This window comes from Cydia amplana, chromosome 4 (genome assembly GCF_948474715.1).
Source record: "Cydia amplana chromosome 4, ilCydAmpl1.1, whole genome shotgun sequence".
Lineage (NCBI taxonomy): Eukaryota > Metazoa > Arthropoda > Insecta > Lepidoptera > Tortricidae > Cydia > Cydia amplana.
Window position 1 is genome coordinate 15336904 of NC_086072.1, and position 230079 is coordinate 15566982.

Here is a 230079-nt window from a genome sequence, read left to right on the forward strand (position 1 = left end):
TGGCGCGTGGTCATCGACTATAGAAAGTTAAATAATCAGATAAAAGACGATAAATTCCCACTCCCTAATATAACTGAAGTTTTAGACTCCTTATCAGGATCTATCTATTTTTCGCATCTAGACTTGTATCAGGGATTTTATCAAATAAATTTAGATAAATCAAAAATGACTGCGGCCTACGTGCAGATCTATCATGTCGCGGCGTTTGGGATGCGCAGAGGGAGGCGTTGTTTGATATCCGTGTCGTTGACACTGACGCTCCTTCTTACCTCTCACGACCCGTCACATCTGTACTAAAATCAGCTGAAGACGAAAAGCAGAGAAAATATTCCACGGCCTGTGAAATGCGACATGCAACGTTCACCCCACTTGTAACATCTGTTGACAGCGTCTATGCACCCCAAATGTCCTCCAGCCTCCTTTATAAAACATATGGCAGAAACTATATCTCAACGGTGGAACCGTTCTTTCAGCACCATACTGGGCTGGCTGAGATGCAGGATCAGTATCGCTGTTATACGCGCCACCAGCATGTGCATCCGAGGCACACGCCACCGGTTTAAATCCACAGCCAGGTGGCTTGGATTCAACGAACGGTGCCGCCCTTCCACACATCGATTGAAACCCCTTTTCTACCCTACCTATGTATTATCTACCCCTTGGCTTTGCCTTTGCTTTGTATTATGATTGTTATATATAATAAATGCTTGTTATAAGTTGCTTATATCAGGTGAACTTTTTTTACTTCACCTGCCTGAGTCGAAAAGTTCACCAATAATACCTCCATGTTAGAAATGTATAAAGTCGAAGTCAATACGCATAGTAGAAATGTTTTTTTACTATAAAATTGATCGTCAATTTCAAAGGTCACCCCTTTGAATTGAAGATGAAAAGTTACGAATAAGTTAAGTACAGTTGAAAGATCTACACCGATGAGCCGTGGGGAAAGGTTAGTCCGTGATAAACTAAAATAGTTCATTAGTTACCTACGTTGAAGTGGTCAGTGCAACCGGGCCAGCTCCTTGGTCATCGTGCGGCAACCGTCTTTAGAGGCATTACCGGGAAATGCACTAATGCCTCTATACCGTGGAAAACTGTTAAGGGGCTGGTTAGGGGCTTTCAGATGCTGATATAATTAGTACATTGTACCGTATGTACCACTTTACAGCCGGGCGATAAATACGTTTCGGTTATGGTTATGTTGGTGTTGGTTTGTGGCTCACTAAAAATAAGTTATACGATACTACTCGTAGGTATAGTAACTTTTTGTGAAAATTCGAAAAAGGCAATATTTTAAGACTTCTATTCTTATTAGAACGAATTAAATTATTTTTGAAAATATTTTAATTTGAGTTATTTTAAGTAGAAACACTACCTACTATATAAATTATAAACCGAAATAAATATTTTATGCTAGAAAAAAGAAAAAATAATTGCTTATTTGTACTTGGAAAAATTTGACCTAAGATTGTACCTCTTTAGTGCCAAATTAAAAATAAGCCAAGGACAGACAGCCACATGGACAAAAAGACGAACGTTAAACTATATGGGCTTTAATTGATAGTGAAAATGTAAAGATACAGTTAAACTATAGTAGTTTATGCAACAGTGATATAATAAGGGTTCTTAAAATTCAAGGGTCGAAGTTACAAAACGAGACGTAGTCGAGTTTTGTAAAAAAAGACCCGAGAATTTTAAGAACCAATTATGAGCTGTTGCATACATTACTTTTTCTATGACAGCTGCAGCAAAAAAAAAAAAAAAAAAAGTCGAGTTTTGTAAAAAAGACCCGAGAATTTTAAGAACCAATTATGAGCTGTTGTATACATTACTTTTTCTATGACAGCTGCAGCAAAAAAAAAAAAAAAAAAAAAAAAAAAAAAAAAAAAAAAAAAAAAAAAAAAAAAAAAAGAGAGAGAGTTATTATTAAAAAAAGAGTTATTATTAAAAAAAGAGTTATTATTAAAAAAAAAGAGTTATTATTAAAAAAAAAGAGTTATTATTTAAAAAAAATTGAGTTATTATTTCAAAAAAAAAAAGAGTTATTATTGTAAATGAAAACATACCTCTTTCAATCAAGATGATCGGAACTTGTATCTTTAAAAAAAATAAAGCAGTTGTATTATACTCATAAGATGACTGCTAGCAGTCATCTTATGAGCCTATAGACAAAGCATTCAAATGACATTGCTTTAGATATCACTGTCAGTCATTTAATTGACACATTTAAGTGCTGGAGTAGAAAAAAATATTAGAATTGTGTTTTTGTAAGTCAGTTGAAACTAAAAATACCATAATACATACGAATAACATACATTCTTTACGTTGGCTATAAAACGTCTCAAGACTCCTAAGCCATGTGGGCGGGCTAGGCGTGCCGGATCGGCCGAATCCGCGACAATCCCGCCTCATCCAGTTATATCCGGATCAGCAACAGGTGGGGGATGAGCCGCGCCCCGATCCGCCCACCGAACACGTGCTGAAAAACTTCTAATCGACTAACTTTGGATATTCGTTTGTATTTTGACCAAATAAAAACGTATTTAGTTTTAAGTATATTATTGTCATAAATCTTTAAAAAAAACTTACCGGCAACGCTGCTGAAAAGCTTTTCCTAATCAGTTAACTTGTTATATTCATTCGTATTTAAGCGCACTGTTTTAATTTCATCCGTTTTAGTTTTTCGACTAAATATAAGAGGTAAAAGAGATCTATATAACCGTTCGATCGCTCCTTTGGTTCTATTGATGTTCTAAAAATAGGAGTTATAGCCGGCTATAACCCCGTAATATCCCCGGATTGGGCACAAATTTTAACACCTGAGGTTGCAAAACGGCGCTACAATAGAGAAATAAGAGGTAGAAGAGCGCTAAAGTAGTGCTGTAATAGCGTTGATTAAGTACTTAGGATTTAAAAGGGTGCCAAATAAGCGACTACTAACTATTTGAGTAGTAGTGTAGGGCCATATAGATGATATTTTCAGCTTTAGATGGTATATTAGCATTCAAAGTCAATATTTGTAACACCCAAGAAGGTAATTGCGCATTTTTTCCTTAGCCCATATCTGCTTTGGTTGCAATGTTTCCATTTTGTATTATTATTCGTAAGCTTGCACTGTGACAGCTTGAAGTGAAATGTAATGGCGGATAAATAAAAGCAAATAATTATTTTAGTTCACTGATTCGTTAGCCGGCTTTATTTGCGGATTAATGATGGCGAATTTAATTATACTGTCAATAACTATATGTATTGCTAACAAAATTTTAAAGGGCCTCTGATCCTTTGCATATTTATCTGAATATAATATTTTTTTATTTGTGGTTCACCGTATTTACTTTTCGAAAAATTACACAATATACGTGAAGTCCGGTTTTAAATATAACAATACTAACATTCGGTCAATATTGAGTAAAAGTATCGATTTTTATTAAGTATTTACGTTCTAATTAATAGTTTTTGTTTTGCTTATTGATTCATCGGTCATCTTAACATGGCGCTATAGCCTTAGGTTGTAAGTAAGACTCTAATAACAGTATAAGATGTACTAAGGTATTGAATAACGCTCGTCTGCGACTACATGACCTATAATAGTGACTCATAACTTCTCTTTTCGACTGTAAGTGATAAAAGAGGGTTAAGTAGCGATTGCGATACACGGAGCTATAAAAGACTTTATCGCCTGTTTAGAACCTTAAGTGAAATTTGCAGCTGCTTATTACTCATATAGATGTTAAGATGGTAGAATTCACTTTGAGCTAACACTAGCTGCTTAAGATGCATTATAGCGGCCAAAACGGCTACTGTGGATCTTAAAGCTATACATGGACCTCTTAAAGACCTTAATGTCACCAGAGCCTGTAAGCTTAGAATATGTAGCTATTCTACAGCCGTTTTATGTCTTTAGGTGATAAAATAAGTGCTAAGTGTCGCCTAATTGTTTGTTGGGTTGTGTTGTCGTTGCACTTTTGCTTAAAAATATGCTCTCAAATATACTAAGTAGTTTGAAGGGCTTATGCTCAAAAACTTTTCCTAATCTTTGGATATTCATTTGTTTTTTAACACAATGTTTTATTTTCTTATAATGTTTTGTTTGTAAGTCTTGAAACTTTGAAATATTATATTAAATTCTATTTTAAAGTCCTGTCCGTTTACCAAGAAACGTGCTGAAAAACATTTCCTAATCAACTAACTTTGTATCTTTTTTCTTTTTTTTTGATCACACTCTGTTTGTTTTCCTTTATTTTGTTTTTCTACATTTTTCACGTAAAAGCCCCAGACCACGTGCGGACAAACTTTTCGTAATCGCGCAATTGTTCGATTTTTGTTTCATTCCGTTAAAAAAGTCAGTAAGTACTTACTCTACTGATGTACAATACAGTACAGCATTGGATGATAGTCTGGTACGTGTATGGTTTATGTAACTGAGCTAAATAATATCTTTACACTGCAATAATGATTGATCGTAGTTAAATTATTTTTTTCTGTAATTATGGTTTTTACTTACACCTAGTAAACTTTGTTTTACTTATATCTAATTGGTTGCTAAAAAGGGTTGGTATTTCTCATAGCTTTTTTATTGCAAACTTCGTAATTGTTCAATATTTTAACCCTTTCAATTTAATTCATTGTTTTTTGTTCTGTCGATTTCCTATAAGAAGGTGACTAATTGCCTGGATTTTATGTTCTTCTTGAACTCCTGATGCACTTTGTGATATTTTATCCTGAATTACGCTGGTTCGAGCTTCTTAGATTTTTATAATACCATTTATCTAGGTACAATGTCATAGGTGGACAAATTAAAACACTGAATAGAAAAGTACGTCCCAATACACTATTGAGACAAACTTAAAACATATCAATTATAGGATTTACTTCGCACAAAACAAACTTGTTAAATATATGAGCCAAAATAATCGTATCTGAATTTATTGGTTCCCAGTATTATAATTTAACGCGTAAAATTTCGTAAAGTAGTCGTTTAGGCGCGAAAACTTTGTATAGATGTCATTATTGTCGAATCAATCAGATGTAAATGGCGTAGTTTGGGCCCGAGGGGGTTGCTCGATATTTAGATGTCATGTTAGTTTATTTATGGTAATCACCTAAGGGGCTCGTCTGCAAAATGCCAAAGGGTTAATTTTTATAAGTAATATATTCAAAAATTTTACCTATTTGTAATGAGCTGCTGAAATGGACACCCACATATCTATGTATATGTGCGGATGTATATATATGTGCCCTTACCTGCCTCAGTCATGAGAATATTATGCGTAATATATGTACCTACGCCACAGCATGTTTGAATAATCATCGAATAACTTCAATAATAATAATATATTGAGGTATAAACCTTATACCACATTTATTTTTACTCCAATCATTTTATTTAATTTCCTAAACGAAAGAAATGCACCCAGCTAAGCTCGCCTAATATTTCCCGAGGCCTTAAATTACTTGTATACCAATAACACACACATTCTTAGCGTAAACACTCGTCTGTGTATGCTAAGACCCAAATTAATAGTCGAAACTTGGCGGATCCCGCACGCACGCTCACAGAACTTGGCGTCAATTAATTTATTACTTTATTACGCCAACTTTACTTTCCATTCTTTACCTTCCCACTTATGCGGCGCCGAGGGATGCTTTATCACGGGCGAGATAGGTTATTAATCTAAGCTTTATAAACGGTAAAAGAGATGTTTTAAATTTGTGAAGAGTTTTATTTTTCTGTGGGACAATTGGTGATTCCAGCAGCGATATCATGGTCGCGTTTTTATCACCTGTCATGCCATGCGTCACTTTCGCACTTATATACTTGTTAGAACGTGACAGGCATGGTGACAAATGATTAAGAGCCGGCCATCTTAGCCCTTCTGGTCAAATAAAAGGAAAGTGGTTACATAGGCAACAATTGGTGAAAATTCGCTACATCATAACCCGAATATTCGAATGATATCAGTGATAAAGTTTAACATTTGAAAACTATCTTTTTTACTAAAATTTGGTAAACTGGTTCTTAGCGAGCTTAGATGTAGATGTATTTAGGGTAAATATTATCCAGATTAACTACCTATACATATATTATCTTACAAATAAAATAAGTTGAAAAATTTAAATATATTTTCTAACAAAATGCGCCACGTTAGTAAAATAACATTCGAGCGTCAGTGTTGGCAGCCCTAGCTAACGCCTGCAAACCGCGAGTGCGTAGCATTAAAGATTTATTTCTCAACTTGTTATAACTTTATAATTTGCCGAATTATCGGCGTGCGTGCCGCGCGATATGAGTTAACTTAGGTTAAATAAATAATTAAACAATTGTACCGCTCTCAACCAAAAGTTACCACTTTGCCGGTTGTCAGGAAGGCGATACTGGAATAGCCACGCAATAAAAAATTGGCCCTTAGTGACAATCGACAAAATGGCAGCTTTTGCCTTGAGATGTCATAGCTGCATGTCATGTGACAAGTGCCTTGTAAAAGTACGCCGAAGTTTCACAAGGACAAATAAATCTTTCTTCAATAAAATACACGTGCTCAAATCCGTAGCAGGAGTTTCGCGGAATATTTACACTTATATATATTTAATATTTTAGCTACTAGACTTTTTTTTTGTCATTTAACTCATTTAGCATCTTTCGGTACAGGGAAAATCGCGTGAAGAAGGTACACGTGCCTGAATTTTAAGCTTGCAGCTCGCACCTTACCTCTCACACAAGTAGTTAGGTTCTACGTAGTGATGGGCAGGACATCAATTTAAAATGAGTTTGTATGAGTACCTCATTTTCTAAAATGAGGTGTTTCAATGTCTTACTTCAAATGAGGTGAGGTACTAGCATATTTTCAGCGTCGACTATTCCATTAATTCCAACGGCAACAAAAATATTTAATGTATATACATATTTATGTATTCATCACTTCCTTTATAAATAAATAAATAGTAACATTTAATTGGAGTGCAATTCTGGAGGTTTAGGAGAACAGAACTTTTAGGAGAAGGATAGTTTTAGAATCAAGTAAAATGAATAGAGGAGTGAAGTAGGACATTTTTGCGGTACGAAGTACTGCGACAAATTAACAAAATGAGTGGTACAAATGAGGTGCCTCACGAGTGAGCGACTCAACACTAGTTCTACGTACTTAATTAAGATAGAGTCTGTGCGGAAAGAGAAAAAGTGGAATGTATGGGGCCCAATACATTCCACGACTGTTCTCTATCCGAACAGTCTGTTGGGGCCCGATTCGGATTTTGTAATAGACATCTATTAGATATCTTTTAGACATCGCCAAGATACGATAACGATATGTTTAAAATCTAACCTGTCATATTTGACATTTCCGCGATTCTGGAACTCGAACGATTTCCACAAGATATTACTTAGAGACCTAATTCACATCTAATAGATATCTAACACGATCTATCGTAAAAGTGACATTGGTTGCCGGAATTGCGCTGCAAAAGAGAACTAGTTGAAATCTAAACTATAACGTATCTAGAATGGATCTAGTACGTGTCGTCTCTTGTGAATATCTTGAAGTTCGAATACGGCAGTAGATCATAAAAACAGCGTTAATACTTACATTACAAAAATGTTTACCTAATCTGACTACTTACTTGTTTTAGGCCCACTTAACCCCGGGTTTGTGGGATGGTGCCCACAAACCCGGGGTTAAGCGGTTAAATCGTTAACCAAGTGTCAAATTGTACTGGTAACCATGGTAACTCCAGGTTTAACCGGTTAACCTCGGGTTAGTGAAATGGTGCAAGTGGGCCTTAGACTCTTTGGTTTAAAGTCTGCTTGCCGAGTTTTCAAATTTGAAATAATTATTTAATGTGTCATAATCTAAGGTCTAATTTAACCCAAATTCTGTTTCATTTATTACGATTAAAGTCCAAGTTTGACACCAGATCGTTTGCAATATATGTGTCTTCGGTTTTAAAAAGTTAGAGACGCTGAATTCATTTAAAGAAAGTATTATACTGAAACAAGCGTGTATTTTGTAAAATTACCAAATTAAAGTACTTATAAGTCTTAAAGTATTTATGAATTAAAGTTATGATTATATATGTGATTTCGTGCCGTGTGATTTCAATCTGCCTAAATAAAAAAATATTCATGTAAGTAACTAAAATGTTACTCTTCCTAACTCTTGACGCAGTAGTTGCTATTTATCGTTTGCCTCAAGTGCCTCAACAAAGAACTGTAGGGCTAAGATGGCCGGCTCTTTATCATTTGTCACCATGGCTGTCTTGTTCTAACAAATATGTAAGTGCGAAAGTGATGCATGGCATGACATGTGATAAAAACCGGCCAAGTGCGAGTCGGACTCGCGCACGGAGGGTTCCGCACCATCAACAAAAAATGGAGCAAAACAAGCAAAAAAACGGTCACCCATCCAAGTACTGACCCCGCCCGACGTTGCTTAACTTCGGTCAAAAATCACGTTTGTTGTATGGGAGCCCCACTTAGATCTTTATTTTATTCTGTTTTTAGTATTTGTTGTTATAGCGGCAACAGAAATACATCATCTGTGAAAATTTCAACTGTCTAGCTATCACGGTTCGTGAGATACAGCCTGGTGACAGACGGACGGACGTACGGACGGACAGCGGAGTCTTAGTAATAGGGTCCCGTTTTTACCCTTTGGGTACGGAACCCTAAAATATGCGACCATGATATCATAGCTGGTCTGGACTAGAAAACACCAATGATAAGCCATTCCCATTCTCCCGGCGTATTCACAAGACAATTCTAATTAGTCCTTATTTATGTTTCGTAAGCCGAAGTACAATAAATTCTCCGAATCTTTCGTCCCACATGTGCTAGTAAGCCGTGGCATTAGCGAATGGTGAATGTAGGTTCTCATAATAAGGCCGGGATGTAAGGAATCGCACTGATTACTATATTATTTATTACTCTACGTGCGGCCCGTGTAAACGCTTCCTAATACTCCTATCTACTCTGGCGTCTTGGAACCTTGTCTGCCTCAGACGCGTAACGTTTTCGTATGGAAGCGGAATGGAAATATGAATGGGTTGAATGTGTAAAGGTTCTAACGCGGGATGAGGTAGGCTATAAGGCAATGTATCAAATGGGGTAACGATTAAGTGTGTTGCAGAGGCGAGGCACCTATGAGATTTTTAATTATTGCCTGCATTAAGATCTGATTTATGCGCCCATTAGGCAATGGATTTGAACGTCTTTGTATCTTCAGGGAGGTTTCAGGTTATTTAAGGAGAATGGATAGAACAGACAATATTATATAATTATGATATAGGTACATATACTAGCGACCCGCCTCGGCTTCACACGGGTTACACAAAACCGTAACAAATTATTACCTTCCTTAAGAATCACTATTGATAGGTGAAAACCGCATGAAAATCAGTTCAGTAGTTTTTGAGTTTATCGCAAACATACATACACACAAACGGACACGTGGCGAGGAACTTTGTCTTATAAGGTGTAGTGAATAGTGATAAGTTAGTAGTTTTTATAATGCCTTAAAAAATCTAACTGCTTTTGTATCAATCCACTCCCGTCAAACTATTTAACATTGCCATCGGTGTCCAACAAGAGCACGGCCGGCCTAATAGTATGCGGAGACAGAGAACACCATAACCTCTTCTAGCTCCAGAGACGAGATTCACTGCATTGACAGGTTGGGTGTCATTCTGAATCCCTAACAACGTTTGTCCTAAAGACACTTGCCCTAACTGGTTTGTCCTAATGGGCACATGCCCTAGCGATCACTTGTCATAACGATTATTTTCCATAATGTAAGGTTCTGAAAAATGGTTAGGTTTTAGAACTTGCTGCCACAAAGGTGGGTTAGGTTAGGGTTAGAACTGCGACCCTCGCAAAAAAGAAAATATGCTTAATAACATTAGGATAAGCAATCAATAATTAGGGAAACCAAAATTAGGGTCTTTAGTGTTAGGACAACTGATCATTATGACAAACAATATTAGGGAATGCAAAGATAGGAGAAAAGACTTTAGGGATTCAGATATAGATCCGACAGGTTAATGGGTTAAGGGATACACTGTGTTTCCTTGGGAGCTTTTGGGTAACCTCAATATTGTCATGAACTCGTCACCAGTTCCTTGCACCACAATCCTTTGGGGTTCAGTAGAGAGGAAAGACATAGCAAAATGGTGTCTTACTAACACTACTACTACCTAATATCGCAAAAAAACGAAAATCGAAATTTCTTTAACTACCTCTCTGTCGCTCGAATTTGTAAGAGCGATAGAGGCACAAAACAAAATTTCGATTTTCGTTTTTGGCGCTAAGCTTTCTGATCTCTTGTTTCGTGACCTATCTATCTATTGAGTATATTTCTCTTAAGACAATTTCAAATATTACACTTCTCTTTTTGGCATTTGAATCATAGGTACATCAAAATGTATTCGTAAATAAAAACATATCATCATCATCAGGATCATCATTAGGCTGAACTTCATTACGAGGGTGACAACACTTTTTAAAATAAATCTTTAAAAAGCATGTCAAAAGCCCGACATGAATAATGTTTGCAATATTTCCCCGTATCTCTTTGATTATGCTCATTGCCGGGGATAAGAAATAGAAATTTCCCTTCATATGCCACCTTTGAGCTTACGTTACGCTAAAGAATACCTAATATTCAGAAATGACGTAAGCCATCCAACGCACACAAGCGAATCTCACACTTATATCACTTGGAAAAAGAGGGTTTATTCTAAGAAAGTCATATTCATGTGCTTCTTACGTTGCCTTCAGAGGAGCGGTTTATGCAAGCGCGCTGTAATTTTAATGAATATTTATATTGTTTGCACATTTACTTTGTGGATAGGAAGTGTATTAAGGAACCATGCGTGAAAACTTTAAAATTGAGTTTGATAAGCGTTGGGATTGAATTGGAAATTATATTGTATGTGCTAAAAATAAGTATTAAAATGACTAAAAAGTACGAGTAGAGTAACTTTTAATTAAAGTTGAATACAAATAGGTGGTTATATAGGTGGTATTTTGAATATAAGTATTTTAGTTTAGTTTTAAGTATAGGTACACTCTTATTTTTGTTTGACATTATAATTAGTACATGCTCCATCTCTTCTTCATTTTATATTTGTATGCCAAATGGCAAAACATAGTGAAACATAAGTCATTGTATAAGATCTGTATATATTCAACCTATGTTTACAAATATATATATATATATATATATATATATATATGTTTGAAGTAGGTATTTTAAACACCTAAATAATTTTGTCTTTTTATATTGTTTATTTATCTGATTGATTCCTTGATATTAGTTTTAAAAACAACGTTTCAGACATTTCGCAATGATCAATAATAGGTAAACATCATGCGTCATCATAATAACATACATTTGCTCTGCCACTAGACAGTAACTCCTTTCATCACATGTATGATATGACACCATTACGAAGCTAATCAAGTAAAAAAAATCATAAAGCCTCCCCTCAATCAAACCGTAACCGTGAATCATCCGTAACCGTAATCTACGAGCGTGAATTATTATTTATACGTAATTACAAACACGCTATCTCCCTCAGCTAATGTTATTTATGCGGGGATAAACGAGACGGGTAATTTTTGCATATCGCCCCTTGGAATCGAGGAATTGAATGATAAGAGCGTCTTTATGTGAGACTTTTTTGCATGTGAAGCGGTATTTTAATTTTTCAATGACAGTTTAGTTTTGGGACTTTTTATGTGAGAAATTGCTGTCACAGAAGTATTGAAATGTCAAGTTTTAATGTCAGAATAAAAATGTGAAGTTATTTGCTATTAAAAACGTATACTTACGAGTGATTTCAAATTAATAATACAATTTCACACACATCTTTCCTAAACTTGACTAGGGGTCCGATTCGGATTTTTTGGAAGATATCTTTTAGACATCATCAAGAGACGATATCGATATGTTTAAGATCTAACCTGTCAAATTTGACATTTGCGCGATTCTGGAGAAACTCTTGAACGATTTCCACAAGATATGGATCCAATTCACATCTACTAGATATCTAATTTTATCTAAAGTAAAAGTGACATTGGTTACCCGAATTGCGCTGCAAAAGAGAACTAGTTGAAATCTAAACTATAACGTATCTAGAATAGATCTAGTACGTGTCGTCTCTTGTGAATATCTTGAAGTTCGAATACGGCAGTATGTCTCGTGCTGTTTACTAATTTAATCAAATTACTTTTGATTTAATCAATATTCTTTTTATCTTTTTCTTATGGTTACTTTAACATTGCGTTTTAAATAAAAGAGGTCTAGGGATTTCGAGTTTCTTGTTTGGTTGCATATCTGACACACCATTTATGTCTTAATACGTCATCCAGAAACGTCACTTTTGACAGTGACAGATCATACCCATTAACAAATCCAGATCAAATTAATAACCTGTTATTACAATCAGAATACGCCTCCTGATATTGATACTTTACTTATAAACTAAGATAATAACATTGAGTGGTAGGTATTTCTGATAGACATACTTAGGGACTTTGATTATTTGTTTTATTAAAAATATAACCATAATAAATAAGGCAACGTAAAGTCTATTTTTTTATTCGGTAGACTAAAATGAGATTTCATAATATGAACATAAAATAACATTTCATGATATGAAATGTCATTTTAGTCTACCGAATAACAAAATAGACTTTAGGTAGCATTACATTTTTATTACATACATACTTTGTCCTATACTCGTACTTGTCACTAATATCAAGTCTGCAATTCTAGCTAAATTTATATTATTTTAAAATGTATAAGTAAATCCTACTTATTACGTACACATTATAAATATTGAACACATGTGTAAGTAAACTAGTTATATGTTATATGATTTAGACTGAATTCTGTTAATGCACAAACACATTAGTTGCACACTAATGGTGAAACATTAATTGAGAGTATATAATCCCATTGGCAGTACATAAATCTAATGTATGAACCAGGTAATAATGCTAATTATTTTAGTTTAAATATGCATTGTATATGATGTGATTGCCGACAACAAGTAGAAATTCAACACAATATTGAGGTACAATAACTTTTGCCAAACTATTTTTTTTAAAGAACCCTGGCCTTTTTATTTAACTAGGGCAAAGTACGATGGCCCAGTGGAAGATTTTAAAACCACAACGAGAGCAGCCATCACCTACTTGGAAAAATGTAGATTTAGATTATAAACTATGTACTTAGTTAATTGAACACTGTTAATATAAATGTAAATGCCATACGAAAAATAAATAAATTTAATTAGGGAACAAATCAAATTATTTTATGAAATATTTTGATTTGTGTTTTTTTAAGTAGTCACACTATATATAAATTATAAATCTTTTTTAATAAATAATCATTTATTTACAAACAAGATAATTATATACAGTGTATTACTAAAAGAAATACAAAACTAGCTTAAATCTAAAATAGGCCCTTGAGGCATTGTACCAAGGATGCTGGCGCCATTTCCTCGCTGTATCGCAATGCTGATACGCTGTGCGAGGTAGCCGCCAGCTCTTTAACCTGAAATAAAAGAAATCCAACAATTAATTAATTAAGTTACCATAACTTATTGTGATTCTTGTCAAAATTATATTTTTAGATTTGGACCAAAATTAGCATAGTTATGTCAATAATTTTACATGGACAAATAATCTAAATCAGTTGAAGGTAGTACGTAGGTAGAAAGTACCGTTAAATAATCGGACTGGCATATCGTTCATATCATTATGAGCGCCAATCGATAAGTCAAAAGTCATTTTATTTTCAGATCCTTGAATTTAATTCTTGATAATTAATCTACCACCCAAAAGTTCGAAATGTGCCTTAAAAGCAGCTATTATATCTCCTCGTAACTGCGCTTGAACCAAACAGTTAAAGTTTGATTACACCCGCCGTTGTCACTGACTGATTTCAATACTAATTTGTTGCGAGACATCAGATTTAGGGAACGGCCACACCGGTGCTTATTTTATAAAACGTTGACTCATTGTTAAGGCGTCTGATAACCTCAACGACCTTGTATTCTAAATTTATCATGGTGCGTACACATGTGGTTCGTGAGAATTTAAATACATTCCATCGATATACTTTTTGTAATACGTTTGTATGAAATGTAGTTTTAGTTTGCCATGAATAAACGAATTTATTATTATTCAAGCACTGAACGTTTAAAAAAAAATTAAACTTCAGAAACCTTGAGGAATTGAATGTAAAAACAACCTTTTAAGAATTTTTGACAAAAAACCAACAAGTGGATTATTAGAGATTTATCAGAGATGAAACATAATACAGTATGTTTCTTTCAACATATAGTTAATTTAAAAGTCTTAGTCATTAAAATTAATAAAAATCGCAATAAACCGATTTGCAAGACCAAAGTGATCCGATAAATGCTCCGTGAAAAAAGTTTTGTACGCAACATTAAAAAGTATAGCAAAAACATAAAGTCTAGGTGTCATTGCATATATTCTGCTTTAAATTCCGGTGTGGTCAGCCCTTAAATATTCTATAAGTTTAAGAAATTTAAATTCCGTTTTATAAGCAAAACGCCTGGAGCGCTGTGCAAGTTTATTATCGGTTTTCGGTAACCGATGTATCCGAAGTTGTTTTGCATGTGAGATAGCGCTGTGCTGCACTTCTGAAAGAAACTTGCGTGAATTATGAGTGTTGGGTATATTACGTACAGGCTGATTATTATAAGATGCCTTTAGCTACGTCTAAGCGGTGACGTCAATAATATAAGAACATACACAAACCTGCTTTTACCGTTTCATACTTTTGTTTTTAACTTATTAAAATATCAATGTAGGTACCTATTCATAATAGGTAATAAAGTTTAGCCAACATACAAAAAGTAAAGAAACAATAAGGCTCAAAAATAAAATAAGTTATACTACCTACATATGTATGTATAATCGATATTAATTAATGACTCACGAACAATTTTATATACAACGTAACAGAAATATGGATCTCAAATAGTATGTTGCAACAATATTTCATAGTAGAATAGTACCTCGCCGTAACATCACACGGGCCATTTGACACTAATACCTCTTATGGGAACTATATCCACTTCTTAAAGAAAATCATATTCATAGCGACGATAAATATCCTCGTGACTCGCACCTCTTTAACCGCGGTCTGTATTATTTTAACATGTAAACCGAGCAATAAACGTTTGTCCTTTTCCAACCTCCTAGTATCCCTTGTGCTGGCATCCTTTTCTATTTTCGGAGGATATCTTAATAAGATTCATGAAAGGACCCCATATTTTATATCCGACTCTGTCCTCTATCTTCTTATATTATCCGGGCAAGAGGAGCGCTTTTGAAATATGTGCTTGCTTGGGAATTTCCGATCTTTCAATTACACCTTTGTTGGAAAGTTCAGCGAGATATTTTGAAACTTACGGTGGAGATAAAGCGTATGGTGTGCCTTTCGATCCTTGGGTACAAGTTTAGCGACAATTCATTTCTTATTTAATACTAAAATTACTACATATTTTTTACATTATCAATTAATCATCAACACAGCGCTTATTATTAACGCTTTAATTTAAACACTTGAGCTTAAAAAAATGTAGATAAAGTGAGATGTGTTTATTTTGCTTGGGGCAAAGCGAACACTATTACGATACCTACCATAAAGTGTTCTTCTTGCCCCGGTGTTCGCCTAACCCCTTCTCACTTGTATATTCTGCTTATTTTAATAGACAATAGGTATACTTATTTCGGGCATTTATGGTGATTACTAACTAATAAAATATTAGGGCTAACTTTTTTGATGACTAATTCAAAGCAACAATACGAGTTGTTTTAGCACTTAGAAGCAATATCAGCGTTCAGCTTAAAAGTTGGGCTGCAGAATACGGCTCCACTGATATTAAATAAAGTTGCAGCTATAAATATTCCTTCAGCTAACTCGCAAACTGTACATATTTGCGTATTTTTCCAACTTGGATATTAAAGATTAATAAATTTATGGAGTTATCTCACGGCGAGATTGTGATTTATTCGGGAATAACGCTACGTATGTAAATGGCTAACTTTACAGTGCTTTGGTCCTTCAATTATGAAGTTTCGTTTAATTGAAATACTTAATTGAACCTCATTTTGAACTAAATCTTGCGAGTAGTTTTCCGCCAGTAGGTTTTTGAGAAAATTAAGTAGGTATGCATAATATATTTAGAATTTTTCTCTGCACAATAACCGAGTAATCGTCGGAAGAAAAGTAGGTACACGATTTGGAAAAAAAACATAACAAATAATCGAATAGACAGATAATTAAAGTACGATTTCGTTATTTTAATTATGTCTATTTGTTTAATTTGGGCTCTATGCTACATGCAAATTGAACTGACCGTATTGCCCACACCATAAATCATGGTCTGTGTTTATGCAACGTCAAATGTTAGCAGTACTTACTTGACCCTGCACCCGTAGCACATGATTGGTGCGACAGTATTTCGCGGCAAGATAGACTACCCGTCTTTTTCTAACTATGTTAATAAAAGAGGGACGGGTAGTCTATCTCGCCACGAGATACCGTCGCGCCAATCATGTGCTAGCCCGGCTGAAGTGTGAAACCAATTTTCCGTTCCCTAATCTTAAAACACATAATAAATCAAAAGAAAATCATTGAAAGAGAACCTGCCCCTAATCCAAACCCCACATGCAAACTTTTTTCATTGACTATGTCTCCGCCATAATTCCCCGGCTCGTAAATCTAACTGAAGGCGGGAGGGGGATTAAAGATCAGTAATCTTACAGTACAGATGAGTTATGGCCCCGCCGCGAAGATCCTCTTTATTGTGACTTTAAGAAACTAAGAGGAGATTTTGTAAAACGTTCGAAATTAATTTAGATAATGATTAATGGTATCTTCCGCGCGCACCCCGGCCAAGTATTTGCATAAGGCAGCGTAGTGGTTATCGAGTGCGGTGCTGGTTGGTTGTTGTTATGGATATGATATTTTGTTTAACCGATTTAGATAATACAGTAACTGGCGTTGCATATGTAAAAGGGTTTGAAAGACACAAGAATTATGATGCAAATACATTTGATCAAAAGAAGGCAGGCTTTTATTGTTACAAATGGTACAATAATTTTAGTCTTGACCAAAAGTACCTATACATCTGCCCTAGTAGCACGGTCGCAGTTTTATCATTTATCACCATGCCTGTCACGTTCTAACAAGTATGTAAGTGCGAAAGTGACGGGCTTAGTGATAGTGGATAAAAATGGAACCGTGCTGAGCCCGCAGCTTCTTATAAAGCTTTTCAACACTATTTACCTACATAGTTAAATAAATGAGCACATTTATTTATTCAGAAACTATTTTAGACTAGTTTTAACATACTAGCTAACTCGGGTATAACTAAAGACAAATATGTAAAAAAGCGGCCAAGTGCGAGTCGGACTGGCCCATGAAGGGTTCCGTATTTAGGCGATTTATGACGTATTAAAAAAAAACTACTTACTAGATCTCGTTCAAACCAATTTTCGGTGGAAGTTTACACGGTAATGTACATCATATATTTTTTTTAGTTTTATCATTCTGTTATTTTAGAAGTTACAGGGGGGGGGGGACACACATTTTACCACTTTGGAAGTGTCTCTCGCGCAAACTATTCAGTTTAGAAAAAAATGATTCTAATCTCTAATAACCTCAATATCATTTTTGAAGACCTATCCATAGATACCCCACACGTATAGGTTTGATGAAAAAAAAATTTTTGAGTTTCAGTTCTAAGTATAGGGAACCCCAAAAATTTATTGTTATTTTTCTATTTTTGTGTGAAAATCTTAATGCGGTTCACAGAATACATCTACTTACCAAGTTTCAACAGTATAGTTCTTATAGTTTCGGAGAAAAGTGACTCTGACATACACGGACAGACGGACAGACAGACAGACAGACATGACGAATCTATAAGGGTTCCGTTTTTTGCCATTTGGCTACGGAACCCTAAAAACGCAATGGCAAGCAAATGTAAGGTTTGCCGAATTTATATTATTTGGCACATTACATTCAAAGCTACGAGAATTAGGGTAACATTCCATTTCTGACCACTGGTACTGAACGCGTCGCTGTTACTGTCAATTTCCATAGTAAAATGAACAGGAGTGCAGCTGCAGTTGGAAATGGACTGTCACCTTTAGTAACAGCAATAAGAGTGAATATTTCTCCAGGTATTAAATTATTATTTTTGCACGACCAATATTTCGAATTTCCCGGGATTCATCCAAAACCAGTATCCCGAGCATGCCTTAATCAAGATACATACAAAGCAATTACAACCGGAGGTAAGATTAAGAAATCCTACCGACCGCGCCAATTTGTCACCTCTTGTTTTATCACCACCAATCACGCGCCTAAATAGCGGGGCTTATTCATAAATCTCGGGACCGCATTATTCGCGAGGTGAAACAACAAACATTACCGACATAAATCTGCAACGTATCTCGGTTGCGAGTTACGAGGCTGGTACACGGACAGCAAGGATGTAGTGCATATTTGCACTTACCCCCTTATTCAAAAAACTTTAAGAGCCTGAATTTGTTGAATTATGTTTTATCACTTTCTTTTAAATACATAAGTCAAAATGACAAATAAATACAGTGGTAAACAGCGCGTCAAACGCAACTGTTAGGCAAGCCCGAGCTAGTTTGCCTACTTTTTCTTCTATATATACCGAGATATTTGTTGAACGCCCGCAAATTGGTTATGCCGGTAGGAATCGAGTTATACTTATGATCGCCACCCAAATGCTGTCTGGACTTAATCTTTATGACAGAAAATCTGGTAAATGTCAACTGTTTGGGTTGACATCTTATTGCAAAATGAATGTGGGTTGACACATCATTGCTTATCGGCATCCCTAAAAAATGCTGCAAGTAAGTGAACATTGTAACAATATCTGTCTAAAGAAAAATGTATTATTATGTAATGTTTAAAAAAAATATAAATTCTGTGTTCATTTTAGTGTCACTTTTTGCAAATTTCCAATTGAACACCAGAGAAAATAAGATTTTTTTTTGCTTAGTCTCTTTGCTCCGAGCTCAATGGCCGTGTCAGCCGTGTGCCCCCGCGTTATCTGCCACCGTCGCGCCATAAGACAATAGTAGCGCAATAATAAAAATGTTGAATAGCCCCAGTAATGATATTGTTACGGTAACGCATTGTGGCCCAGATAACGGATAAACTGTACCCAGAAGAGGAATACAGGTGAGTTATGGTCCGCTTTATCTATTGAAATTGGCTAAGGCTGGATAGCTTTGGAAGAGAAAATTGTTCTCAAAAATATTAAAATATGAGAGTATCTAGTCTATATTAATTTGTATAGTTAGTATTCAAATATGTTTCCATTTTGAGAGAACTAATAACCTAAAATAGGTATCGCATTTTCACATAGATAGTAGGTATATACGGAACGGTGTACCGATATACTGTGTCGTAACACACAACCATGATGCTTGTTTGCCACCAATGTGGTATAAAAAAATATAATCTATGGATGTGTGCGTGATAATGCCGCCCGCCTGACGGCAATTGGACAAAAGTTATTTGGCAGTTGACAGATGTCAAATTATAAACACATTCCTGCCACGTTCATCGCTATCAGTTTACCTGCAGTATACCTGCTACCGCAAATAGAATTTTTAATATATATTTACAGTGAAAGTTATATTACAGTAAATATGAATGGAAATTATATACTTGTCATACACATTTTAGTGTAGTTAAATAACGCCTAGTATAAGGAAACTCCTTTCATCACAACCCAGGTAAAATATACCGCATAACAAAGTTACCACATTTACTCGTCATCAAGATACTTCCAAATTCCCCAAAGTAAACACACATTTTCCCCGTTTATTATCCTCGACCTTACTTATCATCGGTTATTGTAAAAATGATGACTTAGGAACTGAAAGTCCCATTAGACGGCGTCTATTCATGTGGTAAGGCTCCCCCTGGCGGGGTGTAAACACAAATAAAGACGAGTTGTTTAAAAATGGAACAAGTGGGTATTTCGCGAGATAAGGCTGCGTTTCCGCCTCCCGGTGACGCTGGAATTATTTCAGCGGTTGTACGTCGAAGCCCGGCGTGTCTCATTCAACACTCTATCTTTTAAAAATGTTTAGGGATGTCGATGTAGCGTACGATGCTTTGGTAAACCCAGGGTGGCGTACAATAATTGTTAATGTAAAACAGATACAACTTCCTTTACGAAATGTCTAACTAAATATTATGTATACATAATATAAAAATAACTGAGCACATACAACTTAGCAACAATATGCGTATATTATAACTGTGGTGTGAACTACGCCTTACCCTCACACGTGTGTGTGTGTGTGTGTGTATTTGTGTATACCGCTCCACTATATAATCTGCTGCTTATGTTATTTTAAACAATATAGATCTATACTCCGAGCAAGTAGTATCATTTCAAGGTCCCACCTCACATGGCGACCCTGCCAGTGCGGCCTTACGCTGCACTGGCGGCGCGTTGCGCCTGGCTCAAGAAAAAGTTGTTCGGGACCTTAATCAGTACAAGCTAAAAAATAATAATGAGGCGTTTCTCTTACCCCCTGTGAAAAAACACTAACCACCATTTTTTTCTTATTTAAAATATATACCAAACAATCTAATCTTGGACACTGTGTTATTCGGTCACTCTAATTTTGTCATGACCGTAAAACCACATATACGACAAGCATTTGAAAAAAATATATATCGATAATCGGCCATCACTACAGACAGATCTGCGGAGCGCCCGTGTCAGATGCCCGCCGCTGTTTCTTAATTTCCTCTCGCTGAGATAAGATTGGCTTTTAGCTTTTTATTGAGTTTTCTCGTAGATATAGTATTTTACAACGTCGTACCTACTTGACAAAGGCACGACAACTTTGTTAAAATTTAACGAGAAATCGCATCATCGCAAATAAACTTATGTATTTTGAAGTTTGATGCTTCGGTATCCTTTACTGTTTGTGAGTAGGAAAACGTTCTGTAAGAGCGATTTATTTTGTAGGAATATTTAATGTACTGTAATTTGTAGCACATCTGCATATGTACCTCTTATGCTCCTGTGTGTATGTATCTCTTTAGCGATAAGACCGCCTGTTGTTTACCTCTGTCTTCATGTATTATTTGTGTTTCCATGTACATTTATTCTGAGGTTGTGCAATAAAGAGGATTTGTATTGTATTGTATTGTACTGTATTGTATTGTATTGTATTGTATTGTATTGTATTGTACATCTTATTGGATTCCAAGATATAGGCGTGGCGTAGTTTGGCTCTACGAGGTACTGTAATAATTATTTCTACGTTTGAAAATCGTTCTATGTCATTAAATTCCTATAAATCAGTGCAATATTTATTTGACAATCGTACGAATACGTAGGCAATAGGCATATCGTCTCTTTATAACTGTATGTATAAAGTGAAATCTATCACGTACGTGACATTGTGTAGATTTTTTGCATTAAATGCAACGGCCAGCATGCAATCGCGACGAGAAACGTAACAAAATGGCAGTTTAGTTACTTTGGGGGTAATAAAACTTCTGAGGTTAAAATATACATACATATATACGTACCTACGTACGTTAAACCGTCTTATTAACTAGGTACTAAGGTAATCACTTTAGTGAAGACAGAAACGCTTTATAATCGTCAAATAGATTATAAAAAGCCACAACGCTATCACTTTATTGTTTACGACCCGATCCAGTTTACGAATTCGTATAAAGATTGAATCTGAATACATTTAAAGATTGAATCTGAATAACATTTGCGCGTTATCTCTCGCATAAACCGAGCGTTAGATCTCTAATGGCTGAATATGTTTTATTTTCTTTCATCTCCGCTTTACTTCTGTTATTGCTTGCTGGGGTAGACAAGTATTTTTGTAATCGTCATAAAGCCTCCAGACATCATGGTTTTGCTTAAAATGTATATAATATCTTTTTTATATTTTAAACTTTATTCGTAGCAGTTGGGCGCCAGAAATATTATTTAGGTACCCAATTTACCTACTGATTTTTTTTTTAATTCTAAATTTTAGAATGATAACCGTTTGTTTTTATATGTTTAAGGAATGATCATAATAATGTATAATTATGTTTTCATTATGTTACAATTTTATTTTTCCGGCCAATTTCATCAACGTTAAAATAGTAATCTAAAGCGACACCGTAAAAAAACAAATACCCCACGAAACAGAACAATTCTGAATTCAATTTTAAAAGATTAAATCGGCTTCCTCTTGCACACCGGGCTAAGTACTTACTGCTCGGAAACAAAAACAACTGCCGAGTGCAACGGAAACGTCTCTCGGATCCTTTAAACAAAAGAAGAGAGTCAAGAAAGTTGTAAAAATTAAAAGAATAAAAATATAATTTAATGGAATAACAAATTAAATCGAGGGTTGGCACAACAGATTCTCGAATGAGTTGCGATAATCGTGTCACGGCTGACACTTCGGTGGCGCTTGGGGCTTGGGGTGATGTTTTTCTGTGGTTCAGAGGTTTGAGAACCCTATTGTTCTCAGAGTATATTCTCTTCTATCTAAACGCTTTGTAAGTGATCGAAATGGATTTATATTTATGTGTGGAATAATATAAAAAAATTTGACCTGAACTGAAGATATTTTTTTTACATAAAGTGACTGAGTTTACGTTTGATTCCCCTGAAGGTTGATTAGCCTGCCCTTAGGACATTAAACGCTGCTCAGAGCCGTAATTGTTTTTATAGACCGTCACTAATTAATTCGCTTGATACTTTGTCTTTACTTGAGCATTAAGATCTTGTTATAAATAAAATATTGCGGTCCATAAAATAAGATTTAATAATTTATCCTCTCTCAGCTTAAGATAACAATGAGTGTACATGAATGAAAAAAAAAGGATGCAATTAATATTAAAAAAGAGCAAATCATTTCTTAACAGATTTTTGGATCTACATTATAGTCCATTGGCAGGATACCTCTCAGCAACAGTAGGTAACTAGATAAATAAACAAATACCTAGTTAGTACCTATGTGATTAGACATATTTTCGTGTCCAAGTCATGAGTGCCAAAATATTCGCCAGTATTAGTGGTAGGAAGAGTAAACAGATAGAGCTAGCATCGCAGACAGCGGGTAAGCGTGGGATCTTTTCACCTGAGGCCGCGCGAGCACACGATGGCGGAATCACTGGTATACACTCGTACAGAGAAGATATTACCGCCATTTTAGTTATTTTATGACTTAAATTTTATAAAAATAGTATATAAATGTTATTTACTATAAACTATAAACCATTTAGATTGGCGGTGGAAGAATGTACTTGCCTCTAAAAATTTTGATAATGATGTAAGTACTACATCGTGGCGATATTGGCGAATATGTACAATTGTACATACACCTTGATAATGACAAAATCTGTCTCTTTAAATCCTCAGCGGTGTCGTTGAAATTGGTCAGTTACGCTTTGTGTCTCTCTATCACTCTCCCATATTAGTGCGACAGTGACATTTGCGTTTCGTTCGCTACGTAGCGTTAGCGATTGGCATGTTGTCTACAGGGTCAGTGTGTTACCCACACTTGATATTGAAACTATAAATCTTGCCGAGGGACGCTCGACAAAGTATTTGAGTCATTTTTATCGTCATTAAATAAAGTTAGTGTGACTACAAAATGCTAATATTTAACACTAGAATAATAGTTCCGTAGTGTCACCACTGCCATCATCCAAAGAGTAGTGAGTTTGTAGCCATCAGCTCTATATAAGTTCTCGGTAGATGCACTAGCGATTCAGCGAGATGTCAGGGCGGGCGGGGCAGCCATGCGTTAATTTTGCCGCGACAAATTAATTCTCGCAAAGATTAGATACAAAAACCTCGTTGCATTATGACCGGGCCGGGGTCTGTCCCGCTTAACTTGAAACATGTTGAAAAGCTTAATGTTTTCAATTAAATTAAAATCTGGTTAGTAAAATAACTTTTGGATAAATGGATATTCCGGATTTTTTTGGTAATTTCAGTTTTCGATACAATACATATTTATGTGGTTTATTTATCATGTCTCTTTCTTATGATATTGTTTCTTATGCTTATACTACTACTAACTATTCATTTATATTGCAACACATGCCTTTCTTATATTTAAACAAACTTTATAGGGTTTGATAGCCGGCTGAGTATTTATTATTTGTAGCTACTATGCGAATTTAATATATATGTTTTATTTTCACAACACTTTTACCAGAAAAAAGGTAAACAGTAAAGTTTCTGATTTTCTCTCATTGCAACTAGTGTGTTTTAATGCCCTTTACAAAAGTCTAAACAACGATCGTTAATTAACTCTTGTATTATCCGAAAATCAAATAGAAGTGGATATTCTAAAAATTGCTCAGTTTAAAAAGTCACAGTTAATTTTGGACCCCTTGACAATTGACGGCTGATGCGATGGATAAAAAATAAAAAAGCGCTTCAACATCGAGAGGGAGTAAAAAAATAATATTATCCTGTGGAAATGAATTAAGATACTATGGCTCAGGATAGAAGCGAGAGCGGCTGGGGCATAAGGAGACCGACTTTCTATAATACATATTTAGGATTGTATAATACAATACTGACTTCGTATTCGTGAGCGCAGAAGTCGCAAAAGTTTATGCACCCTGTTCTCCATTCTATTTGATCCAGTGGCACCAGATTACTTGAGATCTAAATTTAAATTTGTAACTGCCCGACCAGGATGCGAACTTCGCACTGCTCGCAAACTTGTTTTAGCTGTCCCGCATCATCGTTCTAGTGCTATGTCCAATTCATTCACCGTGCAAGCCATCCGTCTCTGGAATGATTTGCCTCTCAGCTTACGACAAGAGACTAAGTTGACGTTCAAGCGCAAGCTGCGCAAGTATCTTTTTGAAAAGTCTAAAGATTAAGTATCTTCATAGTAAATTTAGTAGCAGGTTTATATATATATGTTGTATATATATTTAATATATCTTCACATTACATTTATATTTGTGCCTATTAATCTTAAGCATCAAGTTTTAGTGTTCTTTACATACCCCGCACCAACTATGTTTCTCTGTTTGGCCTAAAGGTTGACTGGTAGAGAATCCCGTGTAGCATTAAGTCCGCCTTTTGTCACTGTATATTTTTACTGTGCAATAAAGTTTAAATAATTGAAAATAAATAATAATAATAATCTATTATTGTATATCTCAAATGACTGATATTACCTATTTATTTAAGCACAATATAAAAGTGTTCTCAACCATAATACCTACTTAGAAATAAACGGAAATCAACCCACTCACAAAAAAATGTCGCCTCTTTGGGTTTTCGAAAATTGATATTTTCACAGATTAATTATTCTTATTATCTAACGATAACGAAGAGAAAGCATTTTTTCATTTGTGTAGTACGTAAATTTCTATATAACTAAAGAACAAATGAAAAAATGCTTTCTCTTACTTATTTAAGTACCTACCACTTTGCGTCTTAATTTTTAGCACGCTATGGATTATTACATAACAGACGTCGTATAAATAAAATATAAAGAAGCGGATTCCTTATAAATGTCCCGAAGTCTCCCGATCTTCCCGGGGTAAGTAGGGAATAAAATTAACCGAGGATGATCGCTAATGAAAATAAATTGGCGGCGGGAGATTTGAGATTACACCGACCGCCAGCCGAAAAAACGACACACCGCGGCCGCGTACACAATACGAGCACCGATTCAGATTCAGGGCTAATTCATGGGCAATATTTGGACTCTAAATATTTGATTACTCCATGGATATTACATGGATCGTTAGACTAAAATATTTTTTATAGTTAATAGTTTTTTTAAGTGTTTTTGTTTTATATGAATATAACCATGCATTACGTGTTTTTAAATGAATTATGTTTATGTATACAGGGTGGCCAAAAAGTCGTGGATCAAATGAAACAGGGAGATAAAGGAGGTAATTTCCAACAAAAAATCTTTCTACAGCATGGCCATAACTTCATTGCACGAAAAGTTATGAATTATTTTTTTTATGAAACTACCGAGTTTTTTTTACAATTTACACCAATAAAACATAAATTGATTAAAAGCAATAAAACAAAAGATGTTGAATTGTGACTAGATAGTGTATCAATACTACAAAAATTGTATTCATTGAAGAAAAAACAAAAAATCATAACTTTTCGTCCACGACTTTTTGGCCACCCTGTATATAGTAAGTCAATTATATAATTATCAGGTATGAAGGAAATATGTAGTATTTATGAAATAAACCCTTTACAGCGTTCGAAACGTCGAGATCTAGTATAAATTCAATATACGCGATATAATCCATTTTAATAGTTTTATTTCATGAGTAACTATCGCGGTAACCGAAGACAATATTATGTATTAGTATGTAAATTATATATATTTTAGATATATAAAGATTACATCAATAAATGTTATTCCAGGGTGAATGCCCAAAGTGTTTTCCTGTGAAATTATCGCCATTTCTCGTCGCTGTAAAATGTCAATGTTCACTTTAAAATACTACGCAATGTTATTAGGTATAAATTCAATCATGGCTAGCATACGAGAAATAATTACCTATGTGGAAGAACTTGCGATGTCGAATTTTTCAAATGTGCACGTACAGTTATTACCGTAGCGAAAATGAAACCAACATATCCGGGAGGTTCATCTTCTTAAGTCAATGAAGGATCAACCCTGAGTTATGGCCTTAAATTAGGGTAGTTATTAAGAAAGTGGCCGAAATTTTCTTTCGTGCTGACAATTTTTTTGTTTTACATTTTACACGTTTCTAAATCAATGTTTGTTTCAATATCTTAGAAAGCTTGATTGTATGTAGATTCTTCTAATATTATTCGTTTATTCAATTAATACAGGTGTCCCAAAAAAGCTAAGGAGTGAAGCAGTTTAAAGAAACGGACATTCTGAATGTATTTAATGTAAGTATATGGTCCTATTTACTACGTAGGTACTAAACACAACGCAAGAGTAATGAAACAGCATGACATTTCCGAAAATTTCAATTATTTTATTTTGCACATACCTACTCGTAGGTATATTCTTAGGACTCTACCATCACAATTCCTGTGTATTGAGTTACAATCTACAATCTTAACATTTTCAAAGATACTCCGTATCCCACATTCTAGATTCATAGTTACTGTCAAGTTTTATGTTTACAATAGATTCAATTTTTTTTTTCAATTTATTTTCATTAATTAATAAAATGCTATTTTGTAAACCGCTCATAATATTGTAGCAGCAATGCTTGTTTACAGCGGGGGTAAAAACATCATGTCAATTAATAAAATCTGCCGTAAGTCTTGGCTTAGCCGGCTCCTTGTTATATCATAACTAAGGCCGGTGGATGGCAGATAGGCTCAGAGGGCCTACCGCGAACCACGTTTGACGTGTTGCCTCTTTGTCGCACTAGTAAATACGAACGTAAGTGTGACAGGGAGGTAACACGTCGAACGTGGTTCGCGGTAGGCCCTCTGGAGAGGGGTCCGCGCAGGACCGAGCGCCGAACGTACGATTCTTCAGGTTAAGCGTGTTTTTTTAGATTGAGTATTCGGATCACGTTAATAATTACCGTTCTATATGTGTTAAGGACAATTTTGTAACCAACAGAGCATGAAATAAAATAAACACTTATGTCAGGTACCACAATTACAAGCACAAGTCAAGTCAAGCACTAACACAAGAGAGAAAATTATACATAATAGAAAAAAAATCAAAAGAGAATGCAGGGCAGAAGAATACTTAATTTTAGTAATAGAAATAATAATAATAATATATACATCGCGAGCAGTTGATTTTCGGACGGGTTCTAATAAAAATAATATCATTCATAATAATATTATTTTGGATATGGTTAAATGCGAATAGAATTTAATTTTGTGCGATTACCATCATCAGGGGGACAGTCGGATACTTTACTAGAGTCATGGAATACGAGCACGGAAATTCGAACTTTCTATTTATCATAAATGTTATTGTTTTGTACCAAGTGTGGTAAATAATTGATTTTGTCGTTCAACGCTTATTCCTATAAATAGTTTATATAGATAAGTTAGGTAAACAACTTAATGGCGTAAATACAAAATAAAATGAAGTCTCACACGTTCTTAATCCAGTCTGTAGGCGAACAACATTGTAGCGAACATTCGCCGCTCTCGGCAGCGGCAAGCGCTTGGCTCTAGACAACGATATTACGGTGAATTAAGTTGCACGAGTAAATCTTTCCCGCTAGGCAATGGGGCTTAAGAGTTTTATTGTAGGACGGCAAGTCTTACGGCTGGACGTGGAACTTGCTGAACCCGGTACAAACACAAACAGCTACATCAGATACAGACGCAAGCATAGTACCTACTGGTTCAGAATGGTGGTGTGGTCTTTCACTTTCAAAATTACACAGACCAATAAATGCGGTTTTCTGTGCAAAATTATGAGTAAACTAGACGAGTCTAGCAACATTAAGTACCTATAGTAAAACTTGCCATGTTGTCAATATTGTTTTACTACTAGCGTAAGCTAAATGACCTACATTAATTAATAAATAGGTGCATCCTACTGTGATATCTACTGCCACAGTTTAACAAGGACTAGAAATGTTACTATTGGGTCAAAAACGTTCGGGAATACGGGCGTCTTTTCTGTGGATATAAGAGTCCAGAACGGTAATTAGACTTCAAAGACCATTTATGTTATGATGCTACATGAATACCGCATAACCTTAAAGTTTTTGACCCTATTGCCTTTTACTCACTCCACAACCCAATTCCAGTTCCTTCAATAAAAGAGACGTTAATAAGAAAATTTACAAGAAACGTGCGTAAACGTAAAACCCAAAAACTGCCAAGCAATTCCATATAAACAGGACTGCAAATTTTTACCTCAGATCTAAACGCAGCCGTCGGGCTCGGTTAGTATTCGGAGGCTTTTTCTAAATCACCATTGGCAGCGCTCTACACTTTATCGTGGCCAATTAGAAATACCTAATTTTAAAACCGTTAGCACATACTCGTACATGTTAAATTCTTGCAAATCACTTTTTCTTCAAGCTCCATACCATCAACCACATTAACCAGTAAACCAGTACTAACCTTTAGATGATTAAGTAATTATTTTTGTTCACTACGAATAGAAGTTTTATTTAAGTCGTCAATATCTTGACCTGCACGGGAACCACAAACTTTGAAAACATTACACGTTAGACGCTAATAACTTTATCAACCCGCGGAGATTCATCTCATTCCATAATAAATTGCTTTATTACGTACGCCATAATCCACGGTTAACTAACATAAATGCGCGGCTTTCCCCGCCGGCACTTTGTTTAGATTAAAACTTAATGCCCTAACTGATATTAACATGACAACATTATTTTTACACTACGCTGTTAATTGAGCTGAGAAAATGTGGTTAAAGTATGAAAAGTTGCCAAATGTGATTTCACAAGGAAATTTAAAAAAAAAGTTCGGTGGAATATCGTTATGGATTGGGCACGAAAAATGAGCGGGCATTTTTAATTTGGTTTGTATATCGGAGGGGTTAATTAATTTTTATTCGTAATGTTCGTATCTTATGTATGCTACCCATACCATACCCTTAACATAAACATAATTAAAAAATAATATTTTCTTAAACGCCTGCGTATCTTGTTATAGCAAATACTTATAGCCACCTATTAAGTTTCAGTGGTCAAGTTAATATAAGGCATATACATACTACACTACTCGTATTTTCATTATAAATAATTTGTATTTTCATTTATATGTAGGTAATGTAATTATTTGCATTTAAGCATCTTTTAATTCGAATATTGAAATGTATAATATCTCGATAAATATTATGATAAAAAGTGGCAGATTATTATTATGATAAGAATATGAGTAAGTATTATGAACTTGTACTTACCGTGGCAGTGTCGTCGTCTGTCGTCGGTTTCTAGATTTCACATCACTTAATATACTTATCTTTCTTGTTTAGGTAATTATGATACTACACTACCGACCGCTAGAATATGATATGAACCACGACCACAAACCAGAAACCACCATTATCACTGTTAATTTTATTTGGTCACACCGTTTTATTTTGTCGCCTAAATAGTGTTCAGTTTTAACACTCATTATAATTTTACTATCAGTAAGTTAGATTATTGGTATAATTTATTAGTATTGTAGACTTGCCTGAATCAAAATCTAACTAAATAAATAATTAAGGCTTTAGCTATTAATATTAGTGACACTGACACTGACATAATTATCATTCTTCTGTCGGGACGGCCTGCTTTTCTCTCACGTAATCAAAAAAGGTTTTAAAATAAAACTAAACACCCTCCGTCTCACAAAAAGTACAGTTAAAGTCATAAATAGAGCTTCTCAATTTATTGCTATGGATACTTACAGCTGAAGAAATGTATTCATAGTTATGACGTTGCTAAACACTTTTTTTAAATAATTATTAGACATTGTTTGAATATTACCTCATATTCACAAGAACAGAGTTGCCGCCATCATACAATCTTTAGTTCACAATAATAATGAGAGGCGTAGCTTCGATTAGTTCGATTGTACGGTGGCATCTATGTTCTTATGACTCTTAAGAGCCCATCAACCTGCACACTAGCGCCAATGCTAAATAATCGTGATTATTCAAATTTAACGAAATAGGTATATTTAAAAAAGGGAGCCGCTACGTACTGTATCTTGTATTAAAGTACCTTTTGAATACATCAAACTATAGTTTCTATGTTGCTGGATTATCAAAAACTATGCGTCCAAAGTTAAAACGGCCGTTTTGGTTTTGAGTTTATAGAGTGGCGCTAGTGTGCACGTTGATGGGCTCTTAAACAGTATAAACTAAGTACCTTTGCCTTAAGATGCTGTGAGACCCTGTATGCCAAGAAGAATGTAGGTACAAAAGTAAATTGGCACAGCTCTTAAAATCGAAAGCGCTCAAGGGTATAAGAATCTCTGACGAGTGTAAGCGATCAAAGAATTGTTACTAGAAGGAACTGGAATCTCTCTAATTGGTTTAATCCTTCTCTGAAGGCATCGGTACGTTGTACGATGCACTTTTTTTTTTATCTCAACTATAAGTAAGGAATAAGTATCAGTGTTTCGTAGTTCCTTCATTCAAGTGCCATTTGACTTAGTGCAACATTTTTGTAAGACCTTTAAATGCGACCTTGGTAAAGTGTAAGAATTTAAGTTAGTAGTGTATTAGTGCGCAAACAGAGTAGGTACCTATAGGGAGTTAGATTAATGTATATTAATAAAAAATATTGGAACTACTTTAGACTGATTTTTTTCCCTCAATTATACTTACTTATTCCTTTTACCTCAGCCCCTTATCCAACTTGTAACTTATGTTGGACGGTACTTGTTCAACTAGTAACATACCAAATAACCATAGACAGGCGTAACTCAGACCGCCAAAATAGCCAGCCGGTCGTCGAACTAGACTGAAGATCGAAAACTCGACAAAGATGTCTGCAGATCTCCCGATTACAAGACTTACACCTGACAGGTGATTTGGGTCCACTCGTCCGGTTCCGTAGTCCGTTTTGGAGATACTATTGAGTATTGACACGCGGTCGAAGCCTATGAAGTTAGTTAATATATTTTATCAATTAGGAAATGGGTTTGGGTTGCGACTTGTGCGTAACGTTTTCGATAATTATTCTTGATGAGGTACTGTTAATGTGGTTATATGGAGAGTGACTAAAATGTAAAATAAGGTGTTTCTAATTTTTAATGACTTCGTAAACGGCCGAAATGTTTGACACAATAATTATAAGACATTATTAGATAAAGAGAAATACGATGAAGCTTTCAAACCACGAAACATAATATTGTTGCCACGTTGAGCAAGAAATTGCGTCCACGCCGTTCTTATAAAGAGTATTAGGTACTATCGAACAACTTGATTCCTGACCTACTGTGAACCTTTTCACATTTACTACGTCTTTGGCATTACAATGATTTGAAAAGTAAAATTATTATGACACATCACTGTGAAAACAGTTCTATGGAGGGTCACTCGCGATTATTGGACTGATTTTAATTGGGTTGTGAAAATAAAAGAATGTCCTGTATATTGTAATAATTATAATCAATTGATTTTCCGTATATTTAAATTGAGTGGAATAAACATTTAGTCAATATCTTCGTTAACTAAACAATAAATGCTACTTAGTCCGCGAGAGCCTAGTGACATAGTTTACAATATCAACCTTTAATAAAAATTAATAAAATATTTACAATATTTGGGAGTTCATCACAGCTTCACTAAACAAGCATATAACATGGAAATAACAAAACAGTTCGTCTGTAGCGTTGTATTTACTGCATATTGCATTTATTGTAACACTATGGCCGAGTTTACTCCGCAGTTACTTTTGCCGACAGTCGACAGCGATGTGTATTTAGAATTACGCTTTTGACTGCCGAATTTGACCGTTGGCTAAGTGTAAATGCACCCCAGAATTCAAGTTTCTATTCATTATTTCGAATAGATATCGAGAAAAATCGTAGGTCATTAACTAACATCCCTCGGAAAAAGAACGACGGATTTACAAGGTTATAGAATTACCTAAAATAATCATTATGTCCCGTAGGTATTAGGTAGTAGGTAATTTCCTGATTTTTACAGGTATCGAATTTACTTTATAACCATAGTAAAATATTACAATTAATGCAGTATACATAATATCTAAAAACTATAAAACAATAATTGTGTAGGTCAAAAACATTTCCTAATACAGCCTCCATCAATAAATGCGTAAATACTGTAATATTGTTTATTGTAGTCTATTTGGCGATTCAATACTTATTATTAAACGTACTATGTATGTATTTGCATCAAGTCTTATTGCTGGTTGTAAAATACTGTATTATGCATAGTCTGTGGACAGAGTAAGAATTTATTGATGACAGAATTGGTAGAACATTTGTAACAGGTGGTTATAACAATACATGATCTTGAATAAGGGCTACTAACTATATTATTTGTGAGCTGACTATACTTATTGATAATACAAACATACGTAATCAATCTTTGGATTGAGAAAGCATGAAAATGAATGAACAATTTAATATGAGCGATATCTGACGGTTCAATTACGAGTAGATGACTTGAAAATCTGTTCAAGATTTTTCTAGAATCATTTTTAGCCCTCTTTGCAATGTGAAAGATATAGTAATGATTAATACAAATTGGCTTCTTAGTACGAAGAGAGAAAAGTAAAGAAGTTGTTACGACCATACTAAGTCTAGGAACATCAAATCTGCTCGACCAACCAAGGTCGATATTAGCGAAACTTTAGTTTCGTTAAAACTACTATGTGCAATAAGTTTATAATAAACCTACGTAATCTAATCTAAATGACACATCCATTTATGTTACAATAAATTTACATGATAAGAATAACATTGAATACCATTCTTACAATTTCGTCTACAATACATCTAAAGTTTGGTTTAATCGGAGTTATGATGAGAGTATTCATTGTTGATTAACTATATTCGATATTTTACTTAGTTTAATTATAAATTAAATAGAATTGAGATACAAACTAATTAAAAAAGCTGTACATACCTTTAGGTTGACAGTTGATGTAGGTACAATAATTTAAGTACCATACTATATTTGAGATTCGTTTACTAATTGCCGCTTTTGTTTTGTACAACTATTAGCTATATACAAGCACTACGAAACTTATTAGAATTGCAAGTTGTTTATCAATAGGTAATTTAACTCTATACGTGCCTATGCCTACTCTTGTAGCGTTTTAGCAGAGTACATTAACCATCAGCACTGATTACCTGGGGGCCTGATTATTAGCGTCAAGTAACCTATAAAACTCAATGGTACTCTCGTTGAATTCCATTTGTTAAAATGAAACTCTACCTTGTTTTACATGTTACATGATAGGTATTATAAACGGCCACCTGATGTAACTACCATTTAATACTAACATGGCACTCGACACCATAGACAATTCAATTGAACTCAGTCTTTCTGATTCATTATACACTGTCATTAAATCTTTAATGGAATCACTTCACTCCGCGTAATTATAACTTGTTAGCTGAAATCACAACACTAAGGAATTTTGCTGCTTTAAGTATGCGCAATGTTCAGACCATTTTACGTTCAGCAAGGGCGTGTGGATGCCCTGGATGAGTATAGTGCGAAGGTGAAGAAGGCTCGTATAGAGACATCTTCAATCTCTTGCACTTTGCCCGGCGATTCTTAAACCAAAATTGCACGTTCTTCGATTCCAGCCTCGGAAACTTCTGCCTGTAAGGCATTCTGTTCAACTCTTCCGTGTACTTCAATATGAGATTGTGCGAAGGATGGGTGTTCATTGAGAACCACTGCTCAAGGACTGGTACCTCGGAGACTGGGTCTATGAATGTGCGGTTGCGTTTTCGCCGCTCATCTGAAGCGCCGGCAAGGGCGAGATTCAGACCGCTAGCGCCTTCACCGGGCACCCCACCAACACCTGGAAACCCCGTCATGTATTGACTCATGTACATGATTCCATGTCCAAACATAGGATGGTTCGGCACCATGGGAAATGGTAAGCGGTCAAGGTGAGGGGAGGAAGGCCGGTAATGACGCTCCTGGACGACGTCGTCATCGGAGGCGTTGTCGTGGTCGTCAACCACTCCGTTTTCTTCATCATTGTTGTTGTTATTATGTGAACTATCGCTGTTCTTCGCCGGTGAACGGTGCGGTGAATGTTCTTGGTCAGGTTTACTTAGGTCTCTTGGTTCTTGTTTAATATCGTGCACCTATAACAATGAAAACGCCAGTTAGATATAACATTCGTAAAAAATATTATAATACTTGGGTTCTATAGGTAAACCAGAACTTTGGGAGTATTGTCAAGAGGGCGCTCGTTTTGAATTTTATATAGCAACAATTTGTATAGTGGGGACAATGGAAATTGGCAGATGATTTTTGTTTTATTCCGACAACTTTAATAAGTGCGAAGTTTGATGATTGGATATTTCTTCGGTTTTTACGCTTTAATGGCTGACTCGATTTAGATAAAATGAATAGCGTAAAGTCAATAAGTAACGCAAGAGTTATAAGTAAGAATTTATATAGATAATTTTACAAATAAAATTATTTAACGTACCAAATATGTTCTATTCAGCATAGTTGAAATCGGGATCTAAATATTCTTCAGTCATGAAGGAATTTGACTCGTTCTCAACATTATACTCAAAATCTTCAGTCATTAAGACATCAACCAAATCGTGACGACCTGAGTATAGTGACATTTGTCTATAAGTTTGAAACTTACCCGTCAATTCACATGCTAATTTCGTTATGTTTTTAATGGAAGTAATTTCTCTCCCGCACGTTTTTTTCCAATAAATAACTATACTTATACACAATTTACAACTTTTTTCTCTGTAAAATCTAAAACTTTCGGCATGATTATTGCAGTCTAATAATAATTCACACGAAACTAGACAAAGCAATGTTTACATTGTCAATATTGACAACTATCATAGAGGGTAGATGTTGTCTATTATTAAAATTGTTGCCATTGCTAGAAATTAGTACCAACAAATTTCCGTAATATGGCGCACCCTCAATAGATCCTGGTTCACCTATAGATTAATATGTACTTATTTACCTTAATTATATCCGGAGGTTTTGGTGATTCTTTATCACGCTCTTCGGTTCCATTATTCTTTTTTGTAGTAATCAAGGAAAGTGGTGCTTCTGGGCTTTCTGGTCGGTCATCTGGATTCACGTCACCACCTTCATCGTCCAAATCAGATCCAGCATTGGATAAGTTGTCCTCAGACATGACTGACATGGGGTATCGGCCAGGACTCCCTGATAGTTGCAATGGACTCTTCATAGAGTTATGATCATGTGGGTACCCATCACCACCAGCCATCAAAGAACCGTTACTCGGACTGTGGCTTCTACTACTAAAGCCGTTGAGATGGCAACCAATGCCACCGATGTTACGTAATTCAGCACGTTTTTGTGCTGCTCTCGCGTTCTTGAACCAGTACACGACGTTGTTAACATCAAGAGGTTTTCTGCCACGTCTCGACTCCAAGTTATTAAGTTCCCGGACATACTGTTGTATTTGCTGTCTTGTAGGGTGTTGGTTCTCCGAAAACCAGCGTTGCAGCTTGGGCAACTCTAATTCTGGGTCGAAACTTGTTCGCATTCGAGTTTTCTGTGTTGGATATTGGCTTTGAACGGTTTGTAGTGCTGGATGTAGGTGATCAGGCATCGCAAGTGTGGGCGAGCGATTTTTAGGCCCCGGAGAAGGATATCGCCGAGGGCTGAATGGTGGCGGTCGTGGAGACACCTGGGCACTCCACCAGGATTCAAACTTTCTACGCATCTCTTCCGATGGCTCATGGAAGTTGTGAGGCCCGGCCGGCTTGTCCTGGCCCCGACATATTTGAGCTAAAGTCACCTGCAACAAAATATACCGAAATTAAACTCTCATTCAATCAGCTTGTCTCGAGAACGGCAAACAGAAACGGCGTTCGGCAAACAAAATTTAAGAGGATTCTAAAGAGGTCAGTCTAAACAGCAGCAGATACAGATAAATGTTCGTGTAAACACGAAGTATTGTTTCACAGAACATCGCCATTAGATTATGAAAATATTAGGTCGGCTGTTAATGTGTATGTCATGCACAAGTAGCCGGCGCAGCGCTGTTTGCGCTGTGGTTAGCGGCATCACTCCGCGGCCGCCACCGAAACTTCAATCATGGCCTGCTCTAAAACAATGAGCAAAGGGCGTCTTGGCAATTAGTATCCACCCACTGAGCCTTCAACGAGGTGCCGACACGCCGCGGACTAAGTGCTTCTACTAAAACATTTCGACTGTAACTCGATCCGACAACACGTCGAGAATGCCGCTAAATGCTTACAAAATATTGCTCCATATATAACTTAACAAGACAAGTAGTTTAGTCTATGTCAAGGCGACTGAAAAAGGAATAACAAATTGAAAAAATATAATAATAATATATAATAATTCAGCCTTTATACGTCCCACTGCTGGGCACAGGACTCCTCTCATGCGCGAGAGGGCTCGGGCTATAGTCCCCACGCTAGCCCAATGCGGATTGGGGACTTCACATACACCTTTGAATTTCTTCGCAGATGTATGCAGGTTTCCTCACGATGTTTTCCTTCACCGAAAAGCTAGTGGTAAATATCAAATGATATTTCGTACATAAGTTCCGAAAAACTCATTGGTACGAGCCAGGATTTGAACCCACGCCCTCTGGATTGAAAGTCGGGCATCATATCCACTCGGCCACCACCGCTGCGAAAAAATATTACCTACTAAGAATATTTTATTATAACGCTTCAGACTTCATATTAAATTTCTGTTTCAAAATGATGTAATATTTAGCAAGTGTTACGAATATGACATGACGAGTTTCAATGCCCCCTGTATAATTCCATTCTACTCTACATTTATATTTCACAACTATTTATTTAAAGATAACGCGAGCATCTATTTAGACAGGTTTTAATCGCAAGTAGTCAATCATGAAGAACTTGCCAGATTATACCGTCGCGGAGTTTACACAGCTCGACAGTTATGCAAGTGAGATCTGCCGGTATCGCGAGATTACATAGAACAATGCTGGTGATTACGTCGTCATGCCACTTGTCAGCCGCGGGCGACTCGCGCGCTGCTAGCGCCAAATCATAAACCCATTAGACACCGTATCATGAAATTCTTATGATCTGAATATGACGGTCATCACATCACACACAGGCTCTAATACTTGCAAAGTACTACGCAGCAGCCCTCATAAACTAAATAATATATTTAAAATGTTGTAGTGTAAGCCTCTAGAACTCAATTTTGTAACTCTATATTAACCTGTGGGCCTACCGCGAACCAAGTTCGACGTGTTGCCTCTCTGTCACACTTGTAAATTCGTACGTAAGTGTGAAAGGAGTCAACACGTCGAACGCGGTTCGCGGTAGGTCCTCTACTAGAACGTAACTGAAATGAGAAAAATTATGGGAGCACCAATGCCAATTTATGCCTCGCCGGTCCTCTAATATACTTGGTCAACCAAATCTTGACAGTAGAAAAAGGCGGCAAATTTGAAAAATGTAAGCGCGAAGGGATATCGTCCCATAGAAAACTTGAATTTCGCGCCTTTTTTTACTGACAAGATTTGGTTGACCAGCTTTAGTAGTCTTATACCTATGTCTTGTCTAGTACATAAATGATCTGTATGCCAAATCAAATGTTAAATTAACGCAGGTATGACATTATGATTATAAATCATGTCAGGCGGGGCATTAGCGCAGCCCGAGTGACGTTAACCCGCCTCTTTGTTTTATATTTTTAAATAGTACAACGATATTTGCTTTCAGATATTGTCTTCAACTCATAAGATTTACGAGAACTGGCGTCTCTGCGATAACTCTGTCACAACTAATCCGACTAATACGTAATTCGGTTGATAGTCAACATTTCTTGATATACTATTACAAGTTAGAACACAATAGGCTTACTCTTATCGCATATCACTTTAGTTTATCTACGCTACTCACGTGTAACATGCGATTTTATTGGTTGAATCTGTATTAGTTTAAAATTTTACCCACAACGAAATTCGTTATTATAAATTAGTTCGAAAATAAAGCCTTAAAAGATTTATAGGTTAAAATTGATCCCCTATAGACCCGTCTGTTTTAAAACCCTTTGGGTAAAATATTCCTTAAGCGTCCAAAACTTTGCTGGAAGTTGAAATCGAAGTGGCACAAATTGCCATGCTATAAATTACCATAATATCGTAGAGCCGAGTTCATCTCGCGTTTAGCTACTGACTAACTTCGGAGTGTTTGATTATCTAGCCCAGTTAGGGATGCCTTTGACTCATTTGTACCGACTTCGAGAGTGTTTAGCAAAATTGCTGGCTGATTTTTGTTAACTTCCGCAGGCCTTCTATCTTCTATCTCAAGGTAAATCGAGCCAGTTTAGGTACAGGTAAACATTCGGATGTAACTGAGTTGGCAGGACTTCGAATAGTTTAGAACAGCTCAGTATAAAAGAAACAACAAAATTCATGATGAGAATTAAATTTTTAGCAAAGAGAATCATTCAAACGTCTATCCTCTTGAGCAACGTTTTCGTCGAAAGTCAAATAATCTAAATGGGCCACTTGACTGTGTCACTATGGAATCGCTATATTGAAATCGCGAGCGGTTAAGCCCGGAGGAGGGCGCGTCGAGCGCTAACCTCGTGTTTAATAAGATTATAAAGCATTATTTTATGGTATTAATAAGATCAAAAGCGTTCGTACATCTAAAACTCCTTTTAACCCTCTTTCGCCGGCTCAAGTTGGTAAGACGAGGGCCCCTCCACCCCCTAACCCGTTCGCAACATGGATATTTAGAAAATATAATAAAGCTGCACGAGGCGCGGATGAGTCTGAGATTCAATTAAATTTATTATGTATGAAGATCCCGTGTGAGGCAGGTGCTCATAGCGACGACAAATTACTGTACGTATATCTTTTGAGGTTATTTAGGCTGTAAATTCACTTACACAGACACGTGGGTACTAATACCTACCTTAAACCTTTTGTAAGTAATATAGGGTCGGTTAATAAAATGGAAGCTATTATTGATATGTTTTTCATTTTAGTGTCTGTGTACATAGATGTAACGTAACGTGAAGTGTTTAACATAGAACATAATTATTATATGATACGTGATATCGCTTAATTCTGTTTTTAAGTGGGACTATTTGAAGTAAGGGGAAATGGAAATTAAATTCGATTATTGTCTGATTTTTGTTAACTTCCACAGGCCTTCTACAAAACATAATAATACAACAACATAATAAAAAACATAATAATTGGAAAATATTTATTGTTTCGTATAATTATTAAACGTATTGTCGATAACGTATACAGTGTACACACACTCTATTGTAAAAAAAGCTAGATAAAATAATGTCTACATCAAATAAAGTATAACAATAAATACTCCGAGTAAAGTAAGTTAAGATAAATCTCCTAATAAGGCGTAGGTACCTCATTATCATGATATCAAAATTCGCATAAACCGTGTTCTCCTTTTGTACACCCGCGGAATGCCCGCGAACATCAAAACAAATGCTTCCTTAATTCCTCCCTCGAGTGATCATCCTTATTAGAGGACTTAAGCGTAACCTCGCAAATTATAACGACCTACCAAATTGTACGCTCGGCTACTTAACAGAGAGTTTGATAATCTGTCTCCATCGCCCTCGTGAGTCTGCTTTTTAAATTGACAGAAGAAACTTGAAACAAAGAAGTGCTTATCGGTCTGGTGTCAAGAATCTTGGGCTGGGACGCTTTCGATATTTGTTGGACTGAGTTAAGGACAAGATTAGTTAGGTAGGTACAAAAGAAATTGACTATTACTTCATGCTAAAATAAGAATCGGCAAAGAAATGTAACGTTGCAACAATGCACAGAAGTTATATATTTATGTTCTTCTGGATCTGACCTTGTACCATTATATGGAAATAAAAGCTTGTACATGTTATAGACGGACTCTTTGTCATTAACTTTAATGGCGCAAATGATAAATATGTTTAAAAACTTTAATCTGAACTGATAATATTTAGAGCACAGAATATAATAACTCACACGGCTTAATTCTGATAACAAACAGGTGTTATTGTTTTGCAGGTACGGCTTTAAAACATGATAAACAATAGTACTACCGCTAATAAGGGGGTAAGGTCCCAGGTCGGGGTAACAATCAGGCTTTAAGGAACATTGCCAACGAGCATTGTGAGTGTTGGTTTAGCCCAGTCGGGCGCGATCGCTTTGTCAACGAAGATCGGGATGATTTTAATGCGGATCGGTTGACGTAATTTGGTTTGACAGGTGTTTTTGGCGAATACAAAGCGGGATTTGTATGGAAATACGAAGTTTCAATTCGGAGGGATTGGTTAATAACGATGAGGAGTATATTTGTTGTTGAAATCGTTTGTTCTTATTAACCGTGTATTGTTAGATACTCACAATATCCCTAATATAATATATAATATTATAATATTCTTAATTAATGAGATTGACCTGCTTCAAAAATGTTTTTATTAATTTCCCTCTACGAGACTATTTTAGCGACAGATTATATCAAAGGGTCAGTTCTTGAAAAACTTGAACCGTATACAACTGTATACGTCTACTACCTACCTACCTACTACTATATATATACCTACCTACTATTAATACTCCCACTACTTAATATTTATGCCCATAAAGGCATGAGAATTGGTACCAGGGATGTTACAGAGCTCCGTTTCCGTTTCCGTTAAGTCGGAACTTCCGTTTGGTATTACACATCCGTTTCTGTTCCGGTTCCGTTACTTTTGAAACGGAAGTTATATCGGATGTCAATGCTTAGCGCGGCAGTGGGACATGAGCGGTGTACATCAAAACAAACAGGTTTATACCAGTCATTCGCTCATAGCCCCGCTTGCCACGTGCTGCAGTAATTAGATGTTCTGGTTTATCCGTGTTTTCGAATGTAAAGTACCTATTCGTATGTGTTGTGTTGTGTAATGTATACCTACTGATAGTACAGACTCAGGCTCCGGTTCTGGTTCCGGTTCCGTTTTCGGTTCCGATTCCGTTTCTGGTTCCGATAAACTAAATTTAAAACATCTGGTTCCGCTTTCGGTTCCGATAAAACCACATCCGTTACATCCCTGATTGGTACACACAGTTAAATTAAGTTACTTATACATATGAAATTATTTTTGTATGCGCAGAAGGTCTAACTAACATCCTATCTTTGCAATCAAGCTTGCCTGTTTATATATTTTTTAAAGTAGTAACCTACCTCATCTAAAGGGCATCCAGAGGACATCAAGAGCGGCCTGCTCTGCACCAGCAGCAGTCTAAGCAGCTTGTCCTTGATGTCCTGCAGCGGGGTCTGGCGCGCCCGCAGCAGCTGTATGCGGAGCGTCGCCACCGTGGTCAGCTCCCCCAGGACCTCGCCCACCGTGGCCAGGGGTCCGTCGGAGATGCGCTCGAATGGTAATGGCTTCCAATTGTTGATTACCACTGAACCTGGGTGGAAGGTAATTGGTTAAACAGGTTTAATAAGGACTGCTGCAGACGTCAGGGTTGAGTTTTACTTAACATATTTTGAATAATTAGGTTAGGTTAGGTTAGAATACAAAATTAAATACTCTTTATTACACACCTCAATATAAGAAAATAATGCAGAAAAACAGCAACACAAGTAGAGAGAACAAGAGGCGGTTTTATCGCTAAAAAGCGTTATTTTTTAGAGAACCTTTAGGCAGTGAAAATTAATAAATTTACACATTTCGGCAAGTGTTGCAAATGAAATGGAAACCCTAGCACAACCTACACACATAAAAAAAACCAGCAACAAGTATGTAATGAACTAAATAATATAATATATTAAATCCTTCATTACAATTTTTTTTTAATCATACAAGAATAATGTTGCGCTTGTTTAATACACGAGGAGCATCATAACATCATCAACCTTGATGGAAAGTGATTGATGAATCTGCAATCCACCGCTATTTTCTCGTCGGTAGTAACAAGTCTTGATGTTATGCTACGAGACCAAAGCAGAGCGAACCTGTAGGTTGAGTTTCTGATAAATAAGTTTGTTGCTCTTTGATAATTACCTTTAGCCGAGGCGGCGAGCTCATGCGGGTACCCCAGCCTCATCATGGCCGCTGGCACTAGCTCGTGGAACGCCGTGGCGGCGGGGATGATGACGTAGCTGTCGGTCTCCACCACTGACCGCCGCCGCCACGCGCCCTCCTCCAGCGACGAGACCGCCTCCACCACGCAATGGACTGGCAGCGTTTTACCTGAAAACAAAGTGATTGGTTAATTTCGTCATTGCAGTTTCAGCAAAGCGGCAAACGTGAATTATAATAATTTAAGACACACTTTATAAGAAAAACGCTGCTTATATCAAAATAACACTATGTCAGCTAATTCTGTGAGTACACGTGTATATATTTATAAATAAAAAATACGTAGAAGTAACTATCGATTTATTCTAGTCTGAACAAAATCCGATCACCGTCGCGTACGACTTAATGTCGCTCGGCATAAAACAGTCTGCTGGGCACAAAATATTAAGGAAAAACTTCCTCCCCATGAAAAATCGGCTACTTAGGTAGACGTCGAAATACTGTCGTTAAGAAGGAGACTTAATTATTTAGCAACTTTCTTGCCTTTAAGTTGCGCGGACGCAAAAAAGGACGGACGAAACGCAAGAGAAACGTTAAAATAATAATTAATCCTTTGCATGTTTCGAGCCTCGGCGCCGAGTGATCGCTTTGTGAAGACCGATGCTTTTACCGTCTTTCTTTGTACCGTGGATTCCTCTTTAGCGCGTTATTAAATAGTTTTTACCGCCTCGATGCGCTTTTTTACTACGCCGTCTAAGTGCTGCAAGAAGCCTTATTGAAGGCTTTCAGCGTTCTATTCCTCCTGGACGTCTCCAATATTCTTATTTTAATAGCAGAGGATAAACAATCACAGAATTTTTAATCAAAGCCTTTACTTCTTTTGCCTTTTTTATGGTACTCAAATTATTGCGTAACATAAGCTATTACCGACCCGGCACATGTACATAGTTCAAATTGAAAACAAAGGCTCTCGCTTAAGCCCGCACAGTTATTGAATTTACATAATACCATCCTGAAATCGGGTTCAACAAAACGCGTCTCCTAAAGGGAAATTATAAATTTCATAACACAATAATCTCTTAATAACACCTATAGTGCGACGGCCTAAAGTTGCGTCGGCTTACCTGTAAAATAAGCGAAATTTCGGTGCGGTTAATCGCGCAAAGTTACTTTCAATAGTTTTCGCTATCAAGTTCTTTAGGGGGGCGCAACAAGGGGGTGGTGTGGCGACTGGCGAGGGCGCACAGGTTAGCACCTATGGTTTAATATGGAGCTTGGATTAGTTGAGGTTTAGTCGCGGACCGCCCGCCGCTCGGGACTGTCCTTTGGTCAGTTAAATCCCTCGGATATGAAACTGGTGGTCTGAGCTCACCAGTATTAACTAACTTTATAATATAGGTGATTAAGTTGGCCGTTTTCGCAGGTAACCAGTGAAATATCATTGTTGTTTTGATTTTATTAACATTTAGGATTAATTTATTTGTCGATCAGTTATAATAGTTAATAATTAAAATTGTTATTGTAGTTCGTGCGTGTCACTAGAACCTTGCAAATCAATTATAGGTGTCCGTTTCAATAGAGCTAGTCATGATACTTCATCATTTGTTCAATCCGACCGTATATATTTAAAGCCAATAACCATTAAATTTGGGTCACGATAAAATGCTATCACATTAATATATAGCTATATGCTGACTATGACATTAATATATAGCTCCATAAAATTGCGAGAGTTAATGGAGCTTAGGAGGTAGAAAAAGTATCGGAAGTAGAAAAATACTCGTATGTGGGCTTAAAAATCTTCGCACCAATCGTTTCAATAACGAACATAAAGACTATTTTAGATGAAATTTACCTACGTGAAAGAGAAAATTTAACGTTAAATAACACATTTTAATACATCCGTATTTTTATTAGTTTCCTATCTAACCCAAAAAGCCATTCAGTCACCGTCAACTAAACTTACGTAAGTGTAAAGCGTACGTCTAAGTCCATCAGCGTTAAAGTAACGTATGAACTCACGAGCGGGCTAGATGGAGCTTAAACAGATATGTACGGAATCAAATCACCGCTTTTCGCTGGGGCTTTCGCGAGCTTCCGCCCTAAAACGTTTTCGTCAATAAAAGCTCTGGAAGTGACATGGCTCTTTTTTCCGCCTAAGTGCGAGATCATACATTTTGGTTGAAAGAAAATATCGCAATTGGCTAATTCTAACAATGCTTACTTTCACATCTTGATGAGATAGTCAGATCCTGTGGCTTTTGCTTTAACAATAATTATACTACCCTCATAGACTAAGAATCCTCTAGACCATCAGCCATACTCAAAGTGTGGGGTTCCGCGACACCCCTGCATGGGTTCCGCATGAATTTAGAATTATGCTTAAGTATTTAATTAAAAATACACTTCTAAAAACTATTGTTTTATTGTAGGGTTCCATCAAGTATTTCGCTAGTTCGCGAGTTCACTACCTACGTCAGCAACTGAGCATTTAATGATTTAAAAAAAGGCTGCTGTGGTGAATAAAACAAATCATTTTAAAATAGATACTTGTATTTTTATTTTAGAAACATATACCTCCAAAGTGTTACATAAATTTACATAAGCCGGAAGCTAGTCCCTTCCAGCGACTTGAACCAATCTTAGGGAATTAACAATGAACTGTGAGACGTGTGGTACTTAACGCGGAGTTAGCATAAGTATTCTGCTAAAAGTCTCATCCGAAGCTAACTTCTCCAGAATAGAATGAGCTTAATTTGGGAGCTTTCGATGAAAAGCTCTTTACATAAAGGAAATGTTAAATCAGTTTCAGTTACTTCCGTAGGTATAGTAAATAAGTGATATGTGTATTAAATCTTAAATAAGGTTTCATGTGAAATATATATATATAAATAATTAATATAGGTTGTTCATGAGATCGTTATAAATTATAAATAAGTATAACTATAGTATAATCAGAATAGGGTACATTTTTCATGTGTCTAGGACGCTGAATGTTATAAAATAGTTATTTACGATACAAGTGCGGAAAAGAGGAAATTCAAAACGAGTGGCGATAAATTAAAACACGACCGAAGGGAGTGTTTTAAATCGACACGAGTTGCGAATTACCTATTCGCACGTGTATCGTACTACGTTTTACAGTACATTGGCCCTTTAAACTTTTGACATACACACGAAAAGTGCTATTTTACATACTAGTGCGGGAAAATAGGGCCATATGTACTGTAAAATTAACTTTCATAATTGGCGCCTGGAGAAAAAACTCCCCAAGTTTGGTACCTCCTACTCATATTCCGTCATAACGCAATGTAAATAACGAGATTTTCAAATAATATTATAAAATTAAATTAGTGAAAAAAGTTTAATTAATATATAAATTTTATACACAGGCAAAGAAGTAGATTACGTATGTATGTATATGTAAAGTTGAGTAGATATTCTGTCTTCAGGCCAAAGCCAACGTGCGTGGTTACGTTGGGCTACGATCTTGAAGTTATTTTTTTTTAATCTACATATTTAAAAAAAGCCTGAGACAATGAGACATGTCGGCTCCGTTGGGCCTCTACATTACAGAGTTTCAATAAGTGTTAGGTACTAAATATCAATAAAACTGTACACGAATTTCGTAGTTTTAGACAGGGGTTTCGCCAGTTTCGATATACTGATTAAAATACATGATTTTTGCAATACAAAACAGAAGTATTACTTTGCATATTCCCGAAATAATAACGTTCTAACCCGTTACTCTTAATTCTTGTTCGTTAATCTTTAATAAAGAATTGACTTTTGGCATTTAAATCATTGTTCTGATACATATATTAAGTACTTTAAATTTTAGTCATAAAGTCATTGCAATCATGAAATCAGCCTCTTTCGTGTAAAGCAAATAGATATATAGTGCTACATATTTATACGATAACTTTAAAAAAGGTTACACTTCTGATACGTAGGAGCCTTGCAGCCCTGTTAGCTCGTATTTATTGCCCTTTTGACTTCACTTCCAAACGCTACTGTACCTTACTACCTGCATTTTACAGCGCATCATAAAACCTTGCATAGACGTAAACGTTAACTCAATATATCTCAATTAAGCAGGTAAGACTGTCTTGTCGGTGTTTCCATTGTTTGGACGGCATTAGCCCGGCAGCCAGGTGAAAGTTGGAGGTAAGGGGATTAGCGAGGAGCTGTAGGTTAGCCACGGCCACTGTCCACTGGCTAACTTGATTTCAATTCTGAATTAGGTTTAGTTTACGTGCAATAAAAAATAAGTGTGTACCGTACCTATTGTACAATTGTTTTAGACAGTTTATGAGCATTTTCATTTAACTGTACACCTTAAAGCGCGACTTAAGTCGTGTTTCAGCAACGTCAAACCGTTAAATTCCTGACAAAATGTATGGGATCTGACATTGACCGTCAGTTTTGTAACCATTGCTAACCGGCCGTTAAAGGTGCACAGTTAAGTGAAAATGCCCTTATACTTACAGGCATATCCTAATTTTACTAACAGGTTATGAATAGGGATGTAACAATAAATGATTTTGCCGATACGATACCGATACCGATATTCAAAGTAAATAATCGGCGATACCGATACCGATATCGATAGCCTGGTAGTTAGTTAATAAATTAAATAAATAAAGAATTATCCTTATCCCTTATATGCATAAAACATACTTATGTTTAATCTATAGACACTCGATTTTAGAAAGTGTAAAAACTGAAAAATTAAAAAAATGAAAAATATATTCCTATTAGCAAAATAGCACGATTATAGCAGCTTCACTGTTACATTGAGTAAGTAATATATCGTAGTAAAACTTACGTAAGTTAAAATTAGTCAAGTTAAAATTGAGGTGAAGAATATTCTTGCTCAATAAAATACCTTGCTGTGGGTTGTTTACATTTTGTTATGATATCGGGAGTATTTAAATCGGCGACGCCGATATATCGTATCTGTATCGGTATCGTTACATCCCTAGTTATGAATATGATGATGGTTTAGTTATTGTGGATCCAATCTGTCAGTTTCTAAAGTCAGATTAGATCCATAACTAATCTAGATCTATTTGATGCCCTTACCGAAATTCAAACCTATGACCATCGGCATCGTAGGAAGAAACTATCAAAGGTCAGTTGGTAAAAACTGACTTCAATAAAGCAGTCATCAAAAAAGTAAAATATATATACTATAAAATAGAAACAAACACAGAAAACTAATCTGTACGCCGCGTAACCTAACAACTGAGCTCTATACAAATAGGTTAAGCCATGTAGGTATCAACTGACCGCCTCGGAAGGTAACCTGACTCTAGGTCTTAGCTGCCAGGGCTTAGGCATAAAACCTAGCGTCTTTCCTTATTCTTCGTTTTAAACCTGTGCTTAAACGGGAGTTTTCGTTTAATTTAAAATTAAATTTTACTTTAGATACTTCGAAAGATTAAGGATATTTTTTAGAGATGAATTAATATAGGTACCTATACATAATGTTAGTTTATTCATGATTTGATAAATCGTATTTTAAGAAAAATACAATAATCTTTATTTTTTTATCTGGTAGAAAACAAGCATTAAACAACACAAAAAGTTGTAAAAACATGTGCATGTGCAACTTAATCAACCTTTGATATGTTACATTTAAATGTACCTAAACCACATCACAAATATATGTATCTGGTATTGTATCAATCTAATTCAAATAACTGATGAGGGTGTTACTACACCTTATAACCGATCTAGGACAATTTTAGCACAACATTAGAATACATTTTGAATGAATAAACAATCCGATAAACCATTTGAATCGCAACAATCGCGCAAGTCGCGCAATCGTCAAGTTATAGCCATCCCCGTTTAACAAGCCACAATGGGGCGAGATAACGATAACAATAATTGTTAAGACGTTACATCTGTCAAAGGGCGTGCCGTCGGTTTTAATTAATAAACCCCACCCGTCAAATGATCTACATAACGTCAACAACATAATGAAGAGGAATGAATGAAACGAGAGTGTTGACGTCTTGGCATATTTCAATTTGCACAGCTTTTAGGTTTTACAGTAACGTTTACTTTACGATCTGAGGTTTTTTTTGAGTTATAAAGCTTATACAATAATACTTATTAATAATATAAATTATAACCTACTCGGAGAATAACATAATAAAGCATAAAACACTCATAGTAAAAGACATTTTACTAGTAGGTAAGTAAGTAATACCTAGTGTGTCGTTCATTTAATGTTTTCTTTCAAAACAAGTTCAGCACATCAAACCAAATAATTCCCCTTCCCTAATATAAGTATAGCGATCTATAACAAATGTCAACCCAGTTATTATATCCTAACTCCGTGTAACAGCTAATTAAAATCAACACCGACCCGTGTAATTAAAAGCGCCAAGGAAACGTCACCATTATCTCAGTCCGCATTCACACCGATGTCGCATCGATCTAACACATTCACCCACTTACGAGTTACAAAACTTGCTAAACAGCCATTGTAAACAACCCCCCACAAGTCTTTCTGTGTTAAAAAGCTATATCACCTTTATTAGTATGAGCATTCGATTCAAAGTCGTGTGAAGGATCGAGCGTTAGAGAGCGCTTATCGACTCGTCAAAGAATTTCAAAAGCGCGGGTTAGGTGCGGGGCACACGAAGGCCGCTGGCGCCTCTCCGTGTTGCACGGTTGAGATGATTCAAATTTTAGAGTCATAGATAAACTATTATGTGATAAGTTTGAGTACATATAGGTAGTCCACAAATAAGAAACACGCTTTCGAGCAAGATACAGATTTTGACCACCGGTTTAACCTAGTCAAATTCTATCAAAATCATTTGCGTGACGAGAACAAATGTTTTGCTCATTTGTTTTATACAGAAGTACATATTATATAAGTAATTAATTAAGTTGTCAATATCAAATTGAGTTTTATATGAATGTTTCGATTAATTATTATTTGTAATTTAATATGTAAATTTAATGTTAGTGTGTAAGATATTTGCTATGCCATACCAGGCTATCAGTGCCTCTTTCTTTGCAAATAACATCTGTGTAATGTAATACACAGATGTTATTTGCACAAATAAATAAATACAAATACAAAAAGTTAGGCAATGACAGTAAACGATAATTGAATCAGAAAACCTGTTCATAGGTATCACGTCGAACTGTCATACTCACTCGCTTTTCTAAAACAAGGCGCTCTCCGTGTACTCCCCACCTTATCGACTCGTCAAAGAAGTTCAAAAGCGCGGTTTAGACGTCGCTATCGCCCCGTCGTTTGTCAGTTTCGCCCGCGGCTGCAATTGTCTCGGCGTTACAAATGGCCTTTTTGAACAGACGTTTGTTTACGTTTTAATTGACACGCCCCGCGAGTTCGAACAGGTTACACGTCGCCGGATACGTCGCTCATGTGTTTGTGGCGTGTTTTGTGTAGCGATAACCTAATTTTATTTGTCACGGGTTATGAATTAATTTTGCACGTGCTTTATCACATACTGAAATAATAATGAATTAACCTTTACTTGTTATTACTTATAGTCATACTAGCGACCCGCCCCGGCTCGCACGGGTTAACAAATTATACATAAACCTTCCTCTTGAATCACTCTATCTATAAAAAAACGGCCTCAAAATCCGTTGCATAGTTTTAAAGATCTAAGCATACATAAGGACAGACATACAGCGGGAAGCGACTTTGTTTTATACTATGTAGTGATAAATCCACTAATTATTTGTTTTTATAAGGCGCCTGGTTTCACCATTTTTTTTTGTGTTCAGTGAATAATTGGCAAAACTAGACACAATGGATCGCTCCTCCCTGTGTGTTCGTCTATCGCAGACGTTTTTAACACGCAACCCAAATAGATTCCTCCTTGATGTCATGTATTCATTAAAACAAATCCATTGCCTAAGTGGTATTAGCATAGAAACGTGTAGGTGTATTTGCGAAGCCTACTCAACATAACAAGCAGTGCGTTTAAACATTAATCTCATTTGTGTAATAAAATCTGTGCCTTAGCCGCGCCAGTAATGTGTGATCCGGCCCTGAAACTGCCTCCGCCGATAATCCTGTTAGGTTAAGAAGGTTCCTCACATTATGTGCTTTGCTACGCCTTAAGGATTATAACGACATGTACGCATAACTTGATATGGGGGAAGACTAACGTCGTTCACATTCACTTGGTAATACTAAGTAAGAAAATGCGCGGCTCAGGAAGCAAATTCGACTTGTCACCTAAAATATTACGATATTACCTAAAATACATATAGAAAGTTAAAAATTAAGATATATTTTAGTAACGTTAAGATTATTTCATTAGTTAAGATGGATGGATAAGAATCATATGATGGAATATATCGTACGATGGAAAATTGATCAGAACCTTTAAATTGATATAGAACATGATAGCTACGTCATAATCTGGCGAGTCAAAAATGCTTTTATATTTATGATGTCATTATTTATATACATGTTGCAAGATCATTAAATTAAAATCAACATCATGACTTGAGCCTTCTAAAAGCAAAACATGAGCCGCAGTTACATAGTTAAGTAGGTATCTATTTGTGGTCTACGCTTACGAATAGTAATTGTCAAATAAATCCATAATATATGTAATGACGGGGCAAAATAACTATTATTTTGAAGTATGAATTAAATCAATCCTTTAAAGTTCGCTTTTCAACTTCATAAGCATAATACTAATTATATCGTATTGCGTGCCCAGATTATAAACACACATACCAGAAATAATTAGGTTTCTAACCAGTTTCGATAGGCAAGGTCCAAAGTAAACATGCAACTAACAATTTATATATATTCATTATTGGGTCCGGCAGTCTAGGCGGGTGAGCTTAAGCGATTAAGCGCCAAAGATGCAACGTAGATTTGGAGTAAAGCTCGCCCATGACAAGGTGGTCATCGCAAACCCCTATATTTACCGGACAACCAAGACAAAGGACCTTTAAATAATTCAAGCAAGCCAAAGACTACCTTAACGCTTCGGTTGTAGGAAGCATTTGTAAATATTTTAGTTTGAAGGCTAATTTAGCGTTAAGACGAGTAGTTTGCATGAGAGAAATCGGAGAGCGTCTGGCCGAATCTGCCGGTGGGTCGTCCATTCATAATTAATCTGCATCTATGCGAATGGTTAAGTAAATCCTGCGGCGGTTTACGCCGGCTGGACTGTCTTAAGAGGATACCGACCATTGGAACACTGGTAAGCCGGTAGCGTCTTACAATGTTTACCTAATCTGAATAGAGCAAGTAAAATATGTAGAATATCCACAGGTGAACTATAGGAAGAAGATATATACAATACGATATGATACGAGATACATATTTTCAAAATATGAAAATTTATGGAATATCTTTTCTTTATTCATTGAATATACCTACCTTATTCATTCATATTTTCTTACTAAACTCAGTTTCCCCGCGTTTCTACATGCTGAGATATAGGACGGAGAGTATTTAAATTCTCACATCGCCGCTACGTTCGGTTACGTAGACCCGCTACGCCGTAGCGTAAACCGCGGCATACTTATCCGTTTCCAATTAATTATAATTCAAAATCTTATGGGTTTCATAAACTGCCTTCGATTAAATAAGGGTTGTTTGCTATAAATATTACTCATCATACGTTTATAATACGCAGGTGACAGCATTTTAAAATGATACGTTTAGTTATTTAGCGCCATAGATTTCTTGAAATAATTAGAATTAATTAAACCTAGTAAAACGTAATCAGTTTTCTCCCATTATTGTCAGTGCTATACTAGCTAAAGCTGGCCTAATCCCGGATCCTCCGCCGCAAGACGCTTGTTGCTCGCCGGTGGGGCTTCCCTAACCCGCTGTGTACATACAACTATAGAAATATGCCAGTTATGTCACGTATAATATGTTAACTACAGACCCTTGATCATCAGCGTCATTAGAATAGTGGAAATAAATAAATTGATCTCATGAGCTTTCAAATCGACTGCTACAAGAGAAAAATCTTAAACTTTGGGTGTACCGTACCTACTTCAAAGAAGCGCGAAATATCAGGCCGTGAGCACAAGGGTTGATCCTACCGATACCGTAACCTACTTAAATAAATATTTAGGTTAGGTTAGACATTTTTTTTTGTTTTATTATCCATTTAGCCTCAAGCGCAAACCTTAAAATCACATTACTATTTGAAACGTACTAGTTAATGAATTTGCAATTAGTTTGGAATAACATTAACAAAGCCGGGCTTGAAATTACAGCTTTAGCTAAATAATTAATCCGATATTAGTAGGTAGCGGGAAATGATGAAATTTCTCAATCAATGCACTTAGTGCAGTTAATGAATGCATTGGAAAAGTTAAAAGCCCGCGTTAGGCCGCAGCCACACGACTAATTAACAGTGGCAGTAATTCCCGCTAGTGTGAACGCGGGCTTAGTGGCATTATCGCCTAAATTGTCCTAATGTTTAGTTGTGGCTGTGTGTGCGGTCATTAGTGATTTCGGATACTCATTTGAATTGACGATAGAACCCTCATTTGCTTATTTGGGGCTAAAATATAATGTATGTATTTACTGTCACACTTACTTATAATTTGTAAAGCTAACTTATTCTTTGTTTTCAAAATAAAAGAAAAGTAATTTCAATCGACACCACCAATTTATTAACTATTTATGAACATTTAAAACTATACGTATTCACAGTAAATGACATAGGCCAAGCCTTCTACTGCATCACCCACCCCACTTCTAATTCTCTATGCACGTTAGGCTTTGAAATGAATCGCAGACAGACCCGATTTAGTAATTAATTTTAACCGCGCGAAGTGCTTTAAATGCGCCAGAACTGTAATCCTCATTAAATTGGGAAACAAGCGACTATTCACTTTGCCATCAGTTATAATTTCAGCTTCTAAACGCGAAATATAATTATGTATTTCGCCAAATCCGATCAGCGGTACTCACATTATTTTAGCATTTATTATAAGTTTATAAGCATTGTCACTTTCTAAATTATTTAAAATTATCTCACAAAGAGAATGCCATTCATTTCAATTTGATGATAACACTAGTAAGTTGGAGCTTGTTATAGTAATCAATTGAATTTTTGCGGTGCATTTTATAAATGACAATCCACGAAAATATTAATACGAGGCAATCATTTTCATTTGCTTCCCGGCCGCTCAATTTTTCGCATAACGCATCCAATGAAAATACAAATTAATCTGCTCATTTTTTCCATACAATTTTATATCATTGAGCTCAAATATCCGAAAGCGATGCATTTCACGTCGCGTAGGCCTGTGTCACGGTGATAGTTATGGATTACTTTTGTCACGATTGAATTATTCAATCAGAATAAAGTGTACCTATTATTTTACGTTGGCAGCGGGTCTCTGAAGTGCAGAGATAATCCCCCCGTAACGGGAGAGTTACCTGCGTCATTTTTTGCGAGTCCATTCAAGATGTGTTGCACGATAAAATCCGAAATCAATATAAGAGTAGACACGAGTGCGGTACGGGAGCGCCTGTGTCGACGCGATATCCTACACGAGTTGGGATTAAGCGACGTCAAATCCGGGATTAAGCGGGCCCGGGATAAAGCGGCCGGGATCGGCTCGAGCTCGGGTCAGCGGGATTTCGCCGGGGCAATAAAAGTGTCTGCAGCCGATTTAGGCTGAGCCCGCAGGCAATTCGGCTCGGCTACCAATTGCTAGGTAATTTCGGCGTGCGATCTGTCCACACAAAGCCGGTCTAATGCCCGCCAATGGGATTAGCCTAGTGTGGCGCTCCTAACAATTTATTGGATGGAATCAGACGTCCGCATTAAGACTTAATTGTGTACGAAATGGATGTTCCTGAACCTTACTTTGATTACATTGACGTTTAACGTGAAATATAACTAACCTGAAGTAAAAAAGCATTTCCCGAACTAGCTTCTTCTTTATTTGGCAATCGCTTCCAAACCACAACGACCGACGAATCGGACCACAAAATCTGTAGACTAATCAAAGTTTTTCTAAACTAAGCCCCGCTCGTTTGCAGTGGACGTCATTCAACCATTATAGGGGCCCTTGGTAATCCGGATTGGAGATTCATTAGGACGAGATTATACTCTATTGAAATCTGGCTTAAGCGAGCGCACGAGCGGAACGAGTGGCGGGCCGGCTTTACGGGCAGCCTTTCATACGACATACAATCATACACTAATGTTCGACTACTTTCGTGTTTGCATTGCTGGGTTTCGTGACGTCATAAACGCCGGATGATCGCTATTGGGATGTCTATAATAAGAAAGATAAGGCGTTTGGGATAGTTACTATTATATTCTCGTGTTTCTAATGAAATTGAGGTAGATTTAATGATTTTCGTTAATTGGTTTTGATTCTAATATATCGAGTTACACTCAAAATTTGATTTTAAGACAGCTATTCAGCTATATTGTACAGGCCCTATATATAGGCAAGTAGATACAGTGAAACCTAGTTAATTGGCACCTGGATAAATGCAAAACCTCAAAAATTGCAACCAAAGGTCCGGTCCCTATGGATCGTATCGCGCATTGTATTAGCGTGTGTCTTTACTATTACAGATTTTTAAGTTTGAAGAGGTATTTATATCGTGATTTACGATAACTGCTAGGTATTTAGTCGCGCATAAACTTAGGTTGTTTTTATTTAACATTTATAAATGTGAAGCATTTCTTTTTCCTTTGAATAACTACTCTTACTCTTGTTATTGAAGCAGACACACTCAATGCAGCGTATATTAATATCATTGGTACAGATAATTTATCTAATGTATCACACACGTTTAGGGGGAGCATTAACCTTATTGGATAAGTCGTGTCGTGATGGGGGCATACATCAAACAGGCGGTAAACAAAACAAAATATTTGGTGAGGAAAAGGTGTTATTGCTGTCGTTTGATCTGAATAACTTTCAACGTTTCTTCGAGTGTCTCCTTGGCAAATTGCGAACTTTTTGCTTAAGTACAGGAAAACTTATATAGTCAGCAGCATCTTGTTGCTAACCGGGCAAGGTTTTCAAAATAAACTGAACAGAAGTTTATTTTAAGACAGCTCACCTCAACTGCTTAGCTTTCCTACTTCTGCTGCAGACTGTAAAAATATAATAATAACTTTTTTGTTTATCCGAATAGTTAAGTAAGTATATATAAAAGTTTACTACATTTTGGAATATAAGTAAATAATCCGTTCAGAAATACTCAGTTTGGCGGAATGAGGTCAGGCGGTAATACTTAAAGTTTTTAACATAAGAATCGGAAATCGTTTGTCAATTTTTTTATTTGCACCCTGACAGGGCAACGTAATATCTGAGTACTCCTTTTAAGCACGACGCCACACATTCGTACAATTTTGCACTTTATTCCATTGTGATAAAGCTATAAATGCATACATATATACAAAAAACGACAGTTAATCGGGTCGGGCTTATCTTTCATAGTCCGCTCGGGATGACGTGGGCCTTTATCCGGAATATAATATTTATATCCAACATAACGAGCTGCCGGACAAAAATCCAGGACTCGATACTCGCGTAATCGGATAATTCTATTAGTTAAATTCGCTGATGATGACAGTGTAACTTAATATTGACATTTATTTCATTTGAGTTCGAATCTGACCTAGATTAATATTAAAGTAAAAAGTACATTGCTTATATTAATACAAATTCTAGAAATTTCTTTTTAATTCAATCCAAATGTTTATATCTTCCTATCATGTGTATTTTTTTTTTCAAATAAATAAACTTAGTACCGAGAGGTACCCGGCGTGAATGTGTTAAATATGGTGGCGTAATTTTTAATTGCCTCTTAAATAAGAAATCTGAGATAAACAAACAATTACGAAAAATTCCCATACATTTTACCGACATGCTGGAATCGCAACTTATTTAGAATAATTTATACGAAAAATCAAAACCCGTGATTTGGAAAAAGTATACATATATCGGCTTTTGTCACAACGGATTAGGGTATCACGAGTGGGGTTCAACAAAAGAAATGTGCTTTACGAGATTAAAATAATCGCTTAAACGCAGGGACCCGTGAGCACGCAAACTTGTTTGTGGATTAACTGGAAAATTAATACGATACAAATAATATGCGGATAATGAGTCAAAGTTCACTGGAATTTCCTTGTGCGAAGAGGAGACTTATATAAAATGTGGAAAAACCAGCAGCTTTCATCGTTTTATGTTACGAGTTAGATACCTACGCAGAACCTCTTACCTTCAGGTCCCGGGTATATATTTAACTAAGTACGATTCAGCGGTAATTCCGTTAATACGTATGTTTTTTTTTTACTTAAACGTAGCTTAATTAGTATTTAGAATACATAAAAACGGTGGTGGCCGAGTGGATATGACGTCCGACTTTCAATCCGGAGGTCGCGGGTTCAAATCCTGGCTCGTACCAATGAGTTTTTCGGAACTTATGTACGAAATATCATTTGATATTTACCACTAGCTTTTCGGTGAAGGAAAACATCGTGAGGAAACCTGCATACATCTGCGAAGAAATTCAAAGGTGTATGTGAAGTCCCCAATCCGCATTGGGCTAGCGTGGGGACTATAGTCCAAGCCCTCTCGCGCATGAGAGGTGGCCTGTGCCCGGACGTATATAGGCTCAAATTATTATTATAATTATAAATTATATTTGTAACTCGTAAACGAATCTACACAAATGATTACCTAACTGTAAATGTTAGAAGTAAAAATAAAGTACATTTAGCTTTAAACCAAACTAAGCTGTTTTACCTATGCATATTATACTTACCTTTGTACCTTTATTTCTGTAAACATTATGTAAACCTGTGTTGTGTACAATAAAGTGATTATTATACTTTATATGTCAACGTTATCAATACATTAACCCGAATAAATATACATTTATGAACAAAGTTCAAAATCAAAACAAATGCATAAAAGAAATAAATCGTGCACCTTGCCGTCAACGTTGCTACCCCTACCGTAGGTCGCGGTTTCACCCTGAAGTTCATTGACTGCCACCATTCAACCCATGCTTAATCTAAACCCATACCTCAATAATAATCCCTAATACCAGAACGTAAAGACTATTTCGCTATGCACAGTTGTACACGACGATTTGGTTGCATATTCCCATTGCTAGCGCGAGCGTGAGCGAGTCGGGGTCGGGGGAAATACAGTTGGGAAGTGACCTCTAGATCCGTATTGGACTGTACGTAAACTAATAATGCACTTATACTGGTTTTATTGAGCCCTTGATTAGTACGTGCGCGGCAAGCGATAGGAATGTCATCCTTGGTAGCTTCTACTGCAAGCTGAGGTTAAGCCGGCGGATTACTTAGGAACAAAAAAGAAAAAGGTTGTGATTGAGCTCGATACTTTTTAATGCATATACTAGAGACTAGCACGGCTTGTTCGACTTGTTTAAATCACGCGAAAAGTGGCATGGACACTGGCGAACTGAGCGCCTACCGCGAACCACGTCACACCACGTTCGACGTGTTGCCTCTCTGTCGCACTTGTAAATTCGTACGTAAGTGTGACAGGGAGGTGGTTCGCGGTAGACCCTCTGGAAACTTATATACGAAATAGAAGTATTAAATACGGACAGAAATGTACTGCTCGTTGTCAGTGTCAGATGACAGTTAAGATGGTGAAATAGGCACCTGATGAAAAACGATGAGGAATTGTGCCCTAATGCAAGAATTCGGTGATTAATCAATATGAAGAAAGAAAGGTATATTAAAGCTACATGTAACAATCCTACGATGACAAAAAAATAGGTAAGTATGTGATACATATTAACTCACATTTATAGACGGGTCTAACGCGAAATTTATTCACATACCTTTATTTACCGACGTTTCGACACAGGTTTCACTGGTCATGGTGGTTTGAAAATGTGATGTCTACCCCAAACTTTTTCATACACTTTTCGTCGGGTAGTTGCACAAATCTCTGTTTTGACATTTTGCTGGGACATCAGTTAGCCGCAACCATGACCAGTGAAACCAGGATATCCTACGATGACAAAAAAATAGGTAAGTATGTGATACATATTAACTCACATTTATAGACGGGTCTAACGCGAAATTTATTCACATACCTTTATTTACCGACGTTTCGACACAGGTTTCACTGGTCATGGTGGTTTGAAAATGTGATGTCTACCCCAAACTTTTTCATACACTTTTCGTCGGGTAGTTGCACAAATCTCTGTTTTGACATTTTGCTGGGACATCAGTTAGCCGCGACCATGACCAGTGAAACCAGTGTCGAAACGTCGGTAAATAAAGGTATGTGAATAAATTTCGCGTTAGACCCGTCTATAAATGTGAGTTAATATGTGTTCAAAACGCGAAAGTTTTAAATATTAAGTATGTGATAGCATATATATAATTCTATTAACAAAAAAGTAATTATTCATGGATATATTCAGAACAGAAGGTGGGTGAATTTATTTCAGGCGTAAATACATGAATGATCGTAAAACGAACAGGGATGAGCGCGGGAAAATCCTGAAAAAGGCCACCATGTGGCAATCCGGGATACCGGGATTTAGCCTATCCCGCCTTACCGTAATCCCGGGCCCTAAAAATACATATATCCTACTTAACTCCGCGTGTAACCTTTTTGTAGATGTAATGGAAAAATACAGTTAAAAATGTTTCATTTTATCTATGGGTCGGTCGAGGTGTTTACGTAAGATTTTGCTGGATTTTTACGAGTTAGAATTTTATATGAGTATAATATTGCAAATCTTATTATGATTAAACTAAAATGACAAGCGTATTATTTTACTAAGTATAGTAGATAACTTTTTTGGCATTAGGTCCGCTGAGTTAGGCAATTAAATTAACAATGACTAAAAATAATTAGGCAAAATTTACCACATCTTCGGAAAAACATCGTCTTTAATCTTTATACTGACAACTAGCTGTTGCCCGCGACTTCGTACGCGTGGATTTGTATATTGGTGGTTACATATTCTACATTAGCTTAGAACATTGCAGCAAAAGATAGCAGTAGGGACTTTTAATCATTTGTTAATTATTATACACAACCTGGCTACGAAGTTTCAAGCCCCTAACTGAATAAAATTGTTCTCGATATAATCCCTCTCAACCTCCAGCATATTTTCAAGACCACTATTTAGTAAAACCTACTATGTACCTAACTACCTATTTACGAAGTTTGAAGTTCCTAGCTTTCAATAAAATTTGACCTCTCTACCAACTTTCAACCCCTTCTTAAACCTGTTAGGGGATGAATTTTTAAAAAAGCTGAAATTACTTTTCGTGTATTCTAATAATATGCCTTTATACAATGATTTGAATCGTGCCGCACTCAAATAAATGTTTGACCTCCATACATATTTTCAACCCCTTTTTTACCAGCTTCAGGGATGAATTTTTAAAAATGCCGAAATTACTTTTCTTGTATTCTAATAATATGCCTTTATACAAAGTTTCAAGTCCCGCACACTAAAAAATGTTTGATCTCCATACAAACTTTCAACTCCTATTTAACCCTTTTAAGGGGTGAATTTTTAAAACGCTGAAATCACTTTTTTTGTATTCTTATAATATGCCCTTATACAAAGATTCAAGTCCCACACTCAAAAAAATATTTGATGTGCATACAAACTTTCAACCCCTTTTTCACCACCTTGAGAGATGAATTTTCAAAAATGCTGAAATAACTTTTCTTGTATTCTTATAATATGCCTTTATACAAAGATTCAAGTCCCGCACTCAAAAAAATGTTTGATCTCAATACAAATTTTCCACCCCTATTTAACCCTTTTAAGGGATATATTTTTAAAAACGCTGAAATTACTTTTCTTGTATTCTTATAATATACTCTTATACAAAGATTCAAGTCCCGCACTCAAAAAAATATTTGATGTGCATACAAACTTTCAACCCCTTTTTCACTACCTTGGGGGATGAATTTTCAAGAACGCTGAAATAACTTTCCCTATATTCTAATAATATGCCCTTATACAAAGATTCAAGTCCCGCACTCAAAAAAATATTTGATGTGCATACAAACTTTCAACCGCTTTTTCACCACCTTGGGGGATGAATTTTCAAAAACGCTGAAATCAGTTATCTTCTCTTTTATTATAATACCTTTTTACGAAGTTTCAAGTTCCTAGCTTACAATAAAATTTGAACCCCAAGACAAACTTTCATCCCCTTTTTAACCCCCTTAGGGGTTGCATTTTTAATAATGTTCAATTAATGTTATTTTTTTATTTTATGTTACGCGTTTATAAGAAGTTTCAAAGAATTCGTAATGGATTCCATCTTTCAACCCCGTTTTAGTTTTAACCCTGTTAGGGACTGAATTTTAAAAAACGCTGAAATTACTTTTCTTGTATTTTAATAATATGCCCATATACAACGTTTCAAGTTCCGCACTCGAAAAAAAAATCGATCTCCATACAAACTTTCTACCCCTTTTTCACCACCTTAGGGGATGAATTTTCAAAACGCTGAAATTAGTTTTCTTGTGTTTTAATAATATATCTTTTAACGAAGTTTCAATTTCCTAGCTCAAAATAAAACTTGAACCCCATGCAAACTTTGGACCCCCATTTCACCCCTTTAGGGGATGAATTTTGAAAAATCCTTTCTTAGTGGACCCCTAGACCTTATAAGGAATCTACTTGCCAAATTTGGACTTTCTAGTCCCAGCGGTTTGGGCTGTGCGTTGATTTAAGTCAGTCAGTCAGTCAGGTCTTTCACGTTTATACTGACAAAACAATTATTACTAACATTTGATTCAGGGTGTCACAAGCATTAGAAGCATAGCATAACATTACGTCTCAATTCATTACAATATATTATCAAATAAACAATTTTATTAACAGTTTAAATGAGGTTACTGTAGTAGCATTCATTACTCGAGCCCGGAATAAAACAGCCAACCGATCAACAACGCGATGACTCACTGAATAAATGATATCGATTATACTTGGATTTCAAACTAATCTCCGCTTTTTGGACAAAACAAACGTACACATCTATACGTTTACACGGCCACTTGGCGCGGTCCGTCGAGATAATCCCTCGCGTGTCTCTTTCGCACTCGCAGGTGTTACGCGCAAATCCTCGCCGCGTCCCGCTCTAATCCCTTATTTGAATCTTATCAGATCTCAGGAGATACAACGGACGATGTGTGGATGTGGTAGTGCTAGGGTTGCGAGCGACGCGGAATACAGTACCGGTCAAAAATACTGCTATTTAGGTAAGTATATCTGGCAGATTCTGAAAAACATTTAGACGTAAGATCTTCTTGTAAAATGTAAAATAAGCTAAGAGTCTACAACGTGCTTATATCGTATCTGCCTCTCTACCGCTCTTGCATATTCGAGCGACAAAGAAGCAGTTTTTTTTTTATATTTCGTTGTTGGCGGTATACCGTCAGAGCTTCCAGAGAGCTAATCGTGTAGTTCAAGACAACCCCCTCCCAGCGTAACGGAAAAACGCAGACAGTTTGTTACGGTCCCCTTTAGGACTGAGGTTGTATTTGGAACTAATTATAATATTTGTTTGGGATTCGTCGCGACGGGTGGATGTTATTGCTATATTTTTTGCTGACACGTTGCACTTGCAATGCACCGTTATGTTTGGGTTCATCGGACTTCTAACAAATCGATATGAATAGGTATGTATGTACCTATGTTTTTTATATGCATTTTATGAAAAGTGACAGAATAGGTTAGGTTTTTTGTCAGCACCAGATTTCCTGTTTATATAAATAACCAGCTTACGTCGGTGGCAAATAAGCGTTCGTCCGGTAAGAGGTTACTATCTCTATAAACAGTTGCAACTGCAGCTGCATTACCGTTGCGACATTACTGATGCGGCGTTGAAGCCGCCGCCACATCCTTGATAAAATGAGTGACAGATTGAACGTCACAATCGCGGCAGAAATGCGTCTGCGAACGTCACTCATTGCGCGTTGCAGTTCCATCATATCTACTCTGTCTTGGGTTTCATCATTAAAGCAGGATTAAGTTTAAATCTTGGTTGATCATATCTCATCAATTCAATAATTACACTTCGCGTCGTGGCATTAAACATACTCGGAGGTAAGCCGAAGTTATGTGCAATGGAAATAAAGTTGTACGACGTTATTAAGTTATTATAAATCGTGAAAACCCTAAAGTGCAAGCATACATTAAGGAGCGTCCACACTTGAGCCTCGATTAGTGCAGAGCCCGCGATCGAAGCTAAATTTATGTTTCTGCAACACGTCGACGGATTAAGATGACATCAGAATAGGGATGTGGACAGCTGCAGACTGTGTGTTCACCACGCGACATTCACCACGCGAGCGACGGCGAGAAGACTTATAAGTCCAGTGTAAGGTGACCTCCAAATTCGTAAAACTATACGTATTCGAAGACCGCGAAGATTTGGTCTTCGATTCGTCTCTGCTTGCTATGCTATTGGAAGGGTACTTTGTCTGGTGTGCGTTTGATTTTCCGAAATAGAAAATTTAATCGCGCTGATTAGTATTACTCGTACACCTTTTGCCACAAGCTTTTATGCAATTTCTACCTAGATCCTACCAGTATATATCTGTCTCTGGTTTACACAAAGTTGTTATATATTGGATAGGATTCGAACAGGCAGGCCTACACTTGACGAGTGACTAGCTCTGTAGTAAATATAATTAGTTTCTGCTGAGCTGTTTTGACATGTGCGAAAGCAATCATAGAAAGGTTTTTTTAATCCAATGTATATGGCAAGATTAAGGCAGAATATTATGACTTTAACAAGGCGGAAAAATAAATAAAATAAAGTTATGACTTGAACTTTTAAAAGTCATTTGGACATCAATTGGGATAAGAGTAAGAGCACAGAATAAATAATAGTACTACAGTGTTACGTTACGATCAGAACAGATATGGCCGCTAGGTGGCGACAGCGCCACGCGCGGCTTATGGCTAGCCACCAAAATTGGTGTGGAACGGATGTACTTTTAGCTACCTACTTGTAGCAAAGCGACGAAATCGCGGAGTGAGCCACGCCTGGTAAGGGTGGAATATAATATGGCGGTACATATTTTCCTTTTTAATAAATAAAGCCAGACAAAGTAGCAGCACATTAAAAGGTTAACCGACACTTTTCACGTCACTCGCCTTTATAATCTACTAAATTACTTTACGATCCAAAACAACGATATTTACAAAATATCGAGCCCACGCGGCCATAATTCATAAAGGAAGCCAGGGGGTTTCTTGCGAGCGTAGTAAGATAATATTCCTAACCCTTTGTGAGGATTAAGATTTTGTTAAGGGCGGCCCCTTAAGCCCGCCAGACGGGGTCCCCGACGATTAGACCCTTTGCTTCACTTCTATGGTTTTTACCGCTTGAAACAAAGGTTTTATTGAACGATTTTATTAGCTGTGCTTATACTGGTAGCTTTGTAGTTGATTTATTGGATGTTTGGAAAGGGTTTATTATTATACTTATGTAGTAAAGTTTTGAAAATATGGCTACATATAACATTTTTTGTCTACAAGAAAGTGGTTTAATCTAGTCTGCCGAGATATTATGTCCTTTATACAGAGTGTAAAATATTGGTGAACTAAATTTTAAAAATATGTTTGTAGCTCTACCTATTAACTTATAATTTATCAATTTCATGTCATAACTTGTGAGTGTAAGGCAAAACGGCATAAATTTTCTCGATATTATTTTCGACCTCAAAATACTTTCGTCAAATTTAGTGCTTATTAAATTCGCTAATTTAATTAAGCTTAAATAAGCCATTAGGATTAATATCTTAGATTACTTTTACAATAGAGCTAATTAGACGTGATTTTAATATCAGTTCAGGATTAATCGAATACCGATATCATTTCTCTCACTTCTCACTCAACTTTTAAAATTACGGTCCTTGCGCTGCAGTTCCTTAAGTAAACACCAACCGTTTGGTTTATAATTCTGTCTCAGTTATTATACTAAGCGCACGACACACCAACATATAGTAGCAGCGTACCCTCCAGTCTTAGGATTGGGCGGGATGAGCCGGATTACCGCCATAGATGTCCGCAGGCTGGATTAGACCCGACTACGTACCTATAGTTCCGTCTGAGTTGGAATAACATTGGTTTCGGTACGTTGTAAAATACACTCTGTAGATTTCTTGATCTACTTATACGGTAAAAACGAGGTTGAAACTGTTATTAACGTTCCCTTTCTTTTAGTTTTAACCGAAATTTTTATTAATAAAACTAGTGAATATTTATAGACCCCGTTAAAAGCAGTATTTTGTTAGATTTAAATATAAATAGAGTACATATTCTCTTAGTTGTTTACTTAGGTACAGTCGGCCAAAAATGTGGTCTACCACCCTACGGTTGAGGTTCGTTTGAACGTCATGAGACAACAAGATCGATTTCCCCTTGCAATAATATTATGTCAGTGACAATTGTCAACCTTAGCGATTGTTAGATCTCGCAGAAACTTTTGTCAAAACTGGTAGACCACTATCTTGGCCCACTGTACCAAGATTTTTTTTGATCTTGTGGAAAGGAAGTCACAAAAACTGCTATCACTTTAATTTTTTTAATATAATTATGATTAGTAATTAAATCGAGAGTTTTAACATACTAATAATTTATTTCTTACTTTTAAATTATTACAAATGAAATATTTAAACGTACTTATCTTTTTCAGTCGTAGAGCATATTTTTTTCAGTAGGTAAAGAATAAGAGGGAATTAAATTAATTTCACCACGATATACCTCCTTACACGAATGTGAAACACGAGAACTGCATTCCCATTTTATGCTGACTGTACATTTGAGTTCATAAACATCTTTACAAGCCTACGCTCCAAAAATATATTTGCACGCCTCTAAGACACTGATAATAAGGTCGTTTAAATATATTTTTGGCACGATGGCTTGTAAAGGAGTTTGTGGACTCGACAGTACCTTGTCGTACACCAATCTAACATGATCTTAAATCTGTTGCAGGGATGTTGCGGATGCCGATTTTTTGACATCCGCGGAGGCGGATGCGGATGCGGATTTTTAAAGGCTCACATCCGCGGATGCGGATGCGGATGTCAAATTAGTACCATAAAAAACGTCAAATATTACATTTTAGTAATTTTTATTTCAAATAACCGGCCAAGTGCGAGTCGGACTCGCGTTCCACGGGTTCCGTACATTAAGTCCCACTCACGCCTGACTGCTCATTTCTAATAGGTTTTTTTGGTTAATGACTAAATTACCTAACAGTCTACCACTTATGCCGATGCTAAGACGTTCCTAAACCGACCTAGCTGTTCCACATCCGCATCCGCATTAAATCCACATCGATTTTATGGGGATGCGGATGCGGATGCGGATGTTGAAAATAATGCGGAAGTTCTGCGGTTGCGGATACGGATGCGGATATTCGCAACATCCCTGATGTGTTGGCGGTTGGCGATGCAAGTTCCGACGGCGCGGCGAGAGTGCGTGCGGCGAGGGGTGGGGCACCTCATCAATCACCGTGAGATTATCTCCTCAAGTTCAGCCCAATTTGAGGCATGCACTCGGCTTAACGCACACAAGCAAACTACACATACAAACAAATCTCAACTTTATCAACTCACATGAGAGTTGGCTTTTCTTTGGCTACTATATACTTCGCGATATGCTTTTAATAAGGATTCTGTTAAAAAAGCTACTTTATTTTTGTATTTATGAGCATTTGTGCAGAAAGGGAAGTTGGATTAATTTATTTTTTAATTCTGGCACTAAAGAATTTATCGTTCGACTTATTTTTAAAGGTTTAATCATAATTTGATTTAAATTTGGCAAACGTCAGGAGAAAAGTAATCTTCTCACTGCAGTGGTACCTATTTCACTTTACAAAATTATCCAGATTTGATATTGAGTTGACATATTAGCTGCATACATCTTGCTCATAATTATCAATATATGTAAGTAGTAGGTGCAACAAAATAAGTGCGGGCGGCCTGGCATAATGCACAGAGAGTAATTATAACATATTAAACAAACTGTACCTCTATGAGTATTTAAAATTGGTCTTGGCCTTTAGTGTCTCAAATAAAATAAGTGTATTTAGATAGATTAGTATTTCGATTACGATTTTTTTTAAGTGAAAAGTTACATATAAAGGCAATTTTTTTATTCGGTAGACTAAAATGACATTTCATAGTATGAAATGACATTTTATGTTCATACTATGAACTGTCATTTCAGTCTACCGAATAAAAAAATAAACTTTAGGTAAATACGTCACATGTAAAAAAATGTGAAACATAATAAATAGCCTTATAGCCTATTTCTCGCAAAGATTAATTTTAAACATTTCCATCATTGCCGTCATTAACAATATCACATTCATAATCATAATAGAATAAACATACATTTTAACATTAATATCTCCTTCCAAATACAAACATTTAGTCGAACGCACACTCACGTACACGATTACTGCATATGTGTGTGTACCATAATGCAAATCCTTATGATCATTCTTTTGTGCTTGACATTAATTTTGTTACGTATCAAACCTACCACTACATGCGCGTGAGTTGTGTGTGTACGGTGCGCTTGTGTGAGTTAATCCGCCGGCACCAACAGAGAGATGCAATCAGCTGATCCTCTGATCAATCGATAAAAAAGATGCCAAGCGCGAGTTGGACGTAGTTTCGGAAATGGGCCAGTAATAATATTCAATGTAGTCAAATTTACTTCATTATAATGATCTCTTAACATGGACTATTATAAGTATTATTGATTTCCTTATATAAACGATGAAAAATAAGCTTACCTAGTAAGATTATGGATTGATACTTATATTAAATCTTCTGAAAACTAACGTTTGACAATAAGCGAATATTTTTTATCCCTTTCCATGCTCTACTTAACCGTGCATGCTAATAAATACCTAATAGCAGATTCAAAACTGTTTTCTGATGTTAAAACGATAGTGCAAACAACTAGCAACACTTTAAAAATAGTTATTAGATTAAAAGACTGTCAAGTTTTTTGTGGAAGATAAAACATTTTTCCAGTCGAAAGTTGTTAGAATTATGGTCAGAGCCGATCATAGTCGAGCTTTGTAACAGCATATTATCCAAGCGTCAAAATCCCGTAGTAGAATCACTGCCTAAAGTTATCCAATATCCATGCATTGTGCCTGGTTCACAGCGAACACCAGCGTAACTCCAAAAATCAATCCGGCCGGGTCACACACCGGTGCGGTGGATGATCTGTACCATTTGTCAAGATTAGGCTTACGGTGTCGGTATACTCGTACCTGTGCCTCTGGGAGTTTGAGGTAACAGATGAAAAAGCGTGTGTGTTTAATGATACTGTTAGTATTGTGTTTTTAAGTTGTAGAGGACTGCCGCCATGTTCGTATTGCTTGCATGACAGTCGACTTCATGTTTGCGGGTGAACTTAATATAACGTCACTTCCAAGCTACACGTAAACTGAGCTCTAATATTGCTTGTTTCGAGCGATAAATTCGCTTTAACTAGGTAACAGTTGGGATAGCAGGCATGGTAACACTAGCACGCATTTAATAGCGTTGTAAGAACTGTGTTCTGATTATTGGTTAATTTTTTGATAAATTTAAACTGTACCTAATCCATCTAGGGAATCATCAAAACCATATTTATGATAATTTAAACCAGGGATCGGATACCGTAAAATGGGGTGAGTAGGGTCAAAACTGAAATTCAAACCTCGATAACATTTTATTTTTACATATGAAAACTGAATGGTGTATATAATAAGTGTTCCGGACGTTTGTATTTTAGTTTTTATTTTATTTTGGGTAATTCCATTTCATAATTTTGACGATAAAGAGGAAAACCCACCTCACCCCGTAGTGCCTCGTATTTGGGGTGAGAGACGTTTTCATACAAAGGTGATTTTGGAAGATTGTTGGATCGATTTTTTTTTATTATGCGTATTACTATAGCTCCATTTTAAATTGGAATACATTATTTTTGTAGCAGTAGCCTTAAAATCCCTTCTCACCCCCCTCTCAAACCTTCTCTCCCCATTCATAACCCACCTCTCCCCGCGAAACCTACTCACCCTGTTTTACGGTACCGGTATTTTTTGTATGGGAACGGAAACGGTATTTTTTCGTTCTTTGCTAATTACTTCATTTCTAATTGGGCAATCTAATAATACGAAGTCGTAACCTAAAAACACAACTGAGTCCTACATTTCGAGTATAAAATAATTCGAAAAATATGGTTACTTGTAAGTTTTTGCAAAAAACCGGTTCCGATCCCTGATTTAAACCAAATTAAATTTAAACTTTAACCGATACACGAATCAAATTAATGATGAATTCTAAAATCGATTGATGTAACACAGACTTCAAAATTGTATTGCTAAGACATTGGCACTAAATGCAATATCTACTAGTACTTAAATATATGTATGTCCAATCTATTATTACAGGACATTTCCTCAGTAAGTTATTCCCTCAAATCCTTGCGGGTAATCTCCACGGAGATCGGCCGGTGGGCACCCTAATCTTCTCTCATCCGGATCAAGCGTTCTACTCAGTTCTATGTGTGCTCGGTACAGCGCTCTTTGTAGCCAAACTACGTTTTCGTATGAGAAATTGTTCTTAATATACTTAAAGTGGACGAATTTAAACTGTACTGTACGTGCTTTTGATGATAGTTTTTTTTGAATCCTAAATTACCTAACAATTAAAAAAAAACATACAGGAAAAGTTACATATATACACAAAAATAATGTGCATGCAGTGACAGTTTTTCACGTAATTTGCGAACACATTAAACCTATTTATAATCAAACAAAATCACAATAATGCGTATTATAGTCGGACTTATCGAACAAGCCATGAACATGATACATTGCTTATCTCATACATGCAGGTATGCTGTAAATTACACTTCTTGCATTTATTTGACATGCATACTTTCTATAAATACTCGTATTTTGTTATCAAGAGTCAAAATATTCATCAAAATATTCGTTCAGTTTTTTTCTTATTTTTACTTTTATGGTGTCAACCATGAGAATTGAAGCGTTACTCACAGCACAAGTTTAGTGTGGACATTACATTGTGGACATACATATTGTGTGTACATTTATATTGTGGACATCTGTTACTGGCTTTGTTTTCTGTTCATTGTGCTATGTATCATGCACTTTTTGTATTACTGTTGTGCCCCAAATAAAAAAATAAATAAATAAATAAGAGTCATCTGACATTTTTTCTTTGGTATACTTACTTATAACATATATTTATACTTTACTTACAAGTACTTATTTCTTGCCAGTTGCCAGACCCTGGTCGCACAGGTATTCCTGATTATAATAATCGCTGTACATAATTTCGCTATACGTTTCCCTGGTAAACTGTCCATGCTACACGGCTATATCGGGATGATTCTCGAGCCGGATTATGCCGAGCGGATTAGGACCTCGTCCTGCGGCCGGCCCGCAAGACGCACACATACTATTATAAATATATGTACTTTATAATCGTGCGATTTTGTTTATAGTTGAGTACAAATAAACTACATGTGAATGTACATGTGATGTACGTTTATGTGTGAACATAAGTGGCTAAGTCTAATTTCATATAGCTTCTGAACTCACTGTAATGTGTTTTTAACCCCCGCCCCGACGCAAAAAGTGGGGTGTTATATGATAAAATTTGATATTCGATCTTCACGCTTTACTTTTACAATAAAGCTGTTCACACACGGACCGCAACAGCACGCACTCTTCCGGAAGTTAAGAACGGTTATTCCGGATGGAAATATAGACGCATGATTTTAAAAGTAGTTAACTGTAGTACAGTACTAACAAATGGCAAAAAATTAGAATGTCATTTTTGTTAATTTTTGACGATTATACCGCGTAAAGCCCCTCGAGTCGTTCCCATAGACATGATATACATATAATTAATGGTATGTACCTATATAATATTTATTCGTTGCAGACCTTTACAAATATTTCCAGGATATATAAAGCATCAATTCCAATCTCTTATTACCCCAGTTACTATTTAATGAACATTAAACTAAATTTTTTTTTTTTTCGCTTTCGCTTCAACCCTCCTGTTAGTATTTTTTACACTATTTGAAGCACAAAATCAACTAGAAATGATAACAATTAATCATTTCCAAAAACACCAAGTCCGACTCCCAACACTAGTGAGATAAAGCCTCGCACACACGACCTGCGGGATCGCGCTCATCCGGATGATCCGGACGGATCAGCCTCGTGTCGCCCGGAGATAAAGCTACTGCACCCGCTGCTACACGATGTGACGAAATTTACTGCGTTTTTGGAGCGTGCATACATACATTTTTAGTTTATCTGGTAGTTCCTTTAGCGTAAGTCTTGGTTTTCTGAGAAAGATTTATGTCTGGGAACAAGAAAGATCTCTGAAATATGCATAGATGACGATCACATAGGAAAGTTCATAACACCTTATGTGACATAAAACATTAAGCTGGTGTAAATAGATACAAAAATGGTTCAAAGTGAAAAATAGCTTTTACAGGCGGCTCTTTAAAGCAAGAGTGAATAGGCTACTAGCCTATTACTGAACTGGTGAGCTACATCCTTAGGCTCTGTCTTCACTTTCCATCAGGGTCAATCGCCGGTAAGTTTATAATAAACCGGCCAAGTGCGAGTCGGACTCGCGCACGGAGGGTTCCGCACCATCAACAAAAAATAGAGCAAAACAAGCAAAAAAACGGTCACCCATCCAAGTACTGACCCCGCCCGACGTTGCTTAACTTCGGTCAAAAATCACGTTTGTTGTATGGGAGCCCCACTTAAATCTTTATTTTATTCTGTTTTTAGTATTTGTTGTTATAGCGGCAACAGAAATCATCTGTGAAAATTTCAACTGTCTAGCTATCACGGTTCGCGAGATACAGCCTGGTGACAGACGGACGAACGGACGGACAGCGGAGTCTTAGTAATAGGGTCCCGGTTTTACCCTTTGGGTACGGAACCCTAAAAAAACAGGCTCAAAGAATCGTCGATGGAATCATCAAATTAAACCTGCCTGCAAGTATTCTTGCATGAATGTCAAATTTTCAATGGCCATTAGATAAAATAAAATGTATTCGGTTTTATTTTTACATTCGGCTATAATGTTGTAATTATAGCATTTTTTTTAAGAACATTTTTCTATTAATTTTGACCAGCATGTACTTCTAATTTTTGCTCTCACTGACCTTACCTATAATTGAATGATTTAACTGAGTAAATATTGCCAGGAAATAAAATACGAATTATAATCAATTGATTTAACGCCAAATCTAATTTAAATAAATATTTAACATTGTTAGATCAAAGAGCACCACTATAATTTGTTTTGTTATTTAAAAACTCGGCTTAAATCAATAATGTACAGTATATAAATTGAAGACAAGCCGGATATTGTTTTTTAATTAGCCATCGTCTGGCATAAACACATAGATCTATAATATAATATGTAATTTACATTCAAACATTAGAAACTACCGTTGATTTTAGCAATAAAGGCATTGGATCTTACATACAGAATAAATAATAACTATAATACGACACAATAAAAAACATAAATCGGCTTATCTATATAAAACCGGCTTATTCGTATCCAGTAGCATCGGCAGATAAATTAACGTTACGATATCGCAAATATATTCATCGAAATTTTGATTCAAGATAATGGCTATATTGGCTATAGATTATTGTACCAGATTAATGAATATTATATTAAAATGAGATTATAAAGAGATAATTTTTTGCTATTGGCATTTTATTTGATTGATTTTGCTGTTTTATAAATCAGTGATAAGCACCGTGGTGTTGGTTTGGAATGCTCTGCATTTATAGTTTTTTATTTAGGTACATGATAACTACTTGTGATACGAAGGTACTTGTGAATCACTTAAATTATATTATGTTAAACGAATTAAAGTTTCTTTCCTTGTTTATTTTCCCGTGATCTATGTCAGTGTGTGAGTATGATTCTTAAGCTTAAGGGGTGTAATTCGACATGTTTTACCTAATTTCAGTTCAATACATCGTTACAATGTTTGTTTTGTGTCAATGACTTATTGAAACTCGCTACATATGATAAATTTTGCAAATTTTATCGCTGTGTATAAGACATCCGTCACATTATAAAAAAGTGATATATCACTGATAAAATCTTAACCATAATAGGCCACCTGGACTGCGCTTCTGACGCTACCCAGGTACGAATTGACAAAAAGATTTATATCGCGGACGTCAGCGTAATCCGGCGGGCATTGTGCAATCGCTAATCGCTCGTCGATGCTCGGCTTCGGAGCCCCGCGTTTTCATTGGCTGCTCATGTTATTGATAATCCAGTGTAACTTGATCTTAAGAACCTTAATAACTATTTGAATCCGAGATCGTTCTTACACTGGTTCGCCGGAGTCTAGACTCGCTTGCAGTAAGGTCGAAATGACATCCTCGCTCGGAATTAATAATGATTAATAACGCCCGATTAGAGGCATTAGGCATTAACTCGCCACCGCCTTTGAGACGGTCGACGCCAAAGATATGTATACATTTTTCGCCTTATTACAATGGATTAGGGTTCAAAAATGTATCTTTATCTTTGACGTCAATTACAAGTCGGATTTAGCTTTTGTTATAGGTTTTATTTATATTAAGATTATTAAGTTATCCTGACGTTTGATTTTTATTGCTTACAAGACATATTTTTTACATTTATAGATACTTTCTTTGTGATTAGATCTTTGAATATTACAGATTGCCGATGTTTAATTTAAGGACACAACTCAATCACCATTTGAGTTTTTATGGAAAAATAAAAAATAAAATTGGTTCCCTGATTTTCTGCACAAGGTGTTTAGGGTATAATGTGTTATCATACTATATATTATGGTATAGACATTAAACTACCAAATTTTTTATTTATATTCAATACCTAGTTTCAATCGCGACTTGAATAAACTAAGGGCACTAAAACCCTGAACTACCTTCGGCCGATTCAGCAAAACACCCCCTTTACACAACTCTTGTACGATTTCGGCTTTTGCGATTAACCGAGCCCTCGTAATGCACTTTCTGATTAGCTCCATACATCAATTATTGTCTTTGGTAGTTAGTGATGGGACGCGGAATAATCCCTTAGGAGGTTATTATAGCATAGCAATACGCAGGTGGTAGCTATGCAGCGTCCATAGGCTTCGACAATCGTGCTTTTTGGCTACCAACATGTTATAAAAATTATCCCCCGCGTCTTATGGTTAAGTGGCGATGCTGGTAGGTACGATTAATATTTTGATAGATTTTCTTTCCAGGGGAATATTTGTAATATATTATATGCCATATTACTATTGTTTTAAATTTTAAAGTCGAAATAAATTCAAAATACCGAATGGGATCTCTAATGACATCACCAATGTTGTAATTAAGTAGTATGATAAAATCACCTTGTTATAGTTTGCTCTGCAAATCTTCGAGTATTTTTAATAGATTTTAAATAAGTATGTTAATTAGCAGGCAAAATTTATGTTTTATTTATTAATTTCCGCTTTGTTGCTTTGAATCAAAACAGAAATATTGCTGAATATATGACATGTAATATTTTCGAAAAGGCACATCTCTAATCATAGTTTGTGTCTGTGTGCGTGTGTACGCGGCTTAATGCATTGAGCTCGCCTTACGGGCAGACGGGATGTCCCGGATTAGATTTAAGGGGTAAAAGAACAGGAAAGAGAGGGAAGGGGATTTGTACACGGCCAAGACAAGGACGTACGATGGCAGAGATTTAAAGATTATGCTTCATAAAGAGAGGAGTATGAATAGAAAATTATTGCGTAGGGAATAAAGAACTAAAGAACAATAGTGGGGGAATGGCGCGTTACTATGAGATTGAACTTATTTCGATTAAATTTGTACCATTATGCAGAACGTACTTAACCGGATAAAAAAACTTACCACCATTTTCTAATAAATTAAACGTTTACTTAATTAAAGAATCGTTTGAATGTTTGATGCAATTTTGACCCGATAAATACGAATTCATCCTTTGATAGAATAGTGTCATTAAGTAAGTATGTATATAATTATCATGTTACCACCTTCCTCCTGATCTAAATGTTTAACGGGTACATTCTGAAGGCGGCCGGGGTCCGCTATGGCAACCCAAACGCAAGCGACTGCTATCTAATCTGACCTTTTTTTTCTATTTTCCATCTGACTTTCCATTTTTTCAAACAATTCTATGCCTTATAAGATTAGCCTGGTTTCCCTAATGTTGTTTTACTTCACCGAATAGTGACTATTCACTCTAACTATCTACGAAAAACAATTCCATGAACAGCAAAACATATTGACCCCTTTAGGGTTCAATAAAACATGTTGTGGTAATTAAAATCAAGATAAGCCATTTGTCATTTTGAAACTAAATATATATTTGATTAATATTGAAAAGCCGTTAAACTTTACGACTCAACAGTACATCCAGAACAGCGTAGCTGTAGAATATCTACAAATACCCGGTCCGTAGAACATAGGACGTGAATACCACGGAAAAATATACGTCTTACGTCATTTTGAAACCACGGCGGTTAAGTTAAAAGATATCGGTGAATCAATTATGGCATCAGATTAGGCGAAGATGAGCTGGAGAATTCTTCCAAGCATACATCCGAATATAACCAGCTTAACTTAAACCCTTTGATCTTTGATAGATATGCGTGATCGGAGTTCAGACTTATCCTGGTTTATACTAATCGGTGGGAATCATAGTCAGGACGCAGACAAAGGGTCCGGCCGGCGCGTGACGGCGAATAAGCGGTGTTATAACGGATATTATACGCTTGCAGTTGGGTATAAATATTTATAGAATAGTCGACCTTATTTCATTCGTTGAAGTTAAAGTATAAATAATTATATTTGTATCTTTCTTCGATTCAAAGAACAGGGAGTCAGGTCTTCATTATGGTAAAAATGTCGGGTTCGGATTTCATGACTTTATCGTTGATGTATTATTTGTACTTAGTAAAAAAAACTTTACCCAAGTTTAAATAAATCGTAATATTGAATATTTTTATCAGTAGACTGGTCCCAGTGCACCTATGAAAGAAATCATTTTCATTTTTCCAGGCAATGAGACCGATCGGAAATGAAATGTTGGAAAACTTAATAATGTCGATGTGTTGTTAAAGGATCATGCCGAATTTGGCCTACGATTCGATAAGCATGCTATATATACGATAAATGTAGTCATATTTTTTACAATCTCATACATATATTAGATTGCAACGGACACTTCTTAGTAGCGAAAATAAGTAAAATAGTAATTAAACCAAATCAACACATCAAACTACGCCATTGTCGCTATTACATTAAAAAAATTAATCCATTGCATTCTTTCGCTTCCAGTCCTTTTCGTTATTCATAAAATATTGTCTTTGGTCGCAAATACTTTCAATTAAACGCGATATTTTTTCTGTGAGAAAATAAATCATACCATGCATCCTTCTACCGCTTCTGTCACAATTGTCATTATGATTTGAAACCATGTTAATCCTTGTTCCGCGTTTACTTTCCTTCCCTTTTACAATTTACTTGACGTAGGCTACGGGCAACACCTACCCTCAAACCATAAAAAAAAACTAATGACATTCTTGAACAAATTGAACAATGCACCTTATTTCCTTGTAATAAAGCATAATAATATTTAACATGGCCCGTACGATCATACCCATTAGTTAATACAAGTCAGAATTCCTAACCTCAAAATCGTGGATAAATTCCTCTTCTATAATGTTCTGTCAAGTGTCCGTGAATTTCTAATAACTGTCGGGACTTTCATTTCATGTTTAGAGCCTAATAATATACCACCCATGTTTAGCGAGTGTTGGGCTAAACTTGTATGGGAGCGGAACATCATCCTTTCAAGGCTTTCTTCTTCGGCGAGAGCGGCGCGTGGCGTTTGTGATGCGCCGGAGCTAATGATTGGCGAGCGCCGCGGCGGCGTGTTAGTGTGACTTCTGCCAGCCTAGCCAAGCCAAGTTGACAATCGCTATCGCTTCGATAACGAAACGTTTGGTGTCTCTCTATCACTCTTCCATATTAGTGCGACAGTGACAGTTGCGTTTCAATCGCTACGGAGCGTAAGCGATTGGCATGTTGGCTACGCGGCCAGATTAGAAAACTTACCGGAGACGCCCTTGTTGAGCAGGTTGTTGAAGGCCTCTTTCTTGGGCGAGAGGGTCGCATGGCGCTCGTGGTGAGCTGGCGCCGACGGCGGGCGCGCGCGTTCTTCAGGAGAGCGTCGCGGCGGCGTCTTGCTGCGCCGGAGCTCTGATGTCAGATTCTGTAATGAAAAAATTAAAGTTAGCGCTTCATAGATGAGATTGGAGTATCACAGTATTTAAACGCCGATCTATTTTTGTGATGTAGGTATGTTAAAAGAACCACAACGTGTAGTGTACTATACACCTAGCATTTCCTAAAAGCAATTCTAGTAACAGTAGAGACATACCTACCGTAAGGGCTTTTACATATTTGCCTAGAAACGCCACAATTATCCGAATACCGCACTCCCAATTATTAGTTAATCCACGTATTTCCTGAGAAAAAGTCCAGACCGAAGCTAGAACTTGCAAGTTCAGAAATAGGTAAGCGATTGTACGGTACACTTGCATGCATTTGTGCAATGTTTGTGTATGCATGCTGGGTGCAAGGCAGAAGGACGTGCACTAAATGTACAAGCATACGTTTAGGTACCTATACGACATACATGGTCATATTTCCGAAACATAACGGTGTCGGATTTCGATGCACAGTAGGTATAATAGTGCCTAGGTATAATACACAACATAGCAAATACTTAGCTAAGTACAAAGGTAAGTAGGTACCTAATGTTACAAAAATGTATATGTTGTGACTTATATTTTAAGAAAAAGCACACAACAAAGAACCGTGTTGGTAAAATCCTTTATAGCCTCGCTATGGATTAGATTATGTCACGCAATTAATCTCGGCAAATATCGACAAGATTTGGTGTTTCCAATTTGATTATCACTCAATTGATAACTGCGCTTAAAATAGCTCGTTTTGACAGTTCACAAAATAGAACACGTTAAGTACCTATACAAGGCCTTATAAGTATAGACCAGGGGTCTCCAAACTTTTTTACCTGAGGGCCATATTGCGCCTCAGAATTGTCGCGCGGGCCACCGCCGGCGCCGAGGGGGGGTGGGGGTGTATCTGGTTGCTGCTGTTAGGGCTGAAGTCTGGAGCCTGGCTTCCGCGGGCCGGATTGGAACGCTGTCGGCGGGCCGGATTGGAACGCTTCGCGAGTCGGATTTGGCCCGCGGGCCGGGGTTTGGAGAGCCCTGGTATAGACCACCACCATTATGGCTATGGCGTGTCAATGTACAATGTGAAAATTTTAGAACAAGTTTCAGCAACGACGAGAGTTACTAAGTTATAAAAATAACTTAACATTGGTATACCTACTTTAACATTGTTTGAAAAGATAACTTTGATGCAAGTAGAAAACGTAGACGTAGAGATTCTTCAAACATATGTAGAGTCGGACCAAGATAACTCAGCATGGCATTTGCACTAACAAAGTGCGGCAATGTCATCAATTCATCATTTATGTTAAATTTCCATGAAAATATGACGTTTATAATGACACAAAGTTAGCTTAACCGGGCTCAAATTTTGCCGGACAAAAAATGTACAATATGACTTGTCGTAATAAGGCCAAGAACGGGAACTTGCAATATCATTTTCTGCATAAAATTTTTGGATATTACATTTTATTACAACAAAAAAACTACGGTAAAATAATATGTCAAATGTGATGGTCTAATCTAAGAAAAGTCGAACCACTTGAAGCAAGTCCAGATTCAAATTGGACACTTGGTGTATTGCGTCAGTCGATACGATCGGACTGATTATGTTCATTGTGCCTTGTGCCTGAACGACGAATGTAATGGCGAATCTGTGAAAGTCCTTTAATAAGGTTAATGCGATGCTGGCTTGTTTATGGCGTGTGTGGGGTTTAAATTGGCGAACTACGACTGAAAAAAGGCAAATGGACATGTTGAATTAAGTTTAAGTTATGTACGTTGTGCACATGGTAATGTTCAAACGCTTCTTACAAAAGATTCTTGCTGATTCTTGATTTCATGATTAGAGTGTGTATTTTTATTGAATTTGTATGCCAATAAGCACGACATAGTGATACTGAAACATTTATTTAACATCTTGTAACTTACCTATGTTGAACAAATAAATCTTTGAATCTTTGAAAGTTTTGTCCAGGTCCGGGCTGTGGTTATCTTTAGGACAAAATATTAGAAAAAAATACTAATACTTACATATTGATGAACATAGTAATGAAGACTCAGATATAAAATAAAATATGTTGACGATTTACACCTATAAACTGAAATCTACGTGAAAAAATGTTAATTAATAAGTACCTATTATTTATATAAGTTTAGGTAATAGAAAGATTGATATAATATAGGAATCATGATGAACTAATTTCATATAGAGGCTGTGCGGAAAAAGGAGAGTCGTGGAATGTATGGGGCCCAATACATTTCACGACTCTTCTCTTTCCGAACAGACTCTACCTAAAAAAAAAAACAAAGTCATAAGTTAACAACTAACAACTAACTACAAAAAAGGTTGTGTTGTGAATAACCTAGGTACTTTTTTATGTTACAATATTAAAGACGAATAAAGTCATACCTGTACGATGTAACATGGTAAAATCTAAGTATGATCATGCATAGGTAGATTTTGAATGTACTAACACAAGTTTACCTACAAATGCGTGTGAAAGGTTAGATTCACTGGTAGATAATGTTTCATGTTTGATAGCTTTTTTTTCTTGGCATTTAAACATTACATGATTAATACATATTTTTCATATTTTACGTATGGAATATCATAGCGGAGGAATATCAATAAAGCGCACACGCCGTCGATTCGCGCCACAGATACGTCTAATATCGTATTGGAATTTGTGATGCCGTTTAACCCCAGTTAACCCAGATTACGCAGCTCGGCGCCTGATTCGTCCTCGCAGCCTGATTGTGTTGTGACACAAACTGTAATGTATTATGTGTTAACTCTTGCTGCAATCACGGCGAGATGGTACAATTACAATGGATCTGTTCGCCGAACTTGTAATTTGTTTGAATGAAACGTTTTGTTTTTGTTTATATTTAAGGATATTGGTATAGTTCAGTAAAGTATAATTTACTCGTAAGGGTTCAGTTGTCTAAGAAAGGTTGTAACAGTTTAAACAGTGGTGAAATGGAAAACCAAAAACACTTAAGTAAAAGATATGTTTCTGTATAATTTAACTGAATCGAGGACACGACTTCTTAATATTTGAAGGAAATAAAATGCTGTGACATATATTCATGCGGATAAATCAATAATTAAATAAATAGTACATATCTGTAATATGTTCTGTGGTAATGCAGAAAAAGTTTTTAATGCCACTAATCTTGGCATCTGGCAGTAAAACTGTATTCTTGAAAAAAGCTCTTCCCTGCTTTTGCAAGGGCCTCTCTCTGGTTTCCTCAACATTGTACCTACGTCATACATTAAGCCATCATTAAAAATAAGAACGTAAGCAAATCATTAATTCCTGGCGTCTCATTAATAAATGCAAGTCATTAGCATATAGTTCACTTAAAGCGGGAACTTGTTTATCGATTAAGTATTGTTTGCTACTGAACCAGAATGACCGGTCTGGGCAAATAGTCAGTTCCTAATCTTATATTTGTTTAAAATTCGTGTGAATTGGGTCATTAGTTACTGATATTTTTGTTTGTCGTCTGTTACCTTTACTAGAGAAAAATATGTAGGTACCTGCTTGGTTAGAAAAATTTGAAACATACATATTTGAAAAAGAATGAGATAACAATTCATCAACATCGCATTGAAAATTCATAAATTAATATAGGTTGTTGACCACACAAACATATGTGAATTTTGAAATTAGTACCGTCCCCAAGAATCCGATTAATAATAATGATATAGGCGAAAATTAAAATATTCCTATATCGTAATCTGTTTTGAAAACAGCAGCCACTTGTAACGGTGACATACAAACAAAGCTCGAAACCTCACGATAGTAACATTTGCTGTGGCATTAGCCATGTTGTCTATCGCTGAGCTCTGATTAATTTACGCCCGCTTATTTGAACGAGATAGCGTTAGAAACGTCTTGTATTTGCGCGTCATGTGAGCTTATCTTTTAATTCTTGAGCTGTCAACGAAATGCGCGCAGGTTTTTCCGAGGATCTTGGAAATGTCGCAATAGGACGAATTAAATGGGGTTTTCGCAAGCTACATTTGCGAATAGTACACATAAATATTGAGTTGAGAATTTCCTTTGTTTTACACACAAAGTGGCCATTTCACCAGTCTCAAGAACATTTTACTAATCGCGACAACATTCTTAACCCCCGATGCGAAAAGAGGAGAGTTATATTTTTGACGTCAATGTCTGTCAGAAGCATCGTAGCTCTCAAACGAATGGACCGATTTCGATGCGGTTTTTTTACATGAAAGCGAGTTTCTGTGTGGTGGTCCTTAGCTATGATTGAAAAAATCGATACAGCAGTTTGAAGAGTATCAGCTCCTTTCCAAAATGATGCGAGGCATGTTTAATTAAAAAGTACCTGTATTTAGATAAGCGTGCAGGTTCGGCGTGACATGATGATCATGTCATGAGAATTTCGATGTAGGGTTGCATGTTAGTGCAAATGAACTCTTTATGCTTATAGTTATACCTAACTCCTAATATTCGAAGAACTTCTAGTAAATAAAATTCAAACTAAAATAACCTGCTAAGTTACGAATAGATAGTGTTAATCTCACACGTCTCGTCCTGATTTCCCGTGAAACTCGGTAAATTAAGCGCTTATGAGATTAGCGGACACTGCTTACACAAATTTGTGAGTTTGCTTTGCTCAATCTGACAGCTATCTGATAAGGCTGACGTGCAGACTAGATACGTTTGGTATAAGCAAGATAATTAAACCGCATAACAGACAAAAAAACATCTGTCTTTTATGAGTAGGTATTATTTGATAGGCGTGTCTTTTTCCGTGGCAAATAACCATGCGGCCCGATTTTTGACAAACAAACGCAAACTATTGTTGCTTACATGTCAAGAGCTGTGACATATATATCATCGGTCAATTTATGTCATCATCTACAGGCGTTTTTACGCGCAAATAGAGCAGTGAATGTGTATCGAGTATTTAGTTTTTGTACATATACATATAAAACTAAGTAGTACCTACCATAAACTTGGTTACCATTGCCTACCATGCCAAATATGCCAGGCTTAAAAAGGCAGTGAACAGGTGATTTTTGATAGAAATCACTGTTTTTTCAAGCCCATATTAGCCATGTTTGACATGGTGGGAAATGTTGAACAAGTTTACAACACCAAATGATGTAAAACAAGTTTAAATGTTCCTGGAAATAACATTTTTACAGAAAGTTTCTGAAAGAGCATATCTGTTCTCACCAATCTTTGCAGGATAAGTTATTTAACGAAATTCGTTGAAATAATAAATCATGCTCGTTTGCTGCACTTAATCTTAACGTTATCAAGATAACATGTTTAAGATTCAACGATTATTTCGAAATGATGCAATGATTAACCACCGAAGATATATACAGGGTGACATTTGAGTCGTGATCAGTAATATGTTTTTCTAACTCCATAAACAACGAGCAATTTAATGCCCCTACTCTTACTAAATCAGACAAGACAAGACAAGACAAGATTTTTTTATTTTTTGTTTATTTTTTGTCATTTATTTTACTTTTATAACCATTAAGTACCTACAACCATTATGTACAATATCGCAATTTTCCTTCTTCTCATTATGGCAATAACTTACAGCCATAAAACTCTGGCGATACGAGATAGTTATATTAATATCTATTCTAGTACATACGAGTATGTGACCTGCGAAAAAATAAAGATAATTCTTACACGCGCAAGAATTGAGATAAGGCGGCCAGTACCCAGTTGAATTAACGTAGCTACATACAGCTGCGAAAAATGACAAACGTTAACCTAGACGACATACATAATAATGTCCAAATCGTGGTTTCTCCTTATCCTTCTACTAATTTAATTTTTTTTTTCCTCAACCGTATACCTACTCTTAAATCAGTGTTTTAATCATTAAAGATTGCACATTCAATCAAACGTTTTTGTTTATTTATACCAATTTATACAATGACTTCTTTTAAACTTGATATATTTACTATATTAAATTGTTAAATATCTTTTTAGTGTGAATTAAGGTTGTGTGTCGTATTTGTTTTTCCATCGATTAAACTACACAGTTCATATTTATGAATAATTTATAATTTATAACTGATAATGCATTACAGCTTACCCCAGCGATTAGGTAAATTCGTATCAATAATTTCCAAGATAAGCAATCGTCAGAATCTTATCAGTTGCATATGGCAACACTTAAGCCAATTCAAGCGGTATATTAAACGTTTAAGGACTTCACTCATATAATATACGATATGGTGAAGTCACTGTCACAGTAATATTTAAATAACAATTTTATTACACCTATTCGATTTTTTAAGTGCCTCATTTTAAGAGTCACATAATTATAAATCCATATTAGTCTATACAAGGCATCGATTACAGAATGCGCATATCACGTCGTATATTTAAAATTGTATGTGATCACCATGGACCTAGAATATTACGGACGGACTGTCACCTTAAGACAAACTGTGACACTGCAATGGCGGACGGTTTGAATGTGTGCGTGTAGACGAGTGTTACCATGTAACACAAATTCTCCCCTAATGGTGAAACAATTATTTTTAATATCGTCCTTGTTTTCAAATAAAAAAGGACAGTTTTACGTTAGACAATAAAAAAGGTGTGTACGTATCTGATTTTATAGGTCTTGAAAATGCGCAATATTGCACAATTACTTTGTGCAATCATTATTTTCAATACCTAATGATATTTAGCATCGTAATGAAATCAGTTCGTCATGTTTTTTTTAATTTATACATTTAACTTGAAACATATCTGGTTTTCAACAAAAAAATTATAATACATAACAAACAAACGTTATGTATCGCTCCTTAGTATCGGTAAATTACCATACCGACCTAGTTTGAAATGCACAATCAATAATTTAACCATTTACCTAAATGATCTCTTAATACATAATGTTTTAATAAGAAGGGTATCAATTACCCTACTTTCGGGAAATTACCCTATTCATGTTACTGGTCACACTCCTGTTTTGCAGTTTGATAATTTATAAACAACAAATTATCGTGATTTTACGTACTAATTCATAAACTTAAGTATGAAAAGTTATTCCGTGACTTTTTTTCTTTCGATCGGTACAATTCTAGCAGGATTTAGCTACACATGCCGGCATATTTTATATTTTTCTTCGACATGTTTACTTCAATGACGTTTCGATTCGTCTGACGGCAAACTGGTGGATGTGGGCTGTCAATGTGTGTGTGTCACGCGTAAATACTTAGAAACTGGTGGATGTTGGAATCACAGTTGTGTTGTAAGCGAAACTCTGTCCGTAATATTATAGGTTCATGGTGATCACGTCGATTGTAGGTATACATGCCAAAGGTGTGAAAGGATTTCTGTTCCATTTCGCACCTTGTCACAGTGACAATAACATGAGATCCCTATATAGCGGCTGCCGTCATCGTCACTGTGGCAAGGAACGCAAGATACGGCAATACGAGTAACAAAGCAAATAACAGTATTTTGCTTGGCTGCCCACGTAGCCGTGTGTATCCAAACTTTTACGGGATTTATTATTCGTTTCGTCGTAGTTTTTGTACAGTATCGCTTTATCTCCAGCACTGGGCCGCGGTCGTCACTGGCCCAGTGCCACGGACGTGACCTTTCTGTTGTAAACGAACGTAAATCACTACTCTTTATCTTCTTGATTAGCGGATATTATTGGTAGCAATTGGATTTTGGATACGGTAATTGACAACTGATTTTAACCTGGTGTTAGAATGGAGACCGAGGGTAATGTTTTGAATGTATTACTGTGTATACCGTATAATAATGCCTGCCTTCAAGACATTTTTTTAAGCATTTCGGTTTTTAAACAGATGGGATGGGATGATGTAGCCGCCGTGCAGGTCAGGAGCTCGACGACTCAAATAAAAAGCTTCGAATAAAAATAAAAAAATAAATAAAAATTAAAATTCATTAAAGTAAACTGATGTAATCTTCCAGATACTGGTTACAAAGGGTTCTTGACTAAACGGTTAAATGCAGAAGTGGTGTGGTTATTGTATGGAGGCTGATGAGAGGGTGATGTGCAATATTTGATCAGTACAAAAGGTGGTTTAAATTTAGGTGCCTCTAATTGGCCGCGATACAAAGTATGTGGAGCGCTCCTATTGGTGCTTAAGAAAAAGCTTCCGAATACTAGCCGAGCCCGACGGCCGCGTTTAGCTACTGCATTAGGAATAGGTATAAATATTGAGAATCTATACAAATATAAAGGTTGCGTTCGCAACAGATGAGTTCGCGCCAGTGTGCCCTTATCCTTATCCAAACTTTGGTTAGCAGGGATCTGAAATACCTTGAGATTAAAAGGTTTTACTGTAAGTACATACTCGTACAGACATGTTTTTAAAAGAGTTTGATAGCGTTACTGACGTTTTTTTTATATGATGTCGGTCAATTTAGAATTAGGTACATATGCCTTTTTGGGGGCTATCTATAATGTTTATCATTATTATATTCTTATTTTTGCCAAAGGTCGCAAGAACAAAGTAGGTACCTCATACTTAGGTACCTACTTTGTATAAATTCATTACTTTACCACTCTAAGGTGCTCTAGGTATATATTGAAGACTACGTTGTTGAAATTACTTACGTTTCAATTCGGCGCGCTATAATAGAATGGTAGGCATATAAAAACTGATAGCACTCTTTGTTTGTAATAACCAATCATTCACCTAATTCTCACAGTATTGTATCAAAACCAATATTTGCGCAGGAAGTGGTTTGGTGGTTTATTTACGATATCTACAATCTACATATCACTCATTTTATATTTGCAATGTTACAAAATGTTGAATTAATTTATCTATTACACTAAGACCAGTATAAACATGTTTAAGTATGAGGTTTTATAATCATTTAGATAGGTACCTAATTTAATAAAACAGACAGAAGGACTAATTTAAACATTCCAAAACATTATATTAAAATACTAATCCCTTTCCAATCTTATGATTCGGGCATAGGTGCCCGGGCATAGATGTAGTACTTATGTACTACTACACCTATGCCCGGGCAACGAACTAGCAAATGCTAGGCAATTAGATTTTCTCGCATCCAAGTTCACTAAATGAAGATACGGAAAATGCCCGGATAAGACACGTAACCAATTGCCCATGACAAGTGAATTCGGTTTAGTCGAATTTAGAACGGTATGAGCAACATATTAACACGGACCCGCCACAGAACCGTAATTAGTGTACATTTGCACTATTTTGGACGGGATAAACACAGACTTGCTTGTCGAGCGTTCAACAAATTTGAAACAAATGGTTTTTAGGTTCAAGTGCTAACTTAATTTACTCGGCTTTCGCTAACGTGTGAGCAATCAGAGATCGCTCGCACACGGTTTTTTCTAGAGCAATTAAGAGGTCTTATTACTATCGGTGTAAGGTTCAATTTGTTTGGGAAATGTGTCTGTATCGGTTTATGCTGGGAACCGTTACTGCGTAACTTACCACAGCTAGGCAAATATTGCTCTGTTTTGTTTTAGTCTGAACAATTCGATCTGATTCGTTCGTTCAATTATAGCTACTCGTATAGAAAGCGTGTTAAAGAAAACAATGAATATCTGAGCGAGCGCACTATCTGACTGGGACACATGTATATAATACTTGTAACTATAGAATAATTTCTGGGTCGTGATCCAAAACCGCTGTTTTGACTCTGTAAACAACTAACATTATCATAATTGGTAGTATTTGACTAAAAGATAATTAGTATTTTTATTTTATTTTTCAAGTATAATTAATCTATTAATTCAAGTAAAATATACTAAGTAATCATGGTTACCCTGACGACTTTTGACATACGCTGTATGAAAAGCGACAAGACGTCACATTGAGTAGGGTGACCAAATAGTATGAAAACATGTTTTTTTCTACTTGTCATCTGAAAAATAATCAGCATTATTGGTGATAAACAATAATTAACAACAACTTTGGGCTCATCTTTGAATTCTGTATTGATGTCTTGTTCTCTTGCTCCACGACCCCGAAAACACCCTGTGTATATGAATATATATGCGAATGCGAATGCAATTTAAAAATATTGGTCGTTCTATCATTCACCAAGGTCATTTATACGCCTATACTAAACAAATAATAAAGATAATAACACCAACGTATTAATTAAAAGTGGACAGATTATCATAACATAATACCGAATAATCGATAACCACTGAAAATCCCTGCTATCTCATCAATCGGTGCCACAAAAGAGTCCGACGGCGATAATGTCGAACTAAATCTGCGTAATCGGTTTAATCCTGATAACACGAGAATTACCTCGCTATCGTATCCGTATCTGATTTGTGGATAATCTGAACGTGTGTTATCGTTTGACGCATGTCAAACTGTGCATTTTTGGTCCGATGTTGTTAAAGTGATAGCGAACTGTATTAAACTCCACGTACAGGTTAAATCAGAAGTATGTACACATTTTTGAGCTCTATTCCGTGGTAATAAGGTTCTAAGGTGTAAAAATATTTATTATTTAAGAAGAGTTTTTGGTAGAGTTATTTCTAAATAAAACTACGAAACAGTTCAGGATCGAGAAGTGTAAAATACTAGAAGACAGTAGCAGATTTACCCTAAGGGCTCATTTAGACGGCGCGCGAACTCGCATGCGATTTTAGTTACATTGCGGACTGTTGGTTACGTCCAATTCAATCGACCGATCAAAACCAGCAATGTAATGAAACTCGCATGCGAGTTCTCGCATCGTCTAAATGCCAGTTACCTATTTGGACCATTTTTTTTTGCGAATTTAATTTTTTGTCAGATTTTGATATAATTTGGTACGCTTGAAGAGCTCCACTTTCTGGTCGGAATAGACAAGAAAACCCAATTTGGGACCAAAAAATTTGTACCTACATTTCCGTTGAGTAACGAAAATTCCATACGTTTTTTTTACAATGGCAGATTTTATAGTCTATAGGACATATACGGTGAAATTGCGCTTAAGTTGTACAGAATACGGAACTCTATCTATTCGCGACGTTTTATCAAAATCTGACAAAAACTTGGAGGATATAATCAAACGGAGACGCCATGTCTGTAATTTTCTGTACAAAACAGTCTGCCGATTTTTGCGGGGGAGGGGAACGTCAAATGTATGCGTAACGAAAAAATAGCCATGTCAGATAAACGTCAGTCCATACATTGTGTATGACCGTTGGCCGCCTATTTTCGACAGAGGGGAAAGCCTGTTAATGGCTACTCCGTTTAGTTGTATCCTCCAAGGACAAAAATGACAAGTCGACAGCAAAATGGAGAGCATAAAAAATCGGCCCATGTATGCTCAGCAATAACTGATAACAATCATGATGATAATTAACATACCTAACACAATACATCGCAATATTGATTAGTTTATTAATTTGTCGGCATTTAGTACTTTGCATATCTAAACCTGTTGCTTAAACGACATAATTAAATAAAATTTAAACTGTCCATAATATTAAAATGTTATTAATTTACGTATTTAGCCTAAGATTTGGTATCTTCGCGGAATCAGATCGTTAAAATGATATAAACCACTCGAGATAGTTCCACTTTAATAATAAACCTTTCATAGATCAATGCGATTATTAAGCGCTGATTATCACTAATTAAAACTCAAGTAGCACACGATTTAAATGGAATAATAACCTAGTTAAACCACTTGCCAAGAGATATCTACCACTACCACCAATAGGTACGAGCCAAGTAGTTTTCCTATGCACATTATCTACCTAGATATTATAATGAACTAAAGTAATGCATATACGCTCGGAGTGAAGGAAATAGTGGCGGTTTTGACAGCTGAACTTGATGGCATTGTACGGTACGGCACTTTTTTTATTTGTCTATAAGTAAGTTAAACGTACTAGTGCTCGACATGCTAATTCCCAATAGATAACACCCTGCTGTCACCTCTATTGACAATGACTTAAGTTACAAGATGACATGTAAAAAAAATACATGTCTTAAAGGTATTACATATGTAACAACACAAAACATAAAACGAGCGATTACCATGTAACGCCATGTAGTTCAAATGCCATTATCATTACACAATGTATGCCTCCATATGTCTATCACAGTTCATTTATCTATGGTAGGTACCTATAAGTAACGATAAAGTTATGAATATGTAAACAATGGTCTTGTAACCTTACAAAGTACTTTTGGAAATGCATGAAAAAAGTCATTAATGGGGCCGCATGACAATCGCGAAGCACATTAGATATTGTTAACAAAACTTCCTCCTCGATTGATATACATCGCAGGTACGTGTACGTGCGCGGCTGCCGCCGCCGGCGCAGCCTATGTTTTCGCATGCGCAACGCATCCATGCAAAAATTTTAGGCGGGATGCATTTGCTGACGTAACAATCTACTTTACTTTCCATTAGACAAGTAAATAATAGAGACTGACAGTTTTTATACTGCTGCCAAGGTGACGTTAGTTGCTATAAAAAAATGCTGAAGCCAATAGTTCACGAAGACGAGGATTAGATTTACATTAACCACTCTAAGATGACCACATGGAAGATATTCTATATTTATCAACGCAACGATATCCGTGGTCGGGCCTCTACTACACGCTGGACTGACCAGATTATTGTTCTAGGTTTTTATTGGTGGTTCTGAAACTATCGAATCTTTTCCCGGATCAGAAGTAACTGTAGAACCTTAGTGTAGCTTGTGATGTATGTTAGATATTTTGGCAGGCACGTACAAATAGGTGTAGGTACTTACACGGGTGAAGACAACAAGAAAGTAGGTACTTAGCGCCGCCAAAAAATGAAGGCTAACAGTCTTTACGATTTACCTGTCTCTGCTTTCCATCAAAATCTCTCTCACTCTTTATTACCAGTGGCACACGCGTTAGACAAGGAGCGCTAGCACGATGCATTTGGACAATTCTGGACGTATTCGGTAAAAGCTGGTTTTGAGGACCGCCGGCGTGCATTCGCATGCAAGGTATGCCCGCGGGAGCTATGTCGGCAATTTAAATATTACGGCTACTCATTAACGTGAGAGCAAGAACACCCGTGTGGGCCAGTATCGCCGAAACTTGGATACAGTGAATCCGAGCGAAAAAATACGTAATTATACGGCGACATTTTTCCGTAATTAAATTGTAGCTCTGAGAGAAATATAATTATTAATTTGAGCTTTAATTTCGACAGGCACCATCTGACAGATGAAAAAAGTTTATGTCGTGCTATTACACGATGAGATTATGCGTCGTAAAAATGTTTGAGTTTTGTCAGATTGTTTACCTTTCGAGAGCGAAATTATGCTGTCCACAGACATTTATATTAACAGACATCGCATGTAGCGTCATTTGAATGAGAACACAACATTGTGAATCCTCAGGGGCTCAATTGTCAATGCTAAACAAAGTTGTTAGGATAACTTTGTATGTAGGTGACTCACAGAGGAAATGCTCGTCGGATATTGTTATATTGTAGATACATATTAAAAGTAAGTGCCCACGATCGTAGTGTGTAGTAACCGAGGTCTAATCTGCTCCTTTAGTCCAAAACCGTACGATCTTGCGAATTATTTATAAACTGTATTGACTTGGTCCGAATAATTTAGATATTATATCTGTTTTGTCGGTAGGCAGGTCCGTTCTCATGTCGGCACCGAAAAAATATTCAAATGGATTCACGCGCGCGTCCGAATTTCGCAGTCGCGTTTGAAGCGCCCGCGCCGATTCCGGCAAATCCGTCGCGTCGGAAGTACCTATACGCACGCGTCGACGCCGCCGATGCGCCGATGTCGTTGACCTCGATCAGGACCTTCGATAAGGACTCGAGTATCTATGACAGGCGAGATGAGGTTACAATAGATGTTTTGGAGATTTAGAACTGTCAATTGTTTCTTAGAAAGATTTTTTAAATACGTACATTTTTACATAAGCCAGCGCCCGTCCGCGGACTCTACTTTCTCTCTGGGCCCTGGGGGTCTAGCCAAGATGGCAATCGTTTGTGCTACGATAACGAAACGTTATATGTCTCTCTATCGCACTAATATAGATAGAGTGATAGAGAGACCGAAAACTTTCGTTGTCGTAGTGCAAATAGGATTGTTATTTTGGCTTGGCCTTTGGCCCCCTGAACGCCGATCAACATTGAGGGAGGCATTATCCACGCTGTTTGCCTGTACGTGGTCGCCATTCCAGAAAATTTTGACCCATGATTAATTATTATTTTGTATAAATATTGGTAATAAAACGCACAGTGCAATTGCAATGTCGATGTTAAGTATTCCCCTCACTAATCTCGCGGTGCATATATGGTTCCACAATGCACTTATTATTCGCCAGTCCTGTTTCTAAGTAAAGTGCATACAGATTGTATTCGGTGTTGATATGGGCAAGCGTCTGCCTTTCAATGAGTTGTTGTAAATGTACACTGTGTCTGTGTATAGTCAAAACGTTAGGATTAGTATGAATTCGAACCTCGAAAAAAAGTAGAGATACAAATAAAAGTCACATTATATAAACTGAGATAGCATTTAAAGAATTTAGCACTTCAAGTGTAAGTGTAGCTGCACCTACAACTATAAGCTAAGCAGCTAAAAGTATTTAACACTCTTATATGTTCTAGAAAAACGAAAGATCCCGGAGATAATATGATTAATTATGATAATAAGAAAATATTTCAAAAATAAGTAAACAGATTATTTCACATGACATTTTAGTAGTTCCTTACTTTCCGCTACGGTTTTATTTATCACTACATAGTATTAAGTACCTAGTCGATTCTCGCTGTGTCTGTCCCTATGTATGCTTAGATCTTTGAAAGTACGCAACGGATTTTGATGCGGGTTTTTGTAATAGACACAGTGATTCAAGAAGAATGTTTATGTATAATTTGATAACCCGTGCGAAACCGGGGTGGATCGCTATTTAATTATAAAGTCAAAGGCAAAACAAAATTAAACAAAATATAATCAGTAAACTAGGCGACAGAAAGTTTAAAACGACCGGACGTACAGATAATTTAGCTAGCTATCAATTATTGTCAGAACACTCGGAACACAGCACCGCCGCGGATTCCTCCAAAGATCCACAAAGGTCGGAACTTTAAACAGGGATTTCTGTTAAAGCAATTAAGTGAATCTTTCTTGTAACTGAGGTAGCGCTTACCTGCCATTTATGACTTTAAACAATAAATCTTGTTTCTCAACGCAGCGTCTTTGTTTATCCCATTACGTCAGTTAAACCGTTGTAAATGATATTGTTAAGAATAGGATCATCACCTTAACGGGAATGCGAGGAAGGCGGTAGAATAGATCTTGTACCTGTTTTCAAAACACGAAATGGGATTATGCTTGGAAGTACGGAGTCATTTTTTGCTGCACTTCTTTTTGTCACTCTTCTTTTCTTGTGTTTGTTCTTTGTGTTAGAAGTGTAAGTTTAGGTCGTAAATCTTAATTTATATTTTAAGTAAGACATTATGGTCCACGAGCCAGGCGCAAATTTCGTCAGTCATCGCCTCCCGGGTGAAAACTCGTATACTGGTTAACGGCCATATATGATGAACCCTCGTGGACGTCAGCTGCCGCTACGTTGGTGGGTTGAGGAATGGCAGCCACCGAAACACGTAAAAAAAAATTTTTTTTTCAGTCATCGCCTCCCGTTTGATACTTAGTCAGATGAAAGTTTAGGTGCTATTGTTAATAAAAACAATCGTCAGCCGGTTGTATCGCGGTGGAATCACCGTCAGCTGTACACATGAACATGTAAAAAAAATTTTTTTTTTCAGTCATCGCCTCCCGCTTGATAACTTGTCAGATGATAGTTTAGGTGCTATTGTTAATAAAAAAACTCGTCAGCCGGTTGTATCGCGGTGGAATCACCGTCAGCTGGTCACATGAACATGTAAAAAAAATTTTTTTTTTCAGTCATCGCCTCCCGCTTGATATTTTGTCAGATGATAGTTTAGGTGCTATTGTTAATAAAACAAATCGTCAGCCGGTTGTATCGCGGTGGAATCGCCGTCAGCTGGTCACATGAACATGTAAAAAAAAAATATTTTTTCAGTCATCGCCTCCCGCTTGATACTTTGTCAGAAGATAGTTTAGGTGATATTGTTAATAAAAAAAATCGTCAGCCGGTTGTATCGCGGTGGAATCACCGTCAGCTGGTCACATGAATTTATAAAGCAAATAAATAAATACAATCTAAAATTTAAAATAATTGGTTTCAGTCATCGCCTCCCGTTTGATACTTTGCCAGATGATAGTTTAGGTGCTATTATTAATAAAAAGAATCGTCAGCCGGTTGTATCGCGGTGGAATCACCGTCAGCTGGTCACATGAACATGTAAAAAAAAATTTTTTTTTCAGTCATCGCCTCCCGCTTGATACTTTGTCAGATGACAGTTTAGGTGCTATTGTTAATAAAACAAATCGTCAGCCGGTTGTATCGCGGTGGAATCGCCGTCAGCTGGTCACATGAACATGTAAAAAAAAAATATTTTTTCAGTCATCGCCTCCCGCTTGATACTTTGTCAGATGATAGTTTAGGTGCTATTATTAATAAAAAGAATCGTCAGCCGGTTGTATCGCGGTGGAATCACCGTCAGCTGGTCACATGAACATGTAAAAAAAAATTTTTTTTTCAGTCATCGCCTCCCGCTTGATACTTTGTCGGATGATAGTTTAGGTGCTATTGTTAATAAAAGAGATCGTCAGCCGGTTGTATCGCGGTGGAATCACCGTCAGCTGGTCACATGAACATGTAAAAAAAATATATTTTTTCAGTCATCGCCTCCCGCTTGATACTTTGTCAGATGATAGTTTAGGTGCTATTGTTAATAAAAAACATCGTCAGCCGGTTGTATCGCGGTGGAATCACCGTCAGCTGGTCACATGAACATATCAAGCACATAAATAAATAAAATCTAATATATGTTCATATGACCAGCTGACGGTGATTCCACCGCGATACAACCGGCTGACGATGTTTTTTATTAACAATAGCACCTAAACTATCATCTGACAAAGTATCAAGCGGGAGGCGATGACTGAAAAAAAAAATTTTTTTTACATGTTCATGTGACCAGCTGACGGTGATTCCACCGCGATACAACCGGCTGACGATTATTTTTATTAACAATAGCACCTAAACTATCATCTGACAAAGTATCAAGCGGGAGGCGATGACTGAAAAAAAAAATTTTTTTTACATGTTCATGTGACCAGCTGACGATGATTCCACCGCGATACAACCGGCTGACGATTTTTTTTATTAACAATAGCACCTAAACTATCATCTGACAAAGTATCAAGCGGGAGGCGATGACTGAAAAAAAAAATTTTTTTTACATGTTCATGTGACCAGCTGACGGTGATTCCACCGCGATACAACCGGCTGACGATGTTTTTTATTAACAATAGCACCTAAACTATCATCTGACAAAGTATCAAGCGGGAGGCGATGACTGAAAAAAAAAAATTTTTTTACATGTTCATGTGACCAGCTGACGGTGTTTCCACCGCGATACAACCGGCTGACGATTTTTTTTATTAACAATAGCAACTAAACTATCATCTGGCAAAGTATCAAACGGGAGGCGATGACTGAAAAAAATTTTTTTTTTTACGTGTTTCGGTGGCTGCTTTTCCTCAACCCACCAACGGAGCGGCAGCTGACGTCCACGAGGGTTCATCATACGTAGCCGTTAACCACTATAGGAGTTATCGCCTGGGAGGCGATTGGTCATGGAAACCTGTTCGTGGCTCGCGGTCTATTAGGGCTGATTTAGACGGAGCGCAAACTCGCATGCGATTCTAGTTACATTGCGGACTGTTGGTTACGTCCAATTCAACCGACCAATCAAAACCCGCATTGTAATGAAACTCGCATGCGAGTTCTCGCATCGTCTAAATGGGCCCTTAGTTTACCCAAAGTATAAAATAAACTAACTAACTAAGAGCGAGGTAATAAATTTTAAATAAGATACCTACTTATTTAAGTAAGGCATATTGCGCTTTTTAGTTTAGCTTTATAGCTTTAGATACCTACAACTTTTTAGAAAGATATATTTTATCCTTAACCTTATTTAAAGTTTTCTAGTTTGCATCGTAAAATAGAATCGGGATGTGCTCAGCTACTTAACCCCGAGTAAACTTTACTACTTATAACAGCGACTGCCAACTATTCTTTCAATCAAAAGGACAAAACTGAATTTTTGGTTTAGACCTATGATTCACGATGTTTTCCTTCACTGAAGATTGAAAAACATATTGTGATGTAATACATATATTTATTAAAAAAGTATCAATAATTTGTAACAAATACATTATTCAAATCTAAAGTACCTATCTACATCGATGACCCCATACAATGGTTCACGATGTCCTACGCTAGACGCTTTATCGGCGCGACACAGCTTCAGCTAATATTCCGTTCTGGTGCATCTCTGGTCACAAAACAGAGATTAGAGTTCATTCACACAGGATTTTATTCCCTGCAGTATCGATGCGTGTACGCATATCGGTGCAGCTCTTACTCATTTGTTGTTGTAATTGTAAAAGGGATAGCGGATGAGATAAGTGGGTCGATGACATTTGGCTCCGGCCGACGATTATTACGATTATGCACTTTGAGCGTTGAACTTTATTACGAGCTTTGATAGGCGATACGGCATCTGTACCTACTGATGCCCCTTGTATTGATTTGAAGAAAGTTCCGTTTGTTTCTTAGTTATTTTGATGCACGACAGGACTGTGATTAAATGATTTATGAAGTTTTCAGAGTTAATTACAACAGTCGAGATAGATTGTATCCTTGGAGTAAATACTGTACTTACAGTTAATGTATTGTATTGACTGTTAGGGTAACATTCCATTTCTGACCGCAGCTGAACTACTGGTACTGCTACTGAACGCGTCGCTGTTACTGTCAATTTCCATAGTAAAATGAACAGTAGTGCAGCTGCGGTTGGAAATGGACTGTCAACTTTAGATAATTGCATCAGCTAGCAACTGTAAGAATAGAAGTCAAGGAATATAAAACATAAAATTAATAGAGGACAACATCAATAAATGTAAGTACATGTACGGAAGCCACACAAAAGTTGTTTGAATAGGGCCGACACTGAAGGGCTGAATACTGAACATTGGAAGTTGTTGGCCGAAAAGTTAATGTATAACCATAATCTTTCTATCACTATAAAAATAAATCCTCCTGCATAAACGTCAATGAAATATTTTGAAAGCTCACTAATTTAATCAAGATAATTCGCGAGCTTACTGGGAACTGTGATAATCATAATAAATAATTACGCCTACTGGGTATTTTGATATATAGCCTATATGATAAATAGGTACTTACATCTCGTTAGCGTAATTGTTTGCAATCAAAAAAGTGTTTAAAGAATTTTAAAAAACCGGCCAAGTGCGAGTCGGACTCGCGTTCCAAGGGTTCCGTATATTAAGTCCGACTCACGCTTGACTGCACATTTCTAATAGGTTTTCCTGACATCTATAGGTAAAGAACTATATTTTGTGTACTTTTTTCAACATTTTTGACCCAGTAGTTTCGGAGATAAGGGGGGGAATGGTCAATTTTTGTCTATTTTCTTGAATAACTGCTGAACTATTAATCCTAAAATTATTAAAAAAAAATATTTGTGATTCTTACAATGAGCTCTTCCATTTGATATGTAACACAATATAGTTTGATAAAGTTTATTTTTTAATTTTCTAATTTACTCCCCAAAAATGGCCTCCATATTTAGAATTAATTTGTTTACGTAAGATGTCCGCCTTTGGGTCACACACTTACATATGTGTACCAAATTTCCACTTAATTGGTTGGAAAATAGGCTGTGACAGACGGACGGACAGAAGGACGCACGAGTGATCCTATTAGGGTTCCGTTTTTTCCCCACCCAACCCTAAAAATAACCATCATAGTTCGTCATAACTCGATTTGAGTTTATGCTTATAGCGATGCCTTGCGAGGATATATGTGTTCACACGTCACCATAGGGTATGGGTGCCGGTGCCCATCCCGCTCGATAGCGGCTGTGGTATCAGCTATTACCCTATCGCATCCGGCGATAGCTGGACCACGGCCAGTAATCTATAGGTACCCGCAAATAGATAATGCAGTAAACAACCGAAACCTATTGTCCGGGAAAATATATCTACATCTACCTTGCTTAGTCTTCCCAATGCGAAAAATGTTTAAATAAATACCTAACCGTCGGTATTCGACTCTTTAAACATGTCAAGTGTTCCAATTCTTTATAATAAGTAAGTCTAGTGAGACTAGTTAAGATCCAAAAATACAGAATAATAATAACTAGAATGGGTTTCAGTTGTATGCACATATTTTTTCATTTAATCAAAACTCATTGATAAGTTATTATGTAAAATAATTTCAGAGACAACAATAAAAAATATCTAATAAATTACGATTTTTCTCTGGGGTTAGAAGATTTGTAACATTATTGACGCTACAACTGTTAAAATAAATATAAATTACTAAAAGACATAGAATATAAAACTAAAACTAACTACAATTAAAATAACTAAAACTAAAAATTAAAAATACCGATCAAAATTTGGTGCCCTCGGGAGGGTGCCCAATACGCAGGCAGCGTTCCCGCGCTGGATTGCGATTGCAATTCTCTGCGCGAGAAAGCTGCCCGCGCGGGGGTCGCCCGTTGCCTCCCTCAACCATTTCCCGAGCGCCTTGTGGAGCATCTGTGCGCCTCTGCCCCACGAACCAAGCGTCTCGTCTCGACGCCAAATGCGACAAATTCGTATTGAGCGCCGAGACAGCTGTATTTGGCTACCTTTTGACGCTCCCGAGTGTCCGCCGCCGCGCCAGCACGCCTGCTGGTCGATGGGACGTAGGACGCCGCTAGCGTGTCAGCGCAAGTGGCGTCCCATACCAACGCACGACCCATCTTTCAGGGAATCAGTGACATCCCGTCAGGGCGCTTACCGTCGTTCCGCACTATTTGGGGCTTCAGAGCGGCGGGAACGCCGGCACTGACGAGCGCCCTTCTCAGGATGTCATTGAGGGCGGAATGGCGAGACAGGCGGCCGGCACCCGAAGAACAGGCGAGCCCGTGGTGACCGAGGCTATCTACTTCAGATCCACATGAAGCGCAGTTGTGGTCGGCACAGACAGCAACTCCTAGCCGGAGACCAGCGGCTATGCGAAGCGTCTCTGGGTCTATAAAGGTGCCGGTGTTAGCTCGCTCGGTCCCTGCCTGTCGCTGTGGTCAGAAGTGAGTTTAGCGTAGAGACTGAAGCTATGTTATCCCAGGCCCTTTGTATCTTCGGTCGAGACGGAAAATTTTGACTCGGTCCAGCTAGCCATGCAATCGAGGCCTCAACCAGGCACGCGATCTCGCAGTTTGTAGCCGGAGAGGCTTTGAGAATATTACCTGCGAGATCGGAGGTGCTATGAATTGAGGCCAAGAATGCCGGCAAAGCAACACTTGAAATTTTACGGGTACCCAAACCACCATACCTTATCGGTAAGGTGGCTTGAGTCCATGCCTGCTCGCTAAATCGGATGTTCAAAATTGATTCAATTTGGGATTTTAAAAGTAGGTCAAGAGGTCGGAGTAGATGGGGGTATTTCCAGATAGGGCAACAGCGGAGCAGGTAGGTAAATTTTGGAATGAGTAGACAACATTTTAGAATAAACAGTGCAGAAATGACTGCTAATTTTGAGAAGGCGGTCCGAATAGTCACTAAATTTTGAAATAGATTTACTCAGAAGGGGAGGGATGGCTTCATCGAAGACGGGTGCTCCGAGAAGATGTAGACTGTCTTTAGATATATTTTTGATAGATGGCGCGATGTTATTAAAACTTTGAATAATTTGGGATGCCGAAGAAGAATCTAAATTGTCCGAAATATATAATTCACATTTATTGAAATTTAATTCCAGCCCAATATCTTTAAATTTATTTTTAATTTGTAATAAATCTGCTAAGACAGTCTGTGAATCGCCTCCTAGAGTCCCATCGTCAAGGTACCACACGTTTAATTTGGAATTTAGACTGTGAATTATTGAATTAATTGCCAAACTATATATGGCTGGACCGAGGGGATCACCCTGCTGACAACCCACTGCCGAAAGGATCTCATTGTTTTTGTGCATTAATTTCGATGGACAGTGATACAATTGTAAAAGTAAAAAAACATATTCTTCCAAAGATCTATTAAATAATTTATTTTAGCCTAAATTATTATTTAATTTTTTTATTCAACAGACTATTGTGATGATGATGAAATGGTGATGAATAAAGTATAAAATACAACCAAGCGCAAGACGAAGTGTGCCTACCTTGAACTCTCAATTATATTCATGTCAACTGTGGTCAAAGGAGTCAAAGAGCACGAAGGAATATAATCATTTAGCAGATCAGACGTATATCAGTAAAGATGAAATACTCCCAATTATATTTTCTAGGAATGTAATATTATTGACCTACATCGAAATTGATTGCTGATTTAGTGAAAATACTGAAATATTTTAACTGTTGATGTAGGAAAACTAGGCACTTTCAAGCACCTCGTCAAGTATTAGATGCTCCTATTATAAGAAAGTGCGTTTTTTTTATAGCTCTCGGTGACTTTTTCTTACGTTTCAATGCTTTGTTTCCCATTGTTTGTAAATGGTAAAAATCACGTGACCACGCGGAACACACTGACGCAGGTCTGTCCTCTACAAGCGCTGCCGCGCGACTGAAGAGGGCTTAAGTACGGTCGCGAGTGACGGCGCTTGCGGATTTAGTAGGTATTGAAACAGAAGTTATTTTAATGATGTTACCGAGACAAAGTGATCGAAATCATCTAGATCATCTTATTACCTATACATTTATGTAAAAAACAAGTCAAAAAAGTTTGTATTGTAGCTCTGAGACTGATTTATTGTTAAAAAAAGGCGTAACTTTGGATTTTTTTTCTATCGAGCAAAGTTAATCTAATCATGTTTTTGAGATCGATCACATATCTGCCAGATCCTTAAGTATGAGATATATTTTTTTCACAATTTTAAAACATTGTTTATTATGTCTCAGAAGGATTTAAAAAACTGATTCGCTTAGCTCCTACGGGAAAAGCACGCCTTAAAGGCGTTTTGTACGTCTAATTTTAAAAGTACCTCACATGCGTCGCTTTGTACGAAGGTGCGTACGGCATGAACCGCCGCCTCACAGCCACCGCGTGTGCCGAAGCCAACCTGAATAGGTTCAAAAAGATTTTTTAGTTTTTTGCGTGTTAGCCGGACACACACTTTGGCCGCTAATCGCCGTAACGTCGACCCTACGGCGATAGGGCGTAGGTACGCCACCGTCTTTTTTTGAGAGGGCAATGAGATTCGCCGCATAAATTACCGGCGTCACCTCTTGACACACATCTCCCATCAGCATAAGATTGATTAATTTTGTAATGCTGGAGACAAGGTGCTCACCAGTTACACCGCTGCCATGATTGGTGAGATCAATCAGATGCTGAGGGGAAATGCCGTCAAGGCCGGACGCAGACCCTTTTGGGAACGATAGCAGAGCTGCTAAAATGTCTTTGTTAGTGGCTTGGAAACATGCCGATTAGTACCTCATATATAGTATATTTTATGCAACCGTTGTTTAAGAGAGGTCAAAAAAGGCGAGTGGCGTGAGTAACAATTTGAGGCGAAGCCGAAGCCCTTACTTTAAAATAAAATTGTAAAACAAATATTTTTAATTCAAGAACTAGCAAAAATGGAGGGTACGGGCGGGAAAAGAATGAATGAATGAATGAATGAAATAAAAAAAAATCATGTCTATGGTTCACTTATTTGTCAGAGATGACATTTTAAATAAGGTTGGCAACACTGTATTTCATTCAATATTTTTTAAGTGGTCATTACACGAAGTATCGTAAAATCGCCAAAAAGATACTGCGTGTATGCATAATAAATTCTTTTTTGGGGAATAGACTAAAGACTTGTCTTGACAACTATAAGGTAGGGTTTTAAAGGTGTGTGCACGACCCTTTAAATGACAAATAAAAGTACGGGAGTAGAAAAACTTCTTTACGTATTCATTAATATAATACTATATTATTATATTTATCATCGTTAGTAGCATTCGTTTGTAACCGTATATTAAGCCGTGTTTTTATTGACTAAACGACTACTGAAGTGCTTAATGATGCGTAGTATGGTAATTGGAAGCATCTAATTGTAATTACGTATTCATAAAAAGAATATAGCTGGATATTCTTAACCCTATAAGTACTTATAAGTCTGAATGCATCTGAAATAACTCGCACATAAAACACATTACCAAGTTACTTTGCGGAAATCCATATTAATTAAAACAATAATATAATTATATATTTTCTTTTTGCGGAGAGAGGAAAGGGAACATTAACAGCATGCAAAAAATACGCAAGTAAATATAATGGGTTAACGCTACATAATTTAAACTGAAACGGGAATAAATCGCGTGAATTACTTTTATTATTTGGCCTGACGTTTCGATCGTGTTATTACGTTCGTGGTCACATGTAGACTGGCAAGGAATTTTATCAACATCAGCTTTGGGGGAATTGCGAAGTACCCGCAATTGGTTTTGGTTACTGCTAATTGACTACAGTTGCTGTAAGTTAAGTGGTAAATTTTGACGGCTACGAATTGACCAGCGTAATAAATACCAGAGTTTGAATCCGGGAATCAAACCTTTAAAATAAAATCATACTTTTATTTTCAAGTGGCAGATTTCCTATTAATGACGTATGCTCTCGCTAATCTATCTAAATTCCGTGCCGTGACCAAAGCGGGGTTACGGAGTCAATTGCCGATGTGGGCTACATCAGCTACACCACTAACCCGTAGATTAATGAGTCGCTGAGATTCTAAATATAGCACTTATGCTATCTGTTAACCATGCTCGTGACGTCACGTAAGCTAAATAGGCAGGCTTTTAGTTGGAAACCATACACAATTATTTATGTATTTATTAAAGTTTGTAAGAAAGTTTATAAAATATGAAACATGTATTAAAATATACCTATATTTATAAAACGTTTGATTGTATAAAAACCGACAGTGCTTAATCTTCGTTTATGGATTACATATTATGTAAAAATATTAGATTTATGGTTTCGTATCATTTATAAATCAGATAAAAATCGTGTTCTTAAAAGCAAACATATGAAAGTATTGTTAAATTATCACTACTGTGAATGTACAATAATCATGCAATACAGACATCTTTCATTTTCGTTTTCATTTTACCAAGTCAAGTAGGTACTTAGTATAAAAGCAATAAAATAGCAGAATAATGCTGATGGTTTTACACTCTCTAACCTCAATCACAGATAAGCACTTAAGTAGATCACATTGCATATATGTATATCCTAATTTGATTGCGTGTGGACTTGTTTAGATTAACTAGAGTCAAGGGGACCGATCATACTGCCATGTTTTACTTTGCAGTCATTAGGCATTTCAATTGAGATTTGAGGCCATGAAATCATCAGCAGTATGTATCTTTTTTTTAGAAACTTACTTATGATAGAGGTAAAAGTAATATTAAGATAATTAAGATAGATATAAAGACAATACATGAACCAATTATCTACCTATATTTTTCGTCATTACCCAATAACTAAATACAGATACTTAGATAAACTCCAGTAGTTCAAGAGTTACCTAATCAAGTAACCACCGTATCAGTCGACAAAAAGAGTGACGTAATAAGTATCTATTTGTGCGTAAGTGAAAATTAGAGTGAGTAAAAAAGCGTAATTACATAGATATCGCAAGCGATATCAATGGATAATTACTGCACGAGCACCTTGTTGATGTAATGGACGGGTGCCGTTTTTACATGCTTTTATTCACCTGATAGGATGTCAGCATGCATGTTATGAATCTTGTAAGGCGGATAAAGTCTACTAACACAATAAATAAAGGAGGCAATCAAGATTGTTTCGTACAAAACAAGCATAAGTACGTGAAGTAGCCGAAGAATTTATTAATGAAAGATTAATAACATATCCTTAGAAGATTATTCACATTCAGTTCAAAAATAATGTTAACTTTTTAAGCTAAAATGAATGAAAGTTACATTTTATTTAAAAATTATTATATGTAATTCCTATAATAGATAATTGATATTATGCTCAGAAACTGCCTATACCTAATCATCTTCCTCGCGTTATCCCGGCATTTTGCCACTGTTCATGGGAGCCTGGGGTCCACTTGACAACTAATCCCAGTAATTGGCGTGGGCACTAGTTTTTACGAAAGCGACTGCCATCTGACCTTCCAACCCAGAGGGTAAACTAGGGGCCGTATTGGGATTAGTCAGGTTTCCTCACGATGTTTTCCTTCACCGAAAAGCGACTGGTAAATATCAAATGATATTTCGTACATAAGTTCCGAAAAACTCATTGGTACGAGCCGGGGTTCGAACCCGCGACCTCCGGATTGCAAGTCGCACGCTCTTACCGCTAGGCCACCAGCGCTTACTGCCTATACCTAATGAACACAAAAATACAACTTGTAGAATTATTAAGTGGCTAAATAGAATCGGCCTCACGTGCCGAGGGTTCTGTGCTGCTCTTATATTATTAAGTGTCACACGATCCTAGCCGCCGCCGTACAATTGTATGGGGGCGTTTTTTTTGTTGTCCCAAACACTTTTTTTTCAAATTTGGGATTTTTTATGTTATTTCTACTCAGAATCACGAGCTCTTTCTATCCTAATAGGAGAAAAAAAGTGTCCCAAAATTTCCATACATTTTTCGATCTTTCCATTACGCGATCGCCATACAAAGTCTATGAAAAATGGTGACGGAATGGAAAAAAAACCTTAGGACACTTTTTTCTCCTATTAGGATAGAAAGAGCTCGTGATTCTGAGTAGAAATAACATAAAAAATCTCAAATTTGAAAAAAAAAGTGTTTGGGACAACAAAAAATAAAAACGCCCATGGGAGCGGGTTATTGGCGGATTCGTGTAACTCTTAAGTTTCTATTAATTATGATGTATTAACGAAGACTACCGTATTGCAACTTTAATAATTGACTACTAATTTGGATTAACTTGCCTAACAGTGGACGAAAATATGTTGAAAAAAATGAAAAAATACCGTTTGCAACCCGAAAGTTTGATGTCGTGCTCGATTAATAGGTACTAATCTTAATAACAAAACTTCCGTGAGGCAAAGACATATTAAATATATTAACAACGGGTCACTCACAAACAAAGAAAACATGAAACATGTCGAGCGTTTTTCGACTTAAAATACGTGAGTGACCCGTTTTTAATATATTTAATAGGTACTAATCTTGTTTATTTACAGATTAAACATCGTGTAAAATAGAAAGGCACTAGGTATTCTATTACCGGCATGTGTCACAGTATCACTTATCACTTAAAGCTCGTTGCTACGGATCTCTACCCAAGAATAAACAAAAGCTGCTCGAAGACTACTAACTAGTAATTTTATTGCGTAACGCGTTAAAATGGGGATAAAATGACAATGCAAAAACGCGCCGTTGCGTTGACGATCAAGTATTGGAATGGAACGGCGTAATTTTAATATTTAGCGTAGCGACCAGCCGGCGTAGCGAGTGTCCATACAGAGTGGAACTATAAATGTTTTGTTCTTTATTCAATTACTCGATTTTATGGAATATGTAACAACTAATGATAAGTTTGGTACGTATGTGAGAACTCATGTGACACATTTTAAGTTTATTTAAATAATCATACGTAAAATGAAAGGGAATTGATATTTATACTCATTGCTAAGCGCTGGTGGCCTAGCGGTAAGAGCGTGCGACTTGCAATCAATGAGTTTTTCGGAACTTATGTACGAAATATCATTTGATATTTACCAGTCGCTTTTCGGTGAAGGAAAACATCGTGAGGAAACCGGACTAATCCCAATACGGGCCTAGTTTACCCTCTGGGTTGGAAGGTCAGATGGCAGTCGCTTTCGTAAAAACTAGTGCCCACGCCAATTACTGGGATTAGTTGCCAAGCGGACCCCAGGCTCCCATGAGCCGTGGCAAAATGCCGGGATAACGCGAGGAAGATGATGACTAGATTTCAGCAGGTATAACAGTTAACTATATTGAACATTTTTCCATACTTATGGTAAATGTAACGTCTTCAATAATATTGAATTTATTACTGGATCTTCAAACAATAGGATAGGTTGACGCTCATTAATTCGTGTGCATTGTAAATTATCACAGTTTTATTGTCTTTTTACAACAGTCAACTGAAGGAAACTAGCCAATTATAATTCATTACGTAACCGTTTAAAGGAATGTAATAAAAAAAGCATTCGCATAATCCGTCCCCTAACGCATAAGTGCACACATATCCGCAGCCCCGTGTACTTACATACAGCTTGTTTGTGTGAGGGTGCGTGCGTTTGAGCACGCATATATGTGGGTAGGTTAATGATAGTGGGCTTCCGCCGCGTCACACCTGAGAGGTTGTAACCGCCATCGGGTTATAGATACCTAAGCCACCCCTCACCCCTTAATTCGTACGCACTCTCTGCGAAGCGGAGTCACATAGAGATGGTACAACAGTATTTTAAGTTGTCAATCAAGGGAATATTTGTTTAACGTACTGTTGCAATCAGGGGCCCATTTCTCGAACGGTATTAGACTAATATTATTCGTCCACGAACTGTCAAATCGTATGGGTTGCCATGACAACACACTAATAATATTACACTAATATCGTTCGAGAAATGGGCCCCTGAACGTAAAAGTTTGGCAATAATGAACTTTCTTCGCATTTAAATTGAGTGTAACAATAGAGTAAACTTAGATATTTCCGATCACTTAAGGCGCACACGTGTATATCCTTAGACGTAGTATCCACATTAAATCACTAGAAGTGTGTGCACTCGTCTACTTAAGCAAATCCAAGATGATCAAAGGAGCAAATCGCAGATGAACCTTCCGCATACATCTTCATATGGCATTCCCGGGTAGAATAATTAATGCGTATAACGAGTACAATCTTGATTCCAACTCTCGGACATTTACTAATTACCCGTCATCACATTCCGTGAGCCATCTTTGAATGTTATTCACTTAAACCAGTAGCCAGCTAAGTACATATTAATGGCTATTATTATCTTATCTAATGTTGCACTTTAAATGGATCTTTTGTTATTTAATCAGCTGCAAGGATAAAGCGGTGAAGTGATGATTATTCTGTTTACGCTTGTTAATAAATCACTTATTAACATGTCATAATCTCATGCCATTGGAAACCGCCATTGGAAACCGTTACCTCGTTTCGAAATAGCCGCTCTATGTAGCTCCCGGAGTGACATGTTGAACGAATTACGCATGAGTACAAAGACCCTCAGAATTAAAAGGAAAAATTCAATTAATCCTAATTTGCTCTCTAAGATTAAGCCGGCGATAACCCCGTAAGAAAGGAACCCTTTACTTCCCGGCCCTCTATTCTTCTTTAAGCCGCTTTAAAATGCCCTCGTCGACAAACAACGAACTTAAAGTGCGTTACGGAATGAATTTTATTTTAACTACACCATAGACACCGTAGTACAAGATTTAGCAAACGATATAGGTACGTTGTTAGTGATCATTGATAGACGGCTCACGCGGGAAGTAGCTTTTTACAAACGATACCAATCGGTGAAAGTAATGCCATACTTTCTATGGATCATCATAAAAACTGCATTATTCCTAACAATCAATAGATCAGCGCATACGCTGCAAGTGACAGCGCCCCCATCAAGAATCACCGGCCACGTCGTTTTTTCCCAACACGCATACAACATTGAAAATATTTTCCTTCTTAATTAGTAAAATAATTTGCATAAACAAGTGCTGGTATCCCATACTAGGGCGATCATTATTATAATTGTGCTTTTTTTCTCGCGAAAAACTTGCACTGTAACGGTTACCTGGAGCGATGGCAATCGCGAACGCATCCGCCGATAAATCGATAAACAAGTCGCGCGACTGTGACGAGTTTCCCAACTACCCGCAAATTATAATAATCGCGCGGCTACTGTTTTCACAGTAGAGCTTTGATTGTTTTGTTCGATGAGAGTTCTGCGATCGTCGGTTGATACCGGAGGCGGTGCATTAATTGCTTAATTCCGATGCGTACGATACGATTTCTAACGCACTCTAATTACTTTTATTTTTTGTTTACTGCAGATAATATTTTCGTAAGCTTATCGCTCCTGGTGCTCACGCATCGTGACGCTATAAACACTTTCGCGTGAACGTGTCGTTCTCAGTAGAAACTGATGCAAACCATATTTTTTGCGAGTCGTATTTTTACGTTTCATGAGAATTATTTTTGATGCGCCTTAGTACGAATGGCGTGCATTCAAATATCGTTAAGTATTTAATGTTTGAGCCCGCAACTTCCTTCACGAAAGGATATTAATGTTCGAAAAATTATCTCTGTGGTGTGCGTGACATGACATACACACATAATAATATCCGCGCGCCTTTGTTTCTTTGTATGAATAAAATTCGTATAGATGGTTATCGAAAGCGTTGAATTTATAAAACGGAGATATCGACTCGTAAACATACAAGAAAAAGTCGATATGAGCTAGTTTACGTACGTGGTAATTTGGTATGCATTATTACTGTTCCATTACAGGAATGCGTTGGAAAAACTTGAAAAACGCAGTTGCATAGTAAATGAATCTTTAATGCCGTATTAATATTTATCGTAGGTGTGTTTACACTAGGGATTACGGGTGTTCATGTGTGTGTGAACCGTAGACACAGACTCTATATGTGCAACATATGTAGTTTAAGGAAGTCTGGGGGCGAAGAACGGCAAATAAACTGTATTGCCTGGATTATTTTATTTTCTTTCGAGATATCTCCTAAGACACTATTTCCTTAATGATGATTTATGTTTTCTCTCACTTTGTAGGACCTCGAAACGAGCAATCTCACTATTAATCTCCTTGATAGAACGAGTGGTGGATTAATCGTTTTTGTAGCGGCTGCAATACGGCAACTACAGCATCGCAATGCCATGAAAATGGACACTGACATCTTCTATTTCCCGCTGACGCAACGCTGCACTAGCAAAACTGCTGCAGCCGTAATCCGAATGTAACCTTTAGCCAGATCCTATAACAGCTGTGTTAGTGTGGGTGTTTCCGTCAGTGCGCGGGCGATCGCAATGATTGCTCACGCGTTTCGCTTCGCATCACTCACCCCCACCCTAACGACAACTTGTTCTCATACAACCAACTTATTATTAATGTATTTTTTTCGATATTCAAATGATTATCTAATTATGCAAAGTTGCATGCGGTAACTGTAATTGTTGGTTTGAGAGTATGCAAAGCGTAGTAGTTCATTGGTTCCTACACAGTTGCACTGAACGAGGCGCCTATAAAATCAGTAGGTATTACTATTTAGTATGTATCTACATTAAACCGTTACTATTGTTTTATTACTCTGCCCTTTCAAGGCAATAATTAGCTATACGTTTTTTCCTTTGAATGACTGACTAGTATTGATAAAATCTATTGCGGCGATACAAATGAATGGAGGGTTAAAACCCGCCTTAGTTTTAGTACAAAAGGCCACCAATAATTAAGATACTTACAAACATATTTAATTTTGGAGCAGAGGAGGTTGATGATTTGGTGTGGATAGCAAATTGAATGGATAAATGTAATCTCACGGCTTATTTACCTTAACGTGAACGCCTATGGGTAAACGTCACGTTCTTTCAATAAAAATCGTGACCTCACTTTTTGTCAAACTCCCAATTGAAATCCGAATAACGAAAGCTTCTAACTTGACCGTGTACTACAATGAATTCGATAGCAATTTAGGGCTAAACTCAACAGGGCACTGTAAAAAAGAACGCACACATGCATGGGGCGTGTCGACGCGCACCAATGCACTCACCCCATTGTTTATCCCACGATTAAAACCAATTCAAACACTAACTCTCACTCGAAATTTAAGCTCGAGTAGTGCTACGGAACTCTTTGTTTTAGGCACAATACGCACTCGGTAGCGGCAGCTAAAACTGTGGACATGGGAAAGAATAAATTTTGCACGTTTAGGGTAACATTCCATTTCTGACCGCAGCTGCACTACTGGTACTGAACGCGTCGCTGTTACTGTCAATTTCCATAGTAAAATGAACAGTAGTGCAGTTGCGGTTGGAAATGGACTGTCACCTTTACGCCGCGCGCCGTTTAAGCCAATGTCCTCAATCGGCAAAGGTGTGCTGTTTTATGGCTCCATTACACGATGGGCCAACGCCGGCCACTCCAAGGGACGCATTTATGCGTTAGAGGGAGCAAGTGATATTGCTATCTCATTCTACCGCATGGCTGCGTCCCTTGGAGTGGCCGGCCTTGGCCTATCGATCGTGTAGAGGAGCCATTAGGTCGTTATTTGCAACAGAATCTATGCCCTTGCGCGCTTAGTTCTTAAATGTTTAATGGGTATCGTAAGAATTTTCTATGACTGATATTTAAATAATAGTACATTACCAGTGCTGTATTTAAAGATAAGTAAGCGACAGAAAAATCTTGACTGTATAAATATCTAAATTAAGCAGCAGAAACGATTACATGACACCTGACACATACGTATTGAGCGAAATGATTCACCTATAGAAACCCACTAGAACGTTTTTTCTTGTTTTACATTCCAACTGTAATAGCTTTTACGTCCATTGAGGCTTGCTAAAGAATGTACAATTAGCATCAATAGTAGTATAGTAATATCTGACGCCCACTAAGTAATATTTTTACATTGGCTAATGTCAGTCACCTGAGAGCGCACCAGCGACGCTCTCAGCGGTAGATAGCAGTCGCTGTTGCCGAAAACGGCTAGCAGATGATGATGATGATGATGATGATTTTTACATTAAAATATCTACCACAGCTTTTCGCTTTACATAGACATATATCTTTTGTAAAGCTAAGACAGAAGGGAAGAGCGGTGCCTTCCAACACAGGCATTTATTTGCTTACCGGGTGGCTCTATCCCCAGCATCATATACATGTAGGTATGTTTTTTATTTTTTTATTTCGACTGATACTGATTGTACTAGGTACCTAATACCAGTGTTCAAAGAGCCAGTAGTCGCGCGGATTAAAGTGGGGTGTCGAGTAGGCTGCGCCGGCGCCGCGACAGCTGACGCTGCGAGGTTTTTACCAATTAACCCTATTGTGCCGCGCGATGTCGCCACGATCGTTATCTTATTGCGGTTGATTTGTAAATGTTGTTGTTTTTGTAAAAAAATGTATTTTAAACATTTGTTCCAATTCTCTAAGTAGGTAGCTATTTTTATTTCATCTATTTCTTTTGTTGTTCACTGTTAATTTTACACTATAAAAATAGAATGATCTACAAGACGATGGTTAATAAATTCCAGTCATAAAGGATATATCTGAAAAACTAAGCATTTCCTGCACGTAAATTCAATTCACTCTCAATTACGGCTTTCTAAAATTACTTGATCCTAACCACTGAGCAACGATATCATGTCGACGTATAATGAAAAAGGTTTATAATCACGTAATATTTACGCATACTTTATCGTCAATCGATAATTAATATCTGGAGGCTGGACGGGTAGACGCTCCCGAATTTCGCCCGGAATGACGGGCCATCGCGTTCGCGTAATCGAACCGGCAAAAAGTAAAAAGTGAAGCAAATACGAAATACTCCATTACTGAGTCGGCTATGGCGGGTGTGGAGTCGATCGGTGAAGATTTTTAAACGTCTTAATTTCCAAAACTGGGTTTGGTACAATTATAGTAGTCTACAAGACAACCACAACCACCACCAAAACATTGACATCTGTATTACACTATTACTAAATGTGTTACACTATCTGTTAACTCTGCCATTTCATGTGATGTTGAATAAAAATGTTCTATGTCTATGACATATTTTTTTATCGCAGACCTGTATGAATATTATCAACCATCAAAAAAATACGCTCTTCTGACTAGAGACCTACGTAACAGACGGTAATCAATGCCAACGGTATTAGCAGACATGAAGGATTTGAAAGAATATTTGCTAGGCCACAAGGCCACATGGACAATACTCTGGAAATGGAATTAGAAATGCTGTTAATTTTACAAAACACATTTTTATGGCACAAATATAACTAAGTAACTAAATTATTTACTTGTACTTCAACAGATCATAATATGTATTACAGAACAGAAAAATAACAGGCAGACCTAAAACCAAATTTATAATAGCGTTAAAACTTTTCAGCATAGTGTTATTGCAAGCCGCAACGATAATATTCATGGTTAACCCTAAAAGTCGAATATTAGGATAATATATAGTTCTAATAAACAAAAATATTCACGAATCCTGTACCACATGTGTTATGATTCATAACTTATGAACAAATTTTCAGCCGTTTATGCTGTTCTTGGCCACTCCATGCCATCTCTGGCCCATTGCTCCCGCATTGTGTATGCAGGGCGCGGCCGCCCGCGGGCCACGTCAGCTATTTGCTCGTGTCCAGAGGGCTAAGCCATTCAAGGCTAAGACACGGGGGCCAGTTTTTGGCTGATTTCGACTTGATCCGCCACTTGAGCGCCCCTGCCCCCGCTAACGTACAGGCTTGGCTGTATTCCCATTGCTTGCCTTTCGCGTGCAAGTCGAGATATCAAACGAGCCAGTATAATGGATACAAGTAGAATGCGTAATAGAGAGTACATTTATATACGCTGGTTCGTATAGATCTTCGATTCGCAAGTGCTTGGTAAGGGATATGAGTGATACCTGCTTTGTTTGCTACGTGTCCGCGTTTCTGGTGTCGCGAACATTTTTATTTTATATCCTTTTTTATGCGATGAGCATTGAATTGGCATTTGCTACTGTTGAGTTTTTGGCGTGATTATCGTGCTGCGTGATGTGGTTTGAAGTTAAGCTAAAGATTCCAGTAGGAGCATGTATTCTCTTCGTTTTAGTTCAAAACATATCCCATCTCCTGTTTTATTTTTTATACAAATTTGCGTTAAAATATCTACATTACCTAGGTATGTTAATCCAGACTTTCCATAATTTTATTTCTCCTCTTCTCTCAGTTTTCCGTTGGCATCATAGGTGCTATATCAGCATTAAACATAAATATTTAATTGCACATATCACCCAGACACCGTTCTCCCCAATCACAGAACAGCGCAGTCCCAATTACACCCAATATCGTATCTCAAGATTACTTAGCAAAACATTACCGTCCATTATTAATTGGCCCAGGTGTGAGGATTATCCTTATTAGGGTACCGCAGGCGGAGACATGCATTCCCGCTCGTCTTAATCATATAAGAGGGTTTAACTACGCGAGCAAGATTACTGAGGAACATCTGTAGGGTGCTCAGTATTTTAGGATAGTTTGGGTAAGTGAAATCTAAACCGTCTTTTAAGAAATTCTCGGCAAATCTACGCTCAGATAAAATAATTATACTTTTTGCTCAATTAAAAAGGTCATTAAATACACAAGCCAGTACTAGGTAATCGTTTCGTAATCGTTTTTGTTTTCGACGCCTCGCTACTGCATAGATACCTCTTGCAGTACCCAGCTTGCTTGTAAACAAATATTCTTAGTTTCATTTGGATATAGTAAAAGTCACATTATTCACATTAATTTAAAATACATATAGGTAACTAATAAGCCACAACTTTGCGCTTATGGTAGAAGTATTTAAAGGTATTGGTACATATTGGTCATAATATTTTGTAACATCTTACTTAAACATGGGAGGAACGTCAGAACTGGAAGTGAGAAGAAAGTGGTTTCACTTAACAATTCAGGTACGTCAGAGCTGACTGTACAAGAAAAACGCCAATCAATGACACAAGGTAGTTCGTAAAAGTACCTATAAACAACCCGGCAACTACAAGTAAGTACATATAACCAGGTGAAGAACAAACGTTACACCCGCATCGAACACATTTTGCATCCGTTAAACCGTTATAGACATTCATAAAAACAATCCAAACATTGCGGTTTATGCTTAAACACATCTCATCCAGCTACCACAGGTTTGCATTTTCAATACCTTTATCATACACAATATTAGCATCACTAGGAATGTCTCTGATAACACAAATCATCACCTTACTGTGACGTGATAGCTTAGTGGCCTACAAATAGAATCGATCTAGCACCGGAATTTAATTTCAATTTAGACACAGTATCCATTGTTGACAATACAAGAACGCAATCCAATTATAGTAAGCCTTTCATTTCCAATACATTAAGTAACAAATATTTTAAGTAGCGTATTTCAAAACACGTTGAAATTGCGAAAATTAAAAATGGAATTGAATTTGAAACGCGTCGTGTCGTGCGCCGCTCTCCGCCGACTATAATTGCGCCGGAGCAGATTATCAGCAAGTGCTTCGATAACGCATGAGCACGAACGCGTGTTATTAAATTTATTCCTTTTTCGCCAGAATCTGCATAATGAGGGGGGCAAAAAAGCAGGTAATCGCTAGAGTTGGTGCGTCGCCTTGCTTTGGAGAAAGGCCCGTCTTTGTCTGATGTATCGAATATGATGAATATTTAAGTACTCGACGTTAAGTGTATTATTTTTATATTATTATAGAGTCGACGATAAGGAGCTATTATTTCTTGTCAAACAAGGCATCGCTATTTTTTGCTAATTGATTTTAATTTCATGAATTTTTCTTGTAATTAGGCACTGGACTCTGACTATCTAGACTTTTCCTCTCTTCACACGGTTGACCAATCCCACGAGAACTGAACAAATATATATATCAGAGCACAATGTTGTAACAATGTTTTATAATTACTTTCATAATGATCCCCGTTACCATGTTGTTGCAACATTGTAGTTAATTCCACTTGTTCGACGAAATTGACATAAAAAACTGATACGATTTGATTGACTTGTTACTTTGTCTTTTTGGCCAGAAGTGATTAAATAAACCAATTGTCAGGTATTTATGTATAAAGGTACCTAAGTAGGTATAGTATAGTTGAGTCAAGCTAATTAATATAATTATATCTCACTGATGATCTTGCAAACACGTAGCGTCAGGTTATAAACTACGAATAGTCGACACATTATTCATATCGATTATTGATCTAATAGGTTGACTAAATGTATTTGAGAGCAGTCCGGCCCTGCCGAGCCCACGGCTACCAAAATTCCTCGCCCGTTCTTTATCCCGCTCCTTATCTCAAATTTTATGAAAATATGGGGTAAGTATACTTAATATAATTTAATGTGATAATGATAACGGCTCAAACTTAAAACTCAGTGCATTACACCCGAATATGCGATCAGATGCTACTTATATTTTATGTGCAGGTCATTAAATATTCCAAATAATTTCTTAATGGTGTGCCCATATGATCGGACATTCGTGAGAAATGGAAGCTGTAACAGGATCAGCGGCGCAAAAACGCGCATGTCGTCGGGGCGCGAGCGCTGCAAGTAGCCAGTAATTTATGGTTAGTTTTTGGCTGCTCCCGCGCAATGCAGCCTCGCGGCTTTTCGCTCGCCCGGTCACAGACCTCGCTCCTTCAATCTCTACTTATCCGTCCGCTCCGAACCCCATTATTAATCATTTTTCCAACAAAAAACTTCTTGAGATGCTATCTCGCCGGCCCCAGAAGCTGCTAATCGACTCGCTTTCGAAACTTTTGAATTAACAAACAGTATCGCAATCGATATCTATCAGTATCACACGTGTTGTTACAGTATCGCTCATTGTGCTGCGAAATTAATCTCGGAGGTTAAGCTGCGTCACAAAGCACGCCGGCGCACGGTGGCTATTGCATTGGCATTATAATGTATAATTACCTTTTTAAAAAGTTTTTTCGGGTGTCTATATTAAAACGTCAATGTAAATAACTTGTTAGCCGCAATCTCATTTCTGGACGATTGGATATCACAATAGTGGACGTGATTTGAGAAAGGTAACGGTGTCGCGGCATTATCCGCGATGGGGCCCATTAGTGAGCGGGCGCCGACGCGTGCCTGGTAGTACCCGTGGCTAACACAACTCAACAAAAAATAAATGTATTAGGAGTACATCCAAATATTGGTCGATTCATTGAAGATGGATTTTATTTTTTCACCACACCAGCTGGTAAAGGTCCTCTTGATTGTTAATAACCAATAAAACGTTACGTTTTATCCACAAGAATGACAAAGTTAATTAATGCAAATTTTGAGTTGATTCCTTACGCTGACTGGTAGAAGTTAATTTTGAATGATAAATAAATATTTAAAAAAAATCATTTATATTTGATTTGATTTTGTTTGATATTTTACATTTTCCTTGGGTTGGTGTGGTGAAAAACTTGGTGTTTTACTCGGTGGCAAAATTTGTTTAACCCTCGTGCCTTGAAACACTCGCAACGCTCAAGATTCCACTTTTAAAACCCCTCGCTATGCTCCCGGTTAAATTTGGAATATTTCGCTTGCTCGGGTATCAATATTAGCACGAGTACATGCAACAATTCCCGCTAGTGATCATGACCACGCACATACTACGAACAATATGAATATAATATTCGGCCGTCGTCAGCCGCGGACGGCGTGTGTTCAAGCGACCATAAGAGCGGTTTCGCACTACATCCGATCCGAATCCGTGAAAATATGGTCCGAAGTAGCCGTAGAACTATTTCTATGGTAATTTACGCACTAGATCCGTCTGATTTCTTTCCGAAATCGGATGACGGAGATCGGATCTTGTGCGTAAATTACCATAGAAATAGTTCTACGGCTACTTCGGACCATATTTTCACGGGTTCGGATCGGACGTAGTGCGAAACCGCTCTAAGCTATAATGAGGTTCTAGTGGTCCGACCCACCCATTGTCCGCCACCGGGCCTAAATTGAACCACGCCGTATTTCACCTGACACCCAGTTCAGTACGTGTGCAATTGCACGGATTATTTGACTACTGTAACCTGTCATTTTTTGTCCGGCAGTCGCACGAGCCACTTTCTACATCTGGGCGGAATTGCGGGCGCTATACTTTTTGTCAGTTGAAAAATGTCGAAGTCATCATCCAAAATTAATCTATGTGTAACGTTATACGCCAGTGCTCTTGGATGTTATGAATATTTAGCGGTTTCTAACTTTACTGTTTACTGTTAAATAATAAAAAGCAGTGTATTCTATACCTTTTTTAATAAAATAATATATTTTATGTTTTAATAATATTTATATTAACTCTTAAATTCTTAATTAATATTGTCTTATAAAGCTATATTTTCTTACTTACTCGTATATCAATTGAGCTATATTTTCAAGAATACCTTTATTGAAAATATTAATCGCGCGCGACAACTCAAATAATGATAAGCGATCTGAAAACCAAAATATTTAAGGAAACAATGTAAACCATTACTATAGAAAAAAGAAAAATATGGACTCATTATTCTTTCTTCAATCAAAGAAAATCGAATAGTTGCAGCGACGGAGCGCGCTATCAACGTACGTAATGGAGTTATCGCTCGAACAATAATCCGCGATAATGGATTAAGTCACCGGCGGATATTTGTAAACGGGACACAGATTTCATCGATACTATTATCGAAACGATTTACGATCTATTGATAATTCTGCCACTGACAACCGAATTTGGGATTTAATAATCCCAGATATATCCCAATGTGATTTCCCGTGTAATAAGGCAATATACACTGTTGTCATACCATGTTTTCGTACATTTTTAGGGTTCCGTACCTGAATAGGAAAAAACCCTTAAAGGGTCACTCGTGTGTCGGTCTGTCCGTCTGTCATAACCTATTTGCTCCGAAAGTACTGGACCAATAAAGTTTATATTTGAATCCCTTCGGGCGCGAGTCCGACTCACACTTGGCCATTGTTTTTTCACGATTCATACGCTTTTCCGCTGACGTGGTTTTGATATGGAGATTGACACTGTTGGCAGCTGAGGATCAAATCCATAACAGGGCTCATGGTTCCTTCAGAATTTTCTTTAGCGGGATTTACTGTATTATATCTGCTTCTTATCGTATAGGTATCATGAATAAATAAATACTTAGCTAGTTATAATTCTAACATCTCTAAAAATGATGTATGTATGCTGCCACCTAATAGATTATATACAAGACAATATACAATTGAACAAGTTTTAAAACGCACGATGTTCAAATCGATGCAGTATCTTCAAATTCAAATTCAACTTGTTCAACATTCTATCATATAATATATATAATAAACAATACTTACGTCACAAAATTGAATGTCTTTTCAAATGGAGATAGGACAATGTTTAGCCCGGTAAAAGTTTTATCGATTCACCAATAGGTAACTGATAATACAATTATGTATAATCATTTCTCTCCTCGAGGTTGGAAGGTTTAAAAATTTAAAGAAAAATGTTTTATAACAAGTTATATGGGTTAATAAACCATCACAATATATTAAAATCTGTTGTAGTCTATTTTGAGACTATTTAATTTCCATACATTTTTTATTTTACCGTTTTTTTTACTATGAAATACTTGCCCATAGCTAATGGTATGGAACTTTTATATGTTTTTTGCATTGAAAACGTATGGTGTAGTACTTTTTAGTTTTCTTTTCTTTCTTTAGTTTAAAAAAAAACAGACTATAACACCGGGCACTTTGATACTTTTTGTATTAATATCGACATCATTTATAATGTTCGTTTTTTGAAATATTATTGACAACCTACAATCAACGGTTTAACGTCTTTTCTATACATAATATCTGGGAGACCGAGCTTTGCTCGGAAAACATATAAAAACTCAAAAATGCGCGTTTTCACAGAGATAAGACCTATCTAGATCGTTTTTTCGCCCCCCAAAACGCCCATATGTCAAATTTCATCGAAATTGTTAGAGCCGTTTCCGAGATCTCTGAAATATATATATAAATAAATAAATAAACAAGAATTGCTCCTTTAAAGATATAAGATATATAAAAAGCTGGTCAAGGCCTGTCACATTTTTCCAGTAGGCTAACTTTCAAGCTTACCAGATCATCAAGCAGCATTTGAACCTGCATGTGTTTATCGCCTTAGTAAAAAGGCACATAATTACATGCTAAATATCACCTTGTTACGGGTCCATAGCAAGTTGCAATTCTCAAGCAATAAACTAACATACGTTAGCAATTACTGATTATTCATTTCAACTATTGTTGGCATTCAATGTGCTGCAAGTTGCACGTTTCTCGATAATCCGTCTTATAATCATCAATTTGAATTGAAGGGATGTTTACAATAACAACATAACTGCTTAGAGAGGTTGACACTTTTTTAAGAACATTGTTAATCGTTTCAGGTATCAACCAGTGTAGTCGGTGTTGTTGTTTTTGTAAACATCCCTTCAATTATATTCTAATTTCAAGTGTATGATGGATCCGACATCTAGGCCCATATAACATGATGGTGTCATAGTAAAAACTAAAACGAATGTACTTATAACCTTATACCAAAATAGTACTAAGTATATGTTCTATGCAAATAAATGAGTGATCCACACTGGTCTACTAGTATTTCATAGTTAAAAAACTGACTATAATGAATAATGTTAAAACATGTGCGATTTTGGCATTATATTCCTTAGTTCATTTATTTTTAGAGTTTCTTTAAACTAAATCGTTTAATAAAAGTTGCAGTAGTTGTACTTTAATATAGGATTTATAGGTGCCAAATATTATATCTAAAACTTGTTTCTAAGATATAGTTAAATTTATGATCGTCTTAATATAAATTAGTCCATTCACATTAGCAAATAAAACCGCATTGAAACCAGTAGGTAATATGGTCAACACTTAAATTTCGATTACGTTGCTCAATAATCTGCTATTAGTTTTGATAGTGCGGCTAAAGAAACCATTATAGAAATTCCAATTCAGTAGCAGGTTATCCAATTGATAGGTATCTTATTTTCAACAATTCTAGCAATATATTCTAGCATTTGTTGAATTGAATTATACCTCATTTTAGCGCCGGAATACCCAGTTTATTAACCGTTGAAAGCATGATTTTTTTGTATAATTTCCTAATCAATTGAAATAGGTGGGTAATGTTGTATAGATTGTGGGAAAAATAAAGAAAAAAACATAGTAATTAAAAAATAATACATTCATATTGAGCCACGGGCCATCAAAATATACGTTGTAGATCTACATCATAATTAATTTAAGGATTAACGAATTACAATGAACTGCTACATTAATAGTTAACAATTATCCAGACGGCTACTGTTTTTTAACTCTCAGACTAGAGGGGTTTCATATTAGGGAATATATTTAGAGACAAATATTATTTTATCGGAATAACACATACATATTTTCATCATCATCATATGAATTATCACATAATTGATATCCAATTCTCAGTCCAGCCCTTATTAAGTAATAAAATATACTCAGAACATTCTTTCGGTGCCTTTTATTTTCAAATTATTAAGTATCTACTTAATTGTATGGTTCTTCTAGTTCTGGATATTACCTAATTAATGTCTAATCTTACTCATATGTGAAATATATCAGCACCGTTGAATATTCATACAAACCAAATGCATAATCTCAAGTGCCTAACATACTTTTTAGAAGCGTAATAAACTATTGGCACATGGAATAAAAATTATTTATCATGCAATTTTTTTTTATAACGTATGATGCACGTGTGGATACACGTATACATACCTACTTAAATAAAATGACGTCAAGGGTATAAATAATAAAGGGACTCTACAATACTCTATGTATACAAAAATTATCGATGTCAATATGTTATGAGTATATTCTTTCGTTCATACTACGGCTAATACGTTATCGGCATGATTGGTGCCTAAATATATCGTAATTAAGATTATTTATTTACGATCTTCAAATTTTTACTTTATTCATATTGCTAATTGAAATAAACACTACTTAAAACTGATTAGCGCTATAGTTAGATTAAGATTTGATTAAAATAGATAATGTTGATATTAAGATACCTACTGGCATTATAAAAATGCAATGAAATATTGTCACGTCGTGGATGATAAAAGATTTGAACTGATATGGATAGGATGAAATAAAAGATGATGTAATAATATAACAAACACTCTACAATACATACAAAGCAAATACTTATGAAAAGATTATACACCATGTAATCAAAACCTCGAATTACTTTAGTAATGTTTAGAAAACAATAATTTATCGTCTTTGAAGTGTTTGTTTAAATCAATTCCAATTTATCAGAACATCTTATCAAAATTAGGGACTTTATAACGATGATCACCTCTGACCTTCCAACTTGGGCATGGGACTAATATTGTTACAATAATATAATAATTATTAATTATTATTATTGTGTCGCATTATTAAATGCAAATTTTCTTATCTTGATGAACTTGAAGTGATTATTGATAGGTACCTTAATTGTGTCTTAAATATGACGAAGTCAATTTGCATACAAAGATGCATATAGGTTTGTTTTCATAATAAATAATAATGATACACATGAAATACAATTACAAACGTTACACATATGTACAGTACAAGGTTGAAATAAATATTTGTTTTTTTATTATTAAATTGCATTTATGGCAATAAATTAATTGCGAGTATATTTATGTTTTTATATATAACACTACCTTTCGAAAACATGTTTTTATTTATTAATTATTTCTCTCTCTATCTATAATTTTCTAAAATAACTAAAAACTGACCTGCGCCAATTCATTGGCCGCCTCCGTCTTCACCGTGTTGGCCGCAGCCCATGCCTCAGCAAAAGTCTCCATAGCACTTTGAAAGTCCATCTTTACGATTCACGACGACATCGACATGCCGATATTTCACTGGACGTACGCGCGTGCACTCAGGCCGACCGCCGGCGCGCTACTGCCGTTCGGCCCCGCCCAGCGAACCGCCCGCGCGAAAAACCGATACCACCCGAGCTTCCCGTTTCAGCGCTTTTCTTTTTTAAGCCGCTATTTTTAACGAGTTTCTTTTTTTCGCAGCAAAGCCCGGCCCACGGTGGTGGATGGGCGGCAGCATTATTTACACTTGTAATTCGCAGATTGCTACGTACTGCTTAATTTGTTACGTACGGTGGAGCCGGCGTTATCTGCATCAGATTATCGCCTCTCTTTTGATTGCTCGAACGTGCTATAATGGTTGCGTTTTTTGTTATCTACTGTTTAGACGTCTTTAATATTGCGTTTTATTATAAATGATGGAGTGAAAAACGAAACAAAACATTATTAAATAGATATATTTCTTCGTTCATCGGAAAGAAATGAAGATCGTCTTGTAAATGAATGTATTCCCAGGACTTCATTATATAACAAACAGTGTTTTGCAATGTGCATTAAATTGTATAATAAGCTACCAAATTGCATGAAGGAGCTACCTTTAAATAAATTTAAAAGAAGGCTTGTCAGTTATTTATTAGATAAAAATTATTATTGTCTCAAGGACTTTCTCTACGAAAATATTCATGAACAAAATTGTTGAATGAAATTGTTATTAAGTATTTAAATTTAAATTTGAATTTGTGTAAAATTTTGCATGCTAGTATTATTATATACATATAGCAGAATAAGCAACAAATTGTCAAAATTACACCTGTGGACACAAACAATGTACTTATTCTATGCAAATAAAGATATTCTATTCTTTTTCTATTCTATTCTAAACAATTAAAGTTATAAAAGTGAGTCAGTATGTAGAAGGAGTGTTCAGTATTTTGATACTTTTGACCTGCTAAGTTTTTTATGTCATTTAAAAGTACCTAGTTAAACTCTCTCAGCCTCTTCTACTGTGGAAGTATATAAACAAAAACGGGAAACTCAATGAAAATGTTTTATAAAAGTCATAAAATCCGACCCAAACCATTTAAACATCAATTTCCACTAAACCACCTAATTTAGCTCCATCGGCCAACTAAAATAAATCAATTCGGAAATTTTCTTTTAAGGCGACTAATTGCAACATCCCGGGAACTAGGAAGCATTTTTATTCATTAGATAATTCAAGATGGCGGCCGGGATAGGAAAAATTGTCACGGTGTCACCTTAATATAGTACGTGGTCGTTATCGCCAGAGTTAATTTTTCATAATTTTGAAAAAGAATTGCGGTTTAAAATTGAGGAAGGATGTTATTACGTTTAATGTGAGCATTAGGGCTCAGTGTAAATAGCTGATTTGGTATTTTAATTTGATTTATGATAAAATGAAAAAAAAAAAACAATTTAAGTAGGTACATAGGTACCTCAATGAAACACTAAGGGATCAATGATTGCTTTGAACCTCATGAAGATTTTGTATATTTAGTTATGCCATAGATTATAATAAAAAAACGTTGTCATGTTTGTATCCCTGTCCTAATGTAAACAACAAAAAGCTGCATTGGCTATGGTAGTGGGTTTTAAATAACTTGTTTATGATACATGCATAAGGGGTAACAACGAGATATAAAAACAACTTCACCTGTCAACGACGTTGAATTTACAAACGTTCTAGCCACCGTATAAAGCTACTAATATAAACTGTCACTAACTAGCGTTAGCGTTTTTTCTAAAACGAAAAAACCCCATAATTTAAACAGGACATACATGCGTATTCTAATTTTAATTATAGGATATGGATTCGATCTGGATTATATATGGATGCGATCTGTCAGTGTCAAAAGTGACGTTTGTGGTTGAAGAAATGTCACTTTTGACACTGATAGGATCGGCCCATAATTCATATCCTGTAATTAAAATTAGAATACGCCTGTTAATCTGTTGCATCGAAGACAGAAACGTGTCATGAAAACATATTAATATAATTTTAAATTCGATCACCCATTTTTAAATTACAGTCAATAGCAATAAAACATATCACGTATCACTTGTATAGAATCTATTATGTAAAGTAGCAAGCAAGGTATCAGAGATCTTTAGTTACTTAAAAATTTAAGAGAAGCCTAAAAACAACAAGATAATGAGCATGTTATCTGTCTGTTTGTAGACTGGATATTCTGAACAGTCTGAAAGCAATACAAAATTATATAACATTTAACATACTGTACAGTAAAGATACGGTTGCACAAAACATTTAATTATAATACGTACTTACTTATAATTATTTTATATTATTTTATTATACTCCGTTGGTTAAGTGACCCAAAATGAGATATTGCCTCCGACACAAGACTACTTTGGTCGGTTCTTAAAACCAAAATAAAAAATATTTAATAAATTAAGTTAAACACAATAATTAAGAGTATACCTAGTAACACACATTACCTACATAAAAAAGTTCAAAATGGTGACCTTTTTTCGACGACCTACCTTAAGTGATTGGCGCGCATCTCACGCACGATTTTCAGTTCATATGACGCATGCTTCATGCAAAGAGCGTGAGCGATCCTCAAGGTCGTATCAAAACCAGTTGAAACCCATAACAAATTGCGAAATCTGAATCGGGCTTATAATCTCAGCACAGCGAGCCTTGAGGTTGGAGTCACAATGAACTGAGCGAAAACTCACTTGATGACCAATAAAGCGAAAAGGTAGGACAGGATGGACGGACATACATTAAGTTGATGAGTACATTTACTTGGACCAGATAGCTTCCTTCGTAAACAGGCAAAACATAAAAGTCAATAGACGTATCGAAAATGCCTGGAAGAGCTTCTGGTCCATAAAGGTACTATTGAAGGGTGACTTTTCATAGTGTCTCAAGCGTAAACTCATCTTGACATACGAGGAGTGTCTTTTCAAAAGGGCTTATTTTTTTCTTAGCGGTACTTCTAGAGAGAACCTTAAGCTTAAGAAAACTTAAGGTCCAATTTAGAAATAGAGTTACAGTAAAAATAAACCCTTTTGAAAAGACACTCCTCATACTTATGTCGCAATAGCTTGCAAACCTGTAGGGCTAAGATGGCCGGCTCTTTATCATTTGTCACTCTGGCTGTCACGTTCTAACAAATATGTAAGTGCGAAAGTGACGCATAGCATGACAGGTGATAAAAATGCGACCATGATAGCTGGTCTGGTCATTAACTGGGGCCCTAAACGGCCCTCATGGTTTCCTAGCGAGCGATGGAGCGTAGTGTACCTACTAGGTGTTCGCAAAACTGATCGAATTATAAAAACGGAACTGCTCTCTAGAACTCGACTTGTAGATGTAGTAGGTGTCAAGACCGTCTACCAAATAGGTCAACAGGTCTACATCTAAGTAGTTTTGATCACACTAAACGGAATAAAACTAGACAGGACTTGGGTACTAACTCGTGCAAAGTTATATGCTTAGCAGATTTGCTGTGATCAATAAACGTGCGACCTAGAAATAGGACGATCAATGACAAGCCCGCTTCATCTCAATATTGTTTATCACTTCCATTATTGTTTGTAGCTTTACTACAGGATCATGAGCAAAAGCATGTTCTGTATAGGCAGAGTACAATTAAATAAAACCGGCCAAGTGCGAGTCGGACTCGCGCACGGAGGGTTCCGCACCATCAACAAAAAATAGAGCAAAACAAGCAAAAAAACGGTCACCCATCCAAGTACTGACCCCGCCCGACGTTGCTTAACTTCGGTCAAAAATCACGTTTGTTGTATGGGAGCCCCACTTAAATATTTATTTTATTCTGTTTTTAGTATTTGTTGTTATAGCGGCAACAGAAATACATCATCTGTGAAAATTTCAACTGTCTAGCTATCACGGTTCGTGAGATACAGCCTGGTGACAGACGGACGGACGGACGGACGGACGGACGGACAGCGGAGTCTTAGTAATAGGGTCCCGTTTTTACCCTTTGGGTACGGAACCCTAAAAAACTCACTAAATGAAAAGAAAACTTAGCAAAGGGAAAGTTCAAGGTATAGCTGATTCAACAATTGTTCCATTTTCCTTCCCATAATATTCCATGTTCATGTGAATATTATGGGTAAAAAGACAGGACCCATAAGTGCTGGGCAAAGCTCAGTCTCTAAGAACTTTGGCTCTCCGTTCTGTACAAAATGACGTTTCATAAATAATTTGGAAGATATTTTCTCTACCTACTATGTATTGATGATTAGATTGCCAACTTGACTCTGCGCTTCATTACAGTTCGTTTTTTTAGCATTAAAAAGAAGGTAAGCGATCTTGACGTCTTTTAATTGAAAAACGCTTTTTAAAAATCAGTAACTATTACTTATGAAAGCAGAAGAATATAAATGTTCGTATTAGATTCATAATTGTTACATATTTGCCTTGACTTATTTTTAAAACGCGTTTTTCAATTAAAAGACACATCAAGATTGTTTACCTTTTTTCTAATGCTAAAAAAAAACGAAAAATAGTATGCAACCCGAAAACTACTATGATGCGAGAAATACTATCACCTTGTTTACTGCCTATGCCTACGTTCATCTATCGATTTGTTTTGAAGAAATCTTTACAGTTTGTAGTCAATTTTCATACCTTTATTTAGCTCGGTACTAAAATAAGTCTTGTTTTATATATATTCTAAAGGTTGTCTGGAAGAGATCGCTCTTTAGCGATAAGGCCGCCTGTTGTTTACCTCTGTCTTCATGTATTATTTGTGTTTCCTTTCCATGTACATTTATTCTGAGAGCAATGAAGAGGATTTGTATTTTAGGTACTGTATTGTGTTGTATATTTCAGTAATAACATTAAACCAGAGCGATAACTAATCTGATTATTGTGCCAAATAACTAAAACTAGACCAAAACGTACTTAACTAATTATTGGATACTCGAAATTATTTGAGCTGACTAAAATAACGGGGAATGGATAGAAACATACAGTCACTCTATTATTGTGTGTGTAACGTGTTAAATGAACTAACCGCAACACGTTTAGCTGACCTTCGATGGCCCTTATGCCTTTGCTTTAAGGTTTAGGACTGGTCACAAACTTAACTGCGGATCGAACGTGCACAGCATGCTCTAACTGTTACCACTTAACGCCGTGACCAAATCTTTTATCTTTTTAGCGCCACGGCTTCCTAATTTACTCAGAACTAGATTTAAAATAAAGGTCCTAAGGACCACTGCCCGCATTTCGTTTGTGTCGTGTATCTTCTTCCGTCTCTGTCACAAACATGGAAACAGATGGTTAAGGTATTTTCCTAATTAAATAGTGATAACGATGAATAGGTATTCGTTTTATTGATTTGCATAGTACCTACCTAATTTATTTAAGCTGTACCTATAAAAGTCCGTGGTGCTTAGACTTAACTCTAAAAACCTGGGTAAACAACCATGTAGTACACAGTAAACAGAAGTTGAATGTTTAATGGCTAACTCATAAATAAAAGTTTCGTCAGGTACAGTCACGGACTTAAATTCATGAGCCATTTAGGGTTTACTTTACATTGGACATTTCATACCGTTAGTATTGACAACCAAATTAGTTTGAACCCCAAGTGTATCAATCTTATACCTCAGACATACTGACAGAGAGATAATCTAAAGCAAATAAATGACGTTTACTTTATTATAAGCGTCCAAATACTGAACCCTCATTCTACAAACCAACTTACTTTAATAGGTACCTATTATAATTGTTATTCCATTGAACGAAGAGGTTTTCGAATGAATGTTTTATTTTGTTTACCAGTCCGTTGTCTATTATTATAAAACGCTACATTAAAGACGTAAACAGTCCTTGGTACGTACTGATACCTACCCTTGAATAGTCCAATTATCGCATATGCTGCGCTCCTATAAGCAATCTGCTGATTGAGAATAATAGTTCAAAACGCTTTACGAGGCGCTAATGTGGGAGTTTACATCATTTGTAACTTGCTCATAGTACTTCAGAGTACAAAGATTCAGAAACTTTTCACAGACATATTGAACTAAACTACAAAATAGAACAGAATCCATAACACTATAAATAAATTGTAGAACGGGACTTAATCGCGTAGGTATCTAAGTTTTAAGAACGCAAAACCTAGTGCGCAAAACGTTCAAGCTGATAAATAAGACCAAGTGCGGGTAGTTCGAAAAACTCGCGCGGTTAGAAGATGCTGATGTCAACTTAAGCCAGTCTTCTCCGAGGCCACGGGGACAACGCCGTCATCGAAACGTCGGAGGTAAATCTTCAATTTTTATTAAGTCCCGTTGTACAATTTAATAATGTGTAAAAATCGTGAAAGTTTAAATCAGTGTTAATAGGTATTCGCGGGCTTGGTTTTCGCAACTCGACGTCATATTATTGCGCCTATTTTGCGTGATGGGTTGGCGGCCTATTCCTGCCAACCCAGCTCTACCAGGAAGCCTAGCAGACCCTTGACGTTGCCGACGACTTCTGGGAGCGACCCCGGTGAGCCGAGGTGTTGTGCCCGGTATTCTGCCACCCCTGGGCATTCGAGAATGACGTGGGCGGCTGTCTCCTCTGCCTCCATGCACGCCCTGCAGAGGGGGCTATCTGTAACACGTAGGGTTAGTAGGTGTTTGTTAAATGAGGCGTGGCCGGTTATGGCCCCAGCTATAAGCCGGAGCTGTGGTCTCTTCAGCTGTCGCAGCCTCCGTGACAGATTGGGGTTGAGTGTCGGGAGGGCTTCCTTCGCCTGCCTGCAGGTGCCTAGGTTAGACCAGTATTGTTGGTGTTTTACCTTGGTGTTATGTCGCAGCATGTTCCGGAGCCAGGCAAATGGCAGAGGTATAATTGGCTCAGGTCCTGCCACCTTCAGTTCCGAGCCACCTCTCGCCAGGATGTCGGCTGCATCGTTACCTCGTGAGTTGCTGTGTCCTTTGATCCACTGCAGAGTTACGCCATTGGTGGTACATACCTCTGACAGAGCTTTGTGGCATTCGTAAATTAGCCCTGAAGTGAGAGTATAACTTTGTAGAGCTTGCAGTACTGATCGACTATCAGAGAGTATGCGGATGGGGTAGTCCATTACTTCCCTTGAGACGATTGCGTGTGCTGCCATTATGATGCCCATACATTCCGCCTGGAAGACTGTGTTATGGGCACCAAGTGGTGTTGAGATGTGTATGTTTAGGTCCTCTGAGAAAACCCCAGCGCCAGTGCCTGACCTTGTCTTTGATCCGTCCGTGAAGATTCTCAGCTCCCTTGGGTTGAGTCCTTCATGGGGTTCTTCATGTAATTGTATTTTGTATTTCTTGTCGAAGACGAACTGCTCGGGTATCCTGTCAGTCACCGCTTCTATGAGCGGTTCCCTACCTATGGCCTCGTAGAGGATTTCGGTGTGTGGCACCCTAGGCGGTCTCCAGAGATTAGATTTTTTAAGACGTACCGCCGCAGCTAGCGCTTCCTGTTGTATAAAGAGGTGCAGCGGCGGCAGGCCCAGTAAGGCTTCCAGGGCCGCGGTTGGTGTTGTCCTCATGCAGCCCGTTGTCGCCATACAGGCCAGCCTCTGGAGTCGTTGTAGTTTAGCCTCAACTGTGGAGTTTACCCTACTACTTATAAATAAAATCGTATAAATGCACCCTTAACTGATCTTCGGTCCTGTCTAGGGCTTGCAATCCGGATTCGAAATGCATGAAATTATCCGGATCAGATCCGGATTTCAGATCCGTCGTGCAAACGACTTTGCAATAAGATTTTCGAATTGTCAGTTAACGGTGTGGGCGATGGTACTATCATGTCGATATCCAGGTTGGACGTGCATCAGCTAATGTCAGCTAGAATTATACGTTTAAAAACACCGTACCATCGCCCACAATGTTAATTGTCCATCGGTGGACCTTGCCTGCCTTGCTTGGTGTGGTGCCTGTTGTAATAAGGTCCAACGATGGACAGTTAAGAGTGTTGCTGCTTGTACTTAAAGCTTTGATTGGAATACTGGGTGTTCCTATGTTAGGTTACGGAACATGTCGCGGCTGCCAATCGTTAGGTGTTGTACCCACCAGGGCACGGAACCTGTATTTTTTTTTAAACCCCGTAATATCCCAAATTATTTAAATTATTTTATGCTCTTTACGTAGGGTTTGCGATCCGGATCCGAAATGAATGAAATTATCCGGACCTGGATCCGGATCCGCGGATCTTCGCATACATTTCAGATCCGTCGTGCAAACCCTATCTTTACGTAAGACTGAATCATGTATTTAGGTAACAACTTGTACTTAGTAGGTATTAGATTGTCCCATTAAAAATGAAATAATAAACCAAAGAACGAAAAAGAACGTAATAAAACATTTTTGTATGGAGCTAATACCGGTTTCCGACCCCTGGTACCTACTCAGGTGTTGTACCTACTTGTCTGTGCTGTAATCACTGTAATCAAGATCAAACCAAGTGAACTGGATTAAGCTGAACAATCCTTTGGACGGATCTTTCTGAATAAGATTAGATGGTGGCATATACTTTTGATGCATAGTTCAATCTGCTACCATTGCTTACTGTCAAGTAGTTTAAAAATAATAATTCCTAATGTTGATTCGACGATCATTGTCCCGATAGTTGTTTCAGCGAACGGTCTAATAGTGAAGAGTCTCGACCAACACCTAGAGAGACTCGCTGGGTGGTTGGATCAAGGGTCAGATGCAGAAGGCGGTAATTTTGGACACGGCGCGTATAGTACGTCGGTTCCTCACTCTGCGGCCCTGACCACCGGCAGCTTGGGCCCTGCCCCGCTGCCGGCGGCACCCTAGGTTAGGTTTTTTATAATGTGTTTATATATTTTTTGTAATGTTTTGTAAGTGTTTTTATATTTTACTTTTATACTCACATTGTAAAACCCTAACCTAAGAGCCTAATTGAATAAAAGAATAATTCCTAATAATAAGAATACTAACCAATAGCCAATTCTGTAACCTGTGAACCTATGAATCTAAGGAAAATGTACCCGGCTGGTTACTTAATACCTAGGGATGTAATAAAGGAAAGAAAACACAAGAGTCCACTTGATAGCTGTTTTATTTCTTCTTTCAAAACTCCTACATACCCTAAAATTACAACTTCTAGCTCAGACTGCTAACGGTAGAGCTGTTGGTTCATTAATATCTGTATTCTTACATCTTAGGATAAACCACCAACAAACTAGTTGTTTAATTAAATTTTATTCAGGTAATTATAACGCGAAAAGTTACACCTGAGCATTAAATTTGGCAAGTAACACTGTCCATTAGATCACAGTAAACCTTGGCCTTGCCCCGCTGCTGGCGGCACCCTAGGTTAGGTTTTTTATAATGTGTTTATATGTATTTTTTATTGTTTTGTAAGTGTTTTTATATTTTACTTTTATATTCATATTATAAATCACCTAGCCTAAGAGTTCAAGTAAATAAAGAGAATACTATTAACCACTTAAGTAACACCAATCCGATACCAACTTCGCCAAGCGATCACGAGACGATCTTTTGTCTCCAATTCATCCTTCATTTGTTTCAAGGAGACGCCATTTCCGTCAATCTTGTTACGGTTTTGTTCTATTCCACTTCCAATTGAAATTCAACCTTAATAACGGATGCATAAGGTTCGAAGTTAAACAAAGTGCGAGAAATAGTGAGGTTCATATAGAAGTGAATCTTAAGCAAGAAATAGAATAGAGAAAGCTATTTGAGTACAATAAGTGTGGATGTAAATGGATTCATTAACGCAATACTATAAATCTTCATAAATAGGAATGAATACTGAAGTGATAGTACTAAGATTTATGTACAAATTGTGGGGAATTTAACTTATTAATACCTATAGTTTTGACGGATACAAAATAGTGTTCCATAATTTCTAACTCATTTTGTTTTCAATAAACTTAAAATAAATTGGCATAATTTTAATTTCCCTGTAAGGCACAATGCAAAATAAGGTACAATTCAATGCCAATGGCATCTCTACCATGAAGCTGTAGAGTTAAGGATAGGAAGTTTTAAGGTTGAATCTTCAAGGATTTACTTCGGCACCGTTATGTAGCCTCCTGAAGTTCGGATACGGCCTTCCTCACATAACCGCTCATCCTTATATCCTAATCCATACCAATAGGCGGCTAGGCGTTGACATTCGCACACCTCCCCGCGGGTGTGTTAGGGTTATCCGTTATCCGAGATTAGGCCCTCTCTGTCTGGGGGCGGGGCCGCGCCACGCCCACCGGTCGATGGTGGCGCGCTCATTGTGCGCTTATCTATCCGAGAGGAGATCCGGCGCGCACAGATAAGCGGCGTGACGTCATCGCACAGGTGACAGCTCGGACTCGACCGCTATGCCACGAGCGAGATACGAGTGTTCGCGTAATCATAGACCGTCTTTTGTTTGTAAGAGTTTTATAATTGGAACACACCTTACAAGTTCTCTTTTCATGCGATCGTCAATTGTTGCTTTATGTAGATAGTTAGGCACTTGCGAGAACAACCTTGGCTGGCGCGTGGTATATTGCATTGTTTTTTTTTTTAAGGATGAGTTATGAAACTGAACACAGATTATTTCTGGTGGATGACGTCACAACATCACGCAATAGCTTGATCTTGTGGATATTTTGTCAGCATTATGTTCTTAATGCGTTTTATAGTAGTATGACCAATTGACCACCCTGTGGTTGACTGGTCGATAATATATTTTTCTCAAAAATGGACGGCAAAGTCGACGTTGCCGGTTAAAAAATAGGTCGCGAAGTGCGTAGTTTATGGTCATTCAAAAAATTAAAAAGTTAAAAACATTGCAGTCTCGATTTCGGGACTGCAATGTCGCATACAAATTCCATTATTTAACGAGTTCCAAACTTTTTAAAACTTCAAATGGCCATATCAAATGAAGGCATAGGTCCCTTAAACAGCCAAACAGATGATCAGCACTTATTATTATAAAGCCTATAACAGACTATCGCACCGCACCGCGACCTTGGAGCGTCGCACCCATAAGTGAGAGCGAGAAACAAATATCTCTTTCTCGCTCTCACTTATGGGTGCGACGCTCCAAGGTCGCGGTGCGGTGCGATAGTCTGTTACAGGCTTAATGTTGGTACCGCGACTATTTAGGTGTCTCAAATAGGTTGGCGTATTTTCAGCAGAAAAATACACTTCTTTTTTTTTTAAAGGCGGCAAGCTAATTTTTTTAATGGTTGTATTTTTTTCTGTGAAAATTAATGGAAAATTAGAACGTTGCTTCTGTAGGTAAGTTTTGTAAAATATTTCTATTTCTTGCACCATTTTTGAGAAAAGCACTATATATGACTCGGCTGGAAGGCTACTTGCTGGCTTCGGATTCAATTAAACGGACTCCCAAGGTCGTCCGTTTAAAACGAATCCTCAGCCTGCAAGTAGCTACTTCCGAACCTCGACAATAATGTACTATTTTTCATTAAGACCACCATTATTTTATTTTACTATCCGTTCACTGTATGTTATTTGATGTCTTTTTCTTCTTGTCTGTTACCCTCCGTGATTCTTATCACTTGATGGTCTCATCGGAAGACCAGCGCTGGAAGCCACCAGCATCATGCTGAGATGAGGCCATTTCGTGGCACTTTAATCTTTTTTGTGTTTTCTTTATATGTTATATATGTTATGTATTGTCTGTGCTTACGAATAAATTATATTATATTCTATTCTATTCATTAGCAATAAATTTTAAATAAATAGTGTTTAATGCGCATCCTAATTTTCATAAATTGAATAATTTAGGTTATCTCAACTTCGATCCTGTATTTAATGCCTCAACTAAGGTACTAAGACAATGGGGGGTGGCGGGCGGACCCCCCGATATGAATTTGTTATCTCCTCCGTAAAGCGATGGAGATTAATTCCTTTAACATGCGAATTTGTCTATTAATTTGTAGCAAAATGGTAAAGTTTCGCCGTATGAATACGAGGTTGTTAAAGAGAGTTGCTTACACGTGCCTGCTTACTACCTACCTATATGTATAATACCGTTCATTCAATTAAGATAGAGAGGTTTTAATATAAGTAATACTCGTCAGTTTCTATAGTTAGTAAAAACTTACAAAATCCTTTTATTCTGATGTTTACATCAATGTTTTGTTCTTTGTCAAGTAGGCAGCTAACCTACGCATGTACTCTTCAGAATATGTTAAGAGGTTTAACTTTGTCTAGACATGTTGATTTATCTCATCACTTTCCACATCGAGTAAAGTAATTGATTTAAATAACATTTGAAAAGTCAAGTCAATCAAGTCAATTTGTATTTGTAGTACTTATCGCCCGCAGATGTATACCTTACCGCAGATGTAGACCTTGATAAAAAAACAACGAGTTGCACTCCGGGAGTGCCGGCAGAAGTGAAAAAATGATTAGTGCAAAATGTCTGTATAATTGAGGTTAACGCCATCTAGCGTTATTTCGTCGCATTACTTGAACCCTTAGGGGGCACATCACTGTTGGTACTCGAGTTATATTAATACCAGTTAGAGCGAAACTCACTAGATGGCATTTAAATCAATAAAGAAAAACTCAATGACATTGTTCGATCAGGTCCGTCTTGCGGTCACGTGATCTGTCGCGAGTTTAACATTTTTTCCCCACCTCAAAAAGTGCACAGCGCCGCTAAAGAAGTTTTCACTTCAAAAATTGGTTTAGTTTGGGTTAGCTCATTATTACTGGAAAGGTTCGCTCGCTTCTGGTAGGCTTCCGTCCGTAGCTCAGTTGGTTAAGAGCGATTGGACGGTTTCCAAAGCTCGTAGGTTCAAGTCCTGCCGGAAGCGGTGATTTTATTGATTCGCAAATATTTAAAAAATAGAACGGAACGGAGAAACTTAAGAAAAGAATATTCCTTAACTGAAAAAAGAAGTTAAAAATCTTATAAGTAAATTAATTTGCCCTTTACCCACACAGCGAAGGGGTTCTTAATCAACAATTGTTCAGAGATTTTTAGTCACGATGTTGTCCCAAAACAGTCACAATGGAAAATAACTTTGCTACTGGTTAGCCCACTATTCTAATCTACAGAATACAAAACACAACAGACAAGCCAGTTAAGAAGTCACCGAAACGTACGCCGCCTCAAACGCATCGTAATCCTATAATCATCAATAAACCTTAGTCACACAAAAACGGACAGATACGGATTTCTATCACATTACACAAAAGGATATTCATACAATCAATCAAAATTCAAACAATATTCGTACCAAAAACAACATAAATAAGGTTGAAAGTAATTCGAAATGTTTTTATGCGGCGAAATGACAGCCGCTTGGGCAGTTGCAAATCGCTGATCAACGTAAGGATTTTGAGATTAAATTTAATGGAACGTCAGTAATGGTGGCCCTTGATTGACTTGTCATAAACCCTGATTACAATTAGATATTTAATTCTTATTCCAAGTCATGAGATTTGGCAATTTCGTATATAATTATTAGGTACTTACTTGTAAATCCTGGTTATAATAACAATATTTACCCTATAAATCAAATGTACTTATAGGTCATGACATTTTTACCACGACAAGTGATTTCATTACAATCATTACGAGTACTATACAAGTAGGTACATACCTATTAGGAATATACCTATTATAGGTAGGTACCTATAATAGGTATATTCAATTTAAGTACAACCTAAAAAAGAAAAATAAATACATACTGGTATGGTAGGTATCGATTAGTTAAATAAATCGCTACCTGCTAAATCTGTCTTTGACTGTCATCAATAAGTTTCTGGCAAAAATTTCAATATTAAAAACAGTTTTTATTACTGACTGTTCTTAATACCCCTAATCAGCTTGTTTATAGTTTTAGCTTAATCCCATTACAGATGTAAAGGAGCGGTTCTACCTTTCGTCGTCGGTTACTTTAGTCACAGAATAATTAATAGTATTATCATCTTTAGTGAAAGCTACTAACCCCGACTAAGTACGTTGTTTTCTTCAAATCCAATAAATCAAACAATAGATTTAGGCCGCCAAGGTATGAGACGGCATTCTTTACCTGCATTGTTTTTTTAATATAATTTACAGCATTAGGTTTTGACTTACAATTGTTAGCTGTGGATAAAATGACCACTTTCTACTATAAACATTCGAATGGTTCCCTAATTATTATAAAAATTGCAATTGTAAATTATATAGTTATCCATTCCCAGTATAGGTACCTACTACCACCATCGAATGTGAACACTCACTCACAGAAACGTGCGAAAATGCCTTATATTTAAATCATAATACTGACGAATCTTTGAATTTAATATTATTCAATTATTTTTCTAGAATTCACTAAACTCTTAAGTAGTTGCTTGCAAACACAACAGCGCTGAAAACCGGTTCCCATCTAGAGAAATATTCTAAAAAAATGGTCCGTTTTCATTGCTCTCAAGTAAATTGAATACCTACCTGTTTTTTTAAACATACACCAAAGTACATACATATATATCAAATCTGTGTCTAGTTTGTTAATCTAATCCTTTAACTAGCACCCCAACTATACAAACAAAAATACAAAACCTAATAAATTCCAATTTTCTATCCCATAAAATCCATTTATACGAACCGAGACCGAGAGATCGTCGGTCAATCCGTAGTTTAGAATGCGACGAATTTGACAAGTCACTGATTTTTTACCCCGGACCCAGATAATCTGTTCTCTTTACCCCACTCGATCAATCTTATCGAGGCAACTATGAAGTTCGTCAACTACTAAACACCTTAACCGCCGATAACCATATCAGATGAATTTGAATCTTGTTAGTAGGAGATAAGATACAGTTTTAAATGTTGCAGGATAATGGAGATGCTCGAGCATTGTCGAATGCGCCGGATCATCGCCGGATTCCGGGAAATTCGCCCCGCATGAATACCTGCCCTTACAGGTAAGCAATAGCCAAAAGAATATTCAGATATGGCAGGATAAAGTTAAAAACAAAACACGTACTTGCATATTTAATATATTGAATATCAAAATTGGTCTGTACAAACGTATAAAGGTCCTGTTAAATAATAATAATAATAAAAAGTAATACATTACTGATAACACATAATGTTACACGTAATGTTATTATGTATATGTATACACATAATGTTAAATTCTCAGTAACCGAAAGAAAAGCAGGCCGTTGCACATACTTATTAGACAATTTTTCTGACATTTTTGGATCTAAAAGTAAGCATTCAAATAAAAATCCAAAATTATTTATTTCGAACAAAGTTCATAATGTGTAACAAAGTAACATAATTAAATCTAAGTATCTTTAGCTAATTCTGCTAATTCTAACACTTACCAAGTTTTACTATAGATTAGATCAACTCAAAATACTCAAGTTGTCGTCAGAAAATACATAATTTAAAAAAAAATGTATGGTCGCTACGCTAGTATCGACTCGCTACTGTGGGCTCACAATAAAATTAAGCAGAGACATGCAAATGTAGATATGTAGATGAACATGCAATCAAGGCTCGGAACCGGTTTTTTCTTCATACAAAAAATACCGGTATTATTACGTTCTTTTTCGTTCTTTGGCTTATTATTTCATTTTTAATGGGACAATCTAATACTACGAAGTTGTTACCTAAATAGATGATTCAGTCCTACGTAAAGAGCATAAAATAATTAAAAATATTGGGCTATTTTGGGTTTTACAAAAAAACCGGTTCCCTGCATGCAATTATATCAGCAAACGACGATTTGTTCTAGGCCAATCTTCATGTTAGTCATTTAAATGTAATAAATAATATTTAAAATAAAAACTTACTAATGCAGATCACTGATAACATTAAGATTGAATCAAAGTAAACTGTTTTCAGTTCTATAAGTAGCGCCAATTCTCAATATTTCTTTGTTCTATGCAACACCTACAATAGTTATGACTTGCTGTTTGTGCATCCTCTGTTATTGTAGACCCCGCCATTTCTTAACGTATACAAAAAGTTGTAAATGATACCACAACATTACAGTAATTTTAGACTCTAACAACAGGCGGTAAGATTTAAATTGCCATGAGTTAATATAAATAGATAGTACATTAGAGTTTATGAGGTGCTATTTCTTGCCTCCATACAAACAGACACGCGAATATCTCGAAACGTGAAATTATTGCGTGTTTACTTAGCGCCCTTAGTTCTAAGAAAAACATCAAGATCGCTTTGGTTAAATGTGTTAAATTGAAAATAATATACTTCTATAATTATATTTGGTTTTCACGATTGACAATTAAATACAATGATTTGAAAAACTACCACAAAATAAAAACTGTAGAGGAGAGTCGGTCATATTGTACCGCCTGTACAATAAAACAATTTATTAAAATCTGGTGCATTTCATCCAAATACGTTTAGCTCTGTTCCACGTGTTTTAATAACGGACAAAAATCATTACAATTTGGTCATAATGGTAATATGTAATTTAAAATCAAAATCAAAGCAAAATCTTCGGTTTTTTAAGCAATTACTACTACTAGCCTCTGCCCGCGACTTTGTCCATGTAGAAGTTACTAAAAAACTTTTAAGCGCATTTCCGCTTCCTTATAGGTCCTATTTGAGAACATTGTTTCTCAATGGAGCTGTACAACGTTTCGAGAACATTATAGTTATTCCTATACTTATATATTCCGAGGTCTAAACGGTTTAAGCTGTAATTTGTTTGTCAGAAATTCAGTATTTATGCTATAAAACTGTTTTATATTGATGTATAGACACTACTGTATTACATGCATCCTTAGTCCAAAGACCGATCAAGTCAAACTAGAACGCATTAGAAGCAGCTCAATGCATTTGTATAATACTAGCTGTTGCCCGCGACTTCGTACGCGTGGATTTGTATATTGGTGGTTATAAATTTTACATTAGCTTAGAACATTATGCAGCAAAAGATAGCAGTAGGGACTGTTAATCATTTGTTAATTATTATACAACGCTTGAGATTTGTCTTTCACAACCTGGCTACAAAGTTTCGAGCCCCTAACTGAATAAAATTGTTCTCGATAATCTCGATATAATCTCTCTCAACCCCAAGAAGATTTTCAAGTCTACTATTTAATAAAACCTACTACCTAACTACCTATTTACGAAGTTTGAAGTTCCTAGCTTTAAATAAAATTTGAACCCTCTACCAACTCTCAACCAGGGATGTTGCGGATGCAGATTTTTTGACATCCGCGGATGCGGATGCGGATGCGGATTTTTAAAGGCTCACATCCGCGGATGCGGATGCGGATGCGGATGTCAAGATTAGGTACTTAGAAAACGTCAAATATTTTTAGTATTTTTTAATTAAAAAAACCAAACGTTTAGTATTTGAGCAAGAATATAGGTGCGTTATATTTAATAAACAGTAACTTCGCCGACTTTTCTGGATCTAGACGATTGCGTTATAGGTAATGACGAAATTACCTAGCACTTACGCCGCCGCTAAGACGTTCCTGTACCGACTTGTTCAACATCCGCATCCGCATAAGCTCCGCATCGATTTTATGCGGATGCGGATGCGGATGCGGATGTTGAAAATAATGCGGATGTTCCGCGGTTGCGGATGCGGATGCGGATGTTCGCAACATCCCTGCTCTCAACCCCTGTTTAAACTTTTAGGGGATGAATTTTTAAAAACGCTGAAATTACTTTTCTTGTATTGTAATAATATGCCTTTATACAACGATTCAAGTCCCGCACTCCAATAAATATTTGGGTTCCATACAAACTTTCGACCCCCTTCCACCACCTTGGGGGATGAATTATCAAAGACTCTGAAATTAGTTTTCTTTCCTCTTAATAAAATACCTTTTTACGAAGCTTCAAGTTCCTAGCTTTAAATAAAATTATAACCTATACAATCTTTCAACCCCTTTTTAACCCTGTTATCGGATGAATTTTTAAAAACGCTGAAATAAGTTTTTTTGTGTTCTAATACTATGGCGTTGTACAAAGATTTAAGTCTCGCACTCTCAAAAATATTTGATCTCCATACAAACTTTCAACCCCTTTTTCACCTCCTCGGGGGATGAATTTTTAAAAACACTGAAATTTGTTTTGTTGTTTTTTAATTTAATACCTTTTTGCGAAGTTTCAAGGTCCTATCTTAAAATAAAATTTACACCCCAAGACAAAGTTTCATCCCCTTTTTTACCCCCTCAGGGGTTGAATTTCCTAAAACGTCGCAATTCCTTTTTTTGCAATCGGCTATTATGCCTTTCTAAGAAGTTTCAAAGCATTTGTAGTGGATTCAAACTTTCAACCCCTTTTTAACCCTGTTAGGGGATGAATTTTCAAAAACGCTGAAATTACTTTTCCTGGCTTATAATAATATACCCATATACAAAGTTTAAAGTCACACACTCACAAAAATATTTGATCTCCATACAAACTTTCAACCCCTTTTTCACCACCTTGGGGGATGAAATTTCGAAAACGCTGAAATTAGTTTTTTTATTTTTTAATATAATACATTTTTACAAAGTTTCAAATTCCTAGCTTAAAATAAATCTTGAACCCCATACAACCTTTCATCCCCTTTTTAACCCTTTTAAGGGATGAATTTTTAAAAACGCTGAAATTACTTTTCTTGAGTTTTAATAATATGGCTTTATACAAAGACTCAAGTCCCGCACTCTCAATAATATTTGATCTCCGTACAAACTTTCAACCCCTTTTTCACCACCTCGGGGGATAAATTTTTAAAAACGCTGAAATTAGTTTTCTTGTTTTTTAATTTAATACCTTTTTGCAAAGTTTCAAGGTCCTAGCTTAAAATAAAATTTGCACCCCAAGACAAAGTTTTATCCCCTTTTTTACCCCCTTAGGGGTTGAATTTCCTAAAACGTCGCAATTACTTTTTTTTGTAATCGGCTATTATGCCTTTCTAAGAAGTTTCAAAGCATTTGTAATGGATTCAAACTTTCAACCCCTTTTTAACCCTGTTAGGGGATGAATTTTCAAAAACGCTGAAATTACTTTTCCTGTCTTATAATAATATACCCATATACAAAGTTTAAAGTCACACACTCACAAAAATATTTGATCTCTATACAAACTTTCAACCCCTTTTTCACCACCTTGGGGGATGAATTTTCGAAAACGCTGAAATTAGTTTTCTTGTTTTTTAATATAATACATTTTCACAAAGTTTCAAATTCCTAGCTTAAACTAAAACTTGAACCCCATACAACTTTTCATCCCCTTTTTAACCCCCTTAGGGGTTGAATTTTTCAAAATCGCTTCTTATCTCTTGTACACTTTACAAATGCAACCTAGTGTGCAAATTTCAACTTTCTAGCTTTTGTAGTTTCGGCTCTGCGTTGATGAATCAGTCAGTCAGTCAGTCAGTCAGTCAGTCAGGACACTTGCATTTATATATATAGATACCTATATTGTAATATGCAAAACATGGATACACAGTTGTTACGACGTATAATATAACAAGTCGTTCCGTTAGGAGCTAAGTAACATGCGTTTTAAGTAAAAAATCAGCATGAATAAGTTCACACTGATTAATAATCTGCTAATCTACATACATACTTCATTACCATATAAGCCGCATAAGAATAAGAATAAATTAACTTTCTAAGTATGAAATGAATGTACCAATAAAATTCGCATACATTTATTGTGGCTTTATTAGAAAAAAAATTGTCTTCGATTGTCTAACGTGGTTCGCACTCACTGCTTTCTTGTACAGTCGCCACCTAGACCTAGGTGTTCACAAATACAATATCTGAACACGCACTCTTTACTTTACGCCCTGATAACAGAAACGTGTTCAGATATCTGTGAACGCCTTAGGGCCGCTTGCACCATTCACTAACCCGGAGTTAACCTGTTAAACCTGGAGTTACCAGTACAATATGAAACTGGATTAACGTTTTAACCGGTTAACCCCGAGTTAGTAGGTTGGTGCAAGTGGCGCTTAGCCGCTCCCATATATCTGATGGCGACTGTACATATGTTGTTATTTAAGGTATTAAAATAGTGTAGGAAATTTGTACACGAACTATTTTTTACAAAAACCATTGCCAACTAAGCATCTGACTGGAAAGTAGTTCGTGTTGAGAATTATGAAATGGGTTGACGCGTATAAATACTAAGGGGCAGTAGGCCTATAAAAATCAATATACATACTCACAAAAATTCAAGGGAGTCGGTCGACTAATGCGACTTATAAAAGGAAAAAAGAAAACAGCCGCGGACATACGAAAGCATCTTTGGACTTGGACCAAGCTGAAACGGGGACGCTTCACTGAGACGAATGAACGGAGAAGGCGGACCATGCAAGGGCATCAAAAAAGCCTTTCAAACAAAGACAACGACGACAATCAATCCCAGGACTTCTCGCACCTGAAGCTATGGTTGGCCACGGGTTGGTAAAATTGTATAAGTAACATAATAAAATCAAAATAGGGCACGACCGGAAATCTAACCCGGGACCTCTCGCACCCGAAGCGAGAATCATACCTCTAGACCTTCATGCCACTTAAGATCTGCCATTAATTCAATCTAGTCAATTATTCTTGCTCGTTAAATAACACTTGAATACGTGTTGAAAAAAAATGTAATCAATCATACGAAAACAAAGCATGTTTAAAAAATGTCACATGTTGTATGAATTTTGTTTATACCTAAGGATCAATTTGAATGTACATTTATGAATTTTACTATAGTTCATTTTTTTAGCATTAGAAATAAGGTAAACAATCTTGATGTGTCTTTTAACTGAAAAACACATATTAAAAATAAGTTACGGTAAATATGTAACAATTATGAATCTAATACGATCTTTTATAGTCTTCTGCTTTCATAAGTAATAGTTATTGATTTTTAAAAAGTGTTTTTCAATTAAAAGACATGTCAAAATCGCTTACCTTCTTTCAAGTTCTTTCTAATGCTAAAAAAAACGAACTATAGTTGTATTTTATAATTCGCGTGCAATCAACTCCAAACTGTAGCAAATTGTTAATTCTGAATCGGGCTCCTAGTTTGGACACTTTGGACTGACTGACCCTAGAGTCTTGTATTACAAATACTAGACGTCAATTTCAAGCCGGCAAACAAAGACAAAGAAAATACAATTATGTTTGAATTATTTACGCATGATTGGAATATTTTACACCAAGTTCTTAATATAAGTACACATGACACGTGTATTATATATAATTTTACTGAATAGCCCTAAAATATCTTAGGTTTACTCCAAAAACTCTGACGCAGAAGGAAAATCACCAACCGAATACTATGTAGGCGTAATTTCCGTAATATACTCACTTAAGCCTTTTCCTATTTGCAATACATTTTTCCTAATACGTTTTATTACGCCTCATTCGTTGTACTTCACATACGAATTGCGTTTAAAAGGAACTTTATTATTTTCCAAAGCGAGCTTCAGAAGCGAGGCGCAGATGTGCCCGCGTATAATTTTCAGATACCACGCTATGAAGCGATGTAGGAGTGAATCTAACGTATTTTATGTGTGTAAATACGCGACTGAAATTTTTAAATAAATTCGAGTCACGAGCAGCAATAACTACAAATTAAAAAGGCTTAGACTGAATTTCTTAAAGCTCTAGTCTATTAGTAATAAGAATAAAACCGAAACGCTTAGAATAGCAGACGGAGTTACAAAATTGGCCACAAAGCTATAGTAATGATTTAATATCGGAAGAATGGATAAGTAAAAGGGTCGTGATACTAAATTTATGCTAAAAATTAATAAATAATTATGTGTATACGTTTTAAATAAATTAATATTATTATAAAAATGTATCTTGTACCCGTATATATTCTTTATTATTGTTGTATTTCAAAGAGACAAAAACAGGGCACAAATCGGGATTTGAACCCGGGACCTCTCACACCCAAAGCGAGAATCATACCGCTAGACCATCATGCCACCTGAAGAAGGCTTCCTTAAAAGCCTTCATGAAACAAAGTTGATTCTGTGGCGTGTTCATTTGTTTAACCAGGTGGCCACTATTTTGATGGCTGTACACGATTCGCTATGTTTTTGGTAGACTCTCACATATGGCATGATGGTCTAGCGGTATGATTCTCGCTTTGGGTGTGAGAGGTCCCGGGTTCAAATCCCGGTCGTGCCCTGTTTTTAAGGTGAAATATTGTTAATTGGCTTCATCATCTTGATTTTGAATTGTTTAGTAATGTATATGACGTGATATAAATATGTACTATTTGTTTTACATAAAATAAAAGGTATTTCTAACTAATAAAACTCTTCGATTGATAACCATTATATTAATGTCACTAATCTCGCTAGGTAATAGCAAAATTTAAATACATACTTTTCAATGTAATAAGGTAAATATTACGAGTTATTAATCTTATTATTAAAAATAATTTCTATAATACAACTCAATTGAAAATTTAAGAAAAATGATAACGACAATTCACAGTCCTCTAAGTGTCATAAAATACATCGTTATTCCGCAAATACTTTCTTTAACATTGAGACGAAAACTCGTAAGAACCCAGTCACAGATCTTGATCGGCCCTTCAAAGGAAATAATCTGTGACTGGGATGCATTAAAATATAAATATCGTCGTTAGCAAATCATTAGCCGGTACATTTGCCTCAGACCACGACGGTTCCTATCAATCGAGGGCAAACAGAGGGATGGGGCTGCGATTTTTTTAGGAAATGGAATCGACAAGTGAACTTACGTTTACTATTAAAAACACGAATAAGTAATAAATAAATTTGTAACTGATAAATGTTAATGGCATCACTGATACACGTCTGTCAAATCTAAAAAACGCTTGATAATTGTTTGTCCCTATTCGTCATACTGACATTTCTGCTTGTTAGTGAGAGACAACATTTTAAGGTTAAGAGGTTGCTAAGTTTTATGAATAAGGGGGAAAATATTTATCTTACCTTTTTTCCTCTATAAAATTCTAAGAAATATGTATTATAAATATCAAATAACATTAATCTGATAGGCACTCAATTATTGAATTTTCTTGAGAGATGCTTGCTTGTATGTAACAAAAGTGCATATTTGTATTTTACGTATGTTTTACAGCTAATTAGATTACGTTTAATTGATAAAAAGACACCAATAAAGGCCATTTTATATTTGATTTGTTTGTTCAATTGTTTCAAAGGAAATCAAACATTTTAACGCGGCATGATGGCCTAGGTATGACGCTTTAGGTGTGAGAGGTTCCGGGTTCAAATCCCGGTTGTGCCCTGTTTTTAGGTGAAGTATTGTTAATTAACTTCATCATCTTGATTTTCAATGGTTTAGTAATCTATATTATGACGTTATATATTTTGTTTATTCAAGTGCTTCAGATTTCAGGAAAGTAGGCTTTCGAGGAAGTATTTCAAGCGGCACGATGGTCTAGCTAGCGGTATGATTCTCGCTTTGGGTGTGAGAGGTCCCGGGTTCAAATCCCGGTCGTGCCCTGTTTTTATTGCTTTGTGATCAGTAAGGAGTAAATAAACGATTAATTAATAATTCTTCTGAATATTTAATGGTCAATTCACGGTGCCTTTACGATTTTTTGGGCTTGAAAGGTCGTGCCCTTTTGTTTACTGTGAGAATTGCGAAGTAAGTAATATTCCTGTATATTTTCTTTGACTCCTCTCGGTTAGTAGTAATTAATAATCGTACATCAAACCCATAAAGTAAAATAGCTCAACCCAGTCTCTTCAGAAAATAGTGCATTTTTGGCAATGAAAACCTTTTTGTTTCAAACTGGAAGCAACCCTGCCCATCTCATTTTGTCATCTCCAATAGCTATACCACGATTAATATACCGTCCCCACAGATAATTTAATAACCAAACCTCTCTCAATGGGCCCAGATGTCGATTGGGTTTATTATTGGCCCCCACTCGTTTGGAACGCACTTTACCTGATTAAATGCTTTGATATCAGTTGCGGTTTTTTCATAAGGTCGGCTAATAGAGAGTAATGACTTCTGAAGAGGTTTTGAGGGAATCTGGTAATCATTAAGTAGATAGGTATGTTTTGAATGGTGCGACTATTTCGCGTATGAAAACTATCTAAGTACGTACGAGTATGAATGTATATGGAAATAACACACACTCGCTACAATATAATGTGTTATTTATACAGATAGGTAGCTTAATGGCTAAAAAATTGCGTGCTCTTCTGCTCTTAATAATTTATATCATCCATGATTACAACAGAATGATTATATGTAGTTGTTAAATTATCTTGATTTGATACCGTACCCCGGTGAGTAGGTTTCGCGGGGAGAGGTGGCTTATGAATGGGGAGAGAAGGTTTGAGAGGGGGGTGAGAAGAGATTTTCAGGCTACTGCTACAAAAATAATGTATTCCAATTTCAAATGGAGCTATAGTAATACGCATAATAAAAAAAAATAGATCCATCAATCTTCCAAAATCACCTTTGTATGAAAACCCCTCTCACCCCAAATACGAGGCACTACGGGGTGAGGTGGGTTTTCCTCTTTATCGTCAAAGTTATGAAATGGAACTACCCAAAATAAAATAAAAACTAAAATACAAACGTCCGGAACACTTATTATATACACCATTCAGTTTTCATATGTAAAAATAAAATTATGTTATCGAGGTTTGAATTTCAGTTTTGACCCTACTCACCCCATTTTACGGTAGTACAGACAATCCGGCAATGTTATAATTTGAACAAACAAAACTCTGATTTGTTTCATCCATAAGTTGAATAGGATCATATAAATATATTGTTCTCAGTTGTATTTACTTAATAACATCATACACTGAAGAACGATTCAAACAACTGTTTAAATACTTTATATGTCGAATTTCAGTTCAAAGTTTTAATACACATTTTATAGAGCCTCAATTACGCGGCATGATGATGGTCTAGCGGTATGATTCTCGCTTTGGGTGTGAGAGGTCCCGGGTTCAAATCCCGGTCGTGCCCTGTTTTTAACATAAAATAACCTTAATTAGCCACATCCGTTATTCATAGACAGACCCCAGAAACTGTTCATGTATTTGTGAGATTTTTTTTAAATCGCTTTTCTAAGTGTAAGGCCTGAGTGGACGCTCGGAGCGGAGCGTTCTGCGGGGCATGCAGCGTGGCGTCGAGCTCCCAAGGGATTTGAGCAGCGGGCACTAAGGCCACTCCTATACGTTTGCATTTGTTTAACATGCACGCCGCACGCCCCGCCCCGCTGCACGCTCAACTTGAGCGTCCACTCAGGCCTTACACTTATTGACGGTTCCATATTTAAATTATTTGCTGCGTTTTCACATCTTGTAAATCTCGCTTTATCGAGATATAAATAAGCCGCTAGACCGCGGCCGATAAAATTCATTCTGTTAAGGTACTAAGAAAAATAATTCATTTAGAAAAATAAAATATGATTTTTGTAACTCATGAAGTTTAGCGGTACTGACGGTTAATACCTCCTGTCCACGGGTATATTTACCGTAGCGCAACTTCGGTCAAGAGGTCACGCCTGCCGTAACGCTTTCAAAAACCAATTTATTCACTTGGCAAAATTCTAATCTCCCGAAACAGACGGAGCAAATTTATAACCGCAACTTTAAAACTCGCTCCGGACATTTAAATGTTCAGCATCAGGCGAGTTCGTTGTTGGAGGGAGCGAGAATCATCTTAATGCCGGTAATTATACGGATTCACCGAATTACTTGGTCATAAGTAAATAAACGGAATGCCCTATTTACAATCGTAAATTTCTGGGGGCGTAGGCGCTGGTCGTTGTGTGATAGCGCTAGCATGCTGAGTGTTATTTGTTTATTTTTATATTATAAATGGGCTTACTCATGGCCACAGACTAGCTGAGGCGAAGACGTGGCCTACGATGGAGCGAGCCTGCCCAGAAGGTGCCTGTTCACCGTTGATTTGAAGGTTGCCGGGTTATATGAGCTCGGAAATATAGACGCCGGCAAGGAATTCCATTCCTTGGCTTGTACACGATACTTAAAAGTGTGTAGTGATATTTACAGATTATATAATCAGCCATTTTTTATACTTATGTAATTTTGGCTATTAATAGGGTTGAAAGGCATCCATTTCTGTCGAGGTAGTTTGGCGCCCGAACACAGTGAGCGCAGTGATCATTATTCTACCTTTTCCGAAGTTTCAGTCAGGTTGCACTAGCTGTGGTCACGGCACGGAGGACGTCGGAAAAAAAAGTAAAATACCTAATGAAATTTAATCGCGTTAGATCCGTTAATGCCATTAATTATGCATAAATAGGATGTAATAAATAAAAGACTAAAAAATAAAAATTATTCTTACACCATTTTAATAAGAAGGTGGAAAGGGCCCAACGCTCTGTTTTAAAAGTTATGTTGAAGAGACCCTTTCGATTTCCAACTTCTGAACTCTACGCCGAAACTAAGGTCCTGACCGTTCGGCAGTTATTTTTGCACAGAATCGTTTTGCTTACACACAAATCGTCTACACTCATGACTTGTTACGTCTCACTTCTCAAAACGCGAATCTTTAACCTACCTGTTCCGAAAGTCTTCTCCGCCTTCGGTAAACGATTTGGGGACCACCTTAAGGCTTCAACCTACAATGCCATGCTAAAGCATTGTCATCTCAAAGGCAAATCAGTTATTGAGGCAAAAAAGCTTACCTACACTCTTCTTCAATCACTCAACTACTTGGAGACAGAAGCTATACTAAGTAATATTTTATAATAATGTACGCAAAGACTTAAGTGTAATTTTTAGTAATTTTATAACTTGCATGCTAAGTATATCTACCTATTAAGTAACTAAATCCAGATACTGTACAAATCTAACTGGTTCCCCGCGATACAGGTCTCACCTAGTGCCCCTGGTAAATATGTAAACCATAGTTTATTGGTAAATAAATGCTTTTATTTATTATTTTATTTATTTATAAGGTATCGTGCTAGCGACCCGCCGCCGGGTGTAGCTCCCATTCTTCTGTATTGTGCTCCTGCCCGGCAAAGCCTTCTTTGCAATTCTTAAGTCAACTTCACTCCATGGAAATAATCACACTCTTCTTAAGGGATTCCTATGGCACTTTTAAGTTGTACTTGATTTAGAATTTTAATTAACCTTTTTCGCTTCATTTAAGTACTTGATGTTGTTTCTGTTTTTTATTTATGTTTGAAATAAGACAACATAACAATCAGGAGCGAAAATATAACTCAAAATGAAAGCAAGAAAAAACAACAATTAGTCTAAAACATCCTCAACTAACAGAAAATGTGTAATGGTACCTGTTTAAGTTTATATAATAAATATTATAGTTATAGAACTATGCGCGTTTACATTAAACAAATCTTTTTATTTATTTAAATAACCATTCGATTTATATTTTTGTGCACATGGTCGTAAAATGCTCCATTTTGCCGTAACGTTTAGAAAGCATCATTGTTTGCACTCAGAATTAAGTGACACACAAAACAATTAATGGAATTCAAAAGCACTTATTTCTTTTTCAATTTCATAACCACGAAGATTAATGGATTGTTGACATTAAAAATATAATTAAAGTGATATCAATCAGGACTGACACTGGGTCTGCGGCACAATGGTTTCTTAAGCCTCCTTTTCCCATGCCTTGATGAGGAAAATATCAATAATTTAAACATATTTATTTGCATTGTGAGAAACGTTATGATTGCATTGTCAACACAGCTGGCTCTACCTATTGTTAAAGTAAGAGAAACGTTATTCCGACTAAAATAGTTTTTAAATAAAGAATTGGGTACCTAATGAAAATAAGTTACTATAACTTTATAGGTACAGTCAACGTCATTATAGGTACCTTAGCATGTATAGGTACACATTTTCATGGAAACAAGCGGGCAATGGCGTGATTAAGATACATAATTAGGTACATAATCATTTTTTACTGTTTTTATTCATGAGATTTATTTGGAAAAAAAATCCATTTATTTTTTCTTTTAGGTATTGACTAAAACCATGGTCTAATAAAACATGGTCTTCTCTTCCCAGAGTGTCACTTGCCTACGTCACAATAACATTGCCACTTTATTTCAACATAGCATGTTACATGGGTACATTATATCTATGGTTAATAAGTTAAAATATTTCTTTATAATTTTATAATTTTCATTTATATGTATTTTATCTTAAATTTTACAATAACACGTAATTTTTAATTATTCGTTAGCAATATCTTCCGATTCACGAAAGAAATTTCAGACGTTCGGGTAATTCTGTTTACACTACTGGCAACACAGGATAGCGCTGTCACATTTGACAATCCGCCATTTTGTCCCTGACCGTCATCCTTGTCGAACGCGTGTTAATTGTTATTTCCTTCTCGCTCAGTGTCAGCAGTCGCAGTGTTTTCCAAACTTTTCACGTCGTAAGCTTGGTAATTCATGTTTTGTTACGAAAATGGTTGGCTGCTCTATTCGGAACTGTAAGAGTAGGAGTGAAAAGTGCAGTATAGATTTGTTTTATTTTACTATGTTTCTACATGAATAACTTAAAATTAATGCCGTTAAAATAATTTTCACCGTTGGTTAAAATTCTCCCACATTTTAAAGTTTGAGAACCTGTAAACAGCATGATGACGTAGGCAAGTGCCAGTTAGGTCATTCGCGAATCTCGGAAGAGAGTACCAGGCGGAGTATATTATTATACCATGACTAAAACGAAGAAATTCGAAAGCAACAAGAAGCTTCTGCTGTGGCATCTCAACATAAAAATGGACAGATCAAGGCAAGTATTCTATTAACTGTGCTATTACGACGTAACTTGGTACCGAAACGGTAAAGGTCAGTTTTGAGTAACGAGTCGACGGTACTAATAAAACTGAACCTAATATTAATTGGATATTTTAGTTTTGAGTTATCATTTTAATATATGCCATATTTAAGAAGGTAACTTTAACATTACATACCCCTAAATGACCCTAAATTACCTGACATTTATATGAGAGCATCCCAGTGGCACCCTCATTAAGGGAGATTGTGTTTTCTAATAAACCAATCCGTTTCTGTATATTCCAGTGTATTAATGTTGTAGTCCTACTGATTCCCCAACTTTTGATTAAAATATCGAAATATTCTCCCTCTAACATATTTGACCAATACAAATACTAAGCATAGATAAATTTAAAAGTGGAAAAATTACTGTCTTATGTGAGACTTGAACTCACGGCCTCTGGTTCAAGTCTAACCCAAGACAGTATCTTTTCCAGTTTTAAATTTATTCTAAGCTTAATAGCATCGTTCGCAGACGTTTCAGCTTGTTAAAAATAAAAATACACAAAATAAGAGTATAATTAGTATAATACTCTTATTTTGTGATCGCGCTTGTCCGCTCACCGCTCCGCTCACGCCCACGCCCGCTGCTCACAGTACAGCTTGCGAGCTAAATGGCATCGCGCTCGCGGCCGGCTAATGAAATAAGATCCCGGCTCTGAACTAAGGAATAGCGGAATTAAAACTACATAAATGAGCGACCGCACCCAACGGAGAAATTTAACGACCCTTGCCAAATGGATTCAGCGGTAGCGATGTTATACTCGGGCAATCATTGTAACGTTCGTTTATAATTTTAATATGTTTCAATAGTTACCATAATCTTTAATATTTTAGGTACATTATAAGAATAAACTATCTTCCCATAGAAAAAAAACTAATTTAAAAATAAAAACGAATACTAAATAAATCTGAAATAATTTATAATTTAGTTTTTATAGAAAATGTCAAGAAGTTACATTATTTAGACAGCGCGTCAAATTACTACACCTACCAGTGGTAAATAAAATTGTAGATATTAAATTAAATGGAATTAAAGGCGAAACAAAGTGGCAAAACCAGGTTGGTCAACTGAATTGTTAAGAATATAGATGATATTGCTAATCGATATTTCTTTAAAACGTTCAAAGTTATAAAAAAATATATCGGTAAAAGCGCGGCATAAAAACAGGGCACGACCGGGATTTGAACCCGGGACCTCTCACACCCAAAGCGAGAATCATACCGCTAGACCATCAAGGTTTCTCAAAAGCCTACTATGTCCAAAATATTAAGTTTAAATCACTTGAACAAACAACTATGCACAATAGTTTTCACTCACGAAATGTTTAACCAAAACGAAGGCTCAAGGAAGAGGCATGATGGTCTAGCTAGTCTTATGTTTATTTTGTACACCTCTCGTAATCTGAATAAGTCTACAGTAGTTGCTAAGTAATACCAGATCATCATAATATTTATGAACAGATTATGAGGCTAAGTAAAAGTATTCACTTTAAAAACAGGACACGACCGGGATTTGAACCCGGGACCTCTCACACCCAAAGCGCTTGTAAGACTTCCTCAAAAGCCTACTTTCCTGAAAACTGAAACACTTGAATAAACATATTTATATCAAATCATATAGATTGCTGAACAATTCAAAATCAAGAGGAATTTATTGAGGATTTAATTAAGTACGAGGCATAATGATCTAGGTACATACTCGTAGGTGTGAAAGCGTTCAAACCCAGATTGTGTTCTGTTTTTGTTGTTCATTCAACTACGAGTATAACTATTGAACTATCACAAAAGGACACGCTCCAGGTACCTACCTACCATTAAGGAAATGTCTGCAAGTTTACCTTCGAACTTATGCTTAATAATTCATTGTTAATTATTAGCTTATATTTAGGTACAATAACAAACTTTTAATTTTAGTGTTCAGTTTTCAAGTCATATTTTTACAATATTTCATTTTGTCGGTAAAACAATAATTAAAGCGTTCCATCACAGGTTATTATTATTGCAGAGGGACAGATGAAAGTGAGGGCTTATTACGAAGCCCTTTAAAAGAAGCCTCTGATTGATGACGGACACAGATTTGGTATGTTAATTCACCGACCACCAATAATGAAGATGAGATGACAATTGTCAAGATTTGTTCTAAAACATGAAAAGGAATGTGAGGTGATATTACACATCTGTTTATTTAGGTGTCTTAGATACGTTTACAGAAATTTGGAGTTTTAAGGTAACTTTACAAGCGGCATGATGGTCTAGCGGTATGATTCTCGCTTTGGGTGTGAGGTTCCGAGTTCAAATCCCGGTCGTGCCCTTTTTTGTATATAAATTTTATTAGGCATTACAGTTCTCATATTCATTCATGCCTTCTAAAAATATGATTCTTATACTTAAGTTTTCGTTTTTATAAGCGGGTACAGAACCTCACTAACACTAAGCATTTCACTACAGCCAGCCAAAAGCCACCACATGATTCAGGACTTTTAAATAGGTAAGTAATATTTTACGGTGTTCGCTAGTATGCACCAGCGTACACCGTGAACTTACGTGTTATAGTTGCTCATGTAAGCGTATTTAGACGTTTAGACTTCAGGTGTGAAGGGTCGCCGCCAACTCGCCGCTGCCAATCCAGCGTGAACACAATGCGGCCCGGAACGGCCAGCTCTACAATAGACCGATATCGACGCCGATACCTAGTTGTCGATAAACTTGGGACAGCCTTTGTTTGCAAGAAACTGACGTGAGCTACATTTGCGAGATAAACCTGCTGATTTTATAGATAGGCGGCGATGGTAAATAGGTCGATGTTGAGACCATAATTATGAGCAATGTGTGCGTTTTATATTTATTTTAATACTGTTAGTGCTTCGTGCGGTGAAAAAATGTAATATTATGACATACTTACAAGCAATGTGAATCCTGAATCATGGACTATCGACTTAGTTAGGTCAAGAGTCACCTTATAAAATTGTGCACATTTTTATAGGAAAGTTAAGAACTTTTTAAGATATTTCATTCCGGAAAGATGTTTTGATGAGACCTATAGTATAGTCTTGCTCAATTCGAGACTCGGTAAGTCGATGGTAGTTGTTTACAGACTGAATTAAAATTATTTCAGGTACCACAACAAAATCTCACAAGTATTTGAATATGTCCTAAATTGCTCAGTCGAGCTAACAGGATTACTGGAGCAAAAATGTACTCAGACACAATTAGGTTGGTTACGTAACGGCATGCGAGACGCGACGCGAGCTTCCTGTGCGTTCAAAAACTCGGCAAATAACCCTATTAGCGGAACAGTGAGGCCTGATCGAGTTAGCTCCCGCTTCACCCGGCCCACCTGACAATTACCTTGTCTCTAAATGACTCCAACCCTTGCCCAACACAGATAAGTTTATTTTGAGCCGCCCGAGTGTTCGCTCCTCATTCATTTAAGTGCTTCTTTTGTGACGAACATTCCGCTGCGCCTCTCTCAATTAACCCCACTGGAAGCTCAAAAATTAAGTTAAATACACCGACTTGCCTCCGTATTTACTTATTGGCAATCGACGTGGTTGCCTGTAACTTCGTAAATTAAAACTCTGCTGGGACTAATGTAGCCTTCAAGTTTTATGGCGGCGGCGCTTTCGTTTTATTACGCTGATGGCTCGCCAAAATCGATACGGTGACATACAGCACTTATGAAAAGTAATGCAAACAAATAGGTATCGCGTGATCGCAGTGCAAGATATTATAGATTCAAATACTTACGCGGCGACATATTAGTGGTACATTACTGAATTGAAATTAAAACTAATAGATAAAAAATATTAGAGAAAACAGAATTACAATCTATATTCATATCAATACTATGTTACTTGATGTAAGTAGTAATATTTTATTAACATCTATAAACTTTAGGATTTTAAGGCCCTTCCGATAAACACGATTCATACCTACTTATCTATTTATTTTTTAAATAATATGTAAGATTCCTAAGTCGCTGAAATATTTAAATTAAACCTTTTTCTTTTAAACGTATGCTCAACAACAAAATACTATAATGCTCAGATACAAATATCTACAGCAACTTATCTCACATGTAAGTAGTAAAACTGTCGAGTTTAACTAGGCTTTAACACTAAGTAGCGACATATTTCACACGGGCTCAGCTACCTGAGATATCTTTCCAATTGCACAACAGGTGCTACTCAACAAAAACCACTGTAACTTTGACCACGAGATCTGTAACAACTGTGCCTAGTCGGAGAGCGCATTTAAGCTGGTTTTACTAACCATTAATTCTCGATTGCGCTCAGTAACGTTCAGAATATCAGCTCTGGGTCTAAAACAATCAAACTGCCACTTGGCACAAGCAAACAAGAACTTAGCGCCGCTTATTAGGTTTAACTAAATACGAAGTGCGGCTTAAGTTAGATAAGTTAGATCCCGAACAAACATAAGTGGATTCCTATACGCCGTAACAGGTGGGTACTTTAAGCTTTGTTATAAGACAAACTGTTACTGTTAGAAACTTTGTGTAAATTAATGTGACATTATTTTGCTTTCTTTATTAAAGCTTGTAACTTGTAATACAAGTGGAAGTCCCTTTCTAACTAATGCTGTCAAAAGGTGACATCCGATTTTATTACAAGTTACAAGCTTTTGAGAAACGGGCCCCAGATCTGCATACACCACACCATGTCGTCTTCTTTATTAATTAATTAAGTACCTATATTTAATTCGATTTATGGATTGTCTTTGAATATTAAGCAGGTATGGTATATTTTTGTAGTATGATATTTTGTGCACTCGGCGGCGATGATAATTTGGGATACAATTTTAATACGCCACATTTCTAGATACAATTTACACGAATGTACATATGTAGATTCGGTACAAATGCCGATTGAGGCAAATTTTGTTTTTAAATTTTAAAAACAGGGCACGACCGGGATTTGAACCCGGTACCTCTCACACCCAAAGCGAGAATTATACCGCTAGACCATCATGCCTCGTGCTAAAACTGCCATAAAAATCGTTGAATTTGAAACATCACTGACATCATTTGACAACTTTATTATAGGCATAAGCCATTCAGGTGATATGATGGTCTAGCGGTATGATTCTCGCTTTGGGTGTGAGAGATCCCGGGTTCAAATCCCGGTCTTGCTCTGGAGGCTAATTCGAACTTACATTCCGATATTAAAATTTAAATTGATTTTGTTATCATTCTCGCGTGCATTTCGCTCGTATTTAATATCAATTTGACATGATTTTGAAATCTGAATGTAAGTTAGAATTTGCCTACTGTTTTTCTTAGAAATCATTAAAAGTATCGTTAAATATAAGTTATTTTTTCTTGACAACACAACTTAATTAATTAATTACTTTTTGCTGCAACATCTTACGCGTAAAGTAAAGAATAAATTCTTAATGAATGCTTCTTAATTATAAATAACATTCGTACTCAAGCCGATTGTTACCTGCAAAGTTATGAAAATTTTAATTAAGCTATCAGACGATACTTCTTCGTTGATAAATCATAAGAACTTAGTATTACCATAGAGAAAAAATACATAGAGTGCTCACTCCATACATCAGTTTAAGTACCAAAAAGACTATTAGCATCGAGTAGCGGAACTATCAGTAATACTACATCTATTGTCAAGTAGCAGTACTGATAATTCCGCTACTCGATGCTAGATGTAGACACTGAAATTAATAGTCTGAACTGATGTATGGAGTGAGCACTCTTGTCTTACTTATTTCTCTATGGTATTACGCGGACTAAGTATGGCATTGACAGTCAAGTCGTTAGTTTTAATTAGGTGCACACTAATTAAAATAAAAAAAAACATACACATCACATGTATTTATAATACTTACGTAAATATTACAACGATATGGAGATATCTATAGATAGAGTAGGTAATGAAAATGAAATTGTAGAAGAAACTTTTTCCACTAAATTAATAAATAGATAAATAGGTACTTATAGATGGTCAAACCAATTTGTCAGTAAATAGGAACAAAAAAAAACTATACTCATCCTTTTCTTTTGGGTGCTAGTACTAGTGTAAGACAAAGATAGTATGACTCTCTCTATGTTTGAAATAAGACAGTCCTTTGACACACTATACACAAATAGTTACAATAACTGAAGTGTCGCTTTCAAGTGTTATTCATCAAACCTTGCTACAACATTTACAAATCTGCCTAATGCAGCCATAAAAAACTTGATTTTAATCCTCAGAATAAATAATTAGGGGCACTTACCTAAGCGGCAATCTTCGAATTGGCATTAAAAAATACATTGATCACGTCCCGCTAAATTGGGTGAATTGGGTCCCTACCTCCCCCCGATTTATTTAAGAATGTTATGTAAATTTGAACACAAGTCTTTGATCGTGCGCATCAAAAGTCCTAGCAAAAAAGTTCGTCTAGAGTGGAAAAAACGGGAGAAGCTTAAGAAAAATAATGATTTAATCTTACTTCCCGCTGCCGCGCATATAAAGCGGGCGGGCGGGCGCGAGAATCGTTTTTAATCTTTGCTTTGTAAAGGTGATTATAAGGGATTATAGGTTTGGAAGTATGGCTGAAATATCGCGGCTGAAGCGGCCCCTACTCATTTATGGCATATTTTTTGGCCGCCAGGTGGGGTTGCGGTCGCACCCCCTCCGATACTTCTCAACTTTTCCTTATTACTAGAACTCTTCAAAGGAAATGCTTTATTACGTTTTGTTTCGTCTTCGCCAATCCACGTTTTTGCCGCCACAGCACCTTAAGGCCTAAAGTTTACTGAAGTTGCATTATTCAGTATATTGATATAACAAATGTACCTACAAATAGTTCCTAGTGTAGATTAAGTCCAACTATTCAATTTTGAAATAGGTACCAACGCCACTGCTTGGATCACTCATCTTCTACATTTAACTTTAGCATTACATATGCTTTTATTTGCTTTTATTATTGCGTCAGTTTACAATATTGCTAGATCACAATTTGTTTACGCAGGTGGGTTAAAATGTATTTTTTTTTTTCAGTTTAAAACTTCTATGTAATTTATGAATAACGTATGTGGCTAATTATGTTTATTTTATGTTAAAAACAGGGCACGACCGGGATTTGAACCCGGGACCTCTCACACCCAAAGCGAGAATCATACCGCTAGACCATCATGCTTATTCTTCCAATACACACCTTTATATTTTAAATAGTTAATAAATAATATGACGCGATATTAATTTGTTTATTCAAGTGTTTAAGAATAAACGTTTTCCAGGAAATTAGGTTTTTAAAGAAGTCTTACAACCGGCATGATGGTCTAGCGGTATGATTCTCGCTTTGGGTGTGAGAGGTCCCGGGTTCAAATCCCGGTCGTGCCCTGTTTTTGGCGCAGTAGTTTTTGAATCAAGAAATTACTAATTGTAATCAGTAAGGTGACTTGATGCTCTGACTATGATTCTTGCTTGAATGTACAGTCAGCAGCAGAAGTTGCTAAGCGGGCCAAGTGTTCAAAATTATCTTGACGCGACTTTATTGTTAAGAGAATAAGAGCGTGTCAAGGTAATTTCGAACACCTCGCCCGCATAGCAACTCTGCTGCTGACCGTAAGTGCACCGGGATTATACCAGACGCGCTATATTTTAATTTACTTTGTAACAAGTACCTACAAATCATTCCAATTTAATTGCTAGTAAGTAGTTAATCTTATCTTATACATTTAAACGAGCAATTCTTGCATATTTATTTATTTATATAGGTATATATATATCTCGGGGATCTCGGAAACGGCTCTAACGATGAAATTTGGTATATGGGGGTTTTCGGGGGCGAAAAATCGATCTAGCTCTAGTCTTATCTCTGGGAAAACGCTAATTTTTGAGATTTTATATGTTTTCCGAGCAAAACTCGGTCTCCCAGATATTATGAGTTTAAAGAAAATAATTGACATGTTGTATTCATCTTTTTTGTAACTATCAATATTACTCCAGAGATCAGATTCGCGTAATCGACCATTTTAATTCTTACCCCCCCTTTGAACATATCCCATGAGTCCGAAGTACGAGTATGTGTGTAATTATTTTTGTTTAAAATTATTTTAGGCACATAATGTGCTAAAAGTAAAACAGTTTTTCCTGAACGTAGTAGGTATTGCAACACCCACCTCCCGAAGGTAAGCCCCCATTGGCCGATCCAGCCTAAGCCCCGCCGAGATAGCGAGGAGTTTTGTCATTTTTCATTACGTGACCAGATCAGGTTTGTCATCTCCGAGCTAGCCTTACCAACCTCCTACACAATCAACATAACAACTCACGAAAATTCAAATAAATTGAAACCTTAAAATGCGAGGGAATAGAGTGTGCTTTCCATTGGATCATTTTGCGTTTTAAGCCGTTATGGAAGTGGAATTTATTAAGTAAAGCACTCCTTGCTAGACGAAGAGTGGTGCTCGTGTAAGACTTGGAATTTTACTATGAATACTTAAACGCAGACGTTGGATCAAGCTTTGCTTAGGTATAAAAAGTGTTTATTTTGCAAGATCGACTTTTAAAATATCTAACAAATATCCGGGCACCGAGCTTGCTCAAATCATACGAAAAATATAGGCATAGGTAATATTATTTACTGTACCTACGCAAAAACATGGTAAAAGGAATTTGTCCAAGTACCTAGGAAACCTAGTCATTTAATCAGAGATTTTATTTGTTTCAGTGTGTGTGTGTGTGTGTATGTGTGTTTGTAAATAAGTTCATCTCGTTTCGAACGATGGCAAATAACTTCAAACCTTAAAGTAATACCTATTAGTGAATAAGTTTAATTGTCTTCATCAGGTTACCTGTTTTTTGATAAAAACATTTGAACTTAAACTCAGAGTCAATGAAAACATGACCTGTTCATGGTTATTTTATTACAAAGTGACCCGTCTCATTGCTCTTTCGTGTATTTTGCTACGACGCATTCTACGAGTGCTCGTAGCGACGTAGAACTTGCTTAACTATTTTGATAGTGATTTTACAGATTTTGCGTTGAAAATTGAAATTATAATCATTTCAATTATTATTATAGAAGGTACTTAGGTAGGATTTTAATATTTGATCAATAAATTTAATTTATAATAAGTTCCTATATGTTATATTTTCGTGTTTAATTTTATATTAAAGTTTACTGAGCAGTAATTGCATCTGTAATACAGTAAAATGTAAAATTAAAATTCTTTCGTCATAAATCTGTAGGTATAGTAACAAAATTGAATGACCTCTAATATGCGTGGGTTTCTCAAGCATTACAGAGGGCGAGCTGCAAAGCAATTCCATGCGAGACAACTTGACTTTATAAGTAGAAGAGAAGTAGGTAGACATTTAATAGCGGTACTTACCGACAGTGGATAGGTAGCTGAATACTTATGAAACTGGCGACTTAATTATATGGCTTGATCTGTGCGGGGCGGTCGCGGGGAGGGGGGGCGTCTCATCTCAATCGCAAATCGGCCATCTTGCGCCCCCGGGATCGCCCCCGCGCGCCTCTCTACCCCCTCGTCCATTATACTTTTTAAGCTCCAATCTCGTTCATTTAAACGGTTGGCTTTAGATGGCAATCGCATTTTTCCACTGCAGGTCACGTCTCGACCCGTCTCCCGGCCGGGGGCTTAAATCAACAAAAGAAAATAATAAGATTCGTTCAAATTAAAAGTGTAATGTCGCGAAAGTGCGCGGGCCGGCTTAATCCCGCCACTGCTCTTCATTAGGGCGCTAAGGCCGCCGGGGCGCTTAAAAACGTCGCCAAGAATTTTTCTTTATTCATAACGGAGATTAAGAGAAATGCAAATGAATCGAGGCGTGGCGGTACTTAGCTGTGTCAACAATGTTCAAGTATTCGGGAGCGAATCGGTATTTTTTCGCGTTTCGCCGCTCCGACCACGTGTCGGTTCACACTGATTTACTTTATTTTAATTTCGAATCAAATTATACTCACGAGTACTGATAAATACGCTGATTCACATTTCATTGGTTACTCGAGGAAAGAATTGCGCGCTTGAATAATTTACTTACGAAACGAGCGTGTGTACACGGTGTACAGTCGAGATCATAAATATGTGATTACGTACAGGTTTATTATATGAATTGCTCCAAGGAATAGGCACCTATATACTACAGCAAAGCAAAAAACCCACAACCTCTTCGATATTCCCTGAGGCTTTCCGTGTGTTTTATTTCAGTACCTATCATCGCACAGTCAATAACAGAAGTCAATCATTAAGTATAATCCTATGTAAGTAGATACGGAAAGTAAGATTTGAGCGTATTTTCGCAAACAATAAGGAGATAGAAGGCGAATCTAAGACAAAGAGGCCGAACAAAGGACAAATTTCCGATAATAACGTCGGAGTAGGTATTGTAGGGAATTGCGTTATTTTGTAAAATAGATTGAGCGGTTCATTTATTTGTTCATCCTGTCTTAACGTTTATGCGGGTCGCAACTCTTTCGCGGGAAGCCCTGCGCTAGGGATGTGCCAGGGGCTATTCGATGGCACAGCACCGTAAAACTACCAATGAGCCCGATTCGGATTTTGAACTAGACATCTATTAGATGTCTATTAGACATCACCAAGATACGATAGCGATATTTTTAAGATCTAGCCTGTCAAATTTGACATTTCCGCGATTCTGGAGATACTCTTGAACGATTTCCACAAGATATTACGATATTTTAACGTAAAAGTGACATTTGTTGCCTGAATTGAGCTGCAAAAGAGAACTAGTTCAAATCTAAACTACAACGTATCTAGTACATATTATCGTATCGTTCTCTAGTCTAGAATGGATTTTGTTTTCCAAATACCGCGGTATGTCAATAGATCTCGTGGTTAAAAATCTACACCTTACGCTTTACATTTGTTTGAAGTAATGTAAAAACATTCTTACAAAAGACAAATTAAGTATGTAGGTGGGTACGTAGCTGTTTTAACAAGTGTTTTTGTTTACTTAACTTTTACTTTGAAGTGTTTTCCGATCTGTTATTATACATACTTATCTGTTATCTGTATAAACATCGGGAAACCTGGTACCTAGTTTTCTTTCTATTTTGTTTTTATTTTTTGTAATAATTCTGTAAGAATTTCAACTGTCTAGATGTACTGTCTGATTTTCACCTACAGATTACGTTCCTCTAATAATAACACTAATATGTAATAAATTAAAATTAAAAAAAAACCCACGCTAATCATAACATTTTAAACCATTTTATGCCAAAAATTCCTTAAATCAATCAGTTTGGAAAAGAACTGATACTCTTCAAACTGCAGGATCAATTTTTATCAAACATGGCAAGAACCACCGCAAGGAAGCTCGCTTTCACGTAAAAAATCGCATCGAAATCGCGGTCCATCCGTTTGAGAGCTATGATGCCACAACAGACAGACACACAGACAGATTGGTGTCAAACGTATAACACACTTCTTTATGCCTCGGGTGTTAACAATAGAATTTGAGAAAAGCAAAACACTCGATACCCACGCGCGCAACCCTACCCGCGCCGTTCTACTCGGCCGACTGTATTTTTATTCGGAATTTATATCTCGCAGCGAATCCCACATTATTGTCTTTGAGCATTTATTTTGTGATGGGCATTAAAACCGAAACCCCTTTTTCTTGGAGAAGCGATTTCATTTTAGCTGGGTTTAAGGAATTTAGGGCGTCTTTCAGGGCTCCGATATTGCGCGGCCCTCGGGGTGGAATAATTAATTTACTCTATTATTATTCCGTTTTCTGCTTCTGATAACGTTTATACACTAGCGACAAATATTTATGTTTCTCTTGGAAGGCTGGTCTAGCAGTTTCACACTCGTGGTATACTTAATTTTGGTTTAGGTAGGTACCTTAAACCATAGGGTAGACCGGGGGCAATAGTACCACGGGGCAATAGTACCATCGTTATTATCTTCACAATTACAACGAAATATGTGTATGTGGGTATACACGAAAGAGCCCAATACTTGTCTGGACCCACTCACTAGTCGGCCGCTCACTGCGACGCGGAACGGATGTGCTAGGAGACCATTTTTGTTTTCGAGCGATCAAAGTAAGTATTTACGAGAAATGTTTTGTCATATTATTCAAAACTAAATAATCCTAGAGTTTGATTAGTATTTGATTATGATTAGTTAGTTATCAAAGTTTGTTTTGTGGCACAGTATGGGGATTAGTTAGGTAAAGTAATCGAAATATCAGTACTTTATATAATTTTGGGTGTTCGGGGGCATTAGTACCATGTGAGCCGGGGACAATTGTACCGTTACTATTGACACCGCGGTACAAACGACCCCTTACTATTTTTAGTTGTATTTTTCTTTTAATTATGAAACATGGCGCTCATCAGACACTTAGACGTATATTTTTTTATGAAGTGGAAAAAAACAAAAAAAAACCTCAAGTAAACGGTGTGACATGTCATAACGCACGCACGCACTAACGCAGCTAAAAGTTAATTTTGACTGTTATGAATTGACCCATATATACATATATGATATACAGGGTGCTTCCTGTAACAGGAGCAATAAATTAAACTAAAGGCTGTACTCCTCAAACTGACCAACATTTGTTCAGCATCTTTTAAAAATTATGAATTCTTTAGACTTCCTCTTTTTCATACAAAATAAATATTGCCTTCAATGTACGCTGACATCAGTGTGTTTGACGTTGCTTGTCACGCTTTAATCATAACAAAATTTGCAATACATTGCGTCTTAGAATAAACTTTAAAGTGTAATAAAAATCAAAACACGAGTTATTTTCAAAAGTTGCTGAACAAATGTTGGTCAGTTTGAGGAGTACAGCCTACAGTTTAATTTATTGCTCCTGTTACAGGAAGCACCCTGTATACTTTACAACGCAGTCGATTGTTATTGGTCAAAAAATTAGATTTTTTTTTTTGTGGGGTTGATTGTAACAGGGGGCAATAGTAACTATATAGAAAGTACGATTGCTGAATAAATCGTTATTTTGTTAGTTTTTAGTATAAATTGTTGTCAAATTAGAATACTGTGAGCAATCTGTGGCTGTGGTTTTGATCGTTAAACTATATTATTGTTACTTAGTGAGATATATTAATAGTAATGTGAGTTCAAAGTGACCACTGATCTCAATCAGTGTTATTAAATATTTCCCTACTAAAGACTGATATTACTGAAAGTATTGATTACAGTAAAGCTGAAAAATAATATCTCTTTACATAATAAACATATTATTTGGGTTTAATTTACGTTCAAATTGTTGGTACTATTGACCCGCACTAAGGGTCAATTGTACCACAAGGAATCATTGACGAAAAACGGGATTATCTATCATACTCTTACCGTTTATTAACAATTACCCTCAAAAATACGTAAATCAATAACCTACTATTTCATATGTACGTACAGTTTTGGTTCACCTCCTATACATTTTGAACTAGGAACCATTATCCAAAAAATGGTTCAATTGTCCCCGGTCTACCCTATATTTATAATATTTACTATATAATAAACATATGCGAGGCGATCATTAATAATGTATATACCATTTCGTACCTTGTGACAGCAACGCAGTAAGAATGCATAAATAGGTATCCCTATAAGATCCATACTTAGGGTTTGCAATCCGGATCTGGAATGTATGAAATTATACGGATCTGGATCCGGATCCGCGGATCTTCCCATACATTTCACATCCGTCGTGCAAACCCTATCCATACTTAACGTAGCACATGGCATGAAAACTTAGCGGGTCCGACATATATTATTATCGTCATTGTGATAAGGTGCGAAATGGCACATACATAAAGTTAAACCAAGAAAAGTCTGCAACGATTTTGATATCACACGCAGTGCAAGTGTTTTTTGTACCTACGTCATAATTTCAAAGAAGTTTGACGTTTAAAATAACACAAGTGCACAGCGTGTGCTATCAATAAGTATCGTCGCAGTGCAGACTTATCTTGGTCCAACTCCAATTGCTTGCCCGTACTTTTATATTGAATATTCATTAAAAAAAAGCGCTAGTGGCCTAGCGGTAAGAGCGTGCGACTTGCAATCCGGAGATCGCGGGTTCGAACCCCGGCTCGTACCAATGATTTTTTCGGAACTTACTCGTATGTACGAAATATCATTTGATATTTTACCAATCGCTTTTCGGTGAAGGAAAACATCGTGAGGAAACAGGACTAATCCCTCTGGGTTGGAAGGTCAGATCGCAGTCGCTTTCGTAAAAACTAGTGCCCACGCCAATTACTGGGATTAGTTGCCAAGCGGACCCCATGCTCCCATGAGCCGTGGCAAAATGCCGGGACAACGCGAGGAAGATGATGATGGTTCATTAAAAAATCACAGCATGCAATTTAAAAACTCACATTTCTGGTCAGCTAAAAAGGCCTCCACTTATCCGTGAGCAAACAGCGTCGCACCGAGGTAATTAATTAATTTGATTAAAGCCGTTAATGTGGAGAGCTCGAATCAAAGCGCATTTGTTTGCTCTCGTTCATCCTGGCTGGAATCGCCGCAGTTTCCACTCGGCCACGTGCTATGGAGACGGAGTCATATTAGCCCTATAAAAGGAATGAAATTTGACTTACGTAATTAGAACAAATGAAATTATTTTCAGAAAATATTTTAATTTGTTTTTATTTTAAGTAGAAAGACTACTATATAAACTATAAACTGAAATAAATGTCATATACTAAGAAAAAGTGACCTAGGCCTCGAGTGCCCCAGGCTGGAATCGAACCAGCGTCCTCGATTCCAACCTGTGGGGCACTGGAGGCCTGGGTCACTTTTTCTTAGTATATGACATTTATTTCAGTTCAAATTTGACTTTGTATTTTCTACCCTACAGAACACGTGAATTAAGAATACAAACATACTAGAAGGTATTTGGATATACAAATACAATAGAAAAATATGCAATTTCGAAAATCACAAATTTCTATAAGACAAGAAGAAAGCCAGCCAACGATTTAACGCGTGCCAAGAACGCCTTTGTAAGTTCTGTCAAAGTAGGTATAAAATAAGGTGCTTCTTGTTTAGTAGACAGTATCTGGGAGTCCGAACTTTGCTCGGAAAACATATTTTAAAAACTCAAAAATGCGCGTTTTCCCATAGATAAAACCTAGCTAGATCGATTTTTCGCCCCCGAAAACATGTAGCAAATTTCTTCGAAATCGTTAGAGCCGTTCCCGATATCCCTGAAATATATAAATAAATAAATATACAAGAATTGCTCGTTTAAAGTTATAAGATAAGATATTTTATGTAGTAAAAGTAATGTGTGTAGAAACGGACCAATCTGCCATTTGCAATGACAAAGTGAGGATAAGACATCATTAATGTCAAATTTCTATGAAAATATGACGTTAATAATGACACTCAGGGCCCGATTCGGATTTTGAACTAGACATCTACTTTAGACATCACCAAGATACGATAACGATCATTTTAAGATCTAGCCTGTCAAATTTGACATTTCCGCGATTCTGAAGATACTCTTGAACGATTTCCACAAGATACGATATTTTAACGTAAAAGTGACATTTTTGCCCGAATTGAGCTGCAAAAGAGAACTAGTTGAAATGTAAACTACAACGTATCAAGTACATCATATCGTATCGTTCTCTAGTCTAGAACGGATCTTGTTTTCCGAATACTGCGGTTACTTACTGTGTCATATTCAAGTCGATGCTGAAAAATTAGTTTAGACCATAGACTAGGAATCCTCTAGACGGAGTTTAGAACAATTATTTTATGAAACCGATGGTCCCAAAAATACCGGGGTGCGGGGGACGAGGTGAGCGAGTCCCGTGCCGTGATTGGTCCGTTCAAAGATACGGACGTCACACAAACACACTTTGACTCGAAGATGGAGTAAAACTACCGTATATTTGTGGCAGAGGGGGTAGCGCTACTATGCTCAGTATATCTTGTCTGTGGTTTAGACGGACTCTAACATGCTTTTTATTTAGCGCCACTTGCACCATCCCACTAACCCGGGGCTAAGCGGTTAAACCATTAACCAGTGTCAAATTGTACTGGTAACTATGCCTATAATGGTATGTCCAGGTTTAACCAGTTACCATAGTTACCAGTACAATAAAATGAATTACGAGTAGACCCCGGGTTACAGTGAATGGTGGCCCTTAGTGTTTATTGTTAGCAAATGTCAATCTTTTTACATATTATTGTTTATCATTTGCTAGTCAAGCGTTAATGCTTCCATATTAAGCTATCCATACCAATTTGATTACCGGCCACAGGACTGAGTGTGCTCGATGGGGTGGACAAACTTTGCCGGCAGTCGTACAGGCTAGGTTAGGATGAGCTACGGCAAAACCACGAAACCAAATCACACGTAGAGCTCCTTAAGTTAACCACAAAAGGTATATTTTTACTTGATACAAATAAATATTATTTGTGGTGTTGTCTAAACAGATTGGTTAGCCTGATGCATACCTACGTAAAGCCTGAGAGCCGTACATGTCAATTTACAAGAACTAGGGTAGGTATACGAGTAAGTACCTACCTACATATAAAAAAATATTGACAGTTATTAATGTCAGTTTTTGTATGCTTTTCAAAACGTGACAATTCCAGTCAGGTGGCTTTAGCCAGAAATTAGAATTCAGTAAATTAGGGCAACGTCGACAAAACTGACAAAATGATGGGAAAAAATCGCTTTTCTTGCTTGCTTTCTTTCTCTGGTCAAGAGTTATTTTCACTAAAAGTGATACAAGGTGCTAAACAAGTTAATTTCCGCAGCCTATCTTCTAAGTACCAACTAAGGGTCACCGCTGGTAACTAGAGCTACCATAAGCAAGAAAGTGTTTTTGAAAAGTGTTAGAAAAGAAAGTAACACAACAACAAATACGTACCTAGGTTAAGTAACTTAGCTTATGAAAAAAATACCTTAATAATAATCAGAATAGGTACCCTATTTTCACGTTCCTTAACGCATCCTTTTGTAGCTGGGCATTTCTATTTAAAGTTGTACCCTCGAGTTTTTCGCATGTCCCCTTACATTTTTTACGATTTACTCTTAAGCCGAATTTTTTAACTGGGCAAATGATGTTTTTTATTGAAATATGGACACATCATTTATTAAGTTTAATGCTCTATAAATCGCTTTTTTCTTACTTAAAATCAGGTTTTTAGAAATGATAAAATCACCCCGTAGTACTGTCCCCTTCACCGACTTCAACTTTTGAATCTTTTGATGGACTTTTACACATATTTTTTCTATGAAGGCAACACCAAGTAATGCATTCCTGGCATAGTTTAAATGTTGAAAAATGTGTAATTGATGAAAAACAGCTTTAAAAACATCAATAATAGGGTCTAAATTGGATAATACCGTTGTCCCGCCGAAATCGCGAATCGGACATAGTCCGGGTTGGTTACGCAGTTTTCGCCAAGTAGCGAAATATTTTTTACCAACATTTTAGGTTTTATTTCATCCTGGCAAACCTGTGACCATAGATAAAGCATATTTAAACGTTAAATTTGATTTGAAACGGTCAAAATCGCGACCATCGTGGCCTGCTGGTGTTGACATGTAATTTTACTCAATGTTTTGTCCGTTTTGTTCAACAGTTTTTGCAACTTAAACCTAAAGTAACTGAAATACTATTTATATTAAATAAAACTATGTCTCATACAGTTATTTGTCAAGTAAATAAGTTGAATAATGTGGTTAGTTTTGTATTATTTTGAATATATTTAATTCTGGCCCAGACAAATCGTTACGTCCGTTTGGTAACAATTTGAAGCGTAACATATAGCCGGAATAGAAAAATGTAACCAAACGGACACGGTAAAGTCGCACGCACATTGAGTATATGTAGTTTTTACCGTGACTTTGTCTGTACTTATTTAATTCATGTGCAATTAATAAGTAATATTTTATGAAGTAATATTGAGTTTTTTATGTTTAAAACTCTATCTACTGATTTTAGTACATACATTGTAGTCCTTTTTTTATTCACTGAGTATTTGTGTAAATTTTTGATTATTGTGATCTCGTCTTTACTTCGTCCATTAAGTTACATGGGTGTCCATTTGGAAATGTCCCTTTGTTTTCAAAAGTATTTATTATTGTTTATTTAATGTTTAAAAGCTAAAATATTTTTTTTTTTTGACAATAATCACATGCTTTGATAATTTTAATGATTGTTATTCGTCACATGGCAGTAATACCAATAACTATTTAATAAACCTAAAAATAAGGTAGGATTTGGGGTCACCTCGTAACCAAACCACCTAAAGTTCCCTTTTATGAAAAATGTTTGTTCTTTACTACATCAAAAACCATTTGTAACCAAACGGACCACAAAAAACCTCATCCTATTAAATATTAATTTTAACTGGTTTATCCTAAAAATATGACGATTCTCTTTAGTGTTTGGTAAACTAGAATATATTCACTCATATAATTACATGAAAAAGTACCAAATAATCCAAATTATATTTTCAACTCGTCAAGTGAGTCATGGTACAACTTTAAATAGAAATACCCAGCTATGTAATTTCAGGATGAAGAAAAGAGTATTACCTAATAGGTTACGATAAAAAGCTTGTTTATGGTCATTTCAATAGAACTTGCTAACTATGTAAACAAAAGTTACTAGTAAATTGACATTCAGTGTCAATTTTAGTATGGCGGTTTGTTTACATAGTTAGCAAGTTCTATTGAATGACACTTTTACGGTGTACTTTATTCCAAATACCTATCATCCATATAATCAAATAATATGATGTTCCAACATCAATACGTGCCACGTGCGACATACGGACGGCCGAACAAACTGATATACATAACGAAATTAACAAAGCAAAGTAGGTACTTCGTTTAGTAATTTAGGCTACAAAACCGTACAGACAAATCAATTACAAATCCCGAATAATGTAGCACAAAACTGCCTGCTAACGCCACCAATTGGTATTGTCTGGTATCTTTTACGCCTATAAGGTGCTGATGGGGTGAGGAAAACTTTCAATAGATGGCGCTTAAAACAAATTTGAAGTGATTTTAACCGCCATCTATTGACAATATTCCAAACAAGAACAGGATAACAACGTTTGTATTATTTGAAAAGTATTACAAGATGGCGCTACTAGTAGAAAATATTGTACTATTTTTATAAATCAGCGTTGATCAGGGACTTAAAAGTTAAATCCCGTTTTTAGGGTTCCGTACCTAAAGGGTAAAAACGGGACCCTATTACTAAGACTCCGCTGTCCGTTCGTCCGTCCGTCTGTCACCAGGCTGTATCTCACGAACCGTGATAGCTAGACAGTTGAAATTTTCACAGATGATGTATTTCTGTTGCCGCTATAACAACAAATACTAAAAACAGAATAAAATAAAGATTTAAGTGGGGCTCCCATACAACAAACGTGATTTTTGACCAAAGTTAAGCAACGTCGGGCGGGGTCAGTACTTGGATGGGTGACCGTTTTTTTGCTTGTTTTTTTTGCTTATTTTGCTCTATTTTTTGTTGATGGTGCGGAACCCTCCGTGCGCGAGTCCGACTCGCACTTGGCCGGTTTTTAAATTATTTATTCGTAAATTTCGTAATAATAGTAATAACAAATACTTCAGGGACTTAAAAGATAAATCCCGTTTTTAAATTATTTATTCGTAAATTTCGTAATAATAGTAATAACAAATGCTGTCGGGTAAATTTTACACTAATCGACAAAGTCCCACAGCGGGTTCAATTTAAGGTTCAGCCTTTTAAATATTGTGTTATTTTCTTTTTAAATAAATAAGGGACATTGGGATACTTACCATACATAGGTTTGCGGGTAGGTGGAGAGTAATGCTCGTAATTTGAAACGAAAACCACAATTAATTTTTGCCTTGTATAAAACGCTGTTGTTATGGAACGGGACGTCCACTAAGTATTCCGTGAAAACTGTGCTCAATATCACCACCAGTCCACCAAGCAAAGAGCAGACGCGAATGATGATGACGCAGTGTTGTGTTTTTGTTGATAACATAACACCTAATATGAAATTATAAATGTAGTACATACTTACCTATTTAATGTGATCATATTTTGTAAGTCAGTATGAGTTATTTGCTGTTATTAGTTTAAACACCAGAAAAATCTAGTTAATTGTATCTTGGTGTTATTACTTTGAACTTTTATCAGTGGAACCTTGCTATAGTTCTAGTTTAATCTGGTTCGTATTGATTTTATTCATAATATACTTATATGTATATAATGACCCAGATATTTCTGGCTCTACAATTGTCAATAAGCATTTAGGTATCGCCAGGAGAGTTTAGGTGATACTGATTAGTGATTACATATACCTACAGCTAGTCAGAGAGCTACACAGAGCTACTATCGTTACGAAAAAAGAATACTAATTAAAAAAAACCCCTGTTATCAAATGATATTGTTGTTGGGCATTTCTATTTAAAGTTACCATGACTCAATTGACGAGTTGAAAATATATTTTGCATTATTTGGTACTTTTTCATGTAATTATATGAGTAAATATATTCTAGTTTACCAAACACCAAAGAGAATCGTCATATTTTTAGGATAAACCAGTTAAAATTAATATTTAATAGGATGAGGGAGGTTTTTTGTGGTCCGTTTGGTTACAAATGGTTTTTGATATAGTAAATAAACGACATACTTGAAGCAAATGTTTTTATGTTCAAAGCTTAGAACTGTTAATAAACAAACTAAAAACAATCATCATTGTCCGATTAAGAACCAACATTTTTCATAAAAGGGAACTTTAGGTGGTTTGGTTACGAGGTGACCCCAAATCGTACCTTATTTTTAGGTTTATTAAATAGTTATTGGTCTTACTGCCATGTGACGAATAACAATCATTAGAATTAACAAAACATGTGATTATTGTCAAAAAAATTAAATATTTTAGCTTTTAAACATTAAATAAACAATAAAAATACTTTTGAAAACAAGGGGACATTTCCAAATGGACACCCATGTAACTTAATGGATAAAGTAAAGACGAGATCACAATAATCAAAAATTTACACAAATACTCAGTGAATAAAAAAAGGACTACAATATATGTACTAAAATCAATAGATAGAGTTTTAAACATAAAAAAACTGAATATTACTTCATAAGATATTACTTATTAATTGCACATGAATTAAATAAGTACAGACAAAGTCGTGCGTGCGACTTTACCGTGTCCGTTTGGTTACATTTTTCTAGTCCGGCTATATGTTATGCTTCAAATTGTTACCAAACGGACGTAACGATTTGTCTGGGCCAGAATTAAATATATTCAAAATAATACAAAACTAACCACAATATTCAACTTATTTACTTGACAAATAACTGTATGAGACATAGTTTTATTTAATATAAACAGTATTTCAGTTACTTAAGGTTTAAGCTGCATAAACTCTTGAACAAAACGGACAAAATATTGAGTAAAATTACATGTCAACAACAGCAGGTCACGATGGTCGCGATTTTGACCGTTTCAAATCAAATTTAACGTTTAAATAAGCTTTATCTGTGGTCACAGGTTTGCCAGGATAAAATAAAACCTAAAATGTTGGTAAAAAATATTTCGCTACTTGGCGAAAACTGCGTAACCAACCCGGACTATGTCCGATTCGCGATTTCGGCGGGACAACGGTTTTATCGAATTTAGACCCTATTATTGATGTTTTTAAAGCTGTTTTTCATCAATTACACATTTTTCAACATTTAAACTATGCCAGGAATGCATTACTTGGTGTTGCCTTCATAGAAAAAATATGTGTAAAAGTCCATCAAAAGTTGAAGTCGGTGAAGGGGACAGTACTACGGGGTGATTTTATCATATCTAAAAACCTGATTTTAAGTAAGAAAAAAGTGATTTATTGGGCATTAAACTTAATAAATGATGTGTCCATATAATATATTTCAATAAAAAACATCATTTGTCCAGTTAAAAAATTCGTCTTAAGAGTAAATCGCAAAAAATGCAAGGGGACATGCGAAAAACTCAAGGGTACAACTTTAAATAGAAATGCCCTGTTGTGTTCGTGACTTCAACTCTAGTGCCCATATTACCATCAGGGGCCCGTTTCTCAAAAGCTTGTAACTTGTATACAAGCGGATGTCACTTTTGACAGCTTTTGTTAGGAAGAGACTTCCACTTGTATTACAAGTTACAAGCTATTGGGAAACGGGACCCTGGTATCTTTTTTTTTATTAAAACTTATAAATTAAAGTTAATAGTGCAAAGAAGTCCCGTGCAAGTGTAGAAATTATAATATATTAAAAACGACAGCTAATCGTAGACAACTTTAATGAGGATGAAATGTTAGGGATGAATGTTGATGGACGGAGGGCGGATGGTAGACCCAAAAAAGCGGCCAAGTGCGAGTCGGACTCGCCCATGAAGGGTTCCGTATTTAGGCGATTTATGACGTATAAAAAAAAAACGACTTACTAGATCTCGTTCAAACCAATTTTCGGTGGAAGTTTACATGGTACATCATATATTTTTTTTAGTTTTATCATTCTCTTATTTTAGAAGTTACAGGGGGGGGGGGGACACACATTTTACCACTTTGGAAGTGTCTCTCGCGCAAACTATTCAGTTTAGAAAAAAAATGATATTAGAAACCTCAATATCACTTTTGAAGACCTATCCATAGATATCCCACACGTATGGGTTTGATGAAAAAAAAATTTTTGAGTTTCAGTTCGAAGTATGGGGAACCCCAAAAATTTATTGTTTTTTTTTCTATTTTTGTGTGAAAATCTTAATGCGGTTCACAGAATACATCTACTTACCAAGTTTCAACAGTATAGTTCTTATAGTTTCGGAGAAAAGTGGCTGTGACATACGGACGGACAGACAGACGGACAGACAGACAGACATGACGAATCTATAAGGGTTCCGTTTTTTGCCATTTGGCTACGGAACCCTAAAAACGTGTTGTGCCGACCCCTGCACATAACGTGGGATAAGGGCAGGAGAGTTTTTATTAATTAAAATATAATGTTACATAAATACCTGTTATTTGACAGTAAATATACCTACGTACTAGTAGCTAGTATTTAAGTACGAGTACCTACTTGTATTGAACATTTTTTGTAAATCAGTAGTTATCACAAATAACAACTCTTAAAAACATAACCGGTTTCCATAATTTACTGTTCATAAGTTACCAGAAAAATCTAGTTTATTGTATGTATCAGGCAATGGTTATATACTTACATATAGTTCTAGTTTAATCAGGTTTATATTGATTTCATTTCATCGGGACCATTTCGTGGCTTATATGTTAAGTTGTGTTACGTGTTGTTTTCTCCTTTCCACGAATAAACGCTATCTATTCTGTATTCTATTTATATGGAAATAGGCTGATTCCATAAATAAAATGAAGTAGTCTGTGCGGAAAGAGAATAATCATAGAAAGTAGGTATTGAGGTGAAATATGTACCTATGACTGTACGAGTATTGAAGCATTGTACCTACAGATGTACAGACAGACAGAGTAATGTTACATAAATAGGATTAACTCCTATATATAGCAGTAAATGCGTAAGTCATGACCTTGAAAGTCCATTGGTCTTTCTGGTATATATAACCAAATAATATAACATATTTTAACAACAGGTAATTTCAATTTTATGCTCATAAGCGTTGTACATATAGGTATCTTATGACTAATTTTATAAATCATAAATATTTTTCTATCGCAAAGTAATAAGATGTTCTACCCATTTAAACTGTGAATAGATGCGCAAGTATGTATGTATACGAGTATGTACCTATGTAATTATTGCACATAATTAAGTAATATTATAGGTACATATACCTAGAGAATTATTGATCGCAAATGAAGCGTAAAAGAAAAATAAAGAGAACCTGTTTAACATTTAAATTTATTTTGCGATTCGAAACGACATGGTGGAAACGACATTATGGCACTCTTGGAAAAATCCAGGTACCTACCTACTTACAGAAGTGCACTTTTCGGCTTGAGCTGGCGACCTTATGCTTTTACTGAAGGATTGTACGAAAATTAGGTCCCAAAGTGGCTCTTTTTGAATTTTTGGCTGTGAGATGGTCCATCATGGGGTTGAAAGGCAATGGACTCAGTGCTGACCCTTGGTGTACACCTACTGCTACCTCAAATTCAACGCTTAATCCTGCTGAACATATGTAGTATCTTTATGTAGCGTTTTGGTAAGTTTTGTGGTCACAACATAAACGTTTTGTGGCAACGATTGCCATATTAATTGCTGTGGTAAGTGGTAACCCTGTCCAATGCCTTTTCGAGATCTATTCACGAATCTTTTTTTATTTGTCTTTTTTTCTCCAACAAGGTCCTTTGGCCGTGCAGCGCGTCAGTTGTTGATTATCTAGTTACGAAACCAGACTGGTACATGTACTAAATGTGTTATAATAATGTTACATTACAAAAACATACCGACAAATTGAGAACCGACTTCTTTTTGAAGCCGGTTAATATATAAATAGCAGAAAGTACGTAAATTATGACCTCGAAATGACATTGTTAAACTGGTGTTTACTCCCATAAATTAAGAGAGATTTGTTATATTATAAAAATAGCTAGTAAATTATATATTATCTGAAGCAAAATCATAATATATTCTTCCCATTTAAACAGTAATTACACCAATTAATTCATAAAGAGAAATATTCAAACCAGATACAGGTGACAGGTAGCTGAGTAGGGCATTCGTGGTAAGGCATTGGTGGTGGTTCAATATGAATTCTTGTTATGGACAACAATTCAGCCTTCATCGAATTCTGTTGATTGCGATTGTTCATAGGCATTAACATATACGATATACCGGGAATGGATTCCTGCCTGTTCACAACAGTAGGTAGATTAATAATGTCGTAATAATACTTACATAGGAATTGTTAAAATTTTGCGTCCTAGGTAAAGGTTGTATAGTAAAGTAAGCAAGCCTATTAGGTAGGTTTAGATGTGTGTGTTTATCTACTGTAATTGTGTGTTTGAAAATATCGCCGTGTGCCTGCTACAGTGCCACATCTCAAAAAACCGTTTTTTCGAGAAATCGCGTCTCAAAGTTGTGAGAGTATAGTTCAGGGTGTTTAATAGGATCTTACTCCTTTAGTTTTAGGTCTATGAATTTAAAATTTAGCTTTTATTACTCGGAATGATATAACCCTCCTTATGACCACGCCACTTTTTAAAAGAAATTTATATTTTTTAAGACACAAGGCCCGAAAGACAGGTATTTAGAGTTGTGGCCGTATTGCAGAATCGTTTTTTAAAGATTTTGAGATGCGGCCAAATTTAAACACAAAATTATTGGATAAAGGTTACCATGCAAATATAAATAAAAACACCAAAATAGTTAAAATCCCTTTATTTTATCAACTTTGATAGGAACAAGATCACTGTACGCGATAATATGTGTAACTAGCTTAGAATCAGCAACATTATACCATGACATTACCAAATAATATTAATTGTTTAAAAGGTTCTTTATAAAATTTGAACAAATAAAACATTGAAACTTCTTTTTTAAAACATTCAAAATAATAAAAAGTATTTAGAATACCTACTATATTATAAAATAAGAAATCAAAACACAATACTGTTCCTTGCTAATTTGTGAATCAACATTTTTAAGAACATTGCAGGCAATTTATTTATTATAATGTATTCAGTAAGTTAATTCTTACAAGTAGGTAACTTCTTATAAGTAATCAGTACAAGAAATAACGAATATCACAATGTATTTCAACTTAGCACTAATAAAAAAAGCGTTGATATACAAAATATTTTGTTTTCGTTACTTTAGTAGAATCAACGTATGTAATAATCAGTCTTCTTTAAGTAGACTTACAAAATACAAAGGTAGTAAATTGATGTATATTTTCCTTTAAAAGGCCAATATTTAGTACTTACACAATACATATCAATAACACGTAACTACTGGACACTAAACTTAATCATAAGTAATTCTGTTTTCTGGTGAATCCTTCGCTTTTGACAAAGGTGTCACACAAGAGAGACTGTCCGAGGTGGCATTACGTGTGTTAGCAGATCTACTCGTAGTCCTCGAAATTTCAGATCTAAAACAAGCAAGCATATAAAACATAGCTATATCTAGTTTCTATCATTCTTCATAAAAGCATTTTAATGGAAATAAATTGAATAGCTAGGACACACACCGAAAAAAACATTAAACACAGTCATTACCACGAAAATGCCTTTACCATTATCAAATAAGTGAATGTAAATATATATCAAAGTAACGACTTTCCACGTGATTTAATTTTTGGCGCCAAAGTCCCCAAAATAAAAGCAGTTATTATAATATTTAACAAAATTCCAAGATTATGACACCATCCCGAATACAACCATCCCGAACACAGTTAGTAATTTACCTTACACAATAAAATCCGTTGCATATTATTGGCAGTAAAGCGTGCTATAGAATTAGACACACATAATATTATATACTTACAATAAAATGTTAGTTAAATACATACACACTCTTCGAGCACATGCTCAATATACTTATCCTTCTTCAGACGGGTAAAAATATGTATTAGGCTCACGACCCTCACTGATGAGCCATATTGAACCGCACTTGTAAGAAAACAAAGTTGAGATTTACTTAATCATTTTGTTGCGTTGTTTCGGTGGCAAGCTGGTAATTTTTTAATAATAAGTGTAATACTTACTGCTGTGACACAACCAATTGCCGTTTGTTTCTTTTATATTTATTGTGATTCATCGTAATTATCACTCAACTAATTATTATTTTCTAGGACGCAACTCAAAAGCTTCATTTAAAACGTGCGCTATATAGCCACAACTCAAAAGGGCCGTCAGTTCACGTGCGAACGCCAGACGGCAGACTGGCAAGTGGCTGTATTGCAGGGAATCATCTGACAATTTATGGTCAAATCCATAAGGCCACTTGTGAGATAATGGCTCTTAAAGACCTTTTTTGCTATGGCTCTCGAAATAAGGTCGTAAATTAAACAATTTTGAATACGAATCCGCAATAATCCAGAAAATTAAAAATTTTGACTTGTGGCCGTATAGCAGGCACACGGCGATATAGGTATCATAACGTTTATGCAACATCTACCCTTTTTCATTAGTAAATGATTGCTTCCGCTACCTAAAGGTTGTCTGGAAGAGATCGATCTTCAGCGATAAGATCGCCTGTTGTCTACTTCTATCTTTAATCAATTGTTTTCTTTAAGCTGTATCTTTTACTGAGGAACCAAAATGCAGTATTTTAGTGTTATAAACTGACATTGTTCTAGTTACAGAGAAGTGGACGGGAGGACGGATGAGATGACTTAGCTGTTACTATCGAACTGTTACATGAAAAACAATATCATCTGTCCATGGAAAATCCAGCAGTGGACTGCTAAAATCATAACCCTTTTTAGGGTTCCGTAGCCAAATGGCAAAAAACGGAACCCTTATAGATTCGTCATGTCTGTCTGTCTGTCCGTCTGTCTGTCCGTCCGTATGTCACAGCCACTTTTCTCCGAAACTATAAGAACTATACTGTTGAAACTTGGTAAGTAGATGTATTCTGTGAACCGCATTAAGATTTTCACACAAAAATAGAAAAAAAAACAATAAATTTTTGGGGTTCCCCATACTTCGAACTGAAACTCAAAATTTTTTTTTCATCAAACCCATACGTGTGGGGTATCTATGGATAGGTCTTCAAAAATGATATTGAGGTTTCTAATATCATTTTTTTCTAAACTGAATAGTTTGCGCGAGAGACACTTCCAAAGTGGTAAAATGTGTGTCCCCCCCCCCCTAACTTCTAAAATAAGAGAATGATAAAACTAAAAAAAATATATGATGTACATTACCATGTAAACTTCCACCGAAAATTGGTTTGAACGAGATCTAGCAAGTAGTTTTTTTTAATACGTCATAAATCGCCTAAATACGGAACCCTTCATGGGCGAGTCCGACTCGCACTTGGCCGCTTTTTTACTTTACCGTAGGCGAAAAAAAAAGTTAAAGCAGGTAGATTTAGGTGTAGGTAGGTATCTACTCGCATTTGGATTACATCAATAATTTCTACATTGCTGGAAGGGATCCGGTCACCTACGGCCACTTCCTTCTACGGCCATCGTGGAAATTTCTACATCGGCCATATCCCTGTTCGGTCTTTTCCTACTACGGTCATTTCCCCAAAGGACCACAATGCAGATTCCTACTACGGCCATTTCCCCAAAGGACCACAATGCAGATTCCTACTACGGCCATTTCCCCAAAGGACCACAATGCAGATTCCTACTAAGGCCATTTCCCCAAAGGACCACAATGCAGATTCCTACTAAGGCCATTTCCCCGAAAGACCACTGTGCAAATTCCTAGTTCAGCCGTTTCCCCGAAAGACCATAAGACGGAGAGCCGGCATACCAGTCACTACCTCATCGGGTAGCAAGATTCGGCTCCTATATAAGTTATTATTTTTTTGTAACCTAATAAGCCAAACCTGGAGCTTTCGGAATCCGGCCTGATCAAAGGGTACCAAAATAGGGGTCGTCTGATTTACCTCATCTCCGGTAGCAAGGTGAGAGTTATACCAAAATGAAAGTACTAATCTTCCGGTACATAAAAAAATATAAATATAAACCTGGAGTATTCTAAATTCAGCCTACTTTAGTGGTTCGATTCAAAACACCTTAGGAATGCCCCCGAAAGATGGTTCAAATGACATAAACAGTTTTCATTTGACAGTATTTACCATAAAATGCAAAATATTAAAGGCTGCAACACAAACCGATCACTTTAACGATTTTGCTTAATTTTTTGGTTACATAAAGACTTAAATAAATGGGCACGGATGGTTCCGCACCATAGACTATACAACAACATTAGCCACGGTTAAGAAAAAGCAGTAAAAAAAGGTTTATTTTATGGAAGCATCCAATATTTATTTATTTTTATTTTTAGTAATAAGGCCATACGAACCCGCGGGCAAATGCTAGTTTCAACAAAAACCCTGACATAGTGGACTGTGATTATTGTATTCTAATGAATCAGGGTTACAATATGTATAAGTAAATTATACAAATGGTATAGTAAATGTATATATTATTATTGAAATAAAATTAAAATAAGGAACAGAAAACATAAAACACTCGTTACTACTTATTAACTTAACTTTTTAGTTTCCACTTCGTTACAATACACGTTCCACTTAAATTGAATAATTGCTTATATCTAGGTCGTCTATTCTTTCTTTTGCTTTAAAAGCAGTCTCCAATAAATGACTTTATTTAAAAATGAGTTTTCAGAAATTTCTGAATTGTCCAGTTTTTGTAGAAGCCTCTTATATTTACGATCGAAATCAATGATATCTTGCCTTCTATTCTTTTTATTTTGGAATATATGTTGCAATATTTTGTTTTCGCTTCGTCTAGCTTCATTTTTTAACCACTCACATGATTCCAGCAACTAGAGTTTCAAGATTGCGCACCTCTAAAATGATCGTCGCAACTCGAGTTGCAAAAGGAGTGTATCCGGTTTTTTATTTATTATCTGTGAAGGGCTGCACAGATACGGTATAAACAATTTTTAAAACACAGACTACCAACGTGACAATATTTAAAAAATGTTTCAACCATATAGACACAACCACAGTATTTCTTATCTATTTTACTTTGCAAGTTGTTCAGGAAGTGCGATGTGTAAAAAGTTGCTGCGTGTTTTAAAATGCCTCAAGTATTCAAATTTAGATATTTCTATTAGTAATGTATATTAAACTACTCCGCGTTTATTGGTCTATTAGTTTAAAACTATATTTTAGACCTACTTAATATTGATGACCAAATAATATCACTTCAAAACAATAGTTCTGTAGATTCTTGACGTGTTTCTTATTTGAATGCCCTACATTTCTAAGATTACTAAATATATCTTGGGCAACCAATAGACATTAAATAGTTCGATTATTAAGTTACATTAATAAACCATAGAATGTATTAAATCACTGTGTATTACACAGGATTAGCGATCAAAACATGTGACGGTAAATTGTAAGTACAAACCCGGCAACTGTGGTTGCTTAAAGCATTTCTGCATATCGTAAGGCATGTGGTGTACTAGACGCGTTGCATACGCGTTTTGGGATTTTTTTTACTACTTACTTATAATTTGTATTTACTAATATTTCTTTGCTATTTACATTGAATAAACTAAATAATTATACGATTAAATAAATAATTAATTAGGTATTACAATTTTAAAGTTCCTATTTCTGTTGAACATCTGCACCGCGCGCTGTTGTGTCTCCACCCTAAATGGGTAGCCATCTTTATTTTTGAGATGGAAGAAGTCAGTTTACCGGCTTATTTACGTTTGTAATCAGTATAATTTTATGTGTTAATAGTTATTATTGGTTTATTGTGCTTAATATGTTGTGAAGTGTGTGTTATGGTGGATGTATTAAACGTGTTAGTGTAGTTATAAGTTAGTTCGGTTGTTGGTGATCGGCAATTATAAAAACACCAAAATTTAGTAGGTACGTAGATACTCTTTTGTTATTTTAAGTTATATAGCTACTATCATCGTTATAATTGCATAAGTTATGCATTTTATTTCAAGATTATTAGTGTCTTAAACTGTTTTTTACTATATTTTAGTACTTCAGTGTCTAAATTAGCCACAAAAAAATCATGAACATAATATATAGTTTCACAGCAGATTGAGCAATTCGAAAGTTTCTTATCGGAATTTGAATTAGTTTTACTCGGCAATTTCATAGGTGAGCTATCAAGATGTTTAGTACCAATTAAAAGCTTATTAAGTCTTCTTTAAATTGAATACAAAAAAAAGATACGTTATCGATTTAGATTTTTAATTAAAAATAGTTTTCTACTATAACGCGGACATTATTTCATTGGGTCAACTTTGTGAATTTTTAATAATTATTTTTATTATAACAGCACAATGCTATAGTAGTAAAATAAATTCTTTGTTTCTTTATCATTAAAAAACCAAAAGAATCGTTGCAAATGCTTTAGCAGAAGTAAAGTTATCGATTTTTGAAAATATCATGACACTGTGCCGTCGTATCTGCGAAATGGCAGAGCAGTTCAGGGCACCTTTTGTTAAAATCGGAATCATGTGAGTGGTTAAACATTTCAAAAACAGAAATATATTGGGTGTTTTTGGTAGCATTGAGTTCAGACGATGATGCCATCCCTCGATGGCATTATTTGTGCGAAAAAACTTATCTGTCGAACAGCAAAACGTGTCAATCGTAACTTTTTTGAACCAGAAACTTTCAAAGTACTTTTTGAATTTTTTTACTATCGGCGTTTGAGGGTGGTCTTGTATAATGGCCAACAACGTCTTTTTTATTTTGTTTGCCGGCAGATATGCCAAATGAGCAGCTTTTCTGGTCAACGTGCGTCCATGCGGCGTTCTCTTGAGCTTAAGTTCCCTGGATTTTTTCCATACTGCAGTGCTGTAGTGGAATTGACAGCCTGTTATTAATGCGTGTGGGAAAACTTCACGAACGCTATTCAGTATGCCTAACTCGTAGTCACATTTGAATTGGACTATATTCACAAAAAGCTTTTCTTGCACTAAACGAAAAAATCGGGTGTATGTTTTTTTTTCTTTATTCGGTAGTAATCCGTAGACCACAGGAACTATATTAACTGTATTTTCACTCGAGTTACTGTCTAGGTGGAGAGCAAATAACTGAAAGAAAGGATGTGGAGCTGCGTGGAATGTGCCGTCTGCGTAATAAGAACCGTCGAGGTTTTTTATTAGGTCTCTGCACATGACAGTGGCAAAAATTAATATTTTGTCGTCAATGCCATCTTCGCACACTAAGAAATCGTCAGCAAGTGTACCTGTAATGTGAACGTCTTCTAACTTTCTGAAGCTCAGTCGATCCGTATGTAAAAATCTTTTCCGGGCGGCGTACAATCCGTTTTTTATTGAGGAAAAGTGGGGAATGTGTTTTGCGAACTTTCGTCCCTTCTTGTTTATCAATCTTTCAACGTGAGTTTCATAGATCTGTTGTACAGATGTGAAGTTGGTACATACCTCCTTCTTACAGTCATCTAATAACATTTCGATTTCCTTTTTTACATAATTAGGCCTGCACTGATGCTTTTTATTATTTTCTCGCAATACATTTTTTCCTTTAGAATCGATAGAAATAGAAGCATAACAATTGTCTTTGTCTGAACAACGCCACAAAGTTGTATGATTTTTATTTTTCTTACCCGTGCGTAAATTATAACGGTACCCTTTGTAAAACGCTATAGGTTTACCTCTACGGCTTGTAGTGAATTGGAGTTCGTCCATTTTAATTCAGTACTTTCGGGTCCCTTTCACGGATTTAAACACTATTCATATTAAATCATAATATTCACACTACTTATTACTACTGCTTGACATAATGAATAAACAAATAAATAACGACAATTTTCCATATAATTCCAAAGTAGAAAGTCTAAGTGGCCAGTTATCACATCATTCAAGTAGGCGACAACGAATAGGTAGATTAGGTAGTAATTAATAGTTGTACAGTCAGCAGCAAAAGTGGGTGAGGTGTTCAGAATGAAGTCAACACGCCTTTATTGTCTAGAGAAAAAGAACGCGTGTAGATCAATTTGCACACCTGGGGCCCGTTTCTCAAAAGCTTATAACTTTTATTACAAGCGGAAGTCTCTTTTTAACTTTATTCGTTAGAAAGAGACTACCGCTTGTAATACAAGTTACAAGCTTTCGAGAAACGGGCACCTGAACCGCTTAGCTACTTCTGCTGCTGACTGTACCGTGAATAATGCTTGATAATATTTATTTATTTAATCTTTATTCTGAAAAATCATAAAGCATAAAAGGCAGATCTAATGCCTGAAGGTATTATTTTCCAGTGAAACCTTAAGGCAGAAACAATAAAGGTACATACATACATATTTTAACTCTTCACCCTAATTTTGTCATCCTTGATGGCAACGGTAGGAGGGTAAGGGGTAATGAGAAGAAGACAGGCTTTTCAAGGAATGTGGGTGCAGGCTATAGAAAAGTGGGCATTCAAGGAAAGGAAAGCAAAGAAGGAATGAAGGAGGGATGAGAAGGTGGGAGTAGGGGGAGAGGGGTAGAGTGGCCGTAGTTGACGAATCCAAAGTGGTCATATGGAGAAGTGGGTGTACAAGGAAGCCGATAGACAAGTGGCCGTTTAAGGAAATGGCCGATGGATGGTCATATGGGGAAGTGGCCGTACAAGGAAGCCGATAGACAAGTGGCCGTTCAAGGAAATGGCCGATAGATGAAATGGCCGGTCACGGGAAGTGGCCGGTCACAAAAAGTGGCCGTAGGTGACCGGATCCGCTGGGGATAAGTCACTTGGCACATACTTAGGTCAAATATATGTCGAAATGATTTTGTCGAAATGATTTTTCAAAACCTGTTAATGTTATTTTGTCAATAAATAATGTGCGTCACGCAAGGGTCTGAAGGGTCACGTCACGAGATCACAAATCCGAAATATTTTTATGTTGCTCATTAATATTCGGCGGAATGGTGTAGTATGTAGGTATGTATTTACACTTAACAAATACAGTAGAACAATAGTGTAACCGTAACATTTATAAATGAAATTGAAAAATGTGTTAAATAAAGGTACCTATTTAACGGCACCAACACCAACACAGTCCTATATAAATTAGGTAGGTACCCACTCTATAAGCTCAAATCCCTCGAAGAAAGGTTTTCATTTCCCATTCACTGAAAGCTGAAAGTGACTCATTGTTTATATATGAAGCGGGTTGAAAGTGATACGTTTCGACGTTACTAGGAAATTTTACTTTCCAAGTATTTTTTACGATTAGCAATGTAAATTCGGATCAAAATATCCAATTAAGCATAATATTCGCAACTGTGTCTTCTTCGGAACTCCCTATTTTGAAACCAAAGAAATAATACTATATATTACTTTCATATAATTCAGCCCTTTTATATTATATAACAGCGGGAAGCGACTTTGTTTCATATAATACCCCTACCTACCTACTTTACTTTCATATAATTCAGCCCTTAAGAGCCAACAGGAGTGGTCATTTCTCCATACAAACGTACTCGACTGTCTCCTCCGTGGGTTTTGAAGCTAGAGCAATGATTTTTTCAACACAGATTAATATTGTCAATATCTGTGTCGGACCGTTTTGCTTTTTTTGATATTTTTGTTTTTTAAGGCGCTAGAGCCCTTCAAAAATGGCCAAAATGGCCTAATTGACTATGCCGCAATGAGAGGCGTGCTATTCAAAACTGACATCAATTAGTCAAAAAAGCAAAACGGTCCGACACAAATAATGTCATAATCATTTAGATTTCCAAATTTGGTTACGATTGGTTAAGTTTTGGAGGAGGAAGCAGTCGAGTACGAAACCTCAATGTTTGATATTTTTACGCAGGATTTTTCGCCTTGTCCTTATCGCACTAGTTTTAGGAGCCGCTTCCGTTAGCGAGACGGGTATATTTACCTAAATTATTTAAATCTTAGCTCCTGTTGGCTCTCTTCGGTTAGTCTGGTTATGGATAACGCCTGCCACTGATATTAATGGCATTTTCGATCTTCTTTAGTAGGTACCTACCTAATAATTCGATATCTATTAGGTACCTACTTCCTATTTATGTCCATACATCTAATCAAAATAAGGATACATTAATCGTTATTATGTTGGTTGATAAAAATTACTTATCAGTTATCACAAACAACAAGGCATTAAAAGATGATTAAAGTTGTGTTAGCAACTAGCTACAATATGGATCTAAAACAACATGGCTTGTCACGTGTACGTACCAATCATACTTATCTTTGCCGTTAGTCATATAATATATATAGATCGATATTTATCTAATCTAGGATGACAGCGACACTATCAAGTAAAGACATATGTAAATGAAAATTATTAAATGAAATAACACAGAAAAATTACAAAATATAATACTCTACCAAAAACTACCCAAGCTATTTGTCAATGTCATCTTGGAAGTTACAAAGGTGAGCAAAAGCTGTCATGTATTAGGCATTAGCATGTCGAGCACTGGGACGTTTACCTTACCATACCTTACTCAGTTTTAAGGCTTCGTCACACGGGCGCGTTTTCCGGGCGGCGCGTGAGTATGGCGCGCCGCTTTTACATATAAAACGTTCACGCCCCGCTCACGCCCCGCCCGGAAAACGCGCCTGTGTGACGTAACCTATAATCCTAAAAACACAGTGGAACACACGATATCTACAAGCGAACCCACACAGTCGGGTGAAAATGGGTGTGTCTGTTATATTATTTACTTACTACAACAAACAGTTGATTAACGTCACTCCTCAGAACTATTATGACGAATGACGGAAATGATTTTGGCTGATAAAAGCAAACTGCCAACGCACCCGAGGTGACGACGACGGTCACATTAGTAGGTACCTACACAGAATGTTGTTTTACAAATTTACTCATGCATGTAAATTATGCGTTTTAATCTTACGTTTCCGAGGATCAGTAACGGATAAAAGATAGTGATGCAATTTACCAGCAGCATGACTAAGTTTGTAGATATCCAATATGTTCGTATGCGCATAGATCGGAGGCGTGTCAGTGTCGTTAACTTGTTATAATACGTAGGTATTGAAACAAATAAACAATAAAGACAGTCAATGGCTTTGGTAAGTTCCTCGACTAATCCTCGTCTTTGTTGTTGAATTGCGTCAACGCGCGTCATAACGTCTCGGCTCTTATAGAACATCGAGTATTTTTTAACCTAATAAAGGCATATAACGTCTAAGTATATACTTACCTATTAAGCTTGAAACTTATCATAAATAAAATAATCAAGAAGCAGCTGCAGTAATCACTAAGGGTCCAGGAAACGCGGTAATAAACTATTTTATTTTTTGGTTATAATAACTCATCATCACAAGACGCTACGCTACTCAGTATGGAGACTGTCAGTCTATACTATTTGGTATATTTGTCTCTGGTGTATATTACTTAAGTGACATGATTAAACATAACAGCGTGCAGATAACCTAAACGGCGAAAACATGTTGACTTGACAACTACAGCTGATGAAACCTACATGTTTCCATGCAAAGTTTCATCACGATGCGTATTGAGAACATGGAACATGTGATACTGAAACAAAATAATAATATTATTGTTCTTAGAAATCAATCCAGTGATACAGCTAAGCAAAAGGCATGTGTTACCGTTTTAGCAGTCGTAATTATATAACTGATTTGTATCCTGTGTTCTATCGTAAAATTCGTAAATGTCCAAACTAATAGAGTGTGTTCGGAAAGCGAAGAGCCGTGGAATGTATTGGGCCCCATACATTCCGCGGCTCTTCTCTTTCCGCACAGACTATAAGCTTGCGCTAAGCTTGGGCTTCAAAAGTAGCCAACCTAAAAAAAAAGAATTAAAAAAGCTTAAATTATCGACATCCCACGTGGCGTTTATCTCCTTCTGCGCCTTCATGAGGTTTTCATCAAGGGAAATGATGGGTGATGTCATCGAATCGTTATGTAAACACGATATTAGACTTTTAATGATCGGTCGCAGACTTAGGGTGGTTCATGTTTGTATGGGAAAAATTCAAATTCTAGCCAGAAGAAGTAGCGGCACCCTTTATTTTGTTACTACTTACATCAATTTATAATGTTTATAAACTTATGAAATAAGAAATTAAAAAGAGATTCAACTTCAACACTTGTAAATGACAAGTTCCAATAACGTGAAAACAATGACTTAAATCACGTAAATAAAAATCTAAAAAATAATTGTTAAAATTTCCACAACCCGTCTACATGTCTACGTCAACGTGTCAGTGATGTCACTCCGACACAATGATATTATATAAAGTGTCATTCAATAGAACTTCCGAACTATGTAAACAAACCGCCATACTAAAATGTGAAAATGAAATCCTGTTAGATAAATAAATAAATAAATAAATACCAGGGGACATCTTACACAGATCAACCTAGCCCCAAACTAAGCAAAGCTTGTACTATGGGTGCTAGGCGACGATATACATACTTATATGGATAAATACATACTTATATACATACAAAACACCCATGACTCAGGAACAAATATCTGTGCTCATCACACAAATAAATGCCCTTACCGGGATTCGAACCCAGGACCATCGGCTTCACAGGCAGGGTCACTACCCACTAGGCCAGACCGGTCGTCACAATTAAGCCTGTTATCATAATTAAACATATTAGTTAGTACTAGATGCTTATTAGAAAATAAAACTTCAGCGTAGGATGTAGGTAACTCAATGTAGTAATGTTTTCAATCTGACTACACAATACAGGCGTAGCCTAGTGTGGCAGTCATAGGTTAAGTAAAACCTGTAAACTTTTTGGCAAATAAAACTATTTTTTTTTTTTTTTTTTTTTTTTTTTTTTTAAATTGACACTGAATGTCAAATTACTTACTATAGTCCGTCAACCAAATCTTGTCAGTAGCAATGTAAAGCAAACTGAAGTAGGGCAACACTCAAAGAGCAGTATTGCGCTAAGAAAAGCAGCAATGTACATCGAACCAACAGTTTTTTTTTCCGCTGAGCGCGCCCTGCGTACGTCAATTCAAATTGTCACTCGCGGTTTATTGAAAAAAATTAAAACATGGACGGACAATTTAAAAGCGATGTTAAAACAATGTTAATCAAAATGATGAACAAATTTGAAGATATCAAAAACAACTCTCTATCGTAGTGCTTATATTCTATTTGTTCCCTATCTATGTCTTCTAAGTTTACTAAAATAAAATCATATCAAAATGCAGATAATTAGATAGTGCATATATTTGTTATTTACAATATAATATGCCACTTGATAATGTAAATTAGTGTACTGTTCTGGATGAATATGACATACCTGTGTATTTTTTTTGATTGGTATATATTGTACAATATACATATTAAAAATAAAACAACTGATATTTGGGTGTTTATTTAATTTAAAGGTAAATAAGATAAGGGTCACTTTTCGACTTGGTTGCGTTGTACACGTACATAAACCGCCATAGGTAAGTATTGTCTGAAGAGATACTACCTACTACGAACGCCTTATATTGGGCAAGATTTAATCCTGCAACAAACATGTATGGATTAGGTAGATATTGCGAAAGAACGGCGATATAATCAAGGCTCTTAATACTGTTTAAAAGGTTTACCTTTGTAAATAGTCACAACCGATTGCTGAAAATATTAGACATGTGGGCCTATGGACGGTTTCCAGGACACAATTTATGGTCTTGTTGGATAGATTTAGGCATACGTTTTAATTTTATTTATGCCTTTTAACCCTAAAACAAAAAAACTGAACACAATCTTAAAAGTTCGAAAGAGTTCTTCCAGTACTTGTTTGTTTGTTTCAGTAATGTTTACCATCAACGAGCATGATTGTACATTGTAGGCCCCTTAGCTTTGCTTATTCTTATTGAATGTATTGGTATTTAATGGTGACAGCAGAAATATCTCTTGAAACAGAAACGATTCAGAATGAAAACCAAATGAAAACAAATAAGGTGACGTCTGTCATTCACGATCCACATTCCACAGATAAAACACAGATGACACGCGTTTTGGAATTATTTGAACACAGTGTTGCTAACCCGCGATTTTTCAAATTTGCCGCCTTTTACTACTGACAAGATTTGGTTGACGGACTTTAGTAACTTTTGTTTACATAATTAGCAAGTTCTATTGAATGACACTTTAATCATAGATAGGTTATACTCATACTTGAGGAACACAAAAAACCGGCCAAGTGCGAGTCGGACTCGCGCACGGAGGGTTCCGCACCATCAACAAAAAATAGAGCAAAACAAGCAAAAAAAACGGTCACCCATCCAAGTACTGACCCCGCCCGACGTTGCTTAACTTCGGTCAAAAATCACGTTTGTTGTATGGGAGCCCCACTTAAATCTTTATTTTATTCTGTTTTTAGTATTTGTTGTTATAGCGGCAACAGAAATACATCATCTGTGAAAATTTCAACTGTCTATAGCTATCACGGTTCGTGAGATACAGCCTGGTGACAGACGGACGGACGGACGGACGGACGGACAGCGGATTCTTAGTAATAGGGTCCCGTTTTTACCCTTTGGGTACGGAACCCTAAAAAAATACTTCCATATTTATTTCTGTGCTTACGAAGAAATCGGTTATTTCTGATTAATTTTCTCATTCCATCCATCTTTGTCACACACGTTGTTAAACATAAGGTCGTCTCTTCCTCTTTCGGTGTGCGGGAGCTCGTTAGCACGTGCACATTTCTTGCTTGTCCAGCAGCGACTAAAGGCAACTTGTCCAATTTGTCACAAGGTGAGCGCTTCAATTTTGGAACGCCTATAACCTATTGAGTTATAAATCATTGCTCCCACACAACTAAATTTTCCTTCTACACGGAAGCCTAAATCGTTATTTATTGATCCTATTTTAATATAGTCGCTGTAAATAATATTTCATTATAAATACTCATTTCGAACTCCGCGTATCATTCAATGTTATTTAGTGCGCTAGGTATATTAGGTAGGTAACAAAATAATGGGGTGCCCCGCCGGAGAATCTTAAAAAAGGTTTTTGTTTACAACCAAAAACTGGTTCTGTCAGGGTACGGTTAGGTCAAATTGTAACAGCGTGGTTTATAAATACAGCGTTAGTCATTAATTCTACTAAACAAAAATTGCATACAAAGTATACGTTTTTACTACCTATCCAAAAAAATGCGTGATATCTTCGATATGCACAAGACCTTAATTAATTAATACATTAATACACATACCTACCTAAACATACCGGCAAAATAATAACAAATGCTTAAAATAATTTTTAGGGTTCCGTACCCAAAGGGTAAAAAACAATGATATTATATAACCATAGATAGGTTATACTCATACTTGAGGAGCACAAAAAATACTTCCATATTTATTTCTCTGCCTACGAAGAAATTTGTTATTTTTGATTAATTTTCTCATTCCATCCATCTTTGTCACACTCGTTGTTAAACATAAGGTCGTATTTTTCTCCTTTGGTGTGCCGGAGCTCGTTAGCACGTGCACATTTCGCGCATGTCCAGGCGCGTCTAAAGGCAACTTGTCCAATTTGTCACAAGTTAAGCGCTTCAATTTTAGAACGCCTATAACCTATCTTGAGTTATAAATCATTGGTAAAAAAACGGGACCCTATTATATAATAAGACTTCGCTGTCCGTCCGTCCGTCCGTCTGTCACCAGGCTGTATCTCATGAACCGCGATAGCTATTTTTTGTTGATGGTGCGGAACCCTCCGTGCGCGAGTCCGACTCGCACTTGGCCGGTTTTTAATTAGTGTGTGTGTGTGTGTGTCGATCCTTTTGTGATATTGAACTTACTTATATAAAATACAATTTTTAATTATGTAACGTGTATACCTATACAATTATAAAATACATACTTATATAATATTTTAATAAATATTTTGTTTGTATATATAATTATTAACTAAAATACTTACTTATAATAAAAATATTTAAGTTCTCAATGTTCTCATTCTAAATAAAATTATTTATTTATTTCTGAGAAAAGTCTTTAAACCGATATTCAAGATTCTTACACACAAAGTATACTTAATACCTGTGTGTAGTCTTTGTTGCACATGTAAAAAAAATCATTGGTAAACTTATTTTGTTTAATTTGAATACAATCAGCGGCCTTATCGCCAAAGTGCGAACTGCTCTCGGCACACCCCCAGACTCGGCCCAAAGGCCCATAATCAAAATCTATTTTTGACACGCAAAATGTAAACAAATTGAGGTTGATACCTACATAACTTTTTTAATTTATGTAGCAATATCAATACCTATGTTATACAAGTGTTTCAGTGGGGAAGGTTTTTGATTTTTTTGACCAACCGACTTTGTCTGAATTAATAGCTGTTTCAATGCTGGTTGAGAGTAAAAATTGCCATCAACAACCGGTGACGTGACGATCATATACCATAATATTAGGTACTATACCTAATCGTATTGGTTTTCGTATTTAGGACCCTATCAAGTTGATAATACAAACATAAACCTCAATAGAAAAATTTACATACAATGCGGCACCGTACGTAGGAACGAAACATTTCAAGACCTTTATCGACCTCACTGAAAAAAAAATCTGGGGTCGATTCTTAACGATCTAGAAAATAAAAACAGGTGAAAAATACTACTCCAGGCAGGTATATTTGGTACACATGTAAGCTGTGTGTGCCACAGGGTTATTTTGTAAAACAGGAATAGTATCGTTTAAATGAGAAGGATAATACTCAAATAAATTCATGACCATTTCATGACAGAATAACCTCCGTAAAACAAAGTTTTCAAATAATACCGCGCATAAAATAATTAGAACCGGCCAATAAAAATGCTTTCGGTTTGAACCGACCAATCACAGTGCCGGCAAATGTGGTGTGACTCGGGTGGGTTGTGACGTTTCGTTTGGATCTAGTTCAAATGTTTGTACTATACGGCTTTTTTATTGAAATTCTAAATATTTTGGTCAACATCATGAATTAAACTCATGTTATTATTGATACGCACTCTACGGCTCATTAAATATCTATCAACAATGAAGTATTCCTCCATAGTGATAAATACAAAGTTTGTTCCCCGCATCGTACGACGCGTCTCATATAAATTCCGAGCGCTCCCCTCCTCTTTAGCAAATCGTCTACTGTCGTGGAAGCGTACGGCCGCTTTACAATCGAGTGTTTCGTGTCGTGAATAAAAACGTCAATTTTGTGGTGACAGCATTATTTGAAGCGTGTGTGCTCAGTGATATTTAAAACGGTTAAATAACACAACAATATGTCTTTCAACACCGATATTTCTACTAAATTGGAAAACAGCAGGTACGTGGTGTTTAATGGCCGATTGTTCGGGTAGCACCCGTGTCCCTATCCCAAATAGTGCCAGTGTGCTAGTGTTGCATTCCCGTGTCCCAAATCACTCTTGTTTGGAGCGTCGATGTCGATGTATTTAGAGAACCAGCCCAAATTGACCATGGTTTAAAATCATTATAAACCCAACGCAACATCATGACACCATTACTCATGGCATTGCTATTTCTAAAACGCGATATGACCGTGATTTTAAATGATGAGTTAGCTAGTATTGATCCAATCGATATGTTACCTAATTTTTCAACGGTTAAATCATTATGACCGTGAATGAGGTTATCCGGGAATTCCTGAACGCTTTTGGGCATGCGCGTCGCTGCAGCCGTGACTCAGTCATAGTAACATGTCTTTTAATTGAAAAACGCTTTTTAAAAATCAAAAACTATTACTTATGAAAGCAGAAGAATATAAATGATCGTATTAGATTCATAATTGTGTTTTTCAATTAAAAGACACATCAAGATTGTTTACCTTATTTCTAATGCTAAAAAAAACGAACTATACCCTTTTTTCTGTTATCATCTTCTAATCATTATTTTACGACGTATACATTATGCATTATGAATGATTGGCTGGCAATAGTATCATCAGTCAGACATTTTGTGAATGTTATATCAATATTACTTTCTCCTATTTAAAGCTGTATTCAGTCACATTTATGCCATTGATTGTGTAAATATTACCATGGGCTTAATTAATTAAGTCTATTACATTGTGCCTATTATTGAAACGAAATGAAGGTAGAATGATGATAGTACAAGCTTTGTTTATTTTGGGACTAGGTTGATCTGTGTAAGATGTCCCGTAATATTTATTTATGTATCATTCCAATCCCATAAAAGGCTAGATTTTAAATAATTAAATTTTTAGTATGAACAAATGATTATAGTTACATACTTATTTATCTGTAGAATAGCATGTTTATATTTGATATAACTCAATTGCATTTTTATAGACGTGCAAGGTAGCCTGAAAAATACTTGTGCATCTGAACAGGAATAATCAATTAATCAACAACAAATCAACAGTTAACTAATAAATTTTTCCTATTGTTACAGGAACAGCCTGCGAAGAATTGCCCGTCATGATGGCACCGAGTTCTCTAAACAGAGCATCCTCAATGACATGGAGAAGTTTGTCAAAATGGTAAACACCATGGATGACACAGTGCTGATTCCCAGCCGTCTCATGAATCTGCCACAAGAAGGAGACGATGACCCATTCAGCATGTTCGGTATGCTGAATGATCTGAAGACTGAGTTGCTGTGGTCTGCGGGGGATAGCGAGGAGCTGGAGCAGCCGTTGAGGAGAGTGTCGGACGTCAGTGACACAGAGAGTGACGCTTCCAGCGCTGCCGGTGACTCTGGTATTGATGGAGAGGAGGAGAGGGAGTCTGCTGTCCGTGCTGCAGCCGCCTGCAGGCGCCACCTCCGTGGTCTCCGCCGCTCCCTACGCGCACTCACGGCCGCTGCTCATCACCTAACGAGGTCATATCAGGAGGAAGTAGGAGCACCTGTCTAGACCTAAGAAGCATTCTCCTGTGATCCGAAGCCTGCCCCGAACGTGATGTAAATATAGTATTAAGCGGCCCGAACTGTAAATATAGGTTAAAGGGCTGGACGTGTTTGGGAATCTCAGTAAGTTAACAAGGTTATTATTTAATAAATATTAATTTTCATTATTCTTTAGTTTTTTTCAGCGTCTCCTACTAATCACTAAACCTTTGATAATTTTGCATTTCTAACGGGAAACTAGGTAGCTTGTCTTGTAAATAGGTAGCTGTTAGGCATTTAGGTAGAACGATATAATAATGACTAAGGACACATCTATAGAATGGAGCAGCTACGTACGTGTAGTTCTGTAGACATATCGTCGGGGATAGTGCAATACCGCGTAACTAACAAAGTCGAAAGAGTTCGAAATTCAAACACCGTACACGGAAGTTGGACTGCATTTGTTAGTTACGCGGTATTGCACTATCCCTGACGTTATGTATGTATTTTTTTAAACCTTTATTAAGCTGACAGTTCAAAACAGTCTACAATGTTACTCATTTAAACTAGTCTGGCAAACTCAACTTGTCATTTTGTAAAACCAGGAAAATTATACTCAATGACTCATCGTCACTCATCCCTTTCTTTTGGATGCTAGTACTAGTGTAAGACAAATACAGTATGATTCTCTCTGTTTGAAGTGAGACAGTACAATGCCCTATAGAACACATATTTGAAGTGCCTGGCCATATGTGGCAGATATAGCTGGTCAACCAAATCTTGACAGTAAAAAAAGGCGCGAAATTCAAATTTTCTATGGGACGATATCCCCCTTCGCGCCTACATTTTTCAAATTTGCCGCCTTTTTCTACTGTTAAGATTTGGTTGACCAAGTATGTATCTCCCTCAGCCTGAATTTAACTTGGGTACCTATTAACAATGATCTTGGCTATTAAGTCTTAATATCTGGGTGACCGGATAACATATAAAAACTCGAAAATGCGCGTTTTCCCGGAGATAAGACCTAGCTAGATCGATTTTTCGCCCCCGAAAACCCCCATATAGCAAATTTCATCGAAATCGTTAGAGCCGTTTCCGAGATCCCCGAAATATATATATATATATAAATAAATATATAAATAAACAAGAATTGCTCGTTTAAAGGTATTAGATAGATAGATATATAACATAGATGAAGACGATTTGTAGGTTTAACTGATAAATACTTAAGGACATACCTAGGGAGGAATTGTTTGTTTATGTTTCCAATTAAAGTATCGATAATGGTATTAATAAAAGCGATCATAAAGGTATCAGTGTAAAGATTGTTATGCATTGTGCTCGGCGCAGTATAATTCTGATTAGATGGCAATCTTATCTGGGTAGCTGTGGCTTAACGATCCATTTACTCTCCACGTGTAAATATGAAATTGATCCAGATAACTTAATAAAATCCAAAAGGGCGTTCAAAAAAGTAAAGTCTCTTCAAAAAAGTACCTAAGTTGGTATTAATTATATGGGATGTGAAAATGTGGGACTTATTCCTAAAATAGTAATAACGTAATGTTTTGTACAAATAATAAGAATAAGTAACTATCTCCTCATTTTGAAAGAGGTAACAAACACCGGTCGACCACAACTATCTGCCATGGCCCATACCTATTAAATTTAACTTCAACAAATCTGATAAAATGTAGATTTGATTGTATATTAATGTCTGCCAGTTTATCAAAGTTGTAAACAAATTATTAGGCCATTGTTAACTGAGTTGTCAATAAGAGATCGATTAGGTAGTTATGATAGAGGCACATGTATCACCACCTGCCTAGAAAGGTACGTAGTGATCACCGTTGTCGCATAGGTATATGTAGTAAGTAGGTACTGCAGTACCTTCACCGAGATATGATAGGTATAGTTTGTAGCTTTCTAATAGAGCCCGACGGCTAATCCTATTGTCTATTGTTAAGTAAAACCGCTCGTGCCACGTGCCACAACCACCTGCATAAATAATCGCTCGTTCACTTTACCCAGGTAATTGAATTACAACTCCTATGGAAATTGCAATAAGATTCAAAATGAACTAATGGATAAATATTTTGTTACGATGTGTGTGGTCAGTACTTCGGTTACTGAGTGCCGGCGAGTCGAACGCTACAGAACCAGTCTAAAATGTGTCATCGAGATGCGTAACAAAGGCGCGTTATCGAAGAGCGCACTTACACTGGTTTTTTGAGCGTTGGGCTAGCCCACGCTCAGGTGCCAAATAGAATAATTAAGACCCTTTTTTGCAGGTAAGTAGCACGTGCGGTTTTACTGAACAATAGACAATATATTAAGCCTTCGGGCTCTACTAGAAAGCTACAAACTATACACCTTCGAGTAAAACTAAATGATTACAAATACAATGACAGGGTAGTTATTCAGAAAACTGAAAACAGCAGATTGTGTTAAAATAATTTTAAGAAGAAAAATAGAGCCTCATCATCTCATCAAGTACAAGATTTACAACATGCGACGGTGATGGCGACTGGCGGTTTAAAAGCACACCCACAAACTTAAGTTTAACTAGTACGTAATTCTGAATAGGAACTTCCATACCTAAATTACGATATGAAGTAAGAAGTTTCATCTTTCATCCTCCCTCTTCGCATATTTTATTACCTCTGGTTCCCTTTAAGCAATAAACAGGATGATTCATAAGTAGAGAGAAATATAAGACTACATGAAGACTAGGTACTCAAAAATCTATAAACGTATTTTTTTTACTCACATTTACCGAGTCATGGTTACCCTACTTGTTACATAGAACTGTCACGGACTCTTAGCATATTAATATAAATATCTGGGAGACCGCATAAAAACTAAACAATGAGCGTTGTCCCAGAGATAAGACCTAGCTAGATCGATTTTTCGCCAAATTGCATCGAAATCGTTAGAGCCGTTACCGAGATCCCCGAAATAAATATATAAACAAGAATTGCTCGTTTAAAGGTATAAGATTATTCTATTTAACCCCTTTTGTATTTGCTGGCTGGAAACGTTAAAAAAAATTATTTTGGTATAATTAATTAAGGAGCTAATTAATTGTCATTTGATTTAGCGCCCCGCGTTAGTTAAAGGGACTTATCGAAAAATGTTACTGTTTACGACTAAAAAATCACGATACTATTACGAGTAGGTAAACCATAGTAGTAGTATAGTAATAGTAACCAATCTTACGTGACAAATAGGTATGTAAGTAGGATACTACATTTTTCACGGATTTTCTTTGTCTGCCTAGAGGCCAGGGTCACATCATGTAGGTATCTTTATAGGAAGAAGATATAAGATAAGTAAAACATTGAAGTTACAATGACACCATATCTTATATCTTTACACTATGTTATAGGTACCTATGAAGATACGGTATAGATACAAATAAAAATCATGTATACTGATAAAGGTCAAATCCTTGTTAAATCGATAAGGAAGTCAAACCTGTTAACGGGTTTGCCTATAAAATAGCAAAGATAATTTAGAAGTCAATATGGGAAATGTCATATTAATAGTATTTCGAGGTCAAGTACTTAGCCACATTTAATCGAATTCGATAAGATACTATCTGACGGATGAGTCAATTAGTGTTACGTAAATTATTTACTCAATCGAATCTGTCATTCCATCAGTTGATCTTAACAAATTGATTAACCCTTTAACCGCTCATTATAAGACATTACATATCCAGCTCATTTCGCCACAGTCTGATAAATAAGACAAAGATCTGATTTGGTTTTTACAGCACATTTATAAATCCCGTAACTATGCCAACCTTACTCTACGTGGTACAATTACTATCGGTGGCGACACGAGCACGCTCGGTCAAAAATTGCTGGCGGTTAAAAGGTTGTACAGATCACACAATATTTTTATTTGCCTGCAAGTAGGTAAGTATCAGTTGATCCTCAGATAAAAAAAAATGTGTAAGTGGAGATCAGAATTTTACTTGTAGGAAAGTGGGCTGTAAACTTGTTGCCATATGATTTTGATTGATGAATTAATGTTGTTGAGAAAATAGGGATTAAAATCTTCACAGTAGGTACCTACATAAATATGTTGTAAATTTTATTAGGGGAACAATAACCTCGTCAGTGCTTGGCTTACCTACCTACATCTAGTAGCATCTACTTGTCTTGTTTACCTACTATTGGATTAAGGCTAGGTATAAGTACCTACTAAGCTATGACGCAAACTTAAGTGACGTTCCAGCCATTGCATTCCACAAACAAGCGTCATTAGATAATTCTGAAAATAGACAATCGTTCAAAGAACAGTCTGGACGCTTTATGTAACCCTGGCTAATTGTACACCATTATTCCATAGGAGTTTGTGTTCTAGAAGTTAGAGTTAAGAAGGTAATTCGCGTGCGAAAGCCTACGCAGACTTAGGGTTGTGGCCGTGAACTAAAACGGGACAGTCTAGAAATCGATGAGAACTCCGCAGGCGACTGCAACCCTGTTCACATTGCTTACTGAATAGTCTGGCCCAGTTTTAGTGATCTCTGTATTCACAACAACTATGCATAATCTCGGTTCACTCTTTTTCTGGTTTTCTTAGTGATTTGCTCGGACTGATGGCTGAACAGTCTAGGTTAGCGTAACCGGCGAGCGCGATAAGTTATACATAACATAATCCTATTGCTTGGCTATTATGTACCTCGTAACGTGTAATAATAGACAAGCCGATTAGGTAGGTTGAGCATGTTCATTGTTAACCAGAAATCTTTGAGTTCATCCGATCGTTCGAAAATAAGAGGGGAAAGTAAGTAATTCTAATCAAACGCTTTTATATCATATCATTTTAATCAAGATAAACAAGATTTATCCCAATTTGATCAGTTATTGATCCCTACCTACAGGGAACACTGTATTACCCAGAAGAATCCTTACTGTATTGTATTCCAACATAGCAGACTGGAGTGGAGAGTTATCGGACCAATACTTTATGTACCTACATAGCATTAAAAAAGCAACAATCAAGCCGACACTTATATATAATAATTACATACCTAATCAGTTTACGTCCTGTGTAGGTTTCTGCTCAAAAACCTGCTAACCTAACCTAACCTATCCAAAAAAAAACAAAATGTTATTCCTAGGTACTTTTGTGATGACGCGTCCGTTATTTGCTCTAAGCATTTCCTTTTTTGTGGAAACAATAGGCATAATATATGTTTTGCATTTACCTATTGTTTGCATTTACGTAATACGAGTAGTTACCTACCTAACCATATTTTTGCATTAACTGTTAATGCCACATTTTCCTGTGATTACATATATGTGTAACAACCAAACCGTATGACGAAAAAACCCCTTACATTTTTAAATGTGGTTGTAACATATTTACCTTCCTAGTAGTTAGTAACCTATAGGTTGTTCTATGACGCAGGCCAATGGCCGACGAGGAAATCACTTAAGTATCAAAGTATCGATCACTTGGGGCATTTAAATTTGCAATAATATGATTGCTGGTTGTACGTTAGTTGCTTCCTCCTACTACAGCTAGTCTTAATAGTATTACCACATGAGAATTATTGCGATAAAATACCACTAGTATTTTCCAAACAAAAGATTGAAAGATGGTTATTGTTGACTCCATTAACATTTGGCCTATTTAGGTTCACGACATAATGGCTCCTCTACACGATGGGCCAACGCCGGCCACTCCAAGGGACGCAGCCATGCGGTAGAATGAGATAGCAATATCACTAGGACGCATTTATGCGTTAGAGGGAGCACCCTCTAACGCATAAATGCGTCCTTTGGAGTGGCCGGCATTGGCCCATCGTGTAGAGGAGCCATAACTTTCTTGAGCAGATTTGAGCTCCAAAATCGACATTTCCGACTACGATACTCGGCTTTTCGCCCGATGCCCAACATGTCAGCATGCCCCGTTGGTGTTTCGTGGTCGCCATATCAAAGCTTTTCAGCCAGCACTTCATCCATTTTCATATTTATTCTAATATGATTTCAAGAGCTTCTCCAAACGTATTTTTCCTTTCAGCACATTGTATTGCCGTGTGAGTGTGAGGAATGATTCAAATCCAAATGTTTAATACAGTTTTCTCAGAATTTTCCGTGCCTCATTATGCTCAATGAGGCAGCACGCCAAATCGTGATTCAGCCGCTCCTAATAAATTAATGATGACCGAGTGTGATGTTGAAAGGAAAAGGCCGAAAAGGAGATCATTTTTGCGATTTCATGGTTTGTTTGTAAACACTTGCTGTACACAAAGCAAGTTAAAGCCTGTAAATACATACAATTATAATAAATTAAGAAAGATGTTTAGAAATGCACAACGGAAAACTATTTGTAATAGTACCTTGAGTGAGTGCAAGACTCTGCAACCAACTTTGCTATTTATTACTATTTCATTCAAACGTTATCTTAGAGAATTATTTCTGAGATATTCTTAGTTACTTACACTGGTTACACATCGGTACCTACATTTGTGGTTACGCGATATCGCAAGCGAGGGTGAGATCTAATGTCAATGAATCAGTGCATGCGATCCAGAGGACGCCCATTGTAATTATGTAGTTTTTAAACTTTACGAAACATTTTACGTGAATGAATAAAACACTTATAAACAACTGAACCATATAAATGATGTAAAGATAACTGGGCTCATGAATTTATATTATATATATAATTTCACATGAAGCGTTCAGAATTTTCCAGAAACGACAATCGCAGGCAACTGTATCCATTTAATTTTCAATGGCCCGAGCGCGCAGACTGGAAGTGAGCTGGCCTTGCGCTAATAGCTCGAACATTGCTTGGCTTCAGTAGGTGGTGATTAGGGTTTGCACGACGGATACGAAATGTATGGGAAGATCCGCGGATCCGGATCCATAATTTCATACATTCCGGATCCGGATTGCAAACCCTAGTGGTGATTGTAGTGAGAGTTAGCCACCGCTGAAATGATGAGAAACATCTACGTACTTCGAGATCGCGATAAAACTGTCGGAATGATAAAAAAACGGTTTTTAGAGGCATTATTTATTTTCAGAACCAAGACTTTGGTATTAAATTTGGAGTTTATCTTGGACTTATGTAAAGAGTATATCAAGGTGCGTTATGCATTATGTTGAACGTTACTTTGTTTGTCCTCGCGTAAAGAAGTTAATGCAAGGCATTATAAGGAAGAAACATGCTGGATTAGTACCGGGGCTAATTGTTTGAAATCCAGCCCAAGCAGTAAAGTGAAGGGGGTCTTCCTTGAATAACATTGTCTTAGTAAAGCACTTCAGACATCATAGGTACTTAATTCAGTCGTCCTAACTGGGTATCTTAACTAGGATCCTAGTTTACGATTTACGATTCAGAATTAAGTAAGATGTGTGTAGTTTTGTAGGATATCAGGAACCTGGGAACTTTCTGCACATTTTTGTCCACGTCTCGAGATTTTCCTACATAAATACAATCGTCGATGTGAAATAACCGCAGCATGTGTTGCTTTATTGGGTTATCGTGTATTTTACCGGGGTGCTGCAATGAGACCGGTGCTATCTTGGCGAGATAACAGCGATAAGAAGTCCTTCGTGCGCGCTCAATCAACCATCTTGTGATTACTGATGCACTATAAGTGCCGCTTGTAGGCATTGTGGCAACTGCTTGTCGTTAGTAAATATTTTCAAACTACCATGATTAGGTATTCAGTTTTTAGGGTTCCGTACCCAAAGGGTAAAAAAGCGGCCAAGTGCGAGTCGGACTCGCCCATGAAGGGTTCCGTATTTAGGCGATTTATGACGTATAAAAAAAAACTACTTACTAGATCTCGTTCAAACCAATTTTCGGTGGAAGTTTACATGGTAATGTACATCATATATTTTTTTTAGTTTTATCATTCTCTTATTTTAGAAGTTACAGGGGGGGGGGGGGGGGGGACACATTTTACCACTTTGGAAGTGTCTCTCGCGCAAACTATTCAGTTTAGAAAAAAATGATATTAGAAACCTCAATATCATTTTTGAAGACCTATCCATAGATACCCCACACGTATGGGTTTGATGAAAAATTTTTTTTTGAGTTTCAGTTCGAAGTATGGGGAACCCCAAAAATTTATTGTTTTTTTTTCTATTTTTGTGTGAAAATCTTAATGCGGTTCACAGAATACATCTACTTACCAAGTTTCAACAGTATAGTTCTTATAGTTTCGGAGAAAAGTGGCTGTGACATACGGACGGACAGACAGACGGACAGACGGACAGACAGACAGACATGACGAATCTATAAGGGTTCCGTTTTTTGCCATTTGGCTACGGAACCCTAAAAACGGGACCCTATTACTAAGACTCCGCTGTCCGTCCGTCCGTCTGTCACCAGGCTGTATCTCACGAACCGTGATAGCTAGACAGTTGAAATTTTCATAGATGATGTATTTCTGTTGCCGCTATAACAACAAATACTAAAAACAGAATAAAATAAAGATTTAAGTGGGGCTCCCATACAACAAACGTGATTTTTGACCGAAGTTAAGCAACGTCGGGCGTTTTCAGTACTTGGATGTGTGACCGTTTTTTTGCTTGTTTTTTATTATTGTTTTGCTCTATTTTTTGTTGATGGTGCGGAACCCTCCGTGCGCGAGTCCGACTCGCACTTGGCCGGTTTTTAAGTTTTAACGGAATAACTGCCAGTTACTCCGTGACATCAACAAAATTAAAATCTCAGGAAGTAACTTTCTAGTCTTTCTACACGCATATTCCACTTCCTGCACGTTCTAGGGATAAAAAGAGCAGATGAATGATAAATACTCGCTTTTAAGTTATAATTATAATTGAAGGGATGTTTACAAAAACAACATAAATAACTGCTTAGAGCGGTTGACACTTTTTTAAGAACATTGTTAATCGTTTCAGGTGTCAACCAGTGTAGTCAGTTATGTTGTTTTTGTAAACATCCCTTCAAATGTCATTACTAAGTACTTTTGTTCTTTAAGATAGGGACTCTCCATTTATGGTGGGAAGGTTTTCGCAATCGTGTACGTGAGGTTTCAGTTTAGTAACTAGATATCAAGTCATGAACTATTAATTAATGTAGACCCAGTACTCATATCATATCACCTCGTAACACAATTTAGTTAAATTAGGTCGCGAAACAAGGGCGCCCCGCCGACCCCGGCCTAGGCTGGGTACAACTAGGCTGAACCTAGGTCGTAAACCGGCGCCTTTTGTAAGCTAAGCGGGTTATCCGCTGCTGTGTTATGTGCCTATATATATAATTCAATTGTAGTATTTGGATACTACTTATATAAATAAAGTTTATGTAGATCTAACTCCGTCAATTGAATTGAAACTAGAACAAGAAAAAATGTTCCAGTTACGTAACCCAATAGGCATTTGACTGAATTCATAATAGCGGGTGACTCCGTAGGTAGGTAGATAACTATATTATTTATTGCCCTCGAATCAAAGGAATTTGTTTAAAATCAGGATGAAAAGGTTATATACCTTTATTTCTGTTTGTTTATCTATTTACAGCGTTCCTGAAAAAACGTGAACATCATTCGATTGTTCGTATTTACAGGGTTAAATATATATGCGTTAGATTGAGATTTTTATTCTCATATCTCATAATATTGAATTACCAATATATATTTTATTTTGGTAATTCAATTTATTCTTAACCAGTAACTAATGTAACTTTAATTCTGTACCTTAAATTTATATTTCGTAGTCTTCGTACAGAATATATACTCGTAGATCTGGATATTCTGGATGTACCTATAATGTTTTTTTTTGTGTGCAGGAAATTGATTAGGAACCCATACCCAAACTTGCCCAAACGGACGACGCCCACTCATACAGTGGATTGACTCTTTGATTGACACATAACAAGTCAAGAGTACAATTTTTGCATTATATTTTCCTCAGTGGTATAGAGAATGACGGTACGTTAGAAAAAGTACAAACAGTTTTTATCAATTGACCACGACCAGCCAGCCTATTATGGATAGCTTTATCCATCTTTATCCACGTGATAAAATAACTGTCACTGTTTAACACCGTGGAAAAGAAAGTGACGGACACCGTTTTATCACGCTGTCACGTAGACAAGAACGACCATCATATCCGTACAGGTAAACACACTCTAAAACATGCCTCGTCATACTGTCGTCATAATTCGCAAAAACTCATTCTGTTTGCTCTCGGATCATATATGTTGACCGATATGATGCAAATTCTTTATGCAAAACTGACCATTTGCGTCAAACTGGTTAAAGAAAAATGTAAACATTTACTCAAGATTGACACTGCTTTAAGCACGTTCTACTTGATCTTTGGACTTTATCATTTATGTTCTGACTTGAACTTTTCCATTCCTTTTAGATGTTCACCATTTTGTTTCAATTGTTTAATGAACAGGTGTTCTTTTCACAGATTATGAGAGAAATGAAGAATAACGTACTGACCTCAAACTTCGTCAGCTTAGGTTATTTAGGTATAATAACCCCCTATTGTTTGTGTAGGTACCTAACTACCTAAACAACATACGTACTTTGTTGTTGTTTACTCGTACATCACAAAAACTTAAATGGCAAAAAAGTATGTATTTCGGCCACTCCTTTGACATAAAACAGTTTTTATGACAGACTTTATTTCAATTTTAGTGGTCGACACCCCATTAAAATTACAAGAGCTACTGGATTTTCAACTCTTTAGAACACACTACCTATAATCTAGACGAATGCAATCTAAATATAGCGTAGTTATTTCATTTCCATCCATTTTTTTTTGCGATAAAATGCGCGCAGGAGACGACCGGTCTTCCGGATTTTGTAAATCCCCAAAACGAAGACCTTAAGAGCCAACAGGAGTGGTCATTTCTCCATACAAACGTACTCGACTGTTTCCTCCGTGGGTTTTGAAGCTAGAGCAATGATTTTTTCAACACAGATTAATATTGTCAATATCTGTGTCGGACCGTTTTGCTTTTTTTGATATTTTTGTTTTTTTAAGGCGCTAGAGCCCTTCAAAAATGGCCAAAATGGCCTAATTGACTATGCCGCAATGAGAGGCGCGCTATTCAAAACTTATATCAATTAGCCAAAAAAGCAAAACGGTCCGACACAGATAATGTCATAATCATTTAGATTTCCAAATTTGGTTACGATTGGTTAAGTTTTGGAGGAGGAAACAGTCGAGTACGAAACCTCGATTTTTGAGATTTTTACGCAGGATTATCGCCTTGTCCTTATCGCACTAGTTTTAGGAGCCGCTTCCGTTAGCGAGACGGGTATATTTACCTAAAATATTGAAATCTCAGCTCCTGTTGGCTCTTATGACTTTAAATGGCAATAATAACTAAATTGGGTATTTAAGCAAAACATTCTTATTTTTTTATTCAACGGTTAAATAAATATCGACGAATACAAATGGTTTTATAATAATTATCTATTTATTGTTTATATTCCTAGTGATTGTCGCTGATTGGCGATCAGCAAATTGATCTAATATTTTACACATCTTACTATATACCTTTGCCCATTTATACATATGATAACTGTACAGTGTACAGTACAGTGAAATATTTTGATTTGATTAAAATATGCATAAAAAAGTAATAATGTTATAATTAACCTGTACCTACAAAATATACCCAAATACATTTGTTTTCGTAACGTTAGCACGATAACGCAATGGTGACATAACACAAAAGCTAATTGTTAGTGTTATTGTTAATTTTAGATGCGATGCCAGCTCGCTGTTTCTAACTAACTGTGCATATCATGAAGGACAAACAGACACGGCGGAGGTTTGTTATTTTTTATACGTATCCTTAAATAACCGGACGAATTTATTTTGTAGGTGACCATCAATTATATGAATTCAGCCAAATGACAATAGGTAGGCGTGGGTCAAACACATTTCAGAAATAGGTCTCTTCTGTGGACAATACAATTCAAAGTGAACGAGCCAGGTATTTACGTATAACCAATATATATAACTATATATCAAGTTTTTCTTACTTAAGTTTCAAGTACTTAAAAAAATCCCGGGTGCGGCGTCAAAATTCAAAATTAGCTTATGATCTGTTAACCTTTCAATGTCTACAGGAAAGACACAGTTACGAGTTATGCATCCAATAAAACGTGTAGACCTACATGACCCGTAAACCGTAGTTTTCGTGTTAAAAGGCAACCGGAAAAGCTTCAGTTGAAAAGGAAATTTCTTTGAAAATACCTACCTATTTTATTGATTATAGAGTCGGACCAAGAAAAGTCTGCAGTGGATTTGATAGCCCACGCAGTGCAAGTGTTATTTCAAACGTCAAACTTCTATGAAATTATGACGTATAAAATAACACTTGCACTGCGTAGGCTATCGAATCTGCTGCAGACTTTTCTTAGTCCGATTCTAGTCCCATACTAGTACTTGTCTATAATTATAAATGTTAGGTATAGATGGTCAAGCAGATCTTGTCAGTAGAAAAAGGCGGCAAATTTGAAAAATATAGGCGCGAAGGGATATCGTCCCGTAGAAAATTTGAATTTCGCGCCTTTTTTTTCTGACAGGATTTGCTTGACCAGCTATAGGTATGTATATATATACCTTTAATTTTAATAATAAGCCACTTAAAAATTGGCTATGTAAATATGTATATTTTGAAACTTAGGTATATATATATGATCTAATATCGTACTATACTTGCTCTAGAGTAGTCTAGAGCGACTTGTACGACGCTACCATTTTCCTTGAGATAATGTAATGCCAGTAATTGCATTGTTTATTCTAATGCCGTGCCGTGCATTTACGAAATATATACGGTGTCTGTCTCTACGTCAGTGACATACCTTCTAAATCTTCCAACCACGTAAATATCGCTTATAAAGTCGAATCTTCAAGCTAACCAGTAAACTTTTTAGGGTCTACTAAAAATATTTTTCGTGTTTTTGTTTTTTTCTTTCTTCTTATAGGTATTGAGCCGCACTCCAAATGATTAGCATATTCAAAAATTCCATCCAGTCAAAACATGAAAAACGAAACTGATATTTAAGTCATTTTGTCAACAACAACAACTGTAGGTAAATAAAAAATTACCAAAACATTATTTACGAGTATAGGGAACAGAGATTTACGAATTTCGATTATCGCAGTAGGTTCGTTGGTAGAGTCTGTGCGGAAAAAGAAGAGTCATAGAATGTATTGGTTCCCTTATTTTCCACGACTTTTCTCTTTTCACACAAGCTCTTCATTCATAGGTATGAACGTTCGACTCGTCCGTGTTGTTTGATAATCGATTGTAATATCACACCAGTCATGTGCCTGGCCACAAGGAAACAAGTTGAAATTATATGACAGAGGTCACATTGTAATTGGTTTGCTCCTGCCAAAGCCTCTATCTAACGTATATAATAATTGCTAAGTTAATATTATAACGGGTTTATCTCACTCTCTCACTCTTGTTCGTCGCTACTGGTTCGCTTGTCAATGCCAATTTCATTGTAAAACTATTTAAATCAAAGTCGTTATCGTCTAAAATAAAATTATCGTCTATAAACAAATAATATCGTAGGTATTTAGTGGGATAATTGCCGTATAAATTGATACCGATGTTACGAGTTTACGACGCTTGCATCACCTCGACCGTGACACGGGTGTTCAGCGGAAATTAACTGTAGGTATACCTATGCGTAATTTAGTGAGGCAAATTGAGTTGGATATCCATCATATATTATTGTATATATGGAGGAATTTACTCGCACATGCTAACCTAACGGGTTCGGCAATGGCTTCGCTGTTCTTCTACGAATCCATACATATATTGCAGTATTTAGTAATTGGTGAGACTCCGCCATCTTTACCGTAGACTGCCACAACGCCGAACTCTATTTTGGTCTGTCGGTAGTTTGTATAAAGGGCATACTGAGAGTTTCGCTACGATGTCGAATTAGCGACGCAGAACAGAAATTCGCGAAGAAACCTTTTAAAAGAGAATGAAGAGTATGTCCGGTCGTTGTTTAAATTTTTGCAGCAAGCGTTTGACCAGCAGTTGACATCTTTCGGCTGATAACAGATGGTTTATATTAAAACTGAACTTACCTAAAGTAAATGTAAAAGATATTTTACATTTACTTTAGGTAAGTTCAGACACATCCATAAATCATCTCCAAGGCAAAGTGGTCACATCAGTTAAGCTTCAACGAGTTGTCGTTCTGCCCACCTCAGAGTTGTTAAAGTTAAAACGTCTATAACTCGTCCACCTACAAACAGGTATTAAATAACATTTTTAATAGCAAACAATTTTTAAAAAGTTGTATGAACCGCTAATAGAACCAAACATTTAATTTTACTTTGCGACCGGGTTCGAGTTCGATACGATTATTTTATTAGCATTCTACAAGTCTACCGCGTTTAACAGAGGCGGTTAAAAAGATTAATATTATGGTCAGTCACGGACTGACTGAAGGCTTGGCTGCATGAAGCACATTTTTAATAAAAATGTAACAGATATAACGTCACTCGTACGTATATAGACATCTCTAGGAGTATAGGTTATGTGGGAAGCGCTTCATTCTTGAGTAACTGGGCTCCCTAGTTACACAAGAGTAACGTAATTCAGGTTCAAGGTGAGACTGCCAGAGATAGGCGAAGCTAGACCGGTTTGTCACAGGCCGGCTATTTTTCCACACTAGAGTAGTTATGCAATCATAAGTGACAGTATGTTTTTTTTTAAGTATCAAAGCATCAGCATCAAAAGTAGAGGATGAAACAATGCGCCAAAAGTATCTGACACAATGTAACTGTTCTACATTATACCATAGAGAAATATAAGTAAAGAAAGAGTGGTTGTCCATACCAGGGATATTGCAAACATCCGCATCCGCATCCGCAACCGCGGAACTTCCGCATTATTTTCAACATCTGCATCCGCATCCGCATAAAATCGATGCGGAGCTTATGCGGATGCGGATGTCGAACAAGTCGGTACAGGAACGTCTTAGCGGCGGCGCAAGTGTTAGGTAATTTCGTCATTACCTATAACGAAATCGTCTAGATCCAGAAAAGTCGGCCTTAAGTTACTGTTTATTAAATATAACGCACCTATATTCTTGCTCAAATACTAAACGTTTCGGTTTTTTTTAATAAAAAAATACAAAAAATGTAATAAGCTGAGAATAAATTTAAAAGTGGAAAAATTACTGTCTTGGGTGAGACTTGAACTCACGGCCTCTGGATGGATGGATGGATCGATCGATATTCCAGAGGCCGTGAGTTCAAGTCTCACCCAAGACAGTAATTTTTTCCACTTTTAAATTTAATCTAAGCTTAATAGCATCGGTCGCAGACGTTTCTGCTTGTAAAAAATTAAAAAATGTAATATTTGACATTTTCTAAGTACCTAATCTTGACATCCGCATCCGCATCCGCGGATGTGAGCCTTTAAATATCCGCATCCGCATCCGCATCCGCGGATGTCAAAGATCTGCATCCGCAACATCCCTGGTCCATACATCAGTCTTCTTACCAAAACGCGAGTTATTTCGTAGTCGACATCTAACGTCAAGTAGTGGAACTATCAGTACCGCTCAATTAAATAATACAACTAAATTAGTGCCAAAATCAGCTTAAAGACCTTAAGTTAAGGCACTAACAATAAGTATCCGAGGTTCACTTGTTGCCACTAGTTTTTTATGAGTTTCGGTTTTTACAAACCAAAAAGCTTGGAAGCTTTTTTTAACCTTTGTTGACCTGTGTTTTGCACGCGTTTTCTGTATATACCCTTACATGATTTATTAACAGCTTTATCATATCATAACAGCTTTATCATAACAGCTGTTGTCGCTATCTTAGATAAGTTTTTAAGTAGGTAAATAAATCAATCCATATTTACTGTTTAGTAAAAAAACTAAGGTTTTCTGAATTTTGATGTTAGTGTACTAACTTCGATATTTATTAATAACCCTGCAATTCATATGTTCGTCTCAGGGCTATAACCGCGAAAATCGAAGTTCGACAATTTTCTCTGTCACTCTAATTACGTCTCAATGAGAGTGAAAGAGAAAGATCCCCGCAATTTGCGAATTTCGATTTTCGCGGTTATAGCCCAGATACCACTGATACCAAATGGACAATAAAGGGGGCGAACGAGATGCAAAACCGCGACCGGTCATCACATTACCGGAGTGCATGGAAAATTCCGCGCAGATCCAGAAGTCCTTATGACAAAGACCTAACTAACGACTTTTATACAGCCTTATTCATTCGCATTTCGGTAGTGACCACTTCACCAGCCTGAAAACAAGAAAATAGTGGAAGCTCCTAGAATCAGAAGCTAGTTAACTGCACGAGTTGCGCAGTTGAAGCAAGTCTTACCACGCATGCGTTGCGACCGGCATCGTCATCGACAGCCTGCCATCTTAACCTGCAACACACACTAAGCGTGTAACTCAACGATATAGAGCATAATATTGTGTGATAATACCGCAGATATGTTGGCGGGGTTGGAAGGTTCGCGAAGCCTAACGCAGACGTCATTTCACGTCACAGCGTAGGTACTTGGTAGGGCATTCTTACCGTAACGGGTTTGATTGACATCAAGAATCTATTTAAAATTTAAATAGATTTTTTGCTTTAACATAAATGAAAAATTAACAAAGAAGTATACAAATAAGATAATAATATTAAAAATTAGATAGGTACGTCCGCCGGCGTATGGAAAATACCTATCTGCCAACGTGTGTATAATGGTATTATCAGTATGAGTGGGTTAGGGAAGTATTATTTAAGTAAATTGACCAAAGAAAGTAATAAGATTTCTTAATTTAGCATTGGTATTTCGATTCATTCATTCACATAAAGTAGGTACCTATGTGCTTAAATCTTTATAAAAAGTAATTGAAATAGGCATTACTTGTACAAACTAGGTACCTACATTTATGAAAAGATAAATTTTCTTGTTTTATGATTGACTGAACAATTCGTTCTTTATACAATCATATATTTAAAAAAATTAATCCCCGATTGTTTCGATTGGTTGTAAATCGTTTCGGAGGGGTGAAGATCCGGGTATTGAACTTTTGAACCTTATATATACTTATATAGTAACGTTGTGATTTAAATTCGAATCGGGAAAACAATCAATTAACGTCACCCTATAATAGGTACGTCATTTCGTTATGCTGATTGTATATTAAGAAAATTTTAGTAAGTTAGCGAAATTTGTAAATAGAAGTAGTCGATTCTGAGATTTCACAGGTGTACATATATCGAAACCAGAGATGTATTCTCCACTCACCAAAGCTGCATGAATGAATCTAAAATAAAGATGGTACCTATTATAATATGTGACTAAACCTCTGTGCCTTTGAGGTTCTATTTTATCTTCAAAGTAATTCTTACTGGGTTTATTATCATGTAGGTAAATTATCTGTACATACATTCCACCCCCCACATTGGGCCCCATACATTCCACGACTCTTCTCTTTCCGCACAGACTCTAGTTGTTGCCAGTCTTTCTCCAAAAGTTTAATTATACAATTGCGCACAATAAACGTGAAAGTTAATATCAGTGTTCTGAAATAGTAGGCGTTGTAAAATCTCAACTGGGCTAAAAAATTACACCATGCAGCAGTGTTGAAGTCTCGATTCTTGAAGTGTGTCAAACGGCAAGGCGGGAGCGCCGGCGCAGGCAACGTGGGCACTTGCGCAAACCGCGAAGGCCGATACGCGGAAACTGCCCAGTGCCCGCGTTGATGCGTTTTGTTCAATGCACTCACTGATTTAAATTATTTTTTACCTATATTTTATTTTTGAATGGCAAAAGTTACGAAATGGCAATATATCGCAAAAATCGCTGATACAAACATTCCAGTAGGAGCTTTGTAGAAAGCTTATCTGTGCAAAACGGGATTTTTTAGTTTAAAGTTCCAAATAATAATTGCTTGGCACATTGAGTACCGGGTTCCTCTACAAAGCTGGAAAACGCTGGGTTCGGCTACGAGCGTAGCGCTACGAAAACGTTGGCAGTGAACATGTTAAGTTGTGATAAAAAATGGAATTGGAGATAATTTCAATTTCATATAATTTGTACTAACATACTTAGAATTTCAACTGTAATTTGTGTCCCTGATGGAGCCTCAATAGTGAACACAGCCTATAAGACCTTATAAAATAAATACGAGTAGGTTCGCAGTTCATAGTTCATGCAGGTACCAAATTTAAGATAATTATGTATGCAAAAATAACAACGTGCTAGATTTAAGCAACGGGTTATTTTGACCCGTTCGCCTTTAGGGCGCGTGTACATAGCGCGAAGGTGCGGCGGCGGCGCGGCGGCGGCACCGTGTACCGTGTACAGGCGCCCTTACTGAAGTGACGGCTTTATTTTGTAGAGAGGTAAACTGCCATTCTAGATTTTTATGTATCAGAGTTTTGAGTTTCAAGGCTCATCTTGTGCAACTAAATTTTATACCAAATATACCCTCCTACCTGCTTATTTTCAAGAACATAATACGGTAAGAATTCCGGGTTGGGCATGTAACACGAGCAAATAGTTAAAACATATATGTACATATGTATGGTAGTCCTCAAACGATGACACTTTTCTTCATACGCCTGAAGTATGAAGTCTTTAAAACTTCCTACCTATTTTTCATACAAATTAAAATATTATTTTCAATTGACGCTAGAGTCTGTGCGGAAAGAGAAGAGTCGTGGAATGTATGGGGCCCAATACAATAGTAAGTATGTTGCTTGTTAACAGAACTAAGTTATGAGTGTCATCAACATCATGTTTTTATAGAAATTTGACATTAATGATGACAGCACACTTTTGTCATTGCAAATGTCATGCTGAGTTCTTGGTCCGCCTCTAAGTAGGTGCGTCGCAGACAACCGGTTGTTGGTCCGGTTATCATCGTTTTCGGAAACCAGTTATTTAACCCCCTCCTCGTATTTACGAGTTTGCGGAATTAGGAATCCACTCACGAAGGATGCTGTATCCGTTATGCACCAAATAATCCGGTTCATGTATATTTAGAGTTGATGAAATGAACACCTGAGAGTGTATTTAGAAACTTAAATTATAATACCAACTCGCCTTCATGCCTCAGGCCTCATGTGATCTTTCATTTTATTTGTGATTTACTTGAATTAGATGGAAATATATTGGTTATAATGCGCTTGCTCATGCTAATACTTAAGTAAACAAGTACTTATTAATCGCCTGTCTCGCTAATTATAAAATTTAACCTAGACAGCGACGATGGTGTTAAAAACAAAGCAGTAGTAATAAATCGGAGAAAACATACGTGAAAAGTAATAATTACTAGGTTTATTAGTTATAAATGTCATAATGCATAATAGTTATGTAATTATTAAACTTTCCAGCGTTCCTTCCTTCAATAATGCATCTTTAATTAGCATTCATTATTTTGCTGCTGAAAATAATCGTTAGCCTGCAGTTAGCATGCACTGAGATTACATGAAAAAAAGGGACTGTTAAATTTATAAAATATATGTATTTAAAAATTAAAACTTTATTGCACAATATAACAAATTAAGGCATTCTCTATCAGTCAACCATCAGGCTAAACAGAAACAGTAGTGGGTGCAGGCAATAACAAAAAAACAGAATAGGTAACTTAATACAAAACATATAGCGATAAGTAACGATAATAAACTTCCATGTACATATCTAAACATAAATAAACTTATATATATATTAATGTAATATATTATATTTATCAATAAAATTATTTCTTCGTCCGCCGGAGATCTGATGAAATTCTGTTTCTATCCTCCTTAAACAATTTCGAGTTACCGCTAAAAAAAAAGGATCCCGTACCTATACCTCTTTAATTTTATTCTTATTATAATTTTGGTTGGATTTGCGTCATTGACTTAATAATAGTTTATTAATGGTCTACTTAGTTCTGTCAAACATTATTTCTTTAGTAATTAAATAAGTAAACAAGTAATAAATCTAAAAAATTATAAACTAAAATTAAAAAATAATAGTTAATAATAGGTAGGTATATACTGACTTGAAATTAACAATGAATTTGTTTATGGAAATGTGCAACGTTGCGACGGAAAAGTCCAAACTCCAAACTAAAGTACATCAACGACATCTGTATATCTACTTGTAACTATTGAAAGATGACGTCATTCGTGTTAAACTTTTGTTTTCGGCTTTGAATTATTTTACATGTTAGAATTATTGTTATGTAACGCTCTAATATGATCGTACTCGTGTTAGCTAATTTAGATATCAAAGCACGTGAAGGTACCTATTGCTGCCGGACTACCTTGAACCATTACAACTTTTGAATTCTCGTCACTCGAATATTCCCAAATCATTCGTTTTATCCCCTGGGTTTATCTTACTTTTTTTTAACAAAATACCAACTTAAATAATCACAGTCGTCCATATTTAGCTAACGATCGACCGGACAAAGGATGCAATTAAATTTATCTCGCGTTGATTGGAGGTAAACATCGAAAATCGAAATTTCGCTATCTGCATCTTTATTGATCTTGCATATACAAACGATAGAGAAGCAAATAAACGAACGGACAATCGAAGTGCAAGATTGATTTCCAAGATTCTATCAACTCCAGCCACTCCGTTTAGGTACCGTTAATCAGGCCACAACCACATTGTCATTTCAACTCTACGAATCGATTCGCTACATACCGGGAAATCAGAGGGGCTACCGCGAAAACCGTTTTTGGCAAATTGCGGGGATCTTTCTCTCTTACTCCAATGAAGGCGTAAATAGAGTGACAGAGAAAAATGCCCGCTATTTGCGAACTTCGATTTTCGCGGTTATAGCCCAGTTTACATTGGGCAGAATGCTGAAGTTCCCTTGAAGAAAGCTTGAGCAGAAGCGGGTTACTTTTTTCTGTGTGAAGGTGCTTATTGAGGTGCATTTGTGTGGTACCTACCTACATTTAATGTATAAAATTCATATGGTATAAAAGAAAGATATAAGTATGTGATACCTATATACTTATAAGGGTTTATTAAAATTGTAATATCTACTGTGCTGAATTTCTTATTTAAGTATGTTAATTTAGTCAAATTGTTTACGTCAAACTTACATAGGTATATGTTACCTACAAAAAGGTCATTTAAAATCGGAAAGTTGAAACACGTCCAAAAAGCACGGACGTATACAATACAATCAATCATTTGGATAATTAACATTTTCCTATCGATTCCATAATTTAGTGTAGATTTGAATTTTATATAGACATATACCGGTTACGAAGACAAACAACTAAAAATTTCTGACGCAAATATGTACTGTGTTCAACCAGTTTTTAACCTGTTGAAAGTTTTGCATAGAAAAAAACCGAATGACGTATTCCAATACGTATTGCATAAAACAAAATACAAAACAAAAAAAACCGGACAAGTTCTATTCGGATTCGTCCACCGAGGGTTCCGTACAAATGTTGCAATTTTCTTTTACAAATTTATAGATTTCAGGTTTTTCCATGTATTTGTAGTGTAAGACGACGTAAGTTTTCATACCGATTCGTTTTTATAGGTAGGTAAAGTGTTAAACTCTCTTTAAGAAGTCAACCAACATGAATTCGAATAATTATTGATATTGTAATCTATCTAATCTATCTAATACCTTTAAACGAGCAATTCTTGTTTATTTATATATATATTTCGGGGATCTCGGAAACGGCTCTAACGATTTCGATGAAATTTACTATATGGGGGTCTCTGGGAAAACGCGCATTTTCGAGTTTTTATATGTTTTCCGAGCGAAGCTCGGTCACCCAGACCTTTAACAAACAAAAAATAATAATAATACACCTAACCTAACCTAAATATATTACCTAAATACATAAAATCATATTGATCCTTGATTCCCAGACCATGAATAGGTAGTGTTATTATGCGGCCTACATTGTACTTAGTGCATGCATTGTGCCATTTGTGCCTTTGTCCCAATCAAGAATGGAATATGCATGAGAGTATTGCAGATTGTACTGAAAACTACTTCAGGTCTCGCTTTGCAGTATAATTACCTATTTGTTTTACTTCTGATGACGCTACAATTTTTTGTGAGTCAGAATGAGAGAGAGTGTTCAACCAAAGTGTCCGTTTCGGCATAAAAAGTAATGTTTCGGCGAACGTTCGGTTTCAGCCAAAAAAGTGCCGAACCTTTCAACCGCGCCTGACCTGCTTTTCGGTAGTGTTTGACCGAAGTATCGGTTTCGGCAGATTTCAGCATAATACCTATAACATTACATTACATTGGGTAATATTGCCAGATGCTTCTTTTTCTTCGGTCTCCGGGTCAACTTGTTTTAATATATTTTAACGCGAACATTTTGGAAGGTAGGTACCAGGGATCGGAACCGGTTTTTGGCAAAAACTTAGAAATAACCATATTTTTCGAATTATTTTATACCCGAAATGTAGGACTCATTTGTGTTTTTAGGTTACGACTTCGTATTATTAGATTGCCCAATTAGAAATGAAGTAATTAGCAAAGAACGAAAAAATACCGTTTCCGTTCCCGTACAAAAAATACCGGTATCCGATCCCTGGTAGGTAGGTACCTATATTATCTCGCGTGAGGCGTAGTAAGTTTCGGTGCAAAGGTTATGTTTGTCAAACAAAATTTGTAAATAAATAGTCCTGTGATTTATTTACTTACGTATTGTTCTTAGCTTTTTCTCGAAATTTGCAAATAAATGAATGAAGGACATGAACTTGGACGTCAACGGATAAATTTAAATGAAAGAGAATAGTACCTATTAAACTGCGGATCTTGAATGGGATTTTTATTTTTTGTTCTGAAAATACAAAAATCAAAAAGAAAGAAAGATTTAAAATTAAGTTCAGGCGCGGTATAAGATCTTAAAGACGAACTTACCCTACACCAGGGGTTCTCAACGGGTGGTTCCAATCGGTTCACCGGTAAAATTTTACAGTAGGTACCTAAAACCATCCAACTATAGTCCAGTACTACAACTTTACTGTGGTTCACAAGTTCAACACGTAGATAATTAAGTAGGTATCAATACCAATCTTTTTTTGGTGTTGCCTAAGTATTATTCTTCCTTTTGTGAAAATCCTAACAATATTCACACATGAACAAAGATCAATGGAGGTAGTTCTGGACCATAGGTAGTTGGTATATTGTTGGGTGAATTCGCGGTAGCAAAATGTAAAATTGCCATTCTATAAAGTAAACGTAATATTTTCATAGAAAATTTTCCTGTCTTTGCAAAGTTAGCTTGTTCCGACTCTAGTCTACCTCTAAACAATAAAATTACTCATTTAGTCGATGGTCGCATGACAAACTACAATCTCTGGGTAATAAAATATTATCTATTACCCAGTTTGCATATCTACAGGTGTGTAATTGCAACTTGCGTGCACTATATGCTAAACCCGGAGTTCATGGCTACACGTGTCATCGTAGCAGATACATTAACATTGTGATTATAAAGTAAGTAGGTATAGGTAGTAGGTACCCTACTCCTAGGGAATGATGGTCGGTTTTTTAGGGTTCCGTAGCCAAATGGCAAAAAACGGAACCCTTATAGATTCGTCATGTCTGTCTGTCTGTCCGTCCGTCCGTATGTCACAGCCACTTTTTTCCGAAACTATAAGATCTATACTGTTGAAACTTGGTAAGTAGATGTATTATGTGAACCGCATTAAGATTTTCACACAAAAATAAAAAATTAAAAATTTTTTTGGGGGTTCCCCATACTTAGAACTGAAACTCAAAAAAAAATTTTTCCATCAAACCCATACGTGTGGGGTATCTATGGATAGGTCTTCAAAAATGATATTGAGGTTTCTAATATAATTTTTTTCTAAACTGAATAGTTTGCGCGAGAGACACTTCCAAATGGTAAAATTTGGGTTCCCCCCCCCCCTTAACTTCTAAAATAAGAGAATGATAAAACTAAAAAAAATATATGATGTACATTACCATGCAAACTTCCACCGAAAATTGGTTTGAACGAGATCTAGTAAGTAGTTTTTTTTTAATACGTCATAAATCCCCTAAATACGGAACCCTTCATGGGCGAGTCCAACTCGCACTTGGCCGCTTTTTATTATCTGTCATCATGCCTGTCACGTTCTAACAAGTATGTAAGTGTGAAAGTGACGCATGACATGACAAGTGATAAAAATGCGACCATGATACCGCCGCTGTTTGACATTTAGTTTTAGTCTAGTCCAGTCAGACAAACAATAGTAGAGCATTTATCAGGTGAAATAGGTACCTATTCCAGCTCGGTCGCATTTTAATCGCTTGTCACCATACCTGTCACGTTCTAACAAGTATGTAAGTGCAAAAGTGACGGGCATAGTGACAGGCGATAAAAATGGAACCATTGTGCGCCTGCAGTAGGGCTAAGATGGTCGGTTTTTTATCATCTGTCATCATGCCTGTCACGTTCTAACAAGTATGTAAGTGTGAAAATGACGCATGACATGACAAGGTAGATGACAAGTGATGAAAATGCGACTGTTTGACACTTAGTTTTAATCTAGTCCAGTCAGACAAACAATAGTAGAGCTAATCAGGTGAACCTTTTGGCTTGGAATGGTGTGATGGTGGGGTGAAAAAAGTTCACCTAGTTGAGTAATAGGTATGAACATTTGTCAAAAGGCTGTCTCATTTCAAACATAGACAGAGAGAATCATACTATCTTTGTCTTACACTAGTACTAGCATCCAAAAGAAAAGGCTGAGTAGGTATAGTTTTTTTTGTTCTTATTTACTGATAATTTGATTTGACCAACTATATTCTACAATTTGTTAATAGCATTTTGATGGGAATGTACGAGATTTTTACAGTATGAGAGTCATTTAGCGTAGTTTAACATAATATTGTACTATAGACCATACCTCCCTTTTACTTATTTAACAAATTAACAAAACAAACAAGTTTGGTTCATGTAGGTATAAAGGTTACAAATGACAATACAATCGGAACAGATTTAAGTAACATACATGTTTTTGATGTTTTGTAATATTCTAACTCACATGTTTAATTATTTTTGGAGTCAGTGTTGTTGATTACATATTTTGTACATGTAATAATATTTAAATATTTATTTATACATAGCTACATTTTTTTGCCAAACCTGCGTCAGAACTAAGAAGGAGGTAAAAAGTTCAAACTTCAAACTTCAACATTTATTCAGCAAGTAGGCCACAAGGGCACTTGTATACGTCAACATTGAATTTACATACAAGCAAATAATAATAATAATTATTATTACATCAACAATTATAAAATACAGCTAACTGCAACTACCAAATAAAAAACTAACGTCGCGATGTACGTATAAGGTCTCTTAATGTCGAATTACATAAATATACTTGGTCAACCAGATCTTGACAGTAGAAAAAAGCGGCAAATTTGAAAAATGTAGGCGCGAAGGGATATCGTCCCATAGAAAATTTGAATTTCGCGGCTTTTTTTACTGACAAGATTTGGTTGACCATCTATAAACTATTATTATTTTATTTTATTTTGTTAGCCTGGTTTAATGTCCCACTGCTGGGCAAAGGCCTCCCCTCCTTTCCTCCACTCAACCCTGTCGTTTGTATTTTCCCGCCAATCCAGATAAAACGCGACCAAGTCGTCCCGCCATCTCCTCTTTGGTCTGCCTGAACCCCGGCCTGCACCATCGATGGTGTTCCGTGGGTCCCACTCGGTAACCATTTTGGCCCATCTTTCAGGGTGCATGCGGCAGACATGTCCCGCCCATTAATAATAATATTTAAAAAAACTAGGGCTTGCAATTCGAATATTCGAATTTGTCGAATATTCGACCTGTTTTGATATTCGAATATTCGGCCGCTCAGGTTTCGAATATTCGAATATTTTTTATTACTATAAAAAATCTATTTTATCCGCTGTAGTTACAGTTTCTGTGTGTTTTCCGGGTATTTACAGTGAATGAGGAACGGTAGGTACCCAAATACGAAGGAAATAATATTTTTACTGTATTCCTCTCGATAGACTTCGTGAATACAGTGAAACCTAACTCAATTTGAAAGAAAACGAAATCAAAAAGTATGTTATTTTTACGGTGCGTACGTTTTAAGTTAAAGGGTCATTCTGTTTATTCAGTACAAGCGTACGTTAAGCGAATTTTTGAAGTCTAAACCTTGCCACTTATCGCAATTCTCAAATTTGATCATACCAAACCTGCCCAACTAGGTAATCTAACCATGCACCTTTAGCTGACGAATAATCCACCCAGTAGTCAAATAACTTTTTCCCTTAAATATTCCAATATTATATAATTAGCCGACCATTAGGAATAAAAACTTGCCAAAACAAATAAAGTCAATAAAGATTCAAAATACAATGGAATTAAAGGCCATTTTACAGGCCTCTGAGTGACTACAAGTTAATTTAAATCGGAAAATAATTACCTAATAAAAAAAATCTTACATACCTAGATGTTTGGATGGTTAGTTATATTATTTCACGCAACTACGCATTTATAATAAAAGTTTTATCTAGAAATATTGAATACGTCTAATTCTGGTGTTTTACTTGTTTTTATAAAATGTGGGCATCTCATAGTAGGATGATAAAATCTAGTCAATTAAGTAGATTTCTGCAAAATATCATTAGTTTTAGCAATATGTGAAAAAAGCTTTTGAATAAAACGATAATAAACCGATTTGGCGTTCCTTTTCTTATTTTTTATAATATTCGAATATTCGAATATGTCGTCAGAAAAAGTCGAATATTCGAATACCTGAAAGTTTCGAATATTTGCAATCCCTAAAAAAAACAGATACGTGTATGAGAAAAAATTAAATCTAAACTTAAGTATTTAAATGTATAAATGTCTCTAAAAGTCAGAACTATAAGATTACATAGTTTATTAAATTATCCTTAGAGATGTACAGGGTCTCCAAGAGTCAGAATCCTGTATAATTAACACATTCATTAACAGAAAAAAAAAACACACGAGAACCGAATGAGGCGTCTCACCTTTATTAAATTATCCTTAGGAGATGTATAAAGAGTCAAAATCCTGTATAATTAAAACATTCATTAAGAGAAAAGAAACATACGAGAACTGAATGAGGCGTCTCACCTACCTACCTAATGGAAGGGAACCTACCTAATTAATTACCTACTATTACTACTATTTCTGTAAGGTATTTTACATTAGAACTCACGTAAACAATTCGTGACAGTTGACCCGTACACTTTCCTTAGACTTATTAAGTTCCGATGGCCTCACTTAATCTATCACTAACGTTAAATGTCTATGTATACCTATGTAGTAAATACTAGATAAACTACAATGTACATAAATATTAATTGAGTTATTAGCCACGCATGAGTAGCTCTGGTTGTAAATATTTCGTAATAGGTATGTAGTGATAGTGTCATGCGCAGATAATGGTGTCCAATCAGAAGCGTTATTCCATTCACTCGTTGTACACGTGTAAACTAATCGCTCAGACGAACCAGTATAAGAGCGTATTTAAATTTTTAATTACGCTATTAGTTGTCTACACTCCCAGGCCACGTTACACTGGTGAGCCCAAGAGATCGACATGCCCACGTAGACGCAGCCAATGAGAAAACGCGGTCAGCAATAGTGCACGACGTCGGCGCATGACGTGTCGGTAATGTCGGTAGACTCCACAGTACGGACTCTGTCACATCGCAAATCGCTACCGCTTATGTAAATTATTTCGTGATTGAATAATGCTCATTGCCGTTTTTTAAGGCAAAGGAAAGCAACGTTTTAGAGGAAAGACGTCCACTGCTGGACAAAGGTCTCCTCAATGGACGATATCACCTAATTTTTGTGGTCGCCCTAAAGTTGTATGCGATCCAACTATTGCAAATTTAGAGGTTATGAACTCCAAAACACCAATATGAAGAATTTCGGAGAGTAAACGCTGAAGCGGGACGATATTGTGGCATTACCACAGCCAGGTCATGTCAACGTTTCTATCATCATTAAGAACGAGAACAATTAATGGAATATTTCACATTTAATTTATACAGTTAATTAGCCGACTCAAATGTCCTTCACCTCTTGTATCGGGATCTTCCCAGTAAATTTTCCTTTGACTTAAACATTAATTTCTCATTGTGTTTGATGCCAGTTGATACCCACTAATGTTCTGCTAATAGCATTAATTGAACTACATTGTTATTCGCAATATTTAGCCTATAAATCAAACTAACAATTTTCTAATGGTAATTAGGAATTTGTAGAATTTCTACTAATGGGCAACGTGACACGTGACTAGTGAAAGACGAAGGGACTTGCCTTGCGGTTTGAGTAGGAATTTTAAAAAGAATACTGGGAATATATTTGTGTAAAAGACAAAGGATGTCCTCTTAGTCATATTGTACGCAGTCGAACATGTGGACAATGGTCTTTCTGATATTATATTTAATTTTATCACAGTGGCGAAAGACTCGCTTTGTTGAATAGGTACCTATTTAGATAGGGAGATTACGGTTTTTTTTAACGATTGTAAATAAATAGACGATGTAGTGTAGTGCAAAATAACATGCAGAAGTTGATTCTTGGCCTCTAGACATGACCCCTGCAGCAACCCACTGCCAAAATATTTTAAGTCTTTCGATATTGCGCCATTTGCATTCAGATGTAGTCTATCGAGAACAAAACAACGGCTGACTACGTTATTGTGTTGTTAATAGGCATAATTATCTGCGATCTTTTTTCTGAAGGCTTTGTCTTAGGCTGTGTAGATACAATGTAATTTTCCATGTAGGTAAGTAGAATAATCATTATGTTCCATTTACATGCACATAGAAAATTTATTTGGTAGAGCTGCAAGTGGTAAAATAATAGGAGAATTCGTGCAAGTTAAATCATATTACCTAGGTACTTATAAAATACAGTGTAGGTAGGTATGCTAGTAGCAATTGCCTTAAAATCGTAATTCATTTACCTTGATTAAGTAACAAGGATTACGTGTCGCCAAAACTTAAACAGGCTTGCCGTGATGCCGTGATACAAACACACTATTTGCTTCGACTGTGGCCATGAGATTCGCGTTACGTAATACGTGTTTAGCATATGAAAATATAAATACGCCTATGGAATTTGATGAAAATTATGACAACATTCTATTACTTACGCTTCAATTGGTAAAATAAATTAATAAATACACACCTACTTAAGGGTTAAAGAATGAGAAAGAAAGCAAACCCACTACATATATGCATGAATGGATCAAGGTAAAGAAAAAGTCAATAACGATTATATGACATAATATCATTTAAGGTAACTGAGGCACTGTGAGGCGTGCGACAGAAATATGTAGGTACCGTGTATGAAATGGCAACCTAGGGAAATAGGTATTATACCAAATATTGTCTCAGGTCTCTAGTTTTGTCAAAGCTTCTATAACATTATGAATTTGTTTTAGATAGAGTAGGTATATCTATAGATAGGTACTTATAAGTATACCTACCTATTACTCGGTGTTAAAATGTTCGTAGAATTTCGGAAACCCATTGATAAACAATTAAGCTTCTTTGATTTGTTTAAATCTTAGATGTCAAGGTAACGCAAGTTGTTATCGCACACAAGAATCGGATCAATATAGTGCTTACGAGTTCTTATCTCGTGGCCTTTATGACTTGTTATCGATACTGTTGTTTAAATTTAAGGTAGCATTTTTTCTATTTAGAATTCCGTCCTAGGGTACGGTATAGGGTTGCCAGATCGAAAGCCGCTATTATCGGGAAAAAATATAAATTTTTCGGGATTTTGGGCCTTAAGTCGGGAAAAAAACCTATCAAATTAAATTAATCGTATTAAAAACAACGATATTTTACATTATTGGCACTGCGTCAGCTGCTCTGCCCAATCTCGCCACGCGCGCCCCGCGCGCGCGCTGACGGGCTCGACGCGGGTCGCTTGCTCGCTCGATGACAGTTCGGAACTTGAAATGATTGTTTTATAACGTGAAGCTGTTTTTCGGGACAATTTTCACTTCGTCGGGAATCGGGAACACATGCTAAAAATCGGGAGAATCCCGCCGAATCCCGACCATCTGGCAACCCTAGTACGGTATGACAGGCTCTATGTACATACGAATTTCGTGTTATTAGGTTTGGAGACACCCCACTGCGTAAGTACAAAAACAAGACCCTCTATTAGCAGTCCGAAACCAAAAAACAGCCAATTTCATGCGGTCTTTTCTGTATGTTCTCGATAGCAAAAACAAGGTGACCTGTTTAGTTAGGTAGTATAGTATCTAATGCTGCGGCGAGATATATTATTAGCACAAACATTCTGAGACCGCTGGCTAGGACGTTACCTGAACCTGAACACTCCTCCTAAAAAGAACTTCATAATGTAAACCTTCAAAAAACCTCGGAAGAATTCCACAGATTATGGAGTCTTTCGCTTTTGGTAGGATAATCACAACTGTCGCTAAGGGTACTGTATATGTTCACGTATCACGTTCATGTATCACTTACTTTAGTTAAGTATGCACTTGAACATAAAAGGGCTAATGTGAGGGTAGATTTTTAAATTTCTTACCAGTCTCAAATCTTAAAATTGTGCATGTTCGCGTTGGACTTTGCAAATTTTAGATTGCCGAGACTGGTTTAGCCATGTCCCATCTCTATATTTAGCACGCAACGGATATTTTTGCTAAGACTGGTTTTGTTAGGAGTAGGTACAATATGTTAATCGCAGTTATTGATGAACGAATATCATGTTTACGAGAAACATGAGTCCAATCAAGTTTCGTACGTCAGGAACTTGGATTTTCCAATAAGTATAATGACTTTGACCTTTTCAAATTGTGCCGAAAGTGAAGAGGTGCTATGTCCCCTCCGGATTAATTGGAAGGTCAGATGGTAGTTTCTAGTATAAACACCAAATTTTTGTGTTTGCAGACTTTGAACTTCCTTAACACGCCCGGGGCGTCTAAGGAAGTATTCAGATTAAAATACGTAGGTAGACGAGACGTAGGTAACATAAAGTTGGTTAACAAAGTCGTGCCTATATCTTCGATTGACTCGGATGAAATTTTGACCAAAATGCTCATGTTTGTTTCACATACCTCCGACTCTAGGTAGCTGTGCCTACTCTATTTTTATAAATAAAACTTGATAACTAATCAAGCACACCTAAATACTTCGGCAATTTCGAAATATTCGGCACCAGCCTAGAGTTTTTTGAGAGCAAGAGCAAAATAATGTTTCAACCATCAAATTCTCCTTCAACTTCTCGTTATGCATACTGCTAATTATAGAAAAAAAAACTACTTGCTTACCTTCCGGCAGTCAAATGCCTCGCAGTCTGGTTCCTCAACAGCTTGGTCATTAATTAACAACCATTACCTATTTATCATTCCATACAGACAAACCACTATAAGTCTGCGTAAAGATTGCGCGTACTTCAGGGACAAGATATTCTAGTTACAAACTCACAATCGAGGCAAAATGCTTTATGAATTTATTTACAGCGTGACCTCGATTTGCCTCGATACAGTTTGCACTCGACAACCAACGCTAAACTTAACGGATTTTTTGCACCCGTCAACTCGTTTCTTATGAGAACAACGTCATAACTGTTCATTGATCAGTTTAGCTCAAAGATATGCCTACACTGTTGCACTTTAATTCACTGTAATAAGGAGAAAAATGTGTAGATATTTTTGACATCAAATAATCAGTCGTTACATATGACAATATTCTGCTAGACCAGCACATCTGACGATCTGACACAATACGGTCACGTTCCGGAGATTCTATTGTGATATCTATGCCAAAAATTAACAATCCTAATTGTGTTGACAGTTATAAGGATTTCCGGATTGAATTCATGGCGGTCAGTTTTGTTTTAATTGCAGGTAAAAATAACCTGTGACTATTTAAACAAGTTGTACGGATACAATTATGAGAAGTTGAAATGAAACCAATAAACAGTCATAGTAAAAGAGTAAACGTATCGTTTGCGTTTGGCAATTCCTAGAGTAACTTTTTCGACCACTCGGGGTCATATTTTTAGGTTTAAGGGAAATTTAAGTATGCAGGGAAAAAAACAACATATTATAATAGAACCTAAGTCTCTTTCTTAAATTTATATCAGATGCCTTCATGATATCTCAGGTCATGTTACACTTTCCAACATCAGTTTACATCTGTTACTAAATGAAATTCATCACCTATCTAATTATTACTGTACTCGTAATCACACCTCACATACTTTGCAGTGATTGAATAATTAACGTCTGTTTTCTTCACGTGGGGTCAAATTCTTAACCCTTCACTCGTCGTCCACTCTATTGGAATTCAATGAATACCATTAAGCCCATTAAGTAGCTACAGAGACAAAAGGCTTTAAGAATTGTAATACTCTCATACATTTCTTGTGTTTTCTTAAGAATACCAAGTGTATAATTAGCCTTTGTTATCGTAAAGTTTTCCTTAACGACCATGTAATTAGACTTTCAGAAATAAAAACTGTAGGTCGCGTTTGTGTTGATATGCATTTGTCTGTCTCGCACGTCAATCGGTTTGGGCCTAAAGAGTGTAGGCAAAGCAAATTAGGAATTAAAACACCAAATTAAAATTTCATTTTCTTTCATTTGATACAATTTTCGTTAGGATGGAATAAAAATTGGAAAAGTCTTGGACACAACTCACTTTGTGTAGTTTGATATACTTATTTGTCATTGTAAGATTAATGAATAATGTATATTCAAGAAACCTGTTGTTAAACTTTGGCCACTATAAATAGCTACTTTGTATCTATAATACTAGTAGGTACCTACAATTAATTCAATATTCATGATGGCGTAATACGTACGGACATTATCAATTCGTCTCCTAAATTATGGGTGTTGGGTGCGAGGTTGAAATTTCCTCATTTTCCTCTGACTGCTATATTTATAGTATCGGTTTCCTCGTTGTTGAAAATGCTGAGGGTCATGGTCATTTCTTCGCTTATATGCGCTTATTGGCTCTATTGCGACGATGTGCCGCAATACCTTCCTAACAGAGCCAATTAACTCAATAAAAGGTTACGGGGTTCTTACCTTTTGCCCGATTAGCAATGTAGCAAGAATATTAAGATAGTAAGGTGATCGTTCGGATTTTTATTGAGACTAATTTCAAAGTAGTCACAACATTCGATAGATAACAGCAGAGGTAACTAATTTACTCAGTCCATAGTCCGTAGGCGTCTGACACGTTAAAAATCACACATCATTTCATCATAATACCTATATAGATAATGAGACATATTGCGTAATTGTTTACTGATACGGAAAAATATAGAACGTTCCAAAGTTCTCATTTCAAAAGAGCTTCCGATCTTGACCGATGAAACATACTTAAAACAAGGTAATCGGTTGATAATCGGCCGAGGAGACATCTTGGTTACGTGTCGAGCGCCACGGAATGGAACTCAATGGAAGGCAAATATCACCGGTGATCTTGACTCGATTCCGTAAAAGCAAACATTTATAAGTGTTTTGTGACCTTAGTTCGTGACTTATGAGACATCCTCTCTCTTGCCTTCATTCAGGTCCGGACCTGACTTTTCTCTCCACATGATTTCTTCTTTCTCCGGCCTTATCCCATGTTCAATTGGGGTCGGCTCAACATGATTTGCTGCATCATATTTCTGATACGTGTTTAATCCAGGATACACGACAAAGAAATCGAAATACTTGTACCATCGATTTATATAAACACTAGCTGTTGCCCGCGACTTCGTACGCGTGGATTTGTATATTGGTGGTTATATATTCTACATTAGCTTAGAACAGTTAGAACATTATTCAGCAAAAGATCGCAGTATGACGGTTAATCATATTTGTTAATTATTAATATTATACAACGCATGAGACTTGAAGACTTTACGAAGTTTGAAGTTCCTAGCTTTTAAATAAAATTTGAACCCTATAGAAACTTTCAACCCCTTTTTAACCATTTAAGGGGATGAATTTTTAAAAACGCTGAATTTACTTATCCTGTATTCTAATACTAATATGCCTTTATACAACGATTCAAGTCCCGCACTCAAATAAATGTTTGACCTCCATACAAATTTTCAACCCCGTTTTCACCACCATGGGGATGAATTATCAAAAACTCTGAAATTAGTTTTCTTCTCTTTTGATAAAATACCTTTTTACGAAGTTTCAAGTTTGTTGCTTTAAATAAAATTTTAACCCTTTACAAACTTTCAACCCTCTTTCTTAAGAGATTAATTTTAAAAACGCTGAATTTACTTTTCTCGTATTTTAATATTATGCCATTATACACAGATTCAAGCCTCACAAATATGTTTGATCTCCATACAAACTTTTTACCCTTTTTCACCACTTTGAGGGATGAATTTTCAAAAACGCTGAAATAAGTTTTCTTCTCTTTTCATAAAATACCTTTTTACGAAGTCTCGAGTTCCAAGCTTAAAATAAAATTTGAACCCCATACAAACTTTCAACCCCCTTTTAACCGTTTTAAGGGATGAATTTTTAAAAACCCTGAAATTACTTTTCTTGTATTCTAATAATATGCCTCTGTACAAAAATTCAAGCCTCGCACTCACAAAAATGTTTGATCTCCATACAAACTTTCAACCCCTTTTTCACCACCTTGAGAAATGAATTTTCAAAAACGCTGAAATAAGTTATTGCCGTTTTAAAATAATACCTTTTTACGAAGTTTCAAGTTCCTAGTTTAAAATAAAATTTTAACCCCATACAAACTTTCAACCCCTTTTGAACCTTGTTAGGGGATGAATTTTACAAGACGCTGAAATTACTTTTCCTGCCTTTTAATAATATCCCCAAATACAAATATTCAAGTCCCGCGCTCGAAAACATGTTTGATATCCATACAAACTTTCAACCCCTTTTTTTTTTCTTGTATTTAGTTTTCTTGTATTTTAATAATATATCTTTTTACGAAGTTTCAAGTTCCTAGCTTAAAATAAAATTTGAACCCTATACGAACTTTCAACCCTTTTTTAACCCTGTTAGGGGATACATTTTACAAAACGCTGAAATGACTTTTCTTGTTTTCTAATAATATCCCCAAACACAAAGATTCAAGTCCCGGGCTCAAAAAAATGTTTGATATCCATACAAATTTACAACCCCTTTTTCACCACCTTAGGGGATGAATTTTCAAAAACGCTGAAGTAAGTTTTCTAAAATTTTAATAATATATCTTTTTACGAAGTTTCAAGTTCCTAGCTTAAAATAAAATTTGAACCCCATACAAATTTTCATCCCCTTTTTATCCCCCTTAGGGGTTGAATTTCTCAAAATCGCTTCTTATTTCGTGTATACTTTATAAATGTAACCTGGTGTGCAAATTTGAACTTTCTATCTTTTGTAGTTTCGGCTCTGCGTTGATGAATCAGTCAGTCAGTCAGTCAGGACACTTGCATTTATATATATATATTATAAACCAACGAGACAGATAAAATTGTAATTAAAACCCAAAAGAAAACTCCAGCAAGTAGTAACCTAGACCTATAGAATTTGGGACACCAGCAATCAAGCACAGTGATCTAGTTTCCAGTACGGCCAACCGCTACGGGTCGACAATGAATGTTCTGCAATAATATGAGCAGTAACTATTACACTATGATGAACCTGCGAATAGTGAAAGTTTGCACAGATTGGCTGTAGGATGTCAAATCAACTAGTTTAATTTGAAATTACTGACTTAAGTTGAACATTATCGTTTTTGGGTGGGCTTAGGGATTGCAATCCGGATCCAAAATGTATGAAATTATCCGGATCTGGAACCGTATCCGCGGATATTCCCATACATTTCGGATCCGTCGTGCAAACCCTAGGTGGGCTTCTTGATTAAAACGATGACGAACCTAGTAGGTAGTGACCCTGCCTATGATGTGGATGGTCCTGGGTTCAAATCCCGGTATAATGGCATTTATTTGTGTAATGAGCATCTTTGTATCAAGTACATTCCCACAACACAAGCCTTATTGAGCTAACTGTGGGTCTTAGTCAATTTCTGTAGAGTCTGTGCGGAAAGAAAAGAGTCGTGGAATGTATGAGGCCCAATACATTCACGACTCTAGTTATGTTCTATAATTATTCTATTTATTATATTGTATTTGTTCTATTGTATTTATTTATTTATTTAAGAAGAAATCTGAAAGTTGCAGCGAATAAGTGCAACAGAAAAGTTAATTAACTAAAAGTAAGTTCAAACCAGAACCGTGGTGAACCGGGATGAAATGCATGTGACCAGATGGATTTAGGTGCAAAAAAAGAGACCGAAAGAAAAAAGCCAGAAGGAAAAATGGATGGGATGTAAGAGAGAAGACATGAACGGGAAAGAAGTGAGTGATGTGATAAATTGGGTATTTAAATCAATGATGATAATTTTAGTACAGAGGTTGATAACGCCATCGCGTGATCTGCCTTCGTCAAATCAACCCTCGAAGTACCTAAAAGAGAAAATCATAAGTTGGTACAACCTATAGTAGCTTTATAATGTTCAATATAAACGGTTGAAAGCGAAATAAGGGATTCCAAGAAGAGATACTAACTCGATAAAACATTAATGTTGCTTTGTTCGATGCAGCCTCTTACTTTTGCAAGTAGGTAGGTTCTAGTGCACCTCTCCTTTCTACTTGATCTCTTTACATTCGCAATTGTTTTGCAATCTCTCGTATCAGAAATACTTTCACAGTACAGATATACCTGTATATTTCTATAATATTTATTGTTTACTTTAGAAGAGTGCATGGCAATGGGTCATTCACCCCGTCCATGGAATGTTCCTCCTTTAACGATACATTATTTTACTGCAATTTTTTTTATTACCAATACGGCTATTTACGGGACATTCTTTATT

At 36.4% G+C, this 230079-nt stretch overlaps 3 protein-coding genes and 5 non-coding genes across 8 annotated transcripts; 5 read left to right on the forward strand and 3 right to left on the reverse strand.

The window, feature by feature from the left end:
- Positions 1-34022: 34022 nt before the first annotated feature.
- On the reverse strand, positions 34023-121341 carry LOC134647271 (uncharacterized). Its single transcript, XM_063501548.1, has 6 exons — positions 120895-121341; positions 77014-77170; positions 42773-42961; positions 41947-42176; positions 35730-36536; positions 34023-34872 (listed from the first exon to the last, which is right to left on the reverse strand). The coding sequence occupies exons 1-6, from the start codon at positions 120982-120984 to the stop codon at positions 34213-34215; spliced, it is 2133 nt and encodes a 710-aa protein (XP_063357618.1). The 5' UTR covers positions 120985-121341; the 3' UTR covers positions 34023-34212.
- A 445-nt stretch (positions 121342-121786) lies between these two features.
- LOC134647532 (uncharacterized) lies at positions 121787-128525 on the reverse strand. The gene is made up of 2 exons (XM_063501883.1): positions 127788-128525; positions 121787-121792 (listed from the first exon to the last, which is right to left on the reverse strand). Exons 1-2 carry the CDS (start codon positions 128523-128525, stop codon positions 121787-121789), a joined length of 744 nt encoding a protein of 247 aa, XP_063357953.1.
- Positions 128526-143028: 14503 nt separating this feature from the next.
- Positions 143029-143100, forward strand: Trnap-ugg (transfer RNA proline (anticodon UGG)). Its single transcript has one exon. It is a non-coding gene; the product is annotated as a tRNA-Pro (tRNA).
- Positions 143101-144352: 1252 nt separating this feature from the next.
- On the forward strand, positions 144353-144428 carry Trnap-ugg (transfer RNA proline (anticodon UGG)). Its single transcript has one exon. It is a non-coding gene; the product is annotated as a tRNA-Pro (tRNA).
- Positions 144429-145845: 1417 nt separating this feature from the next.
- Trnap-ugg (transfer RNA proline (anticodon UGG)) lies at positions 145846-145920 on the forward strand. The gene has a single exon. It is a non-coding gene; the product is annotated as a tRNA-Pro (tRNA).
- A 10918-nt stretch (positions 145921-156838) lies between these two features.
- Trnap-ugg (transfer RNA proline (anticodon UGG)) lies at positions 156839-156910 on the reverse strand. Its single transcript has one exon. It is a non-coding gene; the product is annotated as a tRNA-Pro (tRNA).
- Positions 156911-157041: 131 nt separating this feature from the next.
- Trnap-ugg (transfer RNA proline (anticodon UGG)) lies at positions 157042-157113 on the forward strand. Its single transcript has one exon. It is a non-coding gene; the product is annotated as a tRNA-Pro (tRNA).
- Positions 157114-191461: 34348 nt separating this feature from the next.
- Positions 191462-193393, forward strand: LOC134647272 (mid1-interacting protein 1A-like). The gene is made up of 2 exons (XM_063501549.1): positions 191462-191664; positions 192771-193393. The coding sequence occupies exons 1-2, from the start codon at positions 191621-191623 to the stop codon at positions 193231-193233; spliced, it is 507 nt and encodes a 168-aa protein (XP_063357619.1). The 5' UTR covers positions 191462-191620; the 3' UTR covers positions 193234-193393.
- Positions 193394-230079: the final 36686 nt, after the last annotated feature.

Coding starts and splice junctions, on each gene's coding strand:
- LOC134647271 (XM_063501548.1), bottom strand. CDS start 120,984: ATGGACTTTCAAAGTGCTATGGAGACTTTTGCTGAGGCATGGGCTGCG. Junction 42,962..77,013: donor GCTCAACAAGGGCGTCTCCG/GTAAGTTTTCTA, acceptor CTTTGTTTTCAG/GTAAAACGCTGCCAGTCCAT. Junction 36,537..41,946: donor CTGGATGCCCTTTAGATGAG/GTAGGTTACTAC, acceptor ATTTTGTTGCAG/GTGACTTTAGCTCAAATATG.
- LOC134647532 (XM_063501883.1), bottom strand. CDS start 128,525: ATGAGGACAACACCAACCGCGGCCCTGGAAGCCTTACTGGGCCTGCCG.
- LOC134647272 (XM_063501549.1), top strand. CDS start 191,621: ATGTCTTTCAACACCGATATTTCTACTAAATTGGAAAACAGCAG. Junction 191,665..192,770: donor ACTAAATTGGAAAACAGCAG/GTACGTGGTGTT, acceptor CTATTGTTACAG/GAACAGCCTGCGAAGAATTG.